Source organism: Triplophysa dalaica, chromosome 17 (assembly GCF_015846415.1).
Source record: "Triplophysa dalaica isolate WHDGS20190420 chromosome 17, ASM1584641v1, whole genome shotgun sequence".
Classification (NCBI taxonomy): Eukaryota; Metazoa; Chordata; class Actinopteri; order Cypriniformes; family Nemacheilidae; genus Triplophysa; species Triplophysa dalaica.
In genome coordinates, this window is record NC_079558.1 from 7,369,990 (window position 1) to 7,640,221 (window position 270,232).

Sequence of the window (270,232 nt, forward strand, 5' to 3'; positions counted from 1 at the left end):
TTTACTTTTATGAGAATAGCGGAGTCCACAGCTATAACAATTCAAGGAGGCGATATCATGGCATCACTTTCAGAGCAATTTTTGTCCCAGCCAATGACCTTCCTTTTTGAAATGTGAAATGCACGAGCTTGAAATACTGTAAATCTGTGGGTGTGTATGTTAATTTATCGATATTTTATCTTTATAGTTGGCGTTTGTGTGCATGCCCTTAACACCTACTCTTTGTAAGTTTGTCACATGACCTTAACGCCTGACAAAAGTATGTTTATCCAAGTGTATGGCAGTGGCACCCATAAAAAAACATGATTTGCATGTATTGCATTTTACATAACTGATTGAATTTTATGATTAATTAATCATCTGGACCAAAATAATCTAATCAAGTTACATCCTGTTCATACAACATAAAAAGATGTTCTATTTTGACAAACATTGACAACCCTGGGTATCCTGTATCCACAGGAAAATACATACCGTGCATAACATGTATATAAAAGACTGCAGGATTTGTGCAAGTGAGCTAATGGAAAATTAGATGTGTTTGTTTTCAGGACCTTAAGTTTAGAAAACCCTTAATTCTGATTGTAACAGTATTTTCACTTAAGGGTTTTTTTGCAACCGGGGCCTGTGCTTTCGATGTATAACAGCACCATCTGGTGGTGTTATGCGTTTATAAACTTAATCAATTGCTTAAACCCTGCCCAGATTTTGAGTTGTATTATATACGGAATTACCTTAATGCAGTACATTTATACAATCGTATTTTATTTTTAAAGCATGATAATGTGAGTATTAGTGACTAGAACACTTCCATGCGTTTCTGATAAGCACTGACTAATTCAGTATTTAAGTGTTAGGGAAAGACAATCATTTATTGGAATCCTTTCTGCCTTCTCTGTGTGTGGTTTTCCTGCCGTCTACTATCCCTTGACCCGCATCATTGAACCTCTGGCCTTGACTCATGAGCCATATCTTCATAACAGATTCCACATCTCTGTGAATTTCTCAGTCCGTTTTGAGATGCGAGTTCAGGGTACTAAGCAAAGCTGCTGTATCTGCCACACACAGACCCAACTCCCACCCCATCCCTAAAACACTGAGGCAAACAAAACTGTCCAAAAAAAACCCACAACGGAACAACAGCTCTCTGTTTCCCTGCTAAAACATTATTGCAGGTGCAAAGATAAGACTGAAGAGAACATGCCTGGATGGTGAGACTCACTCTCGCCCTTTTAGTTGGGCCTCTGTGTGTGATTTTGTTCAGCGTGAGTCTAGTGCGCTCTATTTTAACATTACTGTCCATTGAAGGATTCTATGAGGATTATGTGTGCCATAACTCCAGTTCAAACTGTCTCTGGACAGTTCTCATAACCTCTCTCATACTGCGGTTGGCCAGCGAGGTTAATGTGACCTTGAACAAACCATTCCAGTACTAAAGGACTGAAATATTTGTGATAAGAGGGGGTGACGGCAGGGGCTATAAATGTCTTCTCATTTTGAACACAGATGAGAAACCCCTGCAATAAACAATTGCCACGGATAATCTCATTTAAAAACATTACTTGAAGTGATTTATTAAATGTTGTCTGTTTTTATTTAAAGACATAAATTTACTACAAAACTTTTCCGCTATTCTATTCTTTAGAAGGCAGCTATACATAAAAAAATCTGTTAAAATAGGGCACAATATAGACCATTTCAGAAAACGCTGGTCCAGAAGAACTTCCCGTTTCAGTATTGAACATAATATAACCAACAGAACATTCATAACGGAATCAAAATGTTATATTATTATTATTTATATAAAAGGTAGATTTATAACAATGTGCAGCGCTTCTGGACCGGTGTTTCTTGCAAAGGGTTCTATACTGACAGAATGAAATCATTTCACAACACATAATGGTACATGCTTGTTTTTGCAGATATTTGCAGATATACACAATTATTCATATATTTTCTACACGAATGCATAAATGCCCAGTCAAAGATCAATCAAGCAGCATCTTTTGAATGGTGTAAGTATTGTACATCTGAGATCTGAATCTGTTAAAAGTCAGGCAAAGTAATATCACAACATCATTTACATTGGGCCGAAATGCCTTTGCACTTTTTCACCCAGCAGAAATTTTCAACCAAACTGTGTACAGAGTAGGATTTACTATGTTCCTTATTTTTCCTCACTTGGTCCAAGCAGCATATCATCAACTGGCCACACCTGACTTATGCCAGACAAAACTGGTGGTTAGTGCACTTGAGCGATGTGCACCAGGGAATAAAGCGCTCCGTCACTGGTCTTTGGCGAAGGCGCCGCTGCTCCGTTTTGACCCGACGAGATCTCAGTGCGGTAAATGTGGGCACGAGTCTTAAAGCAGCCAAACCTGCTGGTGAGAATGAAGAAATCCTTCTTGAATGTTTTGGTGAAGAACGCATAGAGAAACGGATTGGAGCAGGAGTTTATGGGGTAAAACAGCACCAGTAAGACTTTGGCATGAGAGACGGTGATGAGTGGTAGTTTTAAGGCAGCAGAAATGGCGAAAAATGAGATGGGCGCCATGCACAAAAAGTCTGTGAAAATGAGCACGGCCATGCGCTTGGCAATGCGCATGTCTGCGTTGGCCGGGACGAAGGCTGGGTTGCGGACGGTAAAGTAAATGCGAAGGTAACAGATGCACACGACAAGAAAAGCAGCAACGTTGAGCAGCAACAACAGAATCACGAAACCTTGGGAGAGACCCGTCTCCACGTCCATGGGCAGGCAGATGCTGGTCTTCCTGTAGCTGCTCACTCCCAACATGGGCATCAGAGCGGTCAGCAATGCAAAAAGCCAGCCCGCTGCCATTATTGCGCAGGCGTGGCCAAGGTGCAGTTGGCGTTCCAGCTGCATGGCGTAAGTGATGGTGTGCCAGCGCTCCAGTGTGATGGCTGTCAGCGTGTAAACAGACAGCTGACTGGAGAACACCGTGAAGAATCCCGCCACGTGGCACCCTGCTCCCGTCTGCCAGTCGATACCATAGTTATAGTAACGGGACTGCGTGTGAATGTCCACGGCAGCGATCAGCAACAGGTAGACCCCCATGCAGAGGTCTGCGAAAGCCAAGTGGCACATTAGAAATCTGGGAACGGTCAGTTTGTAGCGGCTTGTGAGGAGAACCAGGAGAACGACACAGTTGCCCACGATGGCCAGCACGCTGATGAACCAGATAAGAACACGTAGGAAGGTGAAGCCCATGATGTCCTCGCAAGGGTTGAAGGCATCTGGTTTAGGGTAACAGGTGACCTCTATTACGTCTTTACAGTAGTCTTCATAAAAATAAGGTTCCAGTCGGAGAGCACCGGGGTCATCACACATTTGATTTTTTACAGACCTGTTTGAACACAGAAACAATGTTTGAGCACTGTGACTCAATAGTGACTCAAAATGTGTTTTCAGGGCAACTTACTTGTGCTTCTTAAAGTTTTTGAAGGCACAGCAGTGGCTGGGGTAGGTCAGGTTGGCCTGCGTCAGCTCAGAGAACAGCTCCAGGCTGGGAAGCCTCCTCAGAGAGTAGACAGAGATGGCGGTCAGGAGCTTGAGGGACCTCAGCATGCTCTCTGGGAGAGTGTGGATGGATGTACGTGAGATATCTCTGCAATGACAACAGAGGTGAAAATGCAGAGTTTAAGGTGTATTTTTTTATTTAAAACAATTGTAAACTGAATGAGAAGTGTAGACAGAGCATTGCCAAATGTCTGAGACTACATTTGAGTAGTTAAGAAATCTGAGTCTACTGGGATCCAATATCAAAATTTTGGTATTTTAGCAAACTTAAATCAATATGAAAGATATAAAATAAATAAGAATACTAAACAATTCTACTTCAAAATGCTCAAAGCATACTTGTAGAACATAATTTTTCCTCTTTAAGTCCATGCCATCTTGACCCTTATGCAAAATGAAACATTTTCTTATATGTTAACTGTCAATATATTAAATCGTTTCAGTTTTTGAACATCACACCAACGTTTGAATAAAATAAAACCAGTAGAACATTTATAACCACTCAAAATGTTAAACGAATATTTTTAAGATTTTGTTATATATGTACGTTTTTGCGAAGTGGCCTTTAAATAAATGCACACCTACGGTTGCAAGAGCATATATTTTCACATGAGATTTTCCCCACGAGAATGATCAAGGATCGCAAATGTACAAACAACCGAGTTAATAGTGTTCAAAGCAGGTAAGTGAGATTAGTTTTGCAGACTGTGAGGGTTAAAGGACGCAGTGTGGGTGTGTAAAGCAGCAGCTGGTGGGTTGAATTGTTGTTGCGAGTCAGATTGGTTCATGCTTACAAAACGATGGGGCCTTCAGCTCCAATAAAGGCGTAACTGTGGATACGACTCAGCTGCTGGTTTCCCATGAGAAAGCTGCGTGTGTGTAGAAGAGAGAGAGAGAGGATGAAAGATTAGAGGTTAAATGGGACAAGAAAAATTTATAGAGGAGATATGTCAGAAGTAATACACTCTTATACACACGAGGTTCTTAGATGCCATTGAAGTTCCATGAAGAACCTTTAACAAAAGGTTATTTTTGGTGAAAAAATGTTGTTCAGATTATAACAAGCAAGTAAGAGATGGTTCTATAAAGAACCTTTGTCTGAATGGTTCTTATTGGAACCGAAAATGGTTCTTCTATGGCATCGCTGTGACGAACCTTTTAAATACCTTTAAGAGTGTAATTGAACTTACAGTTTTTCAATTTTGGTACCATTGAATGCATAACCGTCTATCTCGCGTATCCCGTTCTTTGTTAATCTCCTGTGAGAGGGCAATAGTTAGACAAAAAATATGTAAAATACTTTAAAAATACAATTTATGTTTATATATTCAAGTAATGCTAAAAATGTTTTGCTTAGAAAACTCTGGAAACAATTACAAACATAAACAAATATAGTGTTTTTAGTACTTACAGTTCGGTAATGGTTGCATTGGTCAGTCCTAGGAAGGCGTTACTGGGGATCCTCTCTATGTGCATGTTATCTTGTAGATCACTATGATACATGTTTGGTAAATGTAAACATTTTTTGAAATGGCAAAATTGTCTGTCAAAAGTTTATCAAAGGTTGAGAGGCTATTAATTTTCACAAAATTTTGGTTTCCAGCATGTGAACCAGATTACAAAGATACATTAACCAGTGATAAAACAATACTCACAACAGAAATTCAGGAGCGGCGGAGTTGATTTTGGAGAAATCAGGAAGGATTTTAAGACCAGTGTTTGATATAGTCCTGGAGGAACATGTACGCAGACAAGATTAATGAATGCAATACGTCAAAGAGACATTCGTATTTTGTCTTTGTATCTGCAGACTTTGTTTCCTGTGAGAAACATTTGATATGGATATTGACCTGTGTTGAGGTCATTCAGGACTCTTGGTTGAAATGGTGGTCTGAAGCTTGTGTGGGAATATCCTCCCTTCACTTTGCTTGACCACAGTATTAAACCGAAGTGATTCAGAATTCTGTTTCTCCGAGGTAATAAATGCAAGAGACACCATTTAAAAAAGAATGTGTAACTTACAGATACCGTAGCTTTGGGAGTCTCCAGAAGGCGTCTTTGTGAATGACAAGATTTTTCGATTTTGTAATAGTTCTGTGCAGTAAAATAAATTCAGAATAGATTTGTTTTTTCATCACGGTTATATAAGTCATATTTTCTCATTTTAAAAGATCTGTATATGCTAATACAGAAACATGATTGAATGCAATATTCTCAAAGTTCAGTATCTCACATTTCCTGTAGCTCTGTGAGATTAGAAAAGGCAAAGGCTTCAATTCGTTCAACAACGCCGTTCTCTGACACCACTCTAAAGGAAAAATGAATCACAAAACAGAAGATATTATAACATGATGTTATTATGAATGTCATTTACAAATCTGTTTACCTAAACCGAAACTATGATGAAAAACATTATATTATTAGATGGAAAATGTTCACTGTTTCTGTGAGTATCAGAACAGTATACATTCAACAATTTTTATTTCATGATATAAAATCAGAGATGGGATTTCAGTATTTCTGTGATACATATCTCCAGTGTTTTGGGTCACTAGTTAAACATCATGTTCCATATTAAAGTCTAAACATGTTCAATCAAGACTAAATATAATTTGTTTACAAGAGGTTTTGCAGTGTAAAAGTTCCTTGGTTTTATGTCTCTCTATAGTCTTTCCATTAAGTGATTACAGCGCTCATGTTTTTCGATCTCCATGTGTGATTTTTGCTAAATATACACATTCACCATTTCATAGTAAACAACCCGGTGACCTTCGTCGCACTCACATTCTCTTCAGCTCATGTAGTTCAGTGAAGACTGCCCGTCGAAACACACTGATCTGAGTCAGCTTGATCTCCCTGCTCAAAATTAGACAGAAAAGATTGTGATTCACCATCACATTTGTCAACTATAAATATCACAGCCTATTCAGGGCTGAATGGGAAGTTATAAACCGGCACACATAAAAGCTGGCATAGCCGTTTCAAATTTAGCTCAGGTCTGAGTTTTACAGCTCATTTGGTAGAGTGTGGCGCTTGCTACGCCAACACTGTAGGTGTGATTCCCGGGCAACACACAAAGTGTGAAAATATATACCTGGAATAAACAAAAAAATTGCTTTTTATTAAGGCATCTGTGAAATGCATTTTTTATTAATGTTTGTCATCGTATCAGGTATTTTTAATCTTTAAGTATGATCTCCAAATAGTTCTGCATCCAAGCAGATTAACACTGGGTTGTATTCAATAATGTGTCTTGCCTGTATTCTTTGTGAATTGTCACACAGTTTCCATTTCCTTAATGCCATGAATTTAGAAGGTAAGGAATGAGACACAATTTAAAGTAATGTTTCGATGTGGCGTCTTGTTATAAAGATTGGAAACACAGTTACTCAGATCATTTACATTCAGCTGCTTGTTAACAGGCTGTTTATGTTCATTTCTCATTCCGCTCTTCTATTATTGTCTGTGTGTCTCTTTGTGGATGTACATTTCTGTAGTTTTTAGAGACCAAATTTACTCCTTCACACTAAGGATGCTGATCATAATTCACCTTTTAAAACATACAGTACATTAAATGGGGCACTGTTACAAGTGATACAGAAATAGAAGACACATGAAGATCTGTTTTTTTTGACTACGTCTTTATTAAGTACGTCACAGTCTGACTGGGATGGTTTTGATTATTTTGATTAGTTACATTTCATTTATTTTTCTCTCACACCAACCCTTCTATCGGTTTCTATCTATCTTCTTTTCCACCGTTCTCCCTCTCATCTCTTTTCTTCCCTGTATAGCGTGTACTGAATAAGAAGAATCATGCTGAACTGCTTTCATGTTAGAAATCAATGAAGGATTTGGGTTTTTTGTACCTTATATGTAAGAAATTGTTTTGGGCCACTGCAGATTTCACTTGAAATTCAGAGCAATATGAGAAAAAAATAAACAAGAAATAATAATAAGTTGACTGTATAATTTGAATATGCAGAAACAACTGTCAACAAATGATTTTGTAAGACAATTACCTCAATGTGTGAAAAAGCTGAAAAAGCTGCCCATGCGAAACAAAAATATATGGGAATTGGGAAGTTATTTGTCATGAAATAGCTGCTATAATTCTTAATGTTTTATTCAGTATATAGGAATTTATTTACAATATATTATTCAAAATATTTTCAAATATATACTAAACCCTTTAATATGTTGACAGTTAATATTTAATATTTACAAATTCACTATTTTACGGGAAATGGAAAACACTTTTTGATGATTGAATACTGTGCAGTTTACAAGCACTTTTTAATACTTTTTATTGGTTTGAGTTATGCAAAATACAGTGACAAACATAGGGGGTGACTAAAAATAATGATTTATGGCAAAAAATGTAAAATATTAATTTGGAGATACAAGGTTTCAGAAAGACAACAGCTGTATATTTTTTGCATAAAGGTTTGGGTTGCTTTCAACATTGCTTCTCAGTCTCTTAATATAATTGACCCTGGATCACAAAACTAGTCTTAAGTAGCACGGGAACATTTTTAGTAAAAGACAAAAATACATTGTATGGGTCAAAATGATGTATTATTATTTTATGCCAAAAATCATTAGGATATCAAGTAAAGATCATGTTCCATTAAGATATTTCGTAAATTTCCTACCCTAAATATTGAAAAACTTTATTTTTTTGAGTGGATGGCCTGCCACAGTGCCCCTGAATAACAACTTCAATGGCAATTTTCTTAATATTTTCATTTTTTTGCACACTCAGATTCCTGAGTTTTAAACGATTGTATCTCAGCCAGATATTGTCCTATTTTAACAACTCATACATCAATAGAAAGCTTATTTATTCAGCTTTGAGATTATGTAAGATTCTCAATTTAGAAAAATTGACCCATAAGACTGGTTTTGTTGTCCAGGGTCACATATACTGTAAAATCAATTTAGAATGGGGCTGCTGTTTCTGAGCGATGGCAGACTGGAGGTGTTTATCGCAAATGGGTGCAGAAATTACACGCTTTAGCTTTCAGCCATGTGCAGTTACTGATCTTATAAAAAGAAAAAACACACAGAGCCTGAACAATTCACTGTCAGTTTCTGATATGCTCAGAGAAAAAATCTGGCAAACTAAGACACACAAGTTGCAAAACTTTTCGTGCTCCTTTTAAAAAGGAGCGATACAAGAAGCTTAACTGATTCTAAAGCGTAGACAGATGTGCAGAAGATCAGAGCAGAGAAACCCAGCAGGGTGATACAGCACGTGGGCATCTTCAGACACATTCAGCCGGGCAACTTTATCCAAACTGACTGGCAGCTGGTTCACAACAGAAACAATCCAAGATTAGCCTGCTGGAGGAGCAAAAGAAACTTCACATCACCTCTCTCTCTCTCTCTCTCTCTCTCTCTCATAAAATGCATGACTTCATGCACACATGAAAAACATGTGATTAAAGCTAAATATATCCCCTGTATCAAGCTTGAGTGTTTCTATGCAGGAAGATAACCTTGAGATTACAAAAATATATTATGAAACTTACAAAAGAAACAATGATTCCTTGTCAACTGCGTTCTCTGCTACTCCAAAACCACAATAACAATTTCTAGAACAATGTTATTTACAACTTCAGATCTGCAATTCACTTATCAAGGATAGACTACATGAACTAACTTTAAGTAAGGAATAACCCAGAAGCAGCCGGTTGTCATCACACTGAAGGGTCTTATTTCATGATAACAGCCGGCTGCATGTACATTATCCCGCTTATTACATGACTACTTGCCACATGAGAAAAATGGACATTAAATATGAATTCGAAATATTTTATTAGCTCACTTTTACCGAATACAGACCTTCCGCGAGGAAAAGTCTTTTACGTTTGGTTCTAAGGTAGGATACGACGTTCAAATGTCATGAACAGGCAATTTGGTTGAATCATTTGTAAATATAGTGTCATGTATGTTATTAAAAGACATTTTTATATTTAATTTGTCAAAAAAAACTGTCAAAATGATTTGCTGCATGTAAGTTACCGTGTGTTTTTAGTTTTGAGAGGTTGTTATCTGTGAATAATGAGCCTGCAAATATTCCGAGTGGCCAATCAGAATCAAGGATTCCAACGAGCCGTGTAAAACATGAATTAATAAATGCAGAAAACGAAATTGTTCATTGTTGGTTAATACTAATGCATTTACTAATGTTAACTAATAGCACCTTATTGTAAAGTGTTACCGAATAATTTATGTAAAACGTTATAGAAGGTGGATGCCAGTAGGCATCTGTTAGCATTTATTCAACTTCTGTTATTTTTGATAATTCAGTGTTGTGTTTGTGTATTTATACTCACACAAATGTGGTATTTTTCGGAATGCTTCTTGGCACCTCATGGACCTTGTTACCAAGACATAAGTAATAGCGAGTCGTGCCATTGAAGGAGCAGTGATGGTATCCAGCATCTACGCCCTCTGTGTGTGCGGTGGACCAGACGAAGCTTAAACAAAGCATAATCAGCAGCAACACCATCCTCTTTATCATCTTCTCTTGAGTTGTCCTATCCCTCTGCTCTTTTCTGAATGTTTTTAGCAGAGTTCATGAATTTACACTCAAGCGCATTCGATACACCAAAACCCAGGACGGGACCTTAGCACCATGCGGCCGTGATCCCAGGACTCTGTCGATGCTCAGGTGATGTTAATCTCTACAGGTTGGAAGTCTGTCCTCGTGTTGTCGTCTGGTTGTAGTGGTCTGCTCTTGTGAAGCAGGAGGGAGGCGTGCTGGGTCAGAAGCTGTACAGGGAGACCTTGGGAGAGCGGTTCTCTGATAACAAACAAATGTTTTGTTCATTCCTCCCCTTGAATCATTATTTCTCTCCTTCTCTCATCCAGTCTCATCCGACACCAAATGCAGGCCTCCCTATCGTTTCCAATGTTCCAGGAAAGCTACATTTGTGAAGTTACATGTTACTCTTTTTTGAAAGTACAAGCTGCTTGGTAAACAGATCCATTTTCATTTCATCATTTTTGCGTGTGAACAGGATTCAACACCACATTTTCCAAAGTAAGACAAGGTTTAATGATTTTTATAGAAATAATTGTTTGTTAGAGTAGGCATTTCTGAACAGATTGGTTATGTGTGTGCTGGTCTGACTCTGTGGTTTGTAAAGGGAATGAGTTGAGGTGTTTAGTCTTAAACACTTTGTTTGAGTCTGACATGTGTAAGAATGATAGTAGTGGACTGTGTGTTCTCTCTCTTCACTCAGAACCACTCACACACACACACACACACACACACAAATACTTAAAAATGCTGAGTTATTTTTAACCCATAGTTGGGCCAAAAAAGGACAAATCCCAACGTCGGGTTATACAAACCTAGAAAATGTCTAAAATCTGACACAACCATGGCTTAAAACAACCCAGCATTTTGGACTGAGACAACTCAGCACATGTTATGTAAACCCAGCGGATGGGTTTGTCCCTTTTTGGCCGATCCATAGCCTATTCTTTTTTTGTTTAAGGCTTGTTTAACTCCATCAGATCCTTACTGCAAAAGTTTATTGATTTCATACCAAACATTGATCTTCTATCCAAGAGCAATATGTATACTGTTTACAAATAGAGAAGGCTTATATGGTCAATACACTTTCAAAGTGTATAATGGCACAGAATTACATGTGTACTGACAAGCTCATTGAAAACACAGGTCTGTGGGGGAAACGAAAAAAATCAATGTTCAGTTTTAATTGCTGCTTCTACCCTTTACTGCCGCTGTGTTTTCGTGTTAAAAAGTGCTGCAGGAACTATGATTGCAATGCAGCCATGCCAGAAAACTATTCAACTGTGGGCTTTCTAAAGCCTTTTGAATCAATGCGTAACCTTGAGCAATGCTTAGTGGGGGAGGAGCTTTTTTATTCCATGTTATTTCAAATGTTATTTCTTTAACCTGCAAGCAGAATTGCATTGAGAAATGAATGCATTTTTAACATGAACATATTAGATAGAAATCCCACAACATTGCTGGAATATCCAATGCTTTGAAAATACACTTCACAATAAGGTTATATTTGTTTACAATTAGTAAACGCACTAACTAACAATAAGCAATACTTTGCATGCATTTATCTTAGTTCATGTTCATTTCATCATTTACAAATATTTTTTTTAAGCCAACTGTTGTAACTTTTAACATTAGTTAATGCACCAGGAACTAACATAAATAATTGCGTTGACATTAACTAACATTCACAAGGATTAGGATGCTGAAAATTATATTGGTCATTGTTAGTTCATGCTAGTTAAATGGATGGTTCACCCAAAAATGAAAATTCTGTCATGAATTACTAGTTTTCTTTGTTCTGTTACACACAAAAAACATATATTTAGAAAAATGTTAGCTTTGAGATTTCTGGGGCACCATTGACTAAGTAGAAAAATGTAAATGGTATTCGAATGTACCCCTCTCTGTCATATATCCTTCAAAATATCACATTTTGTGATAACACATAAATAAATTGTTAGCCAATAGTGCCCCAGAAATCTCAGTTGCTAACATTTTTCCAAATATCTTTCTTTGTGTTCAACCATACAAAGTCATTTGTACAGGTTTGGAACAACTTGAGGGTGAATAATTCACGACAGAATTTTCATTTTTGGGTGATCTATCAATTTAATGCATTTACTAATGTTTAAAAATACATTATTTTTGTAACCCATTTTCTGAATTTGATAATAGCAAAGCAAACCGAATATTTAATGGAATTCTGATTAAATTTCCCAAAAGTGAGAGCGATTGGGAGAATGAGACTGTGTCCGCTTCATCTGTTTGAAATATGCAATTAAGCAATCTCAGCAACATTCCTATTTTACCTTGATGATAAGGACAGTGAATGTGCTATAAATAGCTGACTGGGCCATAGGCAATCGGAGGACCGTTCCTGTCTTATCAACCTCAGGTGAATACACAACAGTGTACAGAGGATACAAGAGAGCTACTGTAAGCACATCTGCCCTTATCTGTTCACACACAAAACAACAAAAAAGAGGGAAATGAGAATGAAGACACACGAATGGTTGTTAATGGTTTACTTCTAGTCCATTGTTACGCGTAGCATACTCAAGTGGTTTCTCTCCTATTGGAAAACAAAGGATCTGGCCTCAAAATCATACTATTAAACCAATTAGGTGTTTCTCAACCAGAAACAACCTAAAGGATGTCCAAGAAGGGAGTCAAGATTACTTTTTATATTAAATAATCACTATGTCGGTGGCAATAGCCTCCTGGTTAATGCGCAGACATAAATGGCACAATAGTGCTCTCTGCACTAAAGTGGTTACTTTAGTAAACCACTGTTTGGACTAAATAAAAATGTTGTTGATCGTGAAATCAAAACGTTTAGGTTCCACTCCTGCTAAAGCAAGCTGAGCAATGTTTTGATATAGCACCATCATTTTCTGGAATATTAGCCTACAAATGGTTTGCTTCACATATTTATGCTCGACCACGGACAAGTATTTTAACTTGAGAAAACAATTTGACTTTTTTTAGTTATTACATGTAACCGTCATGGAAAATAATTTACTTTACACACTAAGTTGGAGTAGGGGAGTATTTTAACCAAAAATTGACATTACTTTTATTATAGTTGATACACGCATCATGTCACCAGGGGTCAGGAGAGAGCCACAAGACCACAAACCAGACACTAACCCAGAGACACTATCATCATCTTGCTGTGCGACGGCACATGGCGATGCTGTCCTACCCTATTCGTTTTAACCTACATTTGTGCTGTTCTTTGCAAATGTCTGCTCGCATTCAAAACCTGTTCGTTAAGTTTCCATTTAGTCCTAATGATGTCATGGTATCGAAGTACAATTTATTTAATAATCATTTCCTGCATAGCCTAAGTGAAGATATTTAGCAAAATGTACACTTCGTGTGGGGGAAAACAAACAAACAACCTATACAGCACATTAAACCCAATCCATATGTATGAACGACCTTACAGCATTTGCCCTCCCAGAAAGTTGCCCTAACATCTGGATGTTGTATGTAGCTTTGAGCCAGCTGCAAGCTGTGATCCGGATGTTCATAGCCTGATGCTTATCTGCCTGCAGCGTTTTGCTATCTGCCTACACACAGCGTAGGCTACAACATTCTGCATTCCTAGTGATGTGTTCCCTTGCTGATGAGATCTTCAATTCTGTTCTCGCTTCCCTGGATACTGAAGCTCCATAAGATGTAGCATCTGATAATGAGGTTGAATAAAGGACCCACATATTTCTGCTCGCGAATTTTTATTACAAGTCGCCAGGGTAAAAAAATGTCAACTGCATAAAGAGTAAAAATGAACTACATAAATGTGAATGTGCTACAAATACACGACTTCTTTTATTCACATTTTATTCGCATACACGTCTTCTGATCTGGTGAGGCCTGTTCTCCGATTCAAGGCATAAAACCCTCACACATCTCAGTCCAGTTCAAGACCATCAGCGGAGACATATTGTGTCTTTCTGTGGAGACATGATATGATACGCTCTGACAGCTACCTGATTCTCTTCACACTCTTTTATTGGCAGGGCCCAAAAAACACCAAGGGCTCAGGTGTACGGGGGCTTCGGGATAATGAAGGATTTTATAACTTTTTCCCACTCAAGCATGTCTGAACATAGTGGATCTGGTCCAAAACCTGCATGCTAATGTTCTGCTCTACCTGTTGGCTTTTCAATTTTCAAGAGTTATCTGTTGTCAACAGGAGAACATTGGGGTGTCTTGCGTATTTTGAATTTATGAATTCATGTAATTTCACAGCACATCGTGATGGTGATTTTGGTGAGACCTTTTTGAAATGTAATTTTTATAAGTGACAGATTTCACATCCTGTTTTCTAAAAATATTGAAAAAAGGCAGGTAAAAACAGTGTAGGCCTATGTATTGGCATGTGCCGGCACCGTATAAAATTGGATCCGCGGAATAAAACTTCCTAACAATGGTTGTTTTCCGAGTTGTTGACATCAGCAGATGACACCCCGCATAACGTGTTATGTCTTGGGTTGCTGAAGTCAAACAAAGCCGCTTCTTTTTTCCACGAGTCTATTATTCCGTTATGAACGAAGGCGACGGTAAATTCTTATGAGCGACACACTCCTTCACGCTCCGTCGGTCTGCTCCTGCTTTTCCTCTCTCTCCCACCCCACCTCAATCAAACCCATCAACCTCATTAACGTACCACATCCAGAAACAAACCAAGCGTTCAGCTTCCAAAGCAGAGGACAAAGTAGCCCGCTCTCCTCGTCTCTCCTGAGGAAAACACGCTGACATTTTGTCAAGTCACAGTGTCAGGACGGCTCACCTCCTTGGAGCTGTGATCATTTAAAAGTGATCTCATGAGAAAGATTCTCTCCTGTTTTGCTGCGTGCTTGCTTTTTCTGCTCTTGAAAAGTGAAGGGTTTTCAAATTCCAGGGATTTTGTGCGAGGAGGTGATAGTTTTTGTGACTGGGATGACTAGGTTGAGATTAATTAGTAAAAATGAGGGGTCTAAAATCTGTTTATACAAAAATATTTATTTTATAAAAGTTTTTGCATTTTTTCAAACAGACAAACAAACTAGCAAAAATGTTACATGTAAACCGTAGTAAGACACAAGTTATAATTTATTAAGGAATTTAAATGAATATGAATACTTTAGTTATACAAACAATTAATTCATTTTAATACAACTATAATTAAATTATACATTAATATCCATATAGCTTTTTATTTGTAGCGAAACCATAGTAACAACTAACTTAACATGGTCTCAGTATACAGTACACAGTAAGTTTAACCACAAACAAAGTATAACCATGATATGCTATTTGTATACATGCTATATACAGTAGTAATAAAATGGTAATCAATTCGACAATAAATAAAATAAATGATTTCAACATTTGAATAAAACCATTGTTGTGATTTTCAATGGTTGAAATAGTAAACAAGAAATTTATAAGATTTCTAGGCCACTTATCAAATGAGCAAATTTGTGTTGAACTCGATATGAAAATTCAAACAGGACAATTCTTGGCCACCATTGACCATAGTAGGAGAATATACCTAATAATACTTTACTGTTCTGTTAAACACAAAAGAAGATATTTAGAAAAATGTATGAAAGCAATTAGTTTTGTGGCACTTTTGTAACTATTTTGACTTTTGTAATTCTTCCTACTGGTAGTCAATGGTGGCCAAGAAATATTTGGTTACAAGCATTCTTCTCCGTGTTCATCAGAACAAAGACATTTATACAGATTTGGAACAACTCAAGGGTCAGCAATTGACAGAATCTCAATTTTTGGGTGAACTGTCCCTTGCTTTTCTTTTAAGTTCCTTAGATTGTCTTTGGAAAGAGATAAGGATCATCAGGCTTTGCACACACTTGAGGAGTCTGCAACTTTTATTACAAATCAAACTTCCCTTTTATCCACCTTGTTATTGCTCAAGATATCATTATTTAAGACATTTATTTATACTACATACACATTTAGAATTGGAGATCTTTATATTAACTCTCAATTTTTTTTTACATAGAGACACAAAGTGACGACATGGTCGAACTATGAACTCAGCATGAGGTGTTTGAGAATCCAAGTCATGGCTGAATGATTCTACATTGTCCTTCATTTCATTACACAAGTCCTTCATAGTCATTACCCCTGCCTGAAGGAGGCTTGTGTTACTCTGATCAAACAGGATTATCTGGAGTGCAACCAGAGAATAACTACGTGTCATTGAAAGAATACTAACTGTGAACTGAGTTGAATTAGAATGCTAAAATGACTGAAGAGGTGTATTACGCTTCTGTGCTAAGAGTTCATTAGCAAATAACTTAAATATACTACTGAAAGACTTGTAGCGTCTGCTTCAGATGTTAAACAAAGTTCTTTAAGTGAGGTCGCATGGCTGACACGCTGCAGTAATGGGTCAACGAGGTTTCGACTTTGATGCAGAACGCGCATTCGAAAACGCGATTGCGTTTGTAAATTTCTGCCGATTTGGATTGCGTGATGCACACGGTGGGTTATGCATCGAGAAGATGTGAGTTAATTTACAGGAGGCAGTTTCGACGCCACTGTGTTCCCAGATCAATGACCAGAGGCGAGAACCTCATCAGCTCTTATTGGCCAAATGGTGACCTTCTGCAATAATGAAAACAATCAATTTTAAAGCATCCTTTAAACTAGCCATGGGGAAACTGTGAAACACGAGGGGTTAAAAGAGCCTCAAGATTGCATCTACAGCAGCTGCCAAGAACGAATACATAAATCATATCAATCTATAAGGAAGGTTAGGAGGGGTCAAGGCAAGAGCAAACAAGAACTGCTTAATATTTCATGAGTATTTTGCAGGTAGAATTTGCAGTGCGACGAGTTGTTTTTTTTTGAACAGTGACCTTTTTCTCGCTTGTTTTGCTGCAGAATGTCTTGATACACACTTGGCAGGTCACAGTTTTAAACTCGGTGGGATGCCGTTCTCGGTCTGTCACACTGTAGACGATGCGTCACATCTGAGTTTCTTTTCTCCTTTGTTTACATTTCTTGAATGAAGAGAAAGTTTCACACTTTTTGTCCTCTATCATTTCTGTTTTGCACCGTCGTTATTTTACCCCCTTCCTACTGAGATGAGTCAGCAAATCACACTATTATTTCTCACTAACTTTCCGGCCTGTAAATTCAACTAGATGTTCATAAGCTCTCCCTGTCGGCTATTTACGCCCGGGGTGTTTGGGGTGTAACAATGAGTTGGAGAGATTTCTTGCTGAATATATGGTCTGCCATGTCAGACTTTCACACTGAATTGCCCCCTTGAAGTTTCGCTCAAGACTGCTTCCCTACCTCTAATGGGTAGAGTGAGATGGAGAGCTCCGTTAGTTGGCGTCACTGTTGAAGTTGTGCTGTGCGAGATCTGTCCTCGCACTGAACGAACACAAAAAGTCTCTCACAAAGAACTGTCTCTGGAGAGAGGAATCTAAAATTCTCTTTTAGGAAAGTACAGAGTCGTGCTTTTAACCCTCAAGATACTCAAAAATAGAAATGTGGCGTTCCGTGGCTTCATTATGTGCGCTGGAGAAACAAGACTTTTGACAGCGACACCTTTCCGGTTCGAGCGTGTCTTTGTTTTCTTAAGGCTTACCTGGATGTTTGTGTAACCACTTCGTTGTCTCCATTGAGAAAGTGTACGTTTATAGGTCCCTACACCGCACCTTCTGGGAAGCGTTGATACAAATTTACTTACATCAGAAATGTATTGCTTTTAAATTCTTCATGTCGCTCAACTAGCAGAGCGTGCAGCTAGCAACGCCAAGGTCATGGTTTTTATTCTCAGGGAACACACACATTGAAAAAAATATACCTTGAATGCATCCTAGGGCGCTTAGGAAAAGGCTCTGCCAAATAGATAATTGTAAATGTTTTTAATTATGCTGGATATAATTTTTACATTAAAACTTAAAACTAAAAACACAGCTTTAGTTAAGTTCCTCCCAAGTTGAAGCACTTTGAGACATATTTTTCAGTTTTATGTGACATCAATTTACCCCTATTGTGCTCTGCTATTGGGTGCAATAATAGTCACAAACAATAGCTTTACCATCACTCAAGACTGATCAATAAAAACATGCTTTGCTGCAATCAGGATGTATCTTACACGTTTTACTTTGCCCTGCGGCCAGCCATAAACATAAGCACATGAGCGGAAAAACTCATGCGATGCAGAATAAAATAATATATTGTAACATTAGTGGTGTGATGAGATTAAAACAGGAGTTGTTGAGAAATGTATTTATATCATATTACATCAGATGCAGTTTTAAAATACAACTGTTACTGATATATATCCCATTGTAACTCATCACTTATCGCATCTGTGGCCAGTGTGGACAAAAACTCTGAATAACACCAAAGAGATACTTTTGTAATTTGTTGCAACGTCGTGCCATGTACGGTCTGGACTTTGTGTTAAAAACACAGGCGCATGAATTCACTTCTTTCCAGTGTCTTTTTATAGGCCAATAAACGGGTTCAGAGCAACAACATAAACAAAATTTACTCAGCTTATACGTGTTTTGAGCCCAAACTTAACTACGTTCTTAAAAATAAAGGTGCTTAAAAGGTTCTTCACAACAATACCATAGAAGATCACTTCAGTCAAAGGTTCTTTAAAGAACCTTCTTTTTCTTACCTCGTCATAATCTGAAGAACCTTTTTTCGCCACAAGGAACCTTGTGTGAAACAGAACGATTCTTCGGATTAAAGATTCTTTATGGAACCATTTAGACAATAAAGGTTCTCTTATGGCATTGAGTAACCTTTAGAAGCATCTTTATTTTTAATAGTCGACACATCTGCAAAGAATAGAGTCCCAGTAGATTATTTCTAAAAACAAATCAAAAGAAATAACAAGTAAATTACAAGTATGTCTAGCCTTAACTTAATTTGGGTAACCGTTATTCTTGGATAAATATAAGTACGACATGACCCCCATTAACACGCCCAATTAAACAAATTGTCTATTTAATAAAATAACACACTTTAAAATAAGATACTAATACAATTATTATACAATAAAATATGGATATTAACGAATATTGTAAATTATTAGCCACCAGCCAGGACCGGTAAAAATCAGACCAAAAGTTAACTCTGATGAAACCATCTATACACATGCCAAAGTTCCCCTATGAATGTGCCATGCCGCCAATTACAAAAAATCATGAGATAAGTCTATCAAAGCATAATAACAAGTCCCTCCTATAACCTCCTTAAGGACCCCCTGGGCTACTCATATCCCTGGTTGGGAATCAGTGCTCTATTTGGTTAACCAGCCCAGACCTTAATTTATTCTTTACTGACTTTACTAACTAGGGCTATGTGGAGTAAGGCAGATGTAGACGTCAGAAACATCTATATCTATTTTAACACAATAACAATTTTATTTGAATGTCCGAAATGTAAAACTTAATATTGGTGCTCGATACAGCTTTTAAACACAAGGAGCAACCGATCCCCCACACCGAGGCATCATCTAATCTTTGATCAGAACTAATGGGTATCTGTGGTCACGGTACCACGTGCATCTCATACTTCTCACATGTTCCAGGTGTTAATACACTTCCTCACACCCATCTCCACTTCTTGCCACCTGTGTCTTCTGCCTTCTTTCCTTTTATTGCTTCATCCCGACTCTGCTCTCTATATTTGGCATATCATTACACAGAACTCTGGAATACTTGATTTCGATTGGTCAATCGCAGCATTCTGCGAAGTCAAATATTTTTGTATAATGACTGCCGTACGTGTGACCGTTGCTCCTGGCAACCAATCTCCTACGCTGCGCTGGTATCATGTCTTTCGTACCACCCCACGCTTTCTTTATTCTCACATAAAACCATTCTGACTCGAATCAATATTTAATGTCAATTTATTTATTTATTTATGAGCAGTTGTTGTGTAATAAGCAGGATAATGTGCAGTCAGCCGGTCATTATTGCGAAATAAACCCCCGTCAGGATAATGCGAGATACCTTCACCAGCTGATCACCCCACCGGGTCTAATTTCGCAGTAAAGACCGGCTAGTTGTGCATTATGTCTTACTTAACCTGTTCCCAGAACAGCGGGGAGGTTTTATTTTAATGTTGCGGCAGACACTTACGTTTCCCTGCAAATTATTAGAGTTTGAAATCTAAAATACTTTAAAATGCCCCCAGTGAAATGAGATTCCACAGTTTGCATGTTGACGTGTTTGTGCACTTCTGCATTTGCAAATCTGTCATATAAGGAATCTTCTATTTTCATGGAAAGTTTTTACCCCATTACTTTATTCCCCAAACATCTGCAGGACATCTAAAGGGACAGTATTCTGAAACTTTTTATCCGATGCACAATGCAGTCCTGACTGATGTGTTTGTCTGCATTCCTCGTACATTTGAGGATAGCGGGCCTTTTATCCAAACAAGAATATCCCCAGCAAAACATACCGAACCCTCTATAGAGACGGACTTCAAAGTGCATCTGGCAGTCTGTGGAAACCAGGTACCTTTCCTCTCTAAATGATTCATTCCTCATCCGGTCTCTTTTTTAATCTCAAAACTCCCAACAGAATCAGTAAGGAACTGAATTTCACTCCGACGTTTTATCGGCCACAAAAAACAGTCATCTCCAAAACAATCTTTCGATGTTATATTAACAAAACAAAAGCATCAGTAATGCATGAAGATAAATGCATAGAAATTTAGAAACGGACATCGAGCTTTTTCACGCCCATCTTTTCATTCTCGCTCAAGACCGTCAAGATATCGGTAGCGCTGACATTATTATTTATTGAGGGAAATGAATGAAAAATATTCGTGCTGCGTGTGCTGCCATATACATACACGTGCACGCACAAGCAAAAGCTGTCAAAGTATTCATTAACATTCAGATCAACCTGCTGTGCCACGCACGTCCCAACCTGCACACGTTCAAACACGCACCCACACACAATTACACTTATTCACCTCCTCTGAGTTTTTTACTGTGTTTTTGCTGCCGGAGACCCTTGCATGATGCATTAGAGCGTCTGTCACGCAAGCGGGCGGGTATGGAGAGGGTGGGACCGCTGTGATTGATGGCTTGAGGATAACGCATGATTGGCTCTGTGACTAATGATCACGGCGAGTGAGAGTGACACAGTGGAAAAGAAACATGAAGTCAGGAAATGATTATGACGGGCCAAAACAAATGACAGCTACTCTGACATCATGATGACACGCAACAGAGCGATGAGGGCAGTCAGAGAGATTGAGCTGTTGCCTGCCTTCTCTGCTGTGATGAACAATGCCCCATTAACTCAAGCTTCTGAACTTCACTTCACACTCGGTACGCACGCACGTCTACCTGAAACAAGGTACCTAGGGTCAAGCCGAAGTCGGCGAGTTTTGCATACGAGACCTGCACGCTTGTGTCACGATTCTGTCGTTCAACGCATCGATGCACCCAAGATGGTTTCCGTTGGATGTTTTTGTGGAAACACACACACAGATAAACACACATTTTAAAGGTTAGAGCTGATAGGAAGCCCAATTTATTTTTTGATGGTAGGTGAAGACCGTCTGGGTCTCTCATCCGTCAAGCTCCTTTCAAAATGTCAATGTAGTTCCTCAGTCAATCACCCGCGACGTCAAGGTGTCCCACATGCCAGCCTGCCAGGTACGCTCAGTGCCTGAACGGAGCCTCTCTCATCTGTCCGACTGACTGGCCCCCACGACACGGGACGCCAAAACGTTTATTCAAATGTAGCACACGGTCACGCACAACGCTGTGCGGACTAAACCGAGAACATGAGGGGTGAAGAGGATGTTTGACAGGTCTGCTAATATTTCCAACATAGTAATACATTTTTTCCATGTTTTTCTTGTAAATTTGCAGTCTTTTCCTGTAATTTGACAGTTTTTGACAATTATTTAAAAAATACCTTTAAATTTTTTCAACATTATATGTGAAGAATCTGTAAATAAATAAAAAGAAAATTCTGTAAAATTACGTTTATACAGTGAATGAAATCAGGTATCGGTAGAGTACAGAGTATTCCACTTGTCACCATCTCTGAGATGTCGAATGTTTAATTTGCCTACTACCAAACACACTACAAACCGCACTTATTTTTTTATTTATGTCTCTGGAGATCCAAAAGAATAAACATTAATGCTTTAAGTTAGTTTTCTAAAAAATATGTTCTTTTCTTATAGACACGGATTGCCTTATAAAAGGACAATGAACCTCAGAATATTACTGACTGTCTTTCAATGGGCCTATTTTTGAAAGCATTTTAAAAGGAAACCTCATGATGCTGGCTTATTTGATTCAAACTTGAAATGATTTTGTATTAATAATACACATAGGATAAGATTTTTTTATATTTTATGCTTAACCCTATTACGCTTACACCTTAAAAAAAGTGTATTTTTCATTTGTTTTTAATTATTTATTCACGCACGCACACACACATTTTTTTAAATATATTTTTTCCAACATACATTGTGATGATATCTCTATTGTGATTTCTTCTGGCCACAATATTTCTGTCGTGATTTCTTTTGGGTCGCCCCTTCTAATGAACAGGTATGACAACTTTAGTCATTTCTGCACAAATTTTAAAGCAACACTTTGAAGTTTGTCTACCTTAAAATAAGGGAACAACTCTTAAACAGACTAATCCTGCTGCCGCTGCTTCCTGAGGAGTGGAAGCCACATCCACACTCTATATGTTTTGTGTTCGGGACGGTACACACAGTACCCATGGTACCCAAAAGTGAGACATTCCATCAGCTTAATAAATAAATTCACATGTATTGCGCTGCTCACGAGGAAACTTTTACAGTGACATTATTTACAACACTGGTAACCGACAATTGCATTTATCAACCACATGGGGAAACCCGTGAGCAAATGTTCCAAGGTGTCGCTTTAATGCTACTAAAGCTTATAAACGGTTTCAGTGCCAACAACATAAACATATGTAATGTGGTCCAAACTCAATTTCCGGTAGACCTCAGCAAATAATCCGTAACTGTTGAGTAGGTTAAGTTTAATTGAATACAATTAATTTAATAAAATTAATATAAAATGAATTGAAAATATTTATGATAACTAAACACAGACCGGAAGTTAACTTCGGGGAAGGATGGTACATCCGATGAAACCGTCTATAAAGGTATTTAACAAAATTCTGTTCTTCTAATTTTATACCAACAGTTTGTGGAGGAAAGAAAGAGAGAAAGAGAGAGGTACTTACATGGAGACACTGATTTGCACTTATATTACCAGGCTTGATCAGAAGGATTCATTGTCAATCGTCACATGTGCAGGTATTATAATCCAGGGCAGTTCTCTGGCACCTTGCCATTCATATTCCAGCCAGAGAAATGTCAGGGCTCCGCAGTCTTCTCTAGGGTCAGTGCTCAGGTAGACAGACAGCCCAGAGGCTCAGCTGTGCCATCGCTAGCGGAAATAGAGGAGGTCAATTTCTGACCTGTGAAACACTTGAATGAAGATTTAGAAATCAATGAAAGTCTCTTTACAGTTTTTTTACGTCTGCCTTAAAATACAATCCACTCAGAGAGCTCACAAATGTAAGTAACTTTTCCATTTGGAGCCTGAGGTTAAACTAGGGTTATACCATAAAATACTGAACAGTAATCTGATTTTAAATATGACAGATGCCTTTCACAAAAATATGACAGACTCTTAAAAGCATTTGATACAGGTCAATGTCAAATTTTGTACTTACAGATCAGTCTGTAAAATGATTTATATGCTAATAATATGTTATTTTTTCTTTGGAAGAACACCTTCACTCGTTTCCAGTTGATTTGGTCAAATGAGAAGACAAAAAGGGAATTACTTTGAAATGGAGGAACAGTTAATGAAAAGTGAAAAAATAGCAATAAGAAAATGTTAAAAGTAACGATGTTTACAATTTATATATAATTTATCAATTAGAATGTAGCTCCAATACACACACTTACAGGACACATAAACTCTTTTTTGTAATATATGTTTTTTAATATTAAATGAAATATTTGAATATACACATCTGGCCAAAACAAGGAGGCAGCAAAATAAAGATACCAACATTTTGGACTTCCAATCAGGAGCGCACCTGTGATGTTTGAAAACAGCCTTTCTGTAGGCAGCTCAATAGGTTTTGGTACAAAGCATATATATCACACTTGGTGTCCCGGTTTAGCCGCCCCCTTTCACACTTTAACAGAAAGTCTAAATGATAAGAATATCTGTTACTCCTCAGATAAAGCAGCCAGCTCTTTGTGTCTATTTCCACACTGCAGAGATCTCAGTTTACGATTAGTGTTTTACGCTGCAGGGTTGCTCAGTGGCACCAGTGGCAGAATATAAAAACCATCAAAAATATTAACAGGACCCTCTAGATTAACTTCATTGTAAAAGCACGTAAAAAGATTACATCGCATAAGGCTTTAAACATCTACGTTCTGATAATTGCGAAACCATCTGAGATGTGGAACCAATCACAATGTAAACACTCTCTTGTCGCTTCTCAGCTAGAACAACATTACACGGCCCATAATACTTTTGAAAGCAAGTGATTTGACGGGAAGGCTCGCCGTTCTGTCCTCTACTTTAAGAAAGACATACTCGGTAGGGAATAGTCCGACTGCAGTGATAGGGACATCTCATCAAAATAAGAGAGTTGAACCGTACCGAGCCCCTGCTGGCATGGCCGTCTTGTGAACGTGCGTCGTATTCCTTTATTTCCATCGCTGGTGTAATAGGTGTGTCTTAACCAGCACTAGAGATGGGGCATCGTATGGAAGACATGCAATGTCATAGACATCCAGCAGTGTTTAAGATTGCAAGGCCATTGCCGTGGCACTGCTACCTATCTCGAAGCGAGATTGGTAACTGGTTAGAGATGGAACAGCTTACTGCTAAGTATTCACAATACCCAAGGTTAAATCATAGGACGTAGCTCCTTCTCACACACATGTAGCTCTGAGATTTAAATTGCGTTTTGCTTTTTGTAATCCATGGTAAAGCCATTCAATCGCAGGGGTCAATGCCAAAAAAATTACAGAATTGCTGAATGTTATGCTTTCAAGAGGCAGAAATGTTGCATGAGTTTGTAGTAGGCGGGGCGAGACCGTGGTTCGAGACCGGTGAGTAATTGTTAATGAGTGGTTAACAATTATCTCACGTTTGACAGCCGAACAAAAGAACAAACATACAAACGTAAACATGTTTGGGCCCGGTCCTCTCTCATCGACGGTCCGGTCGCTCGTTCTCTTATATGCTACCGATCTCCTACGTGATACGAGACCGGTGCACGCACAGCCTGCGCTCATTAACAATAACTCACCGTTCTCGAACCACGGTCTCGCCCCGCCTACTCTACTATAGCGTTATACCTCCATATACAGTATCTAAACACAAATTCTCAAAATTATTTATTTGTTCACACTGAAATATGATGACTTAAATAAGAACCACCTTAAATTTGCTGTGTGGTTATTGTCCAAAGATTTTATTCTGTTTACAAAAAATTTCGATATAACATAAATTCTATTTTTCTTCATATTCTGCACTGTATCTGTTATAAATGATTGCTTGTAGGGTTAAACCATCATGAGAGTTAGTTTATAATGACAGAATATAAATCAAACTCAAACAAAGAAAGTATTTTTAACCACAATGCAATGCTACCAAATTCCCTTTAAGTCAGTTTGCTTGGCAGCCATCTTGGCAAAGCCCCCAGGCAGCTTTTTTCTATCTAGGCATTAGGCATGCAGCTTCTGCACCTCTAAAACTGAACTAATACCTCAAATCACCAACAAAATCTAACAAAAATGAACCGTGCTTTGCTCAAATGGACCGAATCCTGAGTTGTTGAGATTTTTCCTATTCATTCAAGCAGCAGAATGCATTTTTTCTCATTTTCTGTCTCATTTTCATACAGCAAAAACTAAACTAACAATCTTAAAACATTGAAATATATATAATTTTTATTAAGAAAGATATATTAAATGATGACCTGTGATCAATGTATTTAGATTCTAGAACCATTTCTAGATTCTAGATTTCTGCTAGTAAATTACGGACACCCTGCCCCTCAAAAGACATGAGAACACACATGCACGGATGAAGCTGGAAATCAGCAGCACATCATTTTACTTCCAGAGGTGAGAAAAATACACCAAACCTCAACACGGACCCTGCATGTGTACTACACTGTTAGCTGTTTTCAAAAGCAAGAGTACCAAAATATTTCTGCACGGCAAACTACAGTAACAACTGACACACTGACGTTCTCGGCTCCCTGCTTCCCATATATAGTGCTGCACTGTGAACGTCTAAAATAATTGACAGGTAGAAAACATGTCAAAGCGTTCTGATTGGATCAAAGAATCTGACCGCAGTTTATAGAGCCTAGAGCTGTCAGACCAAGAGTGATATTTCTAGACACGGTTTCGGTTTTCAGTGATAGCTGCCTGTAAGGTAATATTGACATTTTCTGCTTGCATTTTGATAAAACGTAGAGCATCCTTAAAAAACAGTTCACCCAAAAAAATGTATTCTGTCTTTATTTACTCACCCTCAAGTTATTTAAAATATGTTTACATTTGTCTGTTCTGATGAACATAGAGAAAGGAATTTGGAAGAATGCTTGTACTCAAATAGTTCTTGTCCACAAATTGTGTTATAAATGTTTTTTGAAGAATGTCCGAAACTAAACAGTTCTGGGGCACTTTTGACTACCATTTTTCTACCTATACTGTGGTAGTCAGTGGTAGCCGAGAACTGGTTACAAGTAGGGATGCACCGATATGTACATTTTGGCCGATAATGATATTTGAACATTCTTGAAGCCGATAACCAATATATTGGCAGATATAAAGTACAGTACACCTAAATATTAATATAACATTTTCTGAGAATCATATACCAAGCCTACATTACACTAATACACTAACTCAAGATTCTTTTACTATTAAACTTTTCTGGTGTAATGTTTATTTAATAAAACAAAATACAGATGTTCTATCAGAGCAACACAGAAAGGTGTTCTCAATAGCCTCAACTCTAACAGGTCTCAAGACAGAAAGCATTCAGACAGCAGTCGGCTTCAAAGAAATTGCTTTTGTACCTATAATTTACACATTCATAAATATCTACATACTATATAAACAATGTTGGTAACACTTTCTTTGAAGCATGTATGTATGATGCATCATAAAAGTAGTTTTATGGCATTGTAATGCACCTTTTAATATATTGTCATGTCTTATAAATAATTGTCATTACCGTTAATAGATTATAACACTTAGCAATTCATTGTTACACAACACATTTTAAATTGCTTATTTTTTTATTGGTTAAAATTCTTTACAACTACATCTAATGCATTACAACACACATTATGAAGAATTATAATGCATTTTACCCTTTAATAAATCTTTATAATGCATTACACATACATGCTTGTTTTGGTCATGACAGAATATAATATAATATATAATATATCGAATATAATATATTGGCTTAAATTGTACTATCTGCCGATATCGATAACATGACAAATGACCAATTATCGGACGATACCGATATGGCCAATAATTTATCATGCATCCCTAGTTACAAGCATTCTTCCAAATATCTTTCTCTGTGTTCACAAGAACTCAAGGGTGAGTAAATGATGACAGAATTCTCATTCTTGGGTGACCTGTCTCTTTAAGGTTTACTGGTGGTCATATTTCTCCTCTCTCTATTTTTATAGCTTCAGCAACAAAATAAATAATCCACTCATGTCTTGAATTAATTCCAAACTGAAGAACTTGTTTACTGTTCAAACTAGACATTTTGTGATTTACGCATCATTTTCATTTTTCTAGATTACCATGTGATCACACTGTATTTCATTTTCATCTCTAAGTGAAAGTGACATTTTGCTTGTTGTAATCATCGGTTTCATAACGTAATCGTTTATACAAGTACATCTGATGGACTGCGTTTGAAACGGCCAATGTCACAATATCATGTGACGATCAAAATAAAAGCCCACGGACTGATTTATACGGGACAGACCATAATTATCTTCTCTCCATAGAAAATGACTGTCTGGCTGAGCACTAACAGCTTCTTAATTAGTCCCAGAAAAAAAGTCAAAGCTCCGTCCTTTGTATTTTATCAGAGAGAAGCTCTTTCAAGGTAACACACTTAATGAAATTACCTGCATGTAAGAGCAGACGAGAAAAGGTAAAACAAAATACGGCCTTGGCTCTCTAACATATTACAGTCTGAACCGGTGAACCACGGAAATCTGATGGTAATGGAAAAACACTGCTGTTCTGATACATGGGTAGTTGACAAATAGAATATACATGTGTATGGTGTGACATGGCAAAAACAAACTGTTAATAATATATAGTTTTATATTATTAATATTTTTATTTATATAAAACAGCATTCGTTCCATTTTTTCTTTTGCTCTCAGGCCATTTACGGTTTTATTTGTCAACCACCAACGTGTCTTTCCTCCTAAACTACACTTATTGTGTGTTATGTAAAACATACAATATTGTATGTAGTGTAGTGTCTACTTCGCTGAATCCTCATCTATCTTGCTGTACCAAAAAAATAATTAAATAACTGTTTGTCATCAATACAATGCCAAAGAACAATTCCAAGACAGATGAGCGTGTTGTCACATGACAGCTGAGATATATGGGCGCATTTGATTAAGTTTAAGATGCCGAACGAAGCACAGATTGGGCATTCAACTAGCGACACCATTCACGCCGGTCCAACTCTGCTTTCCTTTCTTTATACCGTTCCACACTCGATTGGAGCAGTCAAGACAGCTATACCCGATAAGGACGTCAACCGCACTCCAATGCACTTCGCCGAAGCAACGCAAGAAATATGACACTGCAGTCTGTAATAACACAATATACAGAGCATTCAATTACAGCACTGCCATCATCAAGGTCCTTCTCTTCGAGGCAGGGGCAGTATTTACACCAGTGTGCCTATAGCTGTCCCCCCGGGGCTGAGTTATGGCCCCCACCCTGCGCACTGGAGTCTTGGACTCACATCCTCAGAAGTACACAATGCCTCCGTGCAAGAGCCTGGCATACTGATAGCAACCATCTCACATTTAATTAAAAACACACAATTATTTCATAATGATTTATAGAGCTGTCAACAAGCTGGGAAAGAGATAGAGGAAGGAAGAAAACGTCTCATTTTTCCTTTGTTTTGACAGGTAAGGCAAAGCAAAGTCAATTGTTTTTTCTCTCTCTTATAATCTGCCGTGCTCTTGAAGACTACAACGAAATGGTGAGCCACATCACATCGTGACCTGTTATTTGTATTCATTGGAGTTCAGAAGAAACATTTTTTTTGTATTTAGAAACTGTGGAAGAGAGATAAGACGAGCTGGTCTTTGTGGCCCTGAGGAGATGACGAGTCAAAGAACATAATTATACAAAGAACAGGTTTTTCACAGTTAATTACACAGCTCTCATATCTCATATAAAAATATGGAAATAAAACTTGCAGCGAGCTTGACAGATCAATCTCGCTGAACATAGTAAAAGGTTGAAGATTGTGAAATCAAATTTTACACACAAGCACCAACACGCTCATGTGTATGCAAATCGACCTGGCAAATATAATATCATATTAGGTTTTTTTTACCATGTCAGTGGTTATAATATTTATGAAAAATGGTGAAAGATGATGTTGAACAGTAAAACCGATCGAAATTACCCAATTATAATAGATTAACATTTACAACTTGGTGCATCTTGTGCACCTGAACGTGTGCTGTCTTATGTAAATGCATTGTGTGTGCTGACTTTTACAGTTATCAGTTGCACAAGTAACCAAATATATTCATCTCAATAAACAGATGAAATAAGGTTGTGCCATCAAACCGTTTTGACTAATGAATGTTCTTCAAACAACATCTCACACATTTTCTTTCCTCCTTTATTGCAGGAAATGTACAGTATAACCTTTAGTTTTCCTATTGGAGATAATGACAGATTTCAACAAATTTTTGGATGAATTTGAAACGGGTTGAACTGATACTGATGATGTGCTAAAGAGATACTTTCAAACTAAATAGCCAAAGGACACACATCTGATCTTATAGGGAATTAGGATACAACATCCTATTTTCTTTCTTTTTAACTAAAAAAAGACCACACAAAGCCAGTCATAAGGGTATTCGCTCAAATTGAGATTTACACTCACCTAAAGGATTATTAGGAACACCTGTTCAATTTCTCATTAATGCAATTATGGTGGTGGTGTAATGGTGTGGGAGAGGTTTTCTTGGCACACTTTAGGCCCCTTAGTGCCAATTGGGCATCGTTTAAATGCCACAGCCTACCTGAGCATTGTTTCTGACCATGTCCATCCCTTTATAACCACTATGTACCCATCCTCTGATGGATACTTCCAGCAGGATAATGCACCATGTCACAAAGCTCGAATCATCTCAAATTGGTTTCTTGAACATGACAATGAGATCACTGTACTAAAATGGTCCACACAGTCACCAGATCTCAACCCAATAGAGCATCTTTGGGATGTGGTGGAACGGGAGCTTCTTGCATCCCACAAATCTGCATCAACTGCAAGATGCTATCCTATCAATATGGGCCAACATTTCTAAAGAATGCTTTCAGCACCTTGTTGAATCAATGCCACGTAAAATTAAGGCAGTTCTGAAGGCGAAAGGGGGTCAAACCCAGTATTAGTATGGTGTTCCTAATAATCCTTTAAGTGAGTGTATATATGATCTGACAGCTTAATACTGTTGTATGGTTTGTTAGGATAGGACAATATTTGTCTGAAATATAACTATTTGAAAATCTGGAATCCAAGGGTGAAAAAAATCTAAAAATCTAAAAATCTCGCATTTAAAGTTGTCCATCAGAGGTGCTGTACCAGGCTGTTCCTACAAGACACAGGTTTGTTTTAATGCTCTCTACTGGCTTACCACTGTATTGACGTTGTGGAGAGTAGATGAACCCAAAAGTGGAAATTCAAATTTTTACATAGATAGGCTACCAAAGTTAAGTGGGTTATTCTCAAACGACGGGCAGCAGCGAGCGAAATTGGAGGAATTGGTGTTTCCGGCCATTTTTGTTTGCAATTTTGTTACATCCACTCACAGAAATAAAGTTTTGATATATTTATCGTCTGGTTTCGATTTGACTCTGATAGGTCAGATGGTCTACTCTGCTGTGATTGGTCGACCGCGAGCCTAAAATCTAAATCACGATTAATTGGACATTTTCTCTCGATTACGACTATTGAACGATTATTTTTAAAAGTTTTTTTACTGTAGTTCACTGATGTAGTTCACTAACATGGTTTATACTGTTAATATATTTGTATGGATTAAACATTTCTCATCTAATATCATTTTAAAATAATCAAAGGAAATACAAACTATTTATGGTTATTTATTGAACATTTCGAACAAATGCAAAGCAAATCATCTGTCTGCCTGTGTCGTGGGAAATCGGGTCTACTTTAACACCGTGTCCACGTCTTTAGACATACGTCTGGTTTGTGTGATAAGTATTTGCAGAGTTATGGATTAGTTGAGTTACGTGTTTCAGAAATATGTGTGTAGCGTGGAGACCGAGACGGCTGATCACAACGTTTTGTTGTTGTTGTGAGTATTCTCACATAAAAGAAGACCACATTTACAGTTTCTAGTCCTGTCTTACATCTTACATAAACGTATGAATGAAGTATTTTAAGTCTCTTTTGCTTTGATAAGAAAAAAGTGAGGTAGCCTCACCCGTCTCGACATGGATGTTAAAGGGAAAGTAATCGAAATAACCAACATGGGTATATTACCTTGATTAGAGGTCCTGAATGTTGGTTTCGGTTACTTTTCGATTAGTCCTACAAAGGGACCACCAAAACATAGGAATTGTTTTGCCTCTGCATATTATTTTAAACAACATCAGTTTTCCACAATATATCTTAAAGCAAAAAAAGCAGACAATGTTAGAAAAACAAAAGGAAACGTGCAGATGCCCAAGAAGGAGACACAATACATTAAGGGGTGTGTAAAGTTTTTGAATTGGAGGCTAAATTGTACTTATTCTGACTTTTACAAAACAAGGTGAGAGGCGTTTTAAGATTATTTTATTGCTGTTTTTATTTTGTAAGGAAAATAAAAATCAGTTATTCAAACTGGAAATATGTAGAAAACAAACAGAGAACATCTGAACCCTAATCACTAAAACACTCAATGGCTTCAGGATATAGAGAGTCTGACTTAACTAAATCTCTTCCTTACATCCTTTATGTACGCGGACATTTTTTTTTTTTTTTTTAATGTACGCGGTTGTTGGTTATGAGCTTTTTGAGCGTGACGCACTTCAGCAGCTCTTCTTCACCAGTTCAAACGCCTCTGATTGGCCAGTACATTCATACCATGAACTTGATTGGCTGTAATACTCAAAGCTAACAGAGCAAATACGCTGTCATCCAAATTCGTTCATTTTCACCTCATCTTATTAAGACTGCGACTGTCGTTGTTATTTTTTTATATGCAGGGGCTACTTATCCTCTTTTATCTTGAATTTGGAGAGCAGTCTTGTTCACATTGTTGTCATTTTTTCCCAAAGCCTTAATTTCCAACCCTGATGTTGGGAACCGATACTATCTGTTCATGGAGCCTATAGCTTACATAATGAAAAGTTGTTAAGGAATCCTAAAGCCTAGGCTCAACAGTGCAACTTATTTAAAACACGATGCTTCCTTCTAGTGTATTTCTAAAGTTAGATTGAAGTACACCTGCTTAGAATGTTAAAAGAAATAGGGGATCTCTCCCAACACAGTTTATATTTATCTTAGGTTAGAAAACTCTGGGAAATCTTTACATTTACGCGACATTTAAAAGTGTAACGTTAGGAACTATAGGAACGTGGTATGGTTCAACAAAAAAATGTAGCTGGCTGAGTCTGACTTGAAATGGATAGCAAGCAAGAGTGTACGTTTTAAAATCCCATTTGTTTAGCAGTTCACCCAGGGTGGCAAATTTGATGTTAGGGGTGTTCAGTGCCACCTTGGACCTCCCTCTGGCTCATATTTTGCATATTCTGCAAGGGGCATGAAACCTATGAGCAGAACTGAGAATGAAATGAATTAAATACAGTTACAAAAATTTTGTATTTAAACACATGACTACATTACACATATTTTGTTACTCCCCAGCCCTGACAACATGGTTTGTAGCATTTTATAGATTTTCTACATGAAAACCAACATATGTCCCATATCATGTACACGTGTCTCAGTTTGCCATTGTACACACAGATGAATAGACCTAAACTGGCTCAGATCAGTTTGACACGGAGTATGAATATGACCTAGAAAAGTAACGATTCCCATGGATCAAAACTGCTCCAACATTCCCAGCAATCCCTGCAGTGAAAGCCTGCCCCTGGCATTGTACCCAATTAACTAAAATCATTTCAAATTAGAGCTATGATAAACTGTGTGTATTTTGCTAAATTCCCTTGTTAGTGATTTAGACCTTGTTCTGGTGCCATTAGTTGATGGAAATGCTGACTCACAGCTGGCACCAAATGCAGTTTAGAAATTAATTATTTTTTCAGAACATATTTTTTGCTCCTTTCACCTTCCCGTCTTCTAGTTGGGCAAACAGGCAGTCCAATACATAAAAATGGCAAAACTGAGTAATTCACACTGTCCTCTGTCATTAGTATAATAACATTAACATGTGCTGCATTTTTGTGAACTGTAAAAAATCTTTGCTGCCTTTTTAAAGTATAATTTACAAGTTTGGTTTATAAATCATTTCAGCTCATTTTAAATTTTGGCCAGTGGTGAGATGATTTAACTTACAAAATTGAGTTGAAATTGCTTAAAGCAACACTTTGTAGTTTTGTCTCAAAATGATCAACTGTTAACTGGACAAATTCTACGTCCACTGCTACCTGAGCAGCCACCTAGAGGCAACAGGCAAACTCTATAAGTTCTGTGTTCTTGTCGGTACACACAGCCCCGCCATTCCCCTGCTTGCGGAAGAGCGCTTTATTGTTTCCAAACAATGTTTCTGCATTCGCCGGTTCCATTAGCTTAGTAAACAGATCCAAGTTTATTGCGCTGCCCATGGGGAAGCTTTTACAGTGACATTACGACACTGGAAACAGACAATTGCGCTTATCAACCACTTGGGGACACCTGTGAGCAAAAGTTTTATAGTGCTGCTTTAACTTTTTGAGTTAATGTTAAAAAAAGTTAAAATTACTTCTAAACCGAAGTTGAGTGAACCAGCAAATAATCTTTTACAGATTAGTTGCACTGCCAACAGTGGAAGTGGTTTGGAACAGTGTGATTTTGAGACAGCATGTCAGAAACAATTAATACATATAACGTCTGTTCACAAAGTCTCTTAACCATTTATAGAAATTGTGCTTAGAATATAAATCCTTGAAAGGTAAAAAATTATTGTTATACAATTCTGTTTCTTCTTTGTATACCTTTTCATCTCACATACACTGCAAAATCTAGGCTGAAAGCAAATAGAATTTAAGCAGCAGTCTCTGAATTATTAGGTGCTGTGTATATGGGCTTATATAACAGATATACTTTTATTCCTCCACTGACTTGTGAGCAGGCAAATTTCCCAGAGTTTTTAAAAATAGATGTATGCATTCAAAAACGCGTCTGTTTCACCTATCGTCTGTGAAACGTCTGTTGCACAAATCCATTTCACACACCCATTTTAATATTTAGATAGTAAATCTGTATTTTTCTGGTGTGGTTCTCTGTTACATTACAAGCATATAAAAATGTATGAACAATGAATAAAAAAGCCAAGAGAAAGTTCTATGTTCGGCATAGATACGTAGGCTATTGTAAGACAATATGGTCTAGGTTTAATGGTAAGAATAAAGGACGAGTTTTGTAAAGTTTCATTACGTAATTTTGCATACTAAATGAAAATATGACACTGTCCATTTATAGAACTGGAAACATATGGGAGACAGTCTCTCCATTTTAAGAAATATCTGTTTAATTTTATATATTTTTAGACTCAGGTAATGAGAGCCATTTATTAAACAAAGGCCACTGCTGGAAAGATTTGTCATGCTACCATTTACAGAATGGTAATAAACTGTCACACTGTTTAAATCATGTTCATATGTCATTTTGATTTAAGAGACTGAGAGCAACAACAGGTTGAGGACACAAAAGCGGGTGTTAGATCCGATGTGTTATGTCGCTAAATCAATGGCATTACACCTTCAAGGTTAAACCTCATGATTAATGATGTTAGTACTGTGAGAGATGCAGACTCTTTGTATTTACTACACACTTTTTAATTTAACAACCTGTAAGGGAACACATCTTTCACAAATCCATTATTGAAACCCAGAGTTACTCTTTTTTTCAATTTTTTGATGAAAGAACATCATCTACATATATTCAATCACATTTTTCTGCTGCTCTTCCGACTATGATTTTCGACAATTAAATAAAACCGAGAAGGGAAGATTGTCTCAAGGCCGTGACGAACGCCCCTCCCTCCCACACTCCCTCTGCAAAGTGTGTTGAAATGAGGCCTGATGAAAAGTCTATGGCGGGTGTGAATAATTCATGAATCATAAATTATAGCGCATGCCTCCCTGTAGGGGTAGTTATTTCACACCAGCTGTTCTGTTGCCTCCTCCTGTGCAGAAAATTAAAGAGAGGCGCTATCCTCAACCATCTAACACCATGACCGAACCCTCTCCACTGCCCGATTCTGCCAGAGAGCTTTTATCATAACATCTTCTTCTTCAAAAGGAATGTAACAGTGTGTGTTTTCTTTGTTATGTTGGATCGATGGCCTCATTCAATATCCACACACAGCATGACTGGCCCCTCAAGGTTCCCTGGGAAGAATTTATGTGTGGAACGTACATAATGTTTGGTCCATAGAAGCAAAGCTTTTGTTCATTAACAGGGCAATATACTGAAACCAAAAAAACAAGCGATAATGAAAACATAATAGCGGATGCCACATGTAAGTGTTGGTTTAAAGATAAATATGCAACAAGATATTTTGACGAAATATAACACATTGAAATAATACATCCTGACATTAGGGTTGTCACAATATACCGGTATTGTCAATAATCGGGATATTTAAAACTACAATGATTGAAATCGTGTTTACACATATCGTAAACTATTCAGCCCCATAAAAAATTTCACCACAACGGTTAAAATGGTTACAAACTCTCTCTGCCTTCATACACTTTTATTTGAAGTGTGATTAATTTACCAAATAACAGACAAAACACAAATAAAAAAAAAGAATTTCATTGATGGCATCATTTCTTTTTATACTGTAAACATTTTGATAATTATTGAGATAATACCGTTATCGATATTTTAGGGGTGAAATAATTATGTCATGAAAATTGGATACCGTGACAGCCCTGCATCTATATAACAAGAAAATTAAGGACAACTGCTTCGATAGGTCTTAATATTTTATTTATTCATTTGATTTTTCAAAACTATTTTTTCATAATAAATCTTCACTTTGAGGTCATCAAAGAATTGTCACAATAAAAACAAAAGAAGGTATTATAGAAAAATTGTACACAAATAAAAAAAACACACAAAAAAACCAAAAAGCTAACTTTTTTTCGGAAGGTCATATATTTTTATACCTCTTGTACATTCCACACAGTACAAGATAAAAATGTTTGCAAACACTTTTGACGGGTGGTTTTTCATCTTTGTGCTATAATCCAATGCTCAAATATTGGGGGACTGAGTTCCTTAGTGTTATTTGAGATTATGCTGTCGTCTCCCGGCAGATCTGAGTTCTAAATACCATGCATAATTTGTTTGGTCACTAAGACAAGCAAGAGAATATTGCTTAAACAGTCCAAAATCGTAGTTCCACATATCTGCTTGCTTTCCAAAACCTAAACTGTTGACTTTTCCTGTTGACACAACAGTAAACACAAAAAAAATAAAGGAAGGAAGGAGTATGTCAAAAATAACATATTTTGAAGATGCGCATAAAGAAGTGAAAATAAATCATTGTAGCTAATGGCAGAAACGGTTCTATCGCTATTGCAACACATTGACATTTAAGTTTCTGTTTTTCGTTCTTTTCGCCTTCGTTTTTTCTAAAAAAAAAAAGTTTGAAGAGCAGGTATACTGTAGTTGGCATCATCTATATAACAGGCTATAAAACACCACTTCAGCCACAGTCCAGAGAGCACACAGATAGTCTTTGCACCGTATATAAACATGTAATAAGATACTTTACGTGCATGGAGTTTTTCTCAATCTATCCCAAATGGCCCCGGTGTTCCTCGTCTTCACCAGCGCAATCTGTCAGCGTTTCGACAAACATACAAACAGAAGAAAATCCAATAACCTTTACACTCGGATTGATATTTAAGGCCTCCGCAACTCTCTTTGACAGCAAGGGCTTTGTCCGGCAAACGAAAATCCGTTCCCAACATCCCCGTCTCATCCAAACTTGCAATACTGCCATCGGAAAAGGGAGTCAAATACTTTGGCTGATTTAACAATCATAGGTAGCATCTTATTAAGTCCTTCCTTGCTTTTTCGTCCCATCAATCAAATGTTTGTTTGGATTGTTGCAGATGTTCGTGGTTTTTCTGGCTTTAGAGGGAAAATGTTCTGGCAACACATTTATACAGGCAACATAATATGAAATACACGTAATTCTAACCAGCGGCCGTTTCTGTCAGCGATACACTTGAACATAGAACGCTGACACCCTCCCTTATCCAGGGCTGAGCCTCTCAAAGTTTTGGGTTCCTCCGCAGTCCATTCGCTGCCCATTTCGTACACACTTCTCAACTTGGTAAAGTTTTTGTGTGCTTGGTTATAAAGTATGTTTTCTCATTGTTAGTAACAGTATATCCTGTCTTAGATGCAACTAAGACAGTTTGTGTCTTTGTCAATCTTTTTTTCTCGATTACTATACACAGGTTGACCTCCCCTCCCCTTTTGCGTGTGAGTTCGGAGCACTGGATCTCTGGGCGGGATTATAAGGGGGAGGGATGTCTGTAAGATCAGACGTAGTACTCTTTGTCCTTGTTTTTCTTATCTTTTTTATTTTTGGGTGCGCCGATGGGCTTTTCTTTCACCGCCGCCCCGTTGGGCTGCGTGGCTGAATTGCTGATGTAGTTGCGACTCTCGTCCACGTGGTACGAGCCCTCGTCACGATTTCGGTATTTGTACATGGCGTACAGTAGGATTAATATGCACAGGGCGGCGGCCGCGACGATGCCCACGACCATACCTGTGGTGCTGCTGGATTCCCGGATCACCTCCGGGCTAGGGTAACCCTTCGCTTCGGGTGGCGGAGGGTGAGCTGTGGATACACAAGAAAAGGAGAGAGAGCATTCATTAAAGGCAATGAAACAAATCTCTATATGTGCTTAATTATTAAATAATGAAGATTAAAGCGGAGTTATATATGAATTTGCTATTGCAAATTCAATATAGCTGATACTTCCGCGCCATTATTTGCCGATGAGCAAACGAGAAATGGGCTTGTAGGAAGCGGAATGGAAAAATGTGTGGAAGAGTAACTGAGCGAACTGGAAGGAGACACGAAAATCAATATTTCTTCGCCAAATTGATTCCCCTCATGACGAGATCAGATATCCGTCTGAGAAACTGCTCCCGAGTCACTTCAGTAAACAGGACATAAAGCAGACTAATGACACTTAACCCTAAACGTACCAACACGTGCATTTACCGCCGCTGAATATCTTTCTTTCTGAATGAACAAACATTTACTGTAAGCTTGCGCAAACATATCTCCGTGGGCACAGATAAGTGTGAGATCAGAATGAACATGTGGCACATTTTCCAAACTGCGACCAGTGAGTGAACTCATTTGGTCATTTAAGATTCGGGGCGGTTCAGTGTGGCGTGGTTTGATTTATGTCTGTCGGAGAGGAGAATGTAACTGTGAGGCAGCGCGGCTGCAAGGCACAAACGCTTGGCAAAACAACACATGTAACAAAGCCGTTCGCAGCTTAGGTCTGACGTGCTGCGACCCGCAGGTGCAGAAAATGAGACGTGACAAAGTACATCGAGGAATTATGGATGGAGACGACAGCGAAACCTTTCCTTTTTACAACTGGGACGTGCTTATTAACATTGTAACTTATCCGCTTTAGGCAACATTCGATGATTAGAAATGCTGCATCCAGATTTGTCAATATATTTTTTCATTATGTCTCGGAATGCTTGCATTTGCCACGTGTATTATGACTGCCGCCCAGGCCACTTGCAGTCGCTAAGGCAGCTGAAGGATTGGTTTAACCTTTGTGCTTCATTTTTCATGTCAAAAGCGGTTTACGCAGTTGACTGCGTAACCAGGATGCACCAGCTGAGTGGAGAAATGGGAAAAGCTGAACACGCTACGTTAGCATGTGAGCTGGCCTTTTAAAAAAAACTATAAAATTTGTCCTGCATACAATAAACAAATGACTGGAAGATCTAGGGATAAAATGATGCTTAAAGAGACCAGATATTGAACATATAATGTATGCTTTGCACAAAGTTATTTGGTCAAAGAGTCAAAATAATGTCTTAGTATACAGGACATAAAATTTATAATGGCGTATTCAGTTTGATTAAACAAACTTAAAAGTCAGCACACACAGAATTATTTTATATAAACAGCATGTGCAAGAAAAAAAGTATACCTCAGGTTACAATGCGTCAACCAGGTACGACACGACAAATGAAAATGCGATAAAAGCTATCTCTCCAATGTTTCCGTCTTAACCATCTGCGCAAGCAAAGGTTGATTTTGTATGTCACTTGCTTTCTGATTCTGTGGCATCAGGAAACCCCACCCACACGATAATACACTGGACTGAAATACCATTCCTCGTGTATATTAAATATTAAACATAGCCAAGGTTCTTGGAATCTAGGAAACATTGAATATTATATGACAAATCATCAAGGAAAAGCATAAAAATGGTTTTGCCAGGTAAGGCAGCGTAGAAGCACAAGCTATGTGTTCTAGTTTTCCATGCAGTGCCATAAGTGCGTGAGAGCGAACAAATAAAATACTCGTCCACACCGTTTTCCGCTGTGATTTTGTAGTGCCTCTCGACATTTTTATGTTAAAAAAGGACAAAAACACAAAGAACTGTGCTCTAAAATTACATTAACATTACATTTTTAGCATTTGGCAGATTCTTTTATTCCAATTAGGTATTAAAAACAATATTACCTTGAATGTTTTTATTACTCTGCGGTATAAACTATCTGCCTGGCTGGGCTTTGAGGGAAAATAGCTAATGTGGTTTTTGAAGCGCTTTTTTTGAGTGTGTTATGCTGCTACTAACGGTGTTTAGAATTGTTTTTAGTCTGATGACTTTACCCAAAATAGTAATAAACTGCAGTGAAACAATCCTATGATCAAATAAACTATTACAGTTAAAATAATCTTTGAGGGGTGGTTTCAAAACAGAACAATGGAGAAAATGAAGGAAAACATGACACATAAAAGAATTGTATAATAATATAAAAGAAAGATGACTAACCTAACCCACCTGAACTTGGGTCGCAAGGGTCAATATCCTCATCATCGCTGGGACACTCTGCTGATGCCACCAGAAGGTCATCCTGTACCAGAGAGACAGAAAGGATGGAAGGATCATCAAAATGCCTTGTGGCATCATTACAGTTTTATAGGGCTGCTATATCATCTTAGGCCTCATGCTGAGAGACAGAGAGAGAGAGAGAGAGAGAGAGAGAGAGACAAGGAAATGTCCTTATGGACTGCCACTCTGATAGCTCTCACAGGTCCTCAGAGCTTTCTCACAGACATGATCAAAGGTGTCCTAACTGTCAAAGGTCGCAACTTTCTTGGGAAAGCGAGGATTATAACATGTCAAATCAACTTATAGTACACTCTACTGAGACTTCCACATCAAGGTGGTTCAAAATATCGATCACAGCATCACAAAAACACACACACACACACAAAGATTTCATCACAAATCCCTTGACAGTTTTCAATTTTGCCAGCACTTGCTGTATAAAGACGGTCACATAGCAACATGTGATGTGAAGAACATCAAATCTCCTTTCATCCTTCCCGCTGGGAAACAATCTCATCAAACATGCCTTTTAATCTGATTAAACCATAGGCACCGAATCTACACACAATGAAAACAGTGCACGACAACACACGTGGCAGGAAAGCTTGCCTCAGCTCCAGTGATGGTTCCAAAAGGAAAGAAAGCCATGTTGAGATTTCACGCTTCGATTTCAAAAGATCCTATCCGACTGTGGTTCGAAAGCGCCGTGCGTCTGGCTGCGAAGGAATTCTCCATCAACTATGTAAGAAGGCAGCGAGCTTCGCGTTCCTCGCGGCGGTACGGCAAAATTCCATCTGACGACGTTGCTTCAGTGGCATCCATTTAGCAGTAGTCTTCACACCTCTCTCTCTCTCTGCAATTAGCCAGAGCGTGTACACGTTCGCCAGCTGGCCAAACGTGTACATGCGAGTGTGTTTGTCCCAACAGAAATGTAGTGCTGGCTGAGTGTATATGTGAGCGAGCGGGGAGGAGAGACATCGATTTGTCTCTTTGTGCTCACACGGTCTGCCCACAGGCTGCGGGGCAATGCCCACGCCAATCAGGACCTTTCACCATCATCACAGTCTGCAGACCACACGAACAGAACACAGAAAGAGGGTGTGGGAGGGCACCCTGCACAGTTGTTTCAAGTGGTTGCCATAACCACATGGATGCCATTTTCCTTGCAGCGATATCTGTTCAACTCCCAGCTCTCAAAAACCCTGCAAGTAGGTCAGCGCGAGTGAATAATTTAGATCACTGACGTAACGGTGCCGCTTGCCGCTGGAAGAATGAGAAACGTGAAGGTAATGCTTTGCGCAACAGAGTCCTCGCTAAAGGCCGGTAGCGGATTACGCTCGCTTGACTCTGGAGATGAAAAGAATTATAAGGTACCGAGAGGGATTCTGGGAGCCAGGAGCGCCCGATGCTCCTTTCCCCCCCAATAAGATGCTGGTTCTTTTACCAGAGCAGTTGCTTGGCTCCTCGAAACCTGCCTATGTTTACAGACTCAAGAGTCGGTTGATGACGTAATGTAACCGACTATATCCCAACGTCACCTGTCCAGAAATAAACAGCGCATTGCGGTCTTTGTACACTTTGTTTTGAAAACATATTTTAACGGCAAAAAAATAATAATAGCAAAACCCTAAGGTAAAACAAATAAAACTCCAATACCAATTCACAATATAATTTTATTTAATAAATAAATTATTATTTAATAACTAGATAAAACGTGACTAGAGAAGTATTGATATCTTGGAATTTTAAGGTCCTATCTGCATTCTGAGCAGTTTTGAGATATTGTACTTCAAATTATTTGCATTAAAAATTCCTTTTTGTTTTCTAAAAATGTCAGAAAATGCAAACAACATGAAGAAAAAGCATTACGTAACGTAATTAAGTTGTCATTAAAGAAGAATCTGTAACTCAATTGTGACAAAAAATGATGGAACCTTATAATTTCGAGGTGACGATATTTGATCGTCACAAATTATTCTCTTTTATTACATTAACAGGCTTGTTTTAATTAAATTCTCAGTACACACATTTGGTTATTTGTCAAATAATATTAAAAGAGTAGGAGTGATATCAATCAAATTACTGAGATGCTCATTTTGCGAATTTACACGTAATGTATGTAAGGCGGGGTCATAACCTCCACAAATATCGAGGGGATATATATTCACATCAGAAACAAACCTATACAAAACCAAATTTGAATATGTGGTTACATTTCTGACAGAATGCATTGCAGGAAGCACTAGCAGATTTGGCAGGTTGTGAATAATGCACAGACTTCAGGATGATACACAGCCCAAGATCAGTGCTCCCTCCTTGGTAACTATGGAGATGATGGAAGGATGTTAGGGTAGAAAAAATGCCAAAAATGCCATTTTAGTTAAGAATGGAGGCTGACTGCCACTCAGTGCAAGTATAGATAACATACGTTACGTTAAATGCTTAAATATACACTTACAGATGTTTATATTTGAACTCTCAAATATAATTGAGTAAAGCAGCAAAGTCTAATAAAGTTAAAAGAGAAACGCTGACATAAGAGACTGAAACATCTACACACTAAACATATAACTATAGTTGTAACTATATTGCCATATTGTGACCCAGACATCTATATTTCACCAGGTCCCTGGTGACCCCTCCAGTTGAAGATCTGGACAGAAAACTGAAAGACTGTCTGCTTGAATCTCACAACCGGAGATCCCTTAGCTATCATCACTGTTGCCCCAAGCAAACCACCTAACCTAAAGTTCTTCCACCGCGACTGTCCTTGTCGACTGTGATAAGTGTATTGTAAAGTCACTTTGGCATCGGCTAAGCAGCATTGTGACTGTCAGCATTTCACGAACGTGCTCCACCCAAACCTTTGTTAAGAATTCCTATCGCACAGCTGAACGCCTCAAACTATCCTTGTTTTTCCTCTCGCTTTCCACTTTTGGAAATATTGCCCCAAAGCAATGTGTCAAAACTCGACTGGCAATGCTCAGATGTGGTGTTACGCAAGTGCTCGAGCGCGGGGCTGTTTTCAGCATCTAGAAAAGTCACGAATGACTAAGACCGAGCCTTAGCATCCATCTGCCTGAGATTGCCATTCTCCTCCATCCACTGCCCACTCGACAGCTGTGCTGAGGCGGATGAGGGCGACAGAATCAGCCTACATCATGACTGTCCCTTTTCTTCCTGCTGAATAATGGCGGTTTAGAAGCGGCGGCTGTGCTATCAGAGCATCATTTGCATTGCTTGTGCACACACGCATACGTACAGAGTATCAGACTCCTTGTTTTGCTTGCTCTTAATTATTGCACTGCCAACAGACGCAACAAAAGATGTGACACGGCGCCAAAATGGGCGGGGGAGCAGAGAACGAGAGAGATAAGACGGTGTTCGGCTCACCTGTGAACACAGAGGAGGAATCAGCTGTGCTGTAATGAGAAAGGAGTTACCTCCAGACACACTTCAGCACACACAAACTCACTAAACACACACTTTTCCAGCTCCGCCTTCCTCCAACCCTCTCCAATTACCTCACAGCTGCCAGACTGATCTACAGAGACACAGACTAGAGGCGGGAGCCATGTACTTATGTGCGTACACCGGTCAAAAGAGAAAATGGAACACAGATAATGGCCTACTGACCCTTCAACCCCTAAACATTATTACCTTACGTAAGTATTGATCCTTAAACATTAGACAGGCCTGTTTTGTAACATGTACATTTGTGTTAAAAGCAACACAATCTGTGCCTGTCTGAACACATCTCTGTGTCTAGTTAAAGGCAGGGTGTCTGATTCACGAATTACGCCTGTTTAGACAAAGGGCCGAGTACCAAAACAACCTTGTAGCCAATCAGCAGTAAGGGACACAGTGCACAGGATTGACTCGGATTGGATCGAGCCGAGTGCTGACGAAAGTGAAATATGGGGGTAGGGGTGCGTTTGTTTTGGTGATTTGAACATCAACTATGGCTATGTGAAATCGGGAATCCCGCATTAAAGGAGAACACATCTTTTTATTTTTAACTCATCCTCATGTTTACCCTTTCATTTGTTTAACACAAACTCAACACAAACTTTGTGTGTGTTAAAATTAAAATTCTGTCATTTTTAAATACCCTTCAGTCATTTCAAATCTCTGTGACTTATTTTGAAGAATGTTGGTAACCGAACAACGTTGTTAGCTACCCATTGACTTGCATTGGCTTTGTGGCCATACAATCGAAGTGAACGGGTACCGCAGTTTCAAATATCTCTATTTGTGCTTTGTTATTTCAAACCTGTATGACTTTTTTCGGCAAAGGGGTGAGTAAATGATGACAGAATTTTCATTTTTGGGTGAACTATATCTTTAAGCTTTGTTAAGTCATCATTAAAGTAAAACATCCCTGCGTAACTTCTTTTCTCCAAAATGAACTGGCATCTAATACTAAATTCTATTAAATGTTAAAGAAACGAGGCACATGACTGGTGGGGACAATTTTCAAGCATCCGAATGAGGAACATCTCTCATGTCTCTGCTCTGAAAGGACTGCTGCTAAAAAAAACCCGATATAAAATTTGTACAGCGTGTCCTGGGGTGTAGCCTCGCACAAACCCTCTTCCATTCAGAGATGCTTGTATTCCACCACGAATACGAATATCTCAGAACAGTGCCGTTGTCTGTTGTAGTTGCCATGGCGACATGAAGATTCAGCCTGTTCAAAATGATGGGAAATAAAAACTGAAAGTCGGCTCGACTGGGACCTGCAAAGCAAACCGCTTATTTCTCGCCATCTCTTGTTCATTTCCTCCCGATTCTCTCCTCAAGCCAGAGACGTGCGAGTACATCAAAGTCTGCCAGCCAACCTAGCGGCACGCTAATGAAGTGTGAATATTCATAGAGAGATGCTGGTGCTAAATGCAGCTTCACTTCACTGAGAGCTGTGTTTAAAATACCAAGAGCTCATACAATGAATAAAAAATGGCCACTGATGCACTGCAGTATTCTCTCACTAGAATAATTGAAAACTGACAGGAAACACAATGGAGAGATGCCCGCCAGTACACCGCCGGCACATACAGGGATATAGAAAGCCATCCCACAGGGCACCCATATGCTTTCACTGCTTTGAATTATCAGGGAACTGAGACGTCTGGGGGCTTTAACTCGTGAAAGATTCAAAAGATCTAAAAAACACACAATGCGAGAGCGAGAGAGATTCTCTACTGGTAATGGAGATCACAGACTTTTGGAGAGATGGAAATCAAGATGGCTTCCTCTGCAATTCTTCACATGAAGAACGCTTTTCATCTATGGATTCAAATGACTCATTTTAATGTATTCGAGAAATGCTCTGTTAAATTACAGCTCACTTATCACCTTGAATAAACACAGCATGAAATAAAAAAAGCTTTTTTAAGACCATGTGAATTTAAAGGGGGAATTGCAGCTTTTCCTCTTTTTTCCCCCAAAAATACAAAATTCCCCTTTAGGAAAACTAAAAATGAATAATATATTGTTGGTTATCGTTGATCAAAAATATAGATGACTCATCTCGAACTACACACACTTTGGTCCAATCAAATGCTCTTTAGCATAGCAAGTAGCAAATCATGGTTCGTCATTGTGATGTCAAAACAGGGATGACCCCTTCCTGTTTCAAACTTTCTGTTTAAATTCACAGAATAAATCAACACAGAAAATAATACTGCCAAGTGCTTTCATTTGGGTCTTTAAGAAAACTGTATTAAACACTTTATAGCACTCATTAATCATTTGCAAATCTAGCAATTAAACAAAGGGCAAACGCTTCAAGAGTGACTATAAAAGTATTCAGACTCAACTGAAGATTTATGATTCTCCACTCACACTTAGTCGACGTGAGCCAGTAAAGTAGCCTTCACGGGGGCATCCACATGGGCATAAACACATCTGATCATACACTCTGCCCACAGAACACACGGCTCCATAGAGTTGACTTCACACAAGGCACAATTGTTCACAGCAAATCCCATTGGGTTAAACTTTACTGGAAGACATTTTGAATGAGGAAGGGGAAATAAAACGTAAATAAAAGGAACACACAAATATCAGGGTAGGTGGGCCCTTTCTGGTAAGATTTTAACATACTGGCACGCTACAAATGAAGCTGGCGTTTTCGATACAGTGCGTGATGCCACATGCCCGCTGAAACACACCTGGACATCGGTGGCAAACCGCCGACTTGACACACGCTCACAATGCATTGCAACTTTCTTCTCGTAACTCACCCCCCCCTCCTTCCCCCAATTCCACACATTCCCCCTCTCTCTCGCTCGCTCACAGTGCCGAGCGCTGCAGACAAATGGTGCATGCCTTTTTTCGCTGCATGGATGAGACAACATCAAAGACTCTGCATGCGGTGATGGCTGGATGGAGAAGGACCGTGAGAAATAAAGTCTACCTGGGAAGAGGAACAATGCCACCTCGCATCCATGGCAGACTGGCTACACTGTCTGCTTCCTCTATACAGCTGCTGCCTTTCTCTTTCAATGAGACTGAATTCTTGTCCTCTCTCCCTCTCTGAGCTCCCCGTCCCTGCTTCTAGAGCAACAAGAAAGCCCCACACCAGTGAAATCAAGTCCGTTCTGTCAGATCAAAAGTGAAGAAGTCCTACTCTGCTTAGCAGATAGGGATGATAAATTGTCTCTGCATCAGGAGAGCCTATGAGAGCCTACAAACCAGGAGAGAGGGAGATGGGAGGGAGGGAGATGGAAGAAGTGCAGGAGAGAGAAAATGAAAAAGATACACACGGAGAGAAGCGGGCGGGAGGGTAAGCGAGCGAGCGAGCGAGAGAGAGTGAAAAAGCGGTATGACTGGAAGCAGACCGTCTCGATCACCTGACTTCTTTCAGCCAATCACCGGCCATGCTCGGCTCGAGGTTGCTAAGGGTTCGCTCGCTTGGAAACATTTCAGTATATCTTTTCCTTTTTTTTGAAGAGATTGATGTGTGGATAAGGAGGGAGGGGGGTGGCGCACCTTCTGCCCTGCCATCAAACTCCACCGAGACACAACCCACAATCTTACATCAAACACACACATGCACACGCACACTCTTGAAATATATCTGCTCACAGCGGGGCTCCTTTAGGATGGAAAGGGAATGTTATACAACAAGCGAGGACCGGGGAGCAACAGGACAGAGAAACGCTGCATGGCTGGATCTTCTCATCTCAGCGACTCAGCGAGACTTTCCAGCCCCCCTGCTCCTCTGGTACTTCATGTAATTCTGAATCTGAATCTATCCGCTACTCGCCAGCCCAAACAGAACCAGCATCCGTTTACCTCAAAATTTGTGCTTGAGGCTTGTATACACACAACCACATAGAGAAAAGGGGCGGAGATAAAGAGATACAAGGGGCGTGCGCTTCCTTTTGTCTGCTTTAGCACCTGAGTCAGTCTCACGAGACTCTGTTCGTCTCTCGCATCTGCAGAATCTCCGCACAGCCACTGAACACGAGTGTAAATTATGAATGTGACAAAATTTTGGAAGACAAATTTTCAAAAGCGAGGCTGGGTTTCGTCTGCAATGGAATTGCGGGGCGTCTGAGACACAGATATCGTGAAGGGTTCCAGAAGACAACACAGGCAACATGAAAAAGCCTTTTGCAATTAACAGTGCCATCATCACCCATAAGCACACAGTTTAATAACTGTTTGTAATATCTACAACATCCAGAGGGATAGAGAGAGAGAGAGAGAGAGAGAGAGGGAGGGAGGGAGGGAGGGAGGGAGGAAGAGAGAGAGAGAGAGAGAGTAGCTGAGCTAACAGTCCATTTTATTACCCAGTTCCTGCCAGCTCAAACAATTGCATTGATTGACTGATTTAGTCGGTCAGAGACAATGAGCATTGGGACAACAGTGCATGCAATAATTGGACAGATGGGAAAACAGACAGAATCTAGACCAGTTTAAATCTGTTGGTGCTAAACAATGTCCTACCTCCATGATGCAATGGGATGAAATGGACTGGTGGGTTTATGATAAAAGCACATTCAAAATCCTGATGATGAGGAACGGTTATATTTTGGGAATTGTAGCATACATACTGTATTCACACACATACATGCTCTAACACACATTTAAAGCCCTGCTATCTATAGCCTTAACCTATTAAGAACAGGTTTTTGCTTTCCATTGGAGAAACGATGCCCCCAACAGGAGATTTTGATAGATAGCTAAATGCTCTAAACATTTTTCTACAATTGTGTTCGCAAAGCTTGGTTAGAATGACGCGCACATGCATGCACACAGCAGGGTTTTAGATAGTGATTCTGCTGGGTGAATAATTAGTTATGGATTTACTTTTAATTCTTGTGATTTAGTGTCGGTAAGTTGTTAGTATTTTGCTGACAATATAAATGACAATTTATCAAATGCCTTATGCTTAAAATAATACCACATTACCTTCACAGTCCAAATGCAAAATTTGTCAAATGGCCAATGACAATAACAGACTGCAGCACAAGCCATAAATAAGATGTGCTATAAATGTGCCGTGCTGCTGTATTTAGCAGTAAAACGTAATTGCCATCACTCAGGGCATTTATGTGTTCAGCAACAACTATATCAGATGACGGTGTATTGATATATCACAATGATGGTCAAAAGACAAACACTGAAGTCATTTTGTTATTCTGTAGTTTTTATCCATATAGTGCAAATTCATAGTTTTGGTCTAATTTTTATGCTTTGGTTTTAATTTTCAATAAAAATGTATTTATATAAAAGATTTTTGCAACTTTGCAAAGCGTCTATACATACATGTTAGATAGTAACAAAAGTAAAAAGATGTAATTATGTAAAATGTAGAAAACATATTATTGTATTAATTAGTATTATTAATTGGTATTATTGCAATTTTCTTATTACGATGTGCATTGCAATCTGACCGTTCTATTCATAGTGCTGGTAAGCGCAGTATACATTTTTCATGGGATGTTTAATAGTGGTACTAACTATTAAAATAGTTGCTTAGAAATACATATAAAGATGACTGGATCGATGACAAACCCATCAAATATAAATAGACCGGCATCACAAATACCTGTAATTTCATCTGAAGGCTATTAATTTTAACTGACACAAATATTTCACTGCTAATATTCATCTTTGCAAAACAATTTACAACTGCACACGCATGCATGCACAGAAAGTCAAGAGCATCATTCCAAGTGACAGTAGAAGCACAAACATAAATGCAAACACACGATTTAACATGTTATGTCAGGAAACAACGTAAGAAATGACACCAGACAAAACAACACACTGTAAACACATTACAATAATTGTCAGTAAATATTTTCACAAGAGAAAAAAGTGCCCTATTTTGCATGGACTCAAATCCACTGAGCTTCAACTCTCACGTGACGCACACCCACGCTACCATTTTCCATGCAAAAAACTGGCACATCGCTATCCTCTTCCCATCTCTATATCTAAAAGATACCCCAGGGTGTTTAACAACATGCAACCAAAGAAATGCAAATTTTTTATTTAAAGCCTAGCTCACAGTCTGATGCGGCAAACCCTCCCCACAAATGAAAATAAACACACGGACCCCTGGCATGCCAGATCCTACAGGGCCAAACACCACAGCCATAGATATCAAACAATGACACAGACAACCAGATCACCATCAACATCCACAAAAAGAGTGATGTAACAGGTAAAATGATAAAAAGAGGATAAAGAAGATAATAAAAAAGCTGTCACTTCAGAACATCACTCGTCCCGGGTGGTAGTCACAAAGGAAATCAACTTCTGATAGAAATATTAAACATCTCATCTGTCAGTCACAAGCACACAACGTTCGCATTTGTTTTTTCTAAGCATGTTGTCGGTTCCTCCGAGACATCCTCAGTTGTTTGTTTGTTGCTGTTTGAACAGAAAGAACTAAAACATGCCGATCCCCTCGCTGGCTTTCTATCATTAACGCTTCTTAAAAAAGCTTATAAACTTTCACCAGACAATAGCAAAACCACTTTATCAGAGGATAATCCAAGCTCCACACATCATCTGAAGATTAAAGATACTCGCACAGCAAATCTAAAGCCATTAGATGGAAAAATTGGTCATGCAAACTATGCAAAATTATTAGGAGCTCATTTACTCTACGCACAAATCCGTTGTATTACAAGCCAAGCGATCGATCTGCATGAATTATTACATCATTCCAAACCATTAATCTGCAAACCGTTTGTACCACACAAACCGTTCCTATTCTCCACACAGAAACAACTTCAAACAATTAAGCATCTTGTTCCTCGGCGTCACGCCGCACGGCCGTTTTTACACACTTAAATTCCTTCAGCCCAGCCAGATCTCTGCTAATTCGAGGATGCTTAATTTAGCCGGAGGGGGAGACCTCTGCACCTCTGCGCTGGAGAAGTGTTAAGAAGATGGAGAGTCCAAGAAGTTGCATTAGCTCTGATTACAGAGAGCTCTCCTCTCTAATGCTCACTTTTGTCTAATGACCATCACCAATGCCTGTAATCAACTCCTTTTAGAGAACCACATACTCTTCGCTCTCGTCCAGCTTTTTCATTAATTACACATTAAAGATCCATCCCGGCCATTTTAGAAGATGAAATAGGTATGGAGCAGCTGCGCGCTACGAGACAATGAGAAAAAGAGCGATTGTAATGGATCGTAATGGAGAGCAGATGGCGTAAACTTGGGGAGAGGTGTAGACGCCGCTGCGAGAGGAGTTTCATATTTCCATGGCAACATTTACCATCATCGACGATTAGGGGGAGGCGAGTCCACCATTTTGTAATGCAATCCACAGGCGGGTCCGTGATAAGATGACATTGCAATTGAGCGCAATAGATCAAACAATCTCTGTTATTGCACGACAATCGCTTTCGCGCCGCGTGCTCGGAACGCCCTTGAGCGCGCGCGTAATTTAATACGCAGCGATAGATTTAGTTTTAACCATATCGAATGATGATTTCATTGTTGTGGGGGCTAAATCACAGCACATAAAGTCACGCATGAGGAGAGGAGCATCTACTGGCCTTGGCGAGCCTGTCAATCACCGGGCTCAGCCCACCGCGCTGACATGTAATTACAGGATGGCTGTAATTAGAGCTCACTGTCAGGACCCTGAATGATGCCTCGCGTGAGAGGGAGACCAAAAGAAAGTTGTAAGGGAGAGAGAGCATGTCCACCTACACTGTGATCATCTCCTCCCCTGATTGCTCCCCTTTATGGCCCCGTTTCTATTGGAGGGTTTGCTGTGCTTTCACAGACTTATTGACCGAATCTCGTATCCCTGCAGCCCCCAGCACTCTCTCTCTCTCATCCTAAACCACTTCTACAAAAGAACTGGCCAATCGCTTTATGGCTGAAAGCAATCGAGTCGAAACCAGGTTCGATAACGTGTGATCCAGCCACGGGCTCTTTTGTAAGTGCCCTGTCTTGGTCTCGGGACCTCTTTCGCTTGGGAGAGCACTGAGTTCAGTTTAAACTGGTCTTGTTGATGTCTGGGTCACTTATTGAAAATGCCACTTCTAATGTTTTGCGTGTAAGTGAAACTGAGTGAGTGTATACCAGAGAAATGGAGGAAGAAGAGAAAGTTGTCGGCCAAGCACAGCGCAGAACTACGAAAAAGTACCGAGCCAAACTGTCAGCCTGACAGATTGGACCTGAACGCATCAATGCGATTCAGGTTTTGTGAATTTCCTTGACTTATCCGTGACCTTTCAAGCATTTTTTTATCAAAGTCAGGCCTACGCGCTGAAGAATCGTTCCAAGACAAAGTTGTAAAGACTCAAAAGAATGATTCGCTCACATGTTGCAGCAAGTTTCACTCTACCCAGTTTCACTCGAGCCAGTTCAGCATGAAACTGGAAAATGTGTTAATATATATACAATTATTTCATTATTCCCAGCTTTTACATCGCATGAACCGAAAGTAAAATAGAATGGCGACTGACCAGAGGTGTTGTCGTCTGCTTGCCCTGGCGGTTGGACGCAGTCGTAGTCGTGATGTCGGTGATGGAGGGCGACGTCTCAGAGCGGTTGCTCGTGGCTGAGGCACTGGACTGGGGCGTAATAGAAGACGAGGGCATGTCTCCCACCAGCCGGGCACTACCCTCCACGCGCACGTTGGGGTCGCCCTCTGCAGCCATGTTGAGCACTTTTAGGCCATTGTAGTAAAGCCCCGAGAGCTGACCCTGGAAAGGCCGGCTGCCCTTTTCCCAACCTCCGATCTTTATGGTGGTCTGACTGTTGAAGATGGTGAGTTGCCGACCTGCCGGGGAGAGACGTTACAAAAACACAAGAGTGTTCAACAGCCCGCTCCCCCACGCCGCAGAGACCCACCCATTCACATGCACACCCTACCAGACACACATCCACACAAACACGGAACTGATGGAAGTCCTGATGGTAAAACACACAACGACTTTAACCTTATTTTCCCTGGGGATCGTGAAAGCAATAAATTACGCTAATGCTAACAGCAACACTGGTAATTTATCGACTGTAATTTAATGGGCTGCTGTTGGCACAAAGTAAACAAATGAAGGGGATGAGAAAGCTGGAACCCCCGCCCCCCAACAGAAAAAAAAGAAAAGAAAATCAATGGGACTTTGCTAAAAGGACAATCAACCAGATATTAAGACTTCGTATGAGTAAAAGTAGGCATTTCCAATTTTAAATGACTTTTAATCTGAAAGTAGTTGGCAGAAAGCTATAGATGTGTTTTACAGGTCTGGTCCATTTTATTGCGATTGCCTTTCAGCAAGGGCGATGGCGATTAAAATTAATTAGACTGAAATAAGGTTTATGTGGAGAATGGTTTAACAGCTACATGACACATTACAAATGATTCATCATGGTTATAATTCCATTGAAAGGGGAAAGAAAACAAGAAAACAAGCAAACTTGAAAACAAATCACTTTGAACGTGTCAATTGGTTACATACATTGTAGCATGCATTCATGTCTTTTCCCTGCTTGTGTGTTTAACTGGCTTGTTAAAGGGACTTCATATATGATGCCAATAATCATTGACGCTATTTAAGAGACATTTGCTTTGAGTTTTTAACAGTGCACTTTAGCAGTTTCCAAAAGAAATATGTTTAGCATGATATAAAAGAAGATATACATATATGCATATATAAATTAAATAGTGTGTGTACATCACTATAAATCAAATAATTTCCACTGTAAATATATGTATATACTTTAATTAGTCATTTAGATTATTACAGCTGCAAATATAACATTATTTAAGTATTTTAAAGATGTAAACATATTTTGTTAATAATTTAACTAATTTCAGTTATCAGTATATTACCAGTCCCTTTAACCACTGACAGGTTTACAAGTACAGTATAACAACACATTATTGAACTGTACAGTGAAAATATTACAAACTACATTTGTTTAATTTTTAAACTTGGTTATACAGGGGATTTATGTTTTAGATGGTTTATTTGTTGTGCAAAATATCACTTGCTTATGATCAAATTATCTTTTATTTAAAGTTTTAATCAGTGTTTTTACCTTTGTCGAGTAGCCATTCGTCAACTACTCGACCAAGCCGATATGGGATTCGCTGTCTAGCAATCGCCAGGCGTTCGTTATCAATGTTGCCTTTAAAGTTTAAAGAGACATTTCATTGTTAAAAATCTGAAAGGTCAAAGATTAAAACCTACAGTGAAACATATTCCTTAACTAACTGTTTGTTTTTTCTCTTTTTAAATTTTAAACACCAAGGTTGCATACATAAGAATGATAAAGCTTTTCAGCCCATTAACTCGTCAAATTTAAGCAAACAAATTAACCCTATTTTAAAATATAAGCATTGTGGTACTTTAAATATATGCTCCTACTCTTCCTGCGTTAAGAGAAACCAACCCAACTCTCAATCATGTTTAAACACATATAACTTCTTTACATAATACATTTACAAAGAGTAATCCTTTTAAATCTTTTTAGCAGATTTTTCATCTAGTTATACATGAATACACTAGCTCATTTTAATCTAAATATTGTCATTACAGTATATTCCAGCGTTTTGCAACCAGTTTGATTTTAGCTACACATTTACTAACTTATCTAAAGTATTTTCAGTCATTTTTTATATGATAAATGTCACATTATCAGATCACAATACATTAAAAAACATCAAAGTAGCAGAAGAACACTCAAAAGATTAAAGCAACAGGAAGATTATCAGTTCAACAGAAATAAGGCATGTGAGATCAGTTACTAATCAAAAGTTCATGCACCCCGTGAATTTGAAATTGCCCCGACAAAAGCTTTGATCTCGGAGATGTCCGGTAACGTATGCGCACGCTTCGGAAGAAGTTCCCCGCGGAGAGAGCCGAACCACCTTGAATGTGAATATTTATAATCTGTGTCCATGTTGAGCCAACTTCCTCTATTAAAATTATATTATTTAAAAAATTTACTACTTTCCCATTATGGCCCACGCATAATTACAACTCCCGCCTTCACTGGTGAATCGACATGAACCTGCCTAACTCATATTTCTAAAGAGTATAATTACGCTGCACGATTTTTCCCCTATTAGCCATTAACTTGCTATATGTCAATCAAAAATGTGCCTGCCGCTCTTTCTATTCAATGTAAGCAAAGTACAAATAAAATAAGAATAGTGTATAAAAATGTCTTGGATTAGACAAGCAATCATTTTTACAATACTTGTCAAATATGCATGTACAGTATACACCAACTTTTAAAAAAGGAATTTAGTTGACAAGGGCAGTTTTTTTTTCGAAAAATTCCTATTGGATTTTTTTTGATAGCCAAACCATATCATACCAATGAATTACAGTATAACTTACTACGTTTTAGTCATAGTGACACATCCAATCTTGAGAAAAACTGTCCAGACAAAAAAATATTTTAAGTTATGGCGCAGATTGATGGCTTCAAAGTTAATAGACAGACCAAGTCTAAAGCACTTGTATTTTGACTTCATGTGCTGTTCAAAGGCTGAAAAGTGACGTTAAGGTACACTTACATTAGCATGGCTGTTGCATTCAACTGCACTTGAGGTTATGCTTTTTTTATTCTGTACCCGACACTAAAGTGGCTGGACTAAATTGCACCTCAGAAACAACACAATACTGTTTTTGATGGGTGATTGCAGTGGGAGAACACCTGCGGTCAAGAAAATAAGGCTCCCTCTGGGCCGCTCACAAGATTTTAGGAGTGTTTGATTCTTGACTTGAGTCCATCGTGCATGAGAGTGCTGATATTCTGCAGTGAGGACCAAAAGAAGGACGAAACTCACTCCTCTACTATGATTCTCCTTGTTTTGTTTACTTTCATTTATGTGTTTTTGACTGTCTTTAACACCCTCCCTTTAAGTCTGGTCAGGTCTAACTTAAGTTCAAGCTGTGCACTTTTCCTGGAGTAATCAAATGTGAAAGGAGTAATTTGTCGAAAATGACAGCTTTAAAAACAAGACGAGAAAAAAGTATATATTGAGCACTTGATGGCGGATGGACTACAGAAGATGACCAAGGGCAAGTTGTACACATGATTGCTTGAATGCACACAAATGTGCGCACATATACATGTGCCCACCCACTCACTCACACATACACACGCAGGGGTCATGTTGTGTTGAAATCAGGGGGCAGTTGCCCGGGGGTCTCTCTGTAAAGTAAAAATGATGGCCTAGTTAGCTTAGCTGGCTAATAGTCTTGTTTTTTTTTCTTTAAAAGAGTACCTGCTGAATAGCCTATGTTACTAAAGCATCTAAAAATCTTTTTTTTTTTATTTATATTAAACTACTTTTGTTATATACTTAAATATTTTCAATTATCTCAGGATGTGTAAACCACATCCTGTGGCTATTTTGTGCTGCAATATCTGTACTTTTTTGAGGAATCTTCCGTAAACAATTTCACAGTATTTTTAAGAAAAATTGTTAATAGCAATAGTGCATTAAAGGGATAGTTCACCTAAAAATGAAAATTTTAACAAATTTTAACACTTAACAAAGACGCTACCCATTCACTTCTACTGTATGGACATAAAACCATTGCAGGTCAATGGGTACTGCTGTTGTTTAGTTACCAACATTTCTCAAAATATCTTCTTTTGTGTTCTGCTGAAGAAAGAAAGTCATATTGGTTTGAAATGACTAAAGAAATTTATTTTAGGGGTGATCTATCCCTTTAATTCTGAGAAATAAGGATATTTGTATTGCATTGTGATAACCTTAGCATGCAGTAAAAAAATCTACAAAGGCAAAATAAAATGCATTTTACCCAATACAGTATATTCTGAAACAGAACTGTCACATTAAAGCAATATCCTAATTGCATTAGTTTTGTTCTTTATCACATTTCTAATATTCAGTATATTTACACTGCATTCAGAGAAGGAATTTTAACATGATTGGCTTTGCTTCATCTCTGCTGTATGGGTTTACTTCTATCACGAAACCACTGTATGTAATTTCTGCATATGAATAAAATTATACGGAAAAATCAAGGCAAGGTTGAGAGTGGGAGGAAAGCTCTGCGATTTCATTAGATGTTAAACCGATACTAGTTACAGAACTCATTGTTCAAGATAAACAAGCTGCCCTTTTCGTTCTTCGCCTTACTGGTTGTCAATTTAAATTCTATGCGTTTATTATCTCTGCTAATGCGACGCCGAGTCAATCAAGCGCTGATTAAAACGAAGCGGTCACGACTAATTTTCTTTTTTAATGTTTCAGTAAAAAAGTTTCTTCCATTCTGCCACGGACATAAGATACATTAGTATGCAGGCAATCATGTGCATTCTGCTCGCTGCATTCACAGACACAATAGAAAAGGGATGCCGAGAGAAAATGGCACAGTACAATGGCTTGATTTTAACAAGCAATTGTCTTCCATACTAAATGAAAGACGCTGCTGTTATTGGGTTGTTTTTTTATACTAAAACAATGAGTGGGAACTGACTGTACAGTAAAACCCAATCTCTCTCTCTCTCTCTCTCTGCCTCTCTCTTTTTTCAAATTGTTAAATCTCTAAAAGTATTGAACTATTTTTATAACTATATTTAGCTTATGTCCTTGTTTTCCAAAGCTGTTGTAAACACAAATGTCAGCTCTTGGATAAGGGTAATCCTGTTTGGAAAATTAAATAATACAGAACCCAGACAACAGCACTAAATGCATCTTCATCTGAATGAATCTATATCTACAGCATCTCAAGAGCGTTAAGGAGACGTTTTATATTTAATGGCGACCGGCGTGAACCACACTGCTAAGCAACTAAAGACGACACTCACTGACGGTAAGCATGATATTTTCTGCACTCCATTACCGCCGCAGTCATCGAACACTCTGACACAACATTTACCATCAACACCATCAACACGTCTGTTCGCGAGAAGAAAAGAACGTTACAAGTTCCTGAAGACCGAGAGCAAATATTCTGAAATGGACATAATGGTTTGAGAAGTAAAATACAATTTATAAGGCTAATACAGCCGCCTCCCCATCATCGTGATTGACAAACGAGAGCAATAGGATTATTTCTCATCTCCGATCTCTTGTCAAGCTTTTGTCAGGGCTTTCAGGCGACTGAGAGGCTGGTGAATTTGATAACCCGGCTCTGACATTTTCAGCCTCCTAAAGCCTCAAGAGCAATCATCTCTGCTGACATTTGGAAAGGATACCAGGGTTGCCATTTTTTTAACTGTGAGAAACCACAATCACAGACAAAGCTATTTTGTCCTTAACCCTCTGATTCAGACTCTTTTTATGAGCTCTGCCGGGTTTTTTTCCCCCATTGTGCATAGTGCATGGTTGAGATTGTGTGTGTGTGTGTGTGTGTGTGTGTGCGTGTGTATGTGGGAACGTATGTATAAGACCAATGGCTCTTACCTGTTGGGTACCGCTCTATGACTGGCAGATCATCCACCTGCAAAGTGGCATTACCGCCACTCCTGGTAAAGCGAATTATGTGGTACTTTCCATCATTTACAAACTTTGCAGTTTCTTCAATGTTTATGTCATCGGTGCCCACATTGAACACCACTTTGACATTGCCTTTCTCCTGTAGAGAGAGAGAGAGAGAGGGGGAAAGAGGAAGAAAGAAAAAAGAAAGAGAGAGAGAGAAAGATGGATTTTTAATCCATTTTCATGGCTACTAGACATAAACAATAAAAACATGTTCAGATAACATGCTTTGTCTTATTTTAGCACACAAATATTTGTTGTAATAGACATCATTCTGAGTTAGAAATATGCAGAAGACAATTTTTGGATTATTAATAAAGGCCCTCATAGGCAGACAACTGTACTCCATCTTAACTGGCAACATAACAAATGCACCACATTTATTGAGGACCGAAAAAGGTGATAGTTTATCAGCCCAGGCACAATTTTTCTTGACGGCAATATACGTCAGAAAGATTTACCACCACTTTAAAACGTCAGCAAAAGGCTGCATACATATTTAATAAAGAAAATATCTATAATGAATGTTTTAATGAGGCTATTATACACGAGGGAAATAAATAGCGATAGGTAGGTGTTTTATTTTTCAGCCTGACTGAATGCTACACTTTTGATTCAGATGCTTGATACATATCATGTGTCTAAAGTATTTTTTGTGATGCATGTGTCTAATATTGGCTGGCTGTTTATTTACCACATGGACCTCTTGTGTACTAAAATCAAATAATTATGCATAATGAAGGCTTCACTGTTTAATCGATTGCTGTCAAAAGCAACCAATTTCCTATATGTGCTGTCTCTCCATGTCCATTTTCTTACGTAAAATCATTTAAAGGAATAATGGCCATTTAAATACAGTGTAACAACTGATGCTTTACTTATTTGTCCACAGAATGACAAATGACGGCTGATTCCTGATCACATGTCTAATCATGCATGTTTGTAATATTACTCCAGAGAAAAAAGCAGACAAAACACACAAACACACACATGCTACATTAGGCCAAAAGAATATTACCAGCAGCGAGCTGTAATTTTAAAATGGGCGACACCATTGCTGTGGATGTCAAAATAAAATTTACTGTGTCACACATTAAGCCCTGAAAACTAAATAATACCAGTTTTTCATTTTTGTTCATGTTGAAAAGTTTCTCAACAAGCCTGCAGGCAGATAACATAATCGAATCACAAGAAATCACAGAAAAATAACCCTTATAAGATTTTTTTCTCTTTTGAAATAAGCGCCTCCAGGCCAAATGCTGGTCATACAGAATAATATGTGACAGCCTCGCTGGAATGGAATCGAGTCGGTATTCGGATGCGTTGCTTGTCATTTTCATTGTAAATTCTCATCAATGCGTGTTTCTGTCTGATTAATGCGAGATGGGAGCGTGAGATTATTCTGTGTGCTACGAACCCACACCACTAGATGGCCTCAATCTTTAATGCTTTCTCAAACAGTGTTAAAGCCCAGTGGGTGGGATTCGGTTTGGAAATTGCAATACATAACATATTCTCTTCTCATATGTGAAATTCTAATAATAATCACATTTCCACCGCTCCTTGGTTTATATAAAAACATTAACAAAGCCCACTCTGTGTTCTGCACAGTGACCTACAAGCCCACACACACATACATACATACACGCACACACACATAAGCTAGTTAACCAATAAAAAGTTGTGAATTGTTTTTATAAGGGGTATTACGAGCCTGTGCTTGAGCTCAGGCTATCGTGTAAATGGTTATTTGACATATTTACGATAGATGGAGGTTGTTAGCTTAAAAACATTGAATTACTCCGCTGTGCTCGGAGCGGCGAAAACGTGCATCCCTCGCATTGTTTCAGATTGCAAAAGCTACATGTGCCATTTGAAAATAATGAAATGAGGTGTGTATGAGAAAATCCCTTTGTGAATACCCCTAATTCACACCTATCTGCAGAGAGACAGCAAGCAGAAGACAAATCCCAACACCAGACTTCATTATAAACTCCCTGGAGATTTAGTTTTTTCCCTGTGTACACCTTAGCTCGCTCTCACTCTCTCGTTCTCTGTGTCACACGCAACACACCGCCCTTTGTTGTCATCTCCAGCTGGGCCGAAGCTGGCTGTTCTTTCCGCATCTCACACCTCATAATGAAGTCAGCCTCTGTCTGTTAGCTGTATCCTCTCCTCGTCACTGAGAACAATGGGACGGCATCTCCTTCACCTTTCTCTGCTCTTTCTAACGGCTTTTCTCCAGGGCCAATCTCTCTCCTCCAACGCCCATCTTTTCAGCTTTTTGGTCAGAGAAATGATGCGAGAGCCTGGCCTACGCTCCAATGGGCTGTGACGCGCCACGCCCCCCTCTAATTGGAGAATGACCTCTCTTTCATCCTCCAGCCCAGACAGCCCCTTCGGGTAGCTGACCTCATCCTTCGGTCCTGATGCGGACAGCGGGGACCGACGCTAAGCCTGATAAACACCAAGCGTGATGTGGATGGGAAGGGCGTTGAATCGATATGAAGGGTTAGCCTGGGAGGGGCATCTGAGACATGTTAGGAACATACTAATGGTAGATCTTGAAAGTTCATCCTAGAGTCAAAAAAACCACTCCATTAGAACCGTAGGCTCTAATGGAGGCACATGGTCGAAGACTTCACAGGTGGCTTCCTCCAGCAAACCTTCAGGGGCGACGCGGAGACATAACACAGCAAACCCAACGTCCTACATTCAGTCCCGAGTGTTACGTCGTCCCAGTTTCACAGAATCCAAAGAAGGTGCCATTATGAATGCCTCGGGGGCTAAACAGTCGTGAGGTGAAACCGAAATTGAGATGTGACTCTAAATCCCAGATTACCATGAAACAACAAATGTTATGGACGATATGGAATTCGGTGTTCTTTAAATGATCCCTGAAGAGAAAGAAGGGAAGGGATATCATTTAAAAAAAGGGTCCGGCTATAACACACGGTTCCACATGAACGCGTCTCAGTCGTCCCCGTCCTTCTTCAGTCTAAAGCCACTTCTCCGCCGAGGCCCGCGGTACGGATCTAAATATAAAGAACTAATACAACTGGATTCTCATTAGACACAATGTAGGTTGTTATAGCAACACTGTTCTCCAGAGTTTTCTCATTTCTTGTAGGCAATTAGATGACAACCACGCCGCCTGATTGACGGGCATTTCATCTGCGTTGGAACTGGGACAATCTCCCTTAGCCAAGTTTGAAAATAATCCAATTGTTCTGTATTTGAGAGTACGGATGTAAAAATGATTTTGAATTAAAAAGTGGTTTGGATGAATGCCAAACATTATGGTAAATATGCGAAAAACAAAACATTTGTTTTCATTACTAGAACCATGTGGAATAATTATGATTATAGAAAAACCCAAGATGCTACTGTGTCAAGAGGAGCCAAACACATACACCCACGGAGGGCTGGGGCGGTTGCTCTGGAAACCCAGAGGACAAGAAGAGCCACTAATGATGTGTCTTATTTAGAGAAGGTGCAGGCAACAGCTTATGGAGTATGACGGAGTGTGTATGTGTGCCACAGCGGGGACGGGGACGGGCAGATCTGCTATGGCATTCAGCTTAAATGAGCTCGTGCATTCAGGATACCTCAGCCACTTTACATAAAGAGGCTCTCTGTAATACTCAGGCTAATATCAAGGGAATGCACTTAATTGGACTGAACGCCCAGACATACAATATATGCTCTCATAAATAACTTGCGCTTGAAAGCAAATCAGAAAATCACGGCGCATCTGATGCGCTTCACGGCGCATGTGTCCCCGCGTTTGAGCACTGCGGGTTTGAAGAACCAGATAAATTGTTGAGTTCGCAGAATAATCCACTTTGGCTAGCAGTTCTTGTTGTTTCAACCCCTCCTCATCTTTCTCTGACTCCCTCGCCTGCTCACACAATCCCTCTTTATCTTCTGGTAAAGGCTGGATCTGGTGAGATCATGAATCTTTTTGGCAGTGCTGAATTCTTTTTCCGAGTTCTGTGATAACTGGAAATAGCACTCTGTCCTAGTTCTTCTCAAAGCCTGGAAAGCACATGAGCTCATGGGCGTGGTCTTTAGAACCTACCGAGAACATCCGCTCATTGTCTCCATGCTGCAGTGCTGTGTTTCTCCAACACTCAAATAAAAAAATCACAAAAGAGAAGAAACATCTCTCGCAGACAATGCGTTTCGTATTACAATCGGCAAATCCGACGGCATGCTGAAGCGCTGCTATTTTTGCAGTGATTCTTGTCAAGCCGTCACCGGGCTTCAATAGTACGATCTTAGAAGCGCACTCTTTGAAGCTTTGACTCTAATCGGAAAAGCGTGGTAAACATTTTGAACAAAAAGCGAAGAAATGAGTGGGCTGAGTTCGCCACAAAGACGGTGTTTAAAAGAACACCTGTCTCACTTATTTTGATGAATAAATTTAAATATTCGGCTTTTACTTCTACTGCCATCTGCTTGCTTATCCTGTCAGGTACTAAAGATAGCAAAGGCACGGTTTGCCATATGGCGCATTTATTTGAGTAAAATTTCTGGCCAAAACCACATATTAAATCGTCCGCGGACAGTTGAACTGTTGTTAAATTGCATAAGGACCGTATTGACTTGACGGTCAATGAAAAACGACAGGGCACGTGACTGACTTATATTCAAATTTTGCGGCTAAGCGAAAAGAGGAAACAAGTGTGGCTGAATTTTGACTGCGAGGCAAAATGGCATTTTTCCAAAGCCGCGGCTCTTTCCATCTAAGCTGCTGGGCGGAGACGGCTTAGTCTGCTCTGACGGTATGAGGTCAGCAGACACCCGGCTGTCACTCAGAGCCATGTCACGCGTCAATCACGTCTGACCAGGTATGTCCTGCCCACTCAGATGCAAGTGAAGCGGAAAATCAGCATCTGTCACTCTCTTTCACTTTCACCTCTGTTCAAATGTGTGTTTGTGCACGTGCTTATGCGAGCATATGAGTCTCTCCGGCCCTTCTGACTCACTCCAACCGAAGACATCTAATATGTAATGTACCGAAAAAGAGAAAATTTGATTATGTATAGCGCTGTGTGCTAACCAGGGGTACTTAAGCACGTTCCTAGGGGTTCTCAGGAAGATTTCAATTGAGCTTTTTTAAACTTGTACGTCTTTGAAGGTAATACTGAATAGGCTGTAACTTCTCATTAGGATTTGAACAAATGACATTTGTGTACGCGTCGCTCGTGGGTGTATTGCATACAGTACTTGTTAAGATTTGATGATTAAATTCTGCAAATAATAAAGACTGCAAACGACTTTACTCTTGTTAAACATCCCATCTGGAATTCATTTATGAAGAGGCTGTGGGGATATGTCAGACGAATGAGATTGAGACAGAATGAAACGTACTTTGCACATCTTTTGACGCTCTGCAGGAATAATTCCCAACAAAACAACCTTGTTGACTTTCATTACAAACCTCTATGACTTTCTTTCTCCCACAGAACGCAAAGAAGATCTGTGTTCTGCAGAAGAAAGTAAGTCATGCAGGTTTAAAATGAAAAGAGAATCCTTATGTTCCTTATGATTGACAATGCACATGTTCTAATATTGCAACATCCCTATATAGGTGCATCTGCTTTCTTTTCACCTCCCTCTCTCACCCTCTACCTCCTTGTCAGTATTACTGTTCACACCTCTATACCTCTCACTGCTGAGCTAGCTGTGATCGTCACCATTCTTCAAATGGGCTGATGTGCTCATTAGACTGCCCACACACATTTTTTTTGGCATTGGCAGTGTGAGAGGTCAGAAAGTGCTAATGATTTGGTCAAACCCCAGGGGTATAATCACTTGGCTTTGACTCGTTTACACATCCATTTCTCCCTTCACTCCAATCGTGCTTGACAGTAGAGAGGGTGTAGAGTCGCTTTGCTCGGCTGCCGCCGAAGGCCAGGCATTCCATAGGGCATTTGGCCACTGGTTCGAGCAGCTGGCCGGCTCATCTTTAGCAGAAGAAATGTATTTAATAGGCCATTACCCCTTAAAATGTAACCTCACGCTGAGTGAAAAATATTGTACGAATGTTTTTTGCCCTGTACAGTGCTTTTGGTGCCCGATCGCCAATCTAGTTACCGTTCTCGCTGTCTCGTTATTTCTCCCTTGCTCTCCGCATGAGCAAGAGGCTCAATGAATTGGGGTGAACGATGACAAATGATAATCCCTAGTGATGGTGATATGATGAGAGTTAAATGAACTCTGTCACAAATGTTTAGGGTCGTAAGCAGCACGGAAGGCGGGGGGAGGGACGCCACCGTCTATTTGAAAAATCGGGACATCAAGGCCCCGTCGTTAACATGGTCAATGATCCTGAGTTAATTCACTTTCAGAAAGGCAGTCTTTGGATAATGATATCCTCCCTGCCTACAGACAGGTTTATCAAAACATCCCGTTACATCACCGCCACGACTGTCAATACAGACATATTAAATCTTGTTGGTGCCCGAATATAATTAACAGAATGGAAGGAAAATCTTTTTATCCCTTGTTAATCACGGAGTAAATATGGTACTGGATATCTGTAATGATTTTAACCTCTTTATGGACTGTAAGCCATGTAGGTACAGCAAATTTACCCTCCTACACGCCGCTGATTCATTTTGTGAATACCTTTTATGCTGGCTTAGCAGTCACCAGTCCAACAAGCATCAGAAATGGCAGACGAAGCACTGCAGAGCCTCCACCAGTCACACATTAGAATTAGCCTAGATATCCACCGCTAATCGCATCAAGACATTAAGGGCCTTTAATTTGCTCATAAACATTCCCTGCCATCTCCATGCCAAAAAGCCATATATCAGTCATGGATGCTTGATTAATTGTCATGCCAATACAGGGAAATATATAATCTGTGATCATCTTAATTACGGGCATTATGTAAAGCGTTATATAGTTCGCTCTTACGTAACTTCAGCGAGTTCCTTTAAAGACACATTTTCTGTAGACACCATAGCTTCACTACCACCTTACGTACAGAAGTCAATGTTCAGGAGTCAATGTCTTAAATAGAGAGCATATTGAGATGCGAGGGTTCCAAGTATGAGCTGGTGAATCATAACTACCATCCACCGAGCCACCAACGTTATTCTTAAGCATCTGTTATTTTCCTAATCGATAGCACATTGAAAATTCATGTATCTAGACTGTATTTACATAGGGCACAGAGTTCACATGTACAGTACACTTAAATGGGGTGGTTCAATCAAAAATTATCTAATTTTTTATTAATATTATTCATTTATTTACTGGAATGTTGCTCTAAATCTGCATATAACTCTTCCTTCTCTAAAACACAAAAGAAGACTGTGACAAGGAGAGTGGGACGAAGGGCGTGAGGGAATGGCGTGAGGCCGGTGCATGTTGCACAAGTCTCGCATCTTTTACGGGGGAACTACGGAAGCATATAAGGAGGAGCGACAGCAGTGAAGGATGAGAGAGAACCATGCCTGGGTTCTATGTTATGTTTTATTCTGTTTGTGTGGCCGGCATTCGACCGTGAGGGGGCTGTTGTCACTTTGCGTTCGTTTTATTGGTTATTTATTTTAGTGAAAGTGGATTAATGTTTGCCGGTTCCCGCCTCCTTTCTCCCAGGTTTCCGCACCAATGTAACAAAGTTCAAAGTACGGAAGGAAGGAGGTGGGAACCGGCGGATGTTTAGAAACTTTTAATAAAATAAATAAACAATAAAACGAACGTAGAGTGCCGACGTTCGAGTCCCAGCCACACAAACATAATAAAACATAACATAAAAACCAGTCCTTCACTGCTGTCGCTCCTCCTTTTATGCTTCCGTAGCTCCTCCATGGGAAATGCGAGACCGGTGCAATGCGCAGCTGACATTAATTATCACTCACATCACCGGCCTCGCGCCGTGCCCTTACGGCCCTCTTCCCGCTCTCCTTGTCACTACGGCATTTTGAGAAATGGTTTTCAGTGGATACAATAAACGTCAATGGGGGCCAATATTGTTTGGTTACCAATGTATTTAAAAATATCTTCTTTCGTGTTCTGTAGAGGAAAAAAGTCATACTGGTTTGGAATGACAGGGGGGTGAATAAATGATGAACGATATTGAATTTTGTGTGAACTATCCCTTAAACAGTCCCTTTAACTGAACAGTAGCTTTTTGTATTGAAAACTCGTTGTTCACCCTCATGTCGTTTCTTCTGCAAAACACCCAAGGACAATGTTGTCCCAGTCCCCATTCACTCACAATGTATGGGAAAAATAAAAGTTAAATGAAAGTGACTGAGACTTTTTTTGCGTTCCACAGAACAGGTTTGGAACAACATGAAGACAAGTAGACGATGAAACAAAAAGCATGTTTGGCTAAGAAACTGTGAAGCACGCTGAGGCATTGCGACACTGTAGCCGCAGTCTTGTGCAGTAGCAAGGACATGCCATCAACTCTGGCAGGTGCACGGCTCAGCTGGAAAAATCATTACCTCACCGCACTCAGAACGCATTCGCCGAGGCAGCCGTGCAACAGTCACGCTATGATGCCACCCGTGAGCGAGCACGCTGATTCTTCTGGGAATCAAGTTTGTGATTACAGCAGGAGTGGGCGTAAAAAAATTGAACGAAACGGAAGAAAAAAACACACAACTCTCCGAACCTCTGTGCCAAACACTTTTACGTCCCCCTCGCCTGCACCTCCTCCACCTCCCACTCCTCCAGCGCAGTGTGTCAGAGGAAACGTGCATTTTATCAAATAGCATCCTTTGAAAGCAAGCGTCGGTTGCGACTTCTATTCTGAACATTATACAGATTTTATTCATGAGGGCGGTCTGAGGCGCTGGAACTTTCTAAAACAGACCAGCACTTTGAGTGTGGGACGATAAATAGAAGACTATGATTACCCTAATGATAATTCGCCGGGCCCTTCAGGAGTGATACTAAGCTACTCCTGCCAGTCTCTGTTCTGCTGTTTATGTAAGAATGAATGAACAGCAGGTGTTCTCAGAAAACGTGTGTAAGTTAGACAAATTTAAACTTGCTGAGACTAATGTGGGCTCTAAAAGTCTGAGACGACATGTGAAAAGCTGAGATTGATTTAATTTTAACCTAGAAATAAACAAAGCATTGAAGTCCTCATTAAAGTGTTTTAAAAACATGAAGGCTGAAGTAATTCTTATTTAAACTGGGACACATTAAAGGCCTTGTCAATTTTTGATGGCAATTAGAGAGAAACTTATGAGAAGAGTCGACTGTTCAGAAGTCTATGCAGCATCAAATGCTTTATGCCAAAAACACATACAGAAAAAAATCACAAAACTCAAATTTTGCACAAAGAAAGGTTATGATGCAAAATAAAATAAATTTTGCTGTGTTTCAAGGGCGAAGGCTCCGTTTTGAGGAAACTCAATGCTCTTTGTCTACAGCTCTAGTGTACATGATGCAGCATCTTGTCCCCTTCCTAGGGAACCTAGTAACATAGATAACAGACATTTTCCTTGTTCAGTCTTAAGTAATCCCAGCTGCTTTTAAATAATTCCTAAACAATGCTTGGCCAGTAAAGATCAGGTCAAGGTTCTGGAAAAAAGTTTGAAATAGGAAATAATGAGTACACGCTGTCAATATATCTAAAGCTCATACCAGATTGAAGTAAAAATGGAAGTAAAAAATAAGGTCACACTTCAGTATAGGGGGCAATTCTTGCTATTAATAAAACATATACTACAACTTTTCCCCCAATAAACTCCTAATTTGTTGCTTATTAATAGTTAGTAAGGTAGTTGTTAGGTTAGGGTATTGGGTATGATTACAGATGTAGAGTAGGTGCTTTATAAGTACTATTGAACAGCAATAAATAACTAAATACACTTTTAAATAGAAAATTGGTTAATTTAAACGGTAATTTTTTTTAAACAGATCATTTTCAAAAATCATGATTTCCATTTAATATCAATCATACAGCAGTTGGGTTGTTTTGATTAAGTAATAACAACTCGATAAAAAAAATACAGCTAACTAACACAATAAAACACAATAAGACCATGAATACCAAATTTTTGCAAACAAGCTCTTCTTTTTAAAATGAGAAAATATAAAGATAGAGGCCAAAATATAACATAGATATAAAATATACAAAAATAGAAGCATTATATTTTAAAATTAAAAAACGTTAAAACATTTTACATTATAAACTATAAACATTTAATCTAGACGTTTTAAAGTTTTGGACCCATTGTAGGTTAGGACTGTATGTGGATTATCTAGGGTGTGTTGTAAGAACTCACAATCTGAAGCTGTAGGTAGTCTCCCAGACCAGAGGAGCTGTCCACCCTAACCAGGACGGCGTCCTTCTGCTGAGTGCTGAAGCCGACAGCCAGCCGGTCTGCTCGCGTGCTTGGTCTGTCATTGGGCGGCCATGTGTACACAATAAGCCCTCCATCACGTCCAAATATGTATGTAGTTCCCGCTGCAGGAAGAGAGAGACGGAATATTAAAAGTACGTTCAACAAAGTGAGAAAGTATTTTTACCTCCTTAGTTTTGATTTATGTGTGTGCGTGTGTACATATGCATGCCTTTTGCTCCATTACACAAAGCACGGGAGTATCTTGATGAACCCATCAGAGTGCCAGACAGCCCCTGCTGCTCTCTGATTGGCTAAATTATAGCTTTTATGTGACCCTCAGTATGCTGATGTCACTTGGAGCACCTGTGTCTGCTGAAGCTTGAACTAAACAGAGTCACTCTTGCTACAACCACTCAACACACACACACACACACACAAGGTCCAGGATTGATTGAGATGATTACAGCCCCTCTTCTCACCCGCCGACACACCGGACAATCAATGTACCCCACGGCCCCCCATCCAAGCGCCTACTTCTGCATGCATTTATTCTACCAAAGGTGGGCAAATGCGTCGCGGACCAGACAGCTATTCCTGCTCACCGAGAGGCATGCTAATGTCTGATGGAGCTAATTACGGTGTCAGAGGCAGGTAGCTAACTGTGAGGAGGGTCAATGTGATTCTATGCCTGCAGGAATGTTTCTCGGGGAAATTGACATAGCTTTTCTGCATCTGGAGAGAGAAACGCTCGAGCCTTGCGTATATCGCTGCTAATGGAGCTGATCTTATTAACTGGCGGACCGCGCCGACTCTTTTGATCAGCCGTGACTTCAACAGCAAAACGGGAAAACCGCTTCGTCTGTGGCAGGTGCAGCCCTGGTAATGTTCACAGGGCAAAGAGCTCATCAACCTCAAAATAACAGCCTCGGGGAACCGCGAGAGACGCACTTCAACGCTCTCCTCTCTACAGAGCGTGACTGCTGTGCTTCTGAGCTCCAGATGCAGATAAGACAGACTGTGAAGGAGCTCGCAAGAAAAAAACCCAGAGGAGACCGGAGGTCTCGGCAGAGGCCCCCCCCGAGTTAAAGCGCTGATATCTGTTGTGGGAGGGCTGGAGTTATTTCCTGGCACGTTCCCCTATTTGCAGAGCCGTGCTCATTAGCTCCTCTCTGTGTGATCTTCACCATCGTGCTCTCGGCGGCTCCCTTGACCGCATCTCAATGAGACTGTGTCAGCGATCAGCCCGACCCCCTCAGAAAACAACACCCTTGGGGCACGCCAAAGCAAGCTAGCTCAGGCGGTTACACAAATGTTCACAACAAAACATGGAATCACGCGCAAACCAACAAGAGCTCGGTCTGCTAAGGCGACAGTTCCCCCATTCGAAATGTACTCATTAGCGGGGTTCAGATGGTTGCACTTCATACACGCATGTGCACACGGGCCATACTGGATGTGAAGCAGATATGAAGAGCGAAGGCATGCGATTGAAATCTGTTTCGTGCAAAGGGCCGCCTGCCACATATCACTCGGTATGATGGCAATTCACAGCTGTGGGTGAGCGAATAGATTTGACGGGTAGGGAAGCGTAAAGTGGAGATTAACGGAAATGAATGAGGCAGAGTGCAGTGTGTATCAAATGTAAAATCTGTTTTTTAAATAAAAGAGATAATCCAGCCGGTCATTACTGCAAAATAAAACAAGATAGGTGGATCAGGATCATATTTATGGGATTCGGCAAATGATCAGATGAATTGACATTGCGCTTATATTGCTATCTACAAAATCTTAACATCGACGTAAAATATTTAATAACTTAATACAGCCTTGGAGACCATTAAAAGACTTAATTTAATCAGCATTTCTAGATGTATTGTGTCCATTCCAGGCCAGTGTCTGATGAATTTAAATAAAATCAAACCTCAGGAGTGACATAAAGTCATCCAATGTGAAAGAGTGACAGCATAACTTTTCCTAAATACTACATGTACAAATATAACTGTTTTGTTGCTTAAAAGTTAAAATGAACCTGTTTTCTTTGCAGTTTTTTAGGTCTGAAAAAATACAGAGCATCTTTTTTTGAACTTTTTCTCTATTTTTAATTTTCTGCAAATACCTGCAAATAGAAACAATATTTTTGTTTGATTATTATAGATATTGTAAGTAGTTCACGGAATAAAACAAAAATGATAGTGTTCCCTAAACACATACTGTACCTATAAATAGTAAATAGAATTTTTGAAAATCTCTAAATTCCTGTCATTCACTTTCCCTGTCAATAAAATACCCCAAATATTTATCCGCTGGACTCGGTGTTCATGCACTCAGCTTTTATCCCAACTACTCGGGAGCCTCTCCCCAAAACACTCTTTTCTTTCTGTATTTCTTTTCTTATCTCCCTCAGCCTGACTCTTCACTCCCATCCCTGATGTGGTTAAGGAGCTTGCTGCCCTCCCTCTAACGGGGTTAAACCTCTTCTCTGAAGTCTATTTTCTGATGCTGTTAAATGAGGCAGGCGCTTTGTGCAAGCCAGGCCATTAGCCCCTTAAATATGTCCCATCATCTCGGCTGGGTGGGCAGCTAGGTCTGGGTTTTAAAGAAGACCCTCGCTACCGAACAACCATGAGGGTCTTTCCACTTCACTGCCCTTCTGAGGTCAGTCACCACGAACAAGCAAAGCACAGCGAGCTGAACACCGGCCCATCGAACAGTTGTGTCTATAATCCGTGGAGAGCTGTTCTAATGAGATAGATATTACCTGGCCCTCTGGAATTCCATCAAAGCCCTAATCTCCTTTATGTGCTGGAGAAATTAAATTACGTACTGGCTTCTTCTTCTGCCAGGGCCTCAGAGGGTCCATCCAAATCCATCTGCACTCCTATACACAAGCGGCACGACTATTATTGCTTAAGACTCAATTTCTGTTTGCATTATACTGCAGAAATGTCCGTTTGACAACTTTACATAAATGTAAACTAAATGAACTAAACACTTTAATCTACGTTAAATATATTTCAGAGTAATGATCTCATCATCGTCTTGGCCAACCCACAAATATTGGTATAAGGTGTGAAGGTATGTATTTTGATCCTGTGTATGATGCCCTGCACTTAATACTACAGTATAACTCGATTTACTTCTATTAACTCCTTGAGACAAAGTGAATAAAATTACAATTAAGATGTAACATTTAATAGTGACACTAAGATCTAGTATAATATATATGTAATGTGGCTTTGTATTTGTGTATTTATACTAACACAGATACTGTATATATGGGTAGTTGATATTAAACCGAACATGTGTCCTATGGTAACAAACTAACAATGAAGATAAAACTCTCTAATGCTAAATATAAATATTAATAATAGATAAAAATATGTTATTTAAAGGTTTCAAAATGCTTGCTATGTCACACGCATGTATGGTGTATTTTTCAACTACCCGTATATATTTGTATTTATAACTTTTATGTTATTATTTTAACAAGTCCAGGGAGACAAGCCCTAAAGAAAGCAATTTGGGTAAATGTACTCTTAAAAACAGTCAAAAGTAATTTAAGAGACACAATAAAAAGTTTTAAGCTATTAAAATGTATATTTTAAAACCAGACTTGTCTATTTAAAACAATCTAGAAAATATAAAGTAAAAAAATAAATAAACGAAGAACCACTGGTATATTCAAAAATAATTTTGTTTAAGCTCTGAAATAAACGCTCCCCATCCTCTCTCTCTGTAAAAACAGTAACAAGGATAAAACAATTCATACTGCAGCGTCTGAGTACTTGTTTCTATGTTTTAATGTGAAATCAATAATATCCAATACCGTCATTGTCTCGGGTGCAGATACAAATAAATATTGTTCTTTTCAGCAGTGTGATTTGCTAAGCTGACTTTCCATCAATAAATGCTTCAAAAACACAAAACCTTCCGCTTGTGTCTCGAATGGGGGAATGAATTGAGCTCCCACGCTATTTTGCTTTACGTCCCTGGATGCCTCTTGCCTGAGAACAGAGGTATTGTGAGGGCCCTGGCAGTTTGGTCTAAAATTACGGTGCATTGTGTTCGGTAGCTCACCTCCTACTTGCATGCTAGAATGAGGAACATCAGTCAGACTCTGCAGGGTTGGAGTCATCCACCCAATGGGCAAACTCACTCAAACACACACCCGTGCACACACACACACAACAGTTGGGCTCTGCTAATCTAGCGTGCATGCACAAAAACACGCAAACAACATGCACCCCACTGGTAGAAAAATTCTGTCAAAATAAAAAGAAGGCAAAGTGAAGACCCCACACAGAGAACTATAGCCTGCAAAAGAAAATGACACTTCAGACTACTAAAAAACTAAATGATGTGCAGTACTGGAACATTCTCAAAGGCATAGTTTACTCAGAAACGAAAATTCTGTAATCACTTAGTCATTCCAACTTGGATGACTTTCTTCCTTCTGCAGAACGTGAAAGAAGATATTTCGAAGAATGTTGGATACCCAACAACGGCGGCACCCATTCACTTCTACTGTACAGACACAAAACCAATATCAAGTCAATGGGTACAGCAATTGTTCGGTTACCAACATTTTTCTAAACATCTTCCTTTGCAGAAGAAAGAAAGTCAAACAGGTTTGAAGTGACAAGAATTTGAAGACTTCAGCATCACATGTGACACGTTTTTTGTTGATGTTTCTTGTACCTACGATCATGGGTAAAAACATGTGATGCAGGTACTAGATGTGGGAACAGATTATCTGGGTCATAATATGCGTAAATTGTGATTCGTCATTTTTTATATTTACCCTTATATTTAGGGTAGAGATAAACGACATACTGTATTTCATTAGACATTCATCTGCACTGGCCTTCATTGCCTTCAATGTTTGAATTTCGGTTGAATAGTAACAACTACGCGCACACTACAGTACAGTACGCTACACTAGCCCCACTCTAAATGGTGGTCAATGTCCTCTCCAACGTAAGAGATGCGGTCCGTTTACATGAGTGTATTTTGTTAGCTCATCCATCTGGCAAGTTACGGACAGAAAATAGTTTTTGTTCCATTACGCCGTGAATAATGTGTATATGTGTGTGGGCAAGAGTAAGTGTGTTGATGGCTTTTTATGCAAAGCAATTATAATGTTTACGTGAAATATGAGTCTGTGACATTGTATTTGTTTATTAAACATTCAGTGCGAGCCGTGCTGCAACTACAAAACCTAAGCTTCTGCAATAATAAACAGGCAATTAAAAAGTGAATTACTGCAGCTCCAATTACCGGACTGACACCACAGAGCTCCACACCAACTGGGTAATTACAGGCAACAGCTCGAGCGGAACACTGGCCAACCTAACAGCGTGCGGATGTGTAGACGATCGTGTGTGTATTCCTGTGCGTTTGTGTGTGTTCGATGCCGGTAAACCGGCCGTTATCCTCAGCAGAAATAGCAGGCAGGACGTTCATTTGCGGTTTCTCCCTCCTTTCCCTAAGGGATCGACTTCAGATGCTGTTTTTAAAATGAGACGTCATGTTTACGGTGTATTTATGCTTTTATTGTCTGTGCACGAAGGATTTCTGTCGGCTGACTGACAGGCTCGATTTCTGAAAGATGGAAGGAAGGTAAAAGGGAGGAAAGAGAACGGAAAGAAAGAGGATAAAAGTAAACTTATGTTTAGGAAATATTGCGGATGTGGAAGCCTCGGGATTCGGTTGAGAGTCTACACGGACAGCTCTAATACTGTTAAGTCTCACACGCCTCATGAGTTTGATTTTTACATGCATCATTGGCACTGTCAAAACATTTTTCTTTCCATTCTTTAATGCTCTCTTCAGTTTTTATTGTCAGACCTGAGGGGACTGAATGAATCAAAACTAATGCAATAAAACCTATTGTGAAACGTGAAGTCATCTGATTTACTGCCGCTTTCATGTTGAGCGCCACGTAATTCTGGGAAATCAAAGCCAGTTGCACACAGAGCCATCGTACTACACGGAACGATTTTTTCACATTATATACCAGATATACGTGTGATATTTCATTGTTATACAAACTAGCACGACACCCCTCAGTGCCGCTTCACAGAGTTGGCGAAACAATGAGCAGCGCTCGAAGAAAACCTGCGGTTTCTATGTGGAAAGAGAGCGCTGAAGAGTGAAGGAGGGCATTGGGGTTTGTGGTTGTGCCGAAGCTCTGGTATTTCTCTTGCTGACCTTTCCAGACCCAATTAGGATAGAGTTGGGAATGAGCGGTCAGCGCTGTGCTGGCTGAAAGCCTGTCTGCTGTGGCACTTTAGTGGATGTTGTTTTGATTTGCTTTGTGTTTTTATAACGAGCTTTTGGCTCCTGAGCACCTCCGGGGGTTTAGGGGGCGATGAGGCCCGGGCTGAGGGTGTGTGTGTTTGGCTACGAGCATATGCAAGCGTGTGTGTCAATTCGTATGTGTGTGTGATATGCATTTTGTGTTTCCAAGAGGGGATGCAAAATGAAAACAATTAGAGAGTGAGAGAGAAGAAGAGAGAGAAAGTTTGTTGATTTGTTTGTCTGTGTACAGGCTTCTATTAGAGATTCATCGATACAAAATGTCTTTACCCATACCACTAACTGATTACTCAGAATGATGTCTGCGCATACCAAGTATAGTATTGTGGTATCACATAAAAAAGAATACATTTTTATTTCTTAAATTTCTGAATGTTGTTTATTCATATAATGACTATTAATATTGAACATAATAAATAAATATATATAAAATCAAAATATTGAGAAAATTGCCATTGTGAAGTTGTGAATCAGGGGTCCTTTGGCAGGCCATCCACTCACAAAATCAAGTTTTTATATATTTAAGGTAGGAAAAGTACAAAATATCTCCATGGAACATGATCTTTACTTACTATCCTAATGATTTTAGGCATAAAGGAAAAATATATCATTTTGACCTATCCTATGTATTTTTGTCTTTTGCTAAAAATGTTCCCGTGCTACTTAAGACTGGTTTTGTGATCCAGGATCACATATATATATATATATATATATATAATATAGCCTATATATATATAACACATGTAAACATCATATACAAAGAGCACAAATTCTTAGCATTTTCCTGTCCTTTTTTGATTGAATGACTTTATCGGCCCCAGTAGATAAATAGATTTTAAAAAATAGATTTTATCATCCGATACCGATTATTGCCCTATATCTCTAGTTTCTATACGCTGTGGGGACAAATGTCCACAAAAGGATAGTCAAAGTCTGATCTTTAGGACTGGTCAGAGGTCCCCATAATGAAAATAGTCTGACTGTTAAAATACTCAATTATGCTGATTTAGAAGAATAGAATACAAAAAGGATTGTGTGAAGGTAGGGCTTACACTCTTTAAAATAAAAAGGCTTCAAAAGTTCTTCACAGCGATGTCATAGAAGAACAATTTTTGGTTCCATAAAGAACTATTCAGTCAAAGGTTCTTTAAAGAACCATATCTTTCTTACTTTTTTATTATCTGAAGAACTTCTTTTGCCACAAAGAGGCTTTTGTAAAACAGAAAGGTTCTTCAGATGTTAAAGGTTCTTTTTGGAACCAAAAGTTTCTTCTATGGCATTGAAGAACCTTTTGAAGCACCTTTTTTTAAGAGTGTAGGGGTAGGGTGAGTGCTAGGGATACAATTCACAGTTTGTTACAGTAAAAAAGTACTTGTCTCTGGAAAGTCTCCATAATGCCTAGAAATCTAAAGTGTGTGGAAAAAAGAAAGAAAGAAAGAAAGAAAGAAAGATGAAGGCAGGAATAAAGTAAGGTGTGAAAGATGTGAAAACACAGAGCTGCTTAGACATTGAGCGATGAATTCAAATATAACTATTTTATTAGAAGGAAGTACAGTATGAGTAATAATCTGCAGGTGTGTGTTTGTGTGTGCGTGTGTGTGCGTCCACCCAAAGCCACCCTGAGCCCCATGTGTGCGCTACTGTGACATAATGAGAAATCTCTCTGGAGGTTTGGCTTGACTGGGTTTAGATTACACAGCACAGCTATTGTTTTTCTATCTCTTTCTTTCTCTCCTCAACTCTCTTGATTCCTTCAGGAGAGTATATATAGCATTTAAAGAATCAATCATCACTATACCATCCAGGGAATGATGTGTCTTTCTCATATAAATTCTCAGAGTCGCATGCACAACGCTCCCACTATATAGTGCTATCTGTGCCCTCTACGTACATTCACCCGTGTTTGCTGTTGTAGATTCTGATTTTTAGTTGCAGTCTTCAAGCACTCTGATCATTCTTTTAGCTCAACATCCCACACTCTGAATCGCAGTCTTTCTGAGTATCAAATTCGACCAGACATATCACAATTCACCAGCAAGTTTACGCTTTCCTCTCATTATCGCAATTCAGCCCTCCCGAACCACAACTTTGACATAAAGAGAGGGAGAGACAGTGAGAGAGATTAGTCAACCCAATGAGCTCACTTACTCGAACTCTTCTCAGATTTGCAGTGATGAGAGAGTGAGAGAAAGAGAGGCAGCATGTGAAAGGAGCTTGTTACAAAAAATACCTCCCATCTTCTGAAATATGAATCTATGAAGCTATACAAATGTTGAATTTTTCTTTAACTATTGGCACTGATTTATCCCAGGGTTCAATTTGATGTAACAGAACTATCCAGCTTAATTTACAATATATTTTCTTATTATTTCAAAACTACTGTATAACATAACGTATAGAAAAATATATTTCAATATGTTTTGGTTAACATTAATTTCTCAATTTTTTTCACAAAGATTAAGTTTACAGTGTCAGCAAAAGACACGGTAAATATAAGATTTAAGATGTCGTCCCATTAGAATTATAAGGGTTGTATCTGACATTTTTGTCAAATTTGAGTTTTTATTGAGTTCTTATTCTGTGACAACTTATTTACATTATTTGATGTTTTTTACGTTGTGGACATTTTTTGTTGTTTTTAGGTTTTATCTAATGACTCAAATGGAATGCAAAAACTTTTAAACTTTTTATCTCAAAACTGCTCAGACTGCCGGTAGCGACGTGACTATGATCTGTGAAGAACATATGACAAAATCAAGGTAAATATTTGTGTAACAAACTATTTGAGTGTCTATCATTTCCAAACAAGCTGCAATTTTGTAAAAATATACAACAAATGTGAAGTGTGTGTTCATGCTAGTTTTGAAAAACGCCCCAGCATGACTAATTTAATAAAACATGTTTTCGAATGTTACAAAATGTTATCAAACAAAAAACATAATTGGAAATGACAATGTCATGATGGTACACAGAATGCATTGTAAGATATTTTTGATAACTGGATATCGTTTCATAATATTAATATAAACAAACTAGTGAAGTGTGTTTAAGGAGCCTATAGTTCAAGTGACAAAAGTATACACCACTGGTGTAAAGTATTGGAGTAAATATAATTAGTTACTGTACTTAAGTAAATTTTTGGCTACTTTGTAGTTGTACTAAATATTAAAGATATTAGCAACTTTTACTACATTTTAGAACAAGTATATGTGCTCCACTACATTTATAATGGGGCAATTCATTGAAAATGTCTACCTTACCACGAAGAAATTACGCTTTTACCAGCGATTTTTACTATTGTAACAGTACACATTTGGTGGTTATTTTCAGGATTGTCACATCCAAAACACTAAATATTCCTCATAAATGGACACATGAAAATGAATATAAAGTAACTATTTTATGTTCTATAAAGAGCCATCCCTTCTCCATTCATTGGTATTATTGCTTCAGGATTGTGCATTTTATTTTACAGAAATCTGAAAAGTCTCCAAAAAAACGGATCCTTTTTTAATCACATCCATAACGCTTGTTTATTTCCCTTTTTTATATATAATTTTATTTCATAGACTGACATTTTTAATGTTTAGACTCTATCAACAAGGATTCAGTAAAATATAAATTCCCCAATGACTAATGCACATTACATTTTGCATGGCACCATTTTGCATCTCTTTTTGGAGCAGTTTATTTTTGCTAAAGAAGAATTAATAATGCCATTTATAGGGCATTGAAGGTACTATAATTTTGTGGATTTTGCCCTAACTTACTAAAACTGGTCAACATGGCTTCTTTATGTGAATACGTGTGCAGTATCAGGTAGTTGTCGCTGGCGGTTTATATCTGTAATGAGGACATGACTGCAGCTGGCGATGACGCCAAACCCAGCATGTCCAGTGCAAAAAGCCTTTGACTTTTCTATTTCACTCAACATTATTTTATTAATCCGTCGTATTGAAGAGACCTTTTAGAAGGAGTTTGGTTTACTTATGCGCACTTGAGCTTAAATGAGACTTGGGTGTTTGTAATAGAGGTAGGTTATGGTGTCGGCCATAATTTGTTGTAATTTTGAGGCGTGAAGTCTTATAATGATTTCATTAAAAAAAAATGTTTTTCACTGACATGTCTCTTGAGTGTTGAGGCCTAGTGCTTCTTTGAGCTTACATTCAGTATGAGTAAAATACTCAAGTTCTGTTAAAATCAGATCTCTAAGACTTTTACAGAAGTCGTTTTGGAATTGGTGACTTGTAACTTGTAATGGAGTAATTTTCGCTATAAGGTATCTATACTTTTACTATGGTTTTCAGGTACTCTTTACACCTCTGGTATACACTCACACAAACCAATCACTGAATGATATTAAACTGCTTTATATGATCCATTTCTTAGTGTGTGTGAGAGGACTTCAATCAATGCAGAGATAACTGCAAGCTTCAGTCTAATTTGCTGGTGGTCAATGAACCTTTTCTATATTTTCTGCAATGGAAGCATAGAGTTGGCTTAAACTTGTAACGCAAAATCCTATTCCAAATTCACCTGAATATACAAATAGCTTCCATTTGTCTGTAGCAATATTTGGCAGTATTGCTGTGAAAAAACGAAAAGTGTGAAACTGCAGCAAAATCTGAGAAAAAGGAAGATAAATCAATTCTGACTTTAAAACAATGCGGTGGAGCCCAGGGTAAATACTGATCACTCGCTTTGCCTTCTGCTTTAATTTTCACATCAAATGCAAAGATTTTAGCGGGAGAGAGGGCACATTTACACACAGACAAGGGCATGCAGGCACACATATTTCTGCACTCCACATAACCTACAGTTAATGGTTTTAAAATGTTAATTTTACTGCAACACCAGAACTCTCGCTGTTTTCAAACTCCTCATCAAGGCATAATAAAACATAGCTGGAAGCAGGTAGAGCTGAAAAGCATATTCGTGGCTTGGCTACGAGGAACCAAAGAAGTCCCAGTCTGTGCCGTAAATGGTGTGACAGACGCGTGTCTGGAAGCTTTTCTTTTTAAAAACACATTATTAGGGATATTATTTGATCTTGTGAATTATGCTCAGCTGTGAACAATGCCGCAGAATGTTCTGTGTCCGATCTTTAAGAGGTTTAGATTTGTTTGGTCGAGGAGAAGGAGGAGGGGGGCAGAAGCAACGGACCCTGATGCGCTGCCTCGCAGCCTGGGGGGACGCATACAAGCAGCGGGACTCTGTGATCTCAGCACACCCTGCCATTAGAGACGCCAGCTGTGTCGCACACACGCAGAAAAAGAAAAGGAGAAACGAAGGTAGAGAGACAAGCAGCGATCGAGAGAGACCGATCGAGAGAGAGAGAGGCAAGGAGCCAGGAAGGAACAGAGAAGAAAAACTAAGAGGCTCTCAGGAAAGATGATAAATGACTCGTCTCACTTCACAAGCTTCCGCTCTCTTCCTCCTAGCCTCTATTCAATAGTGTTTTTTTATCAAAGCATAATCTGTGAGGATAATGCTAAGAGGCAGCCAGGTCTCGTTATATAAGTGCAGTGGATCACATACTGACAGCGCGAGCCCCTCTGTACACACAGCGTGGAAATCAGCCTGATAGTTTTAAACAGCCAGCCGCGATGAGACATTAGAAGACAAACTGGGGGGAAAGAGCTGGTGCAATAAAGCAGAAGGTGTTCAATTTATACGGTATACCAGTTTCAGGAGTGGAAGTCGGTGGGATTTAATGGCAACGTTGAAGTAATAGAGTTTCAGGAAAGGTGCGGGGAGGTGTGTACTGTGGAAATCGCCTGCTTGCTCTGGGGTGTAATAGTGGCATAAAAGCCTGTCCACGGTCCCTTCGAGTCACAGTACATTCAATTTGGCCGGTTCGCTGCATTAAACATACACACATCGCGGTGACCGCAGCACATTTAAAATCATTTAATTGTGTCAAAGGTCAGCCGGAGTCAGCGCGCAAGGATACAGCCTTTTTACGGGAAAGGTTGAGGATGCGATCCAGGTGCTTATATAAACACGGCCCCCTCAATGACCCACAGAAATAACATGGGGACGATACAGCTGACGTGTGTGTTCTAGCACAAGAGGCAGAATCGCTGCTCGGTAAATGATTGTGTGTTGCAGCCAGCGTTAGACTCTCAACATTTGGACCCTGCATAATGCATCTGCATAATGATCACAAACACCTCTTTACTGCCCACATTTGCATCCTGACCACACAATTGCGCAAGTACACTCATAATCAACCAACAGCATTATAATCAGCGTTACTGAAATCTCTGAAACGTACATTAACATAAACACACGCACAAGTTAAAAACATTCTTTCACCCTCAAATGACAGAACGGCACAGCGGTGTGGGTAATTCTGGCAGTGGAAAGAGCTACGCACCGTGTCCTGCCCGCAGGGGGGCGTGAGATCTGGCGGCAGGCACGAGGTGATGAGGCATATGCTGAGGGACGTACAGTTCCCCGGGCCCCTCTGCCAGAGCTAGAGCTGACCCCAAAGCCAGGGGGGGCAGCCAGAGTGCCAGACGCAGGCTGATGCGGAGCAGGACGGACACCGGACCACCAGGAGCCCTGCTGGGCCACGGACGCAGCCCTCCCGCCAACATGCTACCGGAGTGCGCAGGGAGGTGAGGATTTTTAAAGAGGAGCGTCCTTAGAGCACCTGGCAACCCATGTCCCACTCAAGCTTTGGACCCTGACCGTAAACGGTCCAATTACTGACGGAGAAGCAGAACAAAAGCATGTGCCAAATCCACATGGAGAGGAACTTCCAACAGAGTTATACGTATATCAAAAAAAAGAGATGAACTTCTGATGGATAAAATCCTGGTTTACATTCCTCTTCTTGGCTTTAAAGAACACAAAATCCTTTAAGGGCAAATTGAAAAAAAATAACAACCACGGAAACCGATTCTGTACTCCAGTAAGGCAGGCGTAGTGGTATTGGAGAAGAACGAGAGAAGAGTGAGCAGCCTTTGTTACAGACCTCCCAGCAGTCCTGGACTTTTCCAGCGCAGCCTATCGCCTGAATCCCATCCGTATCCCATGAAGACGAGGCTGCGTTCCTTGTTTCCTCGCGGAGAGAACAGCAGAGGAAAGGAGAGACGACCAGAAGCGATGGCACACGCGAGACGAGATTGCCGCTGCAGCATTTAACTCAATACAGAGCGCCTCTCCCCCTCCCCAAACGACAAACACACTCTCTTGCACACGCACACACCACAACGGCTGCTGCTGCTGCTGCTGGCTGAGACCGCACTGCCTCTCAGAGGAAATGTTAGAAGACACACCAATGGAGGAAGAGAGATCCAAGTGGGGGGGGGGCAATAGCGGTTAAACGGTCCTCCTGTGCGAAAGGTGGTTAAAGTTTCTGAAAATGCCACGAGAACAACCTCCCTACTTTCTCACTCATTACTTTGTTTCTTATCCTTCAGTTTTAGTGTTAGAGCAAAAGACCCTCCGAACGAGTGGCGGGGGGAACGGGGAGCGCTGAAGCTTGGCTGAGTATTCAGGCTCTTCTATTCCTCTAACCCTCCCCCTCTATCATCAGAGAGACATGTGCAGCTGTAGAAGGGAGAGGGGGGGCTTTTCTTTCGTCCTCCTAATCTTTCTTTCTCTCTTTTTGGCTTCGGTTCTCCTTGACAGAGGGGTGGCTCAGGAAGTGTCCAGCTGGAATTCGGGGAGCGTGAGCTAGCTCTCCTTGACAAACAAGTCAAACCTCGATACACTCCTCTCTCTCTCCAGTCACTGTGGATGAGCTCTTTCATATGAAGGACGACCACTGGGTGCGCTTCAGCACCACGGACAGCGGCGTGATTGAGTAGAACAAGCTCCAAGCAAACAAGAAAGACTTTGGTTTTCATCTGAATGGAACTACAGGGTGTTCTTATTTACTGATATCCTGTTTCAATTCAGTTTTAGGATAAATCTGCATAAATAAAAAATTAGTGTCCTGTATTAAAAAATGAAGAAAACAGAAACACCGTTTTAAAGAGTGTTGGTAACCGAACAACGGTGGAACCGATTGACTTACATTGGTTTGTGTCCATACAATAGAAGTCAAAGGGTATCGCCGTTGCTCGATTACAAACATTCTTCAAAATATCTTTTTTGGTGTTCTGCAAAAAGCGAAAGTCATAAAGGTTTGAAATGACAAGAGGGGAGTAAATGATAACAGAGTTTTCGTTTTTGGTTGAACTATCCCTTGATATGCACCCAGTGATGTGTGTGCGCTCAAAGGTTAAAACAGGACGTATGCACTATGCAGGTGTGCCTTCCTCAGAGGATCCACTCGAAGTGTGAAGCAGCTGCACTAAGTGTGACACTGGTGACATCTCCGCTGACACAAGGAGGTCTTTGCTTCTTCTTCCTCTCGGCTCTGAGAATCGTTAGCACTGTATAATTAAAGCTGACAAAGCCGGGTGATCAGATCCGCCTCACCAGGGGCTCCCAGTCACACTCCACCAGGAGCCCGAAACTGCTCTATTTGGAAGACAATTTCATCACTGTCATTTTGCCAGCATTGCGCATAATGAAACATTACATCACAACTCCAGAGGTTCACAAAACAACGTGGGAACCAATCTGCCTTGTTTACGACAAGCTAATTGTTCCCTTTGATATTAACTGCGTTTCAGAAATAAAACAAGCGTGCAGTGTTTTTCTTTGCTTTTCAGTTTACAAGTGTGCCACCTAATGGCGACAGCCGGGGTGTCGCTTTGAGCGCGTGTCTCAGATCTCACCATTCTTCGGCAGTCACATGTTTTAGCAAATCCATTTTTTTTCCAGCTGACCTCAAAAGCAGATTCAAGGGAAGTGGAGCATGTTTTAATACTGGGTCTTTCATTCTCTGTGTCGTACAGGGAAAATGCTTTCAAGTATTTTAAACAGTGGGGGAGAAATAGGTGGAAATTTCTGCTTTTCATTCATTTCCCTCACATTCAGCTTCAGCATTGTGTTGAATTTTCTAATGCTCTTCTGTAGTACGATGCTGCACCCCCCCCCCCCCCACACTTTCATAAAAAGAAAGTAGGAGGATAAATGAATAAACAAATAATAAGCAGCACATTTTTTTTCTTCTCATCCTCCTCCCTCTCATCTAGCTATCTATCTATCTTTCCACTGACTGCAGCAAGTCCGAATCTAACCCCTCCTCACACACACACCCAACCCATGATGCTCTACAAACTGGTGAGATGCTGTTTATTAAGGAACAAGATCTTCGATAAGCAAAAGCTAATTAAAAATGAGGCACGTCTTTAAAGACGTATTGCTCGGTTTGAGAGCAGGCGGCCGCGTTTCCGCCGCGAATGGCACGACGCATCAGATTTAATTTCACGCACGTTATCGCGCTTTTTTTCTATAGCTGTGGCCATTTATTTAATCATCACGTAATTCTTCAGTCTCTTATCTGCGCACTGTCTCTTTAATAGTATTTACAGCGAGCGAATCAGTTTTGCATTCAACGCAGAAATCTGTTTCTGTCCTGTTAATTATAGTATTCAGCAGGGCTCTTTGAAAACCAGCTCGAATCAAACCGCTCATATCCTCCTAGATCTGAGTGTGTCAATGAGACAGACCTGAAGTGTGTTTGGGTGCATGTTTAATGGGACTAGTGGGTCAAATAGACCCACCCCTGCAGGGATTTGAGTATTGATCGCATTGTGTGTGTGTGTGTGTGAGTGTGAATGTAGAAAGGAGCTTGTTTCAAAGATGAGAGAATTGATGCTACAATATGAGCTTCCATACTTTGTACACATATGGGCCCATTGTATGATACCCCTGAACATGGGGCAGAAAGATTTGTTTGACTCCGGGGTTTTTAAGCTCAACAGCCAGGATTTACATTGCTACGAGGCCCAGACAAAGCTGCTTTCTTTCTGCACTGCCTTCACGGGCTGCTGATCAGTGGGCTTTCACACATCTAAATGAGCCCAGTGTGTGTCTACGGGCATACGACTGTGCAGGAACATTAATATTGTGTAAACACACTAAACACAGTATTTTCATTGCACAATTATGAGGTAAAAACAAAGCCTATAATATATGGTTGATTAGCTACCTTTTAAAGAAAAGTCTCAATGTGCATACTATACCTCCTAAACAGTATTTGAAATTAAAATGTCCAAAATCATATAAAAATGAGTATTCTCAAAGTGTACTATTTTGTGTGAAAATTCCTAGTGCAAATCCATGAACAACTGACAGAGAGTGGTCATAGTTTAGTGATGCTAAGCTGCATTAATAACATTAAAGGGACAGTTAACCCCCCCAAAAAATCGGAAAAAACGAGTTGTTCTGATGAACACAGAGATAGATATTTGGAAGAATGCTTGTAAACAAACAGTTCTTGCCACCACTGACTGGTTACAAGCATTCTCCCAAATATCTTTCTCTGTGTTCATCAATACAAAACATTTTTAACAAATTTGGAACAACTTGAGGATGAGTAAATGAAGACAGAATTTTCATTTTTGGTTGAACTGTCCCTTTAAATAAGAAAAGTAAAAAATGTAAACATTACAATAAATGAGCTGTATTTTAATATGTAACTGCAAGCAATCACAATGTCATCTAGATTTCATCTGTAGTATGTCCCAATGTGTGCATAAGCACTAAAAGGTATACTATTCCATAACAAAAAGTACACACTCTCAGGGTGCAACATAAGTAGGCAAATTGGGACGCAGCACAAGTTCTGACCACTTGATAAATTTAAAGATATCTGCAAAAATGTTTTTTAAGGTCACGACTCACAATAAAAAAATCTCTGACCAGCAATTAAATCTGACATCATAAATTTGGTTGTGCAAAAAATGTTGGTTACTCCAGCTACTGCAGATGTGCAAAGGCTGGCAATACTTTATACTCTGTCCATAGCGCCTCCCCCAGAGAATCATTAGTCTTTAATGATTTACGATTGGCTCTTTCTACTGGAACGTGGGATTTCCTTAGCTAGACCGGCCGTTGAGGGTTACACTTTCCCTCATTCACAGTAACACCACTGCACCTTCTTGTTAGTATCTATACATTCTGCTTTCATAAATCATAAAGTCATAAATGCCACATGATTAATCACTCTGAAGGAATATATGTCTGGTCAATACTGATTGGCTGATGCCACAACTAGAAGGCGCATGGTCAAAAGTCCCTTTGCTATGCTTAGGTACGATGTCAAAGACAGAAAATTGTGTGAATTCTGTAAAATATATGGATATGGATACAATATTCATCAATTGTGAATTTTGAAACAGCATTTACTAGCACATGCTAGCTGAATAATGTTAACCAGCCAAAGTCTGACCCTTTGTGTATAGCAAGCATAGCTTGTGCTGCATAGAAAATGACGGATTTGGTCGGTAATAATAAATCCATGAGCTTATGTAAATTATCAAAGGTAGCACCCTGTCTAGACTGGATGCAAGTGGTGTGACGTATTAAAAGCAAATCGTTCCCATTAGAATGAATGACCGATGATCTAATCTATTGTTTAAACCACAGCAGATCAACTCAATTAGACATAAATTGATTTTATGCACAAATGTAAAGTGTGTAAATTTCTAACTTGAATTTTAATAATATACAGCCACCGAAAAAATTAAGAGAGCACTCAAATATTATTTTTTGTAGCACATTGTTATGTGTTTAAGTAAAATGATGATTTTATTTTATTCAACAACATTTCTCCTAGTTTTTTCAGCAGCTGTATATTATATTATAAGTATTATCCAACGTCATGTGTAATTTCACTCATTTTAATTAGAGATCCGCATGTCACAGTAGAAAACCCCCCACAAAAATGTATGTTTCTCTTTATAATTCTAAGTAGAGGTAGAAATGCACCCTCAGCCAACCCATCTCCCACTGCTGTTCTGAATAGCTAAAAACACACACTCAATAGTATCCGGCGAGGTGCGGGGGTGCGGATGATGTAATGCAAGAAGTCTATGTGGATTCTTTCCCCTGAACAAAGAGGGGCTCTTATCAGTTTGGCAAACCCAGAGAATGGATTAGCTGTGCATGGCTTGAGACTGAAATACGTCCTCGCTGTAAACCATCTCAAGGACTATTCTTCTGCCTCAGAATGCTGGCACTCAGCACTTTCACAGGCCACTAGAAGCGAAGCTTTCAGAACACATTCAGCCAATACCCTTCTGTCGGAACAGACGGCTCAATATCACAAACCCAATCAGACTAAATGTCCCCATACACACTTATGCACGCAATAATAAAAAAAAAATCCTTGACATTGTTTATAACTGCAAGAGAGCATATTATTCCATGGAGCAGATCAGGAAAATATGACATTGTGTAGTGCACTGCCAGACAGGCACTGTCCTCTTATGCCCCCTGGTGGTGTTAAAGAACAGTGAAGTTTGTTCTTATCACATTTATACTGCCATTTTAGAATATAGCTGTGCTCCGAATGGAAGCTTATTATTTCTTAATATTTGTACACTACAAACTGTTTAGTGACTTATAAAAAACATTTGAAACAGCTAGCATTAGTTCATGATAAACATGATTTACATGTTGCTACTTTGTTGGCATATGATCTCATTACTTTGCACGTGACATCCGGTTTTAAACAAAAAATTCATATGTTTCTGTTATTTGTCTGATCAAAAAATCAATCATAAAAAGACGGAAATGTTAATATGATGTCTTAGGTGTGTTTCACACTGATGTATTGCTGTGATAAAACTTTATAAGGATTTTTTCAGAATGCAGAACATTTATATTTTGTTCTTATGTTAACTCTTTTTGGCTTCAGCTTCTGTCATTGTTAGGACAGCTAACAGTTAGGATTGTTTAATATTTTTTTAGCTTTTGCATCAATTACTAATTTTCTAATTCTAGTTAAGACATTTTAATTTTTAATCTCAAATGACACTTATACGCACAAAATAATGAGAACATAGCTCGTCCTGTAGTGTTAGAAATGTTGTGTTTTGAAATATCCCCGTCATAATGCATAATGTTTTACAACTTTTAAAAACAGTGTATGTGTAGTTTTTATTCTCAGCAAAGTAACTGACATTCTATTTTAATTTTAATAGAATGTGATATATGACATGTAATAATTTTAGGGCTGTTTAACAATTAATCTTGATTAATCGCATCCAGAATAAAAGTTTGTGTTTACATTATACATGTCTGTGTAGTGTGCATATACGTTTTGTATTTGTGAACACATATATACAGTACTTATTTATACATACTTATAAAAAATAAGTATATATTATTAACATATATGTTGAAATTATATATAAACATTTGATTTTATATTTTTCTTAAATATATACATACTGTATGTGTGTTTATAAATACAAAATTAACATGCACAATGCACAGACATATAATATGTAAACACAAACTTTATTTTGGACGAGATTGATCGCGATTAATAGTTCAACAGCCCTATTAATATATAGGTATATAAGTAGATGTTTCCCTTGATTTCAAAGTGTAATAAAAAAATACTGCCATTTTGTTAAAAAATTAAGAAAATCAGGCTAATGTTTGAATATTAAAAAATCTGATTTACATGTAATTTTATTCTGAATCATTGGATTGTGTCTTTCTAGAAGCAAAAGAGAGGACAGACTCACGGTCGTTGCACAGCGGCCCTCCAAATGATGTCATGCTGCAGTCGCAACTAAACCCCTCCCACTGCTGCAGACACACGCCCTGATTGGAGCAGGAGTCCTCTTGACAGGTAGTGCTGGGGCCTGAAAAGACAGATGATAGTGTGGAGTGAGAAGGAAAAACACAGAGGAAAAGAAAAAAGAGATGGGTATAAATTCAAAGGCCCCTCACGACATTAAATCCAGACTAGTGAAATAGCTTTTATTGCAGCAAAAACAGTCACACAGAACTGTCCCATCTGCTCACTCCCTACACAGATGAAAACCAGCTTTCAGTGACAAGAAACTACATAACAATCTTCCTAATTTTGTTAAAGGGTTTTGAAATTGGTACAGAAAATGATGGATGAAGATGCACAAAAATGCATTATGATTAGGTTCTATTAAGATTAAATACTGTTAAAGGCATAGTTCCCACAAATTGTCCACTCCATGTCATTCCAAACCTGTATGGCTTTCTTTCTTCTGCAGAACACAAAAGAAGATATTTTTAAGAACATTGGTAAGCCAAACTGCACTGGCCCCTTTGACTTCCATTGTTTGGACCAAAACCAAATTTTTTCAAAATATCTTCTTTAATGAAGAAAAAGAAGGTCATATACAGGTTTTGAACGGCATGGGGGTGAATAAATTATTTTTATGGGGGGTAAACTATCCCTTTAGGAAATAAGGAACCGTAATTTTGTTTTTAATGTCAAAATGATTACATGAAGCATAACAAGTGCTATTTTAACCTCTATGGTTTTGTTTTCTACTTTTATATCGCTACTGTTTTAACTGTAGCAGTTTTATTTTATAGAGAATATTGGATGGTAGTCGACAAAACCTAAAACTTAAACAGTGGCATTACTCATCTAATGGGTTAAATGGGGACAGGTGACTAGATTTTTAAAGTACAATCCAATAATGTTATACAAAACTCAGATAACAAGTACTACTAAAGTCAATTTCAGTGGTATGAATACAAATCTATTAAATAAACATTTCTGAGGTTTTATTAGGTAATTACAGACATGTAACATTAAAAAGCTATTAGCTCTTAATACAAAAACTATTAGCCTATGGTAAATTTCAAACATTCAGTATATTGTCTATGCATAATTATTCAATACTGTTCTATAACTCATCAGTCACTGGACTTCGCTCTTTTAGAACAAGTGCTGTTTGTGAATCATGCATTATGCATTTTGTTAAAATGGGAAGAAAGTGACACCTTTTTCTAAACGTATAAGCATTTTTTTTTCATTTCAAAACTTATGAAAGACATTTATTTTCATGCTTAGTAAATAACTAAATAAAAAAAACATAACACAGCATTAGCATCAAAGTATCGATCCGCCCATCCCTACAATCCAAGCACTGCACTGGCGGCAGTAGTAAAGGTATAGCGCTGGCAGTAATGCGGACAGTATTGCCTGTACTAATAAACACAGGCCCCCGTTGCGATAACAACATCTGCTCCCGGTATTGCTGAGGTGGGTTTGAAGTAGCGCACTCCTTGGGGACACGGGCCTGTAAGATAAATGGGGGCCGTCTGGAACAGCTCATTTTGTCTACAGAACCATGCCGGCAGGGCGACGGGCAGGCATATTACAGCCCGCAGAAACACTTCTGTTCTCATTTCTCTCATTACTTTAGTCGGCATGTAAAACAGGCCCCTGGCCCTCAAACGCTCCCTGCTCTCCATCACTCAGCCATTTGGCCAATCAGTTGCACATTTGTGCCTTGGCCACTCGGAGTCTGGCAGAGGAAAAGCAGAGAGAGATAGAGAGCATGGCGGAACGATCCAGATGAGATCTGTTCTTCCTGTCTCACCTGATCTATCTGAGTGAAGCTGATTTAAAGGCTCAGGCAGAGAAACGGGAAACCGGCCCCGGTCCCTGGACGAGACTTCCCTCAAACCAAATGTTATACATCTGAGCGGAGTAATCAGTGTTTGAATTCACCCGAGAGATTTCCCTCCAAACCATTTGAGAAAGTCTATCTAGTTTAAAGCCCCCATAAGGGAATAAAAGCAATTGACTATTTTGTCGCATTTGTGTGGAACTTTAGATTGCATGCAGTAGGTGGGGGTCATTGTCAAGGGGCGGGGGGGCGCATGCCTCCAATAAACAACAGAACAGATGTAAGCTCCAAAAAGATAGGTGAAGGGTACAGTAAGTGAGGGAGAACTATGACACAGAACAATCGGAGACATTTTAAGACCCAGGGCTGTAAATACAAGGTGTGTGTAGGTGCTTGTATTTACAGCGATGAAGATACTAGACCGACTGCTGGGCAAATGTGATCTATAACATCAGACTGTTACACTGGAGGGGAGGTAAAGGGGGGCATCAGTTAAAACACACATATGGCTATCTACCTTGCAAGTCAGCTTTCAGCAATGCAACTTTTGTCAGCCAAACGAAAAAGTAAAAAAAACAAAAACAAAGTATATAAGATGTTAGTAAAGGCACTGGAATGTCTGTGATAATAACAAAGTAAGTTGTTAAAAATGTAAGGGAGAAGAGGGCAGAAAGGGAGAAAGGATGGGGGAAGAGAGGTGAATTCAAAGGAGCAGTTCACTTTAAAATAAGCCTCCATTGACTTTCCACAGTAGGAAGAAAAATTACTATGGAAAGTCAATTGGGGCTTATTTTGAAGTGAACTACTCCTTTGTCAATATAACGAAATACAGAGAAAATGATGGAAAGGACTCAAATCCAGTGTTGGCTTTAATATAATTATATTTTTTTATCATAATAAACGTATTATGTAAAGTCTTAAACCCATTTACATCTATTCATATTTAAAATTTACAGGGATTGTTTGTAGAACTGTAAGTATCTGTGAATAACTTGTAATTTAAATAAATAATTATGGATCATTGTAGATTTTACTGTGGGCACATTACACACTGAGAAGAGATCTTTTTTTTTGTCATTTTGAAATAGTAGTAAACTCGTCTAAACCATGTTATGACACAATTGTAATTATGGGAAGCGCCCAAAATAAATTAACACCATATTATAAAATTCCATCTTCAAAGTTGTCAATCTTTGCCAAGAATTTGCGAAATCGTACACTTGGCATTTTGTCATTCAGCATCCTGAGGTCTTAACCTGGGAAGCTTTTTTAACAGTATTGATAGAATTTTAACTATTTCACCGCCATTGACGAGTTATCTCGTCAATAAAAAAACTCTTCCCCGCCAAAGAAAGTTTTGAAGAAACCTACCCACATCTACGGAGTGATAAAAACAATCAAACGAAGAAAGAAGAATACGGTTTCTTTTGTTTGAAAGCTGAGACTCTGTTCTTTCATTGGACATATTGTTTGTCCATATATTCTTTACAGAAAATTTACTGTGAGCCATTAAAGGTGGGTGAAAATGTTAAAAATGCTGGCGTAGGCTGGCGGCGAATGAGTTAATCTATGCAGGACTGTAACTGCATGCTTTTTTTCATTATTTGGTCCCTGGATTTTAGTTTCGTAATGAAAGAAATTCATGTTGGCACATTCTATTTTTGTCTACACAAGTAATTTCAAACACTGAAATATACACCTTCAGATTAAAAGATTTTTAAGATCATGAGAAAATGTTTTTCGAGTCTGTTAAACTTGACAGGTACTGCATATATTTTTTCTTTTAAAGACACATAAATATGTTAGATATGAGTATTATTTTGCCACTTTTGCCAAGTCCTGCTCCTAATGTTTCTATTATAAATGTTATGGTTCGCATATGTTTGTAATGTTTCCAACAAATTTTTAGTTTTCTTTGCTTGAGAGTTTTATTTGGGTTACATTTATTTAGAAGTTCGCACTCAGATTACTGACAAACAATACGGCAATATGTACAAACAATATGTTAAAATGAAACACAATGAAATGGTTCAATGTCAAAGTGTGCAAGCTTACTTTTCGGTTTACTACTATTAATAATTGTAAAGTTAACGGTATTAAAAACTAAAACTACCCTATTCATTCACATTACTTTGGCAGCACTAGTTAAAATAATATTAATAAATGCTACACATGGTCAGTCAGCATTCCAGTCAATATTCTAGTCATTCAGTCAGCTTCATCACAGTTAAAGGTTCTGATAAATAAATTATTTTTTACACAGATAATGTTTACACTGTCCACCCTAAATCTTTAACTGTGCTAAAAAACAGAGATGAAACACAAAAGTTTGCAAAATTTCTGATAAAATGGCCTAGAATGAAAAAATAAATCAATAAAAAGAGAAGAAGAGGCAGAGTAAACAGGTGTGCATGAGATGGAATGAGGATTGATGCTGCTTTAATGAAGTGCAGGGTATGGTAAGCCCAGCTGGTAAGCCGGTAAATCTGTGCCATATCATACCGTTTTCCTCACCTTCACAGCCTCTCTCCACTTGATCAGCGTTGGCCAGCGCGTCTGACAGCAGGTCAGGTAGACGGCCGTTCAGATCCATGGATGCTAAGCAGCCCTGGAAGCCTTCTTTAGAGTGCACTAGCTTAGGCAGGTCCTTGTACATATCTTTGGCCACACCCCCTACAAACAGATCACCTGACGAGAGGAAATAATATGTATCGTTACTGGCAAACAGATAGTTTGTAAGGGATTCGTTAAAAGAAGTAAAAACAGATGTTTGGACCGTAATGTTTTGTAATCTGCATCTTATTTACAAGTACATTGAGGAAACATCAATATATGTCCTTGTGCCATATTTACATTTTTTATACAGAGTAAAGACACAGATTGTGCAAATAGGTGGGATGTCTGTGTAACTAGAATGTCAGCCATTTACCAAAGCACACTACTGCCATCTGCTGACCCATTTGTTTATTACAATAAGCAATCAGTATGAATCAAGGTTGAAGGTATTGGGGTCAAAGTATGAATGAATTACGGGGCTGACAACAGATTCTCAATTTCTATTCCAAAAAGGGTACGGAAAGCCAAGGGACAAGCAGTAAGATGACACAGACTTCTTTAATACAGCTAGGGATATCACCACACTTTTGTATTGACTGGTATCGTCAATTACCGTTTAAAACCCAGGTCTACTGATACCATGTTAATTCTACAAATGCCTCATATTATAAATAATTCAGCACCCATTAAAATTTTGGTTTAAGAGTCACAATGGCTATAAACTCTCTAATCCCTAGAATTTTAAGTTTGATTTGTCACCAACAAGGATAAAACAAGAAAAAACTGAATTAAAGATACATTTCACAGATAGCATAATTAGTTATTTTTTTTAATCAATAAAACAGATATCGTGATACTATTATAGCAAATTATTTTGGGCACGATATCTGTGACGTGAGAATGTGGTATCATGCCATATATAGCCCTGGTTCTACAATCATTTTGGCACAAAACTAACACATACATACAGTTTGCTAAATGTAATTATCGATCATGAAATTAATTATTTTTATTATCGACCTGGATTAAACAACTCGTAAAACATCATCAATTCTTTGTTTGAATATCACAGGTACCTTTCAAATCCAGATTCTTGGCTCCCGTGGTAGTCTGCGTGGTGATTTTGGTGTCTATTTTGACAGTATGGAGGTTGTTTGTGTCCCGTGAGATCATTACATTGTGCCAGTGGTTGTCATTCAGAGGTGTGTTGGAGTTTCCTTTAATGAGATGAGCTCCATTTCCCAGGTCTGACACATAATGGAGATACCTGCGTGGACAGGCATTAAAACATGTTAACTTTCTCATCTAGGCACACAGCATATTTACAATATGCGTTCTTATGTGCATTGAAATCAACTCACCCTTTCACCAGCTCCACCACTATGAAGTCATTGCCATCTCCACGGTTGTAGAGGATGAGCCCATCTGGTGAGGTGGTTTTAAACTGGAAAAACAGGTGCATGGAGTAGTAGGCCTGCAGGGTGGGCAAGGTCACGTAGCTAGAGCGTGACTTGAAGGTCACCGGGTCTGCCACAATGCTCCTGTAGCCGATCATTGCGTTCAATTCGCAGTAGTCAATGTCTCCATTTTTGCACAGGTCAATGTAGGACATGCCATTGAAGGACAAACCCTGCAGGTGTCCAATGAAGTTGGAGGGCACTGCGGGCATGTAACGCTTTTCTGTAACAATGCCCGTTTCCACATTGTGGAATTCCAGCTGCGTGTGGTCCCCAGTGATTTGACCTTAGCAGGGTAAATAATGAAAGAGAAAGATTTAATGGATGAAGTGTAGAGCGCTTGTGACATGACACAGTGGCTGCGTCCAAAAAGTTTTTTATGAAGGTATTATCTAATGAAGCTTTCAGACAGGATCCAAAGCAATGCAACGTCATATCTGATGCCCTAGATCAAATTCAAAGTGAGCTTTATATAACTGCACATAATTATTGACTTTAAAGCTTATTTTGCAATAGAAATGAAATCAAACAGCACTGATATTCTTTTTGCTGCTTTTGACACAGAACGGGATATCATAGGCAGCAAGAGATATATATCTATGCTACAGTACTTCAAATAAAAAAAGTCTAGACAGCTATTAAAACTAAGACTGTTGAGATATTTCAAATTTTGGACACAGCCAGAGTCTTATTTGCATTTGAGTCAACATATTAGACATTTTTATAAACATAACAAAACTTGCAAATGCTAAACATCAAGACTTCAAGTACCGTTTCCTACATGTTAAAAGTATTTTGGAGAATATGTAGACAAAAGTGCCAGCTTGATCTTTGTGTGATCCATTGGGAGAGAGGAAGGCCGTAAATATTTAAAAATCCTCTTTTAAAGATTCCCACGTGGAAGTTTTCTCACTTTAAGATCAGTAAGGTTATGTGAGAATAATGTATTCCCTCAGCGGTCTTGCCTCATGCACGGGCATTAAGAAAAATACCAATGTACATTTCAAAGTGTTGAATACATGCCAGCAAGAAGCTAAAAATAATGGCACTGCGGGAAAGTATTGCCTCGTCCATTTATTGCTTCGCTATATGTTAAAATGCTTGGGGGCTGGATATTGTGTATGCGAGTACCTTCAGAGGGCTGCAGATCATCCACTGTAAGCTTCAGGCTTTTGCCTCTTCTGACCACACGAACCGTGTGCCATTCATTGTCATTCAAGTTCTGGCCCGCAAATATGGTCTCTGGACCTTTACCTATAACATGTCCCACACAGCGGTTAACATAGAGACAATAGATTGAGATACAGAGAGAGAGAGAGAGAGAGAGAGAGATAGAGACAGAATAAAGAGAACAAGAGAGGAAAGAACAGAGGCAGAGGAAAGGAGAAAAAAAGGATAGAGTGTAATTGAGAAACTGTGGACGAAAAGATGTACTCACTGAATCATTCTGTCACATTCTCACACATCACAAACACACATTTGCATATATTGGGTTAAGGACGGGTTGTGAACCAGGCCAATGGGTTCAATGGCATGAAGCTGTCTGTCAGAGGCCTGGCAGAAAGCAGATGTAAAATTTAACCTGGCATACAATTAAATAATGGCGACAAATAAAAAATACAAATGCCATCCGTTCCTGGACCCTTTTTAGCACTTAAAGAGCATTTCCAAATGCAAGATTGAATTACATTTTTAATACATTGTTGTCTCTTATCAATGTTTTATAGAAACTGTGTTTTCATTCATCTTATGCAATTTTAACTTTAAAGCGTATTTCTTCGATTTGCATTTCTTGTTATTTAGCCATTACATTTCAAATAGCAATTCAGGTTGGTGTCTCCAAAAAAGCTCAAACAAAGGGATCACGGGACCATAAAGTTGGTAGTCTTAATACTTTTATTTTACAATCCATGTATAGTCCCATCAAGTTCAGCTAATAGCCCGTATGTTTTAACACAAGTCCAATACGGTGAACAAATTAATGTCAGCCACAAGATGGAGCCATGCACCAATTCTTTGCTGAGAGACTCTGTTCAAGTCAAGCCGACCTCCTCTGCAAATGCATCTCACGTCCCCTCCGATTCCTGAGTGGTTTAGGAAGCACATCCAAAAGCTACAGACTGTAAACTCTATTCGAGAAAGCACTTTCTCGCCTGTACCGCCTCCCCCCTTATCCCGTTCGCATGTGCAGCGAGTTCGACGAAGGCCCCCGGACCTCCGGGCTCCGATCTAGCCTCCACTAGATGATCAGTGAGAGCAAAGAGAAGCCTGTAGGCTTTGCGCTTTTCAGCTCCTTTCTCTCTTTGACACGTCGTTGTCTCTCCTAATCAGTCAGGCTGCCGCTAAGAGGGCAGCGTTTCATTGTCAGGGGCCCCTGCAGCCCATCTCACTTGATAACAGGTAAAAAGAGTTGCCATTAAAGAACTGCCAAGGTCCCAATCGATTTTCTATCCCTCCCTGCTCTCAATTACTATGAATCCAGATCAGCCGGCCATGAGCCAACTAAGGTAAAACGAAAAGAAAAAAAAAACATGTAAGCCCTTAGACTGCTCAACAGCTCCCCCTAAAGGAATCTCAGCGCTAGGCTACATTTCTGACCTACAGTATGAAAAATAGAAAGCAGCCGCTGCGAGGTAACACTAAGGGGCAGTACCACGGCGCCTCAGGCAATGTACAAGATACGACATGCGCTTTCTGAGGCCTCTGACCATTAATGCAAAGAATATATGTGAAAAGGTGACACTGTGTGATTGGACAGCTGGGGAGATAGCTGAAGGTCTAGGGTCTGCTATGCCTTTATTAGAGAGTTGTGTTCAGACAAACTCACAAGCTGCAAAGACAAAAAGCCTCTGCCTCTGTCTGGGAGGGCAGCTCGTTGCCATGGAACTAGGGCAGATGGTTGCGTGTGTCCGGTCACTTTGATTCCCATCTCCCAGGGTGGAGAGAGAGAGCAGAGTTAAATAAGACAGAGGCAGGCAGAGGCTGGCTGGAACGGTCTGACAGGAGAGAGCTAGCAGGAAAACGTAGACCAGACACACACGCACGCGCTCGGTGCAGAAACACAATCGGCCAGGAGAGATGAAATACGTTCATATCGAGCACATCTTGCTGATACCCATGCAAAGCAGCTACAGGCAGCCATTTTGAGAGAGGACAATGTTTTTTTGAGGGCATATGGACTGTTTAGGGAGGATAGAGTTGGTAAAGTTATCTTTAGGGATCAGAAAATGTGCTTAAAGTCCACACAAATAGAAATATTTAAGAAATGTTCCACTTAAAGAAACTGTACTACTACAAAGTAAAGACACTATATATACTATTTCATGACGCCACATAAGAACTATTTTCCATAAAGAACATTTAACATCTGAAGAACCTTTCTGTTTCACAAAAGGATTCTTTAGATTATAGAAATCCAAGAAAGAAATGGTTATGTTTTATTCTTTGGTGAACCAAAAATGATTATTCAATGGCATCGTAATGAGGAACCTTTTGTTGCACTTATTTTTAAAGAGAATTTGCAATAAACTATGAAATTCCCTTAAAGAAAAGCCAGATATATTTATATGTGTAGTCACATGGTTTGGAAAATATTTGGTGAATCCCATCACATGATTTTTTCCTGTGAGGTTGGCAAATCTAAAATGAACATCTCATTAGAAATATGACACAAGGCCATTTTCTGTTTTTTTATGTCCAACCCATACAGTGCTTAATCCCCCAGGTAATGTGCTAGGTGTGTTATTAAAGATAAACTATGGGTATTGAAAGGACCCACTCTAGTGTCCATTTTGCATAAAATAATAATTTGTCACAGAAATGAAAAGGCACATGTTTTTTGCATATTAACAGAGCACGAGTTAAAACGTTCCATTTCCCAGTCAGCCGTGACAAATAACCACAACATAAAACCCTAACCTTAAACCGACGTGCCTCACATTTTATTCTGCCATATAAAGCAGTTTTTATAGAAAATAATTTAAAGGTCATCAAAATCCGAACAGCCGAACCATTTCAACGATGTGATTGTAAATGTCAGAGACCTAAGGTGAAAATATGGACCCCTGAAGTGCAAACCTAACCAGCCAAAATGCAATAGCCTGATTTAGCCAAGAGCATAGACCGACCCGGCTAGTATCTAAATATACATCTTTCATACCGCTGACACTCAAGACCACATTAACAACCCATGAGTTGATTTGACAGCACACTCTTAGTTGAACACACTGTCACCCTAGGGGAGGAGTGGGGGGGGGGGTTAGAGTCCCTAATTGGCAATGGCTTGTTCTTCGTGTTAGAAGGAGAACAACTCTCATAAACACGTGCACACGCACGATTGACAGGAATGGCTACGGCTGACACAGATAATTAATGAGGATAAAAAACAGAGAGATGAGGCTGCACAATAGCAGGCCGCTTAAACATCACATGCCTCCGCAGGAGCTTAAATAAAACATCTTATTCAACCCACAATCCCCGATTCTGTCTTTTCCTTATATATTCCGACAACTAGACCCATCGTCCTTGAGCAAAAAAGGAGGTAGAACGAAACCGATAAAAGCACATTTTGAAGGTTGAATTGACTTAAAAATCTATGAACGTTCGCATACGCTGGAGGAAGAAAATGGCTGCCGCTCGCATCCTGCTTCTGATGCACAAATTAAACAAATAATGGATTTTCTTTTCGACGAAAAACGAAATAAAGTATATAACAATGACACATAACAGTTTTGAGAAAAATAATCGTAGTCAATTTGCTTCCTGGGTGTCTCGTAAATTGAAGCAACATAGTGTAAACAAGAAACACGCAGCCTCTTTTCACTCTGTGCAGAGTTAAAATGTAAACTCTCAGCAGGGGATAACGGTGCGAAACTTTTTCATTTCTGATTTGTTTATTGGATAGGGGCCTCGTACCCTTTCTGTCGGCGGGTGACAAACCAGTCACCGGAAATATTTGCGCTCGCTTCGATATCTGGTGTTTTGCGACGTGGAATTGGTTCCTGTTGTTTTCATGGGGCCGTTCGCACTTTTTGGGGTCCCCTGTTCATCTGGAGTTTGGTTATAATTATGTCCCACGGTTCCTTGCTGTGTGGGTAGATGCCCAACTGTGAGGAAGATGTGGAGAAGCCTGACAGCTCCCTGCGACTTTGTTTTGTCCCTCCGTTGCCAAAACACACAGCGGAGTAAGCAGAGCTCTGCGCTTTGTCAAGGTGAGCGGTTGATGGTTTCAGCCCATGGGTTTACCTTCATTTTCAACCATTTTACATGCTACAGTGTCTCTCCAAGGAATAGGTGCTAGAAATTACATTTTTTTACTTCACCAGAAACAGATAGCAGTCCCTTAAGAGTAAAAAGAGGTCCCTACTGTACAAACTGCTGAGAAGACCTCATATTACAAACATAGCTCGAACCCACAGGACTGGATGGCTTGCTTTCGGGGACAAATTGGGCCTTTATCAGGAAGCAACAAATCAGTTAAAGAGCCAATCATGATGGATAAAAGGTCTCGGGTCGGATGCCCAATAGCATATGAACAAAATCAGTCATCATGCCCAGATCTGAGCCTCACTGCGGCAAACTGGGATGCTGGGACCATGATGGAGAGGCTTCCTGTTAGGGGGACATGGTTATGTGACCATCTGCTCTATCGCTCAGAAATTAGGCCAGGTTAGAGCTGAGACCGTGGACCTGAATAGTGACCTCAGTAAATAGCTTGTTAATGTTTTCTCAAAGGATGAAGCCTCAAAGGGGTAAAACTTACAAAGTTACACAGTAAATATAGACAAACAGACCATCGGACCCTCAAACATAGTAAGCCTTGCTCACTCGGGCCGGCGTTCTGTGTCCTGTCCTAGGTTTTATTTGCATCAAAAATGAAAGAGGTGCATCACCGCTGAATATTTATGAACACGGCTGCTTCAGTAAATGGCAACGCTGCTGCATATTTATAGAGGAGGTTGTTTCAGAGCAATGAGGTTCTTTTGAATTCACATGAATCTCTTGATTTGCTGAAAGGATGTTCTGAATGCATTGAAATGTCTTCTACTTGTCAACGGTAAACGTGTCTTTGTGAAGACTGAATGGAAGGTGTTATTAAATAATCAGGCTGGAGTTTATTCATGAGATTCTCTGTCAGGGGACATCTGAATAAGTAAGAGGTCGTAGATAAAGAAAATGTTCTTGTCCTATTTATAATTTTAACCCTGTATTTTTTGGTTAGACTTCGCACTCAATCAAACCTGAAATAGATAAAATAGATTAAAATTAAAATTGATTTTCCTTATTATAAATGAAAGCATGTATCAAAGCTTATATAAAAAAGGTTGTATTCCTAATGTTTCCTAAGAGTTTTGAGCAGTTCTCACAACATGCCTAAAATTTCTGTTCCCGACTTAAGGTTTTGGCACATGCAATTGTTTGGCTGTTGGTGTGCATGTCAAAAGTGGCAAAAATTGTACAGTGTGCACCCGGCCTAAACTGCTAAATCAAAGCTTTATTTGTCACTGGCCTGTTTACAAAATGGCTGTGCCTGAGAGTGTGTTATCCTGTCATATAGAGAGGAAAATATGAAGCAAAATCCCCTGAGAAAGCTCAGGTGCTTTGTTATCTTGGGCATTCAGGTTAACGCAGCTGACTGCCTCATTGTCAAATTGGCCAATAAACTTCGCTCAGGGTCGCGACAAAACAAAACAACCTCTTTCTCACAATAGCCTATAAAGGTGCACAAACAAAACACACCCGGTGAGACGGAGGGATAAACATTTTATCAGATGAAAGAGACGGAATCCTTGAAATCTCTGGACGTTCAAATTTCAGTGAATAATTGAATTCACTGTTGTTACTATGCAACACTGGAAAGCAAATATCTCTTAAGGCCACATTTGGATGCAGAGTCATATTAGTTTGATGGTGATAGCTGATCATTATCTTCATTCCCTGAATGTGAATAAGCAATGGCAGTTTGGAGACATAGCTTATGATGAGTCACTCAAAGAGAGACAAACAAACAAAGAGTCTTTTTAAAAGAGGCATTTGAGACTGTCATTAATTACCCGGAGGCTTTTCAAAGATCGATGCCAGGAGAGGCTGAAATTTGGAGAAAAAAAATAGATAGAGATGGAGAACATATATATGTGTATTATTTCATCACTTTGTTTTCTTCAGTAACGCACTGGACATGCCACATGTCTCCCGGCTGTTAAAGGGACAGGTTCACCCAATATTTAAAATTAAGTCATTATTTACTTACCCTCATGCCGTTCCAAACCTTTTTGCTCATGTTTTTTTTTCATTTTGTGGAACACATAAGGGAAATCTCGTAGTGATCACATCTGTTAAACTCGAAAAATAATAGTGTATGTGTCTTGTGTGATATATAACTTTTTCCTGAATCCATACAAAAAATTGTTGTGTGAGGAACAGACAAAAAGTTATTATCAACCGATGAAAAAACGTTATTCTATACATAACCCTGTGGACTGGTCTTCTATGGAACACACCTGCATGAAGATTGTTAAAAATATCAAAGTCCTTGTTCTCAGTCAAAAAAAAGTGGACAAAACTAAAACAACTTCTCTAAATGTATTAACAAGGTTTTTAAAGTTTTGTTTCGTTGAATTTTTTGATGTTTATTTAGTTATTTATTGATTAGTTTTATTACATGTATTTTATATATATTTTTTGTTTTGTTCATTGATCATAGCCGATACTGTACAAGTTAGAATTAAATTAAAAAGTCAGGGTAAAAACAGAGTCAGTCCAATAACAACATGTAGGTATAAATAATGACACAATTTTTGTTTTAGATTACGGCTGTCAAATGATTAATAAAAATAAAAGTTTGTGTTTACATAACATAGGCCTACGTCTGTGTACTGTGCATATTCATTTTGTATTAGTAAAAACATACACACACATGCAAATATTTATAAATGAATAAAAATGAATAAACATTTATATAAAATCTATATTATTGTTAAACATAAAGAAATACAAGTAAATATAGCCTTAATATACACGTACGTGTTTCCAAATACAAAATTAATTCGCACAGTACACAGACATATATTATGTAAACACAAACTTTTATTCTGGATGCGATTAATCGCACTTTATCATTTGATATCCCTATTTAGATACATAGAACCATCTCATTAATGAGTGAAACGTTCTGGTTCCCACTGAAAAAGCAACCAAATCCCCGCTGTCTCTCCTTTAGCAGTCACCATAAGGGAACAAAACCATGATAGGAGGGAGAGAAAAGCGTCATTGGCTGGAAAGCTTGAGGCTGAGGAGGGATTTGAAGAGATGCTCTCTGAGGAAATGATCTGGGCGAGGGTTATTGGAAACGGCGCGAGCTGGAGTGTGATCTGCGAGCGTGAAACTTAATCGCTTCTCTTCTCATTCCAGTCGGCCCCGTTTCTCACGTTCCTAGAAAATGGCTGCCAGGAAGCCCGAAGGCTCCTGAAGCCTACAGGCAAAAACTAGCCGCACCTGACAGCTCGCTTGCATTTTGTAAGAAGCGTTCAAAGCCCTGCTGGCCGCAACACGGGGCTCTAGTAATGGCAATGTCTTACACTTCAGAAAACACACGCACTCGAACGCACACACACGAATGAATGGTACAAATATACAAGGTGTTTTTATTCAGTATCAGAGTTAGAGAGAGAGAACGAGAGAGAGAGAGAGAGAGAGACAGAAGAGAGAGAGAGAGAGAGAGAGAGAGAGAGAGAGAGAGAGAGAGAGGAGAGGGGAGAAGTCACTTACTGGTAGTACAGTTAATCCTGATACAGTCTAAATGGGGAAGAACACACAAGATGTAAATTCAGCCTTCAAGGTAATGACTGCACACATCCATTACAATACATCGCCCACAAACTGGGGACGGACACGCAAGCTACGTGGACAGACGAGGGGCTGTTTCACTGACCACCAACCCTCCTCCGTTTTTAGCTCCCGAAAGCAGATAATGAACCCCAGGTGGATCGACCGCAGTCTCGCTTCCTGCGTTCATGAATATTCATGCATTCATTGTCCCATAATATATTTGGAATTAGGGAAATTTGGCATGTATTGAAATGTGATTATACCCAGTTCCATATGAGTCTCGGGGCAACTGAATATGCAGAGGTAATTGATTAATTTCCTCTCTGGGTGAGCTTTGAAAAATGGCACAGGAAGCAGGACGGAGAGATATTCTCGCCAGTAAAACAGCCGGTCCTCGCCATTGGCGCTTCGGATGCTCTCGTATGCACATGTTTAAAACCAGTTTGCTTTTAATGAGTCGAAACAGATACAAAAACAAATCACGTTCTCCGTGAATTTTTGGCTGGTGCATTAAAAGTTAAAGGAAGATGTTATATTTATTTCTTTATGGGCATGTCACAGCAGAGCACGAGAGCTTGTCCACGGTAGGCTTGAGCCTCATGGGAGCAGAACTGGATTTAGAATGCTCTCCTAGATAAAATCAGTCTGGAACCCTTTGACACGAGGTTTACTTCCTCTTCCTGCCCGCATGTGAGAATCCGACTCATAAATAAACATGAATAACATTTTGTATGGTGGTTTCTCACAGTGGAGTTTCAAGGAAAGCTTGAATGGATGAAGTGTGCGTGTGGAGGGGGATGAAATCTCCTAGGAATGTCTCATAGGACAGTGTACAGATACTATAGCAAATTTGTGTTGCCGTGGCAACTCCTCCTCTTAAATGAATTCACGCTTATTAACATTCAGTTTCTGTTAAAACTTCTTTTTTAAAGTTGCGAATTTACCTCAAACGTCTAGAGTAAACCCCAAATCTTTGAGAAGTCCCGGTGAAGTGTTTAAAACGCAAAAAGGTACTGCCGCTATGCCTTTTTACAGCGATGCTCAGCACAACAGCCTTTGTTCTGGCTGGTACTGTAACAAACATAAGCCCGCGCTCTGATCTTTTGCTACTATATTTTGCGAGCACACCTCTGGAAATGGGGAATCAATATTTCTCTTGCACAGCCAGGGCTGTCCCATGCTTGAGTGTGTGCTATGATGGAGTGTAGGACCGGGAGGAATTCAGAGCATTACACAAATCCAGCTCAATTTTTATCCCATGAGGCTGCGGCCCGTCGCATGTCGTCAACCGCAGCAGAAATCGTGGTCGCTAACAGCCAGAGAGCAACGTGCGTCCACCCTAACAGGGAGTGCAGTGCCCTGCAGGGCAGTAAGGATGGTGTGGGTGTATGTTTGTTACTGTACATGTGAACGTGTGTGGGGTCCAACCTGCTGGGATTGTTAGAGGTTTGTACACATGCTACGTAAACAGCAAAGACACGGTGCCTGTGGGGAACCCTTAACATACGTCTTGACGTGGCACCTGCGTTTCTGCAGACTGCTATTCTGAAAAACGTTTTAGCTCTTTGTAGCTGACATAACGTGGGTGGACAGAATACAAGCAGTTAAATTGTTGATGTTTACAAATTCTGAATGTGAACCAAAGTTGAACTCATGCGGCTTCATGAGTGGAGCGGGAGTGTTTTATATATGGCTGTTAGGAATATACACTGCCTTGTGGGTAGAGACATGCGCAAAGGCGATGCACTGGGAGGAATAACGGGTTGTCGAGTGGGAAGTGTGAAGAGAAGACTGCGGTATATGTGAGTATGTATTATGCAGGTGTAGTACAGTGCGGATCAGGGCAGGGCAGGGACTGTGCACTCTCTGGTAGGGCAAGTCTAGAACGTGCTCATCTGGGAGTGAGCGCTTGGCAGCAGACTCTGGCCTTTGAAGGTGCTACATCCTTTTCTTCAATGCACAAAGACAGCAAAAGAATTTTCAATGTCTGTGAAATCATTGCGTGTGTGGGGGTTACTTAGCCATAGTTTGAGGACAAAAGTTCACTTACTCAGACAAAAGATGTACATAAGTAATAAATGAATTAATAACATATTATGATTCTGGTAATTAAAACGGATTTATATAAAAATAATATAAGTCCTCACTTGGATGGCTAAGTAAATGTGTCTGTAGATTTTGGCTACATTTGTGAGGGCCAAATATAAAAAAATCTCCTCACAAATATAGTGAACATGTCAACAGATTTAAAGAGACATCTGTAGTCATCTTCACTATTCTCATAAATAGGCCAAATTATGTCTTACTTGACATGTAATACTTTCAAGACATTTATATTATTGGGTAGTACATAATACATATATATAACAATTATCTAATATATAAACTATTGCATACGGTATATAATAGGTCCTCACTAATATAGCTTCTGTGTGTGTCACCTCATAAATTGTATTTATACTGTATCAATAAATTTAGCTGGTAATGTAAAACTACTGTAAATCATTCTTTATTCAACAAATTATTCCCTGCCATGTTGTGTCACATACAGTATAAGCTTTATGTCTGTGTGTAGGGATAGCAGTGAGCACTCTAATTGGCTGAGGTACCTAGATTGACGGTGAGTCGGACACGCCCTCCATCCAGCTCCAGTCTCAAAGTGTCAGCAGAGTTGCGGGAGGTGGTTGCCATGAGAACACCGTAGGCACGCTGGGAACGAAACCGTAGCGACACATCCTCTGCCTCTGTGTGCATCACCACTGGTAACTGGATCTTCATAAACTTACTGCCATCATAACTGAGGATAGTGGCATCTGAGAGAGAAAGAGAGAGAGAATTTGAGAAACACTAAAATATGAGAGTGTTCGGCAATGACAGCGGCTCTGTGGCTGATCATAAACCCCAGGGCTGATGGTGACAGATGACAAACTGGTTACAAAAGAACTACAGCCAGACACTGAGATTCTAAACAGCATTTCATAACAATATCACTTATCAGCACAGCTCATTCTAACCAGAAGTTAAATGCCAGGTTTATTTGTTATTTTCATTGCAAAGCAGTGTTTACCAAGACCCATATTATGTATTCCTGCTGATGGGTTTCTAAGGAACTGTTTACCACCGTCTATTCCTCTTATCTGTTTATTCATATGACAATTATTTTATCAAGGAATTTAATTTGGTGGGCAGAATCTCAAGACATCTCATTTGCAATAGGAGATAGTTGAGGTCTCTGAGTGATGGCATAAGCTCACCAGCTGCTAGGGCAAATATCCTTAATTTATATTAATAAATGTAAAAAAATCTAAATTACTTCTTACTATTATATAAAAGACGATGATTCAAATTATTTTATTATGTTTTATTATGTTTAAAATTATAAATCATGAATGAATTTAATTTAAAAATATTAGTTAACACAATGAGTTTGCATGAAATTCATTAGTTAACGAATATTTTTAAGTTGAAATACTCAACATTTTAAGGCTCCGGTTATTTTTTTAAGTTAACCAAAATACTTCTTTTTTTTAAACGCATCTTGTGATATAAAATACACTTAATTAAAAAACATGAAATATTGCAATATATTTCAATAGGTCAGAGCTGATAGCCTAGGGAGCAGTGATCCAACATGTTGGGCGGTTGCGCATATGGCGACCCGAGTTCGATTCCCGTCTCGTGGTCCCACCCCCTTCTCTCTCCCACTTTGCTTCCTGTCCTCTCTACATCTGAGCTTTACAATTAAAGGCAAAACGAAAAAAACTGATCTTTAATAAACAAATATAAATATATATATATATATATATTTCAATAGGACTTGTGAACAAAGACTATGATATTTATGTTTTTTGCCGGTTATGTAGAATTTTGGTTAAAGACGTCACATAATAAAAAATGCAAGATAGTTTTAAGAGAGGTTTTGTTTCCTCTGGATGAGCAACGACTAAAGTACACATCAACACCATTTTGGTGGAAAATGGCCAATAGAAGCGCAGAAGTGCTGAGCTGAGCTCAAAAGTTTTGCTAGAAAAATAGGTGTGGAAGAAATGCAGAATGGTTCCATTGAGGAACTCTGTACTGCATACATGTCCAGATAACTTAGCAGCATGGAGGCTGGACACATCTGTCTCTGCGCAAAGGCCGGCCTCTCAGCCAGAGGACAACATCTGGCATGGAACCAGTACAGAGACATCACTTGCTTGTGAGGGAGTAGTGGAGATGATGAAGCTGCAGGCTTGCACCAATTAGGCTGCCCTCATCGTCGCACACCCAGACACACACACGCTTTAATTTTTGTGCCTGTCTTGTTTCGGGCTTTCCGCTGTTTCGGTTACGCTATTGCAGAGCCCGAGAGCACAACAGAGAGAAGGAGACAGCGGAAACAAGGCGAAGACAGGAACACGAGTACGGTAGCATCCATACTAATTAGCACAGGGATGTACATTCAGCCCAGAGGAATAATGTGTGTGCGTGCGTGTCAATGTAGCCAATGGATAAGATATTGTATTTGCGTTGCAAGAACATGTGTCTAATGTCTTGCAAAACAAGCCCAGTCTTTTAGAATTAAAATGGGGGATGTCATTTTTTTTACTGTAAATACACAAATGAATAGACATTTCTACATCTGAAAGATTGATTGGACAGAATAATCATAAACATATTCTGTTCAAAAATAATGATTCACTTAGATTTTTGGCAGTTTTCTACTATTTTGTGCTCCTTAGTGAAAGTTTCGCCATTTATAGCAGCTGGCTGATGTGACGTACTGTATCCAATTGAGGTTAGTGAAATACAGAACATTTTTTTAATATCCAAGATCAGTATATTATACTACAATGCTCCTTGGAGCAATCTATGCTCATGAATTGCTCTTTTTTGAGTTGAGAACCTAAAAGTATACAGTTTCATCTAAGATCTTCGAAGTCAAAATTAAATGAAAACACATTTAAATTCAAATATTAATACACAATCCTGGTTGTGTTGTACTAATATTTATAAATGTCGAAAAAAAAAGTGTTTTATCGAAATGTTAACCTTCTATACTTCTCAAAAGAATCAATATGGATTTGAAAAAGAGGAGTTAGCACTGATGCTCCTGAGGTTGACTATGACCTTCATTTTCAATGTTGCACATACACAGCAAATTTGCATTCAAGTCTGACTCTGTACTGCTACAGAACGCCCATTTTGCACAATCTCCTCAATTCCCACTGGATGGACTCATATCTCACCCTACTTTTTTGGTCTCATTTAACGTTCCATTTCTTTCTGAAATGTGTCGTATTACGAAAGCGAAACACCATTTCATGTTGACTTTAACTATTGGGCTCCACCACAGAGCACTGTGCCCACCTCCCCAGGGCTGGAGATCCCTCCGTACCCTTTGACCTCAATCCCCATCGCGGTCCGCACCCAAGAGGAGCCGGTCTCAAAATAATGACAGCTTGACAAACGAGCCCCCCTCTCATCTCCAGCAGAGCAGTCTAACGCCACGGGAGAGGATAATGAAAAGAGAGGTACGGCCGGTGGTTCAGAAAGACCCTCATTGCCTCCTCGAACAGGGCTATGCAGTCACGCAGCGGGAGAGCGCAACGGCATGGCATCCGCACTGCTCGACAGCACACACATCACATCCAATCTGGACAAGATGGAAGAGAAGCTCACTGTGCCTCGCCAAGGTCTATAGAGGTTTCAAATTAAGAAATACGCTAGGAAAACAACACGTAGACCGAACAGAGGGGGGTGGGAAATGACAGTATTGAAGGATTGATTGAGGGAGCTCAGCTGACCGCAAATTACGCTGCAGATAGTAGTCATGTTTTCTGAAATACTGTGGACATTTTTGAAAATAAACTCTCTTAGAACACAATTTTTACACCCTGACTAGTTTATATACTATAGTTTGTCTGCTAACAATATACAGCAGTTCTTATGCATCACAAGAGGATTCACAGTCACTGTGACAACATACCCTGGGTGCAAAGAACTGTCCGAAATGACATCTTAAAAAAAATGACTCCTTCGTCTTGCTAATTTCATGGCTACCATATTATGTATTCTGCAATGAACACAATACTTAATATTTTCACAATTTACCAATAATTTGACATTATTTGCTTTTCACTGATTTTTTTATTTTGTTTTTATTCACACATACATCTTGTCTTATTTAACATCTCATACCGGCTCCTTACTGACACTTCTTTTTGACCAGGTACATCAACTTAAAAAAAAAACTTAATGTGTCTGACGTTCGGAAAACTCTTAATACTGTAAAAGGCATTTAAAAAGTACTTCAAAATAAATAATGAAGGCATAGGGCTGTTCAACTATTAATCGCTTCCAGAATAAAAGTTTATGTTTATAATAATATATGTCTGTGCATATTTATTTTGTATTTATAAACACGTACACATTAACATATATAATTAGGAAATATTTCAAATATATACTGTATCATTCATATATTATAATATATATACGTATATGTGTTTGTGTGTGTGTGTGTTTCTGTGTGTGTGTGTGTGTGTGTGTATGTATATATTTAAATTAAAAATAAATGTATATAATAAATGTTTATAATTTAAATTACAAACATTGATTTATTTAATTTATACAGGTATAGGCATGTGCATTTTTATAAATATAAAATAAATATGTACAGACATATATTATTATAAACACAAACTTTTATTATGCTATTATTCATGATTAGTCGTTGAACACCCCTTGCTTGGTACACAGTTTTCAGGACCATTTTACCATTTAAAAATGACCATGACTAGGTCAGAATCAGGAAGGTTTGAATCTGTTCTGTGTTTTTTAAATGTATTTACTGTGTTTTTCTAATGCCAAAGAGCTCTCAATTAACGAACATTCTTGTCACAACAAGTGCTAACCCGCCACGAAAGCTGCTCAAACTCATCCTCATCCCGGTTGAGGAGAGACGGAACTGGAGGAGCGCAGGTAGAGAGGGGTGCACATGGCTGGTCACTCTCTCCATCTGCTCCTCCATCTGCTCCTACTTTCATTTAGTGCTTGGTCCCTTCCAACTCCTTCTCTGAAATGCAGCATCCACCAAACGCATGCAAATAGATCCTATCACAGTCCTGCTCCACCTGTCCCTTGAAATCAAGTCCTCACACGTGCTTTTATTCCTACGGTTTTATATTCAGCAACATATAAATACCTAAAATATGGTTGTCATATCACCTACAAGCATCAAAGCGGACAACACAAGATGCATCATATTAATAATTAATAATTTTGGCACCTATCAATCAATCTTATACATTTTCTGTCAAATGCATCTTATTAGACTAATACATCACTGTAATGAACTGTAAAGCATCACGACAGTCAAGCCAAAGGAGAACCAGCAGAAGACATATCTCCCTGCAAATAATAAGATCTCCTCTTTAAATCATGATGTCATTCCGTGTTCAGTTGCCAACACGCTTCTCAGAGCGCTAGGCGACATCCAGAAAGTCAAGAATAACGCGGTGGAGCTGCAGGCCACCCCTCCCCTACCAAGCCCAACGCTATCCACAGCAGAACACTGCAGCAAGCAGGAGCTATGGTTGCCACAGGGATTAGGGAAATGTGTGTTCAACAATCATGATAAACAGGATGAGTTGGCGCAGAGTCATCATGCATTATTCAGGTTCGCTCGTGGTGAGTTCCCGCATTCCGATGGAACCTTCAACGTAAATGCATGTTACAATTTTTCAGCACGTAACACGACACCTCATGAGGTCCAGAAGTGCACTGCGGACGAGGTATCAAAACAAATACCAACTTGGGAATCAACGTGAACGACCTGCCAACCGTGCGATCAGGCAAGTGTGCCTGAAGGAAATCAAAGAGACGCCTACTAGGGCTTGGCTGTTTAAATCGGCTTCCGAAACAACACATGCTATGAGGTAAAACTCTGCAGGACCATCAGCTATTGATAGGCCCATTAGATGTCTTGGGGAAATATGAGGAAATTGGGGCAGATGTTATTCTGGGGCTGTTGTTTGCCAAGCAAGTCAAGCACTAACAGCAGCTGGATGGTTATGGATTTATGCACCAAGTTTGTTTCACCTCACACAGCTGGGCAGGGCCAACTGTGAGCTTAACTACACATTCTGAGAACATCTGAATCTGTTCATTATTATTATTTTACAGCTCCTCAACACACCCAGTCTCCATATGTTAGATTTTTTCCTCAGTTTATAACATTCTCAAAAAATGTTCCCCATTGTACCATTATGCAAAAGTTGTTTTTATTGCCAGAAAAATATCTAATATGGAGAAAGCATGTATCTAATGCTATTGCATATTAATGTTTATTGATATTTCATTTACGTATATTGATTATTTAATAATGACTTATTGTCAGTATACATTTTTTGTAGTTTAATCATCATCGATCCTGATTTAAGGGCATAGCAAATGTTTATACTGTAGCAAAGATAAACTTCAAAGTGTATTTTTTTGAGGATTTATTGACAGAACTGCAATATAATATACATAACTATGTCCTCAGAGGTGTATAAAGACCTTACATAATGAATCGTTATATTATGTTTACATTAGAATGAGCTATTTTACCCTTCTGGTCCCCTTGCATGGAATTCGCCATGTTGTTTCTACAGTAGCCCGAAACAGGCAAACTCTACAGAGCCTGTTTTGTAAATGCTGCTTCTTTCGGCAATGAAACAAAAACGTGACGACATTTTTGTCGAGTGTCAGTTGCCGTAGTGCTTCGAAAGGGAGGGGGGAGTTGTGGAATGAGCTGTTGGTTGGCAACCTCACCCCTAGATGCCGCTAAAATCTCCACATTGATCCTTTAAGATCGTGAAAGTGTCAAACAGCAAAGATAGGAGTGCTGCGTTCATCCATTCAAATAAGTTAATTTTACATTAAAATGTTGTGTCTAAAAATGCATCATGGCATCTTACATCAAAATGCCTTTTAGTTTAAGCACATGTGAAATGCAAAAATGATTTATTACTTTCTATATTTATCTCAGAGCTACGTACAAATATTCATAGTTGCAGTATGTGCATTATAAGTGTTATTTATATAAAATGCTGTTTGTTTACCCAGCTCTGTTTCTAATGATAAACACTTTCTCTTCAGAGACAACAAAATCCATTAGTTTCAGCTGGAGTTTTTTTTTTTAGATCGATCTTATCTACATCCCAGTGTGCTCAACATCCACTTTAAGATTTCGATGCTTTTTATTTCATTTCTTTAAGACAAAATAATATACACTTTAAACATTAGTCCCTTACTGTTTTTTTAGCTATTTCCAAAAAACGTTATTATGTTTTATCTGTTTTGGGCGGTGTTGCAGTGTATCACAGGTACATCCCTATATTAACCACACAATACTGCTTTACCCTCTTCAGGTAGTAAGAGTAACTAGCAATTGCAAAATCACCCACTGTGATGGCTAAATTGACCGGATCATTTCCATATAATTCCAGACAAAAAGCTCCAACGTTGCAAATATAATTGATTTTATGTTCCCAAAGCAGTGGCTTTGCTGCAGGGCAATACTGTGTCCAGACAACATCAACAAGCTTAAGAGAGATGCTCTTCCATTAAACAATTAGCCAGTATAGCTTAAAGCACTTCGCAGAGGCCAGCCAGAATATACTGTACAGAGGCGCCTGTGAGGGGGGGAGACGCATAACTGGACAGTGCAGAATGAAACAAAAGCTCATGCTAACTCCATTTCTAGAATGGGGAGGGATGCACTGGCTTCTTTGTTCATCCGGAAAAACAACAGAGTTAAAATTCTCCTAGGGAGGGAAACAAAAACCTAAAACATAATCCATGCTTGAGTGCCTCTTTCTAAAGATAACACAGACTGAAAAGAAACACAATTACCACGGTAACGGCAACGTCAGCTTGGCCGCTCTTTTTGCCACGATGTCAAGGCTGAACTGACAAAGAAGAGATATTTTTCCATGCCGGGGCCGAGGTGACAAAGCAGTGAATGTCGCTCTCCCCTGCGCTATCTCTCCTTTATGCAACACAATGGACACAATTTCTCTGAATGAGTGAAACGCCTTTACAAGTCGTGACTGATTATTTTATACACGAGAGAAAAAGAGTGTACAGGCCTTCCATAGAAGCAGTGATGCTTCCTAGCCTCCTCGTTTTGTCCTCAATGAAAGTAAAATTCTTCACAAAGATTTTTTTTCAAATCGTAGTCAATATTTGAGATTTACACAACTACAGTGGCACCTAAACATCGTTTGACACCAAAGTCACTATTTTTGTTCTGTCTGTATTTATAAATCTATTTGTATTTTATAACAAAAAAAGAAATAAATCAAAACAAATGGCAATTATATTAATAAAGCATAGCTGCAGATGAAACTGAGCCGAACCATTACAAAATTCTAGTTGGTTTAAACCAGATTGGTAACCAGATTTCACTGGGGGCGGGGCTATCAAGTCAGACTAAAGTTTAAAAAAATAAGATATTTTTTCCAGTAAATTGAGGAAGACTACTAGGGTTTACATGCACTCTTATGCAGTGACTCACCTCTCTCACAAGAGCGGCCCAAATAGCCCGTCCCAGAGCAGTCACACACATAACGGTTCCAGCCCTCCCTGCAAGTGGCACTGTTAAGACAGGGGTTGCTCAGGCACTGCTTTGGTGGTTCCTTAGAACAGGACGGCTTCACCCCAACCGCCCTCTGGGCCTCCGCTAACCGCCGGATGTCTTTGCTCTGGCCGTCCATGAACAGATCTCGCACGCAGCCCACATAACCGTAGTTCAGCAGAGCGGTCCAGACCTCCGTGGGGAAGATCAGCCCAGCGCGATCCTCTGGCAGGCCTCCCAGGTAGAGTTTGTCATCCAAGTCCAGGATCTCGCTCTCACCGGGAGCATTGTAGGGAGTACGGATCGAGTTGACCGAGATGGTGCCTGTGTGGAAACCATAGGAGCAAAATTAAATTGGTGAAAGTAATGCCAACTTTTTAAAGAAGTTTGATTCAGTTTTGATGAGAAATTACAAATGCAAGTTAGACTCTTAAAGGGTGGTGAGATTGACTCTCCTTTTTCTCGTAATATAACTTGTTTTGCCTTCGGAGCACACAGACATTGTGGAAGACAATCCAGATCTCTCAATTTCAGTTTCCTCAAGAAAGTTTGTGTTGTTTAGCATCTAAACTTGTTAAATCTTGATTTAGCGTTTGATATACTGTTTTTTTTTGCCTAGTGTTTTTGGCATTATTGTTTTATCATTGGATTAAATTTTGCTATGTTGATATGTATAATCTTTATCTAATCTCTGTTTATTCCCAAAAAACATCTCAATCCAGTTTTAGCTAAATACTATTTTAATGATATATGCGGTACACATTTTTGGAAATCAGGTATCAAAAACATTACTGATGGATTCTTATTTGCACCAGGTCTCAAATTTCATGAAATTTGGGTTTTTGGGTGTCGTAATATCACAGCACTGACCATTACAGAAAAGACAAAGATTTAAAAATCAGTCCCCATAGCAACAGTAGACAAGATTCACTGTATAGTCATCATTATCTGAAGGGCAAATAATAAAATAATCCTTCAATCCTATTCATTTCCAATTTACTGCTTATGACTGGTTCAGTCACACAAAGGTTTTATTCCCCCAAAACACTTTTCTCACTGACGCTTTAGTTCATTTTCCATTTTACGGTTTACCTCTGAAATAACCACTTGAACTGCAACAGTGTTTAATATAGAGATGATGACAAAAAGACAATGCTCGCAGGTGAGGCAAGTCTTTATTCGCTCTAATAATGTTAAAACACTTTCACAAGTTACATAATAACCCTCACTGTTTTTCTGGCAACTCCAGCAAACAGGCGTTTAAACGCGGCCAGCAATTCAGAATTTTCATCTCATTTTCTACCCTTATGCGCTGCCATTATTCACGCCTTGAAGGCAGTTACAAAAGCAAAAGCCATTACTGGAAAGATAGCAGAGAACAGCCAGGGATTAACACAAAGCTCTGGCCACTGCTGAATCCTGTTTATTAGTGTCCGACACACAGTCCAAACTCAATAAAAGCAGGCTTAGAATTAGAGATGTTGCCCTTTCCCTGCCAGAATGTTTCTTCTTTAGAAACAAGAACGCAGCCTCTATTATAAGGACAAATTAGTGTGACTGTATCTGAGGGGTCAGGCGGCAGGCGATAAAGTGATGGCCGCTTTTATAGGTTTGGGTTGTCGACGTTTTAAAGAACCTGTGAAGTGGCTCAAAAGGAGTTACTTTTGATGTGTCTCGCCCAAACAAGAAGCTTGGGTGGGACATATCGAAGGCTTGTCACATATCCAGCCTGTAGTTAAAGTGATAGTTCACCCAAAATGACTTTCTTTCTTTTGTAGAACACAAAAGAAGATATCTCAAAGAATGTTGTAAAGCTAGACAGCGACGGCATCCATTGAATGGGTACAGTCACTGTTTAGTTTCCCAACCTTGTTCAAAATAACTTTTGGTGTTCTGAGGAAGAAAGAAAGTCAAACAGATTTGTATTGACAAGAGGATAAGTAAATGATGACAGAATTTTCATTTTGGGGTAAACTACCCCTATAACATCACAGACATTAAGCATCATTTCCTACTTTTGATTTAATGTGTTGGAAAAATGCAGATTTGATATTTAAAGTCTATATACTGCTTTTAAATGGCTTTAGACATCCAAACAAAAATACACTTTCTCTGTCCTAAAAGCACACAGGTTTTCAGTAAAATAGATCACAGGAGAAAACAGCGGGTCTGATAACAAGTATGCACGTCTGTGTATTTATAAAAGTGCCAGGGATAGTAAATGATCTATTTGTTTATATATCTGCGAGTTATTTTCATCATTAATGGCTATTGTGGGAATTGAAATGAATGGCTGCAGTATCGCTCCACTGTGTGATGTAGAGCTCTGGGCCCGAGCTCAATTCTGCATCACGTACCTCGAGAGGCAGAAAAATTCTCCCGGAGATTAACCGTGATTCCAAAGACCGATTCCGGCCTTGCGAATCGGACTCATTATTCACAGGCACACCCAAAGACACAAGAGAACGCTAAACGGCCAGACACGGTGCCGCTGTAAATTATAATTATACTGAATGTAACTCATTCCCTGACACTTGTTTCAACAAATACATCGAGACAGACACCCCCATCCATTCTTCTGCATTTGATATATCACCATAGAAATACCACTTGTAACATGCTAACAGTGTTAGTAAATAAGAATTTCATTTTCCTCTAAGCCTGTAATAAGTCTGCGTGGATTTGATGAGGCATGGCGACGCCGTTTATCCTCTTCTTTCCCTCTCTCTCTCTCTCTCTCTCTCTCTCTCTGACACACACAAACACAAACTATCTTGTCCTGTTGTGCGGACTTGGCGACTGTAGCCCTAAACAGCAGCCAAACATCTCCCGCGGGTCAACAGTAATGAGAATTCTCCATCATCCCGACTTCTATTCACTGTGCACAGTGATTACACAGCTCTGACTAATGCCGGCCCTGAATTCACTTTATATACACACACAAACACACACTTTGGCATGTGATAGACTTTCCTCTATGTGTTTGGGTTTCTTAAAGTCCAATAAAAATTCATGATCCGGTTCTATATTTGACGTTCATTATTTCAATCCGGTTTTATTTGATTTTGAGATCAAAAAGCAACCAAATAGAACCAAGATGTTTTTGTACAATTAAAATATTTTAAGACAGTATTTTTGTAATTGTAAGTTGTATATTTTAAAGGGATAGTTCACCCAAAACCGAAAAATCTGTCATCATTTACTCACTCTCTTGTCCTTTCAAACCTTTATGTCTACAGAATACAAAGGAAGATATTTTAAAGAACAACAGCTGTACACATTGACTTGCATTGAGAGAAATGATGACAGAATTTTCATTTTTGGAAAAACTATGGCTTTAATGTAGTACGTTTAATGTTGAGCTTTTACTTAATACTCAGTCCATTGCTACCAGTTTGAACCATTCAAGCCAATTTGCTTACAAGTTGCAAATGAAGAGTTTGGTTCCAAAATTTGATAAACGGCCTTTAAAAAAAAACGAGTTTCCGCCAAAATCAGTATTGTGTCAGGTCGGTATTGAAAAGTCGCTTTTTTTATTTCATGCAAAATGCGATATCCGCTGTGTTATTCTGTCATGTTGTCTCCCTTTCTTTCTAAACCGCAATATACAACAGTCTCACTTCGCTGCAGCATGCGATTTATCCGCTCAACCAATCACAGCATGCCATTACTGTTTACAATGCGTGGAATGGTGTGCTGTGATTGATTGAGCGGATATATCGCAACAGTTTTTTTTATTTTCAACAGTTTCAATATGAAAAATAACTTTTATATTCAATTCAAATGGATGCATTTTGAAAAAAATATTGTCATGGATTTATTGCATTTTGGGGATAAGATTATCAGTTTTTATAATAAATATTTTAAAAACAAAATCTGGATTTGAATTGTATATGTTACTAGAATCTAAAGATGCCATGTGAAACTTTGTAAAAGAAAATAGTGGTTTTCATCTTGCCACTTTCTTTGTAAAGAAAACACATTTTAACTCTTTGAACCGAATTCTTCAAATATAATAGTCAGACTGACATTACATACTGTATATCACATTGACATACTTTGAACCATCAAGCACTGATCCTGCTTTTAGATGTGTAAATATTTGTGCAATATTTTGCCTCATATTTTTCTTTAATTAAATTGCACCTGACACAAACATATACTGTATACACGCACATGCCGTCACACAAACATCCATGTTTGCATACACACGGATGCATAAACACCAGCGTGCCCACATGCACACAGTCTGCATAAGGACGTCTGCCCATATACGATCAAATGGTATTTGTGTAGGCAGCCAATTCACGCCGGAAGGAGAATGACACGCATCAATCCGCAGGCCTGTGAGAAAATGGCCCATCTGTCACTGGCGTTTCATATATGCCACTTCTCTCTTTTAATTTTCAATTGTGCCCGACTTCAATGGCTGCCATACATGTAAGATGGCAACGATCCCCAGAGAATATGATCAAATCGAGCCCCCCGGATGAAATCTATGATTTGATGAAAAACATCATTTAGAACCGTGGAAAAAAGCCCCTACTCTGTTAACCAGGTCGTACCCATTCCCTGTTGAATAAAGTGTTGGGCGTGAAACAGAAATTCAAGTCTTTCTTTAGAAATCTGATTTAATAATTGCGTTTAATTTTCTCCACATAACTCCATCTCCTGATGTATGTTAGAACTAATGTGGGTGACTGGCGCTTCTATATCCGGAGTGGGAAGCTGAGAGATTCGCACCAAGGCAATAACCACGGATCAATACGGCCTCTTCCCGTTTTTTTCAGGATTTTACAGAAACAAGAAAATAACCTAAAGGCCACTCTTTAGACTGCAGGCAAACAGCATCGACGTTTGAGGAGAAAGGGAATAGCGGACGAGTTAGCGATGAAATGTCTTTACTTGGCAAAGCTGTGCACTAACTCGCCCTCTCCTTTGGGAAACCAAATGTGGTTTCCATGGAAACTCTGCCAGAGAAGACAGAGTGAGAAAAAGAGGAGGAAGACAGGAAGACTGCGGGTACTGTTCATATTCAAATGTATGCCTGACAGTGCACTCCGGAAGGCACGTTTATAAGAGTGTTCATGCGAACGAGAGGGAACACGGCTGTCTTTGCTGTGTCAATATTTCTGTAGACCTTGAATACCAGCCAAAATCGAACCAATCCATAGAGTATATCAAAAGTACGTTGGAAAAAAGAAACAGCTGTGTGACTTGGAGAGAACGAACGAGTGCTGGGATGGTCGACAAGCTTTCTTTCTTTCTCTTCTTTTTAGTCCAACCACTAACATCACATTTTTAATATGACACGTCAAATTACGAATGGATCAGCTTTAAATAAATGTCTTATTTTATTCGGTGGCATTCATGATTTTTTAACACATGCCTATGTAATGTACATTAACTACTTGTCGATTTTGAAAAACACTTGCAATATCTTTCACATTCCTAATCCACTCATAAAGAATATTACCTGATCTTCCATCCCTCTGAAAGTCAACGTGGTACCATTCGCCATCGTTGACCTTTTTGTTGACAGAACGGGTTTTTGTTGTGCCCGAGCCCATGTCAAGCAGAAGGTACAGGTGACCATCCAGCATCTCTATGGCGAAGAAATCCACCTTCAATGTCTTGGGGCTCTTGGGGTCTTTCTGCTGCTGCTGCTTGGGTTTTCCGTGACTGAAGAGGAGCAGGCCATTGGGCTCGGTGGTGCGGAAGTCGAAGGAGATGGAACCAGCTTTTTTGGCTGTCCACTTGTCAAGGGTAATGAATGACTCGGGCGTCTCGAAAGTGACGGGGTCCAGCGTGGCAACGTTCTCGCACTTGAAGGCCACCACACCGCTCACCTTCATCTTGGGGTCGCCTAGCTTGGCTAGCCGAGACAGCTCGAGTCTTACATCATTGTTCTTGTACACAACCTTTCGAAGAAAAGAGAAGGCAAAAACATAATTTAAAAAGCAAAAAAAAAATGCTTTAATGTAACATTGAATGTGTGAAACAGAAACTGGTTATTGATGTAATCAATAGAAACATACAAAAACAGTATGTAAATGAAAGCAGCTCCACAAAATAATAACACTTTAAACAGATGTAGTTCATTAGTAGGCCCTATTATACAGTAATTTCTAATTTACATTAACATGAACATTGTAAATTAAAGTGGGGACGACTTTGTTTATGCATGCTTTGCAATACGTAATATTAATGAATTACAGTGAAATACAATTATTTAATAAAAGTGTATGGTAATTGGTGGAGCTTCGTTTCCTCTTCATTAATATTTACATATAATATAAACACTGCTATCTAAAGTGTTACTGTATTGCTTTTTTAATACACGGTGTGATCGAAATGTTTGAGAGATTTAAAATCTGGGATACAAAAAATGTGCGTGTCATTTGTCCGTGTTGTGATTAAATCAAATGAGAGACATGCCAAAAACATTGGGAAATGAATGCATATATTCAATAAAAATGTATAACCAAATTGTAATGCTAAGTATCCATGAAAAAAATATAAAAAATGATTAGAAAGAAGAATTTTTACTGACGGTCCTCTGTTTCATTTTTGCGCATTCTTTGTCATCCTTTCTGACATTTAAAAAATGTGTTCTCGACGTAAAAAGAAACCATTTCTGTACCATATTTATCTTGCACTACAGCTAGGTATATAATCAGGCAAGTGACCGGCGTTATTTTCCCATTCGCATTTCTATGGCGTCGACCATAGAAGAGCTTTTTCCCATCCTCTCTGAATATGTGGCGCTACATTTTTCATCTCTCCTCTACACGCCCAAAACCCTGTGATTTAAACCCGAGTGGCAGACTGTGAAGTGTTCACACTAACCCTCTTTTAATTCGATTTCATTTGAGCGCTTGCCAGGAAGAACATAATGGTATGCGGATGCAATAAAAGCCTATTGATGATGCTTCAAAAATGCCAATCACGGATGCTCACAAGTGCCTTTACAGCCATAAATGGCCTGCAGGAGTGTATCTCTCCCTCCCCGAAACCCCTCTTTCCCGCTTCATAAACTCGCACAGGGGAAAAACAGAAGTGATCTATGATAAAGCACTGCACAACATGGCCGCCGGAGAAGACCGCATTACAGATGAGAGGTTAGGGGCAGGGACAGCAGGTGAAGGACGATGCATCTGTCTGTGCCGCCCTATCGCAGCGATCAGGAGGCTGAAAAGCACTGACCAGGAGCCCATGAGAGGAGGGGTCGATTAAAACAAACGTACTAATGATGAATGGGCTTTTCGTGCACCCTGCTCTAAACGCCCGAATATATCAACCTCGGCATAAATAACACGCTGGTGCAAACACACACCTAGAGGCCCTTCGCGCACCTCACGTACATCCATAACTCACAAATTACTTGAAAAATATCACAGATAACCTTTGCGAAGCAAAATAATTACAAAGCGAAATTCTGAAAGGTCCCATGTACTGCCTGTGCAGGCTTTTAATGTCAATAGGATTGCGAACGAATGAAGAATAGGAAGATCCATTCAGAATTCTCAAGTACAGCCGTACGCTAGTTCAAAGCGCTACCGCGCTCGCTAACGCAGGTCAGAGACCTCAGGCCTGCCGCTAATCTGTCGAAATAATAGCGCTCCGGCGCAGACAACAGACACGGAATGCCTACGAGCGCAGCGTGCACGAGTCTGCACTTTCATGTTCTGACACTGATTGATTGCTTGTGGATTGGTTTTGAGATGAAGGCTGGAGGCTGTGAGAACAAACAAGCGGTGAGTTTGCACTGTGCCGCCGCACATCCACATATTTGACAAAATTGCATCTTTATGTTTTTTGTCGTGTTTGTGCCTTTTGTAAGAATGTGCGAGTGAATCAACAAATTGCATTAAGAAAGGCTCTAGCATTACTGTCGACATGATATATTATCAGCCCTACGCTGCCTACACTGTGTAAGATGGGACGTGACTAAAAGGATAAATGCCACTGAGCAGCAATTGCTAATTGTAGGTCTACAGGTTAATGAAGGGATTACCAAGAGCTACAGTGCCTTAAGTTCAACCAAGAGCTGTTCTTTTTAAAAAACTGGTTTAAAAGTTGTTTGTACCTGTCTGTATTTCATCATTTAGACAAATAATGACTTTATCACTTAAAATTGTTAACTTAGTGTGATTCTAAGCCTTGGTACAACTCAATCCTGGCTCTGTTTAACATTGTTTATACATCACCCTACCCTTTGGAATAAATCCTGGGTACTTGAGTTGTTACCCTGTACATCGGTAAACCCTGGGTCAATGTTTTAATTTGCATGTTTATGAGGTTATTATAACATGGACTGGACAATTACAGCATGCGACCTGCTTCAATTCCTGCTTGCCCACCTGTGGTAATGTTGCCACATAAATCTACTCTTGTTCTCTGAAATGGTCAAATATATCTTACTGTGCAGATTTTAGTTAACAGGTAATATATATAAAACAATTTTGGCCATCATTTATTCACCCTCATGACTTCCAAAATTTGTACATGACTAATTCTTCTGTGGAACACAAAGAAAATATTTTGACAAATATTTCAGTGGTTTGATGTCAATACAATGGAAGCCAAAGGGGAGCAATGTTGCGTGGTCTCCAAGGCTCTTCAAAGAAAATCCTCTTTTGTGTTTTGCAGAAGAAAGGCAAACAAGTTTGAAAGACACAAGGGAATTTTCATTTTCGTACGAACTATCCCTTTAACACTGTTTAACTTAAGGTAATTTGCTTGTAAAAACCTTATTCCCAAGTACAATGCAATTTGATGAACACACATTTTCTTTATATATATATACAACAACAAAAATGGCTGCCATTCAATCCAGTTGAAGTTTGTAAAGCGCTGTTCACACGGTGTGTCACATCAAACACATTTTGCATCACATACGGAAATAACTTCTTTGCACTGTTTTGACTTCACCAGCTGGTCTACCAGAGGACTTTATATTCCACAGGGTATGTCGCATGTCTAACGTGAAGGAAGTTAGATGGCGGATGAGACAACATGTTCTCCATAGTTTTCCTCTCAGGAGCACTACGACCACATAGATCGTAACCAGAGCATATGAGGATGTGGGCAGCAATCTATCACAGAGAATCTGAATGTGATTCATTAGACCCTTCACTTCCCCATGTTTCTATCGGCTTATTTGGCCTATTTGTCACACTCTTGTTTATTTGTAAGTTCTGTCACTGTTGAAGATCCGTGACCCATTTTCAAATTAGCAGTGTTCCGATGTGAGAAAACTTAAGCGTGTTAATTATAAAATGCATTTCCACAACGCCATTGTGAGTCTGTTAAAACTGATGAATAATTCCCTCAGTTGTTGATGTGTGTAAAGAGCTTTAACAGGCCAGAGAGAACAGTGCAGTGATAAAGTGTGCAGGGACCCATTCTATAAGAAAAACAATCCCGACACAGCAGCACAGCTAAGATATCGGCCAAATGTCTAAAAGAAAATGTTCATACAAATGATAGAACTAGTATACAATGTAAACAAACGTTGCATTGACTTTTGTGTGCAATCAAATTTTGGCAAGGTTAAGTCAGCTTCACTGGATTTTATTTACAATAAGCCCAGCTAAAAATATTGAGGAGAGAATATTTTTAATATATCGCATCAGTGTTGTGAAGTAACTGCAAGGTCGATGTGTCCCTATAAAAATAGATGAAATAAATAATAAATAACACATTTTTGCATTAAAATGTGAGTTTCTGATTACATGTGGTGTGTTCTCATTGATTTACTGAAAGTTCCGAGCATCTTGTCTGTTTAAACAAAAGAAAAAATGAAATTTCAATGTTTTCAGCCCACAGTTTTTATTTTATCCCATATTTTCAATAAGGTCTCAGAATTCATCAGATCTGTCTCGTCAGTAGCATGCGAATTTAATGAATCTATTTGTACGACACCAACCGTTTTTATTTACTTTTTGCAACTTACTGAACTATGACTCACAGAATTAAAAATAAAGTAAAAAAATAATGAACCCGGGACATTGTCCGTCCATAAGATTGGTCCATTGCAGGACATATCAGAGATCATGTGATCTTTACCTCTTTCAGGCATCCCATAAAGTTGTTGCTAACAGGGGATCCGGGCAAATCTGCAGTGCTGGGACTCCCCCCAACATAGAAAAAGTCATCAGAGCCCAGCATGGTGTAGTCCTCTTGAGTATATCCAGTGGTGGTCAGAATTCCATCCACGGATATTGTAACCTAGACAACAAAGCACAGGGAAAGGACACGCTATACTCACATATAACTTGAATACTGTTAATCGGCTTTGGTCCCCCTCGTAAGGATTTGGATGCTTGTTTTGTTTTATAGCCTTCAATGCTACTTATTTATGTATTTAGTTTTTTTCTTGTCTCTGTTAACTGATTTAATGTGAACCCATTTTCATGTCTGTTTGAAAAATTCTTAGTTATTGCTTGTTTTTCTTTTGGTCTTTCTGTGTTTTTAGGTTCTAGTATGCTTAAAGTTAGCAGAGGAAGTCTGCGGCACATTAGCCCAGGCTGATACGGTAGCGGTGCCACAGAGCACGGAAATGAAATCAGCAGACACAAAAATGGTGTTAGTAGTATGTGTGTTCTGAGAGTTAGTACTGTTTGAATCCAGTGCATGTGAGTAGTAACAGCAGTTGTCAATGTTTTTATATGAGGTAAAAAAGGGACACAGCGTGCTAAGAGGTTAGAAATGAAAGCACAGGCAATCAGAGACACAACTGGCACACATCAGCTCGAATGGACGCATGCTTCACTATCCCTTCCCTCTCCGCATGCAAAACAATGGTTAGTAAGAACAATTCTTCTCCGTGGTTAGATTGCACAGTAATGAATTAAGTGAGAAGGAGAGGGAGAAGGACACACCACAGCTCATGAGACCAATCACAGCGGAGGTGTCGGCATGCATAAGCGTGTTCACATGAAACCAAAATAAAAGACAGAATGACCGGCCACCCACGCCAGCGTCAAATGAACAGTTCCGATGGAGCAGTGTTAGTACACGAGGGTGACCGGAACGCGCTGCATGCTGAGTTATGGGTCTCAGAAGCTGGCTGGACCAATGAGAGCCCCAAAGCCAGCCAGCCGAGACCAGTGAGCAGAACCTTATGCAAAAGAACCCAACAAAAAAAAGATGCAACCAAATAAAATATATATATATAAATAAATGAAAGAAAATGGACGGGACACTAAGAGCAGAGGAAACTGAACCAAATGAGAAGAAAAAGAAAAGGGGAATTTGGGCGGGGCAGGGGAAGTAAGCGTAAAGAGTACCAACCGCATTTTCCCCCTTTTTTTGTTTAGTATTGATGTATACGGTTCAAAAAAAGGAAAATAGACACACGGCAAACCCAAACTAAGAAACAATTAGAATGATATCTACCGAACAATGTAGTTTGTTTACCATAGCGTGTCCAATGCCTGAGTGCTTTGTGGGAAAGGGGGGAGAAAGGAAATTAAAAAACTGTGAACAGAACACCGTTCCTCAATCAAAAAAGATGGTCTCTTGCCAAGGTTAGTACATCAGCGTAGCACGTTAGTAAGAGGTAACAGGTTAGTAAATGACACATTCCATGGATGAAAGGTTAGTTTCTTTTACCAAAAGCAGGTTAGTAAACATTTAAAAAGGCCAACAGAAGAGAAGGAAAAGACAAGCAGACAATACATCTGCACCGTGGAGCTCCAAGTATCTGTTCCTCTGGGACACATCTAGTCTACTTTCTTCCAAAACACTGTCTCGTCCTATTCTTGGCTCTGTGCTGACTTCACTGACGACAGAACAGATGAGGTTTTTATGTTTACTGCCTGTCCTATCCCGCTTCATACCACACATGAATCTCTTCCAAACCTTGACACTTCAAACACGTTCTGAGTTGACAGATGACGTTCTGATGTAATGCAGTGAGAGGTGGCGCTATCAAACAGTGACATTAAAATATGGATATTATACTGCATTTAAATATTAGTCAGATAAAAGGGGTTAAGGGTATGTTCACCCATATATTTAAGGCATGGATTTATGCATTCTGTATAAATATGTTAGTAGCTTTTTGATGCAAACTCTCATTTCAAACATAAAAAATGTGCCACGGTCCTAAAACTTTCTCCTCAATAAAGATCAATAAAGAAGCATCTTTCAACACAATTTCCAATTTTCATAAGGTAGAAAGCTAAAATAAAATGTTTATCAGGCAAACGCCTTTATTACAGTGTTTATAGTTAAATCGTTTTTATAGTGCCACTAATCTAAACGCCACCTATTTATCCAACCTCGACCTCTGCCTCTTCTGCAAGGTTACCTGACGAAGGTTCCTGGTAACCTTAACATCATGCCAGGCATTGTCATTAAATTTCCCATTGACGGGCTCCACCAGGGCCTCGAAGGCCCCAGAGCCCAGGTTGATGACCAACGAGACCGCGCCATTCTTCAGTGCCAGGTTGACGTAGTCTGCCGACTTCCCGGTGTGGAGCATCAGTCCGTTGCGCTGAAGGGTCTTGAAGGAGAGCGTGATCTCGTCGCTGCTGCTCTGGATGGGGTTCGGAGACAGGTCGTAACAGAAATACTCCGAACCTTTGAAGGTGGCCACGTACTCCTCCCTCTCTGTAAGAACACGAGAAAGAAACATGGGCGATTCAATTCGATATGGAACAGACTAGCGGTTTAAGAGACAAGAGCCAGCATTAAATGCATTAATACCAAACATACTGTAAGGCAATACTGTGTGGTGTCTCATTGTGTATATGATTGTGTGTTATTAAAAAGATAGACACACTTAAGGAGTATATAAAGCCGATCACTTACTTCCAGTCCATTGGGTTCCAAGAAACAAGACTTGCTTTGAAATTCATCTACGAAGCCAAAAGCTTCAAGTCAAAGTAAAGGAGGTCAAGTGTTGAAGGAACTTGCCACTGTGAATCTGAGAGTGATTGGTCGCTGTCAGTACACACACACACCTATGAGATTGAGGTCATGGCCATCTTGCTCATATACGAGAACCAAGGTCCTTGATAATGATGACCATAAATAAAGCAGCCACACATATCAGGACATAATTACCAAATCAGTCAGTGAGATCCATTACTGTAAGCGTGCTGGCACAGAACCAGACGCTCGGGCACGCACGCGCTCTCTCACTCCCTCTACCCATTTACGCGGACGGCACCGACTGTCACCCAGATATGTGTGTATTTTGGGAACACGGTTAAAATATTAACAGACGAGACTTCCATTAATATAGTGTGAAGTCTTCTCTCCATTGCTTCCTTCTCGACGGTAAATACAATTACACTACAGTTACAGTCGGCTCAGTCTGCTTCACATCCGGAATATGAATGACTTTAACAGGCAATTTAAACTGAGACCAAACCACATTACTATAAATCCAAGAATCTGCAACACTATTAACCCAACACACAAGACCAGCTCATTTGCTCGGGAATTATCTTGAATATTCTCGAGATAAACCCTGGAGATTACAACAAGGCTCATTTGCTTCATCTCTGTTCATACTTCATCCTCCAAATCATTTCCTGTGTCCATGGCGAGTTAAATAAGATTTTGCCTTTGCTTATAAAGACTATGTGTGTGTGTGCGCTCAAAGAGCCAAAGGGTGGTGCTGTATCTGGCTCTCCTCCATCTCCTCTCCATACCACAGAGTCAGCGATATTATGAGTCAGTGCAGGAAGGCACCCACAGAGGCACCAGCAGACAGGCTTTTGCACAAACAAACACACACACACACATTCATGCAGGTATAGTGAATGCCGAGAATATCTTCTATTATGAAGGTTACCGTAGCTACAAAATGGCTGTCAAATCCCTATTCTGATGCCAGTAAGCAAGAGCTTTATGAGCGTTTCATCATTGTGACTTCAGTGGTATCTCTCATCAGATTTGTCCTCTCCAAAAGTGCTTCAGGACATTACATTTTCACTTTTATTAGCATTTATACTACAGGGTCTGTCATCAAACATGTTTTCCCCTTATAAGCAGGAACCTCTATCGATTGCAGATAGCAATATTCTCTGATTCATAAGTTAAAGTGATAGTTCACCCAGAAATGAAAATGATATATATTAGATATATTTGTTATATATATATATATATATAGTATATATCTTTATTTATATATATAATATTGGTCACTGAACCACGGCGGTACACATTGACATTTGTTTCTATACAATAATAACAATGAACATTCTTCAAAATATATTCTTTTTTGTTTTTCAGAAGAAAGAAAGTCATACATGTTTGAAATGACAAGGTGATGACAGATTTTTCGTGGTGAACTATCACTTTAAATGACCTCAGCTATTACAAAGGCCAAAAAGTTGCAGGGTTATTGTCAGGTTTAAAATAATTAACACCGCTGCACAAAACAGTAATGTTAAGGTATTAAAATGCGGACTAAATTTGAAAATAATCCAGCTCTCTTTATTATCATTCCTTTCTCTGTCAACAAACACAGACAAGTCTAATAGAAGTTGTGCAGGAGATTAAGATGGGCCTGATATCCTTTTCTCATCCCCTACCTGCCAATCCGCTACATGCTTTACTGGTGGAACGGCATTTTGCCATATTGATTTGTGCTTAAGGAATTACTGGCAATTTAGATTGAAGTCTGTGACGTGAACTGATGCGCACAACCTTTTAACTTCTGTAATCCAATGTATTTCAAAGTAAATGACCATTTTGATGGGAAACATGCAGGGTGCATTTTTTATCAAAGCGCTTTGAATACGTGAAAGGCACGTTATAAATAAAACGTAGTATTAATATCTGACATCCATTGGATCATTTTTTATTTCAAATATGTGTTGGTGAAGTGTCAATGTAAAGAACCGTGTTAATTATTCGGATAAATATTATGTAAACATAATATATTATCAAATAAAGCATTTTTCGTACATCAAATGCCCCAGAGAAAGCCGTGCTATTGGCTAAAATTTGCCACTATTTCCAAATGCCACTATTTCCACTATTCCACTATTATTATAAACACTATTACTAAATCTTCAGCCTTTTAATATACAGCAATTAAGAAGAATTTCTTGTTTCTTTTCTGTTAGAAGTAATTACGCTCACTAATGTGACACAGTTTACCACACTTTGCCCCATTAAGAAAGTAAATAGGATCCATTTTGATTTCAGCTTGACTTGACAATAGCTATTACCTATTCAGTGTTCCTGTAGCTTATCTGAAGATTTACAGGACAAGCATTAGCAGTGCCAAGGTCGCAGGATTGATTCCCAGAAAGCACATACGGATAAAATACATTGCTTGAATACACTATAAGTAGCTTTGAACAAAAGCTTCACCCGTGAATGATGCCCGGTATACTGATTGAGCAATTACCTCTTCATCAGCTTAAACTTAGACAGGACTGTTGGGGCAGCACGTTCTGTGTGCTCCGTAGCTCATAACCGCTACAGGCGACAGTCTGTCAAGACTCAACACAGTCACTCAAGCATTTAAAACTCCCATGTTACAGGGAGACAAGCTGTAAAACCCTTTTCCTGTTGGAATTTCTATGTTTCTCCTCTCACTGTTGAGAGAGGTGCTTTATAATATCTGCCATTTAACAACCCCCGGTAAGGGTGGGTTATTAAAAAGCATAATTAAAAACTAAAAAAATGAAAATCTGACAATAGTGTCACCTTCAATTGTCTGAAACGTGCTGTGTGCGATAAACGCAATATGACAGAATCTGTCTAATTAGTACTACAGCAGGGAAAGCAATACATTAATACAGTTTCTATTCAACAGCAGTCGTTTCATAAACTCATTCAGATGTATATCTTATTCCTTACATTGATATTAAAATTCGATATAAAAAAAGTGATGTAGCCAGACATTAATTATGTATCAAATTGCTGGATTATATCTCAGCACAATATCTCAACAACTAACATGAACAAGTTATACCAAACATAAAACCTATTAATTTGAAACTTTTAATATTCACTTTCCAAATTACACTAAATGGCAAAGCACATTTTAGTTTTTAATGTCAGATAGACAGAAGTCTAACCTGTTTAAATGCAATTGAATTTTTAATCTCGCTGGTAAATGAATATGTCAGAAAAAATGCATCCATTTCAACATTAATTAGGCTTCAAGCATAAAACATCCCATGTAAAGGCATACTCTAGAGAAATTTTGCACAATTTCTGACTAAAGTGTAAATGTTGTGACTTGTGCCATCCGTGCTTTCCATTGTAAATGTATGACTTGATCTTTAATCCCATAGGATTTAAACCAAACGTTCTTAATGACCTCTATAGTGGTATATTATGGCGAATCCTATATACTGGAGGTTTTACCATTATGGCCCCAGTGAAGCTGTAGGGAATAAGATAAACGACAGTGGGGCTGAAAGGCAGACTGAGGCTCTGGGCGCGGATAAATCAACTTCAAGCTAGCCTACTAGATAAAGATTACTTACAAACCCATTCAGGTAATAGCCTAGCCACTTGTATTTTATCTGCCTGAGAAGAGGTGGGTTGGGGGGGCAGCCTACCTTCAAACACAAGCTATCAGTGTTAAATTTAATAATGGTGTCCAACTGCACCACAGTTTTCAATTGGGTTTCTCAATCCGCTGTTCCGAGATCTGGGATTCTTTTAGGATGTCTTTAATTCTCTCTAGACCACAACATTTTAGATATCTCACTTACTACACTACGCTAGCATCACCAAATGGAGCAGCAAATTATTGTTCACATACAGATTTTTTTGTACGGACCGTCAACCACCCTCTTGTCATTTCAAACCTGTATGGCTTGTTTTCTTCTGGAGAACACGAAATAGATATTTAAAAAAAAAATGTTAACCGAACAATGGCGGTATCCATTGACTAGCATCGTTTTTTATACAATGCAAGTCACTGTTGTTCGGATAAGAATATTCTTCAAAATATCTTTATCCACAGAATTTCATTTTTGGGTGAACTAATAATCCTTTAAGTAGTTTTAGGAGACTTCTGTTATGGCCTACATAAAGTAATGCATAATCTTTTTATAACTCTACCAAAAAGGCTTTTAAGACTTTTAAAAAATAAAACCTTGCTGTTAGAAAAGACTAAATCAAAGGAAGCAGAAGCAATTAAGTATGCCCATATTACACGTGTGTGCATTCACACCTTTCCCTCTCTCTCCTCCATAACACGTCTACCCTTTCTATCATTTATCACCAACTCTCTCTCCGTTTCTCGCACCTTCCTTCCCCGTGCCTGCGGTCTTAAAATTCTAGCGAAAATATTGTCCTCCGCTCTAATTCGTTGCTGGCGCAGCGTATCCCCAAACAATTTGCACCCTGTGTGTGTGTGCGCGTACGTGCTTTGTATGTTAATTGCGTGTGGATACTCACCTCGCCCCCATAGGTTTAAATTTAATCCCACTCTGACTGCAGCCCAAACGTTAACATGATGGGTACGACGTGTATTTATATTAATGCTATTATTGCTAGGAAGAGAGGGTAGGAGGGGTTCGGAGAAGAGAAATGAGGAAAGAAGGGGAGCAGTCATGAGACAAGAGGAGACACCTACAGTAAAGTAAGTGGCTCCCAGCGAGCAGTGCACTCGCTCAGGCGGCGTGTTTTGCCACTGGAGTTGGTAGCACAGTGACTTAATGAGAGCGGCTCCGAAGCCACAGCAGAGTCTCAATCTAACAACGGCAAGAAAAACAACAGGAGTGACAACAAGCGAACATAATAACATCGCAATTACCCAAGCTAAATATATACCAGGAGCCAAGGAGCACGGACAGCAAAGATACTATTAAACTGACTCTGAGGTCTACTTACGCTGGCAGTAAACTCTTTCAGCTACTAAGACATGCCTCGAGTACATTCTCTGTATTAACTGACATAACATAAATACATATTGTCGGATAGCGAGGAAGCATAATTCCAGTTAATTTGCTCGTGGCATTTTTTCAGCAGCGTTCTGACAGGGCCCTACATTACGTGTGACAAGTTTATTCAGTTTGCTTAGCCGGGCCGACCTTGATAAGGCCAGTTATCAAAATTTCTACATCTCCAAGACCCGTCAAGCTATTCTCAGGCAGCGCTGTGGCGTTTCACACTTGACTGGCCGCAGATGTGTTTTGTTGAATATTGATTTATTGTTTGATTGATTATTCGCCGCATCATAAATCTGCGGGTGAATGGGATGAGACGGCTGAAGATACAAAAACCACAAAAGACTGTCGGGCTCATTATTTCTGATATCGAGGCGGTTTCATTGTGGATGCTGTTATGTCTGAAATTAGAATTTCTGCAAATGGCAGCGCTGTCGGTTTTGGAAGAGAAATGATTTTTGACTTTTTTCTTTGTTATAGGAGGGTGAAAATGATAAAAAATAGAACCGTTCAGTGATTTTCTTCTCCTTATTTAGGTGGTGAGAAGATGGGAGCTGGATTAATGACAAGACCGGAAGAAGACGTATTTGTGCAGGGATAAAGGTTATGCAAATCTATTTTTCTCCATATTAAAACATTAAAAAGAAACTATTCATATTTTATAAATAATTTTAGGAAGATAGTTACTTAAAAGTTAAAACGGTCTGCTAAATGCAGAAATGTAAACAATGGGTGCAATTTTCACATTTCATGGCTACAGTTTGCAATGATTATTCTGAGAAATTACTATTAAATGTCTTCCTACATTCAGCTGTGACACTCTCAGCTAAATGCTCCAAACATAAAATATCTCAAAAGATAGCCGTGACTCAACTGAGTCACAACTGACTTCAAAACGGCTCCATCCACCTCCACAGCGCCTCATTACAGCCTTTCTTATGCTAATGCGAGGAGACAAACCAGCCTCACCCAGACACACAGCCTGTCGTCCTCCAGGCATCTCTGCCTCTCCTAACGAATACAACTCAACTTTTGAACTTCCTCTCAGGTGTTGAAGCTCACCGCTTCTAAACACCAGTCCATATCTAGGACAGCGTTTCCAAAAGAAGTTAAAAGCATTCATTGCCACAACCGCAAAAATGTCTTTTCACTTTTTAACTCACTGCAGTTGTGAAATACCATAAGTTTTGATATTTCAAGGATCATCTTTCAAAGGGAACAAATTCTTACAAAATTGTTAAAATATACTGTAAATGTACAATATATTACAAAATAGAAGAATATATATCAATAGGAAAAAAAAATATATATAGCCACACAAATGAAGAGACCATTCCAAATGTTCATTTAATCAGCATTTATAGATATATTGTATCAACTTCAGTCCACTGAATTTCAATAAAATTAAACCTCAGGAGTGACATGAAGTCATCCAACGACAAAGTGGAAGACTGACAGCGTGACAAGACACATGAAAACTGTGATAAAAATTGATAAAAAGAAATGTTAAACCTTTCCCAAATACATCTACACATATTACTGTTGTATTGCTTAAAACTGACTATGAACTTATTATATATAAAAATATTTTCGGTTATTTTGACCTGTTTCTTTAGTTCTCTGCAAATAAATGGTGGAAATATTATTAGTAGTTCACAGAATAAAACAAAAATGATCAATTTACCTAAACTATATTTTGTAGTTGAAAATGTGTATGTGTATATGCCTACATGCTAGCATTCTTTATTTTATTTTTGCTAATTCATGTACTGTATTTAATATATAACTTAAAACGTTACTGTTTGTCTAGAGCATGTTATGTTACGTTTAAAAAACACATTAAACATTAAAGCTTAGTGGCAGATAGATAGCTTTTTTTTGCCTATTTGTATGTATGATCACATCATTCAAATTCCTTAAAAATATGTGATTGATCACAATCAGTGAGATCTTAGGACTTCTTTAATAGTGATACTTTGTAATTTTTTCTAAATTAAGTCTTCAGAAGTACTCCCTCAGGAACACGCGCACCTGGTTGAAAAAGCATTCTGGTACAACGCATTAAACTGAGAGGCTTGCATGCTGAAGAATGACGTCAAACCTCCAGATTTCAACCCTGTTTCTCAGAGGAGCTTTGGTTCGCACAGCGTCTGAAAACCAGCCAAGGAGATGATAGAAAACAGATTCTTTTGCTAATGTTATTTATTTCACAGCTTTTTCTCTTCTGTAGAAACCCATGCAGATGCTTTTATTTTGGAAAGTCCTCCTTCATGCTCTGGGACCTGTCTGACCTGTCAGAGCCAGCTACCTCTCTGGAGCATCAAATCAGCAGCCAACCCTCTCACTCAGTGCCTGCCATATGTCCCAGTGTTCTGCCAATTCCTCCCTCCCTGCGCACAAGACCTCAGAGCACCCCATTAGCGAAAGCGAGAGAGAGAACGAATGAGGAAGAGAAAGAGGGTGAGTGAGGGATGGATATAAACATACATCAAGAGAAACAGAGGTGGAGAAAAAGAGAGATCAGCAGGAACAGAGCATCAGAGAGAGCAGAAGTGGAACAGAAATAAGCCAAACTGAGACACGCAGAAGATCAATCAGGAGAGAGAGTGAGAGACTGCAAGCAGACGTTAAAGGGATAGTTCACCCAAAAATATCATTTTTATTATTTCATTCGCCCTTATGACTTCAGGAAAACAAAACGTAATTTAAGAAAATAATTCAATGCAATGAAATGAAATGAAATGGGACATTAACCAAGTTTACCAAGCTCCTGACAAAAGGAGCACCCTTAAAATATCATAAAGCAGTTTATTCTTCTGTAATATGAATTACAAAAATCCCTTGTAGCAAATACAATTGTGTGTAGTGACTGAACATTGAAAATATGAATCATTGACTTCAACCCAGCCATAAAAATAGGCTAATGATTTAAAAATCGGGTTGGTTTGTCACACAAAGCTTGTTATAGCTTTGAAAAACTGAATATATATAAATATATATATAAATATATTTCATTTTTTTTTATTAAATATTTTCATTAAAAAGGCAAAAAGACAATTCTACTTTTCAGTATCTTTACAGTCCCTATTCACCTCTATCGTATATAAAATAGTGGTCAGGATAATTTCCTAAAATCTAACATTGTGTTCCACCAAAGAAAGTAAATCATACCGCCTTGCAACATCATGAGGGTGAGTAAATAATAAAGTTTTCCTTATAAATGAGCTATTTCTTAAAAAAAAAAAAAAAATTGGTCATGTAGTGTAGAAAAACAAACCCACAAGATTCCCACAGAGAGGAAGACAGAGTGTGAGAGATCGACAGAGAGAGAGAGAGGTTCTTTGTAAACCCAGTCAGAGCTCTGTGCTGGATGAGTGTAATTTGATGTTATCGGCCGACCGTGAATGTGGATACATGGGTCTGTGCTGATATTGAATAACAGCAGGGAGGAGAGCTCAGAATCTCAGCTCTCAAAGCGCTACACTCGCTGCAGAAGCTTTCCAGCATGGACGCAATATGGCATGCGGTCCATACGTGCCAGAACTACCTCGCAACTGATCAATGCGCACACTTACACATACACGCGGGTTCATTATAGATCTTCCCATCGCAGGAGAGGCCATATATAGGAGCCAGCATGCAGAGATGTCTCTCATCCTCCCTGCATATCAATGCCATTATCTCAAACCTGTGCCTCCACCGGTCTCTAAATCTCTAGAGTAAGCTCTGGCGCTACGAAAAAGCCGTCTTCTCAGCAATGGTATTTTTAGAAGCTTGATAAATATGGTAACAATATCAAGGATAAGCGTTTTGTTCTATAACCATGTATCTCGGGTTATAGACTGTACGTTATTGATCCTCTCTGTTTACACTTTCACACACACACTGATTTGTGTAACCACTAATGGAGTGACCACATCATTTGTACCGTATCTCAAAGGTGTGACCCTCAAAGAGCTGCCTCCATCTGTTATCTCATTTCATTCACATGGGTGTCGTGACTCCATATGTACCAGTCACCTTTTTACCATTATAGGAACAGTTTGCCCAAAATAAAAATTCTGATTCATTTACTCACTCTTGAGTTGTTCGAAATCTGTATAAATTTATTTGTTTTGATGAACACAGAGAAGGATATTTGGAAGAATGCTTGTAACCAAACAGTACTAATAAGAAGTACTGATAACACCAGTCAACCTAAATATTATTTAAAAACCTTAAACTAAAGGGAAAAAAGTTAGTTGACGCACTACTGTTATGAACTAAAAACTGAAATAAAAATGTAACTTACATAGCAAAATAACGATTAAATAAATAAATAACAAAAAGAAAAAAATTAAACATGACATTTACATAAAACTATTTAAATAAATGCTAATTCAATATATTGATAATATTACCATAAGACTGATACCAAGTGGAACAGTGTGTTAGCTCTATTGTTGTTTGTTGGCTAAGTGTGAAAATGACACTCTATTTCCCACTTTTTATACTGTTAAGTACTTGACAATATTTTGTTGTTATCTAAACATCCATTAAACAGAACACATTTACTTGTGAAGCAAAATGAAATGTCATTTGTTTTCTGAGAATATCTTGAATTCAATTTTTTTTCTCACCCCATCAGCAAAAAGCCATTTCTTGTTTTTAGCACAAAGAAATATTCTTACAAAACATATTGGTGAGGTTTATAAAAACAACAACAAAAAACAATTTGCCAATGGGAGAAGAAAACTAATCATATTCTCTAAATGTCTCATGCAATTGCTTCAAATAAAAATATCTTGTAATAATCATGTTTAAAATTTTTAACTGGAAAATAAGAATGGTGATTAAGATTGTTTAGATTGTTAGTTCTGCTAAGTATTTTCTCCTCTATCTCTCCCAGCCACATAAAGTCCTTTTGCATTTGTCGTCCCGGTAGCCATTTTAAAATCCATGATGTAAGTCTTGATGGTTAGAGCTGCGGCGCGACACACTGCTTCACAGTGAGACAGCACCACCCAAACACACCGAAATGTGATTAACACATCACTGTGCTTTACACACGCTCTCCCTCCCATTCTCCTGGGTAACTACAGACTGCGGAGGGAGGGTGGAGGGTGTTGGCAAGCTCTAATGGTAATTGTTGGTGCAGAGGAAAACAAGAGCAGGTTGAGACTGTTGGGGAAGCAAGACGTAACCGCTCATTTTCTGCGCGGAAGCTCCCCTCCGTGCCTACCAGATCAAAGAAGGAAATTTAATGGACCTCCCACCGAGCGGGATGACAGCAAAGACAGGCCACAGGACACCTCGAACCACACTCCAAAGAGAACGCAGCAGAACGTTCTCCTAGCCGAAGGCATCAAAGTGTTTCTGGACCTTATGGTGAATATGAAACGCGCAGTTAGAGCCAAGAACTTCCTTTCATTTCTGTACACCAGCTGGGACAAACAGGACGATTACAGTCAGATCTGCATCTCCGCCCCCTGAACCCTACGGTAATCAAATTCTCAACAACAACAAGACGGCAAGAACAAAACAGAAAAGGTTATGAAATTGATAAATAGGGAAGCACGTAGTGTGGCAGGAAGACGGAGCGCAGGGGTGCGTGTGGAGGAAGTTACACCCTTCTCAAGGTGGAAGTTCAGCCTCACGTTTGCCCCAGGTTCCATCATTTCCATAAACACAGACGTACACAACCGTCAAAACACACAGGCCACCTCAGCTAGGGCTTTATGAATGACTCCTGATCCATAAACACACACACACAGAGACGAGCTATGGGAGCAGCTCTGTCGCTGTCTGATAAGCCCTCCACCTTCAGTTCATCTACATAATTCTGCCTCCCAAATATATCCAATTGTTCATTTCATGCTTCAAGTGTTTACATCTATATACGTTAGGCTAAAGGCTCGGGCGTCTCTGGCTTAATTCGTTCTCTGCGTCCATCTTTAATTTCATTTACTTTTTTTATTGTCGAGATCAACGAAGGAAGTAATCGGGAAACAAACAAACTAAATAAATGAATAAATAAAACTTAAATATGATTAGTTAAATACAAAAGAAAACAATTGTTACATTTAGCATATGTCGAAATCAATCACCGGATTACAATTTGAATATATAAAAAAGTCAAGATATTTCACAGATAATAGTCAACCTAAGACACCCCGAGAGGTCTCTGGGGAACCAGAGCACCAGTGCATCTTCATACAGCTCTAAAACACAGGCCCCATCTCTCCACAGTTCCCATTTTGCCTTGGGGAATTCCAACCAAATGTGAAAAACCAACATGATCTCATGGGAATTTGTAAGCTATAGAATTTGCGGCAAATTTGTATAAATGTGTACATTGTGAAACTTAAAAAATTGTACAATTATCAGAAATAAAGCAATAGCCCCACCTAACGTCACTGATGCAAAAGCTAAACGTACTAAAATGTACGAATGAGATCATAAGAATTAATACGGATTAGCCGAAATAAGTTACATTTTTGACATAATATTGTGTTGGAAAGTACAATTCAAAGCTACAATCTTCAGTTTTTTGTCAAAAAGATTTATAAGTTGAGCTGTTGGGTACCATTTCGTTGTAAATTGATAAGTGTTCAATTTGACAGTAAAAAATAAGGAAAATTAAAATATTATTTTTAATATTAATATTTTAAACTGTGATGGCGATAGAGGCAAAAGTCAGATTAATATGGTAATTTAATTTAAACACAAAACCACAGCATTTATCTGGAAGTATTGATTTGAATTACACAAGACATGTAAATTAAACAGTCTTTATTCGCATATTTGGCCTTGAGGTAACACAACTTGAGGTGAATATGTCTTTATCTTACAATCGGTTCGTGGCACCTGAAGTTCATAAAATTAGTTAACAGTTAGTCCTTTCTACAGAAAAACATTTTAAAAGCAGCCTCCCATCTCTGCGGAGTTGAATGCAATATGTAACCTGCATTACACCAGTTTGTGGCTCCAGCGACACACGTTTCAGAAGTGACTACAGACAGTGCTAACACATGCTTCACTGCTCAACACACACACACTAGCTCGGCCCCGTCACTTATCTCATCCCGCATGGCTGCTTCGCTAACAAAATCGCTCTTCTCTTTCACAGTTACCAAGCTCCTCCATTCTGGCTTCTACTCCATCTCAAAATAAATAAAGCAACCAAAGGCGTTCGCAGATAGAGAATCAAAGGCATCGGCGGTTTCGACTGGGTGGACGTGCGATCGGTCCCCTTAACAAAGAAAAAGTCGAAATCTGACAATCATCTCGGTTGGATTTGACTCGCCTTCACAGCAAACGGTTTCTGATTTCAGGGCAAAAAGAAACAGAAGTGCTCTCTCGCAACGTGCTTCAAATAGCATCCAATAAGAACCAAAATGTAATTCCTAGCCGGTCCCTGTAGGTTTGTGGCGAGTTTGAGGTCTTACAAATATTGCTGTTTTTGTAATGGGAAAGCTATTATCGAAGTTCGGCTCCTGAGGCAAGTTTTTGCACCAGTGATGGGGTTGGGTGCAAGGTGGGGGCTGCTTTAATGACATCCAGTGTGAGTAACGCTCGGTGCAGAAATCTCAACAGATGTCAATCCCTCGACAGCAAACATCAGAGACGTACGAACCGTGCAACAGCGGTGTATTGGCATGACAGCTTGTCAGTCACATTTTATTTTGCCAATATGTGAACGGAGAGAGAATGAACAGGCGAGTGATTGATCGCAGTGCATTATCAAAAATAAACATGGTCCTTCTGAGAACAAAGCGAGAGATTGCAGAGATCTACTAAGATACACAATTTATATCCCACCGAAGGCAATAACAGATGTTTATCTCAATTCTGAGAACCAAAAATTGAGTTCTAGTGTTGTGTGAAATATTGCTTGTTTATTTAATATAGAATGTAAGGGAATTTACACATGATAGGGTACGGTATTCGTGTTTAGAGGGAATTTGAATATTACTACAGTAATAGTAGTTTATGGATAATCAAAATAACAACCAGGCATGGAAAAATCTAGCAGCGTGACCAGCGCAGTCACGCTGAACTAAATGCCTCTGATATGCTGGTTTATGCAGTCAATCCAATGTACTTCTGAGTCAGAAGGATCTGTCTAATTTAAATCATTCATTTCATCATAAATACTGTGTTGTCATTGACAAGGACCTTTGAATACATTTTAATGGTTAAAATTTAAACCCATGACATACATAAAGGGTGACAATTAATAATGATGTATGACAAAAGATAATTGTCACAAAATATGGAGATTCAAGGTTTTGGGAGGACAGTGACGATATGTGACCCTGTCTATGAAACCCAGGCTAAAGTCTCATAATCTAATTATGAGATAAGAAGCATTGAAATTTGATTTCAACCTTTATTTTCAGTAGGATTTCAATCTTTGGCATGCGGCCTTAGTCAATATTAATCACAAAAATTGACTGTAGCTGGGATTTCACAGGGAGGCTCATATTTTATTAGTTTTGTATTAGCAATAACTATTTAAAACAAATGAGAAATGAACGAACTGTAACCAATCCTTTTAGTATTTTCGTATTTCAGATGAAATTGAGAAATTGCATTTATAGTGCTTTGAGCCTCATTCCAAAAGTCTAAGTGATGTATTCTCTATTTTTGTTTTGTTACATTTTCTCTGCTTAAATTGCAAATGATATCATTATTTGGCAGCAGACTGATGAGGGCACCAAATGCAACAAGCAATATATTTCTTATATTTCACATCTTAATGGAATGGTTCACACCCAAAAATCCATCATTTATTCACCTTAATGTTGTTCAAAACATGACAAAACAAGAAATAATTAATAAAAAAGCTAAATGGTTTTGTGTCCATAGCATGGAGGTTGCTGGGATTCAATGTTTGTTTTGTATACTGGAAAAAAACCTCAAGATTTATTTACAAAGCATATGTTATTTTATTTTTATGAGAAAACGTAAGATGTTCTTAAGAAAATATTTGAAAACCTCTCAAGAAGGAACATTCTTATGAGCTTCCAATTGTTTATCTTAAGAACAACCTTAAATTTGTAATAAGAACAGTTTGGTGAATCCAGCCCCCGATTTGTTAAAATCCTAATGATTCCCCATACTGCTTTAAAAACAACCACAAAACTAAAAACCTACAGTACTCGTGGGAAAGATGCAATAAATAGTCGAGCACTAACAAGAATGCAGCCATGACTGAGAGCAGGAGGGGAGGAAGAGTGACTGACACACTTGCTCTATTATCAGACTCTCCAGATCCAGACCCAGACTGAGCCATAGTGCTTGAGTCACGCGGCCCAAATTGGCAGTTTCTTTGAGAAGGATTGGGGTTATGACAGTGAACCAGTTTCATACAGAAATGCAATAGAGATTATATTTCACCAAACTGAAGACAATTCACACACACACCTCACGACATATGTCTGACAGATGGACACACTCTTCCTGAGCCTTTCCGTCATTGTGATTTCAGACACCCACACATTCATTGTGATTTAGACACCCACACATGTTCTCTCTATCTGTCAAACATAAAGGCAGGCACAAGAATACGTACAGTTTGTGCGTTTTAGCCAATACGTTGCAGTGGATGTGCTAAAACCCAATTACTGTACTTCAAAGGCACGTACGTGACGATTTCTCCCCCTCTAAACTACCAGAAGTGTCCCTATAAGAAAGTGTGACGGTACAATACAGTGAACAGATGTGAGGGTTGAACCCAAACTATAAGAACAAAGTTCACAGGGCCACCAACCCCTGCGGCCATGGCCGAATGCATGCTGGGAATTTACAACCGCGTCATTAGATCAGACTGCCGGACATAAAGCATCACTGAATCAATCTCGGGGAGCTGTCGGCAGTCTGGTAAACACTACGGACGCTCCCTATTATGCTGGGGATTAATGGTGTTGACAGAGCATTAACTCACATTGAAAGGTAAACAGGAACACTATGGAGAAATGCAGTGGATGACACTGAGCCAGGCTTCCCGGAGGATAAATTCTCTCCAGGGCTCAGCAGAGCATGGAGGAGAAAGGAGAGAGAGGGGGAAAGGGCGAGAGATATAGGAAAATATAATACATCTAATAAGCCTTGGGAATTATTTAGAGCGATTTGGCTTTTTAAATACAGAACATAAATTCCGAAGCTTGTTTGCATAATGAGTTGAGAAAAATATCTATTTGAGCTCTGTGAGTGAATTACATCAGTGAAAAGGTTAAAAAGCACAAAACAGCAAGCTTATATCTCTCTCTCTCTCTTTTGTATGGATGCCTCATCTCACTCTCCCCTGCCGTCTCAATGGGCAGGCCCAAGGTCATTGAGACCACTCTGCATGCGAGCCAAGATCGGCTCCAGCTCTCTTAAGCCAATTGACCAGCTGTCAGAACTGCTGGAGAAGTAGCTGCCCCAGTGGTCATCCAAACCCCCGCACCAGTCGTTGCTCGCATACACATCAGCCCACCGCAGGGTCGGTCTGGAGATCCAGAGCGATAGGCAGGTCAGGGCGGAGACTTCACCAGTGACATAGGGTCAGTGCGCTGCAGCATCTCAGAGGTTGATGCTTCTGTTGTCTGTCGTTCTGGTTTAATATCAGCTGCATATGCTGAATTGTAGCTTTTTGAGTTCATTTCTCTAAACTCTTTAAATAATCTATGTTGTTGCTGTGAGTTTGATCATTAAACCTCATGAGAAGTCATGTTTCACTCAGGTATCGACTTTGCCTCAGATGGATTTTCAAAAGTTCCCTAAAATAATAACATATAGTTAGAGTATAGAGGTTAAAGTTAATGTGGATAGCACAGTTCAGATGATTTAATCTTGGAAGCATTGTTTTCAAATATCTGGCATGTGCTTGAAAATATTTTTTTAATATCCATCAGGGGCAAATTTGGGCAACACTTTCCTTGAAGCATGTTTGTATAATGCATTATAAAAGTTGTTTTAAAGCATCGTAATGCACCTTTTAATCTATTGTAATGTCTTATAAATAATTGTTATTGTAGTTAATACATTATAACACTTAGCAATTCATTGTTACACTACACATTTTAAATTGGTTATTATTCTTTACAAATAGATATAATGCATTACAACACACATTATGAAGAATTATAGCGCATTATGCATACATGCTTCAAGGAAAGTGTTTACCCAAATCTGATTCCAGTTTAGATGTTTAGATCTCGCATTGATATTTGTGATCATTTCTTAAGAGAATCAAAGTGGCAAGAAGTCTCAATTTGTTCTACCTTATCTCTTGTTTAGGACTGCAGATATCAACAATCTGACAATGTTGTCACAAAAGTAACCCGACAGTAAAATATTGTAACGATTGGTATTACTAGAAGATGTATATTATATGAATGTTTAAAATGACCTTACCTAAATATCGTGATTTTAAGTTGTTTAATCTTACTTTATGCATGTTTTGTCCTATTTTAAATCTTTTGTGATCATTTTGAGGTCCCCTTTGTTGAGAAACAAACCAGATATAAGAGCCCTCTTTTTTGTTTTTGTAGGGGCGGAACAATGAGTCCCTTTTCACCAACTGCTCTGAAAACTGATTCTTCTGAATTTACACACCGAGTTTCAGTAAATAAGGGTCTCGTGGAGCTGAATGGACTGCTTTGGGTTAACGGCTACACATTTTAATGAGGTAAGAAGCTAGGCAACTGGAAGACTGCAATGTTCCAAAACCAGCCAAAAACACCCTAATTACCTGGCAGTGTGTTTGTCTCATTCAAGAGCATTGGAGCCTTAGAGAAGATGCACAAAACAGGCTCGCTTAACAAGGGGTAAACAGTTCCATGCTTACGAAATCGCAACAGCATTGCTGTGCATTACTGTCACATAACACGCATAGCATGTGAATGCATGCTGCTCTTAGTAACGTAAGCCTCAAGATATACCTTGACAGGACCCACCTCCAAACACTAACAAGTGCGTCAACACGCAGCGAAGCCAACCAGGCCACAAGCGCTTCAAAAAAGATCAGCACGAGCGATAATGACACTTGGTTGCCAAAAGAAGAAAAATAAAACAACGACTTCAGTCACCAGCGGGCCACATAAACTAATTAGAAAGTGTTGCCTTGGGCTTATCGTGTTGAAGGGAAAGTGTTTGAATCTAATGAGAGGTTTAATATCAGCAAACAGTGCACAGCAGTGCACAGGCTTTGCTTTAGAGTTTATCTCAGTTTTGTCCTTCTAGAACTACGATGTTTGATTACATGTTTTACTGAGGTTCGGGGTGGAGGAAGGTGCTCCCGATTTTGGAAGAAATCGCTTTTTTTCCACGTGAGTCATGAATCTGGAATGGACGCGCGCATTGTGCGGATATAGATATCAGCTCATCGCTGAGCTGAAGTGTGAAAGCAAATATATTTATCCAAAGCACACATGCTCGCACACATATCACACTGAGGGGCCTACGCAGCGCATGGTGGGCTACAGATAAAGGGTTTAACGTTTCCGGAGAGTTCCAGCAGGCATGAAGTGGAGTTTCTGTTTTTCTGCTGGCATGTTCGGGACATATTCAAAATTATCAAGACTTTTAACTGTGTTAGCTCAATCTCTTCCTCAAGGAGCCAGAATTGTTTTTTTAAAGGAACGTATGCATCATAAGAACATGATTTCATGGCCTACACAACATTAAATAAAATAAATAAATATTGAAGGAGTTTGTTTCTCATTCCATTCCAGTGTAATCCAGTTCACTTTTTGTTTAGTCTAGCACACTGTAATAAAAACTATCTTAAATAATTTATTATCATCCCTTATTATCGTTCAATAAAATAAAATAGAATAAAAAAAGTAAAGTATTTTATATAAAACGTAATGAAGTAATGAAGATCCTGAAGTTTGTTCTTACCCGATTGGCAGATAACTCAATCCAATTGTATAAAATAACTCATTTGATTCAATTCATTTTTTTGAGGAAACAAGCTGTAGTTTTAAGGTCCCTTAATATTTGGCTTTTCAAGAAAATGTATTCTGATTTATGAATATGTAGATATGTGAAAAACAAGACATAATACTGAGTAAGAAATTCATCATTCAAAACTCCCCTTAAAGTCTCAAATATCATACATTCACTATTACATATTCGCAATTATAATAATCACAATATTCTAGTAAAGATCGGACATACAGTATATTGCTGCATTCCCTTCACATGAGCTATAATGAATTCCTAAAGTGCACAAGGCTGGACTTTCATCTGTTTACCAGTTGTGATGACCGAAACAGATGGGCGTGAGGAAGAGGTTAGGAATGAAATGTGTCCGAAGCACGCTTAGGGATGACTCCAATGACTAATTCATTTCTCGGTTGCTCGGCAACATCCCCTCTCTCTTGAACCCGAAGGAATATTCCCAAATGGTAAATTTGACTGCATGCTAATTGACTTATTTGATTCGCCTTGGCCCGGGTTGTCAGCAGGTGCGACATTCTTCTGTCTGTGATGAGCCATTGACATGTCTGGATCGATTTTGGCGATTCGGTTTCTTGAGATGGGTGGTCTATTAATACTTCAATCAATAATGGAACACTCATTATCCTGATACAAAAGCAGACAAAATCTTTCTGCGTTCCTCAGGCATCGATGGCTGTCGTTAAGCATCACTAGCGAACAAAGCTGTAGGTGGGTAACTAAGAACTATTTGATGTTCACAATGGAGACTGTAGATGTGGGGGAAGCTTGTTTGCGTGTAATCCCCAAGTCTGATTATCGTGCGCTAAAGCAAATCTGACTAGTCTCATAATAAGCATTCAGAGTTCTGAACACTTGCCGCCACCACCTCAAACTGACCTTTATAGATATACTACGTCCCCCGACAATCTAATCTCTGCCTTCATATGTAGTCTTGACACATTCTACACCATATTAAATCACCAGGCTTTGTGTCTTTCATATCTCCTATCGACTACATCTGTCCATCAACTGCTGGAATCCTCATCTGCCTTCTATTTCTCACAGCCTTAACTTCTACTGCCTGTCTCTGCCATTTCATTCCATGTGTAGCTGCTTTAACTAACCTCCTCTGCTCTCTCCTCCCATCTTCCTTTCACCCTCCCAGGTGGGAGACCATCGACGCTTGGCTGCTAGAAAACTAATTTGGGTCATCTTCGAAAGTCCAACTGTTTCTATAGCAACCCAAGCTAAGGGGCTCCATCAGACAGTCAGTCTAAGTATTCATTTGTGATGATGAAGGAAAAGACATCGACTCTGTCCAACCTAGTGAACTGCGGTGTCCTATCTATAGTCCTAAATATGGTTTGGAACGTTGTTAAGATGGCAACAAAATCTACTGGGCATAGAGCTACGAAAAACAGAATTACTGGGTAACAACACATCTTCACATCAAGGGATAGTTTACCTAAATATTTAAATTCTTACATCATTTCCTCAACCAAACCTGTATGACTTTCTTTCCTCTGCAGAACACAAAAGAAGATAATTTGAAGAACGCTGGTAACCAAACATCATTGCATTGACTTCCGTTGTGTGGAGGGAAAACCACAAAGCCATTTCTTAAGATATCTTCTTTTGTGTGAATATCACATACACTCTCAAACGAAAGGAGCTTCAAAAGGTTCTTCAATGCCATAAAATAACCTTTTGGTTCAATAAAGAACCTTTAACATCTGAAGAACCTTTCTGCTGCGCAAAACGTTCTTTGTGGTGAATCAAGGTTCTTCAGATTTTAAAAAAGTAAAAAAAAAGATGGTTCTTCAAAGAGTGGTTCTTTGTGGAACCAAAAATGGTTCTTCTATGGCACCGCTGTGAAGAACCTTTCAAGCACCTTTATTTTTAACAGTGTACATACAGACCTTGAACAACTAAGGAATGAATACGGAGTTTTTAGGTGAACTATCCTTTTTATACTTGTAGTACTGAAAGAAATCGAGCATATTTTAAATCAGCATTGTTGTCATCAAAATGTAAGGAATGTTCTTCTCAAAAGACGGCCTTGTGGTTAGGACCCTGCCTATGATGCCTGAAAATGTTGCCTACGTAAGCTGCTCACTAGGTTTGTCATCTTCCTCTCTGTGTGAGCACACGAGTGCGTGTTTCTGTCTTCCACCTTTATTTCAAGGGTGACATTGCCTGAGCCTTTCTGCGAAAGAATGAAAGACATTCCAAGCTGCCTGACAACCACTGCAGTTTTCTATGTGTGTGCGTGTGCCGGCAGTCACAGGCGTGTATCGGTGTGCATGCCTCAGCGCATATCTGCGTGGACAGCTCCACTGAATCAAAATGGAGGACGGAAAAAACGGAGGCAGCACACTGCTTTATCACTGCTGGCGCTCATCCTGGCCAGACTCAGCAATACATCATTTGCTGATAGTCAAGAGACGGACACGAAGAGAGAGGAGATAGATAAATGGATAGGCAAAATGCAAACAAGAAAGATGAGAAGTGTGAAACAGGGAACGATAGAGAAGCGAAAACATGAGAAGGGTGAAAGACAGCAGGCGAGAGAAAGGGAGAGCAAAGATGAGAAAAAAGGGAGGATATTCAGATCTGTGATGCTCAAAATCTTGAGGGATGCTCCGTCTCGACCATCATGACTAATTAATGTGCCTCCCGAATACACAATTCGGTTTGATGCACTCCTGCTTCTTTCCGAGCTTATTTTTAGAGGTAACGGAGACGGCCTGGCTTTGGCACATCGAGACGCACACAGCAACCAATACGCTAACGCTGAGAGAACTACAAGACAGAAACTCAGAAACAGAAAAAAGTCCAACAGATTCTAGCAGGAAGTCCAAAAGTACCTGAAATTTGGAAGGACTATGGAGGCAATACTAATAAAAAGTTAAAAAAACATTTTCTGGTGTATGCTACTTGAATGTGTTTAAGTATCGCTAATGCTAATGAGGCTACGCACCAGAATGACCTATGCACTCTTTGGTCAAAACACAAAAAAATTCTGACTGGTGAGCTAAACAGAAGAGACATAAAACATGCATAAAAAATATGGTGTAAAAATTGGATCTGTTAATTACTGTGACTACAGGGATATTAAAATCACATCAATATAAATGAAAATTAATGATCCAACAATACTGAGAAGCGAAAGACAAAACCTCTCAATGCCTATATTTCTTTGCTCTCATTACTGAATAGTTGAATCATTGCCTGTGAAAACCAGAAGCACTATTTACTTGAGAAGAAAATATGCCACTGTGTAATTTGTTATAATTTTAATATTTAAAAAAAATTAAAAGCATGGTTAAAAACATATCGGTTCTGCAATATTGAAATACACATCAAGAATTTCATAACGGTACTGATAACTAGACTTATCACTCGAATTATTATTTTGGTTTAATAAAAGCAGCACCTACAGCTTAACTTTTTGCAAGAAAATTGTTGCAAAACGGCGACCGCATAACACAAAACCGAGCACATACGTTGATATGAATGATTTTTGGAAGCCCAGCATGCAAGCAAATAATCACCTTAGTGAAACGCTACCGTTCGACAGCGGTAAAGCAGCGTACGTTTCCTGCAAACAGGATACCCGAATTCCTGCATGTAAACAAACTCTGAATCCACTGATAAAAAAATTCAAGCAATCCAATGGCATCAGCCCCCACCGCAGTCGCAGCGGGCAACAAACATAAAACCGCACACACAGAGAGCGAGCTGTCAGCAACTGGGTGACAGTAATGCATTGAAATCTCATCAGCCACCATGTTGAGGACACAGTATAAACAGATAACAGGATTAGGATCAAAAGCAACTGCTGTCTGTCAGAGAGCAGAATCGATTGAGTATGGAATATGAAGGGGAGATGGTGTGGGGGGGTGAAATAAGGAAAGTGAAGTCACAGGGTGATGTAAAGAGATGAATCGAAAGCGGAAACTGAAAGGACTGAGAGGAGATTGACAGCCGCACATCACTTCTTAACTCAAATTTTTTAAAATCACATTAAAACCGCCACCATATGCATCCCCTACAAACCCGTTCACACACGCACTTCCTCCGTCACCAAGCATTTTTTCAGGGATTCATTTCCGCCCACATTGCCTTTTTCATATTCTCAGTTTGACTCGAACTTTCAGAAATCTTCCTTCAGTCATCTCAAGCAATCCCATAAAGCAGGTGCGAGCGTTCCATCATTTTCCCGCTTAACAGGAGAAAACTGATTCCTCTGACAAAAATGCCAGTGACATCAAAGGCACCACAAATGTTTGTGCACGGTAAAGGGAGGAACTCTAGCAACCTTAACCTGTAGGTCTAATGACCTCAAATATAGATGCAAAGGGATTGAGTACGGCCATACATCGCAACAGTACACCAATGCCTTTGTGTATGGGCTTCAAATGCATATTTAATATGCAAAGCATGTGCTGTTTTTGATGTGTGCACATGCTACCGCTCATTTCAAGCTGAACTATGAAACCCAATTATGTTGAAAAATGTGACAGGGCAAATGCCAGAATCCAACCCCATGCTCTCCATTTTCATGCTTGTGGAAACATACATCTCATAACTATTTGTTAACAGTCTGTTAGACGTATAGAAAAACTTTAAATGTCGTGTGTGTAGATTATTTGGATCGGTTTGCGACTAAATATGGGGGCCGAGCAAATCGTACGTGTCATGTGTGAAGGTGGCACTTCTTCGATTTGTTTTTGTAAACTGCCAATGTGTGTGTTCCGTGTAAACTGTGTTATGCATATGTTGTCTATAAATGTGTTAATAAGGATCAAAATGCTTAGCAGTTGCTGAAAAAAAAAAATTGGATGTATAGTGGATAGGCTTCTTGGGAAAGGGCACACCAGATGTGACACCAAAATGGTGACTAATAAAGGAAGTACAACATGATACGGTAAAAGCCCACAGTATACATAGACAGATCGAGGAGAGTTCTATTACCACCACACACTTATTTTTTAGCATCTTACTAAAAAACAATGTGGCATCCATATGTGGCATCAGGCAATGGGAATAAGATCCACATTTTTTTGGGAGGATCTATTGACAGAATTTTTAATATTATGTACATAACTATGTCTTCATATTTGTATAAAGACCTTCCACAATGAAGCATTGTTTTTATTATCTTAGAAAGAGTTATTTCTACCTGCGGATCACCTTGCATGGAATTCTCCATTTTGTTTCAGTAGCCCTCAACAGACAAACTGCTGTAAAGAACACGTTTTGATAATACGTTAACGTAAGAAAATGTGACGACAGTTTAGTCCTGTGTCAGCCACCATAATGCTTCGAAAGAGAAGGGGAGGGGTGGAGTGGGGTGTTGGTTGCAATTCAGTAAATTTCATACATAGGACCTTTAACAGCTGATAAAAATGGTTTGGTGGTGCTTAGTGTTTAAGCCACAGGTTGTTGCACTAACACAATCCTTCTGGACACAAACTGTTGTAGTTGTGAGTTTACCCCAGAGGACTCTGCAAGAGCTGTATGCCATCTGCATGTATCTGTACTATAATACATTGCATAATCTATACATTTATGTATTACAATCATCTCCATGTTGCATCTTTGACTCTTTCTTCCTCTGTCTTTATCAGCCGGTGTGGCAACTATGCTGTACATATCTCTGTCTTTCTCTCATTTTTGCTATCTGCCACTCTCTCTCTCTCCAATTTTCTTCATCGACTTTCCCTCCCTTCCACCCTTACAATATAATTTATTTATACCCTTTCAATTTCCTAGAGAAGAGGCCGTAATATTTTCTCTTCCCATCAGTAAAAGCAATCTTACGCTTCTATCAGTCAGGGTGATTTGTCATTATTTAAACCCACATTTTTCCTTTCAATTTTCTCTCTGAATCCCTCCCTGCCTCCCACCTCGACCGTGGCACCTCCCCAAATGTATTTCAATAGCTCATTAGTTGCAGTCACAAGCCGAGGTTAAAATAATAACCAAACAAATGAATAAATTGAAAGGGAATGGGCTGTTTCTCTCTGCTATATTTCGCTGTCTAATTTATCTTAATTAAAGAGCACCATCTCATCAGGGGAGGAAAAAAGGTTTGACTGCTGCGAATAAAAAATGTTTGGAACATTTCTTCCCAAGAGTGACTTGATTGAGGTTTGTAATTAAATCAATTTTTAATCAATTTTGACTGCTTTCATTTTCAAGTGCCCGTACCTCACCTACCTAACATTCTGGACACGACTAAACTAAAGGTTTGTGTGTATGAAGATATGGTGCAGACATGACACATACAATTCTCGATGATAAGTTTTTGTACAGAACATATGTTTTTAAAAGGCATGTATGGACCAAATAGTGAAAAAAAGGCAGTAGATGGGAACTAATTCTATATTATTTCAAAACGCACCCCAGGCAGTGCCAGGTCTAGGGGTGGGGTGGGGGGAACTGCCCCTCCAGATTTTTCTTGGGCCCCTCCAAAAATAGCTGACAAATAATGTAATAAATATGTAATACTTAATATAAAATACTTTTTAGTATTTACTATTAAATAGTGATCTGTCAATTTAATCACAGAAAAATAAAAAATGATGCATGCAATGAACTTTGATTATATATCTGCCCAACCAGAATATGTAATTGCCTTCCCAATCGAGCCAGCTGGAACAGACCAGGGTGAGACCATAAGAAGTTGACTGATAAAATGCTAAGAGTACCTGTACAATTTTACTAATTCTAAGCAGAGGGCAGCTTCTTTAATCTAAATCATTTCTTTTGAATCTTCTTTTTCCTAAATTTACAATTTTGTATTTCTAGAGTTTTGATGAGTTGACTATCATTATGAGCTGTGGAAGTAAAAAAGAATGTTTGCCTAAACTTTTGAAAGGTAGTGTGTATCCATATTGTAAGACATGTAATGTATGTAAGTACATAATGTAATGTAGTATATAATATCATTTTAATTGATCACATACAGCCTACATCATATAGGGTATAACATCTAGTAAATCAACTAAATATTTAGTAAGAGCTCTAAGTGAACAACCTTTCAACACAAATTTCTTCACTAAGCACGCCCACAAGCACATTAGTACCCTTATTTATGAACTTAGTAACTCGGGACTTCTATGAAAAACACTGATGTCACTGCAAGAACCACAACACACTCATTTCACATCCTCATCCCCCATCCAATTACTCCCGAGCGCTTCTCTCCTCCCCAGCCCTGCCTTCTTCCTGTTCACCCTGCACACCAGCAACCTTTACCACTTCCTGCTCATGGCTGCCTGCCCATTCAATAGACACTTTGATGAATGAAGTTAACCAGGAGCATGAAACTCTATATTCTGCAGTGGTGAATGTCTCTCTCACTCTCTCTCTGTGACCTTGCAACCTGATTACGGTGTAATCCTCTCCCCCCTGACCCGTCCTGGGCTATTTTAGTGGGTTGCCAGGCGACAGGGCCACCCCAGGACCCCCGTCGGAGACGATGGAGGGCGGCATGACCGCGAGCATCAAAATCGCGACTTGGCCAGAATCAATCTCATCGCCTTTGCCGATCTACATTTCCCACTGTGGTTTTTCACTCATTCACTGCGAGTAACAGCCCAGCATCTCCATGTCTGGCGTTTCACTTCCATTCACCAACTCACAGCCGTCTGCTGTAACACAATACGCTATGAGATCACGCTCATCCTCACTCTGCACATGATCGATGAGCGCTGAGGTCACGCTTCTGGACGCTCGCAGATTGAATCACATTGGTTATGTTCATACAATCAGTGTTTGGGGATGTGCATTTACTAAGAGGTGTGAGTCTCAAATCATTCTGTTGCAATTGCTCAAATGTGGTATGAAGTCACTTTTCTTGTCTTGAGATGGCTGTAACCATAGCAACAAGGTTTATCAATATCACATAAGGCTATTGAACATTTTTAATAATTCGGTTTTCCTATAAAATAATGGGGTTGTTACTATGTATGTAACCAAACTGTGTGTGAATGCACTTTTAAAACCAGACTGACAAGCGTAGCCTCTGAGTTTCCCTTGCACCCTTTGCTCCTCCACTTGAACCGTACGCAGATGGATGGCCCGTTACTGTCAATGGATGCAAATGCATGCAAATGTATGCCCTCTCCTGATATTAACCTTCAGTCCAATTCAGTTTTACAGCCAAGTTCACAAAAAATCATGCTGTGGTTTAGAAGCGTATTGAAGTTAATCTCTCTTCCTTCTGAAGTAAAAGGGTTATAAATATACAAGCTCGAAAATATACAGTCCTTCGACTTTCATTCAGTTTACTGTTGTAATGACACATTGCCAGTTTGTCTGGAATTGATCCACGGTGGCACACAAGGCATTGCGGTAATGATAACATTCGCAAAGCCAACAGATGTACAAACAATACTAGAGGATCTGAACCAAAGTCTGTTTCAGCTGCAGCACTTATTACACTCAGTAATTATTGAGGAGGAAGAGATTACTGTACTGCTAATTCATGACTGTAAAGACCAACTACTCTAAGCAATGAAAGCCTCACATGCATAAACAGCCTTCAATGTTAAATCAATACGGTGTAAGTTGCTTTCCAATTGTTCAAAGATGTAGTATTGGGAATAAAAATATTCATTGGTTTCTTGCATTTCCCAATAGTGAGTAAACTTTTTTTTAAATCTATTAACAACGAAGCTTGACAAACCAGTTAATCACATTTTCAAAAGCAATAAAACCACTAAAACACTTTATACACATCTCAAAATCAAATCAACTAGGTTCTTTAGAAATGATTCACACTTGCACTCACATACTTTTATATCACGTGCAAATTATAAAAGCATGTGGGAGAATTATATATATTTTAACCCTAACCCTATATATAAATTTCCTTTTTTGTAGCAACTGAAAATGCAGAATTTAATTTGGCAGAATGTATGTGCATGTTACAAGCCCTTTTTCTCACAGTATTGTTTTGATGTGGCCTTATATGAACAATACATGTGCCATAAAGTATATACTGTATATGAAAATACTGCATATATATTTATGTATATATTGTGTACACTTCTAAATGGTGAATAAATAGAAAAATTGTTTTGATTTAGCGAACACACTATAGATTCTTTTCCATCAACCGGTTCAAATTGTGTGCTGGGTAAAAAATAGGCTGAATAAAAATATCAAACACTAAAGGAAATTACTGTAAAATAAAAGTCTAATACATTTTTAGATTTTAAATATTCTTTAAAAGGAGGATAAAGCAAAAATAAAGCTCAATTACATTTAAGAATATTTTGAAAAAATATACAAATGTATAGATACAGATTTGGTACAGTTAAGTGTTGGATTTTTGGATGGATGTGGCAATTTAATTTTTTTTTTAACAAGCAATTGCAAAAGCAATGATCAACAGTTTAGTCAACAAACAGGCTGTTGTGCCTAGATATCTTAAAATCTACTCTGTATGGAGAAATTCCAAAGCCAATTGTAAAACACACTAATTTGCATCACTCATGCGAATTCATGGTTTTAACTAAGTCACTTTCGTGTTACAAAGAACCTTTCAAAATGAATCATGACTTCACTTTCACTCTTGGCCATGAAATGTAGATCACACGTCGGTTTTAATCGTGCAGGCTTTACTGGGAGCGTGAACCGTTCGATCACGACAAGGTCCAGATTTAAACATGACTGTGAGGCAGCCATGCCCACTGCATCTTCAAAAGTACCAACAGTTAATCATCACTCGGCCTGCTGGAGCCTTATAATGCACTGCCTCTTCTTGAATTACCAGAATGAGTAATCCTTTGAATTGTATGTGCAAAACAATACTTCCTCTGAGAGCGGCTTGAGATTCATACCTCCTTCAGAGAGAAGTGGGTGCGATGATATAAATGCCGGCTCCAGCCATCCTCTTCACCGTGAGCCCGCCCTGGTCATCCTGTGGTGTGTGGGCATTTGCCAGTATAGCCGTGCTTATTGGCCGCATTCGCGTATTGTATAATATGACTCGTAAACTTGCATGGCACGCATCGCATTTCCCTCAAAACAACAGCTGAATTACAATAAAACTGTAAATTCTTCTTTAATTGGATTTCTTTTTGCAGAAACATCTCCTGTTCCTGGGAAGAGCAATAAATGCGTTACTGGGAGGCTTAATTTTAATGGGAGCCATAAAGGTGGGAAATTAAAGCTAATTACCGGGTCTGTGAACTGGCGGGCGTAGAAATGTGTCCGCTTGGTCTGTCTGGTCCTCCCCTTGTGCACGGGGGTTGCCTGAAATTTATCGAGGTCAATCACCATTTACGCGACACTGCCCGCTTCCCACCAGGTTCAATTAGCCGAACCGGGAACAAGGCCTAGATCATTCAGCTAAATATTATGACTTGCCTCACCCACGGAAACATACAGCCACACAAAATATGGCTAAACCTCTTATCACATTAAAGCATCATGCACAGCATATATCTTTCATACAGAACTGCTTTCGCTTAATTACACATTCTCGCGGGTCACGAGTCCGGTCTTATCAAAAAAGGTTCCGCTCGATGCTCCGTAACTGCGCAGCGTGAAACCGTCTCTCTGCGGTGAGATAACGCCTTTGGCATATCTACCAGCTTTCAGTCTAATTTCCTGTCAATCTGGCAGATCATCTGTCTTTGCCTGCATCGCTCTCTGTGGCCCCTTTGCACATTCTCTCACCCTGAGCTTTCTCGCCATGCTGTCCACTGGACCAGTCAAACAAACTCACCCACCCCCCCACTTCTGACCTCCTCTCAAAGTGCCTATGGTCCTTGGGGGTGCGGCCACAGCCAGGAGGGACATTAATAACAGGCACTGCTCTTCGTTACGCCTCCCTGTCGCCCCAGCAACAAATTAATTCCACTTATTTATCTCTCTCGCCAAGGTCGGTGCGGATGGAACAACTGTTTATGGAGCAAAAAGGACGAGGAATTATGGGTGATGTGCTGCGGCTGACAGCGCCGTTTGTTTTCTCTGGCGCACTGCGAGCGAGATAAAGCTTATAATGATCAATTTGATAACAAAAACTCTGCAGTCTCGCTTTTCTTCAACTATTCCCCCTTGTTTTTGATGAACACTTTTCGGGTGAGAGCACTAACTGCGTAAAATGAGAGTATGTAGGGAACGCTATATGATAAACAGGCAGCCATTTTGAGAGGATATATCACGATCATTGGCATCGCCATTCGCATCGCAATACTTTACCAGACCACAGTAGCCCACAGACTTCTCCCCAATGCTGACACATACAGTCATCCTATAAAAAAATCATACGAACTGTCGAACAGATCACACTATGCCACTCATGATTCACTTCCATAGCGAAGAGGACAGCAATGTCTTTAAACAAGAAAATCTTGGTGAGTCAGGATCTTTACTTTGACAATATTAAACATCAGGACATCTACAGCATCAGGAAAATCAGGGCGTTTCTTTTGGAGCATGCCTCTCAGCTGCTTGTCTGGCCAGCCTTCCAACAAATGCAGTCAAGCCCTTGCAAACGATCCAGAATGTAGCTGCACGTCTAGTTTTAAATCAGCCTAAAAGAACCCATGTAACAACCCCTCCTGATTTCACTTCACTGGCCGCCAGTTGCCGCCCGCATCAAGTTTAAATCGCTGACACTGGGCTTCAGAACGATGACGACAAATTCGCCCCTTTACCTTAACTCACTGTTCCAGGTTTACATGCCCCCGTCATCTTCGGTCTGAAAATGAGCAATCCATGGTTGTTCCATACCAACAAGGCACCAAATCGCTTGCAAAAACCTTTACTCATTCTGTTCCCCTGTGGTGGAATGAACTGCCAGCCTCCACCCGAACTGCAGCATCCTTCACAACTTTCAATAAACAGCTCAAAACATACCTGTTCCGCATTTATTTGACTAACCAATAACTGTCTATATCTTGTGTCAAAAAAAAATGTTTTCATTCTCTCCCTTGCTTACTACAGCTTTGATCCTCCTAGTCGCATGGCCTTGTTAACTCACGATATTGCTGACAAAATGTTTATATGCAAACACAGAGAAAGATATTTGGAAGAATGCTTGTAACCAAACAGTTCTTGGCCACCATTGACTACCATAGAAGGACATTTTCTGTTCTGTTGAACACAAAACGAGATGTTTTGAAGAATGTAGGAAAGAAAAAAGTTTTGCCGCACTTTTGACAGCCATTGTCATTTTTTGTTATATGGTTGACGACGGTGGCTAAGAAATGTTTGGTTACAAGCATTCTTCTAAATATCTGTCTATGTGTTCATCCAATCAAATAAATGTACAAAGATTTCGATCAACTCGAGGGTGAGTAAATGTTGGCAGATTTTGTACTTTTGGGTGAACTTTTGCTTTCAAAAATTGACAAGGAAAGAGTTAAAGAGAAAGAACGGAGAGTTCGTTGACTCCCATTATCTTCTGTAGACTTTGGCCAGAATTTGAGGTATAATGTAAACAGGTTTTATAATGAACAAAATCGGCAAATACTCCAATGTGCACGCTCAGTGTTTTGTCTCCAGGCTGCGTCTGGGTGTAGTGTTTTTCCCTCAGGTGTGGTGGTTGCCCAGGTCCCTAATGGCCTAGAACACAGGCATCTCTGCTCTGCATCCAGTGGCTGCTTCAGCCACAGTGGCAGTGAGGAATGACTGTAATATCCCAGTAGCCATAGCAAAGCCTGTCAGCAGTAACAGCGCCACCCTAAAAACACCCTATCTCTCCCCGTCGCCTTCTTGCGTATTCTCCCTTTCCTGTCGCTTCTCTACCTCTTTACCTCTCTTCCCCTTTGCTCATCTGCCGCCCCTCTCTGTTTTCAATTTAGTTAAAGCCCTGACAAACTAAACGCATTCGGGAAGACAAATTAGCCCCCTTCCCCAATGAAATATCAGGCACGGGTCACGGCGAACTGTACAAGCACTTATTCACGAAGCGAGCGGAGCGGGATTAAACCGCCAGCCTAAGACGCAAGCACTCCCTCAAACGCCAGTCGCCGGCACATTTACAATTCTACAGCATCAGCAGAGCGGCTTCCCAGATTCAAAGAGTGCATTTTTTTTAAAGAATATACATCTTATTGAAGTTTGCTGACGTCTGTAATTGCATTAATGAGTCAAAAGTGGCGGATTATGACAGTAAGGGACATCATCTGAGCTTTAAACGTTTTGACAAGCAATGCACTTTTGATGTTTAAAGTCGCTTCTGAGTGGGAGAGCTAGAATACAACGGAAACGGTTTCTGTTAGGAGCATAAGGCTAATCTGAAATTCACAAAATAGAATAAAACATATCATTTACTGGAAAAGGAACCGTGCTACCGCTGCCCTTGTTACATTAGATGAAAGTCTGTACTGTTTCAGCACACGCTAGAGAGCAAAGTTGCTCTTTTGACTCGACTTCCATTTCCTCATCTGAATTAGTTGAGTGCTTTCTGTACTATGTATTATGCTTTTTGGCACATGCCGTGGATGCCAGCCTGCTTCCTTCTCGCTCTCTCTGTTTCTCACTGGAATCGTGGTTTGAATGCACACATGCACATCTAAAGACAGAAGGAACAAAGAGGAAATCAGAATCGGGCCTGTTTTGCCAACTTTGGCATGGGCACGATTTGTATAATTGCATTTGACAAAAATGCTTTGCCTATCAAATATCATTCTTCATTAAATTGCCTTGGATTCAATAAGCTGTCATATTTCCATATTTCCAATTTGACAGGTTGTTCTTGTGGTGGGGATCTAAATGTATTCCAGGGCTCGCTCTCCACTCGAGCGCGCCTCGCACTTATCGTGAGGAGCGGCGAGGAGAGAAAGAGGGAACTCATTTCCACCCAGTGTAAAGAGCTCCAATTCATTAACATAACGTCACACCAGACATGAATATGGATTATTGGAAATCTTATGAAATAAACAGCCTTGCTTATCCAATCTTTGCCCTCAGTTTTAAAAAAGCATTAATCGGAGATATGAATTCAAAGGAGGAAAGACTCAATTAAAAAGCAATTAGAACTTGTAAAGGACAGACGGACCGAGAGATGCAACCGGAACATGTGAGACGTTTCAGAAATCACCTTTTAATCAATTAGTGAAAGCATTATAAAATATAATGAATAAAGATCTAAGCAACCCCGTCGAATCGATCTACGCTTCATTGTCAGTAGATGCACAAGAAGCAGGAGATGAGATGCTATTTGTATGTATCATCCATTTACATGAATATATCTCTAAATACTAAAGACAATAATGAAAAGATCCAGGAGCGCTTTATATTTGCATATGACTAGCTATGGACTTTGTGTAGTACTGCCTCCCATAACCAACTTAGCATCCAGTCCACCCGCATTGCTAGGCAACCCATCTCTGCTTGACGTCAGTAACCGAATCTCCTCGTCAGTCCCAAAGAGAACATCGGCTATTGTTTAAAGTCTTTTCTGGTAACCACGACAACTCATCTGCCTTGAAACCTTTTGTTTTAGATCATTAGAGCATTGTACGGTTCCCTTTCACCCACATGCAGGCACACAACTACAAAGTGTTCTGTAACTTCTCTACCCACCATCTTCTCCACAGCGGATGCTGCCGCCCGACTAAATAGGCAACTCAGAAGCGAAAATAAGCTAATGGAGGGTTATTGAATAGATCTCAAGAGTGCACAAGGACGCAGAGCAAAATCAATACGTCTAGAATTGGAAGAAAAAGGCAAACGGCATAAACTTTATAATCCTTAACAAGAGTGATATCAGCATATAGCTGAGCATGCACATGGAGAGTATTATATTGCCTTTCTGTATAACAAGAACAGCGGGAGTGCACTGTTGTAAAGAGTACAGAGGCAGGGTAAAGACATCTATCTCTAGCCAGCAAGTGTAAAGTTCAAGGTGAACTTCTGTGAAAAAGTACAAAGGCATGGCGAAGAGATAAAGGTGTACTGTACCCCTGGCTTTTATCATCAAATTATGCTCAAAGGCCTTCGGAGGGTAAAATATACAGTAGGGGGGCAGCATTTGTTGTAAGTTTCTTAGAAGAGCTGTGCATCCTAAGGGAACGAGCAACTTCTTGACAACAGACACAAAACGTAGCACGATCAACTCTCCTTTAAGACTGGGAACAGATGTACCACACTACATTTCCTCAATCACAAATACAACAAGATAATAAGCAAATAAATAAATACAATTAAAAATGTAAATAAAAACAATTACAATATTTTACAGAGTACAACTAAATAGTAATTAGACAGCTAACTTGCATATAAAGTATTATTCTATAATATAAGTTATATAATAAAAATCGTTGTTTGTGAGAACAATGTATAAAATGCATTTTAAAAATGATTACATTATAGTATTTGAAGAATTTTTAAATTAACTTATATTATAATAATAAAAGCACTGAAAATAGTATTTTTGTAATGAGAGTATTTTTACACTTCCAGTCTTAAATTTGTCTCTTATAATAATACAGATAATAATACAGTCTTTTTATCACATGCAATACAGGCTGCCAGATTAGAGGTTGGTCTTTTAGAAGTTAAAAAAGTTACAATTGGCCATGGTCTTGCTAACCAGTCATACCATCCATCCACATTTTAACCCTTGAACCACAATGCACTGCAAGACAGCGTGACAAATTGTGTCTTCCCAGCGTCCCCCAAACAGATTTTCATATCTCGCTCTGCAACCGTGCAGTCATTGCTTAAACATACCACTAGTCAAAATCACCCTTCGAGAAACTCCTTGAAAGTTTGCTCAGGGACAATTGCCAGCAACACCGTAGTTCTTTAACACACCGCAGTGTTTCCATTTCCAGTCTTGACTCAGGGTTCTGTTTTTTGTGCTTCCTGTTCTTTTACATTTGCATCCGTCTTTGCGATGATTTATGGCCTAATGATCTCCGGCCCAGTTTCTCTAGAACAGAATGAGCACAAATTATCCTCGTCCAAGACGTCACATTCCCAGCCAGGGCTGATTTACTGCCCCCCTATCTGAGCTAGACGAATTATCAACCCCAGAGCCACTGTGGCGGTGAGCCCATCTTGTGTTTGCTATTAGAGATGTGATGGGCCATACGTTTAGATTGAGACAGCCAATCCAAGAGGGTGACTGTTAAGTCAACTAAAATGAATTGGCCAAGAAGTGGCACGCTGGTGCCTACGACTGACTATCACCGGAAAACACTTTAATATAAAAGTTGCAGTTTAAAGCGTGCTGCATATTTGGTTAGTAAAGGACATATGTCAACATTTGATTGGCTACCACAGTCTAGAGTTTGATTTTTGAGAACTCCATTTACTCATTAACTGAAGTGATTAAAAACACATTATAAAGGGATAGTTTATCCGAAATGAAAAGTCTGTTATCATTTATTCGCCCTCATTGGCATTTTAAACCTGTATGACTTTCTTCCACAAAACACAAAAGAAGATATGTTGAAGTATGCTGGTAACCAAACAACAACGGTACCCATTTACTTCCATTGGTTTTGTGTCCATACAATAGAAGTGAATAGATACCGCTGTTGTTCGGTTACCAACATTTTTTTAAATATCTTCTTTTATGTTCTGCAGAGGAATGAAAAATGTACAAATTTGAAACAATGACATGATTTTCATTTTTGCGCGAACTATCCCTACTAGAACTAAAGCCTCAGGATTGGACAGATCACAATTCCTAAGGACGACAATCCCTTCATTTGCCTGGAAGGTATGAATGACAAGAGGTTTCCGTATTAAAAAGGGGTTAACTACAGCCAGTCCATAGCCAGAAATCAATTAAATTCCAATATATATTTAGCAGTCCATGCTCATTGAAATTCACCAAGCTTAATGACGTGTCAGAAATATAAATGGCAACATTTTTGAAGCTGACATATAGAGTGGCAAGTGTTATATCATTACAGGATAATTAACAAAACAATTATGCAAACAGAACGAATATAACTAAGGGCAAGACACTCAACATTTTCCTTTGGAGCAATACGCAAGTGGAATATATTTTACAAAGTACACACTGTGTCAATCATTACAGCCCATCCTCACATCACTCATATAATAGCCTTGTTCAGAAAATTATACACTCATTAGAAATGTCATGCACATACCGTTATTACCGTATACGTGTGCCTGCCGGTGCGGTTCATTGGATATCTCTAAATCCCACGTTATAAGCCGTATGCCGTGAATAAATACATGCACTAATGTAAGGAGACACCGAAGACCTCATAAATGTCAAACGGAGAGAATCATGATCTCACAGTATCTACTATTAAACAATTACTCTGGCTCCTTTGGGACAGCATGCTGGAGATTAATGAGCACCTGCGCACCCCCAGGGATAGAGACCGGTGCTGGCCGCCACAGATTTGGCAGGTCAAGAGGAATTGGGAAATGGCAGAGCTCATTCTCCCGCGGGGGTGCGCCCCCGTCCCTTCAGCGAGAGAAATTTCAGATGCATCAAAGTGGGCTAAACGGAGAGATTTAAATATGAACTTCCCCTTTCGAAGCCTTTACGCATTCATGTGTTCCGTTAATTAAGGTATTACAATTACCTCGAGAGGACGGCTTGAATTTGCACTTTTGTGCGAGGCGAAAAAGCCTGTTTATCATTTCATTAAACTAGCTGTCAATCTCGCTCTCCAAAACTGTCCGTTCAAGAGCTGTCATCGTAAACCTTTATGGGCAACTAACCGCGGGGATCTGACTGTTTTTGTTTATTTCTTTCTTTTTCGTTCAGCCAAGTTCTTAAGTTCACATATGGCACTTAAAGAAACGACTATGAATGCATAAGCTTCATGAGTCATGAGATATGAGTCACACTATCCACTTCTTTCTTCACAATCCACCGAGTGTGAAGAGGAAAATGCTTAGCTGCCTTTCTCATGCATATTTACTGCTTTCAATGCACAATCTGTCATCACACATCATTTCAGAGGTTACGTTTAAAAAATAGCGGGCCCGCGTGTGTATTTGGGGTTGAAATGCGTCCGTGCATATGTTTAAACGCTTTTAAAGGTCAATGGCGGCTATGGCGCTTTATTGTATGAGCTCTATCAGAAATTAGAATATAGATAAGCTTCCTGTTTATTCCTGGCATCGACCTGCTGAAACAACAATAAATCACAATATCACATCTGCTGCTCAGGTATAAAAGAATAAAGTAAAAATAATCTCTTGACAATTTTGGCTGCTAGCAAACGATGCTCGATGAAGATAAGTAGCACAACAGGGAGTGAGATACTGCCAGCTCTACTCGAGGGAGATTTATGCTGATCTTAAAAAACCAAGGTCGTACGTATTCTCGCTGAAAATGAAACGGTCGTGCAAGCTCAGCTTAGGGCTTGGTGCTCGCCCTCCCCACCAACTCCGCCTCGGGGACTGTGGCCTCACTCGTCTACACAGGATATAGTTTTCCATCACTTCAGTCACTCTCATATATTGACTGTACGCTATCGATTCATTTTCTGATCTCCATCTTGCTCACCTGGGAAGCATCTGTGTCCGGTGTGTATTGATCTGCTCAAAGATTTCTCTTTTGGTATTCCCTTTTAACGCATCTTAATTTTTTTGGTTGTCTCGATATTCTGCGTTGAACAGACAATCCCAAGTGTTCCGTCTTTTTTGGGTTGCACTTTCTTTCCGAGTCATCAAATGTGAAAGTTTCTTTTCTCAAACAGAAAATTTTGCGAATTACAAAAGATATTTGCAATTTGTCTCTGAATTTTTTTTGAAAATCTTGTTTTCCAGTACAAATTTCTAAAATGTCTTAAATCAAGATAAATAAAATTTAAAAGCGAATGACTTGAAAAATTGAATCTTGTTTTCTGAAAACATCAAGACAAAAATACTAACAAAGAAATTCATTTTTTTCAAATGAAAACTGAAAAATGTGTGTTCTTGAATAAAACGATTATTTGCAACACTTGCCGTTGAATTGTACAGTATTCGATGTGAACAGCTAACATTCATTTAAAGACATATTTTTCCTTACGAGTAGCATTGGCTCATATGGCCTCAAAAGAGCCTTTTTCAACCAATTAAATGTTTACAGGCCAATATCCTGAATCTCCTCTAAAAGGTTACATTAGCTATCAACTCACCCCAGCGTGCATATTAACATGCGGGGTGTTGGCCGTGGATAGATCCCACCTACCAATGCTGGTAATGACATTCTGGCTTGCACACCACAACAATGAGTCCAAGCACTATCACACCTTGAGGGTATTTCAAAATAACTTGACCTGATGGAAAAATACTGATGGAGCCAGTATTGCTCCAGCAAATTAGGCTCAGCGTGTTCTTCTCCTTCAACAAGATAAAAATGTTGCTTCAACACCAAAGGAGAGAAAGACAGGACCCGTCTATATCTCCTTCTCATTGTCTTACTGTCCTCTTTTTCCTCAAATACAACACTGAGCTCATTTTGCTTTAATATCACACTGTTTACATTAGGGACATTTAGGTCTTAGTGTACCAGAAGACAAAAACTTCAAATAAATGTTGTCATCAAATATCATTGTGTCATTTACAAATGCTTCACCTCACAACAATGAAAATACAAAAGGAAAGAATTATGACGAACACCTCCTCATTGCATAAGGCTTTCTATTCCACACATAATAATGTAAACGACACCATCCGTGTAGCTGACCGCTCTCTAAACACTCAATTCTCTTATATCACTGGTGAATGTCATGTTCCCAGAATGCCGCACACATCAAGGAAACTGGCAAATTGGGGCCACTCATGTCAGTGTAGTGTAAACCCATTTAGAGGAGGTGGGTAATATATTTTGAAATGGTCTGACATAATGGCATTTGAGAATAAAGTGTCTCTTAGTGGCTAGACTTACCTATCATCAAATCCTTTCCCCTCCCCGACTGAACAACCGCCCGCTCCCCTTCCCAAAACTGGACAAATGACATCTGCTGATGACTTTGTAATTTAATTTGATGAGAAAATCATCTTATTATCAAAGACTGGCTCTATGTAAACGGCGACAGTGAAATCACTCCAGCGTGCACACCGTCTGAGCATTCAGCACCTTTTGGCCAGACACGATTCTAAAATGTCTGCTACTCAGATGAGGTTAGCGATGCCTCTGAACCCCATAAAATGAGGCGTCCTACATTACAGACTGCTCCAATTGAATAAACGCTGGGTAATAACCACTGCCATAAATCGTTTGTCGAATATGTCGAAAACACCAGCGTTGTAAAGTGCAGAATCTGTTTTCTTCTTCAGAAATATCGTTCTGGATCTGAAGTGCACAGATGAAGAGCACTGCAGAATCGGTCAAGAATGAGTCGTCCTCTACTTTAAAAACTGCTAAATGGCTTCCGCAACAAGCGGACAGTCGAGAGGAATGCAAACAAAGCTCTTCTGTAAGAAAACATGTGGCTCTTACACAACTTGACATTGAAATAATATAGTCTCTTTAAAGTGAAATATCATTCAAACAGTTTCTAAATAAAACTCAGCGTCTGACTGAAATGTGCACCCCATTTAAGATAAAGTCTAGCATAGGACTGGTTTCTTGCAGATACGAACACTGGCAATCTTGAGGCAGGATTCAATCCATAAACTACATACTGTTCCTTTAAATAAAATAAATCTTTCTTTGACTTTTTTACTTCAAGCAATGAAACATCAGTTCCAGCTGGCATGATGCCTAAAACATTGCCTGGTTTTCTTACTCAAATTCTTTGACGTTTTTTTATTTCAATGAGTGTTGGGTGAGCACAGAGTAAGGTGTATAGATGTGTGATGTATGTTCGGCGGTTGCGGGATAAATCTTACGACCTTGTGCAATGTTTAGATAAAAATTTCAATTAGCGCACGGAGCATGATATAACAAGCTCTCAAAGATCATTGTACAGAAGAGATCAACTTCTTTTAATGAAAAACTTAATTAACTGTGTCTATGTGATGTCATTGACAGATTTCAATGTCGACTCTGGGGTTTGGCTAGCACGAAAGGGTATACACAATATGGTGTGCCCTGTTTTCCATTGCAAAAATGATAGCCTCTGCATTGCGTTTCATAGATCACAGTGTATGAATGAATGCGACAATGGCATGTCAGCACAGATATGGTTGTAGTAATTTAAAGGCCGTTCCACTTTTGTAATTACATTAACGAGGCATCCGATGTGCAGCGGCAGGCGTAATGGGATTTTAAACACGTATTGATCAGCACGTCACAGCCAGGCTTTCTTCCCACTATCACCCTCAGGATCATCTGTGACAACAACACAAGTGATTGATATTATCTCAGGTGTTTTCCTTGGCAAAGAAGAAAAGAATATATACAGCTGGCGTGGCATTTTTTCAGATTATAGCATTAATTATACATGCTATGAGGAAATAAAGCTGACAGAATAATTTTACTTTGGAAATTGAAGGTTGTATGCATGAGGATGTAAAGTGAATAGAAAGTATTTTCTTAATTCACTTAATCTTTGTTTTTGTGATGATAGTGTATACATTGTGTATTAATCATTGTGTAGGCTGTATAATAAATTTGAGACCATTTCAAAAAATATTTTTAGCTTTATGAATTTACTATTTATTGGTATGTGTTTGGTATGTGTAAATCATCATTTTAGTTTCATTCTGTGAACTACTAACAATATTTCCCTAAATTTTAAATAAATATAATGTATATATTCGCATTTATTTGAAGAAAATGTAAACTGGAGAAACAGGCCAAAATAGCAGAAATGATGATCTGTAATTTTTCAGACCTCAAATACGGCAAAGAGAACAGGTTTATACTCACTGTTAAGCAATACAACAGTAATATTTGCACAAAAGTTTAAAAAATCTTTTTTATGTGAAAACACATATTTAGTAAAAAATTTATCATGCATCTTGTCATGCTATCAGTCTTTCAAATAGATGTTGGATGACTTTATTTAAATCATGTGGTTTGATTTTGACACTGTACTAGAATGGCCACAATATATCTCGAAATGCTAATCAAATAAACATGATCCCTTAACTTTTTGTCACGGATTTTTATTTGTATTTTTTAAACATTATTTATGCACAAGTAATAGCTATAGAGATGTACAGTATATTGTATGGCGTCTCATCTTTAGATATGTATGACACTACACTGTTATTTTCTGTAAACTTTCTTAAGGATGTGTACTGTAAAAAGCATCACTCCAATAAATTGCAACTCGACAATGCGACTTTTAATACTACTTCATTCAAGTAGGTGTGGGAGGTTACAGTCCAAAGGATTACCTATAAATACTCAAGCTGCAGGCATTTTTTATGCTGCTGTGTCAATTAGACTTAAAGAATTTTAATTTGGAGACAATGCGGTATAACCTGTGCACCAGGCTTTGCCGTGCCTGTAGCAACTCTACAGCTTCACAAGCTCTTCGTGTGAAATGACATCAATTAGACCCACCGGCCTACCGTGCCACCCGTAATACCTCACATCTTTTATCCCCCCCAAAGCAACTTAGCATAAGAACGCTGGTAATGCAGCTGCGAAGTGCAGACAAGCACAATCTCCCAGACGCACACTTCATCTGTGCTGTTCGGCACATATTTTAATAAGATATTTGCACTTGTCTTCGATCCGGCTAATGTCAAATAAAAATAGGCTTACTCATTCCCAGAGGGAGGCACACGTGCAAACATAAAAAATTCTATTTGAGGTGACGGGTTTTCTCAAAGGACATAAAGGTCTCTGAACATATGACCCAGTGTCATATTAGACGTTGAGGGACATTTACAGAGAGAATTTATGAAAGAAAGAATTAAGAAATTAACTAAGGTCTTGTGTTTTTTTTTACATTGCAATGCTTGGTTCTTTATTGCCCTAGCATCTTTTATTAATTTAAGATGAAAGTATGTTGGTATATGGATATTAGCAATATTTACAAGTGTTTTTGTACAAAAACGGGCTAAATATTTATTTATGATTTAAGAGGACAAGCGTGTGAAACGGAGGGAGATTTATACACTATTCCTATTTAAAAATGATGTCTTAAATTAAAATATTGATTTAACACAGATTAACAGATTATTTATACAAGAATCTCTGTTTATGACTTCAGATCACAAATTCAATAATACTGAAAGAACTAAAAATGTTTATTTAGCCCTGGTCACATACTGCACTTTGTCCACTTTATCTGAACTTGAAGGGAAAGTTCAACCAAAACTGAAAATAATATCATCATTCTCTCACCTTGTTGTCATTTCAAACCTGTATGACTTTCTTTCGTCTGCAGAACACAAAAGAAGATATTTTGAAAAATGTTAGTAACCGAACAATGGCAGTACGCTTTGACTTGCATTGCTTTTGTGCCTATACAATGTGAATGGGTACCACCATTGTTTGCTTACCAACTTTCTTCAAAATATCTTCTTTGTGTTCTGCAGAAGATATAAAGTTAAACAGATCTGAAATGAGGCGAGGGTGAGTAAACAATGAAAGAATTTTCATTTCTGGGTGAACTATCACTTTAAGATTCACATAAAGATATTGTTAGTCTAATATTCTGTGACGTGCATTTACTAAACTTTACTCATTTACCCCACACTTTTTACTGTTTAATTTTGTTTAATAAAAACTCACTATTTTCTTACTCTATAGCTTCAACTCTATTCTTATTAGTAAACAAAGCTTTGTAGACAACGTTTATTCGCTCCTTAGACAAATGATTAAATGCTCTATCATTAGTAAGTCGGTTAGCATAAAAGCGTCTGCTAAATGAATAAATGTAAATACAATATACATATAAACACATGGCTTGTTTATTTAATACTTTAAATAATATGTAATGTAAATTATATATTTAGCCATGCAGAGCTGAATTAAAGATGCCAATGGCAGGACTGAGACATGAAGCAGACGTTTTCCTGAATCTCTTATTATATTAGGTTCCGCCTTGTAACTAATTTTGCTGCAATTATTTGTAAATGTGTGTTGTAATTGTTTAAATTTAATTGCAGGACTTCACTGAACCACATTAGGAAACACAATCAGTCAGATGCTACCCAAACAATAAACAAAATCCAAATTAACATTCTATTTCAACCGGGATCCTCAAACAGCCCGCATGTGGAATACTAGCACACACACACGTCCACAGATAAAAGAACACAATGCGAAATTCATTTAATAATGCCTGCGTGACCCCGCCACCAAGGTCAGCTGCCACACGCACCATTACATTCAATTTTACAGGCAGATGAAAACCAATTCTCTATGAGAAAATGGAATGAGAAAAAATACAAATGCTTCTGAAAATATATTCAAATGTGCTAAGAGAAGCTTGCGGTCCCTTGCATCTCCAGTGAGCATTAGCGGGCCTGGCATCAATGCCTTAAAAAATACGACCCTTTCACCATCAACAGTGCTGTGAATAGACAGAAAGCACACCTACCTGCTTCGGCCATCACGGATCCCTCACATTTACACGCATTTCAAACTGAGATGTGCAACCGTGTGTGTGTGTTTGTAGAGCCCATGGCGGTGTGTAAAGCTCTGAGAAAAACCAGCATGCAATGGTCTGTGAGCCGGGGTGCGGGACGTGAGCAGGTAAAGTGGTACGAGTGCAGGTGCGGTTCACTTACCTTAGCTGGATCTCACTGGGCTCCTCAAAATGGTCATTTAATGTAAAAACAGTTTGGAATTTGTACTAAATGAATTTAGATGTGTGCATACAGGCTACAGTATATAGAAAAATTGGTGTAAAATGAATATAATGCTCTTTTTCTTTAACTGCATTTTACATCGTATGCAGAAAATCGTATCATGTTTTATGCAGAGTTTGTATAAAAAAATGGTTTCTTTATCAATGTTCTGTTTTTATTATTGTATGTGTCTTCATTTAAATACATTTTTAGTTATGTAAGGGAAACTATGACATAACACATACAGCAAATTGTTAGTTGCCATTAGATATGTGTGAATGTATATAGTAAATATTCTCTCTGGTATGAAACGTGTGTTGGCAACAATAATGCGTTGCCTAAAGACCTCCTGTACTTTACTGTAACTAAAATATCAAATAAGTGTTGAGACTATTTTAAATGTGTTGTTTAACCTCCTTCTTCCGACAAATCCTATCTGTCAAGTCACATGATACAAGGTCATTTTCATGACATCACACCTACCTTCCAGCCCTTCACCATATTTGTAGGAGATCACATTGACATAAAACATCAGTGTGACTTTAGTACTCAAAGACACACAAATAAACAGATGCATGTGTAAAGCCACAGATACAGAGAAATACATGGACAGCTTTAGGAGCTAATTAGATGATAACGGAGTATGAAAGAAACATCATATACCTTTTCTTTTCCCTATGATATTGATATAATGGTTCCATGAAGAGAAAATCCAGAGAGATACAGGAAAATACAAAGGAGAGGAAAGAGGCAACAGTCAGAATCATGGTCGCGTGTTAGATTCACAGACAGAAAATGAAAGGTTACGGACACCATGCATGGGGGCAGGCAGAGGAGATGGAAGCTTCCCGTGGCAAAACATGCCAGAACATGATGATGACAGAGATGAGGGAGAATGCATGAATATCAAACAGATGGCTAAAGGTTTCCAGATTCGGGTCGCGAGAATACAGACTAGCACATTCACAAAGAGAGCGAACAAACCCCAGAGAGTCCCTGCTACTCACATCGTCCACTGGGTTGAAAGATTTTTTTCCTCTATATGAAAATTAATTTGGCAAGCGACAATGGCATGGCAGACGTTTGAAGATGACGGAACATAAATCGTAAAAGAAGCGTCACAATGAGTAGAAGGGAAGTCGAGGCAACACAAAGACAACGAGAGAAAAACAGAGAGAGAGAGAAACAAGGAGGGGAATAATGGAAAAGACCAAACCATCCATCGACTCGGCGCCAAGCCGGAGGGAATGCAGCCCCGGAAAAACCCTACCAGCGGTGGAGGATGTGAGGTGGATTCAGCACAAGGCAGTGAGAGAGAGGCAGAAGGTAGGTGGAGGAGGGCGTGGGTGATGGAGGCAAAAAGGGAGTAAGAAATAAAACCCATACCTTGGTCGCCCATCATCAGGTGCGCAAGACCTTGAGGGAAGACAAGAGCACAGTCAGCACAGAGAACGGGATCATGGGAAGGTTTTTCTGTCACATTGACACACGGGCATCGCCTGTACGGAGGATGCCCGCAGTGCATGGGGGGGAGAGGGGTGGGGTCAAGAGGTGAGGGAGAGAGTGGGTGTGAGGGAACATTCACAAAGCATTTCTTCAACCCAAGGGTTGCAATGCTTTATTGATCACACTTGAAAGAGACATGTCTATATATATATATAAATATAAAATCACTGCAAACATGTGGTCCGTCTGGTCAAGCTTCCCAGAGAAGATGGCGGTGTTTTGACAAACTGCTTCATCATGACAGGACACATACACATATATGCTGACTGAATCTTATCAAGGTTATGTGTGGTATGCATACCGTTATTACAAATAATGCGCAAATAATGGTTTGTCACAAACATGCGTCAATACAATAACAAGATATCTGCTTATATGGCCTTTAAATCAACACTACTCATTTTACCCATCTTTCATAAGACGTCTTGTTCCTGTGAGCCACGGCCATTTATTTACACATAAAAATGAGCACACAGAATACAGGTAAAGTGAGACTTTATTCGTGTTCAAATACTACATTTCTTTTTTTCTCTATGTAACGTGGTGAAGATCTTTAGCCTATTAAAATAGTATCCGTTACACAGTCTGTAAAAACCTCAGCTAAAATAATTTTACTGTTTTCTATATAAAATCATTCAACCTAATGTAAAGATTGTTCGGTGACAATATAACAATAATATCTTTTGACTAAGTAGGACCATGTAAGAGATTAAAATCAGTGGTTGGATTCAGAGGCACGAGGGGGCACGTGCCCCCTCAGATATTTGAACAGTCAGTTTTGCATGCAACATCCAAATGACGAGTTAGGCATCGTTAGTTGCACTATTCTATATAAAGAAACTGTATCAGTCATGTGCTATCCCCTTGTCTTCTTTTGGACATTTTCGCCATTTTGATCACGTACTGGAGCTTAACATGTATCAATCCGGATACAAAAGAAACAGCGCTGGCTAATGATGCTAATCAGCGTCTGCGCGCAATCGGGAGCACGGCTCACGGAAACACCTGCGTGCCTAAAACCATAAGATTTTCAGACTTGTTCTACGCTTGTATGTGCCGGCGTTTATGTAAATCATTTGTCACCCACTTTCATTTAGACACTGCGACCAAACGGGGGTGCGAGAACTGGACCCATGAAACCGCCCAAACCGATCCGTGTATGTCATAAACTACTGTGAGAACATGCTTCGTTTTTATGCTTTCAAATGGCTTGTTGGTTTAGTCTGCGCAGTCGAACACACCTCTTGGCAGTTTGCATGCAGGTTGCATCGTTTAAAGATAAAAATACTTTTATGTTACAGTATCAACACTTCAATTTCAGGGTGCAAAGACTGACAATACTTTTAAAGAAAATATATTTTCCTCTAAATTAACTATCAATAATTAATCAAATCAATACATAGAGTAGTTTAATAGTTAAAATAATATATTAAATAATACATAAAGAATTGAAACTTTGCATTATGTAATATATTGTATTATATATTTTGTTTCATAATAGAAGGAATTTTATAATCGACAAAAAATATAATTAAAGGCAGTTTAACATTGGGTTAATTTTTTGCTTCATTTTTTTTACTTTTACTTTTGTGCTGCAAACAATGACTAGTTTACTATCACAAAATAGCACACAAGATATTTGTTCTCAAAAACACCAGACTGATCCATTTACCTTAAAATGTACATAATTGTTTTTACTGGGAAGAAGATTCATATATCAATGAGATGGTACTGTAAATTTTATTCTCGCAATGATTTGTGCAATGTTTAGAATATGCTTAAGAGATGTTCTCAATAATATTACTTTAAATGTATGTATTTCTACGTACAGGACATGTTTCTGTGTGTTGTGTGCACTGTGCCCCCTGTAGAAAAATTGTTGACGCCCCTGGTTGGATCCAAACTGGTTTTAACAGACTGTATCACATTTTAAGTGCTAAGAGTTTAATGGCATCATAAACAAAGCCAAAGACAAACTATAAGAAAGTGTCCCACTGTACCTATATTTATCCTTCCTTAAAAAAAAAGAATGCAGAACATGTTCTTATAATAAACTATAGTCTGCATACTTTACACCAGTAGAAAATGTTATTTGTCTGTGATACTTACCCACCAGACTGTCAGAGTTTTTCAAACGCATATATCACATAAGCATCTGTGCATATAAAGTATGTGTGTGCCTCACTAAATGAGGTTTCAGATTCTCATAATAGGAGCTACCTAAGTCTTTATCTTTTTATATACTTTATTTTATCTTTATCTATAAAATAAAATATGTGAAAGTACATGCAATTTAAAGACTATAGCAACCTCTTCTTTCTACTAGGTAAATGTGCACATAACTCATGTATTAGGTTTCAAAATGTCTTTGATAAAAAAACTAAATAAGGAAATTGCATACCTGTTACCTGTGTTGCACACCAGTCTCACACTGGCAAAGCACCGGTTCCATATACCCACATACCAAATTAAAATCAAACTAGGCCACAAGGAAATTGAGAATATTTCCAAAACAACAGATCGAAATATGAAGACAGAAAGAAGTACATGAGTAAGGAGAGGGGTTGGATGAAAAGAAAATAGAGGTCGAGAGAAAAAGTCTACCCACCTCCGACGTAGGCCTCTTCTGGAAGGGCGGCCGAGGCGTGGAGAGAGAGAAGGAGACATTGATTAAGAGGCATGCAGGCTGGATGGTGGCCCAGCCTTGAGGATTACCGTGGTTACCATGCGTCTTATCATCCTGTGCCCAGGCCAAACACTCATTACCATGGAAAATGCAGAGACCAGAGGGTTTATTTGACTTTAAGTGTCCTCTGTTCTCCTCAAGATCTAATCTGATTGAGTCTATAGTGTTCTGAAAGGATATTAATCCATGGTGAGATGATAACACTTTATTAAGTAATTCCAAAGCTGATAAAACACATGGCGAAATTGAGCCCTCACCATATCAATGAGCATGAGCAAACATGCAGACATTTTATTTGTTAAAGGTAAAACTGAAAGACGGCGAGATAGGGGTGGGGTCCTTAACAGCCACGGTTTCTGTCAAGCCGTAATTTTAATAAAAAAAATATGCTGTTTTTCCTCTGGGATAAAATGATAAAATAGCATGCTAAACAAGAACATTTTTCTTTGTATTATTTTGGTTTCTTGATTTACTGTAGCCTTGTGGCTCTGTTTTTTTCTTCTATTTATTTATAAAAAAATATCTTGTGAATGAATATTTATCACTGAATGGCGTTCAAGTGTTTGGGAAATTTTAAGGTGCTACATGTAAACATGCACGTATTCGATAATAAAATGTCAGCAGATGATGCAACATGAACCTACTAAGAGAAAACAATTCAGTCAGGTCAGTAATAACGAAATGTACAGTACCTGAATACATACGTGCATACGCATGTAATGCAATATCTCGTTTATTCATTAATTTTTTTACTTCTGAAACCAAAAAGGGTACTTTACCTGGAGAAATGTTACATTCATGCATTCGTTCAACACACCTCTTATTTTTGGTGACAGTTTCAGTTCCTGGATCAACTCACCCAAGACCCCCTAAAATAAACTTTGCTAACTTAGTATTAAAGCATCCCGTCCTACCTCCACCTTTTGCATCTTGAGGAGAATAATGACCAAGGACTTACCGCAGCTGGTTCCTCCACCCGACCAAACACAAATTGCATGCACAACTACTGCCACAAATAAACAAAAATGCTGATGAATATATGAATAAACAAAAAAACAGAAACAAAAGTGTGCCATGCCAGAAAAAAATATGACAAAGAAACATTTTGCTGTTAGTGTTGCGGTGAAAGATGGCATGTGATTTTCCATCCTCTCTTACGAGCTTATAAATTCACTGACAAATCCTACTGCCTTGACGAATGTGCGAACCTATCCCACCGCTTAAACCAAAACCCTGCTCGGGGGTTGAAAATAATGCCGTCCTGAACAGTTTAGTAACCTTAAACCATCCCAAAATACTAACTAGCCATCTATACTCTCAGGCTCCCCATTTATTGATTTTGTGTTTCCACCTATCTTGCGCAGTGCAGACAAATTTGTCACATTCTTCCTTAGAAAACATCCAGGACGAGGCCGAAATCTAGATATACTGTATCTCTTTGTGCGCACACGCTAGAGATTTAATAGGAGCACACACACGCAGCCTGCTCTTCTCAGAGCCCGGCTGGCCGGACAGCGGTTGTATTTACATTTCACTGACTGGCAGATCAGGATCATGTAGCCGCTCCTTAGCACTGCAGAGCTCACGCTGAGCCAATGACATGCAGGCTTTCATTGGGCTGACGTCTTCCTTTAAACGCTGGCCTTGCACACTGCCCCGATCTGGCAGAGAATAAAAGATAGAAATTGAAGATGACCTACACACAAGTGCGCTCTCGTGCACACACTCGCCTCGCTCCGGCGCAGCCCTGCACAGGCAGGGGGCAAACACGAAGTGACGCCTGCTCTCACGCAGCCCCTTACGAACAAGACGGAAGGTCCAGATGCTCATTTAAAACAGTTTTTAGTAAGTCAAAGGATGTTACTCTCAAGCACGCACATACACATGGATCTGCCAGGCAACACACACAAAGGGGATCATACAATGAGCCCACAGTCCCCGACGAAGTCACTAAATGTGTAGCTGTCAACAACGATTGCGTAAAAGAAAAAAACTAGATAAACAGAACCAATTCATAAGCAGTATGATCTATGATTTATTTCACTACATTACACATTTCCCTGAAAGATTACACATATTTTTAAACAAAACCATATGAATCCTCATGAAACCCGCTAAACGGAGCTACGTCATACGACTGTATTGTCGCCGCGCCAGTGATGGGGATTTTAATCCTCTTCACCAAATCTAGTTTAACATTTTAACAGGGAGCGATGTGCAGCACGTTCCATATTGCGCTCATACATCTACAGTACAGAGAGATTAGTGAGCTTAGTCCATCTGGAGAGAGAGCTTCATATGCTACTGATAGGGAAATTCTCAATATACAGCGACTTTGACACCGTGACACCCCCTCCGTTCAAGATTATAAAGCGATGTTGCGAGATCAAAGAAGGTGAGAGTCGATTGCAAACACTGGGTGAACTGCCAGTTATTACAAAAGTCAAGAGATTTTATAGTGAAGGGCCTTGCTAAAAGAATCCATTTCTGCCTTTTTGACCTATAGCTGCTGTGTTTGTTTAATTTATCTGGGTATATTTACCGGCTCATGTGTGACATCTGCTACAATACACAATTTGTTACGTCCGAAGCCCCGAGGGTGTTTATCTTTGACCTCCACCCATAAATACACATGACTGTTCTGTAAATGTCATTGTGATTTATGACAGGATAAGCGCAACATGCTTGACAAAAGAGGGGATGAAGCGTACGCGTGGATTATTTATTTAAATCTTTCTAAAAAATGTTTCGAGGTAAAAACATGCCATGTGGTTTTATAAGCAATGCATCACACAGATTGTGGAACTGTTAAATAAAGCCCGTGTCAGACTCGCCAACCTCGTCCTCTTCCTTCCTTCATTGAACTTTGTTACAGTCACGCTATGACGTCTTGATCTTCTATTGGTTTTACGCACTCGCATGACGCAAATTCGAGTTCACCAAACTTAAAGTTTGCTTCATAGCAAAATACGGAATATCTTCTGACGGGCTTGCGTTTCTGCGCATGCATCTAAATGGAAGTCAATGGAACGAAAAGTCAAGTGTGACCGCGGATTAAGATGTGGAGAAGGAGAGTATTTACACATTGGACCTCTAACAATTGTCACATTCATTTTTATTTTTATTCTTCCTTCATTAAATTTATGAGAACCTTCTGACAAATTGATACTTATAATATAATTCAATTGACAACTCCATCAACTCTGCTGAGCTGTGAAAGAGCAACATCAGAGCAAGAAAATCTTCTTTTTATTCCATGTATCCAATTAAAACCCTGTTTTTGATTCGCGAGAGGCTAATTGCTGTGGAAAACAAAAACCGTACGCTTCCCTCCATCATTAGAATCCAGCAGCCATCCTGAAATAATATCTAAAATATGACAAAAAGCACAACAACTGAATAAACAACTGTACATCTGAAAAGCTTCAATGTTCTACAGCCATGGACCCAGTCTTACAATGTTAGCTCCACCACAAAAGATAATAGGTGAAACAATCTTATCGCTGTTGTACACAAGCCCTACAACACAATCCAATTCTCCAACCGACATCTCCCAGCATACACAAACCGCACGGTCGTCAATTGCAGATACCTTACAGCCATCTTTAACCAGGGAGACGAAGCACATTATACAGTTAATAGAGCATAAAGATAAGGTATCAATGCCTGCAAGCTGATACAGAGCGGACCCTTATGGCTTTCCAATTCAGACTTTAAGAGCATTAACCATAATAACACAAAATAAAGCCCTTTCTCTAACCCCAGCAGGGCAAAAATATCTCATTACCTGTAGCACTGTTATTCTTTGCAGTGTGGACGGCCTCTCCCGCTGAGAGCCCCACACCTGCTTGGCTAAAGAAGGTTATTACCACAACTGCCTGTCGAGAGAATGACGGAGTGGACGCGCGGATAGGAGAGACATATTTAATCCACACGCCAGCTTTTCCTCCTGGAGAACCTGTAAACACACCCACACAAACCCACGGCACTGCAGAGCTTCCCGAGAAGGTAAAGGGAGCAGAAGAGAATCTGTGTTTGTGTTTTTACCTAGAGAAGAGTGTAATATTGTTTGGTCTTTTTTGTACTTCCTCAGCCTTCAGTAACAGCAAAGCACAGCGTCTATCCTACTCTATTAAATTCCACTATACTTGGGAAATTAGTTGGAAATATCATTAGATTTATCAAAAAGTTCAGTTCAGTTTTCGATAAAGTTTTTGTTCAGACATACACAATAAATTAGGGCTGCATCTATTGTCTATTTTGATAATCGGACGATTGTTTTTTTCCAATTAATTGGATAAAAGGCTAAACATTTATTAATTTGATCTTTTGTTTATAACAATTAAATAAAACCCCAAATAAGGGTATATATTGCATTCTTTGAAAAGTGAGGTTCACTTATGTAATCTATAATTCTGACATTTAATACCTTTAATTTAAAAAAGCTTGTCCAGATTTAAACAATACAACTTTAAATATCCAAAATATAAGTAACAGGCGAGTTGTAGCCCATTAGAGATTTAATTAGAGAACTATTAAAATTATTCATTTTTATCAAAATGAATAAGATGTATGATATGATATACTCACGTTGTATGATACAAATAATCAAAAGCTTTTTTTTGTTTTCCCTCTTACTTCAATAGAAATGATTAGTTTGTGGTTCATTAATATTTAATGAAAATACACCAATAAAATAGTAGCCTATGTTAAACATACTTTTACTGAAACTTTATAATAAAACTTTTACTGAAAAACGAAATAAGACGGATAACATACATTATTACGCTAATAAATAAGATTTTTGGATTTTCCCCTTACTTTAAAAAATATTTTGTTTGTGGTTCTTATTTAATGAAAAAAAATTATCATTAAAGCAAAACAAAGAAAAGCTCAGGAAGATTTTTTTCTTACAAATGCTATTTTGCACTCATGTGTCTGTCATCCTGTCAATCATCGCGCTATTTCACTGTCCTCGTGCATCTCCTGGTGCTCTGTTCTGCACGCGTCAGCTCATGTTTTTTACAGAAGACGCATTTGATGCATATGGGGAAAACGCGCCTGAGTTTATTTGCATTGCTAGCGTCGTATGGGGAAAAGATATAATTATTTTATAAGTGAGATATGTAGAGGTGATCTGATAACGATAATATATCATATATTATGATCTGAACTACTCAGTCAACGTAAAATAACCTAAATGATACACCATTGGACATTGTTGTCGTCATTTTCCTTGTCCTTGTAACTTGTTTGTCATTTTATTGAGCTGTTCTGTGGACGTTTCTTTGCTTAATCTATTTGGTCATGTGACTGTCGCAGAGTGAGCGGTTGAAGTAATAACTCCCCCTTTTGCGGCGCTCCTATGCACAGCATATACTGAATACCCCATTTTTCCACACAACAGCATACCACAAACTCTACCCTGATCTATACTCCGCTAAAGTTTGGAAATTCATTGGAAATATCATTCGATTCATAATTTTGATCATAATAATAATAATAATAATTATAAATACTTTTTGTATTTATACTTTTTTTACCTAACTACATTTTAACTTCAGTATTTTTTACACACATTTTTATAATTATTATTCTTATATTGTATAATGTGGGTCGACAGTCTTCAGTAACAGCATAGCACACACTTCACTTAACCCTAAAAAGCTCTGCACTTTGAAAATTCATTGTAAATAAATATAATTAGATTTAGAACTTGATCAATAATAATAATAAAAATTAATTATTGCTATTTATACTTTGTAATAATAAAAACAATAATAGCTATTATTATAAATATAAAAATGTACTTAAAGTACAGTACAGTACGAACACAACCCATTTGGTTAAAGAAACCTTGAAAATGTTTATATGTAACACAATAATGGCTTAAATCAACCGAGCATAGTTGAATTTACAATCCAACAAGTTGGGTTTGTCCCATTTTGACCCAACGAGTTAAAACAACCCAGCATCTTTTTTTATGTAGTTCTCTATGCGTCACCCATTTAATTGATAAAATGTGAACACGTCATACACATTAAAAGGGAAATGAAAATGAGATTTTTCAGGACCCTTTACTTTATGATTAGCTAATCTATTATTTATATATCTTTCCAAGTAACTCCTGAACCCTGCTTAAGTACCCCCGGGGATACACACAGCCCTGATTGGGGATCATTGATCTCGAGAATGTGCAGGGAAAAGCTAGCAATGTTTAAAAGAGCTATTTAATGTGCAGCAATCCCATTTTTTCTATGAAATACGAGTCGGGGGCATTTTATTGGCAAAGGCAGTCGGTGGTCAGTTGATAGATCACCTCAGTCAAGAAGCTGACAACACAGAAAATGACTGCGCGCAGGCAGACGTGGCCTTCTTTCTCCCCAGCAGGAGCTACACGATGCAGATTTACATTAATAAGCAAATGAAGGACAGAATTGGGATGAAAGGGGTTTAAAACTATGCTGTTGCTTCAATGAACATTCGCTGGCTCTATAGCTATTGTATTTTGAGGAAGTAAGCCTTCGTCTAATGGCTTCTCGGCTGCCATTTGGAGATTTGTTTCTGTACTAATAACAAAACACATCTATGAGTGTTGTGAGTGATAGTATCATATTGTTTTGCATAAAAATCCCCATATCTAATAAAATATAGGATATATTTTTGTTCACAGATGTAAATTTATTCATGGCCAGGAGGAATGGATAACATTCGTTTTCTGTCAAACATGACAGATGCCACCAATTCCAGATGCGAAACGACGGATTTATTCACTGATCTACCCATTCTTAAGCAAAAGAGCTACACAGTTTTTTAAAGGCGATGCCAACCTAGCATATCAGATAAATAAATAATGCTAATGATTCAGAGTGTGGCCTCCACCATCATCCCATATCCTCATATATCACCCTAAAGTGCATGACAGAGACAACTCAAAGCTGTGTGGGCAGGTCTGTTCTGACTCAACCTGTAAAGATGCACATTTTTCCAAGCACAGTGGCTGAAGAGAGGCACATCTTGCTTTTAAACATGCTGCCGAGCATCTGTGGGCTCTGCCCTTTTGTCGTAATCTCATCAAATCCACCTCTGATTCACTAAACAACCCATTTCGCTGCGAGCCCCGCAAACACCGTACCACAATGCCGACATCTATTCTATTTTAAACATTTGTCAGTGAAACGTACCGACTGCGAGTTACGAGGGCAAAATTTACTCAGTGGGTATGTAGTTTCCTTGGCAACATGGTGCCTCTTCAGCTCGCGGCCTAACCCAGACAATATCCATCAACATCAAGATCAGTCCGCAGACGATTGTAAAACAAATGAAGAAAAAGATGGGAAAACACAAAACAGTGAAATCTGACACCAAGGGATTAAGTCAAACTGAGAAACCAACCAGAACATACATATTCAAAAGAGAACAGACTTTACATAAAGATCTGAATCGATGTGTTATGCATACAAAATATACAAGCAGAACGTGCCTCCGCTATTTAGTTATATCATTGATAGTTTTTAATTCCTTCTGTAATTTAAAATAATTCTGTACGTAAAACACATTTGATGAATGCTTGGTTATATTTTTGGCAAATCCTTGCTGAATGCTATATTGAGTGTAGCATTGTTTTTCCTGTGATATTGAAATTGCAACTTTGGCAAAATCGTTACATTGACTCTATGAAACATCTGGCTAATTACATAATTAGAGCATCCAACCCCTTAAATTCAGAGGGAGAATAATATTCAAATCATGACACTTCAATCATGGGCTTGTGTGCATGCATTCAACTGATCATTTTCGTACTTAATTGTAATGCCAGTGCGGTGTCAAGAGTATATTAAGATAATTTTGTGTAAAAGAGAGAGGCTGGGCTTCGCAGGGGGCTGCAACCAGCTTCTGTTGACGTCATGAAATCAAAACGTGGGCTTTTGTGAATACTGTCATTGATGGCATTAAAACCTATTTAAACCATCTTACCCTTCAGAACAATGGCTTTCTCTAAGCAAAATCACTGGTAATCTAATCGTGTAATGTACTAGGTCCGCAGTGGAGGCCGCGGAACAGACATGATGTAGCATGCACTGCCTTTGAGGAACTAGTGCAATGTTCAAATGAAAAAAGTGAGGGCTGTGTTCGATAAGACATTTCAACACCTCAAAAACGGACACGACGAATCCAGGCCTCTTACCTTCACTGCAGTCTTTTCCCTGGAATCCTGTTTCGGAGCAGTCGCAAATGGGTTCGTCATTGACGATGCTGCAGACTCCTCCATTCAGGCAAATGTGGTCAGCTTCGCAAACGTCGCTGTTGATTCCCTCGCTACCGACGAGCACCGGCTCAGAACCGTTCACCCGTAGATTGGTTATCCACCCATTGTACGGGACCTGATCTTTGATGGCTGAAGACGTTAGGCGTAGAGCTACAGATCGCAGTTCAGGAGGTATCCCCCCTAGAAACAAATGGCTGAAGACCGTCATGTCCCTTCTTTTAGACTTAACTTCCACCCACTTGATCTCGTCGTCCACCACTAACGTAGTGTTTTTGAAATTCCTGCGCAATGTGACGGCGTGCCAACGGCTGTCGTTGACAGCGGTGTCGGAGAGCACGGTCGCCGGCTCGGCGCAGAAAATGGAGAACCGCAAACTCAGTCTACCGTTGTGGATGAGCAGTTCCAAGAAGTCACAGAATCCCTCATCATCAAAGTACACTAAAAGTCCGTGAGCGCTTTTTGTCTTCATGTTGAAACTCATTTCGCTCTCGCAGCAGGCGTTCCACATAGGAAACCTCGCCCATTGGCCTTCCGCGCCTGTGAACTCCATGCTAGCCCCCATATCAACAAGGCAACAAACCAGTAAGCCTATCCAAATTAAATGTGCGCCGTTTCGCATTGTGAAGCTCGTCATGTTCAGCGAAGGAAGTTAGATCTAATCGAAAATGATAAACTAAAATGATTCAGCTTTCTTAGATGTCTGCTCCTAAAGTGTGACAGAGCTCCCTATGGCATACAGGACTGCTATATATTTGGGCTAATTTATTCATTGTTCACTGAGATAGGCTGTGTTACAGCCTCTTATAAGCTCAAATTGGAACAAGAAATTGGACTCTCGAAGACAAACTCTAAGGCCAAAACAGTGGTCTGTTAAAAAATAAGGCTATTACCTAACTTAAAAGTCCTTTAGTGAAATCCAGGTGTGCTACAGGACCAGGTTATCAAGTATCTATAAATTGCAGCCATGTGTAGGGCTAGAAAGCACAGAGTTCATTAGGGGTATATAGGGTCATTAATACCAGTTTCATTCAAATCTAGTTAATGTCATTGGGTAGACCTAAGGTCAGCACCAAACCAAATGTAGATAAAGTACAACTTTGCAGTGTTAACGTGCAGGCCCGAGCGGGGCCCTCTATGTTCACAAACCTTCAATTCACATCCGTTTTGACATTGTGATCCATAATCTGAAATGAAAAAGAAAAAGAATATCTTAATTTATCATTTAGGAAAAGACCGCCTGTTTTACAAAGACAGAACAGACAAGTACACAAACCACAAATTTGTAGTACTATTGAAATTGAAACCTCTAATTTCATGATGATATTGATTTCATCAATCTTAAATTATGACAATACTCCTTTCTTTCCATTGTTTTTCAATGTTACCCAAAAAGAAAACTACGAATGCTTTACAACAAGAAAATGATATAGAAGAATTCTTCTAATTTTTCCAAAAATTTCTATTTTTAATGCTTTGTATTATGTTGAGCAATACATTATTATTATTAGATTCCCATTTCGCATTGGATTACACAATCATATAATTACATTTTCGTTTCCTCTAGATCTTCTCCACATTACTGGGTTGGTTGAAAAACAAGAAGTGCTCGTGAGTACGTATGTTCAAGCAGTCATCTTCTACAGTAATTTCAGGAAGGGTATGACGAGAGGTCCATACGCGCATCGGAAGCATCGTAGCTGTGAAATGGGGAAATCTCGTTTGAGTTCAAGTCCTGCATCCCAAAATGAGCCCAGGGCGGGGGCTTATCTCGCGCCTCTTAAGCATTAATGACACTGCAATTGTCTGGCCTCTGGGCTGTCTGTCAACTGATCGCAACCAATCATTTCATGCTTGAATTCCTATGTGTTTACTGTCAGCTTTACACCGGGGCTACTTAGCAAGATAACAACCGACTCCCTTCACAGATGGATCTTGCACAACATATCATACGCGATTAATGTGCAGAAGGCAGTCTTATTTACCGTTTTTGAAAAGCGATTACGGTAATGCCCAGCTATCAGTAGCCACTGTAGATGCATGGAGTCTGGAACAATGCACTATATCATTCTAACAGCCTCACGCGCAAGATTTACGATACCTCACAGATGATCCCAAAATACAAACATCTCGTGCGCTTTCAATTCTGAAATTTGACTGGTTTACGCGAGTTGTTGTATTTTATTTCCATCGATTACTGTTGGGTGACTCAGATGCGCAAAGCATAGCCAATAATCAAACACCATCTGCTCAAACTGAGCAGAAAGACACCTTGTTCCTCCTTACGCCTCTCCCGACAGCGCTCTCTTTGAGAGCTGAAAATACAGAGAGTCATCAAATATCGCCTAATATTGAGCAAACGACAGCAGGAACGAATCGGATTTCAGCGCAGAGCACAATTTCACATAAATAAAGCCCAGCAGCATCATCTCACCTGCGCGTGACTGCATTGAGCGCGTGAAGCGCAAACATAACACTCACGAGAACAACGCCACATAAGCCTCAGACACGCTTTCAAATGAAACATTTTCTTTGTTGTTTTACCTTGAGAAATGGACCATCGTGCGACCCTCGACAGGTCAACCTCACCGATGAACCTGGTCGATTATCTCCACATCGAGTCGGGCTTTCATCTGATAAAAAAAATCACTGCATCGGTGTCGAACGATCGGAAGAAATAGGAGCGATACAATTGCGGATGCGGATCTCCGAAGTCCCACTAGGTTTTCAGAAAAATCTAAATGCAGCCATCGGTCAATTAAAATTCGGTACAAAACGCTTCATGCTTATGAAATTTTCAAATGAACGTGATGGCTGTTTTCCCTTTTTCTCAAAGCTGGGTGTATTTATTAGAAGATATCGCTCCCTGTTCAGTGTGCAAGACAAGGTGCGATGTGTTTCTCAGGCGAGCTTTGCCAGGGACTGTCAGCACATCGCGTCACGTGTCTCCCGGTTAGTGTCTGATGGAGACGGGCGGGGCGAGCGCGCTGCAGCACCTTGGACAGCGTTCACTGTTATTAGCAACTCCACATACAGATGAGGAAACCGCTTTGTGACCGTCATAAAAACCGTCATTTAAAAGTCACGACTGAGAGGTTTTGTCCTGGAACTGTTACAAAACTCACCGTACAGTACTACGTGTTATGTACGTATACATGTAGTGCAAGTACGTAAGAATTTAGATGCATTTTATTCATATGTTTGTAGCTTTGCTTTCTATAATAGTACATTGTTTGTGATATTGCTGTTACTACTTATTGATAACTATGTAAATATTTGCTATTCGTTGTACTGTCAGTTTAAATATGCTTACATGTTGCGAATGTAATAAACACAAAAATGATTTTCCCTTAAAATATGTTAACCTACACATGAATACAGTTTCATGTTCCAGCTGTATTATTAAATGTGATGAAAAAAGCTTTATTTAAATTCATCTGTATACAGTAGTTTGGGCACCATCTTGTGGGTATAGGATCGCTCAGAGAGGCAAACTCCACAGGATGCTCAGAGAGTAATCTGTTCGATGTCCTCTCTTCTGCTCAGTTAGCTATTATCTTTTGACAAGAAAAGTGGGCCGAAACTCCCTTGGGAACCTCCAGCTTTGTACTCAACAGTCGCATGGTTCAATGACTCGTCCCTCCACGTCAAAACATCGCTTTGGTAACAGGCCCAATCGCGACACGTGTGAAGCCGGAGGTGTTTTAATACGTGAGGTGCGAGTTCCTCGGGCACTTGCATGAGGTGATGTGAGCGGTTAGGGGAAAGCAATGGGAGAGCTTTTCGCTCTGTTTCTCTATCATTTATGAATCACTGTGGTTGTTTAAGATAAAAAATAAACATGTTTCTTTAGAAAGGGACTAGAATAAATCGGCTGTTTTGGTCTTCTCTTTTATCTGGAAAGGGTAGCTTTCGTGAAGGTACAATATGATTTAAGGCTTATGTTTGGTTAATGTTTGCAAATCTTTTTTCTGAATCTGTATCTTGATTCCATTTTATGAGTTCCCCAGAGTTCTAATTTCAGTGAAGTAATTATTTCCTCATTTAGACTTTCAAATTCAAGGTCATTACTCAATACAGGATTATGTCAAGACAGCATTTCAATTTGAATTCCACTCACACATATCACATCACATCCCATTCAGTTATGTATTTCGTTCACAAATGCTTACTGTAAACCGCCTCATACAGTACTTACCGCACAATAATATGGTCACAGATGTATTCGATTTGAGCAAGCATTATCATTCTTCGTCCAAAGCCCCATCTTCACTCTTAGCCTTCTAAAGAAACACATGAGAGAGAATTCATGAAATTCTGATGACTGGCACAAACACAAACAGGCAAATGCAAAAGATGCTTCTTTAGATTCACAAAAGGACTCACTAGATGACTTTTCTGTTCATATATCTTTCAACACGTGATTAAAAGCATGTTCAAAATCATGATATCGATCATTTAAAAGGATCCTAGGTTTTAACATTGCTATGTATACTGCCTTGATCATATAGCTGGTTTGAACTGCAGTGTCCATGAAAATTTTAAGCACAGCTCAATTTAAAGTCTTCTTATCTTTAGTGGGCATGCACATCAGTCAAAATGACAACCGACAATAGCAGAATATTGCAGTATTTTATCCCTAACCCTCTGTTATGGTATACTGAATAGGTAGAGTGAAGTCATGTGTATTTCAGGAGATTCAATTTATGACACTGTTTACATTTGTAAAATATTTTGTAATTATACAGTATATATTAACAAGATATACACTGATGTCCCAACACACTATGACCACCTGCCTAAACAATGTGTGCATTACCCTGCTAAAAGAAGCCAGTTTTACCAAGAAACATCAGTGTCATAAAGGGGTGCTCATGGTCATACTAGCCTACGTTGCTCTTGTACATCAATGAACTTTGGGCACCCAAAAACCTGTCACCGTTTTTTGGTTTGTCCTTCTACAGACCACTGTTATCCTCAAAATCAACCCTTTCAATTTTAGACACTCCCATAACAATCTGGTCCTTTACAAAGTCCCCCAAATATTTATCTCCTGCATCCAACATGTCGAAAACAACAATACAACAATCAACCGAACCTTAATATATGCCCTTGTGAGGAGATCAAATATATTTTCTTCATCTCATAATGTTTTGGCTCATCAGTGTGAACTGGTGACACTGTGGTGTAAATCGTTACAGAGTATTATTGGAATATACAATGGAGCTTATTGTTATATGTTTACAAGAAAAATACACAATCCAGTATTAGTTTATGTCTTGAAACATGAGATTCAAGACATAATTTCCATGGTGATCTACATTAAACGTACATTGAGGAGGCACTTATTATGTCGTACTGTATCATATAACATCAAATATTATAAGGAATGTCAAACTGTTAAGCACCCAACAGGAATTTCCCTGGAGACTATTACAAGACATATAGGTACTAGTCCAAGTCCAGCCTTCAGAAACCCTAGTCAGCAATCGCTCTTGAATTGAGCCTTTAGAAACCAGCAATAAAACAAATTGAAAAACAAATAGCTTAGACAGTCTTGTAATAGGAAAATCCACAAACACTGAGCTATAGTCGCAACCCTCAAAGCAAAGCTCGAGCAATTGGAGGCATACGACCCAGATGCCTTTAGTTTATATGTGGCATATGTAATGCAATGCATTAGAGCCTGATTGTAATGTAGACTGTAGTCTTCCTCACACCAGATAAGAAGAATTGAAATCTCTCCAGCTGTTTTCGAATCTGCTCCATGTATATATTAAGTAGTATATGGAAGGTGTGGAGGGAGTACATTTACATTTGAGTGGAATTGTCTTGAGCAGAGCTGAGGGAATGGGCAGGATCTTATCTGGTGTTGGCTTTGTTTACTCGCAGAACAGAGTGGCAGGTTGACGAATGCGGTAATCAGATTGGGCAGCGATCCCTCAGCGACTGCAGTGGGGAGATGTTTCTTGTTTCTGCAAGACTGGCATGCTGTCTACTATGCCAATTCCCTGACTCCCTAACTATACTGCCTGTGCCGGTACCGCGGGGACCGTGACCAAAAGCACAAGTTATTCTTTAGCTGACTTCTACTTTCCTTTGATTGCAACAGATTGAAGGCATCTAATCATGTTTAATTGAAGCTCTCTTTATAAGGATGAAAGAGCAGGAAGTGAAGGTGAGGTAAGCAGTGGAAAGCCTTTGGGTAAAAAACGAGATTCTACGTGGGTGTGTAGACATAGAGGGCGAAATTTCTTTCAGAAAGACAGACAACTCTTGACAAATTTCCTGTGATACCTCATTTTATAGCTCATTACCTCATTTGTTAGTTGCTTTAGAGAACAATTATAACATGTTTCTGAAAACCTCGGCAGGTCTCTTGGCTATGAAGCACCTGTGAGTCTCAGGCAAATCTTTTTTGTAAGGAGCTGGAAAGTGAGGCATAAAAACCTGACAATAGCACTACTTATATAAATTACAATAAAGGGTTTACGAAAAACTCTCTCATTCAAATACTTACTTTTATATTCCATACAAATGTGCAATACTGTATTATATACATACATGTTTATACAACACAAATATCTATTTATAGACAGATTTAAAGCAACAACATAAACAAACGATTCTGCGCATGCACACTTCTCTGGCCCAAACTTAACTTCTGGTACACATCCGCAAAAGACTCCCTGTAGATTATTTCTGAAAACAAGCAATATAAATAATAAGTAGGTTAAATTGTATTATAGCTACCAAGTCTGGATAATGTTGTCTATGCAGAATCATTTTTGTAACGAAGTGTTGTGTAAAACATTTAATAAAGTAAAACAGAAGAATAACAAAAAAAGGTATCCGAGGAGTGGATAAAATTTAAAGGGAAAGTTCACATCAATTATTAGAATTTTTTTTGAAGTTATTTTTCACTCACCTACTTTTCTGGACCTTTTTTACAACAATAACCATGATGTCTATGAGGCCAGGAAATCTCTCGATGTCACCTAATATATCTTTATTTGTGTACCGAAGACACTGAGAGGTCTTAAAACATATTGAACGTCATGTGGGTAAAAATTTTGATTTTGATTTTGACAAGGGCTATATATATACAGAGGTTAACAAACAGGATGACAAGGAACACCTGAAACTAGTGAACATATAACCAATAGATAAAGGAACTGCAAAGGACTACAAAATTAGACAGTGACCCAAACTAAGGCATACAAAATAAAGTCCATAATAATTGGTGAAACACAAATGGATACGTAACAATTTTTGGTTACTAATAGAAGAACGGTTACTTGGCTAAACCTTAATGCAACAAAGTTACATGGCCCATTCAACAAATTGTTTATTTAATACAAACATTAAACAATAAAATATTGATATAAATTATTTGTTATATAAATTGATTAAAATATCACTAGCCAGACCGCCAAACAAACATAGATTAGTTAACTTTGGGCCAGACGTGTATGTCCTATGACACTGTCTATACTGTACAATACTTCAAAACAAAAGTCACCTACATTTCATGTATATACAGAATTGTCTTTCTTAATTATATTATTTGTTTGCTTTTACTCTGTGTACCAGCCTTCTATACACTTTTACTATATGTAAATTCTATATAATTATTATATAATGTACATTATACATTGCAAATTGTATTTATGAATATTCTATAGACCACTTCGGAATTAAGTAAAGAAAGTTGATCCAACGCAGGTCCAGAACAACTTCCTGTTTCAGTTTTGTAACTTTATACTGTATGTAAAAAAAAAGCACCAGTATTTACATTTTGAAAAGTGGTCTATACATATTTTTATCTCTATACGCCTACTTGTTCTATATATTGTCTTCTCTTACTTCTGGAGTATTTCCATTATAACATTGTTTCTAAGAAGAAATGTTTTGTTTTAACCATTGCCAGGCAAAGTGCTAATAATGACACTATAGTTGACTGAAAATTTGACTTTTTGAAGAATTTCCTTTGTGTAAAATTAGTACTGGCTACTCCCATTTGTTCAAATAAACCCAGTGAGGTTTGTTCTATGGTGTAGACTCTACGTCTCATTCAATCACACATTTAAAAACCTTAATATGAGTTTTTAATATTTTCTGCCACCAGTGGCATTCAAGAGCAGTCTGTTGGATCAGTTGTGTTCATACAGATCGCTGAGACTCATGCTACGGGACAGTTGAGTGAATTGATTTAACTCTGTGAGTCAGATGCAGTCACTGTTGAAAGCTGGATCAGTGCTTGAACGTCCCTTCAGGGCCGCGTTTGTACGTGATGACTCGGTTCGGGGATGCGCGTTGAACGGGCTGGTCGCGGCGGGAGAGCACACGCTTGTAAAACTGACTGGTCGCAGGGTGTTTAACACGCTAAGCGAGTCTGGTCTGCTCTGTGCTGTGCGCAAGACCGGTGTGCTTTCCCGGGAAAGATAAAAAAGGCAGGATTTTGTCAGCGGTGAAGGCCAAGGAGGAGCGCGGCTGTCAGTGATTAATGGCTGGCAGGGTTTACTGTTCTCTGGGTTATGGATTTCCTGTCTCTCTCCCTCTGTGGTGGCTGCCTCTCATTAAACACCGCAATCAAAGGGGCCACGGCAAGGCCCGCAGCTCAAGGAGGGAAGAGAGTTCACAAACAGACCCAATGCAGGTGCCGGACGGATGGAGCGAGCGTAATGACCAGAGGACAGGAGAAGAATGGGTTAAAAAGTGTTATAAATCAAATCGCCTACCAAACACAGATGATCCATGTCCAGAGAGGAACTGGAGATTATGTCAGAAGATGGATATATTTTACAAAACAGGGGGGGAGTGGCTCTGTACTTTGTCTTGGCATGTCCGTATGGTGTTTTGATTGAGAGAGCATGCCCAAATCTAATGAAGTCATCAGAGGCAGAGAGGAAAACCAGCTATAGGGGGAGGAAATGAGTCAAAGCACATTTGAGTGAAAGATAGTGTCTCATGACAGCCAAAGGCCCACACCTCATAGTCTTGTCAGCATTAGACAACAAATGAAGGATGCGTCCACTGTACACATGCTGGCTGAAAGTGATGGAAACAAGATCCATTTCTAAGCTGCAGAGACTTCAAGGTCAAAGATGGTGGATGTTGGTGGCGGGTGTCATGATCTTGAGAGCTTAAATTATAAGTAACATTCACTCAAGCTTCAGTGGCACTGCATTCTTTAATCAATCTAAAAATATATGCACAATAAATAAGCATACTACTGTTACAAAAACAAGTACAGTTTACTCAAATAGGAATATTTGATCATAATTGAGTGTCCCTCATGACATTCTACCTTCATACAATTTACTTTCTTCAGTTGAATACAAACAAATCCTTTCTTTATAAAAAATGTATCATGTCATCTTACAGTATAGACCACTTCGGAAAATGTAAACAATTGGCCCCGAAGCACTTCCAGTTTCATTTATTTAACTTTATTTATTTTTTAAACATGACATTTACTTTATAATTATATCTTTGTTTAACACTTTAATTTGGTTATAAATGTTCCGTTGGTTGTAGTTCTTTTGGACAAGCGTTGGACCCACAATTTTTACGTTTTATAAAATATAAAATAATATTTTTTTATGATTATTATTAATGTTTGTGTAAAAAAATCATGTTTTGAGTTTATTTATAAGTACATGGTGTATCTATGGAAACATACTCATCAACACGCTACATATAAATGTGGTGGTAAGGTGATAAATCTCATTGGTTCTTGCATGAGGATGAGTAAATCATATCAGAATTTCCAATTTTTAACTGTGATTTAAGTGGCTTATTACTTTTGTAAAACAGCAGCAAGAGTTTTATGATTTGACACTAATATTAAACAACCAGCCAACATTTGTTATAAGAATAATCATGAATATTTTTTCACCAAATAAAATAGTTAATTATTATGACTGTAGGCTGTTAGTTGTTGTTAACCAAGAACTACCAGCGTTTTAGATGCTCATTATTAGACTGCAGTACACCATTTTGTTATAAAACGGAATTTGTAACCGAGCCAATGCGCAACAACACCAGCGTACTTCTCTTCAGACGAAATAGCATCCCTGACATTTCAACAAAGCTATTCAAATTACATAGTTTACACATCAGTAAACATGAATTAGAGGCAACCCTGTGTTATTGTGCTCCCTGACAAAATGAATTGCTAATAAAAATGCAAGCTGCAAATAAAATCTAATGGCTAAACATGCCGTGTGCTTGTCTATTATTTAAATAGCCGTCGATCATTTCACTATTGCCGAAGTCTGGACATTTACATCAGGAAGGAACCCAACTATTGTTGTCCTACTAAGTATGTGTAAAACCGCATTTAAAGGGCCAGAGGATCCTAAAAACAGAGTATAAAAATCATCTCTCTTACTTACCAAAACAAGTATTTTAAAACACCGCAAACCCGAGTCAATGTTTGGCCATAGGCAATGAGTCAACTTGCGTAGGCAGTTCTGAGGCAGAGACAGAGCCAGTTCAGGGTCTCAAGATGAAAATATGCTGAAAGTTAAAAAGACTAACGGGAAAAGCGCAGATCGAGGCTGAGCTTTGTTACCGTGCACCCCATGACATCTCGATAACTAGCTTTATGATACTCGTCCCTAGATTGCACTTGCGAGTTTGTTTTCTGTGCCGCCGCCTCATTTTTCTCTCATTTATCCTTCTTTTTAAGTGTGCATTGATAACTGAACATGTCTGTAGGCTCTGGAGAAGCTGAGCTATCTCCTCCATCAGCCCACAGTCTCTACAACATCGCTCAGCGGCTTTAAACGTCTGCCACCTCCCTCACAGAAACAGACACATTCTTTACTGCTCAAGACAGTCTTTGAAACAGGCAAAACTCACCCTAAATGTCATCAGAACACGTCAATTTTTTTATGGTAGCAAAGATTTAGTCATCAAAATATACATTAGTATATAATAATTTTGCGTGTGGTTTGTGTCGCACAGATGGGCGAGTATTTAGGCGGCAGTGGACAACTCTGTAAATAATTCAGCATCCTTTCAGCAGCGGCGACAAAGACCGTAGATAACGTGGCTTTCGTATCAGTTCTATTTTTACGAGAGCTGACCTACATCTAATGGAACTGCAAAACATCAGCACATAAAGACATCTTGAATGAATAACATCCTTGTGACTCTTTCAAATTTGTGTCAATTTCATGAGCTGCTACGCTAAAAAAATAAGTTAAAGGGTGGGATGCTTTATAGCCACAGCACGCAATTTGCGACGCCCGCTGAGTGTCAGGGGGGTGTCACATGGTACAGTTGTTCTAAATGCTTATCTAATCATGGCCCTCTGTCTTATGTCAGGGCTCACCTTATTACATTAGCTGTGACACGGATCAGAGCACATCTAATTCGACTACGTGCAAAAGATGGGCGTAAATAGAAAAGACGCGGGGGACACGGCGAATCTGAATCCTGCAGTTGTGGCTAGCAGTTCTAAATGCTGATGGCAGTAACGCTCATGGGGCGAAATTTGTGAGTACAATTGGCTTGTGCAAGATCAATCAGGCATGCGGTATGATGGCACATGCAAAGCTGGGAATTCTGGGAAATCAACAGATTAAACTACACAAGAGCGCTGGTCTGTGGGACTCTGGCTTTCATGATGTATCCAGACAGTATTTCATGGCGATTCCGTTGCTAAGTGAGAGTCTTTTTCCGGATGATTGATAAGACACTGGTCTTGTGATGAGAGTGATCTGGGACTGAGCTAAGGCACTGCTCGTTGAGAGGTTACATGGTTCACTGAACAGAGCTTTGAAAATGCCAACCACCAGCTGCCCCAGTCTCTATTGGAAATGCTCTAAGACACAATGCAGTAGGATTGGAACTGTTCGTTTTTCGAATTTCATTCACATTTTAAAACATGTATCACATTTTTTATTAAATAATTATTATAATGTAGATTTTTATTTATTAGATAGTTTATTTATTTATTTCATTTAGTTTATTTTGTTACATGATTAGTGAATACTTGAACAGTAAAATGTACATTTTTAGAGATTCTTAGGGTTTGGTATTGTGCATTTTCATTTTTTCATTGTTACAACTTATATAATTTGAAATAATAACAACACTAACAACAATAATTAATAATAAAAATAATAATAATAATAATAAATATTTTGAAGCCATTTTGTATAACTTTTTTAAAGCTGCAATAATTTACATCAGTTTTATAATAATATTAAAATTAATAATAATTAACTATAATAAAAATCGAGCAAGTAAAGCAAGTTATTGAGCAAGTCCGTAAAAATCTCCTTACTACTAATCACAATTGCAAGCTTGTTACATGAGTTGTTCTTTCGGATATGATTTTGTGAAAATGTCAGTTTGACGTCATTTTACTTAAACTCAAGTTAAGTGATCCATAATGTTGTTTCAAATAGAGCTGAGGCAAAACATTACGGATTGCGGCTTTAAATAAACGCTGACATTCAATATGGATGTGCTTACAAAAATATGAGGATGCAGCAAACACACACTTTACATTGTCACTCATTTGAATTCTAGCCTACACACAAAGATAAATGCACTTTACATGTTGAGGTAAACCACACAAACGCATACATGAGACCACTTCAGCCCAGCCTTGTGTTCCAGATTAGATCATACGGTGCTTTTTCCCTGCAGACTGTGCTCTTCTCTACTACACATCTCGTAGTGGAGAAATAGCAGTGGTGGGTTTAAAGGATGTCAGTCAGATTTGCATTTATCCCGAGGCGTTTGTCGCCTGCTCTTTAAATACAGACCCGTGAGCGCAACTTGCTCCTTGCGTTGCATCAGCACTCCACGCAGCCAGTCACCAAACCTCTTTAGCGCATGATGAACATTTAACAACACCCTTGCTTACATCTGTTATTGTTCTTTAAAGTAATTTCGCTCCCTTGCTCCCTGAAGCATGGTGGAATTGGAAGTGGTCTGCTTTGAATAAAAGCCAAATTACAGCTTGTCTTTAGTACACACATGCAACAAACAAGCACACACACTCAATGACAAACTCCTTTTACTTGTGAAATGATAAGATGAAGTTGATTATGATTCCTGCATTATCCTTTCGGACACTATCATTAAGCGGGAGGATTTTAATTGTCTGGTTTGGCTCAGAGAGCATTTGATTCTCTGTGGCAATTAATCTTTCATGGAGTCAAAGTTAGCCGAGAAGTCAGATCAGGACCCTCCTGTACTCTCCTAACACTACAATGATGTGCTTTTTTTCCTCGCTTTGTTTCAACCCCCAAAGACTCTGATCAATGTTATTTAGCGCCTCCATTTGAACTAATACTATAGTGTAAACAAAAGCAACACGTCCTACAAAATACCAACCAGCAGGCAATAAGAGTACTCGCCAGTGCCACCTCTGGCCATTAAGAGGAAGCACACACACAACAGCACCTGACAGAGTCTGCCAATTTCGACAAATTACTCCTCTGACCTCCACTTTCCATGTGCGATGGTTGAGAGCCAAATGATGGCAATTTTCCTCGAAATGCTCTCAGCTGTCCTGCGTTTTGGCAAGTGATATTGCAATACCATCCATTTAGATTAGCTACGCTGAATAAGATATGACAAAGTGATGTAGTTTGTGTATAATTTATAAAGAGAGTTACTTAAATTCTCTTTATTGATCTGCCTATCCTTGCATCCCTGCCGCTGTGCCAGGGAGTGACGCAAATGTTTGCCGGACACCAGACTGGCCCATTGTAATGCAAAAGGCCCCATCTCTGCAGAGGTGAGATTGACAGATATATTCTTCAAATTGAGGAACTATCTGATTGGTATGCACCATAATGGCTATGCACACTGCTCGAGAATAAATCAATCACATCATTTTTCTGTACACCACAAATCCAGCCCCAGTCAGCCAATGCAGGAATGACAGCAGTAATTTTCCCACTGTCCCGCCGTGGAGGAGCCTCATCTCCACGATGCTGCACCATCAGCAAAATCCAGTGCAGGTGCAAACCACCCATGCGTGGAACACAAGCACACATATGGAATTACTCACAGGGACACACATTAGCCTCACATCACCCATAAGAAAAGGAAAAGATTCAAAGAAATGTTGTTTGGGTGGTCAGCTTCGAGCCCGAGAGCGATAATGCAGCCAGCGCAATTAGCCCAAACATGGAGACCGACTGGAGGAGGGTGAGGATTTATGGCCCGTGGGTCAGCACTTATCGGCCCGGGGCTCTTTCTGACGCTGGATTAATGGGAAATGGTTTTCACATGCCTCACTGGTTTCCTGAACAAATTCAATGACTTCCAACAAAAAGTACATATCGAAACAGAAAGCATGGGATTTTAGTCTCTTAGTCTTTGCTGAAAGATTACGTAAACGCAGCACTCTCGTTCGTATTCGTTTGTTTAATTGTTTGTTGCTCGTTTTAGCACTTAGTGGCAGTCTTTCGAGAGGTGTTGAAGGCGATACAAAAATAGAGGTGGTTAAATATTAATGTACAGTAGCAAGCCAAGTTGTGTGACCATTTGGGGCTCTTGGCACAGAAGAGCGTTTCATATGGCACAGCGTTACCCAGAGGAACATTCTGTTGCTCACAGGCTGCTCTTTCAAAGCTCTAGAAACATTCTGGAGATTGCATGTTATGCTTCAAAGAATCATTCTCAGTTTTCATGTTTCTCTACACTGTAAACCTTTACTGAAATAAATATGTTGGATTAAGATAATATAGTAGCAGTAGCAAACTCTCGGGCCCTCTGTTATGACCTAAAAAAAATTGAAAACCTAACTATTATTAAATATTATGTTCAATAATGTATATTTTAACATTTTATTTTACATATTATGTTCAATAATGTATATTTGACTTCATGGATCGATGCGGACTCTATCCAGGTGACATGGCCAAGTCTCGCAAGAGTATTTCAAAATCACAGAGCAGTCGCAGTTCTGTCATACGCTGTTTGCACAGCCTGCGCATGCTGCAGGAAGTCAAACGTGTGCTTACACGGGGTTGGGGCACCTTCTAGAAGCATACCGCTGGCTGACAGTACAGTAAATCAATGAGAGGGATTCATTAAGAGTGACAGTAAAACTGACCAATCATATCAATTTTTATTAAGGTCTCACTTTGTAAACTTGCAGTAATCGACCAATCACTACGCACAGGTGAACTGGCCGATCATAGCAAACATCGCTTTTCAGAGCGATGAGCTTTGTAAAAAATCTGCGCTTTTCAGAGAGGCGGGACAAAGAAGAGATACAAACATGCATGGTATGTGGAAAATACAGCGTTTTTGAACCTTAAATTGTTTATACACATTACTTCTATAAAACAAACCATAATATTTGTTTAAGCCGTGTCATATGACCCCTTTAATGTGACATTAAAGGTTAACAGCGTTTAACAGAATTTCAAGGAGAGGTTTGATAACCTCCCATAACTTAATGCACTAATCAATGGTAACCACAAAAATAAATATATTATACAAAAATATAACAACTCTATAAATCTCAAATCTCAAATCTGAACATGAAACATTAACAAGTGTACTGAAAAACACATACAGTAAATTACTCTCCCGGGATGTTGGGAAATGTAAGCTCTCGCGCAAGTTCTATCAGGAAGACTCCTCACATCATAATTAATTAACGGTTAGCCTATCATCCCTCAGCACGTAGTATATAAGGATGGTACTTACCCTCTCTTTCGTTCGCAGAAACTAACGCATGCGTGAAACCTCCATCCTCCCCACCGCCACCACCAGGTCAGGGTCCCGTCCTCAGTCCGGGGGTAGGCTCCGCCCCTGCCTTATCTTCAGGCAGGAACATCGGAACCATATTCCATGATTCCTTCATTGGACGGGGCCTATGCCCAAAGATCTTTAATATTATGTTTAATAAATGTTATTTATCGTTCTATGTTTCCTGAGTCTTTCTGGTAGAACTGGAAATCCTCTGTAAAGCACACAACGCCTGTCCCAATTTAAATGGATTAAGTTGAATGAACAAGAAAAAATTATGTTGTGACATTTTTTTTTACTGTGCTGATTTAACTTGTGCAAGTTGCAAAATTACATTTTTTTTTGTTGTATAGTTGTGTATAGCATTTGTCTGATAACTGAAAACAAAATGAGAAACACTAAAGTCTGACTTTGGATTGTTTTGAACACATTCTGAGGTTTTGTTCCTTTAAAACTGTAAAACAGACACATTTCATGGATCAACGGTGTCTTTTGGTGAAAAAAATGTGAGAATCAAGAGAAATTTAATTGACCCTCTATTTAATTTGATTGTTGCCTTGGAGAAACATTTGAAACATTAACAAGATTTGAGATTTCTATCCTACAGGCATTCACCAGCAGAAACGTGTGCAACGAGCATCATACACTGTCAAAATGAAAAATTCATCTTTTCTGACAGCACTCATAAATTCCATATTGTCTTCCTCCCTCCTTTAATTCGTCTGTTTATATGTTGCTTTCAGTTCCTCGTTTGCATAGAGAAAATGGAAGACTCTATGGTGCTCTGATGCTAAAGGTTAATGACACTTTGACCCACTCGAGGCATTTTTCAGGGTCGTTGTCATTATAATGGCCTTTGATCTTCTGCAACACAAAAAATCTATACACATATTTTAATCACAATATAAATTGTTTCACTGCAAGGCAGGAAAATGTCATTCTGCTCTTTTGTTATTGCAAATCACAACAAAATATATGGTCCAGTCAACTGCGCCAAATCTCATGAAAGATCCATTTTCATTTTTCATCATTCTTTACAAAGGACCCCGAGGACATTGGCAGAACAGCTCTTTAATACCCCTGCTCTGTGCATAAAGACCAGCGACGTAGACTCCATCACAAGCCGAACCAAACCTCATTTAAACTTCTCTTAATCACCAGACTCACAGCACAATAAGAGGAGCCGCATTCATCGCTGGCACACCACTGTGACCTTCATCAAACGCGTGGGGCGAATGCCAGACGAGCTGTCACGTCATCTTTGACAAGGCACATTTCTATGAGCATGCACATACAGATGCGGATGAGGGGCTAACAATTATTACTATTACTATGATTACTTTTATTGTTATTGAACGTTTTCGTTGCACTGTATCAGGTAAGCTCCTTGAGAACCAACGATAAATCTGAAAGAGGATATGTAACTCAATATAAAATAGCTAAAATGTCTTTTAAAACATAGCAATTTAGAGGTCTAGAATTCTAGAGTGAGGTCCAGGACGGGGCAACTGGTACACATGCTACAATATCTAAACACTGTTTGGAAAGATACACATACAGTCATTGCCAAAAGTGATTTCTAACCAGTCGACTTTGATCTTTATTCAAACACAGTGTAAAAAGATGTTCAAAAATTCTATGCATGGTACGTAGTTGTGCTTGAAGTGTAAACTGAAGCTCAGCTTTAAGAATTTATGGAGCCTTGGGAAAAATGACATAAAACAATGCAAAGAATAGAATCAAGGCCCAGGGGAATGCATATAAACGATTACTGCAAAAAAGGATCAAAATATTGACTGATAAAATAGTAGTAAATGTATGCTTTATTTCCTTTTGGGCTTTTTGTAAACTCCTAGCATTATTTCTCCCAAATTTCAAATAAAAATATTGTTTCTATTTGCAGAAAATGAAAACTTTAGAAAGAGGTCAGAATAACTGAAAAGTTGCTCTGTATTTTTAAGACCTCAAATATGTCATATATGTGACCCTGGACAACAAAACCAGTCTAGTAATCGGCAAAAATACATTGTAGGGGTAAAAATGTAAGATTTTTCTTTTTGCAAAAATCATTAGGATATTAAGTAAAGATCATGTTCCATGAAGATATTTTATAAATTTCACACCGTAAATGTATAAAAACGTTCTTTTAGTGAGTGGACGGCCTGCTACAGTACCTCAGATTAACAACTTCAAAGGCGTTTTCTCAATATTTTGCTTTTTTTGCACCGTCAAAATCCTGATACGTAAACAGTTGTACTTCCGCCAGATAGTTTCCTATCCTAACAAACCATATATCAATAGAAGCTTATTTCTTTAGCTTCCATATGATGTAAAAATCTCAATTTTGAAGACTGGTTTTGTCGTCCAGGGTCACATATATGAATAACCGTTTGATCACACTTTTCATGTGTCTTGTCATGCTGTCAGTCTTTCACGTTGCTGTTAAATGACTTTATGTCACTACTGAGGTTTGATTTTGTTGATATACAACAGACACTGCACTGGAATGGCCACAATACATCTAGAAATGCAGAATAAATTAAATTTTGTCTCTGAATGGTCTCTTAATTTTTTCCCAGGCTGTATATCACAAAATGTGGACAACATGAATAAACGAGTGCTTTAAATAATTAAATAAATAAATCAGTGAAAACGGGTCTTTACCCTACTTACAATACTATATGTAATGATATTTGCACCACGACAAACTGCACCATACACCTATAAAACCAACATTACCTGCAGACACTTACCATAAAAATAGTGGCAAAAAAAGCGACAGAAAAAGGTTTCTTTTGGCAACAAATGCAAATCATACCGTAATCCTTAAATAGAAGCCTGCTCTCAATGCTAGAGCAGCTGAAATACTGCACATTAACATTCATTATTGACTTCTACCTCTGTCCAGATTCTGTAATTAGATCTCCACCGCTGGACTCGATGGAGGAAGAGAAGAGAGCAAGCCCTGAACCCTGCAAGGTAATACACCTTCACCATCCATCTTCTGGCCTCTATGGAACGGATGTAAAACTGAATGTGGTTTCAGTAGGACGCAAGCTGTTCGGAAATGATTTAGCCATCCATTCCCCAGATCTAGAGATGCGAGGAGGTAATGAGGGCGTGACAGAAACCAGGGGAGCTATTAAACGTCGCTCCAGAACTGAGTAACGGCGTACTACTGTATGAACGAACGGCCGCGTTCACGAAGCGCACTATAAACAAGTAGTTAATTATTTAGACCCTCTGAAGGTGCAAAATAAGAGCGGGGAAATATAAAAGACTAATGCAACATCGACATAGTGTAAATTAATTTCCTCAGGTCACTGACATTTAATGGCTTAAGGGCCCTCGCAGCGAGGTGATGCGTTCGCTCGCACAAGTGTCTGAACGACTTGAATTGCAAACACAGTTAATGAATTTATTCATTTTAAACCATTTAGCCAGATAATGAAAAAAGCCATTTAGACTCCGAAGCTCGCCACTCAGAATATAATTGCTGCATACTTCTGCGGATACGGAGAACGGCGGTGTCGCTTACTCACCGCAGGATGGTGGAAATGGCCATCTGCCATACAGTGGCCTTTTAGAACATGATTCTTATCCTGAGTATTAATGTTCTCTCTAAACACACCATCCAGAACTAAAGGCATATTGCCTTGGGTCTATTACCTCCTGCCATCTGTTTTTCCCATTTGCCTTTCAACATACAAGGAAATATTTGACAGAGACGCTGAGTCATTCCTGGACCGGTTCAAATTAACGCAAGGTGCAGATTTTAGCACTCTAGAAATGGGCTCTGACTGCGTGCCTTTCTTCCAATTTCTTTTTTTTACACAAATAATGTGGAAATCAATAGCCGTAGTCAGCGTGTGCTTTCGGAGCACTGGGAGTTCGATTTCAGCAGGGGAGTTCGAAAGGAAGGAAAGCCGAACATCCGATCGGATCGCTGAGCAAGACCAGCTAGCTATGGCATTCTGAGAGGAGCGCTAACCACGCACGCTGCTTCTTTTATCAGTCAATACATCATTTTACTTAGCCAATAACAGAGTCCCACACACAAAAGATAATGGATGTTCATCCCAGTTGCCGCGGGAACTGCTGCAGTAGTAATGTAGATTAATTCACTGCAAACAGATTGATTTTTCCTTCTTTGTCGGAGTCATTTGTTTTTTCCTCAACGCTGTGGTCAACTACTGTAACTGCTCACCTGTGCGAAGAGACATCGACCATTGAGGCAAATGGGTAACTAAAGGTATTAAAATTAGTGCTGGCCCACAATCCTTTGCTTTCCCTTTTTCTCGGCGCAGCGGCGTGACAGATGGCGTCAGAGGCTGATGGAGGCATCGGTGACCCGCGTTGACCCTTCATCACTGTGCAGTCAGCAGTTTTGTGAGGTCAGGGCCAAAGCACTGCAGTCTCCCATTAAATATATAACGGCAAATAAAACAAAAATAAGGAAGCAGCACAAGATTGTTTTATCCTGTCCAACTGCATGAGAGGAAAAAGGATACGGAACCACGTTCCTTCAGGCATAATTTTGCTTAGAACTGGTTGAAAAGGAATCTTTTACGCTCTGTGCATTATTTAATTTGAGTGTTTATATAAACCAAAACCACACATTTGTGATGTGGGCTGCTTCAGAAGGGCTATTGGGGAAGCAGAACAGATCTGGGTTCAGTGGAGATACATCCCACAGCCCTGATACGGATATGGCTCATCGTGGAGTTTTCTTTGGATGCCACTCTGGTTTTACCCTGAGATTTACGGCTTCTGGAATGCAGATGGAATTCAACAAACAGATTGATTTTTTTATGTATTAAAAAAATATAGCGCAAACACATTTGAAGCATTTGAATGATATTATTCTTAGCATACGCTTACTAACGAAAGTAAGTATTTTGCTAATTTCTTCACACAATGCGAGTTAAACATTTCGTAGTAACAGGTGTTACTTACAATTATATTGATATTATAATGTTAATATAACAGCACAGAGGAGCAGTTAAAATATTGGCTGCTTTACTTAATATCAAACGCCTTTAGGGATTTCATTTTTATTCCCAAGTATACGAGTACCTCCCATTGGTCTGTTTTTTCTGAGCCCAAAGACTTAACCTGAGTTGTGTCACGCCGCAACCGTGAAACACCCCTCTCTTCTGCCTGTTTCATGTGAAAGGTTAAAAGCAAAAGCATATGGTTAAAGTCAGGTTAGGTTATAAAATGTGGTGTCAATATCTAACAACTGACATGCGTACTCTTTTCAAGTAAAGTAAAATTGGTTTTACAAGTCACTAAAAAAAAATTGAAATTGCTTAACTTATTTTGATGAGTTGAAGTAATTTAAAGACACAAACTTAGACTAGTAAGTTGAAAAGACTTGGAAAAGGCTATTTGGATCATACTTAAAATTATAAGACAACAAAAATTTGTTTACATTGTATGCACATTGCACAGGCTTTACAAGTCATTTGAATTGAAATTACATAATATTACAATTAAATTAAATTATATAATTATACAAGTTGAACTCAAATCACATTATTTAATTTAATAAAAAAATATAGCAATAAAATAAATATGTAAGGACAAAGTAGCCATATTTAGTAGACAATTGAATTTTTCTTAAAGGACCAAGTCTTTGGCTGTTTTAGAGGCTTTGATTATGTTTTTTGGGTGTTTAACAATGCATGTTCATATTTCTAATATAAAATAACGCAATCTTAGAATGTGTGTAGCTGAATTCTTATGACCAACTGCAGGACTGTGATAAAAGTGAAAGTAGTTTAGCGCGCAGTCAAATGTTTACAATCTCTGATAACCAAACACTACTCCAGCAGCTCTTCCTCTTCCCTAAGGAAGACCTCGCCCCTTTTTTGGCATATTCCTTTGGGCGGAGATTTACTAAAAGCAGTCGGAACAGTGACATCATATACCCGGGAAGTAGAGGGCTGTAGTCCGATTCCAGCCGTTCTCTGTAGTCCTTGAAAAGTGAATTCTGTTAAAGACAATATCTTGCTTGGCACTGAACTTTGAGCTTTATCATTTTGCAGGGTATTATTTATGCTCTAACAGCAACATTACACACTAACTAAAGGTTGAAAAATGGGATCGTGGGGAACGGGCTCTAAAAATTCAAGTCAGTTTTGAAAGTAAAGCAGATTTTTTTTCCTGTGTGACAATGTTTTGCAGTACAACCAACAACGGTATCCCCTGCTGTGTGAATGCACTCTCATGAAAACTGGTTTCAAATGTGGATCCACACCCCTTCATAGGAATCCCTTCAAAATCCCTTCATTCTGATAATTTGAGCAAAGTGGATGCATATTGATGTAATTGCATGCGTGCCTCATTGCCCGCGTTCTCCACAATTCAATCTCTCCGTCTCCTCTGGTCCAGGTGAATCTCCCATTGCTGCTGCATTGTTTATGAGCAGCAGATTGCCATGGTGATAAGAAGGCCTCACCGGCACACTAATAAGGCAAAGCAGGACTGTTGGAGCCAGGCTGAGGGCCATAAGAGCTCAGACCCCTGATGAGCATCACTCTGATAAGGTCGATGAATATGGTACATGCCTGTTGATGTTTGCAGAGTGCAATGAGATGCTCTCTGTCTCTCTCTCTCTCTTTTCCACACGGCCTCGCCTGCAGATTACTAATGCGTTCGTCTGGGGAGGCAAACTGGTCGTCAATACGTTGGAGTCGACGGCAGCCTTGAGCAAGAGGAATCTGAAACGGGAGGGAGAGAGTTTCAATTTCTAGGCAAATTGGGTTGAGGGAGATTGATGGTAAGATATTTAGATAATATTTTGCTGAGTTTGTCTTTAGACTTGTTCTGCACTGCTGCGTAGGTGTATAACTGTTACAACATGTACTGAAATTGAATATAGCATGTTTAGTTTGCCATCTATAAGGAGTCGATGAGTTCACAGAACAAACATGTCCTCGGTTATCTTTTTTAGAGTATGCGTGAAAATGTATAAACTTTCTTTTGTCTAAACTTCATGTTTGTTAATAAAGGTTCACAAAAAGCCACAATCAAGTGCACAAGAAAGGTTAAAACTGTAATATACTTTTAATGAGCTACATTGCATATGTAATATTTCATAATTTTCACTGCCAATACAACATGTAGTTCACGCACCAGTCAATTTGGGGGGAAAAAACGGTTTTGTGTTAATGGCCTTTTCCATCACACTATAACCTGAGCTGCCATCATTTGCTGGCGGGCGTAAAACTCACTGGTCTTTTGATTATCACTTAACCATTTAACATGTACATCTGTAATAATCACAGGCTGGGGAACCGGAGCACTCGGACGATGCTCCTGCCTGCAAGGACGAGAGCTGGGCGACTGTGTTTATAAGCATGCTTGTGTTTTCTTGCTTTGCATGTGTCTAAGTTGATACAAGGCACTGAAGCAGATTTATGTATTTACAGTTGTGTGAACTCCAGAGCATACAATACTTTCCACATCATAATCCACAGATTCATTTATGTTCCCCTTTCTGGTATTTGTTTTAAATAATTTCAGTTGCAGACAAAATCGTGGGCTGAAAAGAGTGCAGACAAGGATAGCAACCATAAAACATATAGTGAATAAAGGGAATAAAGCGTTTGTTTTTTAATTAAAAAATGGCACTCTGGAGGGAATTACACTAAGAATAAAATTAGGGGCGGCGTTTGCGTATGGCAGTTGCCCTACCCTAGCATTCAGACAAAAAAGTGGAAACAAAGTGTGCATATTGATGCTCATTGAAGATAATCAAAATATTTTAAACTGCTGAACATTTTTAGTATGGCGCGTCAAAACCTGTTTTAGAGTGTGAAACATCAACGGCTTGAATAGTGTAGTTAGTAAAGCGTGTGACCAGTAAATTTGAAACTATCGCGTTGCAGGTTTGAATCCACCTTTCGCTTGTCTACATTTTGACATCACATATCATATAGGCATTTATTTTCAACAAAATGAAGAAACTATTAAAAAAATGCCTAACGAGTCTTTAATAATAAAGTGTAGGGTTAGGTAAGGGTTAGCAGGGAGTTTTTTGTAATCGACATATGGCAATAAATTGGCAATTTTTTTTTTTGCCCAAGCCAGAAGTATAAATATTGCAAGATTAATAATATTTGTTACGTTATGTGTGAACAATTCAAAAATGTACTCCATGTGCCGGTGTTGCCCAGTAGTCACAGTTTATTGCACTAAATATCTGTCTTTTGGATTACCTGTGTTTTCATTTGGATGAACTTGTCACAGATGATTTTGCACCACTTATAAACTGCAAAGTGACAAGGTGAGACATGTTTTATTTTTAATCCTGTCTGCTGTTCATTTCATTTTTTTTGTTTGGCCAATATTTTAGACTCGATTAACGATTACGTTTATGGAAGTTGTTATTACAACATCTGGCTGTGGGTGTGAAACGATTGTCACACATGGTATAAATGGCAGATGGTTTATTAGATATTTTGTTGGAGTCGACCTTTTGCTGCAGAATTTACAGCTATAAAAAGTAAATTTTAAATTATATGAGGGCATAGCATTTGTTACCTGTAAGTCTTTGTGCATGGGGTTAGGTAGATATGATGTTGTATAATTTATAGTTCCGTTACTTTGGAATGTCGTCGTTGTATGGCCAGAGGAAATTTTGCCATATCCTAGGCTCTGGTGAAACACCGCCACTGAATAAAATGCACCTGGTGATCACAATTTTTATTTGTGCATATTTCATGAATCATGTAAATGCAATTACAGGATGCAATTTATAAGAATATTAACCTTGAATGTCTGTGATAAAATACAAAAAAATTAATGTTTTTGAAGGGTTCAAATTCAAACCATCGGCTCCCTCCACCACTTTCCCCTCCCTTTCAAAACACTACGCTGGCTGACACAGAACTAAGATGTCATTGCGTTTTCGCTTCTTTGACGAAAGACATTTACAGAAACATGCTCTGTAGACCAGCTTGTCCATTTAGGGCTACTGTAGAAACAATATGGTGAATTCCATGCAAGGCGACCCTTGTTGTATGCAGACTCATGCTAAGGTAATAAAAACATAATATTTCATTATGTAAGGTCTTTATACGTTTCTGAAGACATATTTATGTACTTAATATTGCATTTCTGTCAGTTGAGCCTCCAAAATATTACACATTGGACCTTTAAAATATTTTAAGAGTATAGCAACAATACCTTGAAACTTAATAAAAGCTAAAGACTTTACCTTCAGTTTAACCACTGACTGAAACCACAGTGCTGATTTACTCAAGTGTGAGACAACAATGAACCTTGTCAACAGTAAAACCACCATCTCTTTGTAGCGAATTCTCTTGGAACTAAGGCTATCGATGCATTAGAGACAAGGCTAATAGTTCATGCTGATGAGAGAGGACGAGAGAGCCAGGAGGTACTTCTTACACTCGGGAGGGGGCATCTTTGCCGACGACTGAATGCATGATTGCGACTTCTTGAGGGGACAACAATAGCTCCTAATGTGTCAGACTTTAAAAAAGTGCTGACATCATCTGTCAGCGAGAAAAGAAAGCAAATCAGGACTCTCCTTGATACTGTGACTTTATCTGTGGTCCTCACACCATCTCTATCACAACGTTATACAGGTGATATCGGGAGAGAAATACAAGCAGCTGTATTGAAGAAAAATAATTGCTGTTCAGAACTGTATTTTCTAGTAATGGCCAGAAGTTAGTAAACAGATCATATTTTTACAACATAAATTAATATCATACATTTTTGTATTACTTAACAAATTGATGCAAATATTGTATTTTGTAGGCTACTTCACCTTTTATTTATTTCAGCAAAAAGATATTAACTTAAGTGATAGTTCAACCAAAAATGAACATTCAGTCATTATTTACACACCCTCCTTCTGCGGAACACACAAAAAATATGTTTATGTTAACTGGCACCCATGTACTTGCATTGGTTTTTGTGTCCATACAATAGAAGTGAATGTCCCGCTATTGTTTGGTTACCAACTTTCTTCAAAATAGCTTCCTTTGTGTTTTGCCAAAGAAAGAAAGTCATACAGGTTTACAATGACCAGAGGGTGACTAAATGATGACAGATTTTTTTATTTTGTTTGAACTATCCCTTTATTTTGTTCAGTCTACATATAGGGCACCCATTCTGAAAAATAAAACTCTAGCAGACAGGATTACAGGTTCAAAAAGCATATCTCAAACAAATTTAATTTCGTTCTTATGATAGTTTGTCTGTCTTCTGTTATGATAGTAATTACTAATAGCATTACATTGGATTAGCTATATTAGATTACCATATTTAGGCTTAAAGAAACGGTACACCCCAAAAAAGCCTTTAAAATATCAGCCTCATACCTTCCAAACCTGTATCACTTCCATATTTTTCTGTGGAAATAAAAAGAAAACATAAGACAGAACGTCCAGCCAGCTTTGTTTCTTACAATGAAAGTGAATAGGGACTGGGGCTGTCGACCTTCAAAAATGACAAAACAAACGACTTGACACTATACTCCAAGTGTTCCTTCAAACATTTTTAAGAGATCAGAACATGAAAAGTTGTTGTACGCTGAAAATCTTCCTCTCAGTCACATCTTTCCAATCTCTTATTCCACATTAAAACCTCAAGATGCTACATGTCAGGTATTACGTCAACACCACAACATTCGTTCTCAAGTGCCTTGTGACTGACTTCCAATGATACATTTTGGCCATCCAGCCATCACTCTCAAAGCGCTCTCTCAAGCTTTTAATGTCCGAATGATATCTTAAAAGCAGAAAATGAGACAGCTGTAATTAATGAAAGCAAATGCAACGAGTGAAATGATGCCTCAGCGTGTCTGCATGCGTGTTTATTTGTTTATCTGTGTGCGAGTATGCGTACGACTAGAGAGGGCTCCCAGGACCCGCTCTAAATCCTGCAGCAGCTCTTGGATGAGTGAAGCAGCTGGACGAGGGGTTTGTTACGGTGTGCTGGGCTTGAAACAAGCACGGCCATCTGGAGCTCCTCCACCCTGAAGGCTATCACACGCCTGCAAAGGGGTGAAAACAAGGGTGTAATACCATCGCCGAATCCTGAAGTGCTTCCTTACTTGAAGAAGCCACATAAGAGGGATTATGAGTATCCATCACTAGAGGTTTGGTCTTCTATTGAGACAGTGCTATTTTCCCCGGCACATAGCGACAAGAATACAGTTAAGTCGTCTTAAAAATGACTCGGGCTATTTGAAGTGTGAAGAGCAGCAACCTCACACGAGTCACATGAATATGCATACAGGCGAACTGTTTGGTGGTAATAAGAATTCCTGCTAGAACGGACCGATTACATTGAAAGGTCCTCAGCATCCCCAGCTGGCCTGTGCCTCCATCTTGAGAAGATGTGTAATTGATTTCTGGTAGGCTTGTCGCAGTTGTTTAAGAAGTGATGAATGTTGGATCAGGTGTCCTGTGTTACATGCGCTCCGGAGAGCATCGGCTCGGCCATAATTCTCCTGTCTGTACGAGGAAGCCCGAATGACCGGATTTAATAGCTTCTCTATCTTTGCCATAGTAAATTACACTCCAATACATGTGAAGGCGTGTTCCTTCTGGTGCTCGTGTTTTACAGCCAATAATAAACAAGAACAATCCATGAGAGAGAATGACTATTGGTTTATATAATACGTGATTGACACTCCCTTTCAAAACAGATTATCTTGGAGTTAACACCAAGAGCTTTAGAAAGAAGTACATCATTCAATGCATGCTCCAACTGTGTTGGTGCCGTGTAAATCACAGACTATTGTGGCAAATTTAGATGCTGTTAGTTTTGCTTTGATTTATCAGGGCAGGAGCGAGATAACACCAGCCATTTCACTTTCAAGCCTTAAGTGCCACTGAAAAGCTTTTTTCATCATCACGGTGAAATTCTAGCCTTTAAAGGCCAAGCATCCCAATCTACAACTATCAGGCCATTAAGTAGTTCAATAATAACTGGTGTCTAACAATAATGGCTCTACCATATGCCTGTTCCACCGCTGTTTGCTTTCAACACAAATACTGTATGCTGTACAAACACAGAGCTCATTCATATTCAGCTCACTTACAGAAACCTTCACACTGACTGTCCCTCGATGGTGGAAGTCCCAACCTTTACCTGAACAGTGTAATCCAATGCAATCTTCAAAAATGACTGGAAATTTACCTCTTCCGGGAACACTTGACTAACAACCTTTTTTTCACTTAAAAATTCACTTGCACTTCTCTAGCGCTGTACTGCTCGGGTATTTGTGTACTCATGTACAGTATTCACCTTGATTTGATTGTCTCTACGTGTAATATGATTTGCTTTGGAAAAGAGCATCTACTAAATTATTATTTGTGTATTTATATAATATATAATAATATAACTGAGTACATGTAAATAAAACGTGTAGCTGTAATTTCTTTGGGTAAAGTGTAAATACTAATTAGATAAGGGCAAAAAAACGATTAATTGCGATTAATTGCATCCAGAATAAAAGTTTAATAACATAATATTAATCTGTGTACTGTGCATATTATTTTTTTCTTTTAAACATAGAAACTACATTTTGATTTAGATTTACCAATAATTGAAATGATATATAAAGTTTGTACATTTTTATATCTTATATTTTTCTTAAATATTTGCAGGTATGTTTGTGTGTTTATAAATAAAAAATGTATATAGACAGTACACCGACATATATTACGGAAACTTTTATTATGCATGCGATTATAACTCAGTTATACGCCGTTTGACAGCCGTATATTAGATTAGTACTATACTGGCTATACTGTTTGCATTTCAGTATGTTACATTAAACATTAGGCAGTAAAAAAATGGTGTAAATGATTGTATTTATTAAAATTATTAAAATTATGCCAATTTATTCGAGCAATAAAGCCTTTTACATGCACTTATGCCTATACCCTAAACTTTATGATTTATTGATAAATAAATGCCTTTATGATCTAATATGTGATGGAAAAAGGTAGAAGAGTGAGTTCCGCAAGCAGGCGGAGGCGTGCCATGGGAAAAAAATATAAAATCAGTTTTTCTGATTTTAAAATGCAATATTTATAGGTATGTGTTTAGGTAAATTTATCATTTTTGTTTTATTCTTTGAACTACTAACAATATTTCTACCAAATTCCAAATAAAAATATTTCTTTTTGCATTTATTTGTAGAAACAGGTCAAAATATCAGAGAATATGCACTTTATTTTTTCAGACCTCAAATACTGCAAAGAAAGTTCATAATCACTTTTAAGCAATACAACAGTAATATGTGTATGTATTAAGGAATTGTTCAAAAAGTATTTTTATGCGATAACCTCATTTTTATCACAGTTTTCATGTGTCTTGACATGCTGTAAGTCTTACACATTGCTGCTGGAAGACTTGGAATGCTCTTTTAATTCTTTCTGCGGCTGTATACATTCAATTTAGCCTCCTGATTTTTTTAAAGATTTGACTGATTTTATTCTTATTCTAAGGGACTTCATACATCTTGTCTTTTGTCTTGTCTAGTAGTGTATGCTCCTTTGGCCAAAAGGTGACTGTTGGACAAACAGGTAAATGACATTCGACCTGTTGAGAACATGACAGCAAACTAATTGGCTACTTTCTCCTCTGATGTCAGCGTGGCCCACAAGAAAAAAGACCTTCGCATTGAACCGAAAGAATTCTGACAACACATCCTGGTTCTAAACAAACTGAAGAGAATGCCACATAGCACATCACACAGCATCCAAAAATAGCAATATACAATGGAAAGGGAGCCGTTTGGTTTATTTGTCTGCAAATTATTAATGTAGAACTAAGCTTCGTGCTCACATCACATATTAGATGACATTTACATAGCATTATAAATGCTGGCAAGTGTGGGAAGTGGCTTTTATCCGGGTGGCAGAATTGGCTGTTTAATTAAGATAAAGCACCCTTTTGATATTTAAAATCTTATGCATACTGTATACCGCTCATGTTTTGGTTAACACCTACTTCGCTATTATCCGTAAACGTCCAACATTTTGAAAATATTTGCAGATGAACATTAACTCCTCAGCACACAGGTGCTGCAAGAATGTGTTGATGATGCAATGACAGATCTACACAACAGCTTTACCCACAATTCTACTTCACTACATGCAGGCTATTTTCCTTCACATTTGTTTAAACGTACCATTAGCTTTCCTGTATTTAAAGACACGTCTCCCTAAGGGGCAAGGTGATGCACACGCCATGTGACAGGAGCTGTTCAGCGCAGTGTTTTTCTGCTGAATACATTTGAGGTAAACAGGGAATAAACCAAATATTTTCACTTATGAACAAATGATGATAATTTCTCCCTATTTAAGCATGCAGAATGCAAATGTGGTATCAAAGACTTTAAAAGAGTCTAAATCCCTTGAAATCTACTATGCATAATACAGCTTCTATTTTGCGTTTTGGTGTTGTTAACAGCAACCGAAAAGTAGCCGGTGATGTTTGCGTACGTGACAGAGTTGCGATTGGGGAATATTTTGCGTATTTTATCGCAGAGAGCCTAATCAACCGTCAGAAACAGGGAGTCAAATAAGGCAGCGAGTGTGCAGCGTATGTATGTGAGTGAATGTGCAAGAGCCTGTGTCAGGAATACAAATGAGAAAACAGCCGTGTTTAAATCTATACCGGTTAACTGTTCTCGCGTTCTGTCTTCCCAAAAGCCCAGCAGTCAGCAAACAACTCTCAGCTAAAAACAACAACAATAAAACCAACCTCTTTCAACACTAACATGATGTGAGAGTTAATTACATATTTAAAGCCTCCGCATCTATCATCTTCATTGGATTCTAGCTGTATTTCGTTTGTAAAGCAATCATTAGTTTAATTATGCACCGATGTAGAGTAACCACTGTTTTATTGGGCTTGTTAGTTTAGCGCCGAGATTACAAACACAGCGTGTGGGTAATATGATACAAAAGATGCCAAACAGAAGCCGGAAGATCCCTTGGTGTACTGAAGTATAAAGAGACATATTTGCTCTGATGTGTACGTCTGCTTTGCTTTACTGAAGCACTTGCTGAAATTTCAGTTTCATCATTGAGGCTAGCTTGTTAAGCTTATGGTACATCAGAGGTTTATGAGAGAACTGTGCTGACTTTAATTTTTTATATCAAAAACAACATACTGTGTCGCCGTCTATACCAATATATACAAGGGAGTCCAGATGTAGTCACACTTTTTATTCCGATGAAAGTGTTTCATAGGGTACGTATATTTATAGAAGCCCACGTTTGTATACTTAAAGTCTTGGCTACGAAAGAGCATTGCTAACATTTGCACTGTCCGCCCAGAGGGAAAAGATGCAGGTCATTTAACACAATAACCTTTATATGTTTGCCAGCAGCACAGCATGTTGTAACACGGTATGGGGTAAGTTGTCATAATAAAAAATATAGAAAGCATGGTAAAAAAATGACACACCATACACCAAGCTGTCGCTGGGATGGTACCCTTTCAAAAAATACACCTTTGCACCTAAAGAGCTTAGAGGAACATATTGGTTCCAAAATCTCTACATTTACTGTATGTATATGTACATTTATACAACCTTTTGCGGCGATGTCACACTTTCGTCAAGGCATAAGCTGGAGGCAAAACAAATGGAAAACTGGACGCGGCCAAAACAAACCACATTCGGCTACAGAAGTTGTTTAAAATATCATCTTGTTGTGTTGTTTAGTGCCACAATCGGCAGAATACAGTCTCCAATTTGATATTTTTTAACACATACCTGCTCCCATTGCCACTCAAAAATAATGACGACAGTTTTAGTTTAACACAATAGAACGAGCGGACTGAACAGAAATGATCATCAAAAATGCTCCCGTTTCACTTCATAGTGCTTAAGATTTAAAAATAACTGTCTTTGTTGGTGTGGATTATGATTTGGGGAAGTTATGTGTCTTAAAATATCTCATGTATGCCCAAATCAGAAACTGGGGAGCAAGGATATTTTTCACATAGTGTTAACTTTTGAACACATAGGGTATGCTAGCTTACTTTGTTACTTATAAAACTAGCAGTTAACTATCGTCCAGAACCTAAATATAAAGGAAACTGTTTATCATCTTTTTTCTTTAGTTGTCACAAGTGCATAAATATAAAAGGAGTGGGAACAGTGAGAAGGCTCTTGTGTTCAAGTAACTTATATGCATATGCTAATGTTTGCCACTGTTAGTACACGCAGGCATAGATGTATACACTCTCAGTTTATCTTTACTATACACACTTGGTTTCTCTGTCTGGTAGGTGTAGATGTCAGGTCACTTAACTGGAGGTAATCCTGTCAGTTCGTCTCTGGATCCATTGAGTGAGCGCGTACAGGTTAGCAAGGTTCAAGTTTACTTTTTCAAAAACAATCGCGGTCCTAGACAGTGAGTGACCTTCCAAGTTAAAATTGAATCTGATGTTTTTCTAGTCATTGTCAAAAACCAAGAAAACAAAACGTGCTACCTAGCATTAGTAATGTGGCCAGGGGATCTTCCTACCTCCACCTTAGCTCCGCCCACAAAAACGTGTCACAAAGTTAACACAGTTAACTCTGTGTTAAAATCCACGCTCATTATATCGTTGACCTTGACTGTAGACCAGAGTGATTTACTTGTGTTTGCCCAGCAGCTATTACAGTACTAATACAGTCATTTGTTGGTTTAGGAATTTTAAAGAAATTAATCAGTTCATTTTGGCTGATTCAACATACTAAACTGCTTCTAGAGAAAACAAGTGTTTGTGTTATAGGACATTTGATGTAAGTACATGTCTGCAAGTGCATGTGCAAACGTCAATCTTTGTTAAAGGTCGCACAATTTTTTCCTACTATCGTGAGGAAAATGACACTGGACAGAATGCTTAAGACCGGTTATATTAATTAACACTAATAACAGAAGCGTTAGTTTTGCCTTTTTATATTGGATCTGAGTTGGATAATAAAACAAGCAGGTTGACCAGAAGACATTTGCAAGCAGGACTTCAAAGGACGTTTCATAGAAGTGTTTTAGAGGTAGGCTATGCGCACACACACAATATCAGTGTATTACACAGAACAGCTTTCACAGCCGATGTTAAAGTCATGGAAGCTGTTATTTTACCGTTCGTTATCTTGGAATATGTGAAGCTGAATTCTTATGAACAGCTGTAGCCCTGTGATGAAAGTGAAAGTAGTTTAGTAGTCCTTGAAAAGCAAATTCTGTTAAAGACAATATCTTGCATGGCACTGAACATTGAGCTTTATCATTTTGCAGGGTATTATTTATGCAACAGCAACATATCACACTAACTAAAGGTTGAAAATGGGATCACGGGGAACGTGCTCTTTAAAGGCTGTAGAAAATCAGGCTCATGTGTTCATTTTTGAACTGCAAGAACATCAGTATTGTGCTGTTTATATGAACATGAACTTTTTCGTAGTATTCAAGATCAGGAAACATTGCATCTTTTGTCATACTGATCCGTTTTCCCCGACTCCCATCTCAATTTTCTTCAACTCAAAAACAATGTTTTGGGGGAATTTGGGATTAATGTTATCACTAGTTTACAGAATGAAACTAAAATGATCATTTTACTTAAACACATACCTATAAAATTATTATAAATAAATTCAGAAAAAAAAACATAATTTTGGAGTGGGATCTTAATTTTTCAGCAGCTGGATATATATACTCAAGTTCTTAAGAAGATTTCCACATTTTGACATCTAAAAGACCCTCAAACTCCAGTAATGACTCTCTTTCTCTCTTAATGCAGCCCCAGGTTGATCACATCCATTCTGCGGCTGTCTGATTTTTCATTGTGCCCTTAATCTCCAGTGTGCTGTGTGTTCGATAAGGAGAAGTGGCTTGGTGTGAAGAGCCTGGCTCTGCTAAAAGGAGAGGTTAATAAAGGGGCCATGCCTCCTCATCCATTGAGTGCCAGAGGCCCTCATCTGTGAGGAATGCCCAGCTAAGATGTTTTAACAGAGAAAGCCAGAGAGAGAAAGTATAAAACGAGAGCAAGGAGGAGGAACAGATGAAGAAATATTTCCATCTTACCAAAACAACACAGCTCAGTTAGACTCAGAATGTCTGTTCAGTTCACACGGGGTTAGTTCACCAGTAGTTGTATAATCTGTAAAATCTTAGGGGAGCTGCTTTTAAAAATACATGGCTAAAATGAAAAAAAGAAAACCGCATACTCGGTTCACTGCACAGAGGTACACGAAGCCATTCCGAATGCAGCGGCTGAACAAATTAGACCAACGGGGCTGTGCGCAAAATAAGAGCGTTCCTACATATTCAATGCAAAGTGAATGGAGATAAATGAGCATATTCAATATGTCAAACATTTACCAGCAGAGACGTCTTATGTCTAGAGGTCCCTTTTGATTTAACACGGGTTTCAGTTGCAATTTTGTTTCCAATGCACTTCAGCCAATCAGACGGGATCAGAATAAATCAACATGAATACGATAAGCACACACACCGACTTGGCAGATGTTTACATGCCTGCCTCCACAAACACGCGCGCACACACGACTGCCACACAGTACAACTGAAATGGCAGCACATCAGTTAGAAGCACACCTTGCCGCAGGTTGGAAGCCCAGAGGTCTTTATTATAGCGTGAGCTCATCATCATTACCATAACAACTGTATTACTAGAATAATCCTCTCCAGGCACAGACATGAAGAGCTTTTCATAATCTCAGAAGACTTGACATATCTACCAGTGCTTCTCCAAACTCCACGTTTCCCTCTCCTAATGAACCTGCCTGTTATTGAGCAAAATTAATTGGCTGAATCCATTTTACCCTTTAATTCTTGAGGAGTGTTTAACTGTAATTAACGTGAACCAGAAGGCATAAGGAGTGAAGTGCTAGGAATCTTGACGCAACACCAAACCCACAAACAAATCAAGGATAAAGACACTTTCATACAGAGAGCTAATCTCCAGACGTTTGACATTTTTTAATAAACAGTTGTTGTACTGGATGCGTCTGTCTTAATTAACCATAAAAAAAGCCTTTCCAATGGCAGGCGGAGAGCGGGCTCATGGGGGACATCAGCAAATGAGAATCTAATGAAAGTGCGAGCTACCTCCCACTCATAAGCCCGGGGACGAAACGCAGGAGCCCTGAGCTCTGGCGCTGAGCCGCAGCAGGAGTTAGGATGCAACAGTGCGGAGTATTTACTTCAAAAAGCTTAATTAGGTCCAGACTCAGTAAGCCACCACTGCAGAGCCGGAGTCGAGGGAATACGCCGTAATGCCCCTGTGATTTTCCCTCAACTGAAGGACACAACCACACCCCACACAATGCCCACGACGGGAAGATTCCGCACACTGATTGGTCGGGTAACATCGCATGGACGTTGGTATGACATCAATGATGATGTCATCACATTTGGTATTATGCTAATCAGTTTATGCGGTGTCGTAAAAGTCATAAAACATGGCTCCATGTGGGACTCCTGTGAAGTTATTAAAAGACTACATAATGTAAAGACTTTAAATACAGTTTTGCAAAAAAGGAAGAATTATCTGAACTGTTAAAATATGGCAAAGCTGTTTTTGCAGGATGAGATTTTGATGCGTGTGTATTTTATGGAGCGTTTCCATTGGTGCACGCGCCTGACCCCCAGTTAACTACCGGTTTGTGTTTGGCTAGTATCTATTTATATACGTAACTATTTATATATATTTTTATTTATGTTCGTATTAATTTATATTAAATAAAAGATATGTTAAATTTGGTTGTATAATCATTTTAATAAATAAACAATCTGTTGAATGGGTCCTGTAGTTTGGACGCATTTAAACTCTTTGGATAAAATCGTCTGCTAAATGACTAAATGTAAAATGTAAATGAACCATCTGGTACACGGACATCTAGCGGTTGAGCTTGGTATAGGAATAAAAATATTGGAGGGACAAGTTTAGCTTTTCTTCTCGGTTTCTTTGATCGTTAATAGAAATAATCCACAGGCACTCTATTGTTTGTGAAAGTGTACCGGAAGTTAGGTTGGGGTCAAAAGTGCGCATGTGCAGTAACGTTTGTTTATGTTGTTAAGATGAAACCTTCTATTGTTTATTACTTTCTATATCGTTAATTGGAGTATTGTGGCTACTTGAACTGATAGAATACTGATCTATGGGTCCCTTTTAATACTATCTACTTTTGTCACGATTTATTTTAGTACCTATATTATTTTGATAGTTGTATGTTATTATAGACATTTCAAAAGTGGCCTATACACATATAAAGTTCACAGCGTTACTAACACAAAGACCAACCCAATATGGGTAACACACGAGCACACAAAACAATTAAGCACACATTAAGTAACGTTCTATGGCAATTTACTTTTTGAAATTAAATAGAAATTAATATGAAACTACTTAAAATACAATGTGATGTATACAGTATGTTACTTTCTTTACTCTTTAAACCTAATATACTGTATCGTCGCTGTCCTTGTATTTCCAAAATAGCTGTTTTTCAGAAAATGCTAAACGATAACACATTTATATTTAAATACTGTGTTGTCAAAGTTGACAAGCACTTTTTAATACTTTTTATTGGTTAGATACAGTATTGCAAAACCCAGTTACAAACATAAATGGGGATATCAAAATAATGATTTATGGCAAAAACTAAACATCACAAAATATGGAGATACAAGGTTTCAGAAGGACAGCGGCCATATTTTTCACCACGACTGTTTAGTGACAATCCTATTATCATGTTTTTACCACATTTTTTCTGCTCAAATTGTGAATATTTTTGATAAAGTAGGTCTGCATTATTAAAAGTATCTGCATGAAGAACATAAAACCTTGCTTCCGAGGGAATTGTACGTTACAGCAAAGGAGAAAAGTGTCATGCAGGAAAAGATAGTGGACCGAAGATCTGCAGATTAACACAGTGAATATTCCAATGTCCTCTACATTTCATCCTATCCTCCTGGACTGAGGTACCACTCTATTAATCATATTTAGTGAGATCACCTCCCTAGAGCATCTCCATCCCAGGAGGTTACGAGAATAAGAGCAAAGGGGCAAATCTACATTAAACCAGAGAGAGCGTAATTATAACCTAATGTTAGCATTTATATAAAATGGATCATTATGGCAACTATTGCGTTGAATTACACTGCAAGAAAATAGCAGATCACATTGTGCGTATCTTTCTGGTAATATCGCTTTAGTGGAATAATTTTATTGTTATTTAATTAGGTGTTAGTCTGAAGAAGATATTACGATCATATTTAAAGCTGCACTGCGGCGTTTTTTTCGACGTTAAGATCCCAGTTTAATATGCAGAACTAAGAATAAGCAAACCATCTGTAGGTTGATTCCCTTGTAATGTGTAAATACGAAAGCTCTGTGGTGCTATCAAAACGCTTAAGCTTTAAATGTACTTGATCACCACTTTCAAGTACAGCAATGTCACAGCAGTTTGAAAGTAAAAAGAGGCAAGACAGAAGTCTAATTTCAAGCATCCCCCTTAATGCCTCTGATCTGCTGAAAAAGAGGATCAGGTGGTTGGCTTCCCATTGAGATACAGACCCATATGGTGCAACAACTCACACACACAACTCAGTCACACATAACCTACAAAACATGTGGGCATACATACAAATTGCCAAGAAAACTATATCATAGGCACACTTTTGACATTTTTTCTTAACCCCTTTGCATTGTGATGAATCCAGCATTGAATTTATTTCAGTTCAATTTCATCAGTGCACTTTCTATAGAGAAAATCTTGCAATAATATTTTAATACCAAACATGTATAGTGTCTTTTTTTTTCCATTCATTTTTTTGTCCACAGTATTACTATTTTTATTATGATGTATATAAAACTGATTTGCAATGAAAATTGTGTTAAGCCCTATATGATGTAAATGTAATGTGAAATGTAAATGTAAATATGAATAAAATTGGCTTGAATGTATTTTTCCATGGTCAGATTTTTTTAGCTTTCAACACTATCCCATTTAGAAGGTTAATGTTTTTTATTTTGAAAAGAAAAATATATCTTATCTACACCACTAAGCTAAACCCCCACACACACATAAGCATGGAAAGTATTAGCCGGTTCCCCAAGAAGAGGAGTTTAACAAGGAAATGCCAGTGTTCTCTATCACCCGAGATAAAGTGGCATGCTGGGATAAAGCAGTAACCCCTTCTCCCTGTGATCCATGCTGCTGTTTCTTGCTCTTGACTTCAAATATCAGCACAGCCCCTGAGGAGGCCGTGTGTGGCCTCTGCACGCTTCAGACCCTCTTGGCCCCTGCATCCCGTGGCCCTCCTTCACAATACTGTTTCAAGAACACAAAGACAGAGTGCAAGAGCCCAAACACCAATTACCTAATGGGCTGATAGAGGCCCTCACAAAACCAGGGAGCATCGTTTTTCTTCCACTTTCTTCTGCTGTCTCTCTTTTTTTCTCTTTGTCTGTCTGCCAACCTGGAAGAGGGGCCGTTTTGCTCCATTCTCACTTCCTGTTCTTATAGCTCATCTCCTTTCGGCACCAGCTCATTAGTTTAGTCAATACCAGTAGTGCTTTAAAACAGCTCATAAAATAAATAAGCCATGGCTAATTTTAAACATGAATCATACGCTAAAGGTGAATTCAACCATTGATTTTTTTCAAAACCGTAAACATTGTGCTTCTGTGGACCTAGCAAAACATTCAGTTTTTTTGGGTGAATTGCAATGTGCAATTGTTGCCTGAAGAACTTATTTATACTTTTTATTTGTGTAAATGTAGTCATGTTAATTTAGTCATTTGAGATTTCCTACTTAATAAAATAAATAGTTCAACCAAAAATTTTAATTCTGTCATTTACTCACCCTTTTGTCATTTTAAACCTGTGTGACTTTCATTCCTCTGTAGTACACAAAAGAAGACATTTTGAAGAATCTTGGTAACCGAACAATGACGGTACCCATCGACTTGAATCGGTTTTGAGTCTATACAAGAAGTAATTGGGTCCTGCTGTTGTATGTTCACCCACATTCTTTAAAAAAAAGAAGACCAAAGGCATTTAGAGGAAGTAATCTGGAAAACCTGTTTGAAAACAATAATTATTTCTGTAATTTGTTTACATGACACTACCGTCAAAACAAAAATTACACACTTTAGCTTGAATGAAAATGTCCCCCACAACCAAAACAGACATAAAACTTTGTTTTCGGCAAACGGTCTCTTCCACAAAATGACTGTGGTTAGACAATATTCGTCCAACTTCATGAAACGTTGCTCGGACACATGTCTATTTTCCCCATTTCCATTTCATTCAGTTTGTCTACTTTGTGTGCGCCACAATCTTTGCCGGCTGAAAGGAATTTAATTGAGCCAGCGTTACATCCCGTGCAAATTGCAAATCCAAACAATTAGCGCAGGCAGCAGTTCGCTTTGGAGATAATTCATCAGAAGATAAAATGTTTAATGCAAAAAGCATAATTTGTAAAGATAAACGTGCATGTCCTACTCCACGCACTTTAACACAGATTTAATAGAGCTGACAGCGCAAGAAACAGGGGGAGGCGTGCGCATGTGGGGGAAAGGTTTGAGCGGGTGAGCGAGAGTGAGTGAAGAGAAGATAAAGGCTCTATTTTGCTTCTGCTGCCGTACATTCGCCGCTTCTCGGCGCAGAGAGTCGACCACTGACACGTGCAAAGAAAAGAGGTGAGAAATTTCAGCGGCACCAATGGCTTGAGACGTTAGCACCTCCACAGACGTAACTATTCCGAGCACTATCACAGAGACTCGATTAAGAAGACTAAGCTACAGATGACAACAAATCTGTACGAGGAGGAAACCTATAGGGCTTGTCAGATTTGATGAAGCTGTCAAAAGGGAAGCCATTTTGAGAGCGCGCTCCCTCTCTCTTACTTTCGCCTTTAATGCTTAAACCATTGCCGCCCTCCCTTCGTAGCGTCCCTGCCCTCTTTTCTTTCCCAATAGAGAAAACCCACTCTCTGATCTTGGCTGTGCATGCTACAGCGTGACGTCTCAATAGCTCAGTTCTCCCTGATGATCAATGGCTTGTCAGAATGACTAACTGAATTAGCTGTGGAGGTACGCCATGTTAATCTCCATCAAAAGGTCACTTTGAATATGAGCATAATGTGCTCTGCGCCGGTGTCGCAGAAACGGGGAGGAGGAATCCGAATCACAGTTTTGGACTGTTGTGCTACTCTATTTTTGTTTAAAGGTCTGAGTTGTGACAGACCGCAACAAGTCGGCTGCTTTGTCAACAGCTCCGGCGTTATGATAGCAGCTAGGCAAATTAGCGTGAAATGTTTCTAGTCAGGGTTTTATTTTACCACGTGTCATTCTGAGACATATTTCCCTGCCTGTAGTTTGAAGATTAAAAGCGGACATATTTTGCATATTTCTTTTTCAGTTTCTTTGTGTGTCAGTGTATAAACCTGCCAAAAAGACCTCTCTTAGGCATAAGAACAACATTTAAATGTATGTGTTTTGTCAATGCTTTTATCCAAAGTGACTTTCAGTGTGATATGGGATATACTGCATTCCCTGGGAATCAAATTCTCGATCTTGGTTTTGCTAGCGACATACCAGTTAAGATGCACAAAAGCAAACCATTAGTGACGGAAATGAGAACAAGCCACAATGTTTTGTCAGTGACAAACAAGGTGCACACATATTTCTTGGCCAAATAATACGACATAGAAACCATCAGAGAAATTCTAATGGTTTCCATTAAAATATCATTAAAACCACTTATGCTATTTCCATTAAAAGCATTGCAAAATTCCATTTGTAGTGTGTTTTGGACATCATTCCAACATCCCATCAATTGAATCCATCACATACTAGTAGACACCATAGGTGCTTCCATTAAATCCATTATTCGCATTAAATCCATTACATTTTCTATTGTGTTTTGGGCAGGGTTAAAAACAACTGAGATTAAAAAATTCAACACATAACCACTAAAAATCGAATCAGTTTGTCGTGTGTTGCCATGCTTTTGATTAAACTGCACAAACAAGCCTTTGTCATCTATTATGTCATCTATTATGACTGACTGTTCCATTAATAAATTATATTCCCTCCAAAAGCCGGTTTTTATTTTATCATGCCAGCAAAGCAACTGACAGGCACTGTATATAAGGATTAAATCACATATATAGGTTACATAATGATTAATAACAATGTCATCACATTGCACATGATTCAGTATGACACAGTCAAATAGATCCACCCGTACGCCAGACATCTCTTTATTTTCAGGTAATTGTCACGTCCGGTCGGACAGAACCCAGACGCAGGCGATGATATTGCATAATGAGATTGCAAAATTCTTAAAGATTTACTGAAAGACGATGTCAGTTGAGGGGTACATTCAATTTACTTCAGAGTATTACAAAAATATAATCACTGAAACATTTGTATTTTCCTGTTGTGGCGTACAAATTGGTGATTTAAAATGGCAAATTCTTAATTAACTTTTCTTAAGTCGAAATACTTGACCAATTTAAGTCATTTTTTAGGGTTGGATCAGAAAAATAAAAATAACTCACTATAAATATAAAATAACAACTACAGTACCGCAACAGTAACTTAACGTGTCATTAGTCAATGTGTATGTGTGTGTGGGTGCATACACGTCCCTCATATTTGTGTGATTCATTACTGCTATTCCTGCTACGTTTCTTCTTCTATCAAGAAACGCTTGGCCTTGAAATGTCTGCGTATAGAAAGTGATGGAAGTAATGTTTTCCAAGAAGAGAAAACATAACCATTCAAATCTCACAGATATAACTCATACCTAAATATAACAAACATAATTGTTTTTCAGTGCGTCGAGATGAGCCCAGATAGGGAAATCAAGTACAGATTAAAGGTATATATTTATCATAGAATCACGGAATGGGCAATTTGAAAAGACATCCAAGAGCTATAGTATATGACTACATTAATAGAAGAAAAGTTTAAAAGCGGATGTCTCCTTTTTTAAGGCCATTTGAGCAGCTTTATAGAAAACACGTCAATGAATAAGATATATCATGAGAAAAAATATAGATTTATAGATAATTACTTAATAATTAAAGGACACAATCAAATACATGTATTAAATTACAAAATAATTGTAAAATATTAAAACCAGTAATGCAATTGTATTCATGTACTAACTGTCTAAATAATTACATAAATATTAGAAGCAACAAATGGGGAAATGATGGACATCATAGACGTATATTTGATTTGACACCTCATGATCAAATTCCCTTTAGCTACAAACACAAATCTTACTGTTCTCATATTGATAACTATAATCGATATAACCAATACGATTCATCTATTAGTACTATACCAACAACACCTTGCTGCTGTGCACTGTAGTGTAAATGCAAGATAAAGGTTTGGGAACATCAGATTAGACAAGGTGCTGTAATTCTGTTACCCCCTAAGAAAGGGATGGAGAGAGAAAGAGAGAGAGAGAATACGAATGCCTGCTGGGGCTGCTGGGAACAGCAGGCTGGCAGACGCAGCACGTTGTACTGTGTTCTCTTTCATGGTTTTTAATTAACAGCCTGGGAATTTCCAAATTCCGGGGGAAAAGATCTTGAATAAATGAACAGTTCTGTGAGACAGCTGTTCGCCTGTGCCACAAAATGAGAGAAGGGGGGCCAATAAAGTCTATAAATGTGCCATGCACATCAATCAGCATATATTTATCTTAACATGAAAAAAAATCAAAACAGTGATGTCAATAAAATCGAGCTCCGTTTTATTTAACATTCAATGGACGTTGTCGACTCTGTTAGCTTGGCAGCAAAACAGCTTTGCCATAGATATAGGTACAGTATTGACAACGTCGATAACATCTAATCTTTTTCGAGTCAAAGCTAGGAATATAAGCAAGATGTAACATTTCACAACATTATGTTTGCCGACACGATCAATACAAGACATATAATGATATATGATTGAATTTTCACACAAAACAGTAGGATTGTGAAAGTGTAGAGCAGGACTGTAAAAGGAACGGCCACAGAGTGTCACATATTCATTGATGTTGATTTTACAGATGGATGATTCCTATTTATCTAAATGTACAGTTGCGTAGATATTTATAATAAATTAGAGCTGGCATTTGAGTGTACCAATGATGAGCTTTGGACGTGAGCTTCAAAAAACTAAAGCAGGAACATTATCACATATCATGGTGGTTGGTAAAAGGTTTTAACCTTTTGTTGACTGCTCCCTTATTATTCTGTAATGACCCTTTCTTCCCTGTAATGACCCTGGTTACAATAACAACACCATAGTAATTGAGGATACTAAATATAACTGCTGGTTCTTCCCTGTTCGACATTTCAGTACACGGTCAACATTACCCTAACATACACGGTAAAAAAAGACACAGTCACATTGAGCACATCAACCGAGGTTTGCTTTGACAAATGTCTAGCGCCACAGGAGTTTAACATGCAGTCTGATTAGTTGTACATCATCTCCTGGGCAGCCTCATTAATCACTGTTCTGAGATCAGCTCTAAACCGGTGACCGGATTTGACTCATAGCAGACTTGACTTGAGTCATAAATTTGCAAAACTTAAGATATTTGAAAACGTCATAGGCGTAACTTTGCCCTGACCTAAAGCGAGTCATTCCTCCCCCCACTGTTTTTATTAACATTTAAACAAATCATAGAGTTACTGTCATCGAAAAATGTATGCTATCATTAACTTGTCCAGACCTGTAGGTATGACTATGTTCCACATGGCACAAGAAGGTGACGGACTGCTTTTTTCCCTATTCATTTTCATTAAGTGACAAAAAGAACATCAGCGTTCTTTAAAGTGTTCAAAAGTAAATGATAAACACAATTTCATAAAATGATCTAAAGCACAAATTTCAAAAGTAGAATGTGTAATCTGGAAAATGTTTGAGTACTGCAATGAATAAATATTAAATAATATCTGACGCCAAGTATGTTCAAGGCTTTGAAACGCATAATTCAACGCTAAAAGTCATACTCGGGAGTCTTTACACTCAAGAGTCTTTAGACTGAAAACACTGAGCGTTTTTTCTCGACTTGAGTGTGATTTTGTGCCTATGATCTGTCGCATTGACTTTGAAGCATTATTTCCTCACAACTCATGTGCTATTGATGTTTGTGTAAATTCTGCATCTTGTTCAGTGCCTGGAATCCCTCTTCTCCATTACTCACCCATCAAAGACCGAACTGATGCTGTTACTCTTCTGTCTATAGATGTCACTGAATCTTGACACATGTTTAAACCAATCAACAGATGAGTACTTTGACTCCTCCCCCTAACAGACCCCTTTCAACTTACAGTCTCTGCTACATTCTTTGGCTGTGTAAAATGATTTTGATACGAGTCGTTTTATTTGTAAATTTTAATGAGATAGTTTAATACAAAAATAAAAAAAATCGTTCATCATTTACTCACAAATTATTTTAAACCGGTAGAGAGTGTATAGACTGTATATTTTGAAGAACATTGATAACCAAAAAACTGACTTCCATTTAATACAAATCCAAGACAAGACTTTTCTCAAAACGAGGGGTGAGAACCAGAGGGGTATAAGTGGCGTTTCATCAACTTTAGAGGAGGGCCAGAACAAAAAGTACCTTTGATCTGACTTTGTGTATTGATTTCAATCTTTTAAAATAAAGATTTGTACACACATGGATGACAGTATGCTTATTTGACACAGTATATTTTAACATTTTTCAGAAGAAAACGAAAATCATTTTTTAATGAAAATGTCACATGCACCTTTTTGGCACCAGTTGGCTTAGTATGTTCAGTGAGAAGTCTTTTGGTTCCTGATGAATAACTCCAAATAGATTAAGATTTCACTTGTGTCATTTTGGCAGTAGAAAATGCTCATCGTGGAAATTCATTTGATATATACATATCTCCATTTCACCCAAAACGCACCTAAAGGTTCATATAGGGGTTTTAAATAAATGATGACAGAATAAATTTTTGTGTGAACTATCCCTTTAATAATTAATGTCAACCTCAACCAATCAGATGATCCATTTCCAAAGCCACTTGCTAAACATTTCTCTAGGCTTGAGTCTCATATTGTTGTTCTTGAGGTCATAAAAAACTTTGATATAAACACATAAACACACAGTTCCCACCGTTCCGGGTTATGGCCTTGCCCTCAATGTGACAACAGAATAAAACAACATGTGCTGTTCAAGAAAAATCAACAACAAACAGGATTTACAGCAATTCTAACACATTTTTGACACCCACTATCCATTTAATTATATAAAATTACAGTTTAATATTATTGTTGCACTGCCCCTTTATGAAGAAATCAGTGAGAAAAGTTAAAGGCGCTCAGGAGGAATATGGGGAATTAAAATTCAAAGACGGTCTCTGACATTCAGCAAGCACTTTGGGAGCGAGTCTGGCTTTTTTCCTCTTCTACGCATGCAGGACGCAGAGCCTGAGCAAACAGAGCTATAAATAATGTGTTAGGAAACCGTCACCCTACTTACCGGCTCTGGCGGGCACAGCTATGGCGGCTTTTAGCTCCAGCAGAAGTGGAATTTGATTCAGAGGACCGAATCCCTTAAACAGAGGCAGTAAAGCTAAATCAAATATTTTATTTATCAGGCTGTTGAATGCAGCAGGACATAAAGTCAAGGGGTCACAATATACTGTGTTTATTTGCAGCCTCGTGTCAATAGGAGCCGGTGCTTCTTACCGTGGGAAAAATATACGAGCCAAAGCCATGTACCGTAAAGCAATCACGGCAAATAGCCGGCCGACATTTTGAAAGGTGCTTTGCCGTGTTCGGTTGTGTCTAGTGAGAAGGACTCACTGGGGGAGCTGTCTTTATTTTTGCCATCCGCGTTTGAGCCGTGATTCATGCTGTCTGAAAATGATGACCAGTGGTTTACCGCAGACCCTCACACACAGAATCCTGATCCCTCCATTAGGAGATCCATGTGCTGGTGTGTCTGCATGCTGAAAAGGGCAGATATGGTGGGTGACAGGACCTGTCTGGTTGGGAGGTACACCTGCCTTAGTGTGAAAGAGATCAAAGTCCCACCATCCCTCCTCATAAATCCAGCTCACACGTGTCATCTTTCTCCCTCGTGCAGTGGATTTAAAAAATACAATGAAAACCTCCATTGGAATATATTTCTGGGGTAACAGGCTTCATAATGTTTCAGTTATTTTACTAAGGTCATACATTTAATTTACTCCCCTGAGGTCCTTTCGATTTTAAAGTTTATGTAATTTATTGTCTAATTTATTGCAACCATTTCCCAGCCTCCTTCAGACCCTCAGGATGAAACATTGTCCTTTTGAAGGGATGGTTAACACAAAAATTGTAATTCTGTCATTGTTTGTCTCATTTCTTAAATAGAAACTTACACGACTTTCTTCTGTGCAACACAAAATAAGATATTTTGAGAAGTGTCTACTGTAAAACTTTGCTGTAGTTTTGCAGCTGGTTTGCCAGTAACTTAGTGTAGATTTACGGTTAGATTTTGTATTAAACAAAAACTCACCTAGCTCTTATATTTTCTTTCATAAAATAAAGACTAAATATCTTACATCACTTTTCTTGCTATGTAAACGTATCGTCATTTAAGATGTTTGAAATATTTTTAGTAGAAAACAAGACAATAGTATTAAGTAGTTATTAAATCTACAGTAAGTTACTGGCAAACCTGTCCATACAATCGAAGGCCAATGTAAATTAATGTTCTACAAAACATCATATTTTGAATTATGCAGAAATAAAATAATATCTTACAGGTTTTAAACGATATGAGTGGAATAAATAATGACAGAATTTTCATTTTTGGGTGAACTATCCATTTAAGATCCTAATGCAAACCTTGAATAACCTCTTTGTAAAGCCCACTTGACATTGTGACAAGTTCACAAAACAAGATTGAAATGTGATACGCAGATGGAGATCATACAGAAACGATCAAGGATCTTGTCAAAAGTAACCTTCAGCTGCTCGCATCTAACAGTTGCATTCTTCTGAAGGACATGCAGAGAGATGCGACACGCAGCCAATTTCCCACATTTTGCTCATATTCTAAATACCTCTGGTCTGATAGCACCTATCCTACTTCCCCATACACCTCAATCTGAAAATTGCTAAATAATGCATAAACATATTGTGTAACTGTGAGCGGTCGTATTCAGATGTATTTTTCTAAAAAGATGACGTTTTTTGAACAGTTTTTATTGAACAATAAACTCACAAGATAAAGGAAAATGAGTTTTTTCATGATATGATCCCTTTTACCTATTTTCCAAATTCCCCACCATAGGCAATATGTTTGCTCATTCAGCAGAGTAATAAAGTAATAAAGTAATAAAATATGAGAATGCTTTCAAGCAGCAGTGCCGAGGATCAAGCGCAGGCCTGGGGCAGGTACCACGCCCCTCCGCCCGCCCCGCCCCATCAAAGTGTGACCTCATTCCACCGGCAAGGCTGACACCCGCTTATCGGGTCAGCGAAAGCCGGCCGACATGTTTTCACCTCATTCTGCTTCAGTAAATTGAATTTTAAAATACAATCTCTCCTGCGTTCGATATCGATGCGGTGTGATTTTCCCCCTCCCTCCGCTGGAGCTAGATTTGGGTGTATTTCATATGGAAAGGGAGGGAGGGGTGTTATGACACTGTGCATCTCTCCCTCACACACACACACATAAACAACGCATGGTATATGGTCTCGCAGCGGATTCTACTTAACCTTTACTGTTTCTGAGGTCAGGCTTTAAATTCACCTTTAAAAGAGCACAATGGCAGCTCCGACAGGACTCATGGGATTTCTGTCTGCAGGGCAGGCCTGCCTTTATTTCATCCCGTTCAGGGTGTCACCTCCTGCAGGCATTTTTTCCTGCAGGAACGCTGCTGGCCAGAGTTATTTGCGGCCATGTGATTGACTCATGAATCTGTTAGATGGGACCCGCCGAACAGGCTGCTCCGCCTCACACTCTATCAATCAGAGACAGCACAGTATGGCTAAGCCGTGTGCATTCTGTCAGCATTCAGTCACACACGCAGGAAGTACTCACACTCGGGAAAAACACAGGCATCATCACACGATGGTTGTGTAAAGACAACATTATGGACTCTATTTTACAAGACTACGCTTGTATAAACTGCAGCTAAAAATCACACTAAAATTCCAGTAGGACGCGTATAGCTTGAACGCACTGTAAATCACTTTGGATAAAAGTGTCAGTCAGAATATTTGTAATAAAATTCTAGTGTGATGTGAAAAGAAATGTCCATTAAAAAAATTAAGTGTCATCGCCAACAAATGCTTTAGCTTTTCTACAAACTTAACTTTCCGTGGCATTTTTACAAATTACTTATTGCCAACATGTGTCAAGTTGTTTTTAGTGGATACTGTATAAGGAGTAGAGCTGTCATAATATCAGATTTTCACTACCAGTTATTGTGCCTTAAAGAATCCATGGTAGCAACATTATCACAATGTCTATTAAAATATATCAACGTAAAATTAAAAGGTACAGCGAGCGGTGAGGTTACAAATTGCAACCTAAGGCTAAAGCTCCACTCCTCCTATTCGAAGCGACACTGTGGCTAACACAGAATTAAGATGTTGTCATATTTTCCCTTCTTTCCTGAAGAAGATAGTGTATTTACGTAATGCACTCTGTAGTGCAGTTTGTCTGTTTAAAGATACTGTAGAAACAACATGCCGACTTACAACCAAGGAGACCTGCGGGGTATGTAGATAGAAATAGCTCATTCAAAGGTAATAAAAACATTACACTTATTTATGTAAGATCTGTATACACCTCTGACATCCATTTCCCTCAATAGATCCCCGCCAAAATTAAACACAGCACAATATTCACAAACTATAGACAAATATATCAGACTAATTCATCTTAAATTTTGTTTATTGTGTATTTTCTCTGTTTTGATCAATGACTTGTATGAGGGCAGGAAGGCAGAAAGTGATTTCTAGATTGAATTATTTATGATCTTATCGTGTGTGTGTGTGTGTAGCACTACCAAAATATCAATAATCATGGTTATTAATGTCACAGTTATTGTGGATAAGGTATCTGGCGACACCCCATTATGAAGTCAGTTCAGCTGACACAAATAACTCGCACATGTAGTTCATCAAATTAACTACAGGCAAGCTCCACAAACACAACAAAATACTTCAGATTTTAACAATGTATCTATTGTTTTATAATTTGACACCTTTTTATCCAATGTATAATTGACATTGTATTGTGTTTATCTTAAATAAATGATGTATCTATGTTTTTAATAATTGGACCTGTTTTCATCAATTTTTTACTTATTTTGACCATAAATGACTTACGTTGATATGTTGTTACATAAGGCAAAGACATTTTTGGGCCACTGCACACGTTTCATTTCGACAGCTTCATTATCACATAATTAGTTAATTTTTTGGCCCATAGCAATTTTAAGGAACATCACACCAAAAAAAGAGATTCTGTTCTGGTTGACGTCACTTTGCTGAGTCGCTACCTTTGCAGAAAGCCTGCTGTCGAGTACGTGCGTCATGCCAGCTTCTCAAGAAAGGAATAAGTGCCCGGTTATACCTCTGCTTTACAGCAAAGCATGTCTGTTGGGGAATAAATCATTTATCACAATTGGAATAAAACACCACAATAGACTTCTGCATTAAAGAGTCCAATTGCTTTTTTCTGTAATCAGACCAGAGTACCATTGTCTGTGTGTGCCATTGCTCGGCCAGCCCTGTCTATAACATACATTCGCTTCCAGCATCACTAATGTAAGCACTGCATTGAAAAACACAGCACTTTAACACTACAAGGCACGCCTTTTAAAAAATAAAACAGCCAACACATCGACTACAAACCATAGGTCTGAAATCTATCTGCTCGTGGTTTTGGTCTCGTAGCACAGAGCTGTGTTTTTGTAGTTGAGCCACACTTGGACTTGAATGTCAATGCGTGCTGTGTGAGCAAGCCATGAGTCGAACGAGGGGCATACAGATGAGCTTGCCTCTTAACAACCACTGATAATGATGAAGAATGGTCTGCTTCACAGGGTCGTAAAAGCACAAGGAGCTTTAGAAACGCCGATAGCAGCCCCAGGCAACCATTCTTCCTTGCTGTCCATTTCTATCCACAGACTTCATACTTTGCATGCAGGTGATAATGAGTCAACATTTCTTTAAGAAAATAAAGGAACAACTGTGAGTATGATATCCAAGATCATCGGAGTCTCGCAGGAGAGCGCTATCCTGGCTAAACCCACTGTTTTGACAAAACTATCCGAACAGCTTGTGTCAGACAACAGAAGATGATAGATGAGAGAAGAATAATACAGACGTACGGTGGAAGCATTCAAAATAATTTCCATTTCACATCTGTAACGGCATTAAATTCCACCTTGAAGGCATGTGTTCAATAGAAAAATAAAATCAAGTGATTTAAAACGTCTTAAAGGAACAGTTCAGCCCAAAATGAAAATTCTGTCTTAACTTAATCACCCTCGAGTTGTTCCAAATCTGAATAAATGTCTTTGTTCTGTTGGACACAAAAGAAGACATTTTGGAGAATGTAGAATAGCAAACCGTTTTGGGGCTCTTTTGACTACCATTGTGATTTTGACTACTATGGTAGACAATGGGGTCCAAGAACTGTTTGGTTATAAGCATTGTTCCAAAAATCTTTTTCTGTGTTTCATCAGAACACAAACATTTATACAGATTTGGAAGCCCTCGACAGTAAATAGATGATGATATAATTTTCACTTTGGGTGAACTGCTCCTTTGAGGGGGAGTATTATAAATAATGACAGAAACTCGATTTTTAGGTGTACTGTTCCTTTAAAACAAACAACAAAATTTACAACATGCAGGACTCTCTCAACCATACGGGGCCAGAACGTCTCACATGTATTCTATTCCTACACTCTGTACTCTATGTCCCCGCTTTACAGTATGCCCGCAAGGCATTGTCATCAAACTGGTTGCTGAGCTCCACATCTTTGAACAAGGAGGCTAAACTGGGAGAAGACATGCATTGCAACAGCAAGGTCATCATGGATGAATCCTTCCTACATTATTAATATAAGCATGAAAAAAGAGAAGAAAAGGTAGAACACGCATCGAAATGAAATCGTAAATGCCCTTAAGCTTCACGCAACACAACCTTTACCTAATGCTCTACCGAGAGAAAAAATATATTTTTTTTACTCCAGGTCCAGTGTGATGCAACAGCGTATTCATCACCCAACTGATCTACCTCCCAGCCCTTTGATTGCATTAATTAAATACTCGCCGACAAGAGCCCTGATTTTTTTGCATCAGGGTCATTTTTGTTCTTTTTCACAATGTCATCTCATTACAGGAAATTCTTGTGATTATTTGCATATAAATTATCAGATCTGTAAGTACCCTGCCTCACTCGGTCTACTCGGCACGCAGACGCGCTCACAAAACAGCCTCGTTTTTCACTGATGGAGTGAATGAACATAATTACGTTTTAACCACACAAGCTGCGTTTAGTTACGTGGTTAGTTATTCTGTCAGTCAGTCACTCTGGAAGAAATTATACAAATTATATTCATCTGGCAACAAAACAATTACAAGGTGCATTTGAAAAAGAAAAACTTAAATAAATTTGCCAACTGTTTCAAACCTCGGTTGCAGCTGCAACTCGAAAATATCAAAGACACACGAAGAGAAAAAAAAATCTCCTGATGTTCGGTGTCTTTGATATATAGGAAGGAGGCTAGACCACAGAGGAGGAGAGGTCATACATGGAAGAGAATGCTCACACTTTTGATGTGTATATTGAGTTAATTTGTATTTTACAGTGTAAAACAGACAGAGGAAGATGGACCAAACGGGCTTCAATGGCCTTCAACCCTCAAATATATCCTTCCAAAGTGCTAACTGATCTCACACACTAACCCTGATTGTTACTTTAAACTCGGGTTGGTTTCATCGTAACAATATATACAACGATACACGTTTATAGAAACCTAAACCCTCTCCATACCAATGTAACTCCTTATTTAATCATAATCCAGATAGCGCAGGTACAAGATCTAGAGCTCTGGAAAACATCAGCCATGTAAAATTATCTGATAAACATCTTATTACAGTAAGCAGTTTTACATGTCAGTAAGATGTTTATGATTTAGAATGTATGACTTCTGACAGTAAACGTTTCAGAGACGTATTGCAGATCAGCAAACAATCAAAAAATGTCTTGCGGATGTAAAGGCAGATCTTAAATAGACGTCTCCAAGATGTATGTATGCTACAGGGAAGCTCCTCCTCCTGATTTGTTTGTGGACCCACTTGGTCTGTGTTTTTCTTTCTCCATGTAACATCCACATATTTGCATGCAGCGTCTCATTCTGTAAATTAGCCACGCCCACTTATTAACATACCACAGTTCGGGGGAATTAAAAAAATCTGCTGCAGTTGACATTCTATTCCATCACAACCTTATTTACCATCATACCACCAAGCCCTAGTTCTGAAATTATTAACCACCACATAAAATCTAATTATGGTGGAATCTCTCTCTACATGGTTATACACCACACTGAAAATGTAACCTTATCAGCTCTTCAGTCTGCCTCAAAGTAATAAGCTCTGACAGAATTTTACTCACAAACAAAGTGAAATATACAGTTGTATTGAGAATATCTAGTTTGCTTGTGCCTACCCTGCAAAATCGAGTGATTACTTTTTCCATCATAAGCATTCCATCAATGCGTTTCCTGGCACACAGGTGCATCTTCGCAAGTGTATTATAGTTTTGTGTACAATATGTATCAGGAGGCTAGTGAACAGACTGTGGGTGGTGCCAACTGAGACCGAGACTAACTTTAGCCCAACTCTTGACGTTATATTTGACCAATGAAACTTCTAATTGGGTCCTAGCATCAAAGCAACAAAACGTGAGGGGGTGAATCAGAATTTTTTTTGATTGAATAAGAAGCTACCAACCACTTAAATTGGCTGTGCAGTAAAATCACCATTCCCAGCTAATTTTTTTTTAAATATCATGACATTTACCCGTTAAAATTGTATTAAAAATGAAGAAATTTTTATTTAAACATTTAAATAAATTAAAATTTGAAACTTAGATAATTTAAATAGAAAATATAATGATAAAATTGTTAAATTAATTACATCCATCCATCCATCCATTTTCTACCGCTTATCCGAACTACCTCGGGTCACGGGGAGCCTGCGCCTATCTCAGTAGTCATCGGGCATCAAGGCAGGATACACCCTGGATGGAGTGCCAACCCATCGCAGGGCACACACACTAAATTAATTACATTTTAAATTAAAATATTTTTTACACTACATTACATCTTTACATTTTAAATATACATTTAAATTGTCATAAAATTTAAATACATTTAAATAAATAAAAATACCTAAATAAATAAATAATATACATTCTCCACATTCCCGTGCATTTATATTCAATAATACAGACATCGGTATTAAACTTCTGTTCCAGGTGATAAAACTTGAACAAATTAAAGTCATATTTCGAAGAACAAAGGCAGAAACGCCATCTGGAGCAGAGGGTTCAAAACACATTGGACTTTAAGATCTGCAGGAGGTCCAATCCGCAGTGTTTAAGCATCGTAGAGCGCAGGACACTGCGGTGACACAAACCATCTTGTATATTCACAGGACGGTCCATAGGGAAAGACAGTGGAGACAGGAGACAGCGATTTGGTTCACTGGCAAAGTGGAATTCCACAGCTTAATGGGCCAGAGTAAAAAAAAAATCAGTCTGCCATTCAGCAGGCAAGTGGACCGATAGAGCGAAAGAGAAGAGGGTGGGATTTACCAAAGGGATTAGGGAAAAGATGGGAGGGGTACACATATTGCACCCCATGAGTTGAATACAAATTGGAGAAGGTGGGAAGAAACCATTAAATGGTCATTAATGCAGGAAACAACTCTAGCTGAACTTTTTATGGCACAGTTTATGTAGTCTACAGTCATAACCATTCATAAAGCTCGACATAAATTGCTAATGATTGTTCTCTGCAGATTAGGGACGATGCATGAAAATCACAGAGTGAAACTAACGGAGTCCCTGAATGCACAGCACCTGAAAGAAGCTGTTTGTGAGGGTACAGTAGCGAGAGAGGGATGGTGTTTTTACTACAGCAGATCCGTCTTGGATTGACACAAAGCAACCTGAGAGATAACATGCGTGTCCGCTGTTGCATACTTCAAATAAATGTGATCAGAAACACAATAATGGCTAATGTAGTTCAATAGCATAAAGTGTTGCTTGATTATAAAAAAGTAAGCGATAAAGATATTTATTCTTTCATAAAATACATAATGAGACAGCATCTGTGAAATTTAACATAAATGTGTTCTTGTTATTCTACTGTAGTCGTTTATCTGTCATACAACAATAAACAAAAGAGGTGAAATCTTTAAAGGGCTGCAATCCCAGAAAATGCACTTTTAAATGTTTATCTACCAGAAATTGAGGTCGCCAGGGTGTGTCCAGAAACACCCTGTAATTATACAAATCCATCTATTCTTCTTTTTGTACTCTCCTTTAAACCACAACAGTGACACAAAACAGGCTGTTGGGGATCCCCTAACCATCTGATGTCACATTGTTTACGCCTGCCCATGATCGCTCACAGACTCAACCTCATGAGCGCTTAGGTCCGCCAGAACTCGTTTGAAATGTCTCCGCTGGGACATTGGAACAACGCTGACCACGAGTAGATGCGACTCCTAGGTCAGGAGCTTGAGCTCTCGGTAGCCGAAAAAGGTTGAAAAACCACAGCTCCGGTACCCAATGGTCTGTCAGTATAGCATGGGTTTCGCAAAAAAAATAGATTCTCAAGAGTGGATCAGTACCAGCTGTTTGCGATCAAGCTTCATCTCCGGAAGAAGTATTACACATTGTTTTCAAACCGCCTTTCTTAAATAATGTGTTTAGCACGATAGCCGATAGCGGCTGTTGTTTACATGTTCGCGGCTAAACCTGAGATTGGTCCGAAGATAGGTTTTATGTCGTAATGTTAGTGGTAAAACGCATCTCGCCCATCTGTTCAGAAGACTTTTGACCAACATCATTTGTGTAAAGCTTCCTCATCACAACGAAAGAAAGTTCTGGCACAGTTTATCAGTGAGTTCAGCGTTTTCTTTTATGTCCTAAGTGCGACAATACTTAGAGCGAATAGAAACAGAGTGCGCATTTGTATGACAACCAGGTTGCTGATCTTTACATACCTGTCTGACATGCATGTTTTTGCCTATATTCGTGTTTATGTCTGCTAGTAATATGCATACACATGATTAATCATCAATCGCCAACAGCATATGTTGTTCTATCTATATTTTTGTCTTCTCCATTTAATTCATATTTATGAACAAGGCATTAAGGTGATTTTTATTGCAGTTAGTGTATGGTTTTGGTTGGATAGGGCATTACAGACGTAATTGCGCTTTCCACCATATTGCTTGTCTCGATGTCATCCAAAGCACATGTGTAAGTGCTCTACATCATATTTTGCATATGGGGGTGGAGAAGATCATTTGCATTTAAAGAGAAACAGAAAACACCTGGATTTGTGGCCTTTAAGTCTTCAATACCTTTCTAATTTTATTGAAGTGGGAGGGGGGCTTCAATAATGGGATAAAAATGTGAATGCATTACATCTGTCATGTCTGTGATTGTATCTGCCTGTTGCCTATTTCTGCAGAATTAGATTTGCATGAACTAGGCCTTAGCCAAAATAAAATATTAAATTTAATACAATTAAATTTCATAGTTCATTTTAGTTTGCAAAACAACGTAAAAAATATATTTAGACACAAAATCAACAAGACAAAATTTTAGTTAAGTATTTTATATAACTTTTCAGGCAGTCATTTTCTCCATTCTATTCTATTAATTTTTAAGTACTATCAAATTTCCTTTGAAAATAAAAATATGTCAATGTTTTTACAATACTTTGTATAATTAATTGGATAGTTGCAAGTGACATAAACTCAATAACTTCACAAAATTTAAAATATTAAAGTGAAATTACTTGTAAAGTCAAAATCTCGCTTGAAAAGTTTACTTGTCACCTAATAGATAACAACAACAGATCAATTTTCAGATTTAGCAATAATTTAAACTTCATAGCCAGAGGTGTGTGTCTGTATTACACAGCTGCATCTGGTGCATCTGCAGACTGCTTGACAGAGAAAGGCTTTTAAACACATTTCCTTGTTCGACAGATCCCCATTTTGTCCATTTTCCATGATCACATAAGTAGTTTGGATGCATCTGAAGAGCATTCGCTGATATTTCAGTGGTGTATTCATCCCATCATAAGTCATAAGACTGCTAACAGTCTCATTATTGCTGCAACGTGCATGCTCACATTTACTAGCTGGTTTTTACCAATAAATGCCTCTTTAACACTCAACACCTGTATTCCATTCCAACAGCTATGTGAAAAGAAGCATTATGATTTTCTTTACAACATTTTTAGGCATTGCTTGATGTCCACATCATGGCTGGTTATTTTCACTGATCAAAGAGTAGCGCTGCATTCATCCAAAATGTTGACTCGAAAAGAGAAAAAGGAAAAAAGACAAAAGGAAAAATGGCTAAATGTACTCCAATTTAAAAAGAAAGAAGCTTCAGATTGAAACGCACCAGGAAAAGGCTCCCTGCTCACCTTCATATATTCTAGGCCTACTGTAAGCACTATCGCAGTGGAACATGTGTTTGGTTCACCAGGCACATCGTTTATTTTATTGTTGAGAACACTTAATGAAACAATCGACCAGAATAACAAAAAATGAATTGCACAGCTTGTGTAAATTCATGTAGCAAACAAGAAAACGAAAACTGCAAACCAATGTGTCCTAAACTCATATGTTTAACAAGAAACAGGATTTATCAGCTTTCCCAGCTGTGAGTGGAAAAGTGTTAATCAGACCTTCACCAGTGAGAAAATCCAGACTTTAATTTTAGACAGCTGTTTTTAGCACTTTTAAAAAGCAAAGTGTTGCCAAAAGCGAACTAAACAGATTGTTTGGTGAATCAAGCTATATTGGTCGTGCACTATGTAGTAAGGATGTAACAATGTCAAAATCTCACTGTACGATAATATCTCGGAATAAAGTTCAATGTACGATATATGTTGCAATATTTAAATGACAATTGATGACTTTGAAACGTGCCATAAGCATCCACTTTTCTTTATCCTCAAATCATAACTGTTGCTTAGAGGTATGAGTTATAGTATGAGATGGGTCAAATGACCTTAAAAAACTTTTATAAAATAAAATAATTTCACCAGATGGACCTTGCCAAGGGTAACATCTATATTTTTTTCCTAATGTTCTCCATGTTAGGGTCGGAAGACCTATCATTTCTTGAGTCATGTGACCACTATAATATTGAGACAATTTTGCTATTGCTATAACACGATATCGATAATATCGGTACATCCCTACTATGTAGTCTTGATGGCTGTGTTTCAATTCATACAGTTATTAAGAGTTCCTAGTCTTAATCCATTTGTCTCAGTTCATAATTAAATTCAGCATCAACATGCATGTACCACATAATTACAGAGTTAATTATGAACATATGATTGGTGTATATACAGTAAAAACACATGCTTGCATTCAATCAAGGTTTCAGAAACTACATCAATTAGAACGCAAATCCTTCTGTTCCTTTTTTGTTGACGGCAGCAGATGGAAATCCAACACTCTAAATAGAACAGTATTTAAATAGAAATGTAGTGTGCATGTTTCATGGTATTTTGAAATACTTGATAAACAAAGGTCTATAAAGGGACATACTGTCTGCACATCAAATAGGAGATGATATCAGGCAGACACTGCAAAGCTCAAGCTTGTAATTTTCACCGCAACACTTACGCACTTTTATTTTAAATATGGCTCTCACAAGTGCTTCAAATAAGTGCCACTTGGGTATAAATGAACTTATACTGTTTTCCGCCAGTATAAGACTGCTGTCCGGAGAGCTGTTCTCTTTGGAAGTTCACAGAGGGTGGGCGAAGAAAAACGCTGAAGAAAACACTCCAACACTCGCTGAATGTAAAGTGCCCTTAAAACTGCGCAAAACTAAATTACAAATCGAAAATCTACCCAATGGGAACACATTTTGCAAAACCACCCATATATCACGAATGACTGGCGCATGAGGTGTTTTTTTAGTCAATTAACAAAATATTTTTCAATGTTCATTCACATGATGACTACTACCAACATTGTCGATGTGATGCAGAATAGCCAATTCAGAACTGCAATGGAAACAGTTTTGTTGCTTTTACAGGTAAAAAATTAAAATAACATGATCATTCTTGAAAGATATAAATTCATGTATTAACATCGCATACCTCATGTGCTGCTCCCAAGTATAAGAAGCTTTCCTTGCCATTAATGCTTGGATAACACGCCTCTGTGTTAATATCTGATTAAGAGTACAGTAATGGCTTGTACTGTGGCTGCAATATATGATTTTTGAAATGACTTAGTTTTATTCACATTGGTTAATGGAAACACTGTCATTTTGCAATAGTTTATCGACATTTAGAAAATATTGCATAAGTTTTGCACAGATCTGTAATGTAAACCACCCTGGACTGATCAAATGTCATCTACAGAGCATTGAGCACAAATGTCTTGTTAGTTTTTGCTGTGTTGGTGAACGTGTCCTTTATCAGTGTACATTCAAAAGCTGGGTTGTGACAGTGCAAAACGATTTATCAAGCCGGATTCATTGCCGAAACTGCATGTGAAAAATACTACGAGTGAAATGAAGGCATAATGATTGAATCTGTGAAATGTAGAATATTGCAGGTTGCTGCCAATATGGATTACTGATCATCATTTTTCATGGGCTTTTGATAAATATTTTTTGCATTCAAGTTTTGCAGAACTCATATCCAAACTTGTTGTCATATCCAAACTTAAAATAAACAACAATACCACAACTGTTATGCTGCCTATGGCATTACCTCAATGATACAAATCAACTTTATTTGAGGTTTCCTAAAAATGTCCAAATGTTTCCAAAAAATGACATGTCCTCTTATAACCCTATAGCTTGCATGAATCAAAAAACCTTCACAAATTCATAATGGGAATCAAAATGACCCTGGTGATTTAAACGTCCTTTTTTGTATTTTTTAAATTGCATCTTGGGGTGGTGATTCAAAAACTAGTATTCCTTTTTTTAATAAAGCATAAAAATATATAAAGGCTTGAAAACAATATATAAAACAAGTGTTTTTGAGGAATTTCTGGAATTTCAAATAAACCAAAGCTTTAAATAATACAATATAAAAAAAACTGCAGGATGCAAGCTTTTTGTGACATTTTGTGAATTTGACAACCTTTATGCATTCTATGCATCTCTTTGTACATACTTTACATGTGTTTGCACAACTAATCCCAGTAAAATATCACACAACATTTCAACAAAGTGCACACAAACACTAACTTCCTACTTTTATTACTGGTATCATATTTAAACAGGACTATAGAAGCACAGAGGGAAATCAAATTATCCAGATACAGAGAAAAGAGCATGAGAGAGAGAGAGAGAGAATTACATGTGGAGCATTATACGTGAAGGTTTGCGTTCTATGCGATCAGTGATGCATTAGACAGCGCCAGGCAGAAGTGTTGAACAGATGTGTGACTTGGCCAGGCGTAACTGATTTGTGCTGTAATTAATGAGCCTTAACACACCACCGTTCAAGAGACTTCTCTCCTCAAATCTGAACTAAGAGTACTAGATCGCAACACAGAGCCTCCGAGGATTTAGTTGTAACCATGGCAATAAATACACATTTTATTCAATGTCCATTCAAAGGATAATGGCAGGCCACCATTGTCAGGTCAATGCAGAAAAGCCAATTCACAAATAATTATAAACTTGACATTCTGAATGTACTCTTGATGACTAAAAGAAAACAAAAAGAGGTTTGCGTGGTATACTTTCCATCTTTCGGTAGAACCTGCTCCCACACGTTTGCTTTATGTAATCATCTTTATTTAATTTCAGCTCTAATTTGTTGTGCCTGCTTCATTACTGCCTGCTCTGCTGGTCAGCCAGAATTGTTTTTCTTGCTTTGGTCGATGGAAAATGAGAATGACTTTTGGAGGCAGACTGACATTAGCATCATTCAATATTCACCAAAGGTCTCTCTCCACAGGAGGGGAGCGAACGGACTGAGAACATTACAAACTCATTTCAGACATCCGCCTTTTACCACCTTGTCGCCCATCACAAGATACCAATCACAATTTTGTGTATTTAACCCTTCTTAAGCTTATGATGTCGAAACATGTCACACTTTTCTCTGTTATCAACCAAGAGTCTGATCATTTATTACTTTCTTTTAGACTATTCTCACTATCATTGTTGTTTCATTACAAACCTTTAAGGGACAGAGCGCTAAAAATTAACATCAGAAATCATTTACTCACCCAAATGAATTCTCTAGAACACAGAAAACATTTTCATTAAACTGTCACACCCATTGACGTGCATTGGTTTTGTATCCGTACAACAGAAGTAAAGGACACCGCCACTGTTGGGTCACCAACATTCTTCAAAATATCTTCTTTTGCGTTCTGCAGAAGAAAGAAAGTCATAGACGTTTAAAATGACAAGAGGGTGAGTAAATGATGACAGAATTTTCATTTTTGGGTGAACTGTCCATTTAATGCTTACTGGCCTCGAAAATGCACTCTGCTCATTGTGTTTCATTCATTAAGGTCTTTTCAGCACCTGTCCTTTACAGTCTGTTTACATGAAGTCAAAGGTTTATCAGGACACACATCTTCATGTCAAAAAGGTCTCTGTCCTCGGCTACATCACATGTCATTATCACAGTGGAATAAAGGTTTAATGGCCTCATAAATGATGTCAGTGAGTCGCATTGTCATTTCTCCCGGCCGTCGAGCTGGACAGAGTCCACACTGGCACACATGCTCCCAGCACACATCTGCTGTGTGCAACTGGCCCATTAGCGCAGCCCTCAGCTAGAGGTCAAGCATCCCGTTCTGGCCAAAAAAAGAACGGCACAGACACATGGCCTATCATTCTGCGTTGAAGCCAATTAACACATTCTCTCTATTTTACCTCTCTCACATGTGCAACACCAGTGAGGCCAAATAACTCAGAACACCGATTAATTAATTATACCCTGACAGTTTGATTCCTTTTATGTCAGCCAACATATAAATACATTCATTACCATAATTCATTCATCAGTCATGACAAAAAAAGAGATCGGACTGTGAGCTCATTTAAAGCAGGGATATGAAAAAAATCTTTTATAATAGAAGACTGTGGTCTGAAAGCTTTTCCAAAATAAAACCAAAACATCCACAAAACATCTATGGAAACTGAGCTGCAAACACAGGGGCTCAACAATAAGGACAATGGACAGTGTGAGAGACCCGCTGGCCAGTTGACAGAACAGTCACTTGCTCGATTGGGTCAGCGTAGTATCGTCGCGTAAGTTTATAATTTGCAGGCTTGCTTATTTAAATATTCTCAAAAAGCCGCAAAAGAGAACTTAATTTGGTTCTCACATGATGTTTGAGATATACGCGTAGCCAGAAAGCTCTCAGACAATGGGCATTCACACAGGCTTCAAAATTATGCCATGCTTATTTTATTGCTTACAACTCAACAATGCTTGTTTCTATTGTACAATTCCATGCAACGGCAACCTTAAGAAGAAATTTCACCATACTGATAGGTCAGGTGTTATTGGTTTAAATAACCATGGAAAGTTTTTAAAGCATAGATTTCCATAGTGTGGTAAGGGAATTGTCACGGTACATATTCCTCATAATGGGCAAATGAAAATTAAAACAGAATAACAATTTTGTGTTCTATGAGGAGCCATCCCTTCTCCATTTGTTGGGTGTTGTTATGACACTATTATTAAATCTATTATAAGATTTACTAAATTTCCTTTCCTAAAAGACCCCAACATCAACCAAAATATGCCCGATCCCTCCAGTCCAACAGTTTGTGTGACACGTTCTCAAAGTAACGAAGGCTTGGCAAAAGGGCTATTATTGAAGAATGAGGCTGTTAAAAACTACATTAGACCTAACATCAAATCCACACCTAATGCTGATTTGACAACATGTTAAAGAATCGCATTGAGGAAGTTGATTTTCTTGGAAAACTATGTGAGCAGAATTATTATCATCATTGCAGGATTATTGACATGTTGACAAAGGGAACAAAGTCAGATGTAATTAACGACAGAGAGGTGAGAGAGTGGCCGACATTAGTCACTACAGTATTGATCCAAACAGTGTTTAGTTGGTCATGATTTGTTTTGTACCGAGACAGCAAAAGTGGACTAAAAAACAGATCACCCCTGCTACACGACAGGAAGAATATCAGATTGTACTTCAGTTCAGCTTTGTGTGTATATGCATCTTCTTTGAGAGTCTACTTATCTCTAAAATTTTAGACAGGGCTTTGTCCTCTCTTCTCTTTTGAGCTCCTTCAAGTACAAAGTTTATTAAGAGCTTCGGAGTTTACTAAAGGTTTTGTCAAAATACAGAGACAGACAGCACTTTTCAGAATAACATAATTACTTTTGAGCGTTGATGTATTTCTATGCCTATATTACCAGACCTTATTGCTACATTTGACACTACAGATCATAATATTCTTTCGAAAGTCTTGAAAGGACTATTTGTGAACCTACGCATGCAGTAACATCTGAGTAAATGTGATACACGGGTATAATTTCTGTTTTGATGATTTCTTGTACTACACATCTTGGTGTTATCACTGACAGTGATGTAAAGATGAACTCAGTTTTGGCCTCATTAAAAAGTTTTAGACAAAGAAGCATGAGCTGCAGAATCCTGTCACATTATTAGTCAAGAAAGAGTTTTTATTTAACATGGAGTTACCGCCTCAGGTTGCAATCATATGACCAGCTGAATATCACTGAGGGAAATTTTCCGGAGTCAAGTTTTTACAATCTTTTTCACACAGTTGACATATTTAACATGTTTGAGCCCTCAGCCCTTATCTGCTTTCCACAATACGCCAAAACGTTTCATATATTCCCTTCAGTCATCTTATTCTAGCATAACGTCTGTTCGTTTGTTTATACTGGGGCAATTTCACTGTCTAATACTGCAGAACAAGACAATGTGTCCACACCTACATATGCAACATACTGGACCCATCTGTAAACGCAAGCTTAAGTGGAAAAAAATGCAAACATTTTCTGGTATGTTTATTTGGACTCTACATCTCACAGAAGGCGCTCTCTGATATGTCACTGTTACGCCTGTTTAACACATAATCTGTATGCAGTGCTTATACAGTACGTATTGCAGTACGTTTCAGGTGTGAAAGCAGCACGCGCTGGATGTGCTTTCACAAATATCAAGTTTGCCATGCAGTGCCGATCCGTGGCTTCTGTGACCAACAAAAGTTCAATTATTGTCACGTGGTTACACTTTCAACAGAGAAGCTCCTCCACTACACACATTTTAACCAACTGTGTAGTGTCTTCCACATGAAAACATACTTTTAGATATAATTCTTACTGAATTAGGTGCTTTTGTAACTTTTTTCTGCAAGTGTTTAATTTTTTCTTGTTTTATCCCGAAATCAAAGCAATAAGATGACTGGGGAAATAAACTGCATACTACAATTACATTTATAGTGAAATACGTTTTCATCTCAATCTGTGTGATTTTGAGCATGATACGTGTGCTTACACTTAAAATCAGTCCGTGCCGTCCAGCAAAAATAGTGTTGATGCGTAAACAATCGCTGCACTGCAAATGCAACAGACAGACCACATCCAAGTGCTGTAAAAGATCTAATCCGTTAACATGAGCACATAAAAAATGCCCTCAGCATACGCACTGCAAACGGAGTATGTGTGAAACAGGCGGTATGAATGTTTATTACAAAATATTTTGGACTGTGAGTAAGGATACATGTACATGACACTGTTTTCAACACTGTTTTGGCTTAAAACTGCATTTTGACGAGCCTGAAAATGCAAACAAAAAAAATCTCTTAAAATTGTGTTTCAAATTGTCATGCACATACATGTTATGTGTGCAGACTATAAACATGCGCAAGTAGATGACAACCAAAACAACAATGCAGATTACAGGAGTGTGTTTGTGCTCCTAAAAATACTCAAGACTTTATTAATGCTTCACTGGTAAAGCGTTTATTTACTCCACCACTATGACCAGTGAAGACACATTATTTACATCTGCCAAATTCCAAACCTACATATCTACATCGACAAAGCACTTCTTCTCAAAATGCATCACCAACTGGCATTTTAGAATTTTAGAATAATTGTGTAAATGTGTGCTAATAGGCTGGTGGCAGATCCATAGGCACCTTTAAATCCCACATTAATAGTTTACAGGACATCTTTATAGACATGACAAGAATCATGCTTTCCATACCTAATGTGACACAAGTTAATGAATTCATAATACATTTATGATGCATTTATACAATGCATTCATCAATCTGTTTATATTGTAATGCATTGACAGGATGCTCCTTTGTGTCCAGAAAATTCTGCAAGTGTGGAGTTTATACCTGAACAGCAGCAGTGCTTTTAATCCGATCTGCACTTCAGCTTCTTATTGACTAAAAAATACTGCTACTGACATGTTAAGCTTAAAGCGATCGAACACTCAGTACCTCAAAGATCTCCCATGTTGTGTAGCCTTTTGCACCCCCTACAGTCACAAAACGTGGGTGTTTTTTCACAAGCAGTAATAGTGAAATCCATAGCAGAAGGCAGAGCTTATGTAGCTTCTGTATTTTGGAACAGCCTGAGCTTACATACCCTGTGAAAACATTAAAGGATCTAAACATTAAATGATTCTACTCTTGTAACTTAATGCATCCCTCTAATGGAACCTGGACATTTTACTAGCATGTTCCTCTTCTATTCCCTTGACTGCTGCAGTCTGTTAACCATCATATGTTTAGTAATGCAAGATAAATCCGTCCGATATTGGCATACCAGAGAAAGTTCCTTGACAATGGGTACCTTTTTCACCCTTACATGGCCCTAAAGAAATTTTGCATTATATTTAACATTACGTTTTTGGATATAACCTTTTGTAATATAAATCTGACTCAAAAAAATTGTTCACTTATGGAACAGACATTGTTTAAGACATTCTTTCATGAACCTAAGGCTAGGTTTAATGTCACAATTTTAAGTGAACAGACCCAGATTTGGTCACACAAAGCTTCAGAATGATTTCGCAAGGCATTAAACATAACATGAGTCACCTATTATGGTACTTTCATGATGCTATTTCATCGTTTGGACAAAGCCATCATGACGGAGCCCATCCTTGTTCACTTTTATTATATGATAGAGTGGCTATATTCTTAAAAAGTTAACCTTGTGTAACACAAGAGTCATTAAATGCCCTTAAGTCAAAAAATTATATATATTTTTTATTTTGGGGTGAACTGTTCCTTTAACATATTCCATCCATTTTGCTTCCATTTTCCTAACTGAACTTTACAGATTTGACTTAATATAAAATGTAAAATATAAAATGATCAAATGCAGAGAAGCAATTATGCCCACAGTGGTCAAGTGTTCTTTTGACAAAGTATGCCTCCTTGATCTTATAACAGGCAAATAACTTCCCAGTAAGGTTCTGTAAGCGATTACCACACATAAAACAGTCAATCTTACTGCAATTCCTTCTGCTGGAGAAGCTTCACATTTTCCCTTTAGGTGTTTGACATGCTTATTGATATGCTTTTAAAAGACCCCATGAATTGCAGCAAGTGTTGGTACATTTCCTATTAAAACTGGAATTTTGGGTTTGGCATATTGATGGGCTCTCTCATCTTTTTATAAAGTGGTCAATAGGCTCAATATATTTCCGAGTTGGCCTGCTAGGATACATCAGGAAGCATGACATTTCGTTCTAGAGAGCTTTTGATTGGAGAATCTACGCAGTACAGGATGAGGCATCAATATTTCAGGTCACTTTTCCCAAAGGGGAAGGACTATAAATTTTAAACTCGCATATACACTATATCTGGTAAAGGTGAATTATGTCAACATAGTGCAATTGTTGATAGATGGTTTCAAAGCTAACACACACGGACTGAAAGTCACAAAACCTTAATTTTTATATGACGGGGTCTTTAAAGTGGCTGAACCCAAAGGAATAAAAAATGACATGCAGGAAATGTTGAAAAAAAAACATAAGGCTTTTTCCATCATATTTTCATTTTTCAACTGTTCCTAAAATACATGTAAAACATTGGTACCGTGTTGATTTAACATGACTATGAACATGTTTTCTTTGCAGTATTCAAGAGGCAGCATGAAAAGGTAACATAGGCGTGCATAAAATTGTCGACCAGTGTCTCTCGTTTCAATTTTCTACAAATAAAAAACAATATTTCCATTTGGAATTTGGGAGAAATGTTGTAATTAACTCACAGAACGAAACTAAAATGATAATTTTTAACAGAAAAAAAAATTCATACCACCCTCTTAATTTCTAACAGCGGCTGTATATTGATGTTTAAACAGGGACCATACAGTTTAGACAAGCATGCAAAAAAGGTATACACTGGAAAAATATATATATTTTGAATTAAACAATTATAGCAAATAAATAAACTGAGGCAGGCTAATAATATTTAAGACTGGAAGTGATCTGCATATTCCATGAAAAATTAGTTGAGAACAAAGGGCACAAATCAGTATCCTGTCTTGAATTTGATATGCAGCCAATAAAACCTACTCATGGACTTCACAAGGCGGCTGCCAAGAGGAACAATATCGCTGAAGAAGAACTTCACTGAACTCTTTTAACAGACACCATTGACAATATCTACTCCACTTTCCAGAATAAAGTATCCTTGTGGTGAAAGCTTGAAACGGTGTCCAAATCTTTCGATACAAGATGGCACAACCTCAAGAGACACTCATCTAAAGGCCGAACATGCACTCGAAGATGCCAGTATCTGGCTAACATAACTCCCATGAGCTCAAGACAGCATGACTCTGTTCCAAACCCAAGTGAGCTGCCTACGTAGGCAGCATATAAAGATATTTTAGGCGTGCTTCAAATGCAAAGATCGTTCCTAAAGGTTGGCAGCGTAATTATTCTTCACAGAAAGGGCAATCCCATTCTGCAATGCAACAAACTGATCTAAGACAAAACTGAGTCTGAACAAAAGATGTTGATTATAAATATAAAAACAACCTAATACTATTTATTAAAGGGATATTTCTCCCTAAAATGAAATTTCTGTCATCATTTATTAATTATCTTGAACCTGTACTACATCCCAAACCTGTACTACTTTCTTTCTTCTGCAGAATGTAAAAAAAAACATTTTGAAGAATGTTCTTAACTGACGGTGGTCATTGACTTGCATTGTTTGTGTATGTCCAACAGAAGTGAATGGGTATTGGGTACTGAAAGAATTTTCATTTTTGGGTGAACTATCCCTTTAAATTATATTCTGAAACTGCCTACATATGGTTTTATTTCAGCTGGGAAACAAGACAGCTACCCATGTAGGCAAAAGACAGCAAGGCAGTTCGTTTGGTTTTGGAACAGAGCCCATGTCTGATCTTTCAGACAGCCTTTAGAGATGCCCTGCCAACAGCTCTGCCAGATCAGCCATTCAACGTTTGGTCCGTCCATTTTTTGGTACACCACTTGGTCTTCTGCTCGAAATTTGCTGACCTTTGATAAGCGTTTGGAAATGAGAATAGGCAAAGAAATATGAAAAGGAGGATTAGCACAGCCAATCATCTGTGCATTTGATGCATTCAACCATAACAGCCCCACACGAGCAGTCATGGGACATGTCAATGTGCACCAAGTGTTCTCCTGGGAACTTAAAAGAACCATTTTAGGAATCTCTATCGACATGCAAAATGTTCTTTCGGGTAAGGGCATCACTTTTACTGGATCTAGTCATAGCTGCTTTATTTATGCAGGTAATAGAACTGGGGAATTTAAATGGCTAGTTCACACAATAAATGAAAACGCTCTTTTCATTTCAAACCTGTATGAATTTCTTCTCCAGAACAAAAAAGAAGATATTATGGAGAATGCTGGAAATCAAACAATGGCGGTATCCATTCATTTCTATTGGATATACAAAAAACCAATGCAAGACACAAAGTCATACAGGTTTGAAGTGACAAGAGGGTGAGTTAATGATGACAAAATTTTAATTTTGGGACAAAATATTCCTTTAACAGAGAAGAAAAATACTGGGTTGAATGTAAAGAGGTTAAAACTCTATAAACTATTAGTACAGAGGTTAGAACTCTACGAGTATATTTGATGTCTACAACATTTAATTCATTGAGTTAGTGAGCAACAAACACACACATAAACACTCATGATCATGGAAAGAGACACGCATGCGACAAAGCCTTCTTCAAATGCTATGTTATCCTGACTGCAAATATCCACAATCTCAAGACAATGCTTCACAAAAACCCTACATTCGCCTCTCTATATGAAGATAATAGTTGTTTACAAAATCTAAATGTTTACATTTTTGCATAACACCTTCACACCCTCCAGTCCTAACCTCAGTGTCATTATCATAAAGGCCATTCTCACCTTGCCCTTACATCATTAAAAAGCAATATTTAACTCCATGGCTAATTATAAGCGAGTATATTTAATTTCCTGAGGACTTAAAATGGTAATTCGGCAAATTCTGAATCTGACATTTCAATAAACCTGAATAAAGAACAATTCTAAAGCTTAAACTTTCAAATATATGTGTATATGGAAATCAATGTCTGCAATAAGGTAATTAAGAAGGCAAGATGGTGATATGCCTTCCCTCCGCAATGTAAGTCGGTCAAGGTTGTCCCTCGAGGTTGACACGGCACCTCTAACAGGCAAAAGCACTGCGAGCCGACAGACACCTCTGACCTGCCCGCGGGCAGATCTGTTCACCACTGAGAGGTCGAGGATTGAGTTTTCCGCCGCCACACAGGGCCACGGGGTTTTCAGAGCGTGTCCGTGACAAGCTGCACGGCCTCGAGGAAAGACCAACAGATCAGCCTCATACTTCTGTGTTTTTCCACAGCTCGATAGGAGAACTTTTTACATGAAAAACAGTGTCTGTTTCTATACACTGTCAAACTCTTCGAGTTGAGTGACCAGACGACAATCCCAAACCTCTTGAGCTAGACTTGTTTTAGGAGGGATTACTTAGGTTATCTGTGAATCACAGCGTCTCCGCAGCCCTCCCTTCCGCTCAGCGAGACTGTGCAGGAGGATCTGGTGGGATTCTGTGAGTCAGACCGAGTGCTTAACCACCTCATAGCGCATCAAGCACAGAGAAAAAAGTTGATAATATGAGGGATACATGAGTGGGAGTTTTGATTTTATTTGCACAGGCAATTAAGGCTGACTAGTTTATAAATTCATATGCTTGTTTGTGTATGACTGTTTCCCCATGTAGGATGTGCAATCATGAACTCCTCTGTGCCATCTTGATGGGGGCTGTTTCATGCTGGCTGGCTGAACATTCCTGCAACTATTTTAAGTAGCCTGCTTTCTATGTACGTTCAACATAGCGTCACAGTGTGTACAGCAACGTGCGTGCGAGGACTAGAGAACATGCAGGCATTGAGACATAATGAGTTATTCATTTAGGGCTCTCCTGCTTTAAAAGGGCCATCAAAGCTTTATACAGGCTTCAATACAGACACATGAAAATGACTGGGTAGCCTGATATATAATAAAAAAAATGGTTAATTAAAATTATCTTTTGAAACGGATAAATTAATACAAAGTTGCATTTACATTTAAAAAAATATATAGAGAAAGACTAGTAAATTCATATTGAATTTATTACAAAAAGGTTGAAGGATGCAACTGTTAACCTTACCTTACCAGTTTATGCAAAAGGTTTTCACTACACTGATCGCTCAGATTTCAATATCTGCTGGTATAAATACCCACGTGAGGTCTATCTGTTTTTAAAGCACTTTTTAAAATAGTCAGGCAAGTGAATTGTTACAGACATACCCTTCCGTATTTCTCATAAATGGGCATGATGCATCTAAAATATTTGAAAATATTATAAGTACAGAACATCATATTTTATGTTCTATAAAGAGCCATCCCTTCTCTATTTGTTGGGTATAATTTCTTGTGGTTTGTGCAATACACAGAAATCCTACGATGTTAATGTCATGGGTGTCCTTTTGTGTGTATGTATATTTCTCTCATTTTAAATACAAAACATTTACAGAATTATATTTTTGTGATGTCTGAACATCGAAAGGGGTTTAGGAAAATATAAACATATGGTTCAATATGCAATAAATACATTCTCTGAGAGTTTATATTTTCAGTTTTAATGCAAATGTCATATCCGTAACGTTGAAATTGCCGTAATGTTAATCCACATCCTCTTCAATAATAACAAGCCAATCTTACAGTGAAAATATGATTGCTTTATGTTGATTAACATTGTTGAATTAAAAACATTAAAAACAATAGTAGATACTGTACTTAGAAATAAATGTTTATCATATTATAATGATTAAAGGTTTCAATTAATTTTTATTTCATAAAGTAATGTTTCTTCAGCTAATAGCTCCCAACCTTAAAGTCATGTTACAATTCTGTATAGCAGCATGAAAACTGTGTAAGGGTCTGTCATCCATATTATAACCACCAGCACAGAGATGAAAGAAATATTAAATTGAATTCAAAAGCAATGAAGCTTCAGACAGCTGAAAACAGAAAACAATCACTTTTTCTCAAGCAGAGAGAGACAATGTTACAGAGCATGTGCACTTATGTGATTCTTATATTTGTGATTCAAGAAATGTAATGTAACGATTTCTGTTACAACCGCTTCTTGTCTCCCTGGCAAGGACACAACACATGTTGATCAGAACACCGGAAAGAATGCTACATCGAGAAATGTGACCTATAGGTTGGTCTGAAACGCTAAAGATGAACAGTCCAGTGTACATTTTATGGTTTTAGTGAGCAACCACGGGGGCATTGGTCCAACGCTCACTGGATCGAACAGGCATCTGACCAGGTCGTTTAAAGTAGCCAGTGGGCTGGGACAGAAATCGAACGGCAGACTGAAGCTATGAACAAAAGAAGAAACACATTGACCCCAAACGTGCGCACACACGCTAGCATTTAACCATCCCTTCTCCACAATAACACTCTACGTACATGCGCTAATGGATGTTTAAGTCGCTATGCGTGCAAAACATCAGTCGACCTGCTCAGCGGTGCCTAGACTCATGAACTCCATCAAATACACCTCCAGCACACATCTGACAGCACAAACATAGGAGAAGAGAGCACATCGGCTTTCTGCTCATATTCCGAAGAACTGTTACCATGGCAACAGCCTCCTAATATCCTACGGCAAGGTTTCCACGGCAGGCTCTCTCGCTGCACCCATAATCAAAGGCACATATTTGTTCAGTCAAATCTAGATCTCGTCCAATCCAGCTGTTCTGTAAACATCAGCCATGACACACACTGACTTGACGGGCCACGGCACTCGCTTTAACATTAGCATATTTTCGGGGGGCAATGAAGACATCAAATGTCAGATAAATGTCAAAACGTGATAAAATATTCAGCCTTTAAATCTTTCATTTCATGCAGCATGAGAAGCGTGCTCCCACCTCTCCTGCGGTGTTATAGTATTATCTGTTGCGTTTGAGATGATATTTAACAACTGAAACACAGGACAGAATTTAGCGCTCACTGAGACTTGCTGAGAAGCTAATTACACAGGCGTGCATTCATATCGTTGTCACCTATGTACTGTTCTGCAGGAAATTACATCATTTCAAGTGTCAGCAACAATGACTTATGCCTCTGCTAACTGTCAGAGAGAGTGGGTCAATCCTGTCATCATTTACTCACCCATGTGTCTTTCCGAACCCGAATGAATTGCTCCGTTGCTGTCGTCCATACAATGTAAGTGGATAGGAAGGAACCAGTGGCTGTCAAGTGCCAAAAAACATGACACCAACATGAAAGTATAACAAAATTAATCTGTGACTTGTGTCCCATGATAAAAGTGTTCTCAAGCCATAAGTAACAGACTGAAATAGAAGTTGGTACTTAGTGAAAATCTTGCTTGACATCCCCTTAAGGTCACCATTCACTTTCATTGTACAGTATACAGTCGTTGAAAGAATTCCAGTAAAGTGTCTGTTGAATTTCAAACAGGAGTCACCCAATAGCAATGTAAAATACTGAGGGAATGCAAAGATGTGGTTAAGTCTTAGAAAAATGTTTTATTAAAAAAATCAAGGAAAATCATTTCCTTAAAGGTAAATCACTGCATTTACAACAAAGAAGTGTAAACAGATTTGGAATAACTCAACCAATTTTTACTTTTGGGTGAACTGTCCTTTTAAATGCATGGGTTGTGTTGTTTAAAAATAAATATGTTTTCAAGAACTACAAAGATTAAATATTTCTTTCCAATCTAATTTTCTGCAAATAAATGCTAATAAAAACAATATTTTCATTTTAAATTAATGAAGAGAGTTTGTCACTAGTTTACAGAATGAAACAAAATTCATAATTTCTTCTGCAGCTGCATATAAAACTAAAATGTAGCTTGGACATTTTTCTATAAATAACTGTTCTTGTGTTTTAAGGATGAAAGAAGGTAATATGGATTTCAAAAGACACGAGGCTGAGTAACTGACATTTTCAGTGAATTATCCCTTTAAAAGAAAAAAAGATATAATGGAGCCCTTAAGTCAATCCATTGAATGTTATGATTTGATTCACATACACCTTAAAGTTGATTCAATAACATTTTACGATCAATGAAATACGTCAAAAATATTTTTTCCACACTAGAAGCTGAAGAATTTGCAATACAGGTCAGCAGGTCAGGATCCTTCGTTCTTTAAACCTAATGGCCTTGCTCTTTAAACAATCCTCTTGACATTTACAAACTATTTACCATATAGATTCTGTGCTGCACAAACACATATAAGAGCTTTGAGCAAAAAGAGCTCTTATTTGCCAAAAATAAACTGCATCACATTTTGCAGGCCACATAAGTACATGTTAACCGTAACGTCTTTAATTATGACTGACACTCTAGCATGTCAAGTCAGAGTGACACGCTGTGGTGGGAGAACAGGGTTTAGCTCCGTTTTAGTCACACCACTAAGACTCCTCTTCGCAGATTTAATAGGCATCTGATGATATGGACAGTCTGCAATGGTCTTACATTAGCTTACATATAAGTGTTCCATTAGCAAACCACATCATGTTGACAGAAATAAAGAATGGCATAACATTACACCGATTTCACACGCAGACATTGCCTTGCAAACATACACATTACGTAGCTCTTCAAGCTGGAAACATACCATTAGCTGCTATTACATTAGGTCAAATTCTGCATGGTGCCGGGAAATCATTGTGAATATTACTCACTGTGTGCCTGTAGGCACTGGAGAACATTTGTGTGCGAGCATTGCTGTCAGGACCACGGACAGCAGCCACTGTGTCAAAACACAAGCATATGACTGCAAAGTGGAAACAGGGCTCAAAAGTAAGTATGGCCTTCTGGCCTGGGGCCAGTGTGAGCAAGTTTTAGACAAGTTGACGGAACAGTGGCTTCCCCGGTTGGGTCACTGCCGCTCAACTGATACATCTTCCATTCACATTGTAATGAATTCAGATTATTTAGACATGTCGTCGAGATATCATCTAGCTAGCAACAAAAAAGAGGTTTTGTTAATATTGCAAGGATGATTTGTCTTCGAAATTGTATGAGTAGAATAGTATATTTGCTTCGTGTGCCACCATTTTACAGCAAAAAATGTCTTTAGTTGAACTATTATACGTTCTGCCTACGCATATTTACAGTAAAACAACTGGTTCCAAAAGAAAAACAGAAAAGAAATCTTTATGTTAACGACTAAGTGAAAATACAATATTATGGATATGACAAGAGATAAAGGCCAGCTATGCTATAGGATAAAAATGTTGTATTTTTAAAAACAATTAAGGAATTGACTAAATTTTGTATTAAATATCAGATTATGGCATTGAATTAATGCAAAATGAAGCATATTTATTTGTGAAATATTTATTAGTGACATTTCAAACAGATCTTTTTACAGAATTTACTGAATTTACTTAGCGAACGCAGTAATCTCTCTCTCTCTCTCTTGCTCCATCTGGTTGACATGTGCACATGCTCCTCCCACTCTCACTGGTTGACGCGTGGGCGTGCTCTTTCTTCTGGTTCTGGTCGGTTGACGCGTGGGAGTGCTCTTCAGGTAGAATTGTCCGATAAGGGACTAAGAAAAGTTGTTACGAAACGGATTTTCATGTTCGAAAAAAAACTTAACGAAACCTATACGAATGCTGGGGCACTGTATCGAGCACAGAAATACAACGTCATACGACCAACTCGTTCTTTGACAAGTTGACCACGTCAAGCATGAGAAGACAGCACGTTTAACATTGTAATTAAGTCAAAATGCATGAAACACGATTGCATCCCACCTTTAATTTAAATATAATACAAACTCAGAAATAAAAGCTAAGGCATTCTGAATTGAACCTGAACCAGCCATCACCTTGTGATCACTTCAGTAACCATCATTGCAACGCACCTTATTTCAGCATACCACCCTGAGAACCTTTGGCATTCAGACACAAGAGACTGAATTTTTATTTCACTGTGTCTCTCCTGGGCATTTCGCTTCATGCCACCACTGTCACTTGCTGCCATATTATGTAATGCAAAAGCTGATTCCTCCAGTGCCTTGAGGTCTTTCAGCTCTCTCTTGAAGTATAATTAAAGCAATATACCACAGGTCTACCGATTTAAACATGTCATTACTAGCGTTCCACTTTCCACAGCTGAAAATGAAAATTAAGCAGGTAATTTCTAGAAATCACAATTTCTTTTATGCCAAGCAATTCAACACCTTGGAGCAAACAGCGCTCAGAATGATTCTTAAAACAGTGAAGTCATGATGCCTTTTTCAATGAAAAACCCATCAGACAGGCCATATCGAGCTTTTCATGCTGAGCTTAGCAAAAAGAACAAAATTATTTTAAGATAGTTACGTTTCTCAATTGCATCATCCTTATATGTGCTTCATTGTTTTTCTATCTCGGACGCTCCAGGGAATCTACTACTACAGTGATAATAGTTAAAAGATGTTGAGAAATATAGCAACATGGAGCCCGTCCCTTTTGAAAGACAAGAAGAGAAAGTCACCACAGTAATAACTATAAATGTAAACATATGTTGGCACTTACATTACATACTGCCTAACAACTACTTTTGTTTTCCACGAATAACAAGTCATATGGCTTTGTAACAATACAATGAAGACAAAGGCCGTTTCTCAATTCCAAGAACGGACTTGTGTTCTGCAGCCTCGGAAGAACGAACATGGATGAACGCACTGCAGAGGCTTCTGGTACTTCAAGAGGGTTCCGTATGCTAAATTCAATGCATCCTTGATATCGAGAACATATCCGGGTTCTTTCATGAGTTCTCTCCCTGTGTTCCAATTCGCCTACTTACTGTATACTATGCCCTATTGTAGGTACTGTTTTTGTGTTGGAATAGTAGGTACTTTTGAGTGCATGGCAAACTAAACTCCGCCTATTTGCGGGTAATAACAGCCGTCAGAGTATGCATCATTCTGCACTTCGAATTTCTGCCGGAAGTAGTAGACCATCCGGCAATCTTTGGAATACTATTTTCAACATATTACGATTTGGGACACGGCTGAATCCAAAATGGCATACTTCCTTACTATATAGTAGGCACAAAGCATAGGAGATCGAATAGTATGTCCGAATCGTCAGTATTCACAAAACAGTAGGAGAGAAATACCCTGGTGGTGGACTATTTCCTGCGAGATTGGACGTGCTAATCTGCGTATACTAATGCTGCATACGCCTACTTACCTACTATGTAGGAGAAGAAAACAGTACTTGAACAGAGTATTATGTCCGAATCGTTAGTATTCATAAAATAGTAGGCAAGAAATTCCCGGACTTCATCCAGGTCGCAGTTTCATTTTTATATGCATGTTTGCCTTTACAATATTATATATTAATATAGTTTTTTTAACTCACAGGTATAACAGAATACAGGATAATTATTCACAGGATCATTTTTATGGACAAGGAAAGAAAAGAACAGATGAGGAGAAAGCGAAAGTTAAACAAGAGCGTGGTCAGATAACATTTGGATAACGTCTATGTTAAAACATCCTTACTTGGCACATAAAAACAGCACAGAAGAGATTTACTCAGTTTATTCTTAATACTAATGCATATTGAAGCAACATATCGACATGAGAAACATCAAACAATAGACAGAATACAGACAAAATAATAATTTGGAGCAGTTTACAGTCAAGCATGTTTGAAAATAAAAATAAAAAGCTCTGAATGTGCTGTACTTAAAGAAAATTGGATTCTATGTTTTTTAATGTGTTGTTTACTTGCACAAAAGCCATAGGTTGTTAATGCAACCTGCAACCTTCAGTTGTTGGGCTTGTCCAGTACAGTAGGTGGCGGATATGTACCTCAAATGTAATTTGCCAGCCAAAAAAATTACGTAAAAATTACATCACATGTTCACGTCAATGTGGCCGGATCGCATTTATACTACACCCATTCAGGCAAAACAGTAAATACCCATTTAGCCCTCGTTAAGTAGTTACTGAAATTGAGTGTCTAAAATGAGGATGCCATTTCGGATTCAGCCACCAATTCTACTTTTGAATACTATTAGGAAGGATAGTATGCGGATTGGAACGCATGCTACGTCCGAAATCGCCTACTTCCATACTGTATAGTAAGCGAAACTGAGTATTGAGTCATGAGTAGTATGTCCAAAACCTCAGTATGCATTCTTGTATGAAAGGTTATTTCATACATTGTAACGTTAGATGGTAAAAGGTAAACTCTATGAACGTTTCGGTGCACACAGTCCGAAGACATCCTCCTTACACTTCAGTGCCCTGAATGTGAACTATCAAGTTTATTAAGACGCATCCTATCTATAATTTAACAGTTTTTGTTAGTAGAGCTGATTTTTTTATCTCTATCAGAATGAAATCTCATTGGCGTACAAAATAGAGGTGTAAAAACTCTTTCACCGCCATTGACGAGTTATTACGGCAATCAGTGTTTGTACTGTTGTACAGCAGGTGGCGCTATTACACACCTTTGGGAAAAAGTACAGAATCCCAGAACCTAGAACGTATATTTCTTAGCGGTTTAATGATTGTTCTGAGTGTAATCTGGGCGGAATCTTTGACAAAAAACGTTAATTATCTCATCTGCATTTTTGAAGAAACCTACCCACATCTACGGAGTGATAAAAAAAGAACAAATGAAGATAGAAGAATACGGTTTCTTTTGTATAAAAGCAGAGACTGTTTTTTCATTGGACATATTGTTTTTCCATATATTCTTTACAGAAAATGTACTGTAAGCTATTCAAGTTTGGTGAAAATGTTAAAAAACGCTGTTATCTGTACACTAGCTGATTTTTGTTAATGTTAGTGACGTTCCTTCTGACATGCGCAGCAAGTGTCGGTTTATAAACTCACCCGTGGGACGTGAAGTTCTTCGTGCATACTCCAGGACATCCGGTCGATTTGACATCCATGCCTTGATATTTCAATATAACGACGTGATCGCGCAGACTTGTTGACATTACACGTAACGTATACCGCGAAAAAGTTTAATGTCCTTGTTATTTGGCGCCTCCAGCATGGATCAAACCATTTGAGGGGGGGGGATAATGTGACATTGCGTGTGGGGTTTCGCTTACTGTGCCAAATAGTTACAAATACCTTCTTCGATAGTTAAATATTCGCCGAATAATATTTATTTTAGATCTGCTGATATCCACAGGTTTTTGTGATGTTTAGGGGATTGAAAATATCATTAGGTTGGTAAAGGAATAATAAAGTTTTTTGGAAATGTCCTCATTCTTGTAGTATTCTCTGGGATAGGTTGTAGTATTTGTATTATTTATAACTACTGTGTATGAAACTGAAGTCTATAGAGTATGTGAAGCTGACGTCACACCCTATGTTGCAGTGGCGCCGCCATCTTGGGAGGATAATACTCCACGACTATTATTGTTGTGATATCTACCGTTCCTTTTTTTGTTTGATATATGGAGATATCGAAAGTGAAAGAACCAGGGGCTTTTCCTAAATGCTTCTGCATAATACTTTTTGTTAATAGTTTATACTAAATGTTTTTAACACACCAAGACCGACCTACCATAGTTATAATTCCTAATTAAACAAGGAAAACAAAACTAGCAGCCATCCACCCAAGATGGCGCCACATTCAATCCAACGTGACCAGGCAGAGTATCATGACTTAGTAATAAGAATATGAAGATCTAGAAAGCGTTCTATCTTCCTAGCAGAAGGGTCTGTACCATAGCGTGTTAAATGTATGCATGTGATCTGTTAAAACATTTGCCATAGCTGTAACCAATATACATAATATAATCAATAAACACAATGTAATCAATAAACGCAAAGTAAGCAATGACACGCCTGCCACATCATGTCATGAACTGCATTGAACCTAATAGCATATTTAATACATATTCAGGCTTACTCTTTTTTTGTCCATCCACCTTAATGTGATCTAATATAATTATAACCCTGGCCTTCTCGCTGACAAGAGGGGACAAAGCTGAGAGTGCAACTGGGCAGAAGCATTAAAATCTGGCACAGAAGAAGGCCATAATTTAATAGATGATGACAACTGATTGTGCAAGGCTTAAGTGAACGACAAGTTGAGGATATTTTAATGAGCAATGATTACAGGCTTCTGTGTTCCTCCATCTCCATCTTTTCGAGCATCCCTGCCTGAAAAACGTTTATCACCTTTAAAAAAACAATAATAACCTTGGTAATATTCCAAGAACTGAAATTGAAAGAGAGGTCACTTTTTCACCTAAAGGAGACCGTTGACTGTCAATTTCAGATCTAGGTCTATGGAGGTTCTTGGTAAATCGGTAAGTTAGGGCATAATAAACCACATTTCCCACAGTGCAAAGCATCAAAGATTGGTAAAATGTGACATAGTTCTAAATGGCCAACTCTTCTCCTGCAGGATGAAAGTAATTGCTTCAAAGGTGTGTGTATGGAGGGGCTGAGCTGACTTCTGGAGGCAATGTCACCATGGCAACAAGCCCAAGACGATGACATTTCGAATCAGTGATAAAACATTAAGCAAGGAATACAGCAAATACAATTACAAAGATAACATTTGTTACGTCGGAGGCCAAAGGCAGGATTTGGATCGTTCCATGTTTTAAAAGGAAGGAAGATGCAGTCATGATGTAGAGCTCGCATTTTTGTTTAACAGCCTTTCAAAGCATCTCGCTTTCATCAGAGCCTTACTTGGAGTCCGGAAACGCTTGCTGCGAGCCAAGTTGATTTTCTGCCTTCGACTTTTAGAGGACCTTGAGAAGACTGCAGTCACACTTTAGCAATGGGTTCCCTCCGGAGGTTATTCTCAATCAGGCAAAGCTCTGTGCAGTCCCTAGGAACAGCTTTGTGAATTGCTGCTCACCCTGAAGAACCGGCACTAAAGAAAGGACGGAAACCCAAAGACAAAAGACTGGATGACTATTTACACACTAACATGTGACATCTCCAGTGGGTCCAAATGTTTTTGGGTTTACAGAGTGGGTAAATCACGAAGAGGGGCATATGTCTGTTTTTGTGCATTTTGTCAGTATTACGTCTTACAAGCGTATAAAACACTTTTATTAGTTTCATTAGTCAAAAATAAAGACCGCCATTAAGAATTGAAGTTTGGAGTCAACAAAACAAACTGACATCATCAGGTCTATTATGTCTTAACAGACAGTGTTGTCATGAGAGGCAAAAGCGACGTCGAAGTAGAATGGATGATTGTACTGTGACATCTAGTGGCAGCTGGTTGATGGATGACCTGTCAACGTGTAGATTTCTAATAGCTTACACAGTTCATGTATGTCAGCCATAAGTCTTTATTGGCATTATTGATCAGCACTGGGGCCCATACTGTATACCAGACAATTGAATATATCATTCATCCGCACATAATTAAAACTAATGGTAAAATAATCCGTCTCGTTTTTAAATGCATCAGTAATATCGATGCTTCGTGGTTGCTGAAGCTGTGTTGTGCCTACAGCAACTTGAATGATCCAACAGATCAGACAATAAACAGTGGACTGTCATGATCCTTCCTCTCACATCCATGCTGTTTTAGTCTTGTGTCAGAATCGTGACAATCCCTCGTGTTTTGTGTGGAAGCACATGACCATTGTTTGATTTTGGTGTGCCATGTGCTCTCCTGTCACGTCTCTTGACCCCGCCCCCTCGTTTCTTTGTTTCATGCCCCTCACCTATCGCCCTCAGTTTTGCTTCCTATTTATTGCCCTTGTGTTGGCTGTCTCGTGCCAGTCGTTTTGTAATCTTTGTATTAACTCGTGTCATTTTGAAGTCAATCTAAGTCTTATCTAATCCAGTTTTTGACAGGTTTATTGTTTTAGTCTAGTCAAGTCGGTTTTATTTTGTCAAGCTCCTTTTTGTTTTACCCCCTCGTGGGTTTTGCTTTCTTCCCTTGTTTTTTTGTGAATAAAGTCTGTCTGCGTCTGGATTCTGCCTGCCATTCCTGACATGGATAACCATTCTTCTGACAAAGAAAGCTAAACGTTACCATACAAACACCATTATGCAAGTGCTAGTACACAAACGCACCTGCGTCCACATTCCCGTATACAGTATGTTGAGTATATGTTGCAGGCTTCTCACTATACTCTCTGGAGGAAGTGAGTCAGAACATTCCCATGGGGGACATATTTCAAATTCTGTCTTTTTCACAGTTCCTCCTACCAAGTGACACATATGAAAAGAAGCACAGGAGAATGAGAATAGGGCAGGAAATGAAAACTTTTGTGTTATTGAGGAGCATTTTAAGCCAGTGACTCACATTAGATAACAATAAATATAAACCGAACGATGAATCACTATAGGGTGGATTGTACAGGTTTAGATTATTGTGGCATTCTGTGGTTAGCACGGTAAAAACCTTTCTAGTTTCTAGATCCCTGACACTTTTGTGATTAACTCAAATGGCAAAATAAATTGACAAGCTTTATTATACCAAGGACAAGGATGCCTGTGGCATAAATAATTCCTGTACAGGTTGCAAATGGGTAAACTCACACTCTGTGCATGATATGGATTGAAATTGTGAGCGTGTTAATTTCCTCTTGTGAGAAATACTTCTCGGCTAAACAAAACAGAAAAGTGGAGAGACTTTGCCTCCCAAGGGAATGTTCTTTCTGAAGATGTTATTTTTGTTCAACTCTCAAAGGCTTGCAGTTAAAGTTTATGAGGGATTGAAAATGGATAATTAGCATTTAAATGATCTAACACTCTTGTCTTTTTTCCTATGCCACGGCTGTCACCGTAACCTCCTCTGATGCACTTTCATCAGATGGCACTTATGTTCGTCTGGCCTGTGGGTTTGTGACTGAGTTAAGTCTTCCGGCGGAGAGGTTGCCAAGAGGTCATTTCTTATAGACTTGCAAGTGGTGGCGCAGTTGTTGAGAATAAACTCGATAAGAAAGACAGACTGTTCAAACACTGAGATCACATACAAGGTTAAAACTGATTCTTAGCCCGGGGAATAAGAGCCCTGCAGTATCATTTCAGCAGGGTCACCGCAGGCATCGAGTGACTGCAGACGTCCCTGGCAAACAAAACATATGAAGTGTGAAAATGTGCTAGTTTGCCCATATAATTATTCAAGAAACTCATTAAGAAGAGTGGCCCGCTTTTAATATAGGTTAATTAAATTTTTTATTTCAGACTCTTTGGTAGGGCTAATGTAGTCATGCAAAGACAATAACACACGCGCACAATAGATAAACATAAACGCCTGAATGGAGAGTACAGGACCATGGAGGATTAGTGTGCAGCCTCTCTCTTTCTTCTTTACAGTCTTAAGGTTTTCCTACAGAATATAACATTGTAAAACGGAATATTTAATATTAAGTTTGCTGTTGTATTTTAGACAACTTTTACATATTTGTGATATGCAGTTAAAAGAATTTCAAATTGGAGAAATAGACAGCAAAAGTTGGGAGTAAAATAACATGAAAAACATGTTTTCTTATTCCAAAGAAAACATTTTTTCGTGGTACCCCAGTTGCTGGAATATTACAGATTTTTAACAGTAAAAGCTTCCAAGTAAAAGAAAGCTCAAAGACTTCGAAAGACGTAAAAAACAAGGGTCCAACACTGGTCCAACCTGTTTCAGTTTCTTTAAAACTACACAACCATTAGAACTGAATCCAACCAACAGAACATTTATGGATAGTTTCATCGATTTAAGTTAACTTCCAGGCAGTATTTGGGTGTCAGTCTGGCTACTGATATAACAATTTAATATGTATTTGATTTATATTGATAAATTATTGTATATTTATGTATTAAAAATACTAAACAATTATTGATACTTTGTGGAGGTCTACCAGAAGTTACGTTTGGGCCACATAGGGTTATTGTTGCTGCTAAAAACTGTCTATAACCTAATTAAACATTAACTGAATATCTTTAAGATTCATAAAAACTGTATGTAAGATGTGAAAATACATTTTTGGAAGTGCTGTTGGACCGTTGTTTACATATTCAGACATCATGTAGTGGTCTATATTGAGGTTCTTTTCCACTCAAATTAATGTGTCATATTTTAGACCTGGTGGAAAGTGTACGGTGGCCGTTAGGTGTCACTGCGCTGCAACAGAAGAAAACGCATGCAAACACAAAAATACACAAACAAATTCAGAAAGCATCTTCATTAGTTTGGCGACACATGCCCTGCAAATACTCGAAACACAAACAAACACAGAAACGCGCTGCATATACTCGCAACACAAACAAACACAGAAACGCGCTGCATATACTCGCAACACAAACAAACACAGAAACGCGCTGCATATACTCGCAACACAAACAAACACAGAAACGCGCTGCAAATTCTCGCAAAAAAAAACAAACACAGAAACGCGCTGCAAGCTGCACAGACGACAACGGAAGTGTTTCCGGGGGACCCGAAAGACTGATGGACCTGATTGGGAAGCGCTTCATTTTGACTGTTCAAATTCGTTAGTGGAGTTGTCAGCCACATTGAAGGTAGTTGCTTTATAACTTTATTTTAACTTTCTTAACGTACGTCCCCAGGTTATTATTAGCCTGTCGATTTGAACAGTTTAACAAAAACTATGAGACGTAGTAGCTGCTCGACTTCCTTAAACAAGTGTCACTATAATAAAGTTTAAAGGTTTAAAAAAATGATTAAAAACTTGTCAACTTATTCTAGTCGACATAGTCAATCTGGCTGACAACTCCACTAACGAATTTGAAAAGTCAAAATGAAGTGCGTCCCAATCAGGTCCATCAGTCTTTCGGGTCCCTCGGAAACACTTCCGTTGTCGTCCGTGCAGCTTGCAGCACGTTTCTGTGTTTGTTTGTGTTTCGAGTAATTGCAGGGCATGTGTTGCCAAACTAATGAAGATGCTTTCTGAATTTGCTTGTGTTTGCATGTGTTTTCTTCTGTCGCAGCGTAAAAGTGAATTAACTTTATGTAATTTGCTTTAACTGGCCCAAATTATGTTTGAGCCTTTGATCCAGGTTTTCTTATATCTTATAATAAACAGTATGATATAACGTCTTATTAATTCTTATCACCAAAAAAATATCACCAAGATATTCAAAAGAAACTATTCAACTAAAAAATGAATTATACTGACATGGTTAAGATTCTTATGACACTGCAGCATATCCATTTGGTTCCTCCTCGCACCTTTATTTTTAGAAGTGTACCTTTCTGTTGTAATCTCTCCCATCTTCTCTTCTGCTGGGTTCTGTACCTCGCTGATTAACACAACGTCTTAGTGATTGACTACAGTCATTATTTAAACGGACGGTTACCTCACCTGGGACGTTTGAATTTCTCTCAATCAGCAACTTCTTCACACAATCTGCAAGTGTTGCACACCTGGAACACCCGTGTGATGTAAGTACTGATCCACACCAATTATTTCAGCTAATCTTTTCTCATAAGTAACAAAGAGTGCAGACATGGTAGGATACAAAAAAATCTATTTTCTTTTAAAGGGGCAATGTGAAGATTTTAGCGGCATCTAGTAGTGAGGTTGCAAATTGTAACCAACAGCTCACTTCACCCATCCCCCCTCCTTTTGTACGATTACGGAGGCTGACAGAGGGTTCAAGACTGAATTATAGTTCCTTATTACGCGAATGGAGAAGGACAGCATACAGTGCGAGTGATGCAAATTTCATCATCAGAAGCGTACTGTACGCAGTAATTAGTTGAACCACCAGGTAGCAACCATGTGTGGGGAGCATCGATTCAAGGTAGTAGGAGAAAAACTGTATGCCCGGAGATGTAATAGCTGTGTCTCGTTTCGGAAGGCTGCATAGTCCGGAGGTCTCATTTGAAACCTGCTACATCATTGAGGCCGCAACATTTCTTAAAAGCTGGGAGGACACTTGATGGGAATTCGGAGGACACAGGAGGGCTGCGTCCGAAATCGCCTACTCCCATACTATATAGTAGGCAAAATTGATTATGAGTCATGAATAGTACGTCCGAACCCTCAGTATGCACAAAACATTATGCAAGAAATACCCGGATGGTCTACAATTTGCACCGAGATTCGTGAGTGTGGATCGGATGGACACTTATCTATCCCATGATGCCGCGAGAGTTGAGGAAAGGTCAAATTTTAAAAGTAAATCAAATAAATATAGCGGTAAACTTCAAGGCGGACTTCCGTTTCTAATGTAAGTGCCAATAAATTAATTTCTCGTGACTGTGGCTGTCTCCAAATACCCCCACTTACAGTCTTGGCCATTAAGAGCGTGTGAGTGCACGCGACGGGAGGTCGCAAGTCTGTCCAATATCTTAAAAAACGCCAAAGTGCAGTGCCCTTATTTTGTAATACAGTTTTTATCACATAATTAGAAACACCCCATTAATTAACATTACGTGTTTGCACTTGCTAAGTGTTCCATCGGGTTCGAAATACTACATGCTCACTTGGAATCTTCACGCCCTCTGGAACACTTTGGGCAAAAACAGGAAATACGTCATGAAAGTAGTCAAGTGATCAAGTTCAAAGACCCCAAATGGGGGTATTTGGATGCAGCCTTAATTATGTTTTTATCAACGCTCACTTGTATGCTGTTGTTAATACATCATAGGTCAAAGAGCATATTGGTCACATGACCATAAAACATGGCGGACGCAGCATGTCCGAAATATATTCATACTACTCCCACTCATGCTATATAGAACTTTCACAGTATGCGATTTCAGACGCAGCCGAGGTGTATCCTTTGTTGCTAGAGATAACCCACAATTTTTTGTGTCGGCCACCGTCTGTTATTTTAACATACGGCAGACACTGCACATTCAATCAAATATGTGGTGTTTAAATGTTAACAGTTTACAATTTTTGTTGCATTTCTTTAATCTTAGCAGGCGTATGGAGTTAATAGGTTATTTATAAACGTCTAAAACAGTAAGGCTAAATATGCTAAATTTGTTAAATTATTTTGGCATTCTTTAGGGTAGAAAGTAACCAACTTTTTACCTCTTAATATCATGTAGAAATCATTTTAATTAATTTGACAGGTGTTGGAGTGCAACGTGTTGTCATAGCAACGTGGTACTTCCAGTTTCCTTTGCTGCCAGTTTGTCCTACGAAGGACGTCGCGTTTAATTCTAAGTTGATGTTCCTCCGTATACCACATCCTTTAGAGGACACAGCCTTCTGAAACGAGACACAGCTAATATGTCATAATGCCATGGGTTGTATGAGTCGATGGCAAAATACTTTTGCAAGGCTGTGCACCCGGCTGTAAAAAAAAAAGAAGTATGCCATTAGCTAGATGTCATCACGTTTTCTCTTCTTCTCCGAAGGCGATAACATATTTATGGAACGTGCACTGTAGAGAGGAGTCTGTTTAGGGATACTGTAGAAACAACATGGTGAATTCCATGTAAGAGGACCCGCAGTGTATGTAGACAGAAATAGCTCATTCTAAGGTCGTAAAAACATAACGCTTCATTATGTAAGGTCTTTATACACCTCTGAAGATATAGTTATATATGCTTTTCATGTTAATAGATCCTCCTAAATATTACACACATCACCTTTAAGTGCACCAGATGATGTATTCATTGATACCCAAACAGCACTCTTTGCATATTGTATTTATATGAACAAACGTTCCTGAATGTTGTGGCTGATGTTAAAGCAGATCCAGAAAAGCTTCAGAAAAACTAGCATCATTTTTGTTTGCGTGAGCTGCACATACTTTCTTGCTGACACTCCTGGGTGTTTTATAAAGCGTTAAAGTGACTCATGAAGAACTTAAGTCGTTGAATTGAATCGCCCCAACTGAAAATTCACAAAAAAAAATGTTACGTTGTGTTCTGATAAGAAATGTTATACCGGTTTGTGATGACATGAAGGTGAGTAAATGAAACACTTTGTTCGATTTTAACAATCACATTAACAAAACATCTCCACCCAGTTACAAGCAACAGCAAGTTTTATATCAACGCTCCACTAGTCGTCCTCTGTTTTTCTGAAACAAATGTCCTAATGAAATGGCCCATTTCCTCTGGCCAGATTACACCTGACAAAACAAACATACTGACACAAACACAAGCAAACGAATACATAATGACCTGTTTGTGAGGTGGCAAAGAGTAAAATCAATGAGATGAGACATGTAGGACCTGGAAGATAAAACAACAAATTGACTTGGAGAAACACATTAATCTCATGTTCAGTGAGAGCAAACAGAAGCCCATCACCTTTGTTTATTTCCTTGGAGTGTGTTAGCAGTGGGTACCAGACTATGCACAAATGCAATAAGATGCACTACTCTTCCATCAAAAAGGCAAGAATTATCTAATCATACCAAGTAATATAAATCATTCGTGCAGCGGCAAAGTTAGATGATTCCCAACAGGTGATGTAATGAGCGTAAGCAAAACATTTTTAATGTTTTCGTTTCTTATTTTCCTGATGAGTGTAATTTATATAGTAAGTCTCATTAACTTTCTAATAACCCCCAGTCTTGACAATGTTGAGGGTGTTCTAGAAAGTCTAGAGAAAGCCGTTCCCCAGGAAATATTTTAGCAGATACTTTCCATCAGCAGGTCGCCAGGCAACCGTGTCCTCGTAATTTAGGTCTATGGTGAGAACAGCACAATGAACCAATGATAAGGGCTCTGCGCTTCCTAACTAGATCCTTGAAACAAACTAAATGCCCCTGTGTAGCATACACAGAAAAGAGAGCTCATTCACAGATACCAAATATATATTCAGCAAAAAGCTGTCATTTTAACACTATATTGTATTTTGGAATATTCATTCAAAATGTCATGGCCAGCGACAGCTTCTTCAATGCTCCGACGTACGAAGCTTAGAGAATTACTTATCACATTTCTGAAAAGCCTGAGCACTTCAATGCAAGACGTGCCATGTGACTAAATGAAGAGACAGCCGATGCGCTTCACTGTGTGAGGATTTTTTCTTAGAGGCTTCTAACTCAAAACCGAGGGCCACTACGGAATCAACAAAATTCAGAGTGTGAAGAGTGGAGGCTGCTCGACAATTCAGGTTTTGAGCTCTCATTGAGTGAACCGGCTTAGGGCTGAACGTCAGAACGGCTTTTTATAGAACGTGCGTGTCGCTGTAGCTACATTTTAGATTATGTTGCATCAATTATGTACGTCGTTTTCCGGACACAATCTTTCTGTAATGATTTAATTAGGGAATTCAAATAAAAAGGGTTATTTGGGGGCAGCAGATGGTGAAAAATAGACATTTATGACTCCGTAGCAGCTTATTCTGAATAGAAGAAGCACATGCGCAAGAATATTCTTTGTGTGTAAATCTCATGTGAAACCTGTAATCACGGTTATAAGATTTTCCTGGATATTATGGATAATCGACAACAGCTATTTAAAAAGGTTTATCACAGGTTTTGTTAAGAAAT

At 38.7% G+C, this 270,232-nt stretch overlaps 3 protein-coding genes across 9 annotated transcripts; all 3 read right to left on the reverse strand.

Moving 5' to 3' along the window:
• Positions 1-1,545: 1,545 nt before the first annotated feature.
• fshr (follicle stimulating hormone receptor) lies at positions 1,546-10,394 on the reverse strand. 5 transcript variants are annotated; one of them, XM_056770674.1, is made up of 10 exons: positions 9,880-10,394; positions 6,323-6,394; positions 5,772-5,846; positions 5,561-5,632; positions 5,194-5,268; positions 4,950-5,030; positions 4,729-4,797; positions 4,333-4,407; positions 3,441-3,626; positions 1,546-3,365 (listed from the first exon to the last, which is right to left on the reverse strand). In XM_056770674.1, the coding sequence occupies exons 1-10, from the start codon at positions 10,065-10,067 to the stop codon at positions 2,243-2,245; spliced, it is 2,016 nt and encodes a 671-aa protein (XP_056626652.1). In that variant the 5' UTR covers positions 10,068-10,394; the 3' UTR covers positions 1,546-2,242. The 5 variants fall into 5 exon arrangements, with proteins under 5 accessions (XP_056626652.1, XP_056626656.1, XP_056626654.1 ...); XM_056770678.1 differs by having other exon boundaries at positions 6,323-8,849; positions 9,880-10,019; XM_056770676.1 differs by having other exon boundaries at positions 6,323-8,884; positions 9,880-10,019.
• A 26,219-nt stretch (positions 10,395-36,613) lies between these two features.
• nrxn1a (neurexin 1a) lies at positions 36,614-170,491 on the reverse strand. Of its 3 annotated transcripts, XM_056771911.1 has the most exons (19): positions 170,410-170,491; positions 126,615-126,916; positions 125,720-125,743; positions 124,367-124,528; positions 119,772-120,216; positions 114,236-114,619; positions 106,299-106,502; positions 103,630-103,656; positions 95,995-96,117; positions 94,768-95,149; positions 94,483-94,673; positions 93,353-93,538; positions 88,970-89,089; positions 68,985-69,166; positions 58,645-58,816; positions 54,291-54,380; positions 52,715-53,031; positions 40,701-40,782; positions 36,614-38,500 (listed from the first exon to the last, which is right to left on the reverse strand). In XM_056771911.1, the coding sequence occupies exons 2-19, from the start codon at positions 126,786-126,788 to the stop codon at positions 38,199-38,201; spliced, it is 3,567 nt and encodes a 1,188-aa protein (XP_056627889.1). In that variant the 5' UTR covers positions 126,789-126,916; positions 170,410-170,491; the 3' UTR covers positions 36,614-38,198. The 3 variants fall into 3 exon arrangements, with proteins under 3 accessions (XP_056627889.1, XP_056627890.1, XP_056627891.1); XM_056771912.1 differs by lacking the exons at positions 88,970-89,089; positions 93,353-93,538; positions 94,483-94,673; ... (8 more) ...; positions 126,615-126,916; positions 170,410-170,491 and adding an exon at positions 81,742-82,510; XM_056771913.1 differs by lacking the exons at positions 54,291-54,380; positions 88,970-89,089; positions 93,353-93,538; ... (9 more) ...; positions 126,615-126,916; positions 170,410-170,491 and adding an exon at positions 81,742-82,520.
• LOC130439412 (neurexin-1a-like) lies at positions 142,474-185,135 on the reverse strand. Its single transcript, XM_056772033.1, has 6 exons — positions 184,749-185,135; positions 182,127-183,391; positions 173,861-173,878; positions 171,017-171,162; positions 170,230-170,368; positions 142,474-142,688 (listed from the first exon to the last, which is right to left on the reverse strand). The coding sequence occupies exons 2-6, from the start codon at positions 182,839-182,841 to the stop codon at positions 142,474-142,476; spliced, it is 1,233 nt and encodes a 410-aa protein (XP_056628011.1). The 5' UTR covers positions 182,842-183,391; positions 184,749-185,135.
• Between the last annotated feature and the right edge of the window lie 85,097 nt (positions 185,136-270,232).

Coding starts and splice junctions, on each gene's coding strand:
- fshr (XM_056770674.1), bottom strand. CDS start 10,067: ATGATAAAGAGGATGGTGTTGCTGCTGATTATGCTTTGTTTAAGCTTC. Junction 5,847..6,322: donor CTACATGAGCTGAAGAGAAT/GTGAGTGCGACG, acceptor TTTTTCCTTTAG/AGTGGTGTCAGAGAACGGCG. Junction 5,031..5,193: donor GCCGCTCCTGAATTTCTGTT/GTGAGTATTGTT, acceptor CATGTATCATAG/TGATCTACAAGATAACATGC.
- nrxn1a (XM_056771911.1), bottom strand. CDS start 126,788: ATGCTCCACACCGGGAAGTCGGCAGACTACGTCAACCTGGCACTGAAG. Junction 95,150..95,994: donor TGATCTGCAGCCCTCTGAAG/GTACTCGCATAC, acceptor TACCCTGCTAAG/GTCAAATCACTGGGGACCAC. Junction 93,539..94,482: donor CAAGAATCTGGATTTGAAAG/GTACCTGTGATA, acceptor TCCTCTCGTCAG/GTGATCTGTTTGTAGGGGGT.
- LOC130439412 (XM_056772033.1), bottom strand. CDS start 182,841: ATGACGAGCTTCACAATGCGAAACGGCGCACATTTAATTTGGATAGGC. Junction 170,369..171,016: donor CCTCACATCCTCCACCGCTG/GTAGGGTTTTTC, acceptor TCATCTAATTAG/CTCCTAAAGCTGTCCATGTA. Junction 142,689..170,229: donor ATATGGTGAAGGGCTGGAAG/GTAGGTGTGATG, acceptor TCACTGGTGAAG/TCTCCGCCCTGACCTGCCTA.